This window comes from Bubalus kerabau, chromosome 22 (genome assembly GCF_029407905.1).
Source record: "Bubalus kerabau isolate K-KA32 ecotype Philippines breed swamp buffalo chromosome 22, PCC_UOA_SB_1v2, whole genome shotgun sequence".
Classification (NCBI taxonomy): Eukaryota; Metazoa; Chordata; class Mammalia; order Artiodactyla; family Bovidae; genus Bubalus; species Bubalus kerabau.
The window spans coordinates 1,550,134-1,838,491 of NC_073645.1; the positions used below are offsets into that span (position 1 = coordinate 1,550,134).

At 40.4% G+C, this 288,358-nt stretch overlaps 3 long non-coding RNA genes and 4 pseudogenes across 4 annotated transcripts; 1 reads left to right on the forward strand and 6 right to left on the reverse strand.

Moving 5' to 3' along the window:
• Positions 1–15,554: 15,554 nt before the first annotated feature.
• Positions 15,555–29,525, reverse strand: LOC129637072 (coiled-coil domain-containing protein 3-like; annotated as a pseudogene).
• Positions 29,526–68,586: 39,061 nt separating this feature from the next.
• LOC129636600 (uncharacterized) lies at positions 68,587–89,749 on the reverse strand. 2 transcript variants are annotated; one of them, XR_008707031.1, is made up of 5 exons: positions 89,447–89,749; positions 81,475–81,583; positions 76,954–77,029; positions 76,152–76,211; positions 68,587–70,860 (listed from the first exon to the last, which is right to left on the reverse strand). It is a non-coding gene; the product is annotated as an uncharacterized LOC129636600 (long non-coding RNA). The 2 variants fall into 2 exon arrangements; XR_008707032.1 differs by lacking the exons at positions 76,152–76,211; positions 76,954–77,029 and having other exon boundaries at positions 89,447–89,748.
• Positions 89,750–97,479: 7,730 nt separating this feature from the next.
• On the reverse strand, positions 97,480–181,987 carry LOC129637073 (ankyrin repeat domain-containing protein 26-like; annotated as a pseudogene).
• Positions 167,082–173,150, reverse strand: LOC129636695 (uncharacterized). The gene is made up of 2 exons (XR_008707079.1): positions 172,706–173,150; positions 167,082–171,678 (listed from the first exon to the last, which is right to left on the reverse strand). It is a non-coding gene; the product is annotated as an uncharacterized LOC129636695 (long non-coding RNA).
• A 2,563-nt stretch (positions 181,988–184,550) lies between the features above and the next one.
• Positions 184,551–190,310, reverse strand: LOC129636867 (uncharacterized). Its single transcript, XR_008707165.1, has 3 exons — positions 189,812–190,310; positions 185,838–185,883; positions 184,551–184,680 (listed from the first exon to the last, which is right to left on the reverse strand). It is a non-coding gene; the product is annotated as an uncharacterized LOC129636867 (long non-coding RNA).
• A 59-nt stretch (positions 190,311–190,369) lies between these two features.
• Positions 190,370–234,043, reverse strand: LOC129636492 (coiled-coil domain-containing protein 3-like; annotated as a pseudogene).
• A 34,904-nt stretch (positions 234,044–268,947) lies between these two features.
• LOC129636819 (olfactory receptor 8K3-like) lies at positions 268,948–269,878 on the forward strand (annotated as a pseudogene).
• The last annotated feature ends 18,480 nt before the right edge of the window (positions 269,879–288,358 follow it).

The window sequence follows — 288,358 nt, forward strand, 5'->3', positions numbered from 1 at the left end:
AAACACAAGTAAACAGAAAACTATTCCATGCTCATGCACTGGAACACTGAGGAATTAAAATGTCCATTCCAACCAAAGCCATCAACAAATACACTGACTGCAATCACAAAATAATATTCAATGGCCTTTTTCACAGAAATAGAAATATCCCTAATATTAGGCTTATGATATTGAGCAGGACCTTAAACGGCCAAGAAGACTCTGAGAAAGAAGAACACAGCTGGAGGCATCTTCCTCTCTGACTTCAAACTACATCACAGCCCTGTAGTAACCACCACAATGAGGAACTGGCAGGAACAGAGACACATGGACTCCAGGAAAGAATAGAGAGCCCAGGAATGAACCCACATGTACGTGGTCAGTTCATGAAAATCAAACCAGGAATGAGCGAAGAGGAAAGGACAGCCTTCTGAAGAAACAGTGACAGGAAAACTGGCCACCTACTCGGAAGAACATCAGTGAAGGTCATCCTCTAGATCATCTAACAGAAATCGAACTGAAACCTCACCATTTTGCACATGGAGCTCTTCCCCTCACCCCCCGAGTCCTCTAAGATGGACCTCCAGTCAGCACTCAGCTGGACACAGGAAACGTCTACTTCATCCTCATTTTTTCCCTCTGGCAGCACCTCCCTACTGGCGGGCACTGAGGCAACACCGCTCCTCTCAGCCGGGACACAGCCCCATTACCCAGGAGCCCAAGCCCTGACAGCCCTGAGGAGACAAAGCACCCGCCAGCTGGTCACCGAGCCCAGTCTGAAGGCAAAGTATCCTGAGCTTAAGGGTCAGAGGAGGTTTAGGCTCCCCCTGCGGGCCGCCAAAGAAGAGCAGGCAGCCCTGCACTCACGGACCTCAGAGGACTCACCCAGAAGCAGCTCTGCTGTGAGCACTCAGACTGGAAGCCCAAACTGAAATGGAGCAGAATGGCTCCATGACCCTCCTCAAAATGGCTAAGGACTAATCAGAGCCTGTATGGAATGCAGCCATAAAAAGGAACACATTTGAGTCCATTCTAATGAAGGGGCAATGAAGGGGCTGAACCGAGAGCATATTAAGCAGGCAAGTCAATCAGAAAGAGAAAAACATGGAATCAAGAAGGATGGGTCTGACGAATCTGTTCACATAGCAGCAACGGAGATGCAGACATAGAGAACAGACTTACAGACAAGGGTGGGGAACAAGAAGGAGAGGGTGAGATGAATGGAGAGAGCAGCATGGATGCATGTACACCAACATTTGTAAATAGACAACCAGTGGGAATTTGCTGTATGCCTCAGGGAACTCAAACTGGAGCTTTGTAAAAACCTAGAGAAGTCAGGATGGATGGGATGTGGGAGGGAGATTCAAGAGTGAGGGGACACATGCATACCTATGGTTAATTCATGTGGATGTTTGACAAATCAAACCAATATTGTAAAGCAATGATCAATCAACTAAAAATAAATGTTTAAAAAAAAAAGATGAAATGAACAGAAACACAAACTTTGCAACTAACACCATAATTCGGTTAAAAAAAAAAAACTATACAATTTGAGAAAACAACAAAAGATCTACATGACCTTTGGTCTGGTGATGAGTTCTAACACACAACAAAAAGCCAACTTACCAAATTAGGAATAGAAATTATTTAAAATATTGACTTTTACAATTTTATACATTTACTCTGTGAAGGACCTTATTCGAGAGAACCAAAAGACACACTGTTAAATGAACCACTGACCACCCACCTTGCCAGGCAACAGAGAAGAGAAAACACTTGCAGGAGTCATCTTACAACAGGAGGTCCTGGTAAGGAACAAGGAACTAACAAGCTACCACCAACCAGGATTCTGAAGAGGTCAAAAAGAGATGGGAGACTGCAGTTCAAAGGCCTTGCCAACTTCCCAGGATCCTCCTCGCTGGAATCCATCTCAGCGGAGTGATGCGTGTGCCCCCACGAAGGATCCCATTTCAGAATGACTGGCAAGAGACAAACCAGAATCTAACCCAATGACCATAATCCCTGATATGGTGAGCCATGTGGCAGAGCAGTTCTCTCCGTTTCCCTCAACCTCCTGCCCTCCACCCTGACAGCCCTTCCCAATGATGTCTCTCACTTGGATGGCACTCCTCTCCTCAGACAATTCATTTCCAAGTGTCAGACAAGAATCCACTCTCAAGCCCTGGAAGGGATCCCCCTTCCTTCATCAAAACCACAATCCAGGATAAAATATCTTCCAAATGCTACCTTGTAGAGAAGGCAATGGCACCCCCTCCAGTATTCTGGCCTCAGAAATCCCAGGGACAGAGGAGCTTGGTGGGCTACAGTCCACAGCAGGGCATTTCTGAGGGGAGGAAACAGTCCCAGGGAAGCTGAGGTGCTCGCCAAAGGCCCCAGAGCTTTGGATGACACAGCCAGAACTGTGGCTGAGGACTCCCAGTGGCCAGGCCTCTTGATACCGGCCTCTCTCATCAGGCACATGTGTGGAAAACTAGAATTTAAAATATGCCTGAGGGCTTCCCTGTGGGCTCTGTGGTAAAGAATCCGCTTGCCAGTGCTGGAGATGCAGGTGTGATCCCTGCTATGGGAAGATCCCACATGCTATGGAGCCTGTGTGCCACAACTGCCAAGCCTGTGCTCTAGATCCTGGAAGACACAATGCCAAGCTCACATACTGCAACCACTGAAGCCCATAAGCCTGTGCCCCACCACAAGAGGAGCCGCTGCAGTGAGAAGCCCACACACCACTAGTTATGGCCCACGCTCACCCAAACTAGGGAAAAGCCCACACATGAAGACCCAACACAACCAAAAATAAATACAATTGTTTTCCTTAAAAATGCATATCTGACAAAGAATCTGTACTCAAATTGTCCAAGAACACTAGAGCAAACAAGCCCATTCATAATTGGTAAAGATTGAAATAGACACCTGGCCACAGAGGGTATACTGATAGTAAACCATCCTACAGAAACATACTCAAGATACTGGTGGGATGCATGCACAGCCCCCTTTGGAAGATAGTCTGGCAGTTTTTTCAGTAACCACATGGGACAAGCACTGAATTCTATACATGACAAGTGGTGGAAGCCAGGTATCTTACCATTGGAATGGGAAGTTATGGAGAAACAAAAGGAAAGGTTACAAGATCCATAGAGACATCATCACAAATTACCTTTAACTGAATATGTTCAAAAGTAAGCTGAAATACATGTTTATATTTCCGAGTATTGTAAGCAGGGCATATTTAGCTCCTACATGTATGTTTTGCATATCATTCTCTAATGAAAGGGAACAGGAAATGTCACTGGTAGTCAGGTGGTAAAGGATCTGCCTATAAATGCAAGGAACGTGGGTTCACTCCGTGGTGCTAGAAGATTCCACATGCCCAGGGACAACTAAGCCCCCGTACAACTATTGAAGTACTTGCATGCTCCAGAGCCCAAGTTCTGCAACCAGAGAAACAGCTGCAATGAGAAGCCATGGCACGGCAACAAGAAGACAGTCTCTGCTCACTACAACTAGACATCTAGCAACAAAGACCCAGCATAGGCAAAAATAATTCAATGTTAAAAAAATAAAAGGACAGAAGTTCTTTGAATAAATGACTGAGATTAGGGGTGAGGCAGTACATATATGAGCCAGGATAATCTTAAAGTATGAGAAAGGAACATATGTATACCTGTGACAGATTCATTTTGATATTTGGCAAAACGAATACAATTTTGTAAAGTTTAAAAATAAAATAAAATTTAAAAAAAGGAAATAAAATAAAATTAAAAAAAAAAGAAAGTAAAGACAACTATCAAGCTGTCCAAACTGATAAAAATGAATGATTACACAGTTTTATCTGTATACACTAGCAAATGATAATCTGAAAAGGAATTAAAAAATAATCCCTTTCAATAATGTCAACATTAATAAAATACTTTGCCATGGATGTAATGAGGATGACAAAACTGGCACACTGGAAATTATACACGATTGCTGAAAAAATATCCTGAATACATGTACAGATATCCCATAGCGATGGAAAGACTTAAGATGGCAATACCATGGAATGCATCTAAAATCTGAAATGAAGATCCAATATGACTTGATCGCTCAGAGCTTTTGTGTCATAACGTTTTATTAAAGTATAAAAGAGATAGAGAAAGCTGCTGACATAGACTTCAGACAGGGGCAGTAAGAGTACCCCCTGCTGGTCTTTAGCCAGATGTTATACAGCCACTAGCAGTCTGCTAAGGAAAGAAAGGCAATGTCTCAGAGAATGGCACCAGGCCCCTCACCCACAACATGCATTGAGATGACATTGGCAGCAGGTGAGTCATCCTGGGCCATAAAATGATTGACATGAATCTTTAAGAAAGGCAGGTTTCCAGGCAAATATATCGTTTCAGTAACACAGATTAAGAGAACAAGGTATGAGTGAGACATACTGGTTTGTCAAGTCGGTTCTGAGCCTTTAGGGGGAAACATCCTGAAGACAGAGTCTAGTGGAAATACATAGTATATTAACATAGCTTAAGACAAACATTTCCTTATAAAAAAATGCATTGCTTAGCTCAAGGTTTGAGAAAAGTTAAGTTCAGGTGGAGCCAGGAGTCGTCATGGCAACATAGAATTTTCTGAGAAATCTCCTTTTAAATTTGTATGGAGAAGGGGAAAGAAATGTAACACTAGTTTGTTTCCTCCAGCTGCTTAAGAGAGAGAGAGAGAAAAAAAAAAAAAGTCTGACACTTTCAGCCTATTCCCTCTGTCTGGAGACCCTCCAGCCTTCCTGCCTGTTACCCTCTTGAGGCCTTTAGGAAGCAATACACAAACTGACCCTAACATACACGTGGGATGACAAGGGACTCCAAAGAGCCAGAACCATCACATAAGTCTGCAGTTTTAAGGTCATCTGGTATGCTGTGCTAAGTCGCTTCAGTCATGTCTGACTGTCAGAGCCTGCCAGGCTCCTCTGTCCATGGGAATTTTCCAGGCAAGAATACTGAAGTGGGTTGTCCTGTGCTCCTCCAGGGGTTCTTCCCAACCAAGGGATAGGATTCCTGCATTGGAAGGGAGGTTCTTTACCACTAGCACCACCTGGGGCACAAGTGCCTAAACGGAGATCAGGGAAACCCAGTTAGGAGAAGGGACTCAGAAGAAAGGAAGTGAGGGAAGGAGACTCTTAGTCACACTCAAAGAAGCCGGGCAGGTAGTTGTGCAGGTGGAAGAGGGGAGGAAGCAGGCTGGAGCTGTGTAGAAGATGAAAGAGGGAGCTAAAGCAGGGACCCCCAACCTCTAGGATCTAATGTCTGATGATCTGAGGTGGAGCTGATGAAATCATACTAGAAATAAGTGTTAAGCCACTCAGCTGTGTCCAACCCTTTGTAACCCACCAGGCTCCTCAGTCCATTGAATTCTTCAGGCAAGAATACTGGAGTGGGCTGTCATTTCCTTCTCCAGGAGATCTTCCCGACCCAGGGACTGAACCCGGGTCTCCAGCACTGCGGGCAGACTCCTTACCAGCAGAGCCATCAGGGAACAAAAATAGAAATAGAGTGCACAATAAGTGGACTGCACTTGAAACATCCCAAAACCTTCTCCCACCCCTGTCTGTCAAAAAATTGTCTTCAAAAAACACTCCCGAGGTCAAGGAAGGAACTTCAAGTGTACTCGACTGTCCAGGTTTCTGTCTTAGGGAGATGCTGAAGCAAGGGTGTCTCAAGAGGTAGAACCTCCCTTGTGTGGGGTCCTCAACAGACCTCCGAAAGCCTTGGTGATGAAGGGAGAGATTTGTTTCATTTTCTTTTTAATATCCTTGTGGGATAAACTTAAAACTTAGCATTTCTCTTATAGTCTTCCTATTAAAATGTTTTCTTTCTTGACTGATCTGTGAAGTACCAACTGTGAAAATCACTGTTCTAATATACCTCATAGTGTTGCTGACGCTATGGATATATTTATGTGAAATTGAACTTATTCAATAAAAATGATGAAGCATCTGCCCTGTGCCCAGCACTTTCCAGGGGTTGGGGAGTACAAGGAAAATACTCCATAAGATGCACAGCTGGTAGACACATTCTTTAAAAAAAGCCTTTAACATTTCCACCAATAGTTTATTCTCAATGTCAACACTTGCCAATTAATGGCCATGCTGGGTGGGAAGCTCATTAAAAACCCAGGAGCCAGGGTTCCTAGAAGGATATCTCATTCTCCCTTGGACAGTCCTCTACCCTTCTCTTTCTCTCAGTTTCCTCATCTGCAAAATCATGGGAAACTGACTATAATTCATCCCTGGAACCCAAGCCTATTGATGGGGAGGGGAAATATTACTCCAAGGCCTGATGAGAGACCAGATTGAAAGAAAAATATGCCATTGCTGGTTTTCAGTCAAACAGACAGATACAATGAAGGAAGGAGCCCCTGACCTTGCGGGATTTGCCTAGGGGTCTAGTCTGGGAAATTCTTACACATCAGGAGATGGCTCTGAGCTGGATTTCCACCAACAAGAAAATTCATGCAAAGGACAAGCCTTCAGAGCTCTGTGCCCATCAGGCACAGGAAGAGACTGCCTTCCAACAGCCAGCAGCATTTACAAGTGACCTCCTAAGGCCTTTGCCAAACCACAGGGGCACCTCTGGGTTTTCTGTTTCCCTCACTTTTCTGACTCTTTTCTTAAAAAAAAAAAGAAAGAAAAGAAAGAAAGAAAACACACATTTCTTCATAGAATGCCACAGTGGAAGGAGAATAGGCCTTCAATTTTTAGACCTCAATTTGCAAAAAACTTGGAGTTTTGTTTTGTTTTTTAATTAAAGCACCACATAATTTGAAATTTTTACACTTTCTGATTATTCAGTTCCAAAACACCAAACTTATTGCACAGGGTCTCCATGGAAAGGAACCTTCTCAGCAGGACAGCCACAGATTCCACCATGAAAGGGCAGCAAGGTGCCCACCTCCCTTCTTTTCTGCCTGGGTGGCCACCAGATGTTTAAATCCATGCACTCTGCTAAGTTTCTAGGGTGCAACTGGTGGACCCTTCTCTTTCCCATCCCAGCAGGTGGTCAAGGGCCCACAGGGCTGCAAAGTGGCAGAAGCAGGGCTGGGCCAGCCAGCCAGAGTAAGGATTATGAAGTCCCTGCAGGGGAAATCACCAGGTAGGATAAATCCCTTGGACTTCCAGCAGGCACTAGGCTGCTTGGGAAAACCGGTGCAGGTCACAAACAGGTAAAGCGGTAAGGGCCTTGACCCCAAAGGCAAGGCCTTTCCGCGACCGCTGGGTTAGGGGGCTCCAAGACTGTGTCAACAGAGAGGGTGGAATACATGGTTCCCTGATCCACCGAGTCCCAGTTCCCTTACCTGTGGTCTGTACCCCTCCACTCTGCTCACTGGATGCCGATTGCTGGGGACCAAGGTGTGCGTGAAATGGGCATTCCCAGCCACAATGGCGACCCCTGAGAGCACACCTGGGACCCCCCGCCCTGGACACGCTGACGGTGAGCCACCTCCCACCCCCCCGACCCCAACACGCAATCCCCGTGTGCCCCTCCCCCACTCCCACTTCCAGGATTGGCCTGCATGCCTCACTACTGACCCAGGTGAAACACAAGGACAAGCAAATCCACCCCACAGAGACAATCCAAGCTTTTTATCAGCTGACCTGTCTATGATTCAGGGTTAAAACTATGACTACAGAAGGAAAGATGACCTGACCTAGGATGGCCATGATATTCTATAGAACCAGACAAAATTGATTACAAGGAAACTTCTTTTTTTCTTGGAAACCGTAAAGCTGATTCTTTTGCATATGCAACTAAAACCAATTAGCTTGTTACAAAGGCCTGCCTAGGGCAACGTTTGAAATTAATCCTTGCCACAGAATTCAGCAATTTCCCTGGTGGCTCAGACGGTAAAGTGTCTGCCTATAATGCGGGAGACCTGGGTCCAATCCCTGGGTTGGGAAGATCTCTTGGAGAAGGGAATGGCAACCCACTCCAGTATTCTTGCCACCACCTGCCTCCCGGCAACCCCACCCCCCCCAAAAAAAAAAGTGGCTCAAAGAAATATTTTAAATCTCAGGTGGAAAACTAGAAGATCCCTTGTCTGTCTGTCTGGATTTATGTATGTCTCAGTGTGAGTCTTCTGTTTTTTGATAATGTTGCTCAAGTTCTGAGTTCTTATTTAAATGGTCTCAAGAAAAGGAAGCCCTTACAAATCAAAAAGGTGGAAATACAAGAAAACATTGACCTAAATGAATTTCAGATTCACATGAACTGTGAAATAGTCACTATTAAATATCTAGTATTTTTTTTCGCTACTCTACTATAAACATATCTAAGCATCATTAACATTAAGCACAAAATTTTCATTGTGCCTAAGTTTATTATAAGTTAAAAATTGCTATATTGTTATATTTGTCACAATCTTGTCAACAAGAAAGTACCTCTAAATAACAACAAAAAAAAACACCAAAAAATGTAAATATGATATGAGCTTTTAGATAAACTATTAACAATAATTATACTCTAAAATTTATATTTTTATAAATATATTATTATTATATTCTAAAATTTTTTCTCAACATTGAAACTCTGGTATATAACACAGCAGCTGCCTCATGGCAATCACTCAACAGTCACTTGCTAAAGACTGGACTCAACAATTCCACAAAATGAGGTGTCTACTGATATAATGTCATACATGTCCACATTCCATGTAATATCCATGGACTGGAAACATTGTAACTACCTATCAACAGGGAACTTGATTAAATACACAGTTCTTAAGAAATCTGTATGCAGGTCAGGAAGCAACAGTTAGAACTGGACATGGAACAACAGACTGGTTCCAAATAGGAAAAGGAGTATGTCAAGGCTTTATATTGTCACCCTGCTTATTTAACTTCTATGCAGAGTACATCATGTGAAACGCTGGACTTGAAGAAACACAAGCGGGGACCAAGATTGCTGGGAGAAATATCAATAACCTCAGATATGCAGATGACTGCCGGGGGCCAGTGTGAGGCGCTCTGCCCGTGGCAAAGGTCATGAGGAAGGAGGCTTGACATACGCAAAGGCGGGATAGAGACTCAGGAGTCCCCCTGGAAATTCTCGAGCATCTACCCCCAAAACCAGAGCCTGCCTACTTTACTACTTTGTGCTCTCACCTACACCTCTGACTTTATGGGGGGCTGTCCCCCTCCACCTCTTTCAGAGAAGGAGTTAACTTAGAGCTCCAGTTAATAATAATTCTTGGGCGTGACAGGAGTGTTCCAAACTTACAAACTCCTCTGAAGGTTCTCTAGCCTGCCTGACAGGCTTGTCCGGCCACATGTGATTGCTCACAGCCTCCCAACCGTGAGAGGCACAAGATGCTTTAAACCTTCTAAAAACAGGTTCTTTAGAGAAGTTAGAAAACTATTAGTATAGTATAGTAGGCTGATTAGAAATTGTATTGGTGAAGGGTTTTTCATTTGTTGAGCCAAAATGTTTGCTGCTAAGTCTCCACATCCCCTGCCCTTACACACATTAATGATTATATAGAAGAAATAAATATTAACCTTTGATATTAATCACATTAGACCTTAGGCTAAGTAAATTCTTTCCTTAATTAAAACCCACTACACCCTCACCCTATAGGAATGTAACTTTATTTGAGTGGCATCTGTTTTAAGAATAATCACCTCTGGAGAAATAAGTGTTGGCTGACCGCTGTCACAAGGAGAGGGTCATAAATTGTCAGCAGGCCCCCTGGCCAGAAGATTATGTAACACCCCTAAGACCTCTGTATACATTTGTATGAAGCACCTGACTTTAATAAAAGTCAGGACTGCTGACCCCACGTGACTTTTGTATAACATCTCAGTGTATAAAAACAGACCCTGGAAAATAAAGAATTGGGATCAGTTCCTCGAAATACTGGTCTCCTCATGTCATTCTTTATCTCAAACTCTGGCTGAGTTTCCATCTGGAGGGCGGAGCCCACCAAGCTTACTAATTTTGCTTGGGCTTCTAAGATATGACCGGGGAGGCCTCAGTGTCTCCTCTCCTTTGGGAGAACAGAAAGATGCCTGTGGCCTACGTAAGTGGTGCAAACTTCTTGTCTTGAAGTTTTATTGGTTTCCTGCATAAACCAAGCTACTCAGCCTCTTTTTTCCACTGATTTTTCCTGCTGAGCTATCCTCATTCTATTACTCTTTATATCTCTAATTAATATCTAATTAAAGCCAGTGTATTTGCCAATGTCATCTCCCCTTCAAACTCCCTGGATCAGCAGGGGCTGGACCTCGGCAGATGACACCACCATTATGGCAGAAAGTGAAGAGGAACTAAAAAGCCTCTTGATGAAAGTGAAAGTGGAGAGTTAAAAAGTTGGCTTAAAGCTCAACATTCAGAAAATGAAGATCATGGCATCCAGTCCCATCACTTCATGGCAAATAGATGGGGAAACAGTGGAAACAGGGTCAGACTTTTTTTGGGGGGCTCCAAAATCACTGCAGATGGTGATTGCAGCCATGAAATTAAAAGATGCTTACTCCTTGGAAGTAAAGTTATTTCCAACCTAGATAGCATATTCAAAAGCAGACACATTACTTTGCCAACAAAGGTCCGTCTACTCAAGGCTATGGTTTTTTCATTGGTCATGTATGAATATGAGAGCTGGACTGTGAAGAAAGCTGCGTGCCGAAGAATTGATGCTTTTGAACTGTGGTGCTGGAGAAGACTCTTGAGAGTCCCTTGGACTGAAAGACAATCCAACCAGTCCATTCTGAAGGAGCTCAGCCCTGGGATTTCTTTGGAAGGAATAATGCTAAAGCTGAAACTCCAGTACTTTGGCCACCTCATGTGAAGAGTTGACTCATTGGAAAATACTCTGATGCTGGGAGGGATTGGAGGCAGGAGGAGAAGGGGACGACAGAGGATGAGATGGCTGGATGGCATCACTGACTCAATGGAAGTGAGTCTGGGTGAACTCCGGGAGTTGGTGATGGACAGGGAGACCTGGCGTGCTGCAATTCATGGGATTGCAAAGAGTTGGACACGACTGAGTGAATGAACTGAACTGAAGGCATTAATACAATGGAATATGATGCAGCTGTTTAAACCAACGTACATGTCTAGATATAGCAACTTACATGTCTACTTACACATACCCACTTGTGAACAAAGGAGGGAACAACCACGTGTGCACATTGCAGTGCCACTGGTACCAAAAGTGTGTGTTAGTCACACAGTCATGTCTGACTCTTTGTGACCCCATGGACTGAAGCCCATCAGGTTCCTCTGTCCCTGGGATTCTTCAGGCAGAAATATAGGAGTGCGCTGCCATGCCCTTAAAGAAGACAGTAAATCTTGACTGAACTGTTTCTTGGGGGAGAATACTCATTGGAAGCTCACAAGAAACTATTAACAGTGGTTATTTATTTGGAGGGTAGGTGGGAACTGGGTAGATGTGTGTCAGTTGTGGGAGAAAAAAACTACTGACTACCATGTTATACTTTCAGATTTGGGAATCCACATGAACATGGTTTATAACTCAGTACATGAATTTTTAAATGCTCTGTGACCAGAACCCAGTAAATTCTGTTGAATGAATTACAACACACATGAGAGCTTCTCCATCATCTGTTCCCCTCTCCACCACCTACCCTGTCACCATTGCTCCCACTGCCACTGCCCTGGGAAGACACATGAAGCTTTTTAAAATTTGCATAATCTTTAAGTTTTAAAGCCATACTTTCTAACTATCCATTTATAGTCATAAACCCCTCCGTCACTCTTTACAACTGACAAAGTGCTTTCAAACCTATCATCTAATTGGGTCCTTAGGACAACCTGAGACAGTTTATATGTTTTGAAAATGAAAGTAGCTCAGTGGTGTCCAACTCTTTGTGACACCATGGGCTATAGAGTTCATGGAATTCTCCAGGCCAGGATACTGGAGAGGATATCCTTTCCCTTCTCCAGGGGATTTGCCAACCCAAGGATCGAACCCAGGTCTCTTGCACTGCAGGGGGATTCTTTACTAGTTGAGCCACAAGGGAAGCCCAAGAATACTGGAGTGGGTAGCCTATCCCTTCTCCAGCAGATATTCCTGACCTAGGAATCAAACTGGGGTCTCCTGCATTGCAGGCAGATTTTTTACCAATTGAGCTATCAGGGAAGGAGAAAACTGAAGTTTGGGGAAATTAAGTGTTCTGCCTGAGGTCACGCCTCTGAAAATGGCACAGCCAATCCTGATTGCCTGATGAGGATGGCACCTCCCTCACCATCCTTCAACAACTCTAAAAAGGAAAAAAAGAAAGATTACAGGAGGTATTCCACAGATTTTATGTCAGTCCCATGACACTCTACGTCAGATTGATGTATGTGTGGGTCAGTCTGCGTTGCGGTCCCAGGGGACAGGACTTGTTGAGAGAGGAAATCAGCCAACTTTTGTTTTGATTGTTACACTCATCCAGCAGGGAAGAAAAAAGGGAAGGAAAATGTTATTGGCTGGCATGGAGAGAACCCTGGCAGAAAATGGGATGGATGCTCTAACTTGCCAAAGACATCCTCAGAGGCCCCATTAACATCATGATACTGAACCAGAGAGATGCGGAACACTTAGGAGTGCTGCTGATTCCCTGGAAACTTTTGAAAGCAAGCTTATGTTTCCACTGACTGAAGCAAAAGGGGGTGGGGTGGGAGAGTGGTGGGATGTCTAAGGATGGAATTAGAGAATGGGAGGATGTAGCTGCTGAGGACAGAGTTGCAGGTTGTCCTGGGTATGTATCACAATAAGTTTCCTTACATCAGATTTTCTTTTTTCTTTTTTTTTTTTCAGATTTTCTTCTGGTTCCATTTCTTAACCTCTGGACTGATCCTAGACTCCCAGATTCATGTGATGCTGCAAGAGAATGGAAAGGAGGAGATGCACCCTTCACGACCACGATATAAACACACTGTTCGAGCTGACTGGGGACTTAGAGAAGAGCAGCAAAACCGTGGAAATGTTGAGAATTCATCAGTGAGCCCCCTGAATTCATTATCATCTAAGATACTGCCTGTGATATAGGGAAATTGTGTAATGTGCACCATCCAAGGCCATTCATAATGGTCTCAGAACAAATGAAGGATTCACATGTTCCCATTAGCAAGAGTCTAACTGGAATAAAAAGTTGACCCAAACAAGCTCCTCTGACCCCATATAAGATGGAAGACCCATCACCTTAGGAAAAACAGACTGTTTGTGTCATAATATGATTTATTTACCCTGCATAGGAGAGAAAGCAGGATACTCACCTTCACACAGAAAAAGCAGAGAGGACTTCCCTGGTGGCACAGTGGATAGAAATCCATCTGCCAGAGCAGGGACATTGGTTCGATCCCTGGTCCAGGAAGATTCCACAAGCTGCAGATCAACTAGGCCCGTGTGCCAAAACTAGTGAGCCCACAACCCACAACTACTGAAGTCCATGTGCTCAGAGCCTGTGTTCTGCAATGAGGGAAGCTACTGAAATAAGAAGCCTGTGCACTGCAATAAAGAGTAGCCCCTGCTTGCCATGATTTGAGAAAAGCCCTCATGGCAACAAAGATCCAGCACAACTGAAAATAATTTTTTTTAAGGCAGATAATTTTTAGTTTTAGTTGTTTTTTTTTTTTTTTTTCAAGAATGGAACAAGTAACTGTCCATAACACTTCATCTAATTCTGACACCTTCAATTCACAACTATTTTAATCACTGCAGAGAAAGTAAAAATTTCTCAAGGAACATCATAAAATATAAATGCTAGCACCTTAGTTTTATTTTAAACCTAAATTCTCATATGAACTCATTTAATTTAACTCAACTCTGATGTGGTACCTTTCAAAGTGGGCAGAAGAAGGAGCCAAGATGTGATACATACAAAGTCCATCAACACCTCAATTTGGCTCTGCAGCAGCTCAGCAACCTGGAACAATTAATTCTCTTTCCCCAAAAGCTTCTGACTCAGTGCAAACTCACATACCCACCCTCTGTTATCTAAGAGACCAGGATGATGAAAGGGAAAAGGAATTCTTCCCACGATCAACATCTGACCACCCAAAATAGGACTCCCTTCACATTAAAACAATTCTCCACAGTCCCATTGTTCTATTTGTTTTGAATGATGGAAAATCTAATTGCAGTAAAATGTTAATAGCTTCATTGTGTGACCACAGGGCTAATAAGTTATATATCTAAAGAGTTTGGGCCTCAGCTGTGAGGTATTTTTTGATCAATATCTGATCTCTTGACATCAATGTACTATTACCAAGGATTTAGTACATGAAGCAAAAATCCCACAAAATGGAGAACCACAGGATCAAGACTAAAAAGATTTAATTTGAACATGCTATGGTCTGACCCAGGCTGGGGATACTCAGGCTTATACTTGGTGGGTCCAGTTCAATGTGGCACAGATTAAGAACAGGGTAGGAAAAAAAAAAGAGTGGGGCAGGGAGAAAGAAAGGTGCTTAGATCCATGTGGGGAGTTAAATATAAGACAAGCACTCAGAAAATCTTGGCAAATCTTGAAGAGGCATCAGGGAGTTGAGAACTGTCAGTAGGGCAGAACTAAGGAAGGAACCCTGGATAATGTATGGAAAGGAAGAATCAACACTTTTCCACAGTCGGATGTTCTTGCCCATGATGAGAACAGTTTCTGTGCAAAGAACATGAAGAAAGCCTCCAGGTGCCATGGAGCCCTGGGCACGAGGTTTGGAAGAATAAGGCCACTCCCCTAGGCCAACCTACCAGACAAGAGAAAGACAGCATCCCAACCAAGGGCACCACAGATGGGGGAAAGAAGGAAACCACCTAATACATGCACATTGGTTCATTAACCCACATGAAAACTGTCTCCTGTGGTCTGTCATGTGGTCCTATAAACATCTTGGTGGGAGATTGGGAGCGATGGGCCACGGCCTCCCTGCTCCCCAGGCTCAGTTGCGACAATGTCACTGCTCAGAGAAAGCAATAGTCCTCACAATATCTCCACAACTCAGGCATCTGCCTCAGACTGAAAGATGCCTTTTCTATCTTCATGCCCAGAGTGATCCAGATCCTTCTTTTCCATGGGAACTAGATTCTGCCACTAAGGGTTTGCATGCTGCAACTGAAGATCCTGCATGCTGCAAGGAAGACTGAAGATCCCACATGCCACAACTAAGACCCAGCAGGGCCAAGTAAAAACATACATAAGTATTTGAAATCAACAACAGAAGTAGTCATAACAGCTCAGTGTATTGAGTGCTTACTCTCAAACACCTCACTAAAGGCTTTACCTATTGACATTCCCTACATAGTTAAATCATGTCACATCTGCCCTAAGATACAGATGTTACGATGGCTTCCAATTTACAGAAGAGGAAACTGAGGCACAGCATGCCAACCTTCAACCCATCTTGTCCCCTCACTTTGTGAGCAACCTCATGCCACACAGTACAGCCTAAGGACTCCAGAGTTTATGAGCAGTGCTTGTTAACTTCTGGTAGGGCTGTGGAGAGGGTGAAAAATACTTCTTGATCTGGACTTTGGAAGAGGACTCTTGACTCCCTTGCTCAAAACATTCAGATGAGTTATAGCTATCTTATTATTTTGCTGTAGCACAGGGTATAGCCAATTATTACCCTAGTGTCTTCTTGGACCTCCCAGTCACTGGAGAAAGTTGCCAGCTGCTGCCCTTGTGAACAGTTTGAAAACTGGAAAAGGCTAGAAAACATCCTTTTGTTCTCTTGAGTGTCTGGAAAGGTGGTATCTTGGAAACTGACTCCATGAGGCAAGAGGTTACAGTTATCATCCATCCTAATGGAAAAAATGAGGCAAGATTGTAGACTGAACACCCATGGGGTGTACCATCTTGAATTGAGAGTCAGCAGAAGACTGTGACAGTGTTGACAGTTAAACAATGTCTTTTTTATTTTTTAAGTAAAGTTTAATTACAATGTTTTGCTAATTTCTTCTATAAAGTGACTCAGTTATACATATACATACTTTTTTTTATATCTTTTCCATTATGGTTTATCGCAGGAGATTTGATATGGTTCCCTGTGCTAAGGTAGGACCTTGTTGTTTATTCCAAATGCAACAGTTTGCATCTGCTAACCCCAAACACCCAGTCCATCCGTCTCCCTCCCTCTATTCCCCTTGGCAACCACAAGTTTCTCTGTATCCATGAGTCTGTTTCTGCTTTGTAAATAGGTTCATTCATGCCATATTTTACATTCCACATATAAGTGATATAATATGATATTTATTCTTCTTCTTGTGACTTACTCCGCTTAGAATAATTATCTCTAGTTCCATCCATGTTGCTGCAAATGGCATTCTTTCTTTCTTGTTATGGCTGAGTAATATTCATATATATGTATCACATTTTCTTTAATCATTCAACTATCAAGGGACATTTGGGCTGTTTCCATATCTTGGCTTTTGGGGATAGTGCTGCTATGAACATGGGGGTGCATGTATGTTCCTGAATTACACTTTTGTCCGGGGATATGCCCATGAGGGGGACTGCTGGATCATATGGTGGTCCTATTAATTTTCTGAGGATCCCACATACTGTTTTAAATAGTGGCTACCCCAACTTACATTCCCACCAACAGTGTAGAAGGGTTCCCTTTTTGCCACACTCTCTCCAAAATTTGCTATTAGTTCTGTTTTTTTTTTTTTTAATTTTATTTTATTTTTAAACTTTACATAATTCTATTAGTTTTGCCAAATATCAAAATGAATCCGCCACAGGTATACATGTGTTCCCCATCCTGAACCCTCCTCCCTCCTCCCTCCCCATTCCATCCCTCTGGGTCGTCTCAGTGCACCAGCCCCAAGCATCCAGTATCATGCATCGAACCTGGACTGGCAACTCATTTCATACATGATATTTTACATGTTTCAATGCCATTCTCCCAAATCTTCCCACCCTCTCCCTCTCTCACAGAGTCCATAAGATTGTTCTATACATCAGTCTCTCTTTTGCTGTCTCGTACACAGGGTTATTGTTACCATCTTTCTAAATTCCATATATATGCATTAGTATACTGTATTGGTGTTTTTCTTTCTGGCTTACTTCACTCTATATAATAGGCTCCAGTTTCATCCACCTCATTAGAACTGGTTCAAATGTATTCTTTTTAATGGCTGAGTTATACTCCATTGTGTATATATACCACTGCTTTCTTATCCATTCATCTGCTGATGGACATCTAGGTTGCTTCCATGTCCTGGCTATTATAAACAGTGCTGCGATGAACATTGGGGTACTCGTGTCTCTTTCCCTTCTGGTTTCCTCAGTGTGTATGCCCAGAAGTGGGATTGCTGGATCATAAGGCAATTCTATTTCCAGTTTTTTAAGGAATGTGCACACTGTTCTCCATAGTGGCTGTACTAGTTTGCATTCCCACCAACAGTGCAAGAGGGTTCCCTTTTCTCCACACTCTCTCCAGCATTTATTACTTGTAGACTTTTGGATCGCAGCCATTCTGACTGGTGTGAAATGGTACCTCATAGTGGTTTTGATTTGCATTTCTCTGATAATGAGTGATGTTGAGCGTCTTTTCATGTGTTTGTTAGCCCTCTGTATGTCTTCTTTGGAGAAATGTCTATTTAGTTCTTTGGCCCATTTTTTGATTGGGTCATTTATTTTTCTGGAGTTGAGCTGTAGGAGTTGCTTGTATATTCTCAAGATTAGTTGTTTCTCAGTTGCTTCATTTGCTATTGTCTTCTCCCATTCTGAAGGCTGCCTTTTCACCTTGCTAATAGTTTCCTTTGATGTGCAGAAGCTTTTAAGGTTAATTAGGTCCCATTTTGTTTATTTTTGCTTTTATTTCCAATATTCTGGGAGGTGGGTCATAGAGGATCCTGCTGTGATATATGTCAGAGAGTGTTTTGCCTATGTTCTCCTCTAGGAGTTTTATAGTTTCTGGTCTTACGTTGAGATCTTTAATCCATTTTGAGTTTATTTTTGTGTATGGTGTTAGAAAGTGTTCTAGTTTCATTCTTTTACAAGTGGTTGACCAGATTTCCCAGCACCACTTGTTAAAGAGATTGTCTTTAATCCATTGTATATTCTTGCCTCCTTTGTCAAAGATAAGGTGTCCATATGTGTGTGGATTTATCTCTGGGCTTTCTATTTTGTTCGTTGATCTATATTTCTGTCTTTGTGCCAGTACCATACTGTCTTGATAACTGTGGCTTTGTAGTAGAGCCCGAAGTCAGGTAGGTTGATTCCTCCAGTTCCATTCTTCTTTCTCAAGATCGCTTTGGCTATTCGAGGTTTTTTGTATTTCCATACAAATTGTGAAATTATTTGTTCTAGCTCTGTGAAGAATGTTGTTGGTAGCTTGATAGGGATTGCATTGAATCTATAGATTGCTTTGGGTAGTGTACTCATTTTCACTATATTGATTCTTCCAATCCATGAACATGGTATATTTCTCCATCTATTAGTGTCCTCTTTGATTTCTTTCACCAGTGTTTTATAGTTTTCTATATATAGGTCTTTAGTTTCTTTAGGTAGATATATTCCTAAGTATTTTATTTTTTCCGTTGTAATGGTGAATGAAATTGTTTCCTTAATTTCTCTTTTTGTTTTCTCATTATTAGTGTATAGGAATTCAAGTGATTTCTGTGTGTTGATTTTATATCCTGCAACATTGCTATAGTCATTGATTAGTTCTAGTAATTTTCTGGTGGAGTCTTTAGGGTTTTCTATGTAGAAGATCATGTCATCTGCAAACAGTGAGAGTTTTACTTCTTCTTTTCCAATTTGGATTCCTTTTATTTCTTTTTCTGCCCTGATTGCTGTGGCCAAAACTTCCAAAACTATGTTGAATAGTAATGGTGAAAATGGGCACCCTTGTCTTGTTCCTGACTTTAGAGGAAATGCTTTCAATTTTTCACCATTGAGGATAATGTTTGCTGTGGGTTTGTTATATATAGCTTTTATTATGTTGAGGTATGTTCCTTCTATTCCTGCTTTCTGGAGAGTTTTTATCATAAATGGATGTTGAATTTTGTCAAAGGCTTTCTCTGCATCCATTGAGATAATCATATGGTTTTTATTTTTCAATTTGTTAAGGTGGTATATTACATTGCTTGATTTGTGGATATTGAAGAATCCTTGCATCCCTGGGATAAAGCCCACTTGGTCATGGTGTATGATCTTTTTAATGTGTTGTTGGATTCTGATTGCTAGAATTTTGTTAAGGATTTTTGCATCTATGTTCTTCAGTGATATTGGCCTGTAGTTTTCTTTTTTTGTGGGATCTTTGTCAGGTTTTGGTATTGGGTGATGGTGGCCTCATAGAATGAGTTTGGAAGTTTACCATCCTCTGCAATTTTCTGGAAGAGTTTGAGTAGGATAGGTGTTAGCTCTTCTCTAAATTTTTGGTAGAATTCAGCTGTGAAACCGTCTGGACCTGGGCTTTTGTTTGCTGGAAGATTTTTGATTACAGTTTCCATTTCCGTGTTTGTGATGGGTCTGTTAAGATTTTCTATTTCTTCCTGGTCGAGTTTTGGAAAGTTGTACTTTTCTAAGAATTTGTCCATTTCTTCCACGTTGTCCATTTTATTGGCATAAAATTGTTGATAGTACTCTCTTATGATTCTTTGTATTTCTGTGTTGTCTGTTGTGATCTCTCCCTTTTCATTTCTAATTTTATTGATTTGATTTTTCTCCCTTTGTTTCTTGATGAGTCTGGCTAATGGTTTGTCAATTTTATTTATCCTTTCAAAAAACCATCTTTTGGCTTTGTTGATTTTTGCTATGATCTCTTTTGTTTCTTTTGCATTTATTTCTGCTCTAATTTTTAAGATTTCTTTCCTTCTACTAACCCTGGGGTTCTTCATTTCTTCCTTTTCTAGTTGCTTTAGGTGTAGAGTTAGGTTATTTATTTGACTTTTTTCTTGTTTCTTGAGGTGTGCCTGTCTTGCTATGAACTTTCCCCTTAGGACTGCTTTTACCGTGTCCCACAGGTTTTGGGTTGTTGTGTTTTCATTTTCATTCGTTTCTATGCAAATTTTGATTTCTTTTTTGATTTCTTCTGTGATTTTTTGGTTATTCAGCAGCGTGTTGTTCAGCCTCCATATGTTGGAATTTTTAATAGTTTTTCTCCTGTAATTGAGATCTAATCTTACTGCATTGTGGTCGGAAAAGATGCTTGAAATGATTTCTATTTTTTTTAATTTACCAAGGCTAGCTTTATGGCCCAGGATGTGATCTATCCTGGAGAAGGCTCCATGTGCGCTTGAGAAAAAGGTGAAATTCATTGTTTTGGAATGAAATGTCCTATAGATATCAGTTAGGTCTAACTGGTCTATTGTATCATTTAAAGTTTGTGTTTCCTTGTTAATTTTCTGTTTAGTTGATCTATCCATAGGTGTGAGTGGGGTATTAAAATCTCCCACTATTATTGTGTTATTGTTAATTTCTCCTTTCATACTTGTTAGCATTTGTCTTACATACTGCGGTGCTCCCGTGTTGGGTGCATATATATTTATAATTGTTATATCTTCTTCTTGGATTGATCCTTTGATCATTATGTAGTGACCATCTTTGTCTCTTTTCACAGCCTTTGTTTTAAAGTCTATTTTATCTGATATGAGTATCGCTACTCCTGCTTTCTTTTGGTCCCTATTTGCATGGAAAATCTTTTTCCAGCCCTTCACTTTCAGTCTGTATGTGTCCCCTGTTTTGAGGTGGGTCTCTTGTAGACAACATATGTAGGGGTCTTGTTTTTGTATCCATTCAGCCAGTCTTTGTCTTTTGGTTGGAGCATTCAACCCATTTACGTTTAAGGTAATTACTGATAAGTATGATCCCGTTGCCATTTACTTTATTGTTTGGGGTTCGAATTTATACACCGTTTTTATGTTTCCTGTCTAGAGAATATCCTTTAGTACTTGTTGGAGAGCTGGTTTGGTGGTGCAGAATTCTCTCAGCTTTTGCTTGTCTGAAAAGCTTTTGATTTCTCCTTCATACTTGAATGAGATCCTTGCTGGGTACAATAATCTGGGCTGTAGGTTATTTTCTTTCATCATTTTAAGTATGTCTTGCCATTCCCTCCTGGCTTGAAGAGTTTCTATTGAAAGATCAGCTGTTATCCTTATGGGTATTCCCTTGTGTGTTATTTGTTGTTTTTCCCTTGCTGCTTTTCATATTTGTTCTTTGTGTTTGATCTTTGTTAATCTGATTAATATGTGTCTTGGGGTGTTTCGCCTTGGGTTTATCCTGTTTGGGACTCTCTGGGTTTCTTGGACTTGGGTGATTATTTCCTTCCCCATTTTAGGGAAGTTTTCAACTATTATCTCCTCAAGTATTTTCTCATGGTCTTTCTTTTTGTCTTCTTCTTCTGGGACCCCTATGATTCGAATGTTGTAGCGTTTAATATTGTCCTGGAGGCCTCTGAGACTGTCCTCATTTCTTTTAATTCGTTTTTCTTTTATCCTCTCTGATTCATTTATTTCTACCATTCTATCTTCGAATTCACTAATCCTATCTTCTGCCTCTGTTATTCTACTCTTTGTTGCCTCCAGAGTGTTTTTAATTTCACTTATTGCATTATTCATTATATATTGACTCTTTTTTATTTCTTCTAAGTCCTTGTTAAACCTTTCTTGCATCTTCTCAATCCTTGCCTCCAGGCTATTTATCTGTGATTCCATTTTAATTTCAAGATTTTGGATCAATTTCACTATCATTATTTGGAATTCTTTATCAGGTAGATTCCCTATCTCTTCCTCTTTTGTTTGGTTTGGTGGGCATTTATAATGTTCCTTTATCTGCTGGCTATTCCCCTGTCTCTTCATCTTGTTTAAATTTCTGAGTTTGGGGTGTCCTTTCTGTATTCTGGCAGCTTGTGGAGTTCTCTTTATTGTGGTGTTTCCTCACTGTGTGTGGGTTTGTACAGGTGGCTTGTCACGGTTTCCTGGTTAGGGAAGCTTGTGTCGATGTTCTGGTGGATGGAGCTGTATTTCTTCTCTCTGGAGTGTAATTAAATGTCCAGTAATGTGTTATGAGATGTCTATGGTTTTGGGGTGACTTTGGGCAGCCTGTATCTTGAAGTTCAGGGCTGTGTTCCTTTGTTGCTGGAGAATTTGCTTGGTATGTCTTGCCCTGGAACTTGTTGGCCCTTGTGTGGTGCTTGGTTTCAGTGTCGGTATGGAGGCATTTGATAAGCTCCTGTCAATTAATGTTCCTTGGAGTCAGGAGTTCCCTGGAGTCAGGGTTTGGACTTAAACCTCCTACTTCCAGTTATCGGTCTTATTTTTACAGTAGTTTCAAAACTTCTCCTTCTATACAGCACCATTGATAAAACATCTATGTTAAAGATGAAAAGTTTCTCTACTGTGAGGGTCACTCAGAGAGGTTCACAGCGTTACATGGAGAAGAGAAATGGGAGGAGGGAGTTAGAGGTGACCCAAATGAGATCAGGTGGAATCAATAGTGGAGAGAGTGGGCTAGCCAGTAGTCACTTCCTTATGTGCACTCCACAACTGGACTGCTCAGCGATGTTCACGGAGTTATACTGAGAAGAGAAGAAGGAGGCAGGAGACAGAGGTGGCCAAAGGATAAAAGGGGGAAATGAAAAGGAGGGAGGCAGATCCAGCCAGTAATCAGTTCCCTAAGTGTTCTCCACCGTCTGGAACACACATAAATTCACGGAGTTGGGTAGAGTAGAGAGGGGTTAGGGAGGAGATACAGGCGACCTGGTGGAGAAAACAGAGAGTCCAAAGGGAGAGAGAGCAGTCAAGCCAGTAATCTTGTTCCCTAGTGAAAAATGGGTCCTGAAGATTGGGTTCTTAAAGGTACAAAATTGGTAACAAATACATAAAAGCAAAAATTAAAAATCTAGAGTAAAGTTTGGAATTTCAAATATGCGATGTTAAAGAAAAGAAGAAGGAAAAGAAAGAGAGAAAAAATGAACAAAGAAAAACAAGCAAGGTTGCAAAAATTATAAAGAAACTACAAGTACAAAATTGATAACTAATACCAAAAAGCAAAAATTAAAAATCTAGAGTAGAGTTTGGAATTTCAAAAATACAATGTTAAAAAAAAAAAGGAAGAAGAAAAATAAAGAGAGAAAACAAACAAACCAACAAAAACAATGTCGCAAAAATTATAAAGAAAATACAGGTACAAAATTGATATCAAGTACCAAAAAGCATAAATTAAAAATCTTGAGTAGAGTTTGGAATTGCAGATATACGATGTTATATAAAAGAAGAAGAGAAAGAAACAGAGGGGGGAAAAAAAAGTCACAGAAATTATAAAAAAAAATTCTATATGTACAAAATTGATAACATATACCAAAAGGCTAAAATTAAAAATCTAGAGTAGAGTTTGGAATTTCAAAAATACGATGTTAAAGAAAAGAAGAAGGAAAAGAAAGAGAGAAAAAATGAACAAAGAAAAACATACAAGGTCGCGAAAATTATAAAGAAACTACAGGTACAAAATTGATAACTAATACCAAAAAGCAAAAGTGAAAAATCTAGAGTAGAGTTTGGAATTTCAAAAATACAATGTTAAAAAAAAAAGGAAGAAGAAAAATAAAGAGAGAAAACAAACAAACCAACAAAAACAATGTCGCAAAAATTATAAAGAAAATACAGGTACAAAATTGATATCAAGTACCAAAAAGCATAAATTAAAAATCTTGAGTAGAGTTTGGAATTGCAGATATATGATGTTATATAAAAGAAGAAGAGAAAGAAACAGAGGGGGGGGGGGAAAGTCACAGAAATTATAAAAAAAATACTATATGTACAAAATTGATAACATATACCAAAAGGCTAAAATTAAAAATCTAGAGTAGAGTTTGGAATTTCAAAAATACGATGTTAAAGAAAAGAAGAAGGAAAAGAAAGAGAGAAAAAATGAACAAAGAAAAACATACAAGGTCGCGAAAATTTTAAAGAAACTACAGGTACAAAATTGATAACTAATACCAAAAAGCAAAAGTGAAAAATCTAGAGTAGAGTTTGGAATTTCAAAAATACAATGTTAAAAAAAAAAGGAAGAAGAAAAATAAAGAGAGAAAACAAACAAACCAACAAAAACAATGTCGCAAAAATTATAAAGAAAATACAGGTACAAAATTGATATCAAGTACCAAAAAGCATAAATTAAAAATCTTGAGTAGAGTTTGGAATTGCAGATATACGATGTTATATAAAAGAAGAAGAGAAAGAAACAGAGGGAAAAAAAGTCACAGAAATTATGAAAAAAAGCTATGGGTACAAAATTGATAACATATACCAAAAGGCTAAAATTAAAAATCTAGAGTAGAGTTTGGAATTTCAAAAATACAATGTTAAAGAAAAGAAGAAAAAGAAAAAAACAAAACCAAACACGGTCAAAAAATTATAAAATATATATATGAAGTTTGCTGAAGAAAAAAAAATAGGGTCTCATTTTTTTGCAAAGTAATAGTTATAAAAGTGAAAATTAAAGGACAATAGAGGACTTAATTTTTTTTAATTAAAAAAAAAAGAAAGGTTGATCGTAAAAATAGTAAAAATGTATCTAGGTCTTTCTCTGGTTTTGTTGTGAGTATTGTGGGTTCAGTTCATTTTTGGCTAGTTCCTTGGTCTGACTTATATTTATCAAGATCTATAGGCCCCTTCCTATGTAGTTCGTAGTAACCACAGGGTTTTAATCTATGGCCTGTAGCTTCCAAGGCATTTCCCTCTGTTATAGCTTCTTCTGTTTGCTGGTCTCTTCAGTGTCTGGTTCCCGCCCTGACACAAAGGGTACGGTGGAGGACACTATTTTTTTTATTTTATTTAGGCTCACTTGTTCAGTCGCGCTGTGGGGAGGGAGGGAGGGATGCTGCAAACAGATAACACTGGCGTGCGCTCACAGTGCCTCAGCCACACTGGGTCTGCCCCCGCTCACGACGCATGTAGCCTCCCTGCCCACACTGCTTGGGCTCTAGGTTGTTCCGCCGGGAACAATCAGAGGCCTGCCCTGGGCTGCATGTACCTCCCAGGTCCAAGCTGCTCAGGTTCAGGCACTCAGGTAGTCCTCAGAGGCACAGACTCGGTTGGGCCTGCGTTTTGTGCTCTTCCCAGATCCGAGCAGCTCAAATGATGTGTTTGGCAGGTGCCAATGCTGTGACTTATCGCCTCCCTGCCACTCAGTTATCTGGGTGTAAAACCGGCGCACCTTCTCAGGCAGATGTTGACCGTCCAGACTCCCAAGAAGTTTTAGTTAGCAATGAAGCCTGCTTACAGTTTTATAGATAGTGTCTCTCTTGGGCTGCGATTGCCCCCTTATGGCTCTGGCTGCCTGTCACCGGAGGGGGAAGCTCTGCAACCGGCTATCTCTGTTCAGTCCTTTGTTCTGTGCGCGGGCCTGGTGGTATCTTAGGTTAGGGCTGGCTTTTTGCGTGGTAGATATCCCACAGTCTGGTTTGATAGCCCAAATTATTTCACTCACATAGCGCTCAGGACATTCCGGCTGATTCTTACTCTAAGGGACACAGCCCGCGCCGCGCTTCCCTGCCCAGCCCCCGCTTGCTAATGCCATGTGCAGGCGTCTGCGCTGCTTCTCTGCTGGGGGAGTTACTGTAGGGCTCACAATCTGCGATTTTTAATTGTTTATTTATTTTTTTTCTCCCTTTTATGTTGCCCTCTGTGCTTCCAAAGCTCGGCACAGATTCAGCAGTGAGGTTTCCTGGTGTTTGGAAACTTCTCTCTTTTTAAGACTCCCTTCCTGGGATGGAACTCCGTCCCTCCCTCTTTTGTCTCTTTTTTTGTCTTTTATCTTTTTTCCTACCTCCTTTTGAAGAGTTGGGTTGCTTTTCTGGGTGCCTGATGTCCTCTGCCGGCATTCAGGAGTTGATTTGTGGAATTTACTCAGCGTTTAAATGCTCTTTTGATGAATTTGTGGGGGAGAAAGTGTTCTCCCCGTCCTACTCCTCCGCCATCTTGGCTCCTCCCTATTAGTTCTGTTTTTGATGATAGCCATTCTGCCTGATAGGAGATGGTACCTGGCTGCAGCTTTGATTTGCATTTATCTAAGAATTAGTGGCACTGAGTATGTTTTTAAATGTCTACTGGCCATCTGCATGTCTTCTTTTGAGAAATGTCTATTAAGGATTTCTGCCCATTTTTTGATTGTTTGTTGTTGTTGTTGTTGAATTGTGTGGTCTGTATATTTGCAATTAAGCCCTGGTGTATTACAACATTTGCAAATATTTTCTCCCGTTCTTTAGGTTGTCTTTTTTTTTTTTTTTTTTACGGTTTTCTTTGCTGTGCAGAAGCTTGTAAGTTTGATCAGGTCTGCTTTGTTCATATTTGGTTTTATTTCTATTACTTTGGGAGACTGACGTAAGAAAACAAAGGTTCAATTTATGTTGGAGAACATTTTGCCCATGCTCTCTTCTAGGAGTTTTATGGCGTCATGTCTTATGTTTAAGTCTTTAAACCATTGTGAGATATTTTTGTGCAGTGTGAGGGCATATTCTAACTTGACTGATTTACATGCAGCTTCCAATTACACACCTACATGGCCCACATTAGAGGAGTCACTATCTCTGTTTCTCTACCTCACACTGCACATGTCTATCTTTAAGTTTTTCAAAACACGTGAATTGGGGGATGGGTGCGGGTGAACATTTGTGTACCTCCCAAGCCACCTTTCTTCTCCTAGTTGAGTGCTCCTTGTTTCCTGGGCAAAGGAAAGCCAATTGCAATGACCCAAGATTAAAGTCCTATCACTGCTACTTATCTCCTGTTTGACACACAACGGATTTCTTAAATTCTCTAAGCTTAAATGTACAATCTATAAAACGAGGATGACACCAGCATCCTTATTTGTTTAATGGTGGTGTAAGGAGTGCATTTTTTTTAAGTAAGTAAAGTATTTGGCACAGAGTAAGCACAGTATAAAACTTAACATTTTTACAGAACCCTGCATAAAGTACCTGTTGGCAAGATAGAGAAGTCAAGAGAAGGAAAAGGAGAGATGGAAGCGGCACTCCAGCCCAAAGTAGGCATTTGGGGGCTCAACAGGGAGTCTCCACTGCCACTTTCTCCTGTGACACTGACCAGAATCTGTTCTCCTCTCCGAGGGTCCCAGAATAACAGAGGAATGATTTGTATATGGTTGTTAACACACATCAGGGCAACACAGCCATGTGAAATAGAAATCTCTTCAGACTACCAATTGGCTCTGTATCTCTGACCTAACATTTTATAAATATGTCAGAGAAAAAGGGGAAAGCACTAGCTGACCACCAGAGAGCCAGTGGACAAAACTGTATTTCATTATAAAACTGGAAAAGAAAATAAGGTCTTCTTAAGTACTGTGGCTCTTTTTACTTTGGAAAATAAAGTTTAATTGTTGCATAATTTTAGAGCTGGTTTCCCTAAATAAAGACATGTAAAAATCTAAGTTTCTCCATATCAAGAAGGTACTACTCATTCCTTGCCAGTTTTATTTAGAAACTGTACTTCTCCAGTATTTTTTTAAATTCAATTTAATCTGGCTAACCCACCCAAGCCAACACAAAGCACACCATGTATTCTAAACTTAGATATTCTGGCATTAATATGGAAAACATGTGTTACCACGAGCTTACAGACACCCCTCTGTGGAACCTTCTGTCTTCTTTCTCAGTGATGTGAAATCTCAAGAGCTAAAAGTTAGTCTGAAGACCAAGGTCATGGCCATTCCAAATATCCTTAATGCTATGCCACATACTGGGAAGATGGGACTTATTGTCCAATCACTATCCATTAGATTCCATTTTGAGGTTCCTCCCAGTTCCTCTGCATCAGCCTCCTCCTCCAACTGGAGAGAACCAATGCATTAGGGTTCCACCTGCTGTTCTGTATTGCAAACTTCAGTTGAGCCCATAACCTGAACCCTTATCTACATGCATTTCGTTGTGACTACACGACAAATTTTCATGGACCTTCACAAGATTCTAGGAGTCTCCAAACAGACAAGGCCTGGTCTTATTCACCTCTCTGTTCTTCAAAGCCCTGTGAGCACCTTCACAATCCCTTAATGCTTCAACTCCCAGGCCCTTCCTCTATAAACTTTTGCTATTTGGAAGAGCCTGGCATTGAGGTCTGCTGGCAGCTAATATGAGCGAGTCTGAGTGAAACAAGAGGACAGCTGGGCTGCATTTCACACCAGTCCCATCTTGGCATTTAAGCAGGTGTGCAGGATTGAGTAACTACACATTCCTCATCTAACCTGTACCAGGTGTTCTGCATCAGTTACTAGGATTTAATCTCAACCAGCCTTGTTTGGCACATTATGAAGGTGAGGCTCTTGAGGTTCTTGACAAGGTCAGTAAATTGCTCAAAATGACAGGAAGAACGGAGCCAGAAATCCAACAACCGTTTGCATTGGTTTTGACCACTGTCCATCCCAAACAACTCCCATGGCATCCACTTTAAAATATAGCTTTCCTCCTCTATAAGGATTCCACCTCAATTAGGGTTCCACTTTCTTATTTCAAACTCCAGGAGACACCATCGCCTGAACTTTTATCCACAGGCATCTCATCTGCACCACAGACCAACTTGCATGGAACTCAACCAGACAGGGCTCCTGTCCGGTTGCCCTTAATACTCCTCAGAGTGCTGTAACCAGGGCCTTCTTCCCCCATTACCCCCCACATCAGATCAGAACAGATCAGATCAGTCGCTCTGTCTTGTCTGACTCTTTGCGACCCCATGAATCGCAGCACGCCAGGCCTCCCTGTCCATCACCCCCCACATAAACCTCTGCTATTGGGAATAGGCTGTTTGTTGCTGGAAACCACCTTGAGCTTTGGCCTGAAACACTCTTCCCTGGTCAAGCACAGGAGCCATCCCTGTTTTTCCAACAGTATTAGCCAGAGGCACCCAAGATCTCTGTAAACTCAACATAAGGAGCACCAAAGAGCTGAAAATGGGAAGGAGACCAGGGGAGACCAGGGCATCACTTAACATCACCCAGACAGGATTATGGAGGAGTTCCTGAGCCTGTTGGGGATAAAGGTACCTCTGCTGGCCATGCCAAGTGGCTGAAGGGATGGTATGGGCGAGAGGTGGCAGGCTCACCTGAGGAAGAAGAAATAGGAGTAATCATGGACCATGGTGTGGGAGTCACAGGAGAAGTAGCCCAGGCCAGTGAGGTTAAGCCTGGAGCCCCCGGGCACCTTGAGCATGCTGCCCAAATCCTGGTCGCACAGCATCTTGATCTCAGCGGAGTGGAAGAGCCCCGAGTCGTTGGCCTCATACTGTCAGGGCAGGTAGTTGTACAGGCGAAGCACTTTCTTGTGCAACGCCCGCACCTTGGTGTACACAATGATCTCGGCCAGCTCCGCTCTGCAGCCCTCGCTCAGAAGTCTCCACTAGGAGGACAGCTGGCAACCGCGGGCGGCCTCCAGCCCGCCTGCCAGGCAGAGCGCGGCGAGCAGCAGCGGGTGCAGCATGCCAGCGGCGGGCCGGCGGGCGGCGGGAGCCGCTGGGTGGGCTCCGCGCCCCAGGCGCGCTACCTGGGGTGCTTGGCCGGGGGTAGAGGGGAGCCCCGCGGCGCAGCGAGAGCATCGAGGAACCCAAAGTGACGGGCCCATCAGCGGGAGGCGCACCCCGAGACGCTCAGCGTGCTGCTCTCTCCTCTGCAGGGATCGCTCTGCCGGGCCTGGCTTGGGAGGCTTTTAAAAGTGCACGAGGAGAGCCTGCCACCGCCGCCTCCTGCCCCGCCCCGTGGCTGGGGAATGGGCGGCAGCGGGAGGGGCGGAGGCGGGAAGCCGTCCAGGGGCGCGTGGTGCTGGAGAGACAGAGCAGTTGGCGCTGGACCGGGATCCCCGGGCCGAACTCGGTGTTTGCGCCAGCGCGGAGGTCTGCGGCCAAAAAGCCAGTGTGGGGAGAGGCGGCCCAGCCCTCTTCAGGCGCCCTGCGCACCGACCAGGTGGAAAGGCACAAAGCCCACTCCAGACATGACCTTCTTAGAATGATTGCCGTCAATTCCCATGAGTACTCAGCGTATGGTTTTGGTTTTGCATTTTCTGAGTAGTTCATTTACACTCAAATAGCACAGAAGTCTAAATTTACCATCTCAGAATTTACCTTGGAAATTCTGTGTGATCTAATAAACTTCTGAATCTCTCTCTCCCTTTTCATCTCTTGTGTTTTAACGATGCTCTTAGGAAAGCCTTCAACATCTGAAAAGCCAAAGCCACGTTGCTTGGATTTTCCTACAGCTACATGGGCTCACGATTAACCTCATTCCTACGTTCAGATTCTGAACACCCTACACCTGAGAAATAGATTCAGAAGTTCCAAAGAGCTTTTCACAAGTCAGATTGACTCTGAAGAGACCGAAACTCCACAGTTAAATCTTTATTTCTAAATTAGGCACTTCCTTTTATCTCCCAATTGCCTTAATCTTCATGTAGTAAGAAAGAAAAGATTATTTATAAGTATAAATATTTTGGATAGTCAAAACATCATATATATGAAATACCATGGATATAATATACATATCATTGTACCTATGTCATACATATTATATTTATAATAAGTTGATAAGCAAAACTGTTGTAAAATGGAAGGCTCTTTGTTCTGCAAGCATCTTATTAACCAGGCTTTCTGCAAGTTTAAATCTTAGAACTCAGCCAAAGTCTTCTCTGACTGAAAGGAAGAGTTCTTAGGGAATTCAGAAAGGAAAGGTAAGGAGAAAAGTGGGGAGGGAGGAAGACAGAAAATTCCAAGGCCTCACATCCTGTTACAACTAAATCTTCCTGTGATCCCCAAGTCTTCAGTTAGGACAACTAAATTCATGCATGCTTACAAAGGCAGGGCAGAAATCCAGCTAGCATGAGGCAGGGACTCAGGAGGAAGAGGCCATGAGCAGCATGGTCTCAGGGAACCAGAAGACCCTGGGAAGGCTTTGGGCATGCCTTGAAGTGAAATGGCCAGAACTCCAGCCAGTGTGGCCCAGATTCTGAGGGAATGAAGGCTAAAGATCCATAAGGTCACACCAATCCAGAATCCAACTGGTGACTCAGTGGACAGATGTGTGCTTAATCATTCAGTCATGTCCTACTCTTTGCGACCCCAGGGACTGTAGCCTCCCAGGAGCCTCTGTTCATGGGATTCTCCAGTCAAGAGTACTGGAGTGGGTTGCCATGCCCTCCTCCAGGGAATCTTCCCAACCCAGAGCTCGAACCCAGATCTCCCACATTGCAGGCAGATTCTTTACCATCTGAGCCACCAGGGAAGCGGTGACTCAATGGACCTTATTCTTATTCCTACAAGATAATCTGTGTTGGAAGAGGAAAGAAGTAAGAGTAAGAGTTCCTCATGGACAATAACTAACCTTTACATAGCTGGAAGTCAGCATGGAGCCTCGATTAATTCTCTAGAAAACAGTTATATTGAGGGAAGCAAGTGGACAGTAGTCCTGATGGTATATGACTCCTCCCGACAACCCCACCACCACCATGGGAGATGGTAGAGTTAAGCTTTTCCCACAAGGAGAAATGGCATTTGAGGATGGCATCAGACATCCTACATTAGGACTGCCCATTTGTCTCTTCTTCAATATACGAGTTAAAACGTTTCATAACCTGTTAGTCTGTTCAGGGAGCCATGTCAAAATACCACAGCCTGAGGAGCTTAAACAACAGACATTTATTTCCCACCGTGCTGGAGGCTGGAAGTCCAAGATCAGGGTGTCAATGGGATTGGTTCCAGGCTAGTAAACGGCCACCTTTCCTCTGTGTCCCCACATGGCCTGTCTTCTTTGTACATGTAGAGAGACAAAAATCTCTGGCCCTTCTAAGGACACCAGGCCTATCAGATTAGACCACACTCTTGTGACCTCATTTAATCACTTCCATAAAGGTGCTATCTCTAAATACAGTGTCACTGGGGGTTAAAACTTGAACAGAAGAATTCAGGTCAGAGAGGAGAGTATGTGAACAAGGGACAGAATTCAATCCGTAACAGTCATTTAGCAAGTGTTCTGTATGTTTGTAGAGAAAGAGGGGATATAAAATGGTTTATATTTCTGACATGCTAACTTAGAGCAAGCATTGCCAAATTATAATATTAACAATAACAACTGCTAACATTTATTCACTGCTTACTATGTACCAAGCACTATTGTAACATATTGCCTATGTTATCATAATGAATGCTCCAAACACCCAAAATGGGCACTGCTATCATTCTCAGGTTAGAGACAGGGGACTTAGGTACAGAGAGGTTAATTGACTTACCGAGGATCACATAGCCAGAAAGGAACTGAGCCAGGATTCAAACACCAGCATCAGATTTCAGAGTTCATGTTCTTAACAACAGCATTAAAATATGGACAAAACAAGCAATGTTTTAAAGGCACAGGTGGGCCCATTATCAAGAAACAAGTAGAGGGGACTTCCCTGGTGGTCTGTGGCTAAGACTCCATGCTCCAAATTCAGGGAACCCAGGTTCAATCCCTGATCCAGGAACTAGATCCCACATGTTACAACTAAAACCTGGTGCAGCCAACTAAATAAATGAATATATAAAAGAAGTTGAATTTATAAATAGTAATAACATTCACAGAATCACCAGTGATGGCTAAATGAAGGAGTAACCAGACTAACATTAATTTTGTTTTCACCAGCAGCCCTGCTCTATTTTAAGTTGTTAAGTTTATTTTAAGTTAGTAGTGTAACTTATGCAGACAAGAGAATAAGGAAGTTTTTTTTTTTTTTTAATTGTATCTAGTGATTCAGAGGGCTGGAAAAAGTTTATCTGTTTTCACAGACCTGAAGACCCTCATTATTCTTTCCATTTAGATGAACAAATAAGTAAAAATCAGTATGCACAGCTGATGTCTCTCTTGTTGTATAAACTGGACATAATCAAAACTCTTCCAGTACTACCCAGAATACATTTTCCAGATGCAGGGGCCTGTGAGAATTGTCCTTCTCCTGGATTCTTCACAGACACATCAGTCATGTTTTTGCTTCTCTAGAAGGCCTGGCAAAGTGCCTCCCTGATTGGGGTTGTTCACCTGGAGCCCTGGACCTTTGTGAGCATCCCCTGGTAAGCAGCTCCCCTTTGGGGACCAAGATCTACAAAGAAGCAGATCTCAAGGAAGCCAGGATGGGAAGCAAAATTTCTACAACTGGGTTGTGGGTTCAGTAGTGAAACCAGCCGCTGCCATCCCTTGATTACAAGACCCATATGTTCTGGCTGTGGGGGGAAGATAGCACCATTATGCCTCAAATATACACTATATCCTTCACAGCATGTATAATACCCTTTAAAACTGCACCCCACCCTTTCAGGATGTTTACTCCCATCTGACACACTTGAGTCTTCATTAGCTGTCACACTGTTTCAGTAAGCTTTCAAAATGTGCCCAGTTGTTTCTAGGTGATGGTGTCCTTGGTAAAACCAGTTAATTCCACAGCCAAGGGCATATTGCTGTATTCCCTTTGCCATCAAAGAAGATATACTATGAAAATCACTGATCAGAAGCAATGCTATAGGAAGTACCACGATGCTGGAAAATGGGTTCTGTGGACAGAGTTCCTGGAAGAAGCACTGTGGGGCAGGAAAGACAGATCTACACCTAGAATGTATCTACTCCAGTAAGGACAAGACTCTGCTCCCTCCAAGATGGAAGAGGTTCAGTGTAGTCACTGCAGTCATTTCAGTCGCTCAGTTGTGACTGACTCTTTGCAACCTCATGGACTGCATCATGCCAGGCTTCCCTGTTCATCACCAACTCCCAGAGCTTGCTCAATCTCATGTCCATTGAGTCATTGATGTATCCAAACATCTCATCCTCTGTCATCCCCTTTTCCTCCTGCCTTCAACCTTCCCAGCATCAGAGTGTTTTCAAATGAGTCAGTTCTTCACATCAGGTGGCCAAAGTATTGGATCTTCAGGGTCATTTCTTCCAATGAATATTCAGTACTGATTCCCTTTAGAATTGACTGGTTTGATCCCTTTGCAATCCAAGGGACTCTCAAGGGTCTTCTGCAACACCACAGTTCAAAAGCATCAATTCTTTGATTCTTAGCCTTCTTTATGGTCCAACTCTCACATCCATACATGACTACTGGAAAAACCAAAGCTTTGACTAGATGGACCTTTGTCAGCCAAGTAATGTATCTGCTTTTTAACATGCTGTCTAGGTTGGTCATAGCTTTTCTTCCAAGGAGCAAGCATCTTTTAATTTCATGGCTGCAGTCACCATCTTCAGTGATTTTGGAGCCCCAAAAAAATAAAGTCTCGGGGAGGGGGAGGAGATAAGATGGAGGAGGAATAGGATGGGGAGACCAGTTTCTCCCCCACAAATTCATCAAAAGAACATTTAAACGCTGAGTAAATTCCACAAAACAACTTCTGAATGCTGGCAGAGGACATCAGGCACCCAGAAAAGCAGCCCATTTTCTTCGAAGGGAGGTAGGAAAAAATATAAAAGACAAGAAAAGAGACAAAAGAGGGAGTGATGGAGCTCCATCCCTGGAAGGGAGTCTTAAAAAGAGAGAAGTTTCCAAACAACAGGAAACACTCACTGCCAAGTCTGTGGAGACCCTTGGAAGCACAGAGGGCAACATAACAGGGAGTAAAAACAAATAATTAATTAAAACCCATAGATTACGAGCCCAAGGGTAACTCCCCCAGTGGAGAAGCAGCACAGACGCCTGCACCCGCCACAAGCAAGTGGGGGCTGGGCAGGGAGGTGCGGGCTGCATTGCTTAGAGTAAGGATCTGGCCTGAATGCCCCGAGCACTATCTGAGCAAACTGACTTAGGCTAGAAAACCAGACTGTGGGATAACTATCTCACAAAAAGCCAGCCCTAACCTAAGACACCGCCAGGCCCACCCACAGGACAAAGGACTGAACAGAGATAGCCAGCTGCAGACCATCCCTCTCTGGTGACAGGCAGCCAGAGCTGGAGGGGGCAATTGCAGCCCCAGAGAGACATTATCTACAAAACTATAAGCAGGCTTCTTTGCTAACTAAGAATTCTTGGAGTTCTGGACGGTCAACATCCGCCTGAGAAGATGCACCGTTTGTACACCCTGAAAACCGAGCGGCAGGGACAGGGGAGGTGATAAATCACAGCGACCGCAATCACCAAACACCTCATCACCTGAGCTGCTCGGACCTGGGAAGGGCACAAAATGCAGGCCCAACCGAGTCTGTGCCTCTAAGGACTACCTGAGTGCCTGAACCTGAGAGGCTTAGACCTGGGAGGTGCATGCAGCTCAGGGCCAGCCTTGGATGGTTCCTGGTGGAACACCTAGAGCCTGAGCAGTGTGGGCAGGGAGGGTACACGCTCCATGAGCAGGGGCAGGCCCAGTGTGGCTGAGGCACTGCGAGCACAGGCCCATGTTATTTGTTTGCAGCATCCCTCCCTCCCCACAGCACGACTGAACAAGTGAGCCTAAAAAAAAAAAAAAAAAAGTGTCAAGCACTGCCCCCTTTGTGTCAGGGCAGAAATCAGACACTGAAGAGACCAGCAAACAGAAGAAGCTAAAAGAGAGGGAACCGCCTTGGAATCGACAGGTGCAATAGATTAAAACCCTGTCGTTAGTACCCACTACATAGGAAGGGGCCTATAGATCTTGAGAAATATAAGCTGGACCAAGGAACTAGCTGAAAATGAACTGACCCAATACCCACAAAACCACCAGAGAAATTCCTAGATATATTTTTACTATTTTTACAATCATTCTTTCTTTTTTTTAATTTAAAAAAAATATTTAAGTCCTCTATTACCCCCTTTAATTTTCACTTTTATAACCTACTATTACTTTGCAGAAAAAAGACCCTATTTTTTAAAAGCAAACTATATATATTTATTTATTTATATTTATAATTTTGTGATTTTTTTTCTTTCTTATTTTTTTTTCTTCTATTCTTTAACATTGTATTTTTGAAATTCCAAACTCTACTCTAGATTTTTAATTTTTGCTTTTTGGTATTTGTTATCAATTTTGTACCTATTTTTTTTTATATATAATTTTTGTGACTTTTTTTTCCTCTCTGTCTCTTTCTTTTTCTTCCTATTTTGTTTAACATTGTATTTTTGAAATTCCAAACTCTACTCTAGATTTTTAATTTTTGCTTTTTGGTATTTGTTATATATTTTGTACCTTTAAGAACCCAATCTTCAGTACCCATTTTTACTTGGGAGCGAGATTACTGGCTTGACTGCTCTCTCCCACTTTGGACTCTCCTTTTTCTCCACCAGGTCTCCTGTGTCTGCTTCCTAAACCCTCTCTGTTCTACCCAACTCTGTGAATTTATGTGTGTTCCAGACGATGGAGAACACTTAGAGAACTGATTACTGGCTAGATCTGTCTCTCTCCTTTTCATTCCCCCCTTTTATCCTCCTGGCCACCTCTGTCTCCTTCCTCCCTCTTCTCTTCTCTGTATAACTCCGTGAACATCTCTGAGTGGTCCTGTTGTGGAGTGCACATAAGGAAGTGATTACTGGCTAGCCTGCTCTCTCCTTTACTGATTCCACCTCATCTCATTCGGGTCACCTCTAACTCCCTCCTCCCTCTTCTCTTCTCCATGTAACTCTGTGAACCTCTCTGGGTGTCCTTCACTGTGGAGAAACTTTTCATCTTTAACGTAGATGTTTTATCAATGATGCTGTATAGAAGGAGAAATTTTGAGACTACTCTAAAAATAAGACTGAAAACCGGAAGCAAGAGGCTTAAGTCCAAACCCTGACTCCAAGGAACTCCTGACTCCAGGGAACATTAATTGACAGGAGCTCATCAAACGCCTCCATACCTACACTGAAACCAAGGACCACACAAGGGCCAACAAGTTCCAGAGCAAGACATACCATGCAAATTCTCCAGCAACACAGGAACACAGCCCTGAGCTCCAATATACAGGCTGCCCAAAGGTACTACAAAACCATAGACATCTCATAAATCATTACCGGACACTTCATTGCACTCCAGAGAGAAGAAATCCAACTCCACCCACCAGAACACCGACACAAGCTTCCCTAACCAGGAAACCGTGACAAGCCACCTGTACAACCCACCCACAGTGAGGAAACACTAAAATAAAGAGAACTCCACAAACTGCCAGAATACAGAAAGGACACCCCAAAATCAGCAATATAAGCAAGATGAAGAGACAGAGGAATACCCAGCAGGTAAAGGAACAGGATAAATGCCCAACAAACCAAACAAAAGAAGAAGAGATAGGGAATCTATGTGATACAGAATTCCGAATAATGATAGTGAAAATGATCCAAAATCTTGACAATTAAAATGGAATCACAGATAAATAGCCCGGAGACAAGGATTGAGAAGATACAAGAAAGGTTTAACAAGGACCTAGAAAAAAAATTAAAAAGAGTCAATATATAATGAATAATGCAATAAATGAGATAAAAAAAAACACTCTGGAGGCAACAAATAGTAGAATAACAGAGGTAGAAGATAGATTAGTGAGGTAGAAGATAGAATGGCAGAAATAAATGAATCAGAGAGGAAAAAAGAAAAATGAATTAAAAGAAATGAGGACAATCTCAGAGACCTCCAGGACAATATTGAATGCTACAACATTCGAATCATAGGAGTCCCAGAAGAAGAAGACAAAAAGAAAGACCATGAGAAAATACTTGAGGAGATAATAGTTGAAAACTTCCCTAAAATGGGGAAGGAAATAATCACCCAAGTCCAAGAAACCCAGAGAGTCCCTAACAGGATAAACCCAAGGCGAAACACCCCAAGACACATATTAATCAAATTAACAAAGATCAAACACAAAGAATAAATATTAAAAGCCACAAGGAGAAAACAGCAAATATCACACAAGGGAATTCCAATAAGGATAACAGCTGATCTTTCAATAGAAACTCTTCAGGCCAGGAGGGGATGGTAGGACATACTTAAAGTGATGAAAGACTATAACCCACAGCCCAGATTACTGTACCCAGCAAAGATCTCATTCAAATATGAAGGAAAAATCAAAAGCTTTACAGACAAGCAAAAGCTGAGAGAATTCAGCACCACCAAACCAGCTCTCCAACAAATGCTAAAGGATATTCTCTAGACAGGAAACACAAGAAGGGAGTATAAACTCGAACCCAAAACAATGAAGTAAATGGTAATGGGATCATATTTATCAATAATTACCTTAAATGTAAATGGGTTGAATGCCCCAACCAAAAGACAAAGACTGGCTAAATGGACACAAAAACAAGACCCCTATATATGTTGTCTACAAGAGACCCACCTCAAAACGGGACACATGCAGACTGAAAGTGAAGGTCTGGAAAAAGATTTTCCATGCAAATAGAGACCAAAAGAAAGCAGGAGTAGCAATACTCATATCAGATAAAATAGACTTTAAAACAAAGGCTGTGAAAAGAGACAAAGAAGGTCACTACATAATGACCAAAGGATCAATTCAAGAAGATATAACAATTATAAATATATATGCACCCAACATAGGAGCACCACAATATGTAAGACAAGTGCTAACAAGTATGAAATGGGAAATTAACAAGAACACAATAATAGTGGGAGACTTTAACACCCCACTCACAACTACGGGTAGATCAACTAAACAGAAAATTAACAAGGAAACACAAACTTTAAACGATACAATAGACCAGTTAGACCTAATTGATATCTATAGGACATTTCATCCCAAAACAATGAATTTCACCTTTTTCTCAAGTGTACATGGAACCTTCTCCAGGATAGATAACATCTTGGGCCATAAATCTAGCCTTGGTAAATTAAAAAAAAAACTGAAATCATTCCAAGCATCTTTTCTGACCACAATGCAGTAAGATTAGATCTCAATTACAGGAGAAAAACTATTAAAAATTCCAACATATGGAGGCTGAACAACACGCTGCTGAATAACCAAAAAATCACAGAAGAAATCAAAAAAGAAATCAAAATTTGCATATAAATGAATGAAAATTAAAACACAACAACCCCAAACCTGTGGGACACTGTAAAAGCAGTCCCAAGGGGAAAGTTCATAGCAATACAGGCACAGCTCAAGAAACAAGAAAAAAGTCAAATAAATAACCTAACTCTACACCTAAAGCAACTAGAAAAGGAAGAAATGAAGAACCCCAGGGTTAGTAGAAGGAAAGAAATCTTAAAAATTAGGGCAGAAATAAATGCAAAAGAAACAAAAGAGACCATAGCAAAAATCAACAAATCCAAAAGCTGGTTCTTTGAAAAGATAAATAAAATTGACAAACCATTATCCAGACACATAAAGAAACAAAGGGAGAAAAATCAAATCAATAAAATTAGAAATGAAAATGGTGAGATCACAACAGACTACACAGAAATACAAAGGATCATAAGAGACTACTATCAGCAATTGTATGCCAATAAAATGGACAACATGGAAGAAATGGACAAATTCTTAGAAAAGTACAACTTTTCAAAACTGGACCAGGAAGAAATAGAAAATCTTAACAGACCCATCACAAGCATGGAAATTGAAACTGTAATCAGAAATCTTCCAGGAAACAAAAGCCTAGGTCCAGACGGCTTCACAGCTGAATTCTACCAAAAATTTAGAGAAGAGCTAACACCTATCCTACTCAAACTCTTCCAGAAAATTGCAGAGGAAGGTAAACTTCCAAACTAATTCTATGAGGCCACAATCACCCTAATACCAAAACCAGACAAAGATGCCACACACACACACACAAAAGAAAACTACAGGCCAATATCACTGATGAACATAGATGAAAAACTTCAATAAAATTCTAGCAATCAGAATCCAACAACACATTAAAAACATCATATATCATGACCAAGTGGGCTTTATCCTAGGGATGAAAGTATTCTTCAATATCCACAAATCAATCAATGTAATACACCACATTAAGAAATTAAAAATTAAAAACCAATGATTATCTCAATACATGCAGAGAAAGCTTTGACAAAATTCAACATCCATTTATCATAAAAAAAAAAAACTCTCCAGAAAGAAGGAATAGAAGGATCATACCTCAACATAATAAAAGCTATATATGACAAACCCAAAGCAAACATATCCTCAATGGTGAAAAACTGAAATAATTTCCCCTAAAGTCAGAAACAAGAAAAGGGTGCCCACTTTCACCATTACTATCCAACATAGTTTTGGAAATTTTGGCCACAGCAATCAGAGCAGAAAAAGAAATAAAAGGAATCCAAATTTGAAAAGAAGAGGTAAAACTCTTACTGTTTGCAGATGGCATGATCCTCTTCATAGAAAATACTAAAGACTCCACCAGAAAATTACTAGAACTAATCAATGAATATAGTAAAGTTGCAGGATATAAAATCAACACACAGAAACCCCTTGCATTTCTATACACTAATAATGAGAAAATAGAAAGAGAAATTAAGGAAACAATTCCATTCACCACTGCAACGAAAAGAATAAAATACTTAGGAATATATCTACCTAAAGAAACTAAAGACATATATAGAAAACTATAAAACACTGGTGAAAGAAATCAAAGAGGACACTAATAGATGGAGAAATATACCATGTTCATGGATTGGAAGAATCAATGTAGCAAAAATGAGTATAATACCCAAAGCAATTTATAGATTCAATGCAATCCCTATCAAGCTACCAACAGTATTCTTCACAGAGCTAGAACAAATAATTTCACAATTTGTATGGAAATACAAAAAAGCTCAAATAGCCAAAGCTATCTTGAGAAAGAAGAATGAAACTGGAGGAATCAACCTGCCTGACTTCAGGCTCTACTACAAAGCCACAGTCATCAAGACAGTATGGTACTGGAAAAAAGACAGAATTATAGATCAATGGAACAAAATAGAAAGCCCAGAGATAAATCCATGCACCTATGGACACCTTATCTTTGACAAAGGAGGCAAGAATATACAATGGATTAAAGACAATCTCTTTAACAAATGGTGCTAGGAAAACTGGTCAACCACTTGTAAAAGAATGAAACTAGAACACTTTCTAACACCATACACAAAAATAAACTCAAAATGGATTAAAGATCTAAACGTAAGACCAGAAACTATAAAACTCCTAGAGGAGAACATAGGCAAAACAGTCTCTAACATACATCACAGCAGGATCCTCTATGACCCACGTCCCAGAATATTGGAAATAAAAGCAAAAATAAACAAATGGGACCTAATTAAAATTAAAAGCTTCTGCATAACAAAGGAAACTATAAGCAAGGTGAAAAGACAGCCTTCAGAATGGGAGAAAATTAGAGCAAATGAAGCAACTGACAAACAACTAATCTCAAAAAAATACAAGCAACTCCTACAGCTCAATTCCAGAAAAATAAACGACCAAATTAAAAAAATAGGCCAAAGAACTAAATACACATTTCTTCAAAGAAGACATACAGATGGCTAACAAACACATGAAAAGATGCTCAACATCACTGATTATCAGAGAAATGCAAATCAAAACCACTATGAGGTACCATTTCACACCAGTCAGAATTGCTGTGATCCAAAAGTCTACAAGCAATAAATGCTGTAGAGGGTGTGGAGAAAAGGGAACCCTCTTACACTGTTGGTGGGAATGCAAACTAGTACAGCCACTATGGAGAACAGTGTGGAGATTCCTTAAAACGTGGGAATAGAACTGCCTTAGACCCAGCAATCCCACTGCTGGGCTTACACACTGAGAAAACCTGAATTGAAAGAGACACATGTACCCCAATGTTCATTGCAGCACTGTTTATAATAGCCAGGACATGGAAGCAACCTAGATGTCCATCAGCAGCTGAATGGATAAGAAAGCTGTGGTACATATATGCAATGGAGTATTACTCAGCCATTAAAAAGAATACATTTGAATCAGTTCTAATGAGGTGGATGAAACTGGAGCCTATTACACAGAGTGAAGTAAGACAGAAAGAAAAACACCAATACAGTATACTAATGCATATATATGGAATTTAGAAAGATGTTAACAATAACTGTGTACACGAGACAGCAAAAGAGACACTGATGTATAGGACAGTGTTTTGGATTTTGGGAGAGGGAGAGGGTGGGATGATTTGGGAGAATGGCACTGAAACATGTATAATATCATATATGAAATAAGTCGCCAGTCCAGGTTTGATGCACAATACTGGATGCTAGGGGCTGATGCACTGGGACGACCCAGAGGGATGGTTCGTGGAGGGAGAAGAGAGGAGGGTTCAGGATGGGGAACATGTGTATACCTGTGGTGGATTCATGTTGATATATGGCAAATCTAATACAATATTTTAAAGTTAAAAAATAAAATAAAATAAATAAAAGAATACTGGAATGGGTTAGCATTTCCTCCTTCAGGGGATCTTCCTGCCCCAGGGATCAAATCTGGGTCTCCTGCATTGCAGGCAGATTCCTTAACATCTGAACTAAAGCAATAAATTATCCTTTTATCTGAAAAAAAAAATAAAGTTTCTCACTCTTTCTATTGTTTCCCTATCTATTTACCATAAAGTGATGGAACTGGATGCCATGATCTTCGTTTTTTGAATGTTGAGTTTTAAGCCTTTTCAGCTTTTTTCACTCTCCTCTTTCACTTTCATCAAGAGGCTATTTAGTCCCTCTTCACCTTCTACCATAAGGGTGATGTCATCTGCATATCTGAGGTTATTGATATTTCCCCTGGCAATCTTGATTCCAGCTTTTGCTTCATCCAGCCCATCATTTCGCATGGTGTGCTCTGCATATAAGCTCAATAAGCAGGGTGACAGTATAAAGCCTTGACGTACTCCTTTGCCAATTGGGAACCAGTCTGTTGTTCCATGTCTGGTTCCAACTATTGCATCTTGTCCGCATACAGATTTCTCAGGAGACAGGTTAGGTGGTCTGCTATTTCCATCTCTTTAAGAATTTTACACAGTTTGCTGTGATCCACAAAGTCAAAGGCTTTAGTGGAGTCAATGAAACAGAAGTAGATATTTTTCTGGAATTCTCTTGCTCTTTCTATGATCCAACAGATGTTGGCAATTTGATCTCTGGTTCCTCTGCCTTTTCTAAATCCAGCTTGAACATCTGGAAGTTCATGGTTCACATACTGTTGAAGTGTGGCTTGGAGAATTTTGAGCATTACTTTGTTAACAAATGAAATGAGTGCAATTGTGTGGTAGTTTGATCATACTTTGGCATTGCCTTTCTTTGTGATTGGAATGAAAACGGACTTTTTTCAGTCCTGTGGCCACTGCTGAGTTTTCCAAATTTGCCGCCAAATTGAGTGCAGCACTTTCATAGCATCATCTTTTAGGATTTGAAGTATCTCAACAGGAATTCCATCACCTCCACTAGCATTGTTCGTAGTGATGCTTCCTAAGGCCCACTTGACTTCACATTCCAGGATGTCTGGCTCTAGTTGAGTGATTACACCATCATGGTTATCTGGATCATGAAGATATTTTTTGTATAGTTCTTCTGTGTAGTCTTGCCCCCTCTTCTTAATATCTTCTGCTTCTGTTAGATGCATGCCATTTCTGCCCTTTGTTATGTCCATATTTTCATGAAATGTTCTCTTTTCTCTTGATATCTCTAATTTTCTTGAGGAGATCTCTAGGCTTTCCTTTTCTATTGTTTTCCTCTATTTTTTTGCATTGATCACTTAGGAAGGCTTTCTTATATCTACTTGCTATTCTTTGGAACTCTGCATTCAGGTGGATATATCTTTCCTTTCCTGTTTTTCCTTTTGCTTTTCTTCTTTTCTTGGCTATTTATAAGGCATCTTCAGACACCCATGTTTCCTTTTTCCGTTTCTTTATCTTGGGGATGGTTTTGATTGCTGCCTCCTGTACATTGTTATGAACCTCCATCCATAGTTCTTCAGGCACTCTATCAGATATAATCCCATGAATCTGTTTTGTCACTTCCATTGTATAATCATAAAGGATTTGAATTAGGTCATACTTGAATGGTCTAGTGGTTTCCCTACTTTCTTCAATTTAAGTCTGAAGTTTGCAATAAAGAGTTCATGATCTGAGCCACAGGCAGCTCCTGGGACCATAATAAGGCATTGGTATAGGTCCCAACTACTGACAGAGTCAGCCCTCAGCCTTGGGGTTAGTGAGGCTGACCTTAGTAAGATAAGTTCAGAAACACAAAGTGAGCAAATACTGGTGGGAAAATGGTACCAAACGACTTGCTCAACACCATGCAAACACCAAGTTTAACCACAAAGCTTCAGTTTGTAAATAACGTATCTTTAAAGTGCAATGAAGTGAAACACAATGAAAAAATATATGCCTATATCCTAAGTATATATAAATATAGGTATGTCTTGATATATACATATCATATTGGTGATTATATATATATATATATATATATATATATATATATATATATATATATATCTTCATCTGTTTTTCTTATAATGCCTGACTAGTACACTATCCAATCAAACTCCATTCACCTGTCATTTTAATATTGTACATGCGGAACATGGCTGACCAGAGACATGTGGAAAGGCTGAGCAGAGACCAACAACTTAAAGACATTCTTCCCATTACATCATATTTCCCAGTTGTATGGTGCCTTTCCTGGAGGTTCTCAATGTGCTATGTAAATATTAAATCAGCCTTCCTTCTGTCCCCTTTGGAGGCAGGAAGCCACTATTATTTCACAGACAAAGAAGCTGAGTCCCAAGGGTTAAATGCCTTGCCCCAGTCACATAACTACAGGCAGTTAGGGGTGCTGGGAATGGGGCTTGGGGTTAGGAATCCCTGCCTGCGGTCCCTTGGCTCCCAAACAGTGCCTTCCTTAAAGATAATTCTGTGTTCAAACTCTGTGGGAATCTTGTTCTATAACAGGGAAGTTATGGGACTGCTGACATGCCACATGCATTGTCCTTCCCTTGCCTGTTCATTTTCAGAAGGCAGGTTTAGGACATATAGGCATTGTCTATAATAGCTTCAATCCATCCAATCTGGGGACCAATATTTAGCCTAAGCAACCGTTCCAGTACTGAATTTGTGACAATTATTTCAGGAGAAGATAGAAACAAGAGGGATGGACTCTTTATAGACATCTCACTCTATAGGTTTCCATGTCTGCATTTCAGAAAAAGAAGGAGCTAAGAGTGGAGTTGACAAACACCTCGCAGGAATGCATCACTCTGTTAGGTGTTAAACACTGCACTCACATTTTTTCCTCACTCTGTCACAGTGATAACTTGGCCAGACCCCTTTTCACAGTTGGCAAAAAAGAAACAGGGGGACTAGTTGATTTTTCCAGAAGCTGAGCTGAGGGTCTAAGAATTCCTGTTGCAATTTTAAGTCTATCAAACTAAATCCCTACCATCCTCTCATGTAAGTTTCTAGATGCCAAATGGAAGTGGTTAGGCATAGATTGAGCATCTTGACACTGTTGTCAATCACATGTACGTTTCAACAAATAACTTGCAACATTTCCCTTTGAACTGTCATGTGTCAGGCAGTATTCTAGGCTCTGGGGATACAGAAGTGAATAAAACAGAGCACCCTCCTGCTCTGTTTTTTTTGGGGGGGGGGGAATTTCCACCAAAAGTCAAATTGGTGCCATCAACAGGTTGGGGAGAGAAAGGCTTGCCTTGGAAGTCAAAGACTTTACCTGGGGAAGAATGGCTTAAGAACATTGTTCAACATCCTCTGAAACACTGTCACTTAAATAAAGTGCATGGAGCTGACCACGGTTAAGATTTAGCATGGTGGGGCTCAGATGAGTCTCTAAGGAACCAAGTTCTCCTTTATATTTCAGTGCATAGCCAACCCTCAGACTGAGAGCAAGGTGGGTTTCATTGACATCAATATCACACTGTTCCCTTTCACATCAGTGTCCTTGGAAGCAAATGGAAATAAGCCACGGTTGAGAAGTGGAAAGAGGGTATCTGTGTGTTTATTCTAATGCTGCTCTGACTTTCCCTGAGATATTATCAATGAATGGTTCTTTCCCACAGAAAGGGAAGTCTCCCGGGGAGGTAGTAGAAGCCATGGCAGGCTGAATGGGACACAGTTCTTAAAAGGGAAGAGCCCTCCTGCTAAAGAGAAGACCCACAGCTAGGTCCACTTTCTAGGCTGTGAATTCACACACTGTGTATCCTGGACCAATTCTCACTTTCCAAGCACTTGCCTGAGTCATCAGCTCTTCAGTACCTGTCCTGAGAATGTATGAAGCTGACTGAATAGCACACATGGGAAATTTCATTAAGACCCAAGCATACATACCACTGTGTGTTTTCAATTGGCTGGTTCGATGTTTTGGCCAGCTGCATAGAAGAGTTAAAATCCTGTTGGAAAGCTTGCTGAGAAACAGACTCTTATTCTGGAGGAAGGATCTCACAGGATTTTTGGCTTGATGGGACACTGTGATGACTGTTGAGAAATGAATATAAAAGTTGGAAGCAGTTCGGGGATTCTTATGTTTACTGTGAAAGCATTGGAATAACAGGGTTAATAAATATAACTGAAACATAAGCAATACTAGATTGCAGCCCCTTTTCTAGCATAAGGAAAAAGTCCAGCAGGTTCATTTATAACAGAACCCCAAAGGCATCACAGTTAGAATGTTTTTTTCCCCCTGATTATTTTTTCAGTTGCCTTTGGCACGTATTAACCTTTCTATCTGTGCTCTCATTGCAAAGGCATAATGTGGTCAGTATTTCAGCAACTTCTACCTCTAAGATAAAGTACACTGCAGAAGAATATCTGTTTTTTCCCAAATTTTCCATTACTGACTTTTTTCCATCTAAAAATTCTATGGCTTACTTTCAGTGACACTTTTTACACATTACAGCCTTTAAAAATAAGCTTTCTAAATTTACATTAATAATATGAACACTATATGTAATGACAAGAAGTGAGCAGGCACTGAATAAGTGTTAAATGAATGGACAAATATATATGTTCTGTATCTATAAATGTACAACCTCAGTTGAAAGTTTATCCAACACTGAAACAATTTATTCAGTTTAAATGTCATCTTTTCATGTATTAAATTTGTGCGTTCAAACTAAAAAAAATTGTGGGCTTTGGGAGTAGATTATAACTACAATATAATATAGCTATACATGTTCTAGTCTTTATTTACAAAAAGGAGTGATTTGTGGAAATACCTAAGCTTAACACTCAGCAATAGAAGCAGGTAACTCTTCTGGAATAACTCTTTTAAAGAAATCCACTTGATGTACATTACATTCCTTTGGATCTCTCTCCTCTTCTCAATCTTAGCTTAATCTGACAAGAATCTCTAGATCTTCACTCCAGAGCTTCTCATTCCACTGCAATCCTTTCCTGGCATTAATTCCCTCCAATTGCTAGTAACAGACTTTGGGGAAAATGGGCTTTTAAAAACTCTTACTGCTTTTTTTTTTAGCAATAACTTCTAAACTTCAACTTGGAGGAGAGCTCATTCCTGTAACCAGCTTCTATCACAGTTGCTAAAGCAATGCTGCCCAGAAGTGTGGCTTCCTTTGCTCAGTTCTCTTATCTCCTCTCCAAAGGGCAAACATGAGAGGGAAATATAGAGGGATCTGCCCTCTGAGTACAATACCTACCTCCTTTCACTACTTTCTGGCCAACCAGCCTCCCATCACCTAATGGATGGATTCTCTCCAGTATGACGGACACTGTAGAGACAGGAGATTCTTTACTCCTTTTTTCCTGCTTTACTACTTCTTTACCCACTCCTTCCTTTATCTTCCCACAAGAGATGAAGATGTAGTGATTTTATTTCCCAGCACCCAGGACATGCCTCAGGTCACACTTTCCAGGAGTAGGCTCATGGTGCCTTGGAGGATTCCACGGATGGGGAGAGCTTTCTTGTCAGGGTCCTTCTGCACACTGTGCAGAAGCACTCTTCACAGAGCATTCATTTCTTTTCTCCACCTCTTCCACACTTTACAATGGCATGCTAAGTAGGCCAGACTTCTCTCTAGTTCTCTCACATGCCAAAGTTACATCTGAGTGGGTTGCACCAATATTTAGATTCAGGGTGAAAAACATAAGCTCCTCTTAGACGGTGAGCCTGAATCACATACTTCAACTCAGCTCCTACCAGAACGTTAAGCCCTGTCTGGTCCTAGGTCCTGTTCAGTTATAAATTGAGTGGTACCAGGGTGCTTCTTATTATATGAGAATCCAATGTCTGGGTTGTTTAAAACAAGCAAAACTTCTTAAAGAAAAATTATTCATTAATAAACTATTTATAAAATTAATGTCTAACGGAAGACCCATTATTTCAAGACATTAGTATCCATCCTACCAACATTATACAGATAATGAATTCAAGGACAGTAAAAGAGAAAAGAAATTGTAAATATTGCAAAAAGTGCAGGATTTCATGAAGTTGATGAAAGCAATATCATAGAACTGCTTGAAATATGTCATGCCAATAATAAATGAGAATATACACAGCTTGTGAAGGTGGTGGTTTAATCACTAAGTCGTGTCCGACTCTTGCAACCCCATGGACTGTAGTCTGCCAGACTCCTCTGTCCATGAGATACTCCAAGCAAGAATACCGGAGTGGGTTGCCATTTCCTTCTCCAGGATATCTTCCCGACCCAAGGATCGAACCCGGATCACCTGCATTGTAGACAGATTCTTTACCAACTGAGCTTACAAGGGAAGCCCTTAAATACAACTTGACCAGATAACAATTTAAGAAGAGAAAATAGAGATGTTGACAAAAATAAAGAGCATGTGGGTAAAAATTAACAGTTTGAATATTTTTGCAAAAGTAGCCCTTTTCTGACCATATGGCAAAAGTCAAACGTGAAGTCAAAAATATTTTATCCTACCATTATACTAGTGCATCTAAAAACTATTAGTGACCTGTTTGGCTGATCTATTACTGCATAAAAAACCACCCATATATTTAAACACTTAATAACAATGTAACATTTCTCCCTATTCCTCTGGATGATCTGGTAATTCTTTACATGGCACCTTTAAGATTCTTAGAAGTTTTCTTGTTTAGCTGAGAGGATCACTGAGATACTCTTTAAATCTTGCTCATGTTTTAACAGAGATGTTGACCCTGAGGTCAAGTTTTACTAACAGCACTCTGGATTTCATCTTGAAACCAAGGCCATTTTTCACCTTGAGAAATTTTCCTTGGAAAGATGAAAGCAATTTTATTATCAAACCCACAAGGTCTAGTGCCTTTTCAGTTCTTCTAAATTTGCTTGAAATCGAAACATTTTCTTTTTAGCTCAAGTAGCTCCTCCTGGACTTTACCACAAGTGTCTAAAAGGAGACAGATGACACTTTCAACATCCTGTCCAGGAAAATCCTTAGCCAGACCCCAAGTTCATGAGGAGCCTCTTCTAGTTCCCATATTTCCACCAGAATAGTTCTGGTAACTGTTCTGTGGCTATAGAACTCAAGTTCTCTTTCCTGCAGCTTCCAGTAGGATAGCCTCCACTGCGTTTCAGCCTGCACCAAACAGTCTCTTCATCATTCTTCCAAACTTCTCCACTCTTCCACCAGACACAAAATCAATGCCACCTGTGGTGGCAGGACTCCACATGGCTCTGTTTTAGCTATCGACTGATGCATAACACATCACCCCAAATTTAATGGCATCTCACAATTTCTTAATCCTTCTTACAGATCTGGGGTTTGACCACAAGGTTACTAGGCTTCAAGGTTACTAAGCTTAAAGAATGTTGCTGGCTTTGAGTTGGATGTCTAGAAGATCTAAAATGGACTCATACAGATGGATGGAAATCAGTACTGGCTGCAGGCTTGGAGCCCAGTTGGGAGTTGGCTTAAGTCCTCCATTCTCCTCCAAGTGGGCTTCTCCACATGGCTGCTTATGCTTCTTCACAGCATGGCAGATGGATTCTAAGAAAACAGAGCCCAATGTGCAAGGACTTACCAGGATTTCACTTGCATCACTCTTGCTAATGCTCCACTGGTCAAGGCTCATCACATGGCCATGTCCAGAATCAGCATGTGAGGGGACGACCAGGGTACAAGTTTAAAGCAAACCAGAATACTGAAGTGGGTAGCCTTTCCCTTCTCCCTCCCAATCCAGGGATTGAACCCAGGTCTCCCACATTGCAGGCCGATTATTTACCAGCTAAGCCACAAGGGAAGCCCACAGTGTATATGAACCCTCTACCACGGACTTTATCATTTAACCATTGCAGCACTACAAGGTAAATATTATAGCCTCATTTATTAATAATGAACTAAAGCAATAGTTTATAGAGGTTATATTAACTTGCTTAAGTTCTCAGGGTCATACTGCTAGTAAATGCTGGAGCCAGCATTTAAACCTTCTATTCTATCTTCTCAATGAGTGATGGAAACCAAGGTTAATATTCCTCTTAGGGAAATACCATGATTCTGCAGTGGAATGCTGACCACATTTTTGACCAGGACCCCCCTGCTTGACAAGGGGACTTCCCTGGTGGCTCAGACGGTAAAGCATCTGTCTACAATGTGGGAGACCCGGGTTCAATCCCTGGGTTGGGAAGATCCCATGGAGAAGGAAATGGCAACCCACTCCAGTACTATTGCCTGGAAAATCCCATGGACAGAGGAGCCTGGTAGGCTACAGTCCATGGGGTCGCAGAGTCGGACATGACTGAGCAACTTCACTTTCACTTTCCCCTGCTTTACAAAGGCCAGGTCGACATAAGACATAGTGTCTCAGCGTTGATAATCAATGAAATATCTCAGAACAGAATTGGGAACACATGTGACCCAGACATCTGAACAACCTCACTGGGATTTCTAATTTATTTGTCATCTTTTCTCTAATTCACAGCTCCTAGAGCACTCCCAGATGACAGAGCAGTACCAAAACTTGAAGGATTTAGTGGGTTATACTACTTGACCCACCAAAAAAAAAAAAAAAAAAAGGGTATTGGAGGCAACTTGTGGACTTCTGCTGGTTTCTTAGACTACTATATAACTGGTCTGAGTTGGAGTCCTAGGAGGACAAATTGATGCAATAACACAAATACAGAAAATACAAGGACAGTAAAGTGTAAAGGGTACTATCTCTTTTTCTGACAATCAAATCTACCAAAACCAGGTTTCTGCCTATTTATAAATAAGGTTACTTCAGATGTTGCTCGACTATAAATGCCACAATGACAGGAAGCATGTTGTCTCCATACCTGCTACATCGCTGCACCCTGAAAAGTGGTGGCCACACTGTCAGCGCTCAACAGACACTGAATGGGTCATTGTGTGATCTAACCATGCATGGAATTTCCTGATCATTTAGAGTAACCTGTTCTAAAGAAGGTGTGTGGTGTGTGAGCAAGGATGAGAATGGAGGCTTGCAAGCCTCTCCCCCAGGCTCCTGCTCTGGGCTCTGACACAACTGCCCCCACTGGGGATCCACTTTTAAGTCTCAAACTTCTGGAAATTTTTGTGACATGAGGAAAGCTGCTTTTATACTGCCTGAGGAACTAGTTTCATTCTGTACATTTGAGTTACAAACAGAAAAGTCTGAAGGAAATCATGCAGAGCTGTAACATGCAGCTCTGGTATTCTTTCAGGATGCCCAAGTAGAGCACACTACGGCTCTCTCTATTTCTGGGTGGCAATCTTAAATGTAGGGACTTTACTAGGTGGAAGTGGCCTCTGCAAGCTTCAGTGCTTTTTACTCCTGTTTTGTTCCAGCATGTCTTACATTAATTTTCTACTAGCTTCCTGAAAGTCAGATAAAGAAACTTGCACCTTTTGGCATGACACTATGATGGGTTTTACAGCACAGCAGCTAAACAATAGATATTAGACACAAAAAAAAAAAGAGGGAGAGAGAGAGAGAAAGAAAACGAATACTACCAAAACTTAACGGATGGAACAAAAGAAGCTCTCAGAGGAAAGTTTATAACAATAAATGCGTACATTAAGAAAAAATAATGCTCTCAGATAAGCAACCTAATAAGGAACCAGAAAAATAAGAACATACCAAGCCCAAAATTAATATAAGGAAAATAACAGAATGGAAATAAATTAAATAGAAACTAAAAAAATAACAAAATCAATGAAACGAATAAGCTCTGTTTTTTTTTTTAAATATAAACAAATCTTTAGCTAGACTCATCAAGAAAAAGAAAGGACTGAAATAAAATTCTAAATGAAGGAGAGGACATTACAAATGATAAGATATAAGAACAAAGGATTGTTAGAGACTTCGATGAACAACTGTATACCAAAAAATCGGATAACCTAGCAGATACAGACAAATTCCTCTTTGTTCTCATATATCCAAAAATTCCTCAAATACCTAAAGCAATCTTTCTTACTGTAGGCTTCTTTGAGACACTATGTAAGGTTATTATTATGTGACTTAGGTCTCTTTTACATTTCTTTCACATGAGAACATTCCCCTTCCTTTCCCATGTCATTGAGTAGCTAGAAAAAAACTGGGCTCAGAATCCTGAAGGACTTGCCACATTCTGAATAAGTTAATAAGCCATTTCTTAAGCTGTGAACCACCCCCTGGCCAGCTAGGATTTCCAGAGGTGTATCATTTAATATTGTGGACAATCTGCATTGTTGCACTTAATGAAACTGGTGCATGTATCATCTGTGCCCACACCACCCTACTCCTCCCCTGAATCCACTTAGAACCCCAAGCAATAGCGTTCCTCTCTAGGAGGTCCCTAACAGTTTTCCAAGGAGAGCTGAAAAGGAGAGTAGTGTTTCCACAATCCAGAGAAACAGAAGCCTAGGGCTGTGTAGGTGCTCTGCTGGGAAAGAACACAAGTTGATTGTCTCAGGAAAACAAACATCCAACAGTGTCTGTGTTCTGGAAGAGGAAGCCCCTATCACAAACACATGTAGAGGATTTGTTGAGACTCAGCAGCAGAGCTGCCACATCTCTTCTTGGAAGGCAGGCAGCAAGCAGCAGGCTGGGGTGCTCAGGTGGATTTCATGTGAACCCAAGTTGCTCCTTTACTTGTACTTACACGCAGCCTGCATCAGCAGGTTAGAAACAATAATATGGATGAAGCACCCGCAGATCTAGCTCGGAGCACCTGGGAGCCAGCACCTTGCTCTGGATGCTAAGGCTCCTGGGCAGGGGGATTGATGAGCTGGCCAGGGGGCTCTTCTACACACCAGCCCAGCAGCACTGGCAGCTCGTCCTGGCCACATCTTGCATGGCTGCCTCAAGGTTCTGAACTTCAAGGCAAGAACTCATGCCTTCTGAGTTCCCACTCACCTGGGCTACTTTCAGGGTCCAGTTTCCACCCAATAATCCAGGGGAGCCTGATAGGAACCCCTGGAGGAATCAGAAATGAAAAACTCTAAGATACTCCTTTTGATGAGCTAATTGAGCAGCTCAAATGAAAACATGCACGTGCTTCAGTCTAGATGAACACACACTGGCTGGCTATCAGCTATGAGCCAGGCTTGGTGCTCGGCACTGGGGTATATGGAGAATACTCCAGACTACTCCAGACTGGAATATCCCATTCCTCCGAAAGCTGTCAGTCTTGGCACAGTAGTGTTCTATCCATCCCTGATCTTTTTTTTTTTTTTTCCCAAGTATTTTCAGAATGGATTCCAACTTATATGTTTCTTCTATAACTTATACTCCTCTTGCTACTGCCTTACACTATAAACAGATATCAAATCATACTAATTAAATACCATTAGCATCTTTGAAGACTTTTCAGATGGCAGAGTGGTAAAGAATCTGCCTGCCAATGCAGGAGATGCAGGAGAGCTTGGGATGATGCCCTAGAGGAGGGAATGGCAACCCACTATTCCAGTATTCTTGCCTGGAAATTCACATGGGCAGAGGAACCTGATGGTCTACAGTCCATGGGGTCGCAGAGAGTTGGACAAAGCTTAGCAACAAGTATCTTTTGCACAGGACATTACAACACTTCACAAACACTGGCCATGAGTAGTAAATTCATCTGTAAATTGATTCCAAATTCACAGATGGATAGTAGTTGGTGGGTGTGTATAGTCGAGAGATATCAAAAAAAAATTCTGACTTACCATTAATAACTTGCATTATGATCTCAGGCAAACCCATCCACCTCCCTGGAGCCCTGTGTCCTCTCTGTATGCAGCACTGGCAGCTGAAAAGAAAATGATCCTCGGTATTTGAAACTCTGGGAGAAGTGACTTTTATTCATCATAATAGTAACAGAAGCATTATTGATAGGTAGACACCAGGGGTCTGGATGCTGTTTCTCCTGTACAGCAAAGTTTCACAGAAATAGATTTCCCTGCCCCAAAAACCAGGGGAGGTCATTTACACTGGTCTCTTTCACCATTCCCTGCTGTACAATCTATGCACGTTGGTCATTGACAGTGAGCCTGACTACTCAGCAACTTGAGCTATGCTCAGAAGGAAACCAGAGAAGGCAATGACACCCCATCCCAGTACTCTTGCCTGGAAAAACCCCATGGATTGAGGAGCCTGGTAGGCTGCAGTCCGTGGGTGTCTCTAGGAGTCAGACACGACTAAATGACTTCACTTTCATTTTTCACTTTCATGCATTGGAGAGGGAAATTGCAACCCACTCCAGTATTCTTGCCTGGAGAATCGCAGGGATGGGGCAGCCTGGTGGCCTGCCATCTATGGGGTCGCACAGAGTCTGACATGACTGAAGTGACTTAGCAGCAGCAGCAGCAGAAGGAAACACCTGGAGCCAATCCACAAGGACAGGTAGAATAAGTCCAGGTTGCTGAACTCCTGGCCATGTGCTCACTTGAAATTCCAGGTAGTCTTGGAGAGCAACATTTGGCTGTTTATAATGCCACAGTCCTTTCTTTAGTAAATTATGTCCTGTGTGTGCTAAGTAAACTAAAATTATTCACTGTGTATCTGACTTACAGATCAACTCCTTTAAGTCCTAAGGAATCAATCACTCTGTTGTTCAATTGTTGTTTAGTCCCTAAGTTGTGTCTGAATTTTTGTGACCCTAAATTCCAACTAACTTTACAAGGTTCTTAAGGGCTGTCTTAAATGAAATACCTCATATTGAAGAATAAAATATAAAGCTCAAAAGTCAAAGTAATTATTTTTTTTAAAACTGTATGTCTGAATGCACTTAAAAAACAAAAACAACAACAAAAGGTATCCTCAAAAGTTTTCCAAAAAATGACACAAAAGCCTAGGTGAAGTCAACTTAGCCAGAAATAACTATAAATTTGGGCACTTTGAGGTAAGTTGAAACAGGTTTAGTATTTCTCTTGGTTTCTAAAATCAGTGTCTTTCATTAAAAATAAAACTAAAGTTAGATGACTGGTGTTTTGACATACAGCCAAGTTTTATTTCCAGTACAACTATCCAGACTAAAACACCACTCACAGCAAAACTTGCCCATTTTTATGTGAATGTTTGTTTATACTCAGCTTTCTAAGCTCCACACCATCATGTCCTGTTCTGAGTTAAGTAATCTTGTCCAACATTATGTGGAAGTATACGTACGTGTTCATTTTGCCATGCTGTAAGTCCTTTCCAAATGTCTGACAGAGAGCCTGGATGAAGTGTGAAGGCCCCAGACAGTAGCCATCAGACAAGGACCACGTGCTAACACCCACCACACTCTCCAGGGTTATATGATCAGTAAGGTTTCTGAGTGGGCCACCCCAGACTCAAAAGATTCCAATTAGTTTTCTTTGACCTTGGACTTGACAGTGATGTCGTGCATAAGGCGAAGAGTCTGAAGACAGGTGACCTGCTTCCAAATACTAACTCCACCATTTCTTGCTGTGTCATCACAGGCAAACCATTTAAATCCTCTGATCCCCAGTTTCTTCTTTCCACCTACCTACCTACCTATCCATTCATCCATCCATCCATCCATCCATCCATCTTCTACCTTCATTTATCCCCCAGGTTGTGGTAAAGAGGAAAAGAGGAAGTATAAAGAAGGAGACACTTTGAAAACTGCAAATGCACAAATTAATAGCAATTGTTCAGATAATGATAGACAGACAAGGGCTTAGGGCCTAGGCTTAAATTTGGGCTTTCTATTGTCTGCGGGTTTCTGGGATTTGAGGCAAGAGTGAGGCAGGGAGCATGGGCCAGGGGATGATGACTTCCCGGATAGTTCCATGAGGTGGTCCTGGGGCCAAGTCAACATGATTGTCATTAAGTATGAAAGAAATGAGTGCCACATGTCAGAGGAGGAGAGTAGTGGTAATGTGGAATATTAAGTTGGGAGCTGAGGACCTGTTAGACCTGGATCCTGCACTAGAAGGAAGGCAGTAGAAGGAAGTGTGGAAAGAGCCTGAACCAGACCAAATGGAGCCATTTCTGGACCCCTGTTTTTTTCATTCTCTTTATGTGCTGTTGGATATAGAAAGCTTCAATTTCCTGCTTGCTTACCCCTTAAAATAATTCTTTATACTGTATGTCTTCTCAAATTATTCATTTGGGCATCTTTCAAAATGCATAGTAACACTATCATTTGACAAAAAACAAAAACCACTATATGTCTCTTCACATGTGTTTAAGTTAACATCTCAACCATTTATTCATCAATTTAAATTGTTGCAAAGGATAAAATCTGTGGTGAATCGAAATAGGAAATTAAAAAAATTAAATCCTAATATGACTTCTTCACTGTTTCCAGGACAATCTAATACCACAGCAACTTGATATCTACCAAAATTCATTTTAATATACACCTACAAGCTCATCTTTAGTAGGCAAAAATTATTTCTTTTACTCCTTAAAGTTGTATTTCCACTCTACTTTCTTCACATAATTTTATGTTAATATGATACATTTTATGCATAAAATCCTGTCATTGATCATCCATAATAATTTGCAACAAAAATATATATATATAACTTGATTTCAATTTTGTACATTTTAATTTGAAGGTAATGTTTGAATCCTGTAGCCAAAGAGCTCTAGATATTAAAGAAATAATTCTAAACTGAATTATCACTATAGATACTATTAATATGTGATTTATCACACAGGATTTTTTTAATATTAAACATAAAAAGTAAAATTTTATTGGAAAAAACAGTTTTCATCAGACTTACTAAATGAAGATGCATCTATTTCCTAAAATAGATGGCAATGCTCATCAACATTAATCTCATTTTACAATTATTGCTGTCACAGTTGTTGTACACACTATGAAATATTTTTCATGAAAATGAAAGGAACTTTATCATAGTAATGTCTGTTACCAAGTTCCCTCTGATAGGGTGATCTATCATCAAAATGATTTTTAATGATCTAACTTTTGACAAAGCTCAACTCTGTCTTCCCTCAAATTTCATGAAAGCAAAATATCAGAAATCATCTGAGTTGGAAAAAGATTTAATACTAAATCAACAGACTTTCACTTTCTCAAAAAAAAACTATTTTGTCTGGCACTCAAAAGATTTGTGGGCCCTGGAGAAACTCATCAGAGTAAGCAGAGGGACAGAGGCAGGTCTCACCTTTATGGAGAGGTCTTTGTAGAAAGCAAGACCCTCTGCCCACCTGGGACTGCTCACTGCTGCTCAGCTCTTGGCAGAGCTACCTTTGGAAAGGGTGTACAGGCAAGATGTGGATCATCATTTTTTTTTATCCAAGTATTGATATAACCTTAGCCAGCATTAATATACCACCAAGCATGTCGGGGTCCAGTTGTGAAGGCTACACCTTTCGACTGTCTGGGAGCTGACTTCCACTGACCTGGGAGCTGAGTCTCAGCAGAGCTGGCAACCCTGGACAGTGGGAGATTCCCTGACCTATCCAGCTGGCATTCTCCAAACAGGGTTGGGGTGGGGGCACAGGGGGGCATTGGTGCACGTTGAAAATGTGATTTCCAGTGAAGACAGAATCCCAGTTGAAAAACATTTGGGAAAAGCTCCCTTATATTTCCCCCTCTTAGAGATTTGCAATCAAACCACAATATTAAAGGCTAAAGCAAGCTGTTTAACTTTCTTTAGCGTAGATTTTTGGAAATCAGTTTGCCCCCCCAACCCCAATACTTTCTCCCAAAGGACAAAGAGTTATATAGAAAGACACTTTAAATCATCTACTCTGATCCCCAGAGTGCCAGACTTAGTCTTCTATGAGATCTATGCGGTCTGACCTGTTCATGACAGCTACAGGTCCCTCTAGTTTCCAGGGGACCTGAGATTGGTTGGTTTTCAAGGGCTGTTAACCTGCTAGGTCAGTGTTACCATCTGCTCCAGTCTTCCTACTGACGTTACCTGTTTTTAGTTGGACGTTCTAGTACAACAGGAAGATTTCTGTGCTACTGATGTAGGGGTAGCACCCACTGCAGCCATGAACTTGAAGGCTTATGATCAGCTCTCAAATAACCACCAGTGGAGGGTCAGTTTGGTGCCTCCCTAGCTGTCTTTCTGTGCCCCATGGTCCATGATAGTGTGGGCCAAGTCAAGAGAGAAATATATTTAGATGCAGAATACCATTAAAATCAAACATATATGAGTGGAATGTATGTGTTAGAAAGAGACTGTGTCTCATCCTATGACTGTCTTTATTACATCCAGAGCTACGTGGATTATAATCATATGATTTGAATTGTCCATCTTTTCATTGCCAAGCATGAAGAGTTCCCTACATTACCATGATGAAGATGAGAATACATGGTTCAAGTACCCGCTGGGGAGACATGTCCCTGGTGCTGTTCACTAAATGGGAAAGAGGGCTGGGTCACCTGACTTGGGTCACATTTTGGAACTTCGCAGGCATTTGATCTAAGACACCACCACTGACAATACATAAGAACAAGTCCCTGCTATCCTTTCCTCCAGGAAGACCCCAGGACTTCAAATTAGAAATCAGTCAATATGCGGTGTACCAGTGCTGAACATTTTGGTTAGCATGGAAATCCAATCAGACTCTCCACTCTGACAGCAGCTCAGAACTCAAACAAATCTCATACCTGCTGGGAACAAGGTTGAAGAGTGAGCTGGCAGAGCATCTCTGTTCTTGGAACACAGGAACCGTGAAGGGTTCTGACTGTACCTTCACTCTGCACACAATCTTCACTCTACACAGAACAAGACAGCTGATGAGAACCAGAGGCCAAGCACATGAATGACTGGTCCAGCCTCAAACGGAACTGGATTGGCCCTTGGGAAGCCTGTGCTCTGACCTGTGAAGCTGCAAAATAACCAATGCATTTTTATAAGCCTCTGAAAACCAAGAACAGAACTCAAAACAGCTGGAAGAAATGAGATAAGGCATCACAACTAGCTTTTGATCTTAACACCACTAGAAATTTCCTGGGAAATCATCCTCCCAAACTCCCTTTTATGGGAAGACAAGGGGAGCAGAAATCAAACGGTTTGCCTACAGGTGAAGGGGGAGAGCTCTCAGCACTTCAGGTTTTAGATGTTAAGGTTCAGAGAAACCTGCTGGGAAGTGCCAGGGAATAAACACCACACAGCGAGTCTGTGAGCAGGATACTCTACATGCTCAGTGAAACCTCCTGGACAAATTTGGCTTGAATATTTTCTTTTTAAAACTTTGTAGTAGGGCTGGTAAGAAGAGCTGGGTGAGGAAAACAAAGTACCGAGATTAAAATTTCTTCAGTGTAATGAGAGAGGCAAAATACAACCTCAAATAATAATATGTCTAAGCGTAAGTCTTAAGGAATACAGCTTTCTTTATTAAACAAGAAGTATGGGGTCGCACAGAGTCAGACACGGCTGAAGTGACTTAGCAGCAGCAGCAACTTTTAATTACACTAAAATTCCTCCTTTGGTTTCAAATCGTCCTGATCCTCTTCTTATTATGCTCATTGTCTATGCCCTTCATGTGTCTTATGATCATAATTTTAACTCTTTAAAGCAGCTGGATGACATAAATATGGTTCTGTGAAATGCATACAATAAATATGTCATGTCAAGCTTTCCTACCATTTACCAACTTATTAATTTTTCTTTTTAAATATGGTGCAATTCATGCGAGAACACTGAAAAACCAAGAGATGTTGCTACATTAGGAACTTCTGGCTTCTCATCCTTTATAACTGAAGGTTGTTAACAAGATTATTCTTTTAATCCCTTTGCCACTCTGCCATCTTTACTGTAGGTTTATGGATGTTCATAACATCCTTGCTTAACAACTATTCTAGGACGCGAATTCTGTTCATTCATCTCAAATATCCTGTTCATCACCATCAATCAGGGCCCAGGCCATGTCTCAACCCTCCCGACCTAGTCTTATCTCCCGACCACACTAGCTCACTTCCATGCAACTTCCTCCTAAATTCCTGCCACACGCTCTTTGATATCACTGAAAATTCAAAACTTACCACCTGACATTGTCATTCATATATAAATATACTATATATATTATATATAATATGTAAAATATAAGATGTAAGATATATGTAAAATATAATATAGAGATATTATAAAGAGTCCTTGAAATAAAGAATTCCACTGAATTGGTTCCAGATGACTTGGTGTTGTTTTTTTTTGTTTTTTTTTTTGTTTTTTTTGTCCTCTACTTGTATGACAGTCATTTGAAATTCAACTATTATTAGAACAGCAAGAAAGAGAGGACTAGGATCTTGCCTCCTGGAGCTCCCTTGTCAGTACTTTTATCCACTTTCCCCGGTCTCATGCCCTCTTGAGCTTTCCTTTCTCTCTTTCTCTCTCTTTCATGACCCACTTTTTTAAAATTATTTTTATAGGTTTTTCTACAATATTTTCTCTTTACCTTTTTTTTTTGGAGTATGTTTCATCTCTTCCATTCTTTACTGTTTAATCTTTCTCAGAAGCACAAGTACACACACACACACAGACACACACACACACACACACACACATACACACACACACAAGTTCCCATACAAGCTCTGTGTTTAGGTGCTGTTTGACTGGGCTGTCTCTATGTTTGACTCACATTTTCATATTCCACAATATTACCACATGCCAGGAGAGGCAACCATTTTCCTGTCTGCTTCTCCTTTTGACCCACATTACACTAAAATGAAGCAAAAGGAAGGGTTGCAGACAGACCACTGAATGCTTTAAGATGCTGGCCTTTTAGAATTACATCTCATGTTTTCCAAAGCATCAGAGCCCTGGCCAGTCATTTGGCACTTTCTTTAGGACACAAAGAGCCACAGGCTGGGAAAATCAGATCTGATTTAATGAATTTGATTGAATCTGATTTAATTTAAGGTGGCCACCACATCCCTAGAACCACTCTGAATAAACCATTTCCTGCTGTCAAAATAACTGTACTAACCAAAGCAATCTACAGATTCAATGCAATTTGTATCAAATAACAAATGGTGTTTCTCATAGAACTAGAACAAAAAATTTTACAGTGTGTATGGAAATACAAAACAACCTGAAGAGCCAAAACAATCTTGAGAAAGAAGACCAGGCTCCCTGACTTCAGACTACACTACAAGCTACAGTAATCAAAACACTGGTACTGGCACAAAAGCCAAAGTATGTTGCATAGGTCAATGGGAAAGGATCAGAAGTCCAGAGAGAAACCCACGCACCTGTGGTCAATTAATCTAGGACAAAGTAGGCAAGACTGTACAATGGAGAAAAGACAGCCTCCTCAATAAGCAGTGCTGAGAAAACTGCACAGATACATGTATAAGAATGAAATCAGAACACTCCCTAACACCATCCACAAAAATTAACTCACAATGGATTAAAGACCTAAACATAAGGACAGACATTATAAAACTCTTAGAGGAGAACACAGCCACAACACTCTGCCACAAATCACAGCAATGTATCTTTTTTGACCCACCCCTTAGAGTAATGAAACTAAAATCAAAAGTAAGCAAACGGGACCTAATTAAACTTAAAAGCCTTTGCACAGCACAAGATATCATAAACAAGACAGTAGAAAACCCACAGAATGGGGGACAATATTTGCAAATGAGGCAACGGACAGATTCATCTCCAAAACATTCAAACAGCTCAAAGAGCTCAATATCAAAAACCAAACAACCCAGTCAAAAAATGAGTGTAAGATCTAAATAGACATTTCTCTAAATAACACTTACAAATGACCAAAAAGCACATGAAATGATGCTCAGAAAGGATGCTCAACATCCCTAATTATTAGAGAAGTGCAGAAAGAGTACAATGGGGTATCATTTCACACCAGTCAGAATAGCCAGCATAAAAAATCTACAAACAATAAATGCTGGAGAGGGTGTGGAGAAAAGGGAGCCCTCCTACAGTGTTCACGGGAATGTAACTAGGTACACCCACTGTGGAGAACAGTATTGAGGTTTCTTGAAAAACTAAATATAGAGTTGCCATGAGTCAGCAATCCCACTCCTGGTCAATTATCTACAGGAAACCATAATTAAAAAGATACATGCACCCCAATGTTCACTGCAGCAATATTTACAATAGCCAATATATGGAAGCAACCTAAATATCCATCAAGAGATGAATGGATAAAGAAGATGTGGTACACACATACACACAATGGAGTATTCAGTTCAGTTCAGTTCAGTCGCTCAGTCGTGTCCGACTCTTTGCAACCCCATGAATCACAGCACACCAGGCCTCCCTGTCCATCACCAACTCCCCGAGTTCACTCAAACTCACATCCATCGAGTCCGTGATGCCATACAGCCATCTCATCCTCTATTGTCCCGTTTTCCTCCTGCCCCCAATCCCTCCCAGCATCAGAGTCTTTTCCAATGAGTCAACTCTTCGCATGAGGTGGCCAAAGTGCTGGAGTTTCAGCTTTAGCATCATTCCTTCCAAAGAACACCCAGGGTTGATCTCCTTTAGAATGGACTGGTTGGATCTCCTTGCAGTCCAAGGGACTTGCAAGAGTCTTCACCAACACCGCAGTTCAAAAGCATCAATTCTTCAGCGTTCAGCTTTCTTCACAGTCCAACTCTCATATCCATACATGACCACTGGAAAAAACCATAGCCTTGACTAGATGGACCTTTGTTGGCAAAGTAATGTCTTTGCTTTTGAATATGCTTGGTCATAACTTTCCTTCCAAGGAGTAAGTGTCTTTTAATTTCATGGCTACAGTCACCATCTGCAGTGATTTTGGAGCCCCAAAATTAAAGTCTGACACTGTTTCCACTGTTTCCCCATCTATTTCCCATGAAGTGATGGGACCAGATGCCATGATCTTCACTTAAAGTTGAGCTTTAAGCCAACTTTTTCACTCCCCTCTTTCACTTTCATCAAGAGGCTTTTTAGTTCCTCTTCACTTTCTGCCATAAGGCTGATGTCATCTGCATATCTGAGGTTATTGATATTTCTCCTGGCAATTTTGATTCCAGCTTGTGCTTCTTCCAGCCCAGCGTTTCTCATGATGTACTCTGCATAGAAGTTAAATAAGCAGGGTGACAATATACAGCCTTGACATACTCCTTTTCTTATTTGGAACCAGTCTGTTCCATGTCCAGTTCTAACTGTTGCTTCCTGACCTGCATACAGATTTCTCAAGAGGCAGGTCAGGTGGTCTGGTATTCCCATCTCTTTCAGAATTTTCCACAGTTTATTGTGATCCACACAGTCAAAGGCTTTGGCATAGTCAATAAAGCAGAAATAGATGTTTTTCTGGAACTCTCTTGCTTTCGATGATCCAGCAGATGTTGGCAATTTGGTCTCTGGTTCCTTTGCCTTTTCTAAAACCAGCTTGAGCAAATTGAGTATTACTCAGCCATAAAAAGAATGAAATAATGCCATTTGCAGCAACATGCATGGACCTAGAAATTTTAATATTTAATGAACTAACTCAGAGAGAGAAAAACAAATACCATATGATATCACTTAACAGTGGAATTGAATAAAAATAAGTTTATTTACAAAATAGGAACCAACTCCCAGATCTCAAAATCAAACTTACATTTACCAAAGGGGAAACATGTGGGGAGGGATAAATTAGGAGATTGGAATTAATATATATACACTACTATGCATAAAATAGAAATAGATAACTACTAAGGACCACCAATATATTACAGGGAATTTACTCAATAACCCATATGGGAAAATAATCTGAAAAGAAGGTGTAGAAGGGGTATATATGTGTGAATCATATTATATATATATATATATATATATATATATATATATATGTATATATAGGTATATATATATGATTATATATATATCAGTTTTATATATATAATCGATTATATATATATAATCGATTATATATATACCTGAAACTAGCTCAACACTGTAAGTCATATATACTCCAATAAAAAATTTTTAACAATTATTTCCTGCTGGGACAAGGCTTTATATCCCTTCAGAACGAATCTCTCCAACTCCCAGTAGATATCTCAGAAGCTAAGGGGTCTTTCCTATGACTTCCTTCCATTTTCTTTGCAGTTCCATCAAGTACCTTTATTCAGTCCAAAGAGTCACGAGTGTTGAGGGCCCCAGTGGCAACCAGTAACAACCAATGTGAGAGAAGAAGCCACGTTTTGTTTGTTCTTTTCCATCTCTAGCATCCAGCACAGAGACTGGACTCTGGAATTGGTTGGTTTTGGGTGTGTGGCTTTTGAAGCACATGATGTATATTTAATATATGAGGTGGAGGGCTATGACACAGAGATTATTTTAAGAAGAGAGATTTTTCTAGATGTTCCAGCCTAGGTGGGTTATGAATGAAAAAATCCTAACTTGGAACCCTCTCTCCACCTCTTAAATCTATTAAAAATAAAGGAGGACACACTAAAAAGAAAAACCAATGGAAACGGAGTAGGACCTGCCCACAGACCCTGCCTTTTGTTTGTAGAAAAGCTTTAGCCTCTGAGGCTTTGACCAAAGAGCAAATGTAATCAGAGAAGTGAGAAAATGCTGAAACAAAAACAGTTTAGCAAGACAAAATAATGGATAGGTAAAACTTCAAACAAAGTCAAGGACCTTTAATTCCTCCTCAAGGGCTGTAGATAACATTCTGAGCCATATCCTTGAATTCTACTGCAGATACTGAAACGCCCACCAGCTGGAAGAAGTTAACTGCATGTTGACTAAACCTATGTACAACCCAGACCAGTTGAAACCTGATGGTTGATGATACTGACTCCTAAAGGCACCCAGTTACCTCACCACCAACCAGTCCAGAAGGATGTACACCAGCTATCAGGCACCTCACATTCTCACCCCTAACTCTGCCATCAAAAAACCCTTCCCTGAATTTGGGGGAGAATGGATACATGTATGTGTGTGGCAGAGTCACTCATTGTGCTCCTGAAACTATCACCACATTGTTCGTTGGCTATACTCCAATATAAAATAAGTATTTTTTAAAAACTGTTTTCATCTTTAGGAAACCTAAGCCACATATTTTTCTTTATTCTAGTTTACTAAAAGGTGCATTCATTTTTTCCCAAGTATTCTAAGTATTGGTAAATGTTTAAAATTTTGTTAATTATCTCATTAACTAGCCTGTCCTCCTTGTTTAATACGAATATATATCCTCCAGTTTAATACAAAACTTGGGGACATATATTTCTATACTGCTATCTCTATATCTACTCCTGTGTGTGTGTTTATGTGTGTCTATATCTAGCTATTTATCCATACTGGAAATATGTTGTGTAGTATTTTGAAGCTTGCCTTCTTAACAATAAATCACTGACATTAAAACAAACAAACAAACAAAACACCACTGACAATAAAACCCTTCCCTGGAAACCATCAGAGACTTTGGGTCTTTTTCAAAGGAACCCTCTGTTCTCCTTGCCTGGCCCCACACTGGGCACCTTGCAGGAAATACCAGTTTCCTTCATCACGACCTGGTGTGAGGAGACTAGTTTGATTGTGAATTGGGCAAGTGGACCCAAGTCTGGTTGGGTAACAAAATCAATAACCAACTCCTGCAGGAGGACAGGAAGGAATAAATAGACTGTGGTATAGGTTCTCCATAAAACCTAGCCTAGAACTGGAGGAATACTAGGCGATTTCAATATTCTCCTTAAAATTTATAGTTTAATTATCTGCCCAGTGTGATGGTTAATTAATCTGTCGAATTGGCTAGAATATGATCCCAGCTGTTGGGTCAAACACCAGTTTAGATGTTTCTGTGAAGGTATATTCTAGATGTGATTAGTATTTAAATCAGTAACTTTGAATACAACTGATTACCCTCCATAATGTCCAGGGGCATCATTAGTTAACAGCTGTCAGAGCAAAGACTGAGGTTCCTCAAAGTGGAAGGATGCCTTCAAATTGTGGTGCTAGAGAAGACTCTAGAGAGTCTTTCGGAGGTGGGGGTGGGGGGGTGAGATACAGGATGGACAGACACATGAACACCCATGGCTGATTCATATCTAGGTACGGCAAAAGCTACCACCATACTGTAAAGTAATTAGCCTCCAATTAAAATAAATAAATATTTTAAAAATAAAAATAAAAAATAATAATAAGAACTACATAGACCTTTTGAGGTTTTTTTTAAGCTATGGAACATGATGAATAAATGAGGAAGAAGGATATTTTTTACTATGACTGCTCATGCGTTCACATTTTTCATTAGCTATGTATGAGAAAAATCATTTAACATAGCATCTGTTATCCAAACAATGGCAAAATGTGTCATTTACTCTTTTCAGTGTATTTCAGAAATCAATGTCTAAATTTAATTCATAAGTTTTGGCAACATACCTTTTGCTAGTTCTCTAGTTATACTCCTGGCCAATTCCTGCTGCATCTGAAATAAGTCAAATATTATTTCTGTTTAATTTAAGCAAGAGATATTGTCATAGGATTGACACAGAACTAACTAAATGTGACATTTAAATAATACTTTTAGAGACTAGACCTAACTTGAAGGTTACTTAAGTAGAAAAACAATCACATAAATAAAAGAAAATGAATTCCCACTTATTCTGCTTTTAGATAATGGAGAACATATATATGGAATGCTATTTAATCTGAAAACATGTACAATAAATACCAGTCTATCGAGAACACACAATTTCAGAGAATTAGGGAATCATGCATAGTCTTAGAAATGACCCACAAGATTACTATCTTCTCCCCTCAAAGCTCCTGCCCTAAATGTATACTTCCAAGGCCTTTATTTTGATTTCTAGGTGATGATCAAGTTCAAATGGAGGAAGTAGTTTGAAATCAAACTGTTAATAAGGAGAACACATCTGTGATTTTCTTTAAACTTTTCCATTTAATGAAAACACAGAAAGGTGAGAAAATTATACACAAGAAAACAAGGTACCAGCAAGGTTTTTTTTTTTTAAATTTTAATTTAAATTTTTTTTTTAACTTTACAATATTGTATTGGTTTTGCCATATATCAACATGCATCCACCACAGGTATACATGTGTTCCCCATCCTGAACCCTCCTCCTTCCTCCCTCCTGTACCATCCCTCTGGGTCGTCCCAGTGCACCAGCCCCAAGCATCCACTATCATGCATCGAACCTGGACTGCTGACTCATTTCATATATGGTATTATACATGTTTCAATGCCATTCTCCCAAACCATCCCACCCTCTCCCTCTCCCACAGAGTCCAAAAGACTGTTCTATACATCAATGTCTCTTTTGCTGTCTCGTATACAGGGTTATTGTTACCATCTTTCTAAATTCCATATGTATGCATTAGTATACTGTATTGGTGTTTTTCTTTCTGACTTACTTCACTCTGTATAATAGGCCCCAGTGTCATCCACCTCATTAGAACTGATTCAAATGTATTATTTTTAATGGCTAATACTGCATTGTGTATATGTACCACAGCTTTCTTATCCATTCATCTGCTGATGGACATCTAGGTTGCTTCCATGTCCCGGCTATTATAAACAGTGCTGCGATGAATATTGGGGTACCCGTGTCTCTTTCAATTCTGGTTTCCTAAGTGTGTATGCCCAGCAGTGGGATTGCTGGGTCATAAGGCAGTTCTATCTCCAGTTTTTTAAGGAATCTCCACATTGCTCTCCATAGTGGCTGTACTAGTTTGCATTCCCACCAACAGTGCAAGAGGGTTCCCTTTTCTCCACACCCTCTCCAGCATTTATTGCTTGTAGATTTTGGATCACAGCCATTCTGACTGGCATGAAATGAAGGTACCAGCAAGTTTTAATTCTAAAGATGTTTAGTGAGAAGGATTCTCTCATAACTGTTAGTTTCCAAACTATGTCCCATAAAAGTAGAAGGTCCCACAGGGATCACTGCAGAATTGAAGAATAGAGAAATCACAGCCGCAGGGTCTCTGGTCATTCCTTTAGCTAAAGGGCTCTATACTTGTCTATATTTTATATAATATTGTTCCACAGAAAAAGTTTTGTTTGTTTGAAAGAAAGGTTGTTTTCTTTGGGGGGGGAAAAAAACTTTTTGTAAGGTACGAGACTCACTGATTTAGTCAAATTTCTGAATTCTACAAAAAAGTAACAAAGCCAATGGCCTTCTTACTGAGTCCTATGCCAACTACTTCCTCAGATTAAGAAAAGCATAGAGATTTTTAACTATAACATAGAGAAAATGAATATGTAAAACCTTGTTTATAGTTCAATAACGCTTGTGGCATGACATGATGTAGTAGCTTTCTAACTAAATCATATGCTTTAAAGGCATGAATTAGAATAAATTAATATAAAACTCCTTTTGGAGATATATTTAATTTATAAAGCATGATTTTTTTTAAACACAGGAAAGGGAACTTGAAGGAGAAAATCTTTATTTGAATCAAGCAGGCCAAAACTGAAGAGATTCATCCTTAAAAGGATATTTGCTTCCTCCAGATAAAACCTGGTTTATTAAAATGAGTCAACAAATGAATTATCCACATTTTGGGTTATTTAGGACAAAATTTAAAACACGCAACAGATCTCTCTTTACTGTCTAGCATACTTCTATCCAAAGCTCTCATCATTAGTTGGAACATACAAAAAGCATGAGTGTAATCTCAATTATAATCTAAATCTGGTCAGAAATTACAGTTGAACTTCATTTCCTCAGCCTGAAGTTTCAAGGGGAGGACTTATAGTCCTACCCTCCATATGAGAAGAGAGGAGATTTATATAACAGGTGAGTTTGGGACAAGGCACTAAGAAGTGCTTGCTTGGTTCCAAATCTCTTCTTGGAAAAGATGCAGGTGCCCACAGCACCGTGAACTTGGGTGTGCAGTAGGCAGTCTGCTCCTGGGACAGGGGTCAAGCATTTGCTTCCTCCCCTTAGGCCTGCATGGGGAAGTGTCTGACTTGGGATGAAGTGTTCAGAAACCCGCTGTGACTGCACAGCTAAAGCACGTCCTCCAGTTTCACGACTTTCACATACTAAGACCCAACATAGCTGCAGTGCTGTTGAAGAAACCTTAGACTGCTCTTCTACGATGGCAAGAAGTCAAATGAGAAAACAGCTTGAGACTGCATTTAACAAGGGCTACTTTTATCTGCACCATAAACATCATGAAAACACCATCAAAACAATAAACATGTATGCACTGACAGAAATGGATATTTTAATCACAATGGCTACACAATGAAAACTAGTTTCAATTTAAAGACTCTCCATCATGTCTATCTCAGTCATCATTCATCCAGGTGATGTCAAGACAGAGACAAAAGTGAGCTTCATTTACAATTTTTAAATATTTGATTTATCTACAAATTTAGAAACATTCTACAACTGCCTATCAAGATATTGTTTAGAAATTTAAATTTTAAAAAAAGAGTATTGCTACTCCTGCTTTCTTTTGGTCCCTATTTGCATGGGAAACCTTTTTCCAGCCCTTATCTTTCACTCTGTATGTGTCCCCTGTTTTGAGGTGGGTCTCTTGTAGACAACATATATAGGGGTCTTGTTTGTTTTTGTTTTTTTTTAATCCATTCAGCCAGTCTTTGTCTTTTGGTTGGGGCATTCAATCCATTTATGTTTAAGGTAATTATTGATAAGTATGATCCCGTTGCCATTTACTTTATTGTTTTGGGTTCAAATTTATACACCCTTTTTGTGTTTCCTGTCTAGAGAATATCCTTTAGTATTTGTTGGAGAGCTGGTTTGGTGGTGCTGAATTATTTCAGCTTTTGCTTGTCTGTAAAGCTTTTGATTTCTCCTTCATATTTGAATGAGATCCTTGCTGGGTAGAATAATCTGGGCTGTAGGTTATTTTCTTTCATCACTTTAACTATGTCTTGCCATTCCCTCCTGGCCTGGAGAGTTTCTATTGAAAGATCAGCTGTTATCCTTTTGGGAATTCACTTGTGTGCTATTTGTTGCTTTCCCCTTGCTGCTTTTAATATTTGTTTTTTTGTGTGTGTGTTTGATCTTTGTTAATTTGATTAGTATGTGTCTTGGGGTGTTTCACCTTGGGTTTATCCTGTTTGGGACTCTTTGGGTTTCTTGGACTTGAGTGATTATTTCCTTCCGGATTTTAGGGAAGTTTTCAACTATTATCTCCTCAAGTATTTTCTCATGGTCTTTCTTTTTCTCTTCTTCTTCTGGGACCCCTATGATTCGAATGTTGTAGCATTTAATATTGTTCTGGAGGTCTCTGAGATTGTCCTTATTTCTTTTAATTCATTTTTCTTTTTTCCTCTCTGATTCATTTATTTCTTCCATTCTATCTTCTAATTCACTAATCCTATCTTCTGCCTCTGTTATTCTACTATTTGTTGCCTCCAGAGTGTTTTTGATCTCATTTATTGCATTATTCATTATATATTGATTCTTTTTTTATTTCTTCTATGTCCTTGTTAAACCTTTCTTGCATCTTCTCAATCCTTGTCTCAAGGCTATTTATCTGTGATTCCATTTTGATTTCAAGATTTTGGATCAATTTCACTATCATTATTCGAAATTCTTTATCAGGTAGATTCCCTATCTCTTCCTCTTTTGTTTGGTTTGGTGGGCATTTATCCTGTTCCTTTACCTGCTGGGTATTCCTCTGTCTCTTCATCTTGTTTAAATTGCTGAGTTTGGGGTGTCCTTTCTGTATTCTGGCAGTTTGTGGAGTTTTCTTTATTGTGGTGTTTCCTCACTGTGTATGGGTTTGTACAGGTGGCTTGTCAAGGTGGCTGTGAAAAGAAACAAAGAAGGTCACTACATAATGATCAAAGGATCAATCCAAGAAGAAGATATAACAATTATAAATATATATTCACCCAACATAGGAGCACTGCAATATGTAAAACAAATACTAACAAGTATGAAAGGAGAAATTAACAATAACACAATAATAGTGGGAGACTTTAATACCCCACTCACATCTATGGATAGATCAACTAAACAGAAAATTAACAAGGAAACACAAACTTTAAACGATATAATAGACCAGTGAGACCTAATTGATATCTATAGGACATTTCATCCCAAAACAATGAATTTCACCTTTTTCTCAAGTGCAAACGGAACCCTCTCCAGGATAGATCACATCCTGGGACATAAAGCTAGCCTTGGTAAATTCAAAAAAATAGAAATAATTCCAAGCATCTTTTCTGACCACAATGCAGTAAGATTAGATCTCAATTACAGGAGAAAAACTATTAAAAAATCCAACATATGGAGGCTGAACAACACGCTGCTGAATAACCAACAAATCACAGAAGAAATCAAAAAAGAAATCAAAATTTGCATAGAAACGAATGAAAATGAAAATACAACAATCCAAAACCTGTGAGACACTGTAAAAGCAATCCTAAGGGGAAAGTTCACAGCAATACAGGTATACCTCAAGAAACAAGAAAAAAGTGAAATAAATAACCTAACTCTACACCTAAAGCAACTAGAAAAGGAAGAAATGAAGAACCCCAGGGTTAGTAGAAGGAAAGAAATCTTAAAAATTAGGGCAGAAATAAATGCAAAAGAAACAAAAGTGACCATAGCAAAAATCAACAAAACCAAAAGCTGGTTCTTTGAAACGATAAATAAAATTGACAAACCATTAGCCAGACTCATAAAGAAACAAAGGGAGAAAAATAAAATCAATAAAATCAGAAACAAAAGTGGAGAAATCACAACAGACAACACAGAAATACAAAGGATCATAAGAGACTACAATCAGCAATTATATGCCAATAAAATGGACAACGTGGAAGAAATGGACAAATTCTTAGAAAAGTACAACTTTCCAAAACTCGACCAGGAAGAAATAGAAAATCTTAACAGACCCATCACAAGCACGAAAATTGAAACTGTAATCAGAAATCTTCCAGCAAACAAAAGCCCAGGTCCAGTCGGCTTCACAGCTGAATTCTACCAAAAATTTAGAGAAGAGCTAACACCTATCCTACTCAAACTCTTCCATAAAATTGCGGAGGAAGACAAACTTCCAAACTCATTCTATGAGGCCACCATCACCCTAATACCAAAACCTGACAAAGATCCCACAAAAAAAGAAAACTACAGGCCAATATCACTGATGAACATAGATGCAAAAATCCTTAACAAAATTCTAGCAATCAGAATCCAACAATACATTAATAAGATCATACACCATGTCCAAGTGGGCTTCATCCCAGGGATGCAAGGATTCTTCAATATCCGCAAATCAATCAATGTAATACACCACATTAACAAATTGAAAAATAAAAACCATATGATTATCTCAATAGATGCAGAGAAAGCCTTTGACAAAATTCAAAATCCATTTATGATAAAAACTCTCCAGAAAGCAGGAATAGAAGGAACATACCTCAACATAATAAAAGCTATACATGACAAACCCAAATTGAAAGCATTTCCTCTAAAATCAGGAACAAGACAACGGTTGCCACTTTCACCATTACTATTCAACATAGTTTTGGAAGTTTTGGCCACAACAATCAGAGCAGAAAAAGAAATAAAAGGAATCCAAATTGGAAAAGAAGTAAAACTCTCAGTGTTTGCAGATGACATGATTCTCTACATAGAAAACACTAAAGACTCCACCAGAAAATTACTAGAACTAATCAGTGAATATAGTAAAGTTGCAGGATATAAAATCAACACACAGAAATCCCTTGCATTCCTGTACACTAATAATGAGAAAATAGAAAGAGAAATTAACGAAACAATTCCATTCACCGTTGCAATAAAAAGAATAAAATACTTAGGAATATATCTACCTAAAGAAACTAAAGACATATATAGAAAACTATAAAACACTGGTGAAAGCAATCAAAGAGGACACTAATAGATGGAGAAACATGCCATGATCATGAATTGGAAGAATCAATATAGTGAAAATGTGTATACTACCCAAAGCAATTTATAGATTCAATGCAATCCCTATCAAGCTACCAACAGTATTCTTCACAGAGCTAGAACAAATAATTTCAGAATTTGTATGGAAATACAAAAAACCTCGAATAGCCAAAGATATCTTGAGAAAGAAGAATGGAACTGGAGGAATCAACCTGCCTGACTTCAGGCTCTACTACAAAGCCACAGTTATCAAGACAGTATGGTACTGGCACAAAGACAGAAATATAGATCAACGGAACAAAATAGAAAGCCCAGAGATAAATCCACGCACATATGGACACCTTATCTTTGACAAAGGAGGCAAGAATATACAATGGATTAAAGACAATTTCTTTAACAAGTGGTGCTGGGAAAACTGGTCAACCACTTGTAAAATAATGAAACGAGCACTTTCTAACACCATACACAAAAATAAACTCAAAATAGATTAAAGATTAAACATAAGACCAGAAACTATAAAACTCCTAGAGGAGAACATAGGCAAAACAGTCTCCAACATACATCACCGCAGGATCCTCTATGACCCACCTCCCAGAATATTGGAAATAAAAGCAAAGTAAACAAATGGAACCTAATTAAACTTAAAAGTTTCTGAACAACAAAGGAAACTATAAGCCAGGTGAAAAGACAGCCTTCAGAATGGGAGAAAATAATAGCAAATGAAGCAACTGACATCAACTAATCTCAAAAATATACAAGCAACTCCTACAGCTCAACTCCAGAAAAATAGATGACCCAATCAAAAAATGGGCCAAAGAACTAAATAGACATTTCTCCAAAGAAGACATACAGATGGCTAACAAACACATGAAAAGATGCTCAACATCACTCATTATCAGAGAAATGCAAATCAAAACCACTATGAGGTACCATTTCACGCCAGTCAGAATGGCTGTGATCCAAAAGTCTACAAGTAATAAATGCTGGAGAGGGTGTGGAGAAAAGGGAACCCTCTTGCACTGTTGGTGGGAATGCAAACTAGTACAGCCACTATGGAGAAGAGTGTGGAGATTCCGTAAAAAACTGGAAATAGAACTGCCTTATGACCCAGCAATCCCACTTTGGGCATACACACTTAGGAAACCAGAATTGAAAGAGACAAGGGTACCCCAATATTCATCGCAGCACTGTTTATAATAGCCAGGACATGGAAGCAACCTAGATGTCCATCAGCAGATGTATGGATAAGAAAGCTGTGGTACATATACACAATGGAGTATTACTCAGCCATTAAAAAGAATACATTTGAATCAGTTCTAATGAGGTGGATGGCACTGGAGCCTATTATACAGAGTGAAGTAAATCAGAAAAGAAAACACCAATACAGTATACTAACGCATACATATGGAATTTAGAAAGATGGTAACAATAACCCTGTATACGAGACAGCAAAAGAGACACGGATGTATAGAACAGTCTTTTGGACTCTGTGGGAGAGGGAGAGGGTGGGATGATTTGGGAGAATGGCATTGAAATATGCATAATATCATATATGAAATGAGTCGCCAGTCCAGGTTCGATGCACGATACTGGATGCTAGGGGCTGGTGCACTGGGACGACCCAGAGGGATGGTATGGGTAGGGAGGAGGGAGGAGGGTTCAGGATGGGGAACACATGTATACCTGTGGCAGATTCATTTTAATATATGGCAAAACCAATACAATATTGTAAACTTAAATAGAATAAAATTTAAAAAAATAAAATAAAAGTAAAAATTAAAAAATAGAAAAAGAGAGAGAGAAAGAAAACAAATACCACCAAAACTTAAGGGATGGAGAAAAGAAGTTCTCAGAGGAAAGTTTATAACAATAAATGTGTACATTAAGAAAAAAAGAATTCTCTAAGATAAGCAACCTAATAAGGAACCATAAAAATAAGAACATACCCAGCCCAAAGTTAATATAAGGAAGGCAAAGAATAGAATGGAAATACATGAAATAGAAACAAAAAGAATAACATAAACTCAATGAAACTAATAAGCTCTGTTTTTTTAAAAAATATAAACAAATCTTTAGCTAGACTCATCAAATAAAAGAAAGAACTGAAATAAAATTCTAAATGAAGACATTACAAATGATAAGATACAAGAAGAGAGGATCATTAGAGGCTTCGATGAACAATTATATATCAAAAAATCTGATAACCTAGCAGATACAAAAAAATTCCTAATTGTTCTCAAATATCCAAAAGTTCCTTAAATACCTAAAAAACTTTTTCTTACCATAGGCTTCTTTGAGACACTATGTAGAGTTACTATTATGTGACTTAGGTCTCTTTTACATTTCTTTCACATTAGAGCATCCCCCCCTCCTTTCCCATGTCATTGAGTAGCTAGAAAATACTGGGCTCAGAATCCTGAAGGACTTGCCACACTTTGAACATGTTGCAAAGCCATTTCTTAAACTTAATCCTGTGGCCAGCTATGATTTCCAGAGGTGTAACATTTGATACTGTGGATACTCTTCATTGTCTCATTTGGTGAAACTGGTGCATGTATCATCTGTGACCACACCACCCTACTCCTCTCCTGGATCCACTTAGAACCCCAAGCAATAGCTTTCCTCTCTAGGAGGTCCCTAATGGATTTCCAAGGAGAGCTGAAAAGGAGAGTAGTGTTTCCACAATCCAGAGAAACAGAAGCCTAGGGCTGTGTAGGTGCTCTGCTGGGAAAGAACACAAGTTGATTGTCTCAGGAAAACAAACATCCAACAGTGTCTGTGTTCTGGAAGAGGAAGCCCCTATCACAAACACATGTAGAGGATTTGTTGAGACTCAGCAGCAGAGCTGCCACATCTCTTCTTGGAAGGCAGCAGCAGTCTGGGGGGCTGAGGTGTATTTCTATGTGAACCCAAGTTGCTCCTTTCCTTGTACTTACACGCAGCCTGCATCAGCAGGTTAGAAACAATAATATGGATGAAGCTCCCACAGCTTGGAGCACCTAGGAGCCAGCACCTTGCTCTGGATGCTAGAGCTCCTGTGCATGAGGATTGATAAGCTGGCCAGGGGGCTCTTCTACACACCAGCCCAGCAGAACTGGCAGCTCGTCCTGGCCACATCATGCATGGCTGCTTCAAGGTTCTGAACTTCAAGGCAAGAACTCATGTCTTCTGAGTTCCCACTTACCTGGCCTACTTTCAGGGTCCAGTTTCCACCCAATAATCCAGGGGAGCCTGATGGGAACCCCTGGAGGAACCAGAAATGAAAACCTCTAAGATACTCCTTTCGATGAACTAAGAAAGCAGCTCAAATGCAAACATGCACGTGCTTCAGTCTGGATAAACACACACTGGCTGGCTGTCAGCTTTGAGCCAGGCTTGGTGCTCAGCACTGGGGCACATGGAGAATATTCCAGAATACTCCAGACTGGAATATCCCACTCCTCCCAAAGCTGTCCGTCTGGGCACAGTTGTGTTCTATCCATCCCTGATCTTTTTTTTTTTTTTTCTTTTTTTAAAGTATTTTCAGAATGGATTCCAACTTAAATTTTTCTTCTATAGCTTATATTCTGTTGCTACTGCCTTACACTATAAATAGATATCAAATCATACTAATAAAATACCATTAGCATCTTTGAAGGCTTCCCAGGTGGCAGAATGGTAAAGAATCTGCTTGCCAATGTAGGAGATGTAGGAGAGCTCAGGAAGATGCCCTGGAGGAGGGAATGGGCACTGACTCCAGGGTTTTTGCCTGGTAAATCCCATGGACAGAGGAACCTGGCAGGCCACAGTCCATGGGGTCGCAGAGAGTTGGACAAAACTTAGCGACTGAGCATGCACACAAGTATCTTTGGCACAGGACATTATAACACTTCACAAACACTGGCCATGACTGGCAAATTTATCTGTGAATTGATTCCAAATTCACAGGTGGATAGTAGTAGGTGGGTGCTTAAAGTTAAGAGATATCAGAAAAAATTCTGACTTACCATTAATAATTTGCATTATGATCTCAGGCAAGCCCCTCCACCTCCCTGGGGCCCTGTGTCCTCTCTGTATGCAGCACTGGTAGCCAAAAATAAAATGATCCTCAGTATTTGAAACTCTGGGGGAGGTGACTTTTATTCATCCTAATAGAAGCAGAAGCTTTATTGATATGTAGACACCAAGGGTCTGAATGCTGTTTTTCCTGTACAGCAAAGTTTCACAGAAATAGATTTTCCTGACCCAAATGCCAGGGGAGGTAATTTACACTGGTCTCTTTCACCTTTCCCTGTTGGACAATCTACGCACGTTGGTCACTAACAGTGAGCCTGACTACTCAGCAAGTTGAGTTGTGCTCAGAAGGAAACAGCTGGAGCCAATCCACGAGGACAGGTAGAATAAGTCCAGGTTGCTGAACTCCTGGCCATCTGCACACTTGAACTTCCAGGTGGTCTTGAAGCACAACCTTCGGCTGTTTATAAAACCATAGTCCTTTCTTTAGTAAATTATGCCCTGTATGGGCTAAGTGAACTAAAATTATTCACTGTGTATCTGACTTACAGATTGACTCCTTTAACTTCTAGGGAATCAATTACTCTGTCATTCAGTTATTTAGTTGCTAAAGTTGTGTCTGAATTTTTTGTGACCCTGAATCCCAACTAACTTTAAAACGTTTTAAGGGCTCAGCCTCAAATGAAATATGTCACAATGAAGAATAAAAATATCAAGATCCATAGTAGGAGTAATTATTTTTTTAAACTGTATGTCTGAATGCACTTTAAAAAAAAGTATCCTCAAAAGTTTTCCAAAAAATGACACAAAAGCATAGGTGAAGTCAACTCAGCCAGAAATAACTATTAATTTGGGCACTTTGAGGTAAGTTGAAAAAGGTTTAGTATTCTCTTGGTTTCTAAAAGTCAGTGACTTTAATTAAAAATAAAACTAAAGTTAGATGACTGGTGTTTTGACATCTACCCAAGTTTTATCTCCGGTACAGCTATTCAGACTAAAACACCACTCGCAGCAAAACTTGCCCATTTTTATACTCAGCTCTCTTAGCTCCACATCACCATGTCCTATTCTAAGTAATCTTGTCCCACAGGACGTGGAAGTACACATATGTGTTCATTTCCTCGGCTGTAAGTCCTTTCTAAATGTCTGGCAGAGGACCTGGATGAAGTGTGAAGGCCCCAGACAGTGGCCATCAGACAAGGACCACATGCTAACACCCACCACTATTTCCAGGGTTCTATGATCAGTTTGAGTGGGCCACCCCAGGCTCGAATTATTCCAATTGGTTTTCTTTGACCTTGGACTTGGGTTCAGTGATGTCGTGCATAAGGTGAAGAGTCTGAAGACAGGTGACATGCTTTCAAATACTAACTCCACCATTTCTTGCTGTGTCATCACAGGCAAACCATTTAAATCCTCTGAGCCCCAATTTCTTCTTTCTACCTATCTACCTACCTATCCATACATCCATCTTCTACCTTCATCTATTACAGCAGGTTGTGTTAAAGAAGAAAAGAGGAAGTATAAAGAGGGAAGCACTTTGAAAACTGCAAATGCATAAATTAATAGCAATCATTCAGATGATGATAGATGGACAAGGGCTTAGGGCCTAGGCCTAAACTTGGGCTTTCTATTGTCTGAGGGTTTCTGGGATTTGAGGCAAGAGTGAGGGAGGGAGCGTGAGCCAGGAGACAATGATGGCCCAGAGAGTTCCATGAGGTGGTCCCAGGGCCAAGTCAACATGATTGTCATTAAGTGTGAAAGAAATGAGTGTCACGCATGGGAGGAAGAGAGTAGTGGTAACGTGGGACATTAAGTTGGAGCTGAGGACCTGTTAGACCTAGATCCTGCACTAGTAGGAGGGCAGCGGGAGGAAGTGTGGAAAAAGCCTGAACCAGACCAAATGAAGCCATTAATGGACCCCTGTTTTTTCATTCTCCTTATGTGCGGTTGGATACAGAAAGCTTCAATTTCCTGCTTGGTTACCCCTTAAAATAATTCTTTAAACTATATGTCTTTTCAAATTATTCATTTGTGCATATTTCAAAATGCATATTAACACTATCTTAACAACAACAAAAAAACCCTATATATTTCACACCTGTTTAAGTTAACATCTAAAACATTTCTTCATCAATCTAAATAGTTGCAAAGGATATAATCTCTGGTGAAACAGAAGTAGGAAACATTTAAAAGTAAAATCCTAATATGACTTCTTCACTGTTTCAAGGACAATCCAATGCCACAGCAATTTGAGATCCACCTTAATTCATTTTAATATACACCTACAAGCTCATCTTTAGTAGGCAAAAGTTATTTAATTTAGTTCTTAAAGTTGTATTTCCACTCTACTTTTGTCACATAATTTTATGTTAGTGTGATACATTTTATGCCTAAAATCCTGTCATTGATCACTCATATTTATATGCAGCAAAAGTATGTATATAACTTGATTTAATTTTGTACAGTTTAATTTTAAGGTAATGTTTAAATCCTGTAGCCAAGTAGCTCTAGATATTAAAGAAATAATTCCAGACTGAACTATCATTATAGGTACTATTAGTATGTGATTTATCACAACAGGATTTCATAAATAATTATTACATATAAAAAGTACAATGTTATTGGAAAAGCAGTTTTCATCAGACTTGCTAAATTAACATGCAGCTATTTCCTAAAATTGATGGCAATGCTCACCACCATTTTACAATTATTGTTGTTACAGTTATTGTACACACTATGAAACATTTTTCATGAAAACGAAAGGAACTTTATCATAGTAATGTTCATTACTGAGCTCCCTCTGATAGGGTGATCTATCATCAAAATGATTTTTAATGATCTAACTTTTGACAGAGCTCAACTCGGTCTTCCCTCAAATTTCATAAAAGCAAAGTATCAGAAATCATCTGAGTTGGAAAAAGATTTAATACTAAATCAACAGACTTTCACTTTCTCAAAAAACACTATTTTGTCTGGCACTCAAAAGATTTGTGGGCCCTGGAGAAACTCATCAGAGTAAGCAGAGGGAGTAAGAGAGGCAGGCCTCACCTTTATGGAGAGATCTTTGTAGAAAGCAAGACCCTCTGCCCACCTGGGACTGCTCACTGCTGCTCAGCTCTCGGCAGAGCAACTTTTGGAAAGGGTGCACAGGAAGGCTGTAGATGTTCAATTTTTTTTAATCCACGTATTGATGTAACCTTAGCCAGCATTAACACACCACCAAGCATGTGGGGGTCCAATTGTGAAGGCTATGCCTTTGGACTGTCTGGGAGCTGACTCCCACTGACCTGGGAGCTGAGTCTCAGCAGAGCTGGCAACCCTGGACAGCGGGAGATTCCCTGACCTCTCCAGCTGGCATTCTCCAAAAAGGGTTGGGGCGGGGGGAACAGGGGGGCATTGGTGCACATTGAAAATGTGAGTGATTCCCAGTGAAGACAGAATCCCAGTTGAAAAACACTTGGGGAAAGCTCCCTTTTATTTCCACCTCTTAGAGATTTGCAATCAAACCAGAATACTAAAGGCTAAAAAAGTTCTTTAACTTTCTTTAGTGTAGATTTTTGGAAATCAGTTTGCTCCCCCACCCCAATCTTTTCTCCCAAAGAACACAGAGTTATATAGAAAGATACTTTAAATCATCTGCTCCGATCCCCAGAGCACCAGACTTAGTCTCCTACGAGATTTATGTGGTCTGACCTGTTCGTGACAGCTACAGGCCTCTCTAGTTTTCAGGGGACCTGAGATTGGTTGGTTTTCAAGAGCTGTTAACCTTCTGGGGCAGTGTTGTGCTCTGCCCCAGTCTTCCTACTGATGTTACCTGTTTTTAGATGGACGTTCTAGTACAACAGGAAGATTTCTGTGCTACTGATGTAGGGGTAGCACCCACTGCAGCCATGAACTTGAAGGCTTATGATCAGCTCTCAAATAACCACCAGTGGAGGGTCAGTTTGGTGCCTCCCTAGCTGTCTTTCTGAGCCCCATGGTCCATGATAGTGTGGGCCAAGTCAAGAGAGGAATATAATTAGATGCAGAATACAATTAAAATCAAACATATATGAGTGGTATGTATGTGTTAGAAAGAGACTGTGTCTCATCCTATGACTGTCTGTATTACATCCAGAGCCATGTGGATTATAATCATCTGGTTTGAATTGTCCGTCTTTTCATTTCCAAGCATGAAGAGTTCCCTACATTACCATGATGAAGATGAGAATACACAGTTCAAGTACCCGCTGGGGAGAGATGTCCCTGATGCTGTTCACTAAATGGGAAAGAAGGCTGGGTCACCTGACTTGGGTCACATTTTGGAACTTCACAGGCATTTGATCTAAGACACCACTGACAATACACAAGAACAAGTCCCTGCTATCCTTTCCTCCAGGAAGACCCCAGGACTTCAAGTTAGAAATCAGTCAATATGCGATGCCCCAGTGCTGAACATTTTGGTTAGCATGGAGATATAATCAGACTCTCCATTCTGACAGCAGCTCAGAACTCAAACAAATCTGTCATACCTGCTGGGAACAAGGTTGAAGAGTGAGCTGGCGGAGCATCTCTGTTCTTGGAACACAGGAACCATGAAGTGTTTCTGCCTGTACCTTCGCTCTGCACACCGTCTTCACTCTACACAGAACAAGACAGCTGATGAGAACCAGAGGACAAGCACATGGATGACTGGTCCAGCCTCAAATGGAACTGGATTGGCCCTTGGGAAGCCTCTTCTCTCACCTGTGAAGCTGCAAAATAACCAATGCATTTTTATAAGCCTCTGAAAACCAAGAACAGAACTCAAAACAGCTATAAGGAATGAGATAAGGCATCAAAATCAGTCTTTGATCTTAAAACCACTGGAGATTTCCTGGGAAATTATTTTCCAAAACTCCCTTGTATGGGAAGACAAGGGGAGAAGAAATCAAATCGTTTGCCTATAGGGAAAGGAGTATGTCAAGGCTGTATATAGTCACCAGCTTATTTAACTTATATGCAGAGTACATCATGAGAAATGCTGTGTTGGATGAAGCACAAGCGGGAATCAAGATTGCTGGGAGAAATATCAATAACCTCATTTATGCAGATGACACCACCCTTATGGCAGAAAGCGAAGAACTAAAGAGTCTCTTGAGGAAACTGAAAAGAGGAGAGTGAAAAGAGTCGGCTTAAACTCAACATTCAGAAAATTAAGATCATGGCATCTGGTCCCATCACTTCATGGCAAATAGATGGGGAGACAGTGGAAACAGTGTCAGACTTTATTTTGGGGGGCTCCAAAATCACTGCAGATGGTGACTGAAGCCATGAAATCAAAAGATGCTTGCTCCTTAGAAGAAAAGTTATGACCAACCTAGATCAGAACAGATCAGTCAATCAATCGTATCCAATTCCTTGTGACCCCATGAATCTCAGCACACCAGGCCTCCCTGTCCATCACTAACTTCCAGAGTTCACCCAGACTCACATCCATTGAGTCAGTGATGCCATCCAGCCATCTCATCATCTGTCGTCCCCTTCTCCTCTTGCCCCAAATCCCTCCCAGCATCAGAGTCCTTTCCAATGAGTGAGTCTTCGCATGAGGTGGCCAAAGTGCTGGAGTTTCAGCTTCAGCATCATTCCTTCCAAAGAAATCCCAGGGACAATCTCCTTCAGAATGGACTGGTTGGATCTCCTTGCAGTCCAAGGGACTCTCAAGAGTCTTCTCCAACACCACAGTTCAAATGCATCAATTCTTCAATGCTCAGCCTTCTTCACAGTCCAACTCTCACATCCATACATGACCACAGGAAAAACCATAGCCTTGACTAGATGAACCTTTGTTGGCAAAGTAATGTCTCTGCTTTTGAATATGCTATCTAGGTTGGTCATAACTTTCCTTCCAAGGAGGAAGCGTCTTTTAGTTTCATGGCTGCAGTCACCATCTGCAGTGATTTTGGAGCCCAGAAAAATAAAGTCTGACACTGTTTCCACTGTTTCCCCATCTATTTCTCATGAAGTGGTAGGACCAGATGCCATGATCTTTGTTTTCTGAATGTTGAGCTTTAAGCCAACTTTTTCACTCTCCACTTTCACTTTTATCAAGAGACCTTTTAGTTCCTCTTCACTTTCTGCCATAAGGGTGGTGTCATCTGCATATCTGAGGTTATTGATATTTCTCCTGGCAATCTTGATTCCATCTTGTGTTTCTTCCAGTCCAGCGTTTCTCATGATATGTACTCTGCATATAAGTTAAATAAACAGGGTGACAATATACATCCTTGACAAACTCCTTTTCCTATTTGGAACCAGTCTGTTTTTCCATGTCCAGTTCTAACTGTTGCTTCCTGGCCTGCATACAAATTTCTCAAGAGACAGATCAGGTGGTCTGGTATTCCCTTCTCTTTCAGAATTTTCCACAGTTTATTGTGATCCACAAAGTCAAAGGCTTTGGCATAGTCAATAAAGCAGGAATAGATGTTTTTTTCTGGAACTCTCTTTCTTTTTCCATGATCCAGTGGATGTTTGCAATTTGATCTCTGGTTCCTCTGCCTTTTCTAAAACCAGCTTGAACATCAGGAAGTTCACGGTTCATGTATTGCTGAAGCCTGGCCTGGAGAATTTTGAGCATTACTTTAATAGCATGTGAGATGAGTGCAATTGTATGGTTGTCTGAGCATTGTTTGGCATTGCTTTCTTTGGGATTGGAATGAAAACTGACATTTTCCAGTCCTGTGGCCACTGCTGAGTTTTCCAAATTTGCTGGCATATTGAGTGCAGCACTTTCACAGCATCATCTTTCAGGATTTGGAAGAGCTCAACTGGAATTCTATCACCTCCACTAGCTTTGTTCATAGTGATGCTTTCTAAGGCCCTCTTGACTTCACATTCCAGGATGTCTGGCTCTAGGTCAGTGATCACACCACCATGATTATCTGGATCATGAAGATCTTTTTTGTACAGTTCTTCTGTGTATTCTTGCCATCTCTTCTTAATATCTTCTGCTTCTGTTAGGTCCATATCGTTTCTGTCCTTTATCAAGCCCATCTTTGCATGAAATATTCCCTTGGTATCTCCGATTTTCTTGAAGAGATCTCTAATCTTTCCCATTCTATTGTTTTCCTCTATTTCTTTGCATGGATAGCTGAGGAAGGCTTTCTTATCTCTTCTTGCTATTCTTTGGAACTCTGCATTCAAATGTTTATATCTTTCCTTTTCTCCTTTGCTTTTCACTTTTCTTCTTTTCACAGCTATTTGTAAGGCCTCCCCAGACAGCCACTTTGCTTTTTTGCATTTCTTTTCCATGGGGATGGTCTTGATCCCTGTCTCCTGTCCAATGTCACAAACCTCATTCCATAGTTCATCAGGCACTCTATCTATCAGATCTAGTCCCTTAAATCTAGTTTTCACTTCCACTTATAATCATAAGGGTTTTGATTTAGGTCGTACCTGAATGGTCCAGTGGTTTTCCATACATTCTTTAATTTAAGTCTGAATTTGGCAACAAGGGGTTCATGATCGGAGCCACAGTCAGCTCCTGGTCTTGATTTTGCTGACTGTATAGAGCTTCTCCATCTTTGGCTGCAAAGAATATAATCAATCTGAATTCGGTGTTGACCGTCTGGTGATGTCCATGTATAGCGTCTTCTCTTGTGTTGTTGGAAGAGGGTGTTTGTTATGACCAGTGCATTTTCTTGGCAAAACTCTATTAGTCTTTGACATGCTTCATTCCATATTCCAAGGCCAAATTTGCCTGTTACTCCAGGTGTTTCTTGACTTCCTACTTTTGCATTCCAGTCCCCTATAATGAAAAGGACATCTTCTGGGGGTGTTAGTTCTAAAAGGTCTTGTAGATCTTCATAGAAGCATTCAACTTCAGCTTCTTCAGCGTTACTGGTTGGGGCATAGACTTGGATTACTGTGATATTGAATGGTTGCCTTGGAAATGAACAGAGATCATTCTGTCGTTTTTGCGATTGCATCCAAGTACTGCATTTCAGACTCTTTAGTTGACCATGATGGCTACTCCATTTCTTCTGAGGGATTCCTGCCTGCAGTAGTAGATATAATGGTCATCTGAGTTAAATTCACCCATTGCAGTCAATTTGAGTTCACTGATTCCTAGAATGTCGACATTCACTCTTGCCATCTCTTGTTTGACCACTTCCAATTTGCCTTAATTCATGGACCTGACATTGCAGGTTCCTATGCAATATTGCTCCTTACAGCATCGGACCTTGCTTCTATCACCAGGCACATCCACAGCTGGATATTGTTTTTGCTTTGGCTCCATCCCTTCATTCTTTCTGGAGTTATTTCTCCACTGATCTCCAGTAGTATACTGGTCGGGGGAGGGGGGGCGGCCGAGAGGAGATACCCAGTGTCCAAGGTCAGGGGCGGTGGCTGGGAGGAGCTACTCCATGCCACTAAGCTCGAGGCCAGGGGCGGCGGGCGGGAGGAGCTACCCCACGCCCCCTCCCCCGAGGCCAGGGGTGGCGGCCGGAAGGAGCAACACACAACTGAGGCCAGGGGTTGTGGCCGAGAGGACCAACCCCATGTCCAAGGAGCTGTGGCTGTGCAGGCGCAGGAGGGCCTAGAGGAGCTATCCCACATTGAAGGTCAGGAAGGGCGGCGGTGAGGAGATACCCCTCGTCCGAGCTAAAGAGCAATGGCTGTGCTTTGCTGGAGCAGCCGTGAAGTGATACCTCACGTCCAAGGTAAGAGAAACCCAAGTAAGACAGTAGGTGTTGCAAGAGGGCATCAGAGGGCAAACACACTGAAACCATACTCACAGAAAACTAGTCAATCTAATCACACTAGGACCACAGCCTTGTCTAACTCAATGAAACTAAGCCATGTCCATGGGGCAACCTAAGATGGGCAGGTCATAGTGGAGATATCTGACAGAATGTGGCCCACTGGAGAAGGGAATGGCAAACCACTTCAGTATTCTTGCCTTGAGAACCCCATGAACAGTATGAAAAGGCAAAATGATAGGATACTAAAATAGAAACTCCCCAGGTCAGTAGGTGCCCAATATGCTACTGGAGACCAACCTAGAGATCCTATTAAAAAGCAGAGACATTACTTTGCCAACAAAGGTCTGTCTAGTCAAAGCTATGGTATTTCCAGTGGTCATGTATGGATGTGAGAGTTGGATTATAAAGAAAGCTGAGCGCTGAAGAATTGATGCTTTCGAACTGTGGTGTTGGAGAAGACTCTTGAGAGTCCCTTGGACTGCAAGGAGATCAAACCAGTCTGTTCTAAAGGAAATCAGTCCCGAATATTCATTGGAAGGACTGATACTGAAGCTGAAACTCCAATACTTTGGCTACCTGATATGAAGAAGTGACTCATTGGAAAAGACCCTGATGCTGAGAAAGAGTGAAGGTGGGAGGAGAAGGGGACAACAGAGGATGAAATGTTTGGATGGCATGACTCAATGGACATGAGTTTGAGTAAACTCCGGGAGTTGGTGATGGACAGGGAGGCCTGGCGTGCTGCAGTCCATGGGGTCGCAAAGAGCTGGACACAGCTGAGCAACTGAACTGAAGAGGGAGATCTCTCAGCACTTCAGGTCATGTGTTCTAGACGTTAAGGTTCAGAGAAACCTGTCAGTAAAGTACCAGGGAATAAACACCACACAGGGAGGCCACAAGCAGGATGATCTACATGTACGGTGGAAATTCCTGGACAAAATCAGCTCAAATATTTTGTTTTTAATGCTTTGAAAGAGGGATGGGGAAGAAGAGCTGGGTAAAGAAAACACAGTAACTAGATTAAAATTTCTTTCATGTAATGAGGTAGGCAAAATATAGCTAAAAATAATAATATGTCTAAGCGTAAGTCTGAGGACTATAGCTCTCTTTATTAAACAAGAAGTAACTTTTAATTAGACTAATCTTCCTCCTTTGGTTTCAAATAGTCTTGATACTGGTCTTAAGATGCTAATTGTCTACACCCTTCATGTATCTTATGATCATAATTTTAACTTTTTAAATCATCAAGCAGGATATATATACAATACTATATATATATATATATATATATATATATATATATATATATATATAAAATATATAATAAATGCCATGTCAAGCTTTCCTATCATTTATCAACTTATTAAACTTTTTTTTTTTTAATGGCACTATTGGCACCAGAACACTGAAAAAACACTGAGATGATGTTGCTGAATCAGGAACTTCTGGCTTCTCATCCATTATAACTGCTCTGAAGGTAGTTAACAAGATTATTCTTTTAATCTCCGGTCATGTATTGCCACTCTATATTTAGCGCAGATTTATGGATGTTCATAATGTCCTTGCCAAACAACTGTCATAGGAAGCAAATTCTGTTTATTCATCTCAAATATCCTGTTCACTTCCCATCAGTCAGGGCCTAGGCCATGTCCCAGCCCCTCCCAGAGCTGCTGTCCTTCTCTCCCGACCATAGTAGTGCATACCAACACAACTTCCTCCTAAATTCCTGCAACACTGTCTTTGGTATCACTGAAAATTTGAAACTTACCACCTGACACTGTCATATATATATATATCAGTTCAGTCACTCAGTCATCTCCGACTCTCTGCAACCCCATGAATCGCAGCATGCCAAGCCTCCCTGTCCATCACCAACTCCAGGAGTTCACCCAGACTCACGTCCATCGAGTCAGTGATGCCATCCAGCCATCTCATCCTCTGTCGTCCCCTTCTCCTCCTGCCCCCAATCCCTCCCAGCATCACAGTCTTTTCCAATGAGTCAACTCTTCCCATGAGGTGGCCAAAGTACTGGAGTTTCAGCTTCAGCATCATTCCTTCCAAAGAAATCCCAGGGCTGAGCTCCTTCAGAATGGACGGGTTGGATCTCCTTGCAGTCCAAGGGACTCTCAAGAGTCTTCTCCAACACCACAGTTTAAATGCATCAATTCTTAGGTGCTCAGCCTTCTTTACAGTCCAACTCTCACATCCATACATGACCACAGGAAAAACCATAGCCTTGACTAGACGAACCTTTGTTGGCAAAGTAATGTCTCTGCTTTTGAATATGCTATCTAGGTTGGTCATAACTTTCCTTCCAAGGAGGAAGCGTCTTTTAATTTCATGGCTGCAATCACCATCTGCAGTGATTTTGGAGCCCAGAAAAATAAAGTCTGACACTGTTTCCACTGTTTCCCCATCTATTTCCCATGAAGTGGTGGGACCAGATGCCATGATCTTCGTTTTCTGAATGTTGAGCTTTCAGCCAACTTTTTCACTCTCCACTTTCACTTTCATCAAGATACTTTTTAGTTCCTCTTCACTTTCTGCCATAAGGGTGGTGTCATCTGCATATCTGAGGTTATTGATACTTCTCCCGGCAATCTTCTGCCAGGGTCCAGCCCCGGTGAATCCAGGGAATTCGAAGCAGGGTAGGCTTTGGCAAGGATCAGGAAACAACTGCTCAATTAAACATTAATTAAGGATATAAAGAGTGGTTAAATAAGGATAGCTCAGTGAGAAAATTTAGTGAAGAAAAGAGGCTGAATAATTCATCCAGAAAGTGAGAGAAATAATGAAATGGGGAGACCAAGCTTCAGTGAACAAGGCCAGAACTTTCTTTTCCAAAGTAGTTTTTATACCTTAAGTTATGCATAGAGGATAATGGGGAAAGGGGTAGAGTCATGCAGTAAGCCAGGCTTTCTCCCTGCAAACTTATCATACACAAAAGTTTAGGTGATTTGCATCATCTTCTGGTCCAAAGGCCTGTTAACATTTTAAGACCCTTTCTTCAGAAAACTTATTTTTCTCTAAAGGTGATTAGTCAGGCGCCACCCTCCAAAAGCATTAGATAAAGTTGCATTCCTATAGGGCAAAGGTGTGGTGGGCTATAACAAAAAAAAGAATTAACTCAAGGGTCCAAGGTTACAAACATTAAAGCTACTACTTACAACAATTATATTAATCAATACACTGCCAGGGACACAGCAGGTAAGGGATATGGAAACTTAGCAGCAAACATTGGTCCAACAAGTGAAAAACCCTTCACCAATACAATTTCTAATCAATCTTTTAACTGCTCAAAGGAATCTGTATTTAGACAGTTTAGAACATCTCATGCCTCTCACGGTTGGGAGGCTCTGAACAATCACATGTGGCTGGAAGAACCTATTCAGGAGAGAGATGGTGGTGGGGGACAGACCCTCATAAAGTCAGAGGTGTAGGTGAGAGCACAGAGCAGTAAAGTAGGCAGACTCTTGTTTTGGGGATACATGCTTGAGAATTTCCAGGGGGGCTCCTGAGGCTTGATCCCACCTTTGCGTATTGCCAGGGTCCAGCCCCGGATGATCCAGGGTATTCGAAGGAGAGACGGCGTAGGCGAGGGTCAGGAAACAACTGCTTAATTAAATGTTAATTAAGGATATAAAGAGTAATAGAATGAGGATAGCTCAGTTGGAAAATTCAGTGGAGAAACAGAGGCTGAGTAGCTTGGTTTACGCGGGAGACCAATAAAACTTCAAGACAAGAAGTTTGCACCACTTACATAGGCTGCAGGCGTCCTTCCGTTCTCCCAAAGGAGAGGAGACACTGAGGCCTCCCCGGTCGGATCTTAGAAGCCCAGGCATAATTAGCAAGCTGGGCGGGTTCTGCGCTCCAGATGGAGACTCAGCCAGAATTTGAAAGAGAGAGCGACATGGGGAGACCAAGTTTCAGTGAACAAGGCCCGCACTTTATTTTCCAAAGTAGTTTCTATACCTTAAGTTATGCATAGAGGATAATGCGGGAAGGGGTGGAGTCATGCAAGGACAGCAGTTCCTGGTTCTAATCGAAGCCAGGCTTTCAAACTTATCATATGCAAAAGTTCAGGTGATTGACATCATCTTCTGGCCCAGAGGCCTGTTAACATTTTAAGAAACTTATTTTTCTCTAAAGGTGATTATTCCAAAGTCAGGCACCAGCCTCCAAAAAAGCATTGGACAAAGCTGCATTTTACATTTCTATACACCCATTATATCAATCAATACACTGCCAAGGACACAGTAGGTAAGGAGTATGGAGACTTAGCAGCAAACATTGGCTCAATAAGTGAAAAACCCTTCACCAATACAATTTCTAATCAATCTTTTAACTACTCAAAAGAATCTGTGTTTAGACAGTTTAGAACATCTCCTGCCTCTCACAGTTGGGAGGCTCTGAATAATCACATGTGGCCGGAAAAACCTATTCAGGCAGGCTAGAGGACTTCCAAAGGGGTTTGTAGGTTGAAACACTGTCATGCCCAGGAAGTATTAACTGGAGCTGTAAGCTAACTCTTTTTTCAGAGAGAGGTAGTGGGGGACAGCCCTCATAAACTCAGAGGTGTAGGTGAAAGCACAAAGTAGAAAGTAGGCAGACTCAGGTTTGGGGGGTAGATGCTCGAGAATTTCCAGGGGGACTCCTGAGGCTCGATCCTGCCTTTGCGTATGCCGAGCCTCCTTCCTCATGACCTTTGCCATGGGCGGAGCTCCTGCTCCCGGCAGTGATAGAATTCCAGTTGAGCTATTCCAGATCCTGAAAGATGATGCTGTGGAAAGTGCTGCACTCAATATGCAATATGCTGGCTCCCGCCTTTGCGTATGCCGAGCCTCCTTCCTCATGACCTTTGCCATGGGCGGAGTTGCTCACGCTGGCTCCCAGCAATCTTCAGCTTGTGCTTCTTCCAGGCCAGCATTTCTCATGATGCACACTGCAAATAAGTTAAATAAGTGTACATCTCATGATGTACACTGCATATAAGTTAAATAAGTGACAATATACAGCCTTGACTTACTCCTTTTCCTATTTGGAACCAGTCTGTTGTTCCATGTCCAGTTCTAACTGTTGCTTTCTGACCTGCATACAGATTTCTCAAGAGGCAGATCAGGTGGTCTGGTATTCCCATCTCTTTCAGAATTTTCCACAGTTTATTGTAATCCACACAGTCAAAGGCTTTGGCATAGTCAACAAAGCAGAAATAGATCTTTTACTGGAACTCTCTTGCTTTTTCCGTAATCCACTGGGTGTTGGCAATTTGATCTCTGATTCCCCTGCCTTTTCTAAAACCAGCTTGAACATCAGGAAGTTCACGGCTCATGTATTGCTGAAGCCTGGCCTGGAGAATTTTGAGCATTACTTTACTAGCGTGTGAGATGAGTGCAATTGTGTGGTAGTTTGAGCATTCTTTGGCATTGCCTTTCTTTGGGATTGGAATGAAAACTGACCTTTTCCAGTCCTGTGGCCACTGCTGAGTTTTCCAAATTTGCTGGCATATTGAGTGCAGCACTTTCACAGCATCATCTTTCAGGATTTGGAAGAGCTCAACTGGAATTCCATCACCTCCACTAGCTTTGTTCGTAGTGATGCTTCCCAAGGCCCACTTGACTTCACATTCCAGGATGTCTGGCTCTAGGTGAGTGATCACACCATTGTGATTATCTGGGTGGTGAAGATCTTTTTTGTACAGTTCTTTTGTGTATTCTTGACATCTCTTCTTAATATCTTCTGCTCCTGTTAGGTCCATACAATTTCTGTCCTTTATCGAGGCCATCTTTGCATGAAATGTTCCCTTGGTATCTCTAATTTTCTTGAAGAGACCTCTAGTCTTTCCCAATGTGTTGTGTATACACACACACACACACATATGGAGAAGGCCATGGCACCACACTACAGCACTCTTGCCTGGAAAAGCCCATGGGCAGAGGAGCCCGGTAGGCTTCAGTCCATGGGATTGCGAAGAGTCAGACACGACAGAGAGACTTCAGTTTCATTTTTCACTTTCGTGCGTTGGAGGAATTGGCAACCCACTCCAGTGTTCTTGCCTGGAGAATCTCAGGGACAGGGGAGCCTGGTGAGCTGCCGTCTATGGGGTCGCACAGAGTCGCACACGACTGAAGTGACTTGGCAGCAGCAGCAGCAGCACACATCTATCTATCTATCTATCTATCTATCTATATGGAATGTGAAGTCAAGTGGGCCTTAGAAAGCATCACTATGAACAAAGCTAATTGAGGTGATGAAATTCCAGTTGAGCTCTTCCAAATCCTGAAAGATGATGCTGTGAAAGTGCTGCACTCAATATGCCAGCAATTTGGAAAACTCAGCAGTGGCCACAGGACTGAAAAAGGTCAGTTTTCATTCCAATTCCAAAGAAAGGCAATGCCAAAGAATGCTCAAACTACCGCACAATTGCACTCATCTCACACACTAGTAAAATAATGCTCAAAATTTTCCAAGCCAGGCTTCAGCAATATGTGAACCGTGAACTTCCTGATGTTCAAGCTTTTTTTAGAAAAGGCAGAGGAACCAGAGATCAAATTGCCAACATCCGCTGGATTACGGAAAAAGCAAGAGAGTTCCAGAAAAGCATCTATTTCTGCCTTATTGACTATGCCAAAGCCTTTGACTGTGTGGATCACAATAAACTGTGGAAAATTCTGAAAGAGATGGGAATACCAGACCACCTGACCTGCCCCTTGAGAAATTTGTATGCAGGTCAGGAAGCAACAGTTAGAACCGGACATGGAACAACAGACTGGTTCCAAATAGAAAAAGAGTTCGTCAGGGCTGTATATTGTCACCCTGTTTATTTAACTTATATGCAGAGTACATCATGAGAAACACTGGACTGGAAGAAACACAAACTGGAATGAAGATTGTCGGGAGACATATCAATAACCTCAGAAATGCAGATGACACCACCCTTATGGCAGAAAGTGAAGAGGAACTAAAAGGTCTCTTGATAAAAGTGAAAGTGGAGAGTGAAAAAGTTGGCTGAAAGCTCAACATTCAGAAAACAAAGATCATGGCATCCGGTCCCACCACTTTATGGGAAATAGATGGGGAAACAGTGGAAACAGTGTCAGACTTTATTTTTCTGGGCTCCAAAATCACTGCAGATGGTGACTGCAGCCATGAAATTAAAAGATGCTTCCTCCTTGGAAGGAAAGTTATGACCAACCTAGATAGCATATTCAAAAGCAGAGACATTACTTTGCCAACAAAGGTTCGTCTAGTCAAGGCTATGGTTTTTCCTGTGGTCATGTATGGATGTGAGAGTTGGACTGTGAAGAAGGCTGAGCATTGAAGAATTGATGCATTTGAACTGTGGTGTTGGAGAAGACTCTTGAGAGTCCCTTGGACTGCAAGGAGATCCAACCAGTCCATTCTGAAGGAGCTCATCCCTGGGATTTCTTTGGAAGGAATGATGCTGAAGCTGAAACTCCAGTACTTGGCCCACCTCATGGGAGAGTGTTGACTCATTGGAAAAGACTGTGATGCTGGGAGGGATTTGGGGCAAGAGGAGAAGGGGACGACAGAGGATGAGATGGCTGGATGGCATCACTGATTCAACGGACATGAGTCTGGGTGAACTCTGGGAGTTGGTGACGGACAGGGAGGCCTGGCATGCTGCGATTCATGGGGTTGCAAAGAGTCGGACATGACTGAGCGACTAATCTGATCTGATCGATTCAATGGACGTGTTTAAACAAACTCCGGGAGATGGTAAAGGACAGGGAAGCAAGGCGTGTTGCAGTTGATGGGGTCACAGAGTTGGACACGACTGAGCAATGAAACAATAACATGCAGAGGTTCACAAAGAAATGTGACTGTAAGGGGTGACTACAACTGGGGGTTGATATAAGTCAGTTCAGTAGCTCAGTCGTGTCTGACTCTTTGTGACCGTATGGACTGCGCCACGCCAGGCTTCCCTGTCCATCACTAACTCCTGGAACTTATTCAAACTCATCTCCATTGAGTCAGTGATGCCATCTAACCATATCATCTCTGTCATCCTCTTTTCCTCCCGCCTTCAATCTTTCCCAGCATCAGGGTCTTTCCCAGCTAGTCAGTTCTTCAAATCAGATGGCCAAAGTATTGGAGTTTCAACTTTAGCATCAGTCCTTCCAATGAATATTCAGGACTGATTTCCTTTAGGATTGATTTGTTGGATCTCTTTGCAGTCCAAGGACCTCTCAAGAGTCCTCTCCAACACCACAGTTCAAAAGCATCAATACTTCGGGGCTTGGCCTTCTTTTTAGTCCAACTCTCACATACATACATCACCACTGGAAAAACCATAGCTTTGACCAGACAGAACTTTGTCGGTTAAGTAATGTCTCTGCTTTCTAATATGCTGTCCAGGTTGGTCATATATTTTTCTTCCAAGGAGGAAGCATCTTTTAATTTCAAGGCTGCAGTCACCATCTGCAGAGATTTTGGAGCCCAGAAAAATAAAGTATCTTACTGTTTCCATTGTTTCTCCATCTATTTGCACTGAAGTGGTGGGACCAAATGCCATGATCTTAGGTTTCTGAATCTTGAGTTTTAAGCCAACTTTTTCACTCTCCTCTTTCACTTTCATTAAGAGGTTCTTTAGTTTTTCTTCGTTTTCTGACATAAGGGTGGTGTCATATGCATATCTGAGATTATTGATATTTTCCCAGCAATCTTGATTCCAGCTTGTGCTTCATCCAGCTCAGCATTTTGCATGATGTACTCTGCATATAAGTTAAATAAACAGGGTGGCAATATACACAGCCTTGATGTACTCCTTTCCTGATTTGGAACCAGTATGTTGTTCCATGTCCTGTTATTGCTTCTTGACCAGCCCAGAATTTTGCATAATGTGCTCTGCATATAAGTTAAATAAGCAGAGTGACAATATAAAGCCTTGACATACCCCTTTCCCAATTTGGAACATGTCCTGTTGTTCCATGTCCAGTTATTGCTTCTTGACCTGCATACAGATTTCTTAGATGCAGGTCAGGTGATTCAGTATTCCCATCTCTTTAAGAATTTACCAGAGTTTTTTTGTGATCCACACAGTCAAACACTTTGGTGTAGTCAATAAAGCAGAAGTAGATGTTTTTCTGGAACTCTCTTGCTTTTTCGATGATCCACTGAATGTTGGCCATTTGATCTCTAGTTCCTCTGCTTTTTCTAAATCCAGCTTGAACATTTGGAAGTTCAAGGTTCACATACTATTGAAACCTGGCTTAGAGAATTTTGGGCATTACTTTGCTAGTGTGTGAGATGAGTTGTGCAGTAGTTTGAACAAGTTTTGGCATTGCCTTTCTTTGGGATTGGAATGAAAATGGACCTTTTCCCATCCTGCGGCCACTGCTGAGTTTTCCAAATTTGCTGACATGTTTAGTGCAGCATTGTAATAGCATCATCTTTTAGGATTTGAAATAGCTCAACCGGAATTTCAGCACCTCCACTAGCTTTGTTCATAGTGATGCTTCCTAAGGCCGTGACTTCACATTCCAGCATGTCTGGCTCTAGAGGAGTGGTCACACCTTTGTGGTTATCTGGGTCATGAAGATCTTTTTTGTTCAGTTCTTCTGTGTATTCTTGCCACCTCTTAATATCTTCTGCTTCTGTTAGGTCCATACAATTTCTGTCCTTTATTGCACCCATCTTTGCATGAAATGTTCCCTTGGTATCTCTAATTTTCTGGAAGAGATCTCTAGTCTTTCCTATTTTATTGTTTTCCTCTATTTCTTTGTATTGATCACTAAGGAAGACTTTCTTATCTCTTCTTGCTATTCTTTGGAACTCGGTATTGAGGAGGGTATATCTTTCCTTTTTTCCTTTACCTTTAGGTTCTCTTCTTTTCTCAGCTATTTGTAAGCCCTCCTCAGACAACCATTTTTCATTTTTGCATTTATTTTTCTTGGGGATGGTCTTGATCACTGTCTCCTCTATAATATTATGAACCTCCATCCATAGTTCTTCAGGCACTCTATTGGATCTAATCACTTAAATCTGTTTGTCACTTCTACTGTATAATCATAAGGGATTTGATTTAGGTCATACCTGAATGGCTGCAAAGAGTGTAATCAATCTCATTTCAGTATTGACCATCTGGTGAGGTCCATGTGTAGAGTCTTGCCTTATGTAGGTGGAATAGGGTGTTTGCTATGACCAGTGCATTCCCTCGGCAAAACTCTGTTAGCCTTTGCTTGCTTCGTTTTGGACTCCAAGGCCAAATTTTCCTGTTACTCCAGGTATCTCGTGGCTTCCTACTTTTTCATTCCAGTCCCCTACAATGAAAAGGACATCTTTTTTGGGTGTTAGTTCCAGAAGGTCTTGCAGGTCTTCAAAGAACGTTCAACATCAGCTTCTTCAGCATTAATGGAATTACTGGGAGTTGATATACTACTTAATAAATGATAGGGAGTAGGAGAAACAGGCATCTTCTGAATAACAGGTGACTTGGGCGAGGTACTTATAGGAGAACAAATAACATTCAGGAAGGATAAATGGTACCTTAGGAGGATATATGGAAGTTAGGGGAGTTTTGTGATAATGTCTGTTTGTCTGGTGCTTTCTCAAAAAAAAAAAAAAAAGTCTTCCAAGACTTTTTCCAAAAGGCAAAGCAAAAATAGATAGATTGGTAGATAGGTAAAGATGAGGTGAAAAGTCATAGGCAAATCTTATTTATCCAGAGTAACTTTCTCTAATTTTAACACTTCCTCCAAAAGTAAATCAAAAGCCAATTAAAACTGACTCAAATGCATTCTTTTCTATACTTAAATAATACACAGCTTCTTTATCCATTCATCTGTTGATGGACATCTAGGTTACTTCCATGTCCTAGCTACTGTACATAGTGCTGCAATGGACACTGGGGTACATGTGTCTTTTTTGAATTTGCTGTATGATGCAGGGAACCCAAAGTTGGTGCTTTGTGACAAACTAGAGGGGTGGAATGGGGAGGGAGGTTCAAGAAGGAGGGGCCATACACATACCTATGGCCAATTCAAGTTAATGTTTGGCAGAAACCATCACAATATTGTAAAGTAATTATCCCCTAGTTAAGAATAAAAATTATAAAAAGTTAATCATTTAAAAGGCAAAAACTCATGCAAATCTTATTTCCCCATGAGGAAAGGCCTATGAATCTGTGTTTAAAGTTACATATAGTAAGTTTTATGCCACTATTAACAATTGCAACACATCAAAACATTGACAGAAGCCATAACAGCAATATCTAAATCTTTAGGTAGTGATGAAAACTGGAAAATACAAAAATGATATCAATCAACACCACTAAATATTAATGACAAGTCTGCTTGTTTGGGTGCTGTTTAAATAGCTGGTATTAGAGCTCAATCTGAGTTTGTAAAGGGCGTCCCTGGCGGCTAAAATGGTAAAGAATCTACCTGCCATGCAGGTGACCTCCGTTTTATCCCAGGATCTAGAAGATCCCCTTGAGAAGGGAATGGCTCCCCATTCCAGTATTCTTGCCTAGAGAATTCCATGGACAGAGGAACCTGGTGGGCTACAGTCCATGGGGTCACACAGAGTCAGAAACAATTGAATGACTAACACTATCACTTACAATATGGAAAATTCAACAGTGCTGATGTTTAAATCTGCTAAAAAGTAACTTAGATGCAGAGAAACATCACTTAAAATGTTATATAAATTTTCATCATACACACATAATACAAAAATATTTTCCTTTAATAAAGATTTTCTCATCATGTTTAATGGAAAACAACAAAATATCATGGAAACAGTCCAGTAGAGAAACTTTTCCTATTTATCTTTCTAAATCATGTATTTTTCCTTCCAAATCTGTATATCTTGTTCATCTGTTTACAAAAATAGGTCATCACACACATTTGACCCATCTGTAGATCCTCAAGAAGGCACTCTAAAGGCATCAGATGCAAACTGAGCATCAACTGAAAGAAAAGGAAAGAATTATATTTTTTACCTAAAATACTTGGGTTAACTAAGATTAGTAAAACAAACAAGCAAACCCTGAGACCTTTCCTAGTATTCTGAAAAATGAAATATATCTATAGATGATACAACATAAAATACTAATCAAGATTACAATTTTATAATTTGCTTATGGTCGCATGTGGGGCTGAGTATCAGAGCTCCTGGTTTTCTCATTCTTCATTCATGTACTCATGCAATTGAGTGAATTGATGAACACTCATGTATTCATGCAAAGTTCTGTGACAAGCACTGGAATTACAAGATGAAGGTGACCCAGTCCACCCTGAAAAACGATATGTCCTAAACTAGAAAAACAAACAGGCAATTTCCATACAGAGTCACAAATTCTAAGATATAAAAGATGGCACAAGTAACACTCAGGAGGGGAAGCCAGCTTTGGGTCAATACTGCAAGCTTTTTGGTGGAGGTGATATGTATGTAGCTACCTGAAGGACAGGAAAAAGTACAAGAGATAGAGGGGAGAAGCACGTACAAAGACCGGAGGTGAGCAAATGAATCTGTGGGATCCTACATAGTCTGTCTGGTTAGATGCAGAGCTAAGCAGCAGAGTAAGGTTGTAAAGAGATAAGGCCAACTACTTTGGCAGGACCCAAATTGATGTGGGTGTTTGGAGCATTTCCTGAGGGTAAAAGATAAACTGGTGATGTATCTAGTGACAGAGAAATTTTAAAGTCACCCACCAAGTGACAGCTACACAAACGTGGCTGCTTGAGTCTGGGTTTCCTAGCCTTAACCACTACCAGACACTTGAGAAGTTGATGAGTGGCACGTTTTCTGAGAATTGTGTCAGGGTGTAGGAAGATAGCTCCACAGGGATGGAGGAAGTAGAAGAAGGATACAGCTAGAAATAAAAAGAAATACACAGACCTTCAGAGACTGTTTTTCAAGCTATGGTACATGATGAATAAATGAAAAAAGATATTTTTCACCATGACTGCTCATATTTTCACATTTTTCATTAGCTATGTATAAAAAAATATTTAATATAGCATCTGTTATCCAAACAATGGAAAGAGATACCATTTGTTGTTTACAGTGTATTTCAGGAATCAATGTCTAAATTTAATTCATACATTTTGGCAACATACCTTCTCTTAATGCTCTAGCTATACTCCTGTCCAACTCCCGCTGTGTCTGAAATCAGTCACATATTTATCTTTAAGATAAACAAGTTATATGCTTATAACTTATTAAATGTGACTTTTAAATAATACTTTTAGAGACTAGACCTAACCTGAAGATTACCTCAGTAGAAAAAAAAAAATAATCACATAAAAAAAGAAAATGAATTCCTACTTATTCTGCTTATAGATAACAGAGAACATACATATGGAATGCTATTTAGATTAATTTGATAAAAAGTACAATAAATATCAGTCTATCAAGTACACATAATTTCAGAGAATTAGGGAATGACCCATCATCTTTGGAATGATCCGTAAGATTACTATCGTCTCCCCTAAAAGCTCCTGGCCTATATATGTACTTCTGAGATTTTATTTTGATTTCTAGGTGAGGATCCTGTTCAAATGGCAGAAGTAGTTCGAGTCGAATGTTAATAAGGAGAACACATCTATGATTTTCTTTAAACTTTTTCCATTTAACGAAAACACAGAAAGGTGAGAAAATTATTTACAAGAAAATGTATATAATGTATATACATGTATATATATATATATATATATATATATATATATGTTGTATAATATACATACAAATATATATAATACATATAAATCATGCCAGCAAGATTTAATTCTGAAGATGTTTAGTGAGAAGGATTCTCTCATAAGTGTTAGTTTTCAAACTATGTCCCATAGAAGGGGAAGGTCCCACAGAGGTCACTGCAAGGTTGAGGAACAGAGAAGTCACAGCTGCAGGGGCTCTGGCCACTCTTTGGCTAAATGGTTCTATACTTGTCTCCATTTTATATAACATGGTTCCACGCAAAAGATTTTTTTTAGAAGGTTGTTTTCTTTGAAAAAACAAAACAAAACAAAACAAAAACTTTTGTAAGGTATGAGACTCACTGATTTACTCAAACTTCCTAGTTCTACAAAAGAAGTAACAAAGCCAATGGCATTCTTACTGAGTCCTGTGCCAGCTACTTCCGCAGGTTAAAAAAAAAAAAAAAAAAAACATAGATTTTTAACTATAACATGGACAAAATGAATATATAAATCCATCTTATATAATTAACAATGCTTGTGGCATGACATGACTTTCTAACTAAATTATGTGCTTTAAATGCATAAATAAGAATAAATCAATAGCAAACTCCTATTTGTAGCAGTTGATATAGTTAATTTAGAATGTATAAATATTTTTTAAAAACAAGACAGAGAAATTGTAGGAGAAAATCTTTATTGAATCAAGCAGGCCAAAACTGAAGAGATTCGTCCTTAAAAGGATGTTCATTTCCTCCAGATAAAACCTGATTAACTAAAATCAGTCAACATTGAATTATCCACATTTTGGGTTATGTAGAGCAAAATTTAAAACATGCAACAGATCTCTCTTTACTGTCTAGCATACTTCTATCCAAGCTCTCATCATTAGTTTGTTTATACAAAAAGTATGAGTGTAATCTCAGTTATAATCTAAATCTGGTCAGAAATGACAGTTGAACTTCATTTCCTCAGCCTGAAGTTTCAAGGGGAGGACTTATAGTCCTACCCTCCATATGAGAAGAGAGGAGATTTATCTAATGGGTGAGTTTGGGACAAGGAACTAAGAAGTGCTTGCTTGGTTCCAAATCTTTTCTTTGAAAAGATGTTATGTGCCCACAGAGCTAGGAGCCACAAAACATTTAGATCTAGTTGTCTAGCCTTTTGGGTGCAGGAAATTACAGCTCCAAGGCCTTTAAAAGACCTTTTAATTCAAGGGAATAAAATATCAAGACTGAGTTACGAGCAGTTATTTAGGCTCTTCAACATTTAGGAGACCACACCTTTAATCTTTTGACTGACTCCCGATATATTGTAGGGTTGTTTCCTCATATTGAAACTGCTAATATTCCAAAACAATAAAACTACTATCTTCTCCTTGTTATCTGATTTACAGAAAGAGATTAAACACAGAGATAAAAAATATTTTGTGGGACATAGAGCCCATTCCAGCTTGCCCGGCCATTTACATGAAGGAAATGCTTTGGCAGATGCGTTGACTAAAGTAATTGCTTTAAACTTACATAAAAAGATTGATAAGGCAAAAAATTCTCACAAAATTCACCATCAAAATGCAGCTGGTTTAAGGTATAAATTTCATATCCCTAGTAAAACAGCCAGACAAACAGTAAAGTTATGTCCAAATTGTAAATAATCACTTAAACATAAACACATAGGGGCAGACTACAATGATGAGACACTAGATGCCTGAATTACAGGCTACCACTCGGCCCCTGGTCAAGTAAAAAGATTTCCTTACTGGAGAGTTAAAAAGGCCAGATGTGTTGCTAACTTGTGGGAGAGGGTATGCTTGTATATTTCTACAGAATGCAGATTCTCTGATTTGGATCTCAGACAAATTCGTCATGTCACATTCCCCAAAGACCAGGTTCGCGGCGCGTGCACTCGCTCGCTCCCCCTCCCCCAGCCAGCTCTCGCCTCCGCACCACCAGCAGCGCCCTGCACCCTCCTCGCTGCACCCTGTGACCCAGAGCAAAGAAGTCTGTGCAGCGAGTGAGGGCCAGAGAGGAAATCGCACCCGTGGAGTGCTGTCCAGACCAGTGCGGCCCTGCCAGTGGGAGGGGAACGCCTAGAGCCCAAGCGGTGGGGGCTAGCCCTAGTCTGTAAACCCCGCCCCTCCGCCCACCTTAGATGCCGAGGCCCACAGCCTACCACTCGCGTTCTGCCTCCTGCTGCTGGGGACACTGCTCCCCGCGGCCGACACCTACAGCTGCTCCTTGGTTCATCTTGTTTAAACCCTCAATATAATGTTTGCTCCTTTGTAATGTTACAACGTCCACCTTATCTTATGATGTAACCATTTATTGAATTATGGTCTTGCTGTATTACAACAACTACAGGATTTAATGTGGACACGACAGTTTGTGGGCTTACTTATCTTGGGAATAGCAGCTTTGATAAGTACAATTACTTCTGTTACTGTGGCAGCAATATCATTGACTCAACAAGTACATACTGCTCAATATGTTGATTCTATGTCCAAAAATGTTTCTTTAGCATTGGCAACACAGGAAGCTATAGACAGAAAATTAGAAATGAGGGTAGACGCCCTAGAGGAAGCAGTAATACATATTGGGACTGAATTGCAGGCTTCAAAGGTGAAAATGGCATTGTCCTGTCATGCTGACTACCGGTGGATATGTGTAACACCCCTGAAAGTAAATGAGACAGATTTTAAATGGGAAAAGATTAAAAACCATATTTCAGGTATCTGGAACAGCTCTGGCATTGGTTTAGACTCAGGGAAACTTCACAATCAAATAGCAACCATGGAACACTCCCGATTAGATTTTACTGCCGCTGGAACAGCAAATGATTTCTTCTATACTTTCTCTAACTACATCTCAGGAAAGAATATTCTGTCTACCATCCTTAGCTATGCTGCGGTGGCTGCTTTAATTCTGCTTCTCATAATCATTCTTCCTTGTATTGTCAGGATTCTTCCACAAAGCATTCAGAGGCTCGTGACTGAGCTACATCTGGCTGTTTTAAGAAATAAAAAAGGCGGAGATGCCGGGAGCCAGCGAGAGACATTCCACTCGTGACAAAGGTCATGAGGAAGGAGACTCAGCATATGCAAAGGCGGGATCGAGCCTTGGGAGTCCCCCCGGATATTCTCAAGCATCTACCCCCAAAAAACCAGAGTCTGCCTACTTTATTGCTTTGTGCTCTCACCTCTGACTTTACTGGGGGCTGTCCCCCACCACCATCTCACTCTCTCTGTCAAAGAGTTAACTTACAGCTCCAATTATTAAAGTTCCTGGGCAACTAGGAGTGTTTAAATCCAAACCCCTCAGATGGCTCTCTAACTCGCCTGACAAGTTTACCTGGACTCCTACAGCTATGCATATGATTGTTTACAGTCTCCCAGCCTCGAGGGGCACGGGAAGCTTAAGATATTCAAATAGCTTAGAGCCTCTCAGAGTTAGAAACTGTCAGAATAAAACTAGTAAAAGATTTAAATGATGAGCCAATGCTTGTTGCCAAGTTTTCACATCCCCTGTATTGTATCCTTGAATGTGTATTAATATAGTTGGTATGTAGAAAAAAATATAAGTAGTGGCCTTGGTTTTAGCAACTTTAGACCCTTAAGGTAATAAATTCTTTCCTTTGTTGTAATCCCATTACACATCCGCCCTATAGGAATGCAATTTTATCTTCAGAAGATGGTGCCAAACCTTAAAATAATTACTCTTAGAGAAAATAAGTCTTTGTTGATAAGTCTTTGTCAAGAGTCATAAAATGTTAATAGGCCTTCTGGCCAGAAGATGATGTAAATCACCTAAACCATTTGTATACGATAAATTTGCAGGATAGAGACCCTGGTTTTTGATAAGGATCAAAGACTGCTGACTTTGCATCCCCTATTATCCTCTATGTGTAACTTAGGGTATATAAGCCCCTGTTGAAAATAAAGCTACAGGCCTTGCTCATCAAAGCTTGGTCTCCCCATGTCATTCTTCCCCTCAATTTCCAGCTGAGTCTCCATCTGGAGGGCGTATATCCTCTGTAACCATTTATTTGCCTGGGCTTCTAAGACCCACTCAAGAAGGTGTCTAAGGTGGGGCACCTTCCACTATTCAAGAGGGCACCTGTGGCCTCCGTGGTCAGAGCTAACCTGGTGTCACAGGTTATATTTATTTTCCATGTAAACCAAGCTACTCAGCTTCTTTTCTCCACTGAATTTTCCTACTGAGCTATCCTCATTCTATTACTCTTTATATCTTTGATAAATAAATAAATAAATAGGTCGCTGAAGCCATCTCTCCTTTGAATACCCTGGATCAGCCGGGGCTGGACCCCAGCACACAGCACTGTGAACTTGGGTCTGCAGTAGGCAGCCTGTGTCTGGGATGAGGGTCAAGCATTTGCTTCCTCCACTTAGGCCTGCATGGGGAAGTGTCTGACTTGGGAGGAAGTTTTCAGAGGCCCGCTGTCACTGCACACCTAAAGCACATCCTCCAGTTTCACGGCTCTCAAGTACTAAGACCCAACATAGCCGCAGTGCTGTTGACGAAACTTTAGGTTGCTCTTCTATGACGGCAAGATGTCAAATGAGAAAACAATTTGAGACTGCATTTAACAAGGGCTACTTGTCTCTGCATCACCAACATCACAGAAACACTATCAAAATGATAAACCCGTGTGCACAGATTGAAATGGATATTTTAACCACAATGATTACACAGTGAAAACTGATTGCAATTTCAAGACTCCCATACCATTCATCCAGATGATGTCAAGATAGAGATAAAGTGAGCTTCATTTATAATTTTTAAATGTTTTCATTAACTACAAATTTAGAAACATTCTACAACTGCTCAGCAAGATAGTTTTTAGAAATTTAAATCAAAATTCTCATACTCTTGTACAAGAAAATAACAAAAAATGTTAACCTAAAACTAGAAACTAATCTTCTGATTTAGTATTACAAGTTTGTTTAATTCATAAAAAGGATTTATATAGGATTCTTTCAAATAAAAACACATCCATATGTGGTTAGTGTTTAGATGCCAGTGATTCACTTATGTTTGCTGTTGCTAAGTCACTTTAGTCATGTCCGACTCTGTGCGACCCCATAGACTGCAGCCCCACCAGGGTCCCCCATCCCTGGGATTCTCCAGGCAAGAACACTTGAGTGGGTTGCAATTTCCTTCTCCAATGCATGAAAATGAAAAGTGAAAGTGAAGTCACTCAGTCATGTCTGACTCTTCACGACCCCATGGACTGCAGCCTACCAGGCTCCTCTGTCCATGGGCTTTTCCTGGCAAAAGTATTGGAGTGGGTTGCCATTGTCACTTATGCTTAGGAGTAGATAAACTGTGGTGGGTACAGCAAAACGTGGAAATGATTATGAACCACTGCTAAAGTGAAATCAATTAGAAAGTAAGTCAAACATCTTAAAGTATACTTTCAGTTACTAGGCAATAAGATTTCATTTCTAAAGTAGAATTTCAATGCAGCTTTTCAAGAAATTTAAAAAGTATCTCTTAAAAACAGAAATCTAGGACAAAAAAAAATCATTACATGTCTCCTTGATAAGCACAGTTAATGACAGATTTTACTTACTGTGCATAAGTCAAATAAACAACTCAGAAGTTCACCAAATTAAAAACAAGGATCATTCATATCAGAAATCTGAAGCCCAATGAACAAAAGATAATAGAACTAACCTTGGTCAAGTAAGTCTCCATGCTATTATTCAAAGCGCATGGAATTGAGGTAGAAAAGCCTATGTTTGCTCTTGGAGTAAGATTTCCATTGAGCACTAAAGGATTACTGAAATTAACATCACAAGGGGACTCCAGGACTGGCCTCGTGCTAAGAGGGCTGAGTAAAGATCTGTTGTGCTCTTTCTTCACCTCAAGTTTGTTGCTGATCACTGCCAGCCTCTCATGAGTCCTGGGGAAGATGGAAAACACCAACTTTACTCATGTTTCCCTAAATTATCTGCATTTTTAAAGTTGCCATATAGTAAATGGAATTCCTAATAAACTGTTTGAACACTGAAAAAACAGAGCAGACCTCCTGTAAATAATGATAGTTGTAACCTTCTTCTAAAGAAGTACACATGTGTCTAGGGCTCCTCAAGTCACAAATTACAGTTGGGAGAGGAAAGAAAGGGCATCAGAGAGAAAGGGAGGTGGCCTCACGCTGACATCTGCTGCCCTCTGGGACACACCTGCCTCCAGGAAACAGTTCAGGAATGAAGAAACACCCCATCCCACAAAGCCACTTTCAAGCATTTGCTTTCACCATTTTTGAATACATGTTTCACTCATGACCTCGGAGAAATTAAGCTTTTGGCTCTGAGGTATCACTTAGAGCCACAATCTCAAGGGAGGATGAAAAAGTCAAAGGGTGAGGCTGAAAAGAGCTAAAACAGCGCCAGGATCAATTACAAGTATCCCCTGCTTTTCCAAAGTTCATTTTATGTTACTTCACTTCTACGAAGGGCCTAGGTCAGTACCTGTTTTTGATGATAGAGAAGAAAAAAAAAAAACCTGAAGACAATTTCTGGTCTCATTTAAAAAGCCAAATCTCTAAACAGTGTTCAGTGTACGGTTTTACAGCGAGAGGCATCACACTCCCCAAGCAGGGAGACTGGCCCCACTGAGCGCCTTCCCTGGAAACCACACCCCACATCTCAGCATCAAGTCGCCACAGCCCTAAGTCCTGTCTGGGAGCACCTGTGCTTCACTTGTGCATATTCATTTTATGTATCAACTAGCAGAATGTGTCCTTGGGTACCTGCTTCTTTGCTTTATGCTGCCTTGGCTTATGAAAGGCTTCATAGGAGTGCTCTGCTTTCAGATAGTTGGGGAAACTTGGACTAGGCACTGCAGGTGGGATCTGCTCTTTTCATTCTCCAGACCCCTCAGTCAGGTCACTATATTACTTTTAGCCACTTTGTGATTTACCCTGCCTTTAACCCATGTGTTAATTTCCCCCTATTTCATAAGTATGCCTTTACATAGTGTGGAAAAACTTGATACAGTACTAATAGTTTGTCTTAAGGCGCCCCCTTAGCAGTGACCGTGTAGTTAGTTTTCACTTCCTACTAATCTCATGTACCCCACTCTATAAAAATTAGGCTTTAGAGACAAATTAATGAACTAAATTTAGTTTCTGTGATTCTGTGTTTTGACTTACTTTTCTAGTTTATCTTCCAATGACTTCCTAACTTCACATTCTCATAGGTAGAGTTGCTTATATTTTTCCAACTCTGCTTTATTAGAATCTTCTTGCAAACTTTTCATTTTGGAGAGTTCAGATTCCAAGTCTTTAATTCTGAGTTCCATCTGTTGAAATTCAGCTTGTGTCTAAGGCAAATTGAAAAAGATAACATTTTAAAAATAACCATTAACCTGGAAAATTATACTTGTTCCCTTTAGTTTTGAGTCAGTGATTCAGAGAGCAATTTCAAGGGTGGAAAAAAAAAAAAAGAGTAAAAGTTTAAAACAATTATCAATAATGTGAAGTGAATTAAATCTGAATTATAAAATTAAAGTGGAATCACTGTTATAGTAGTACTTATATAATCTGATAATTCAAATAATAAGAGGATCAACTTAAATTTTAAAAATTGAGCAAGACGACTTAAGAATAATTCAAGAGGATGGTACCAGTTTTAAACCACAATATTTTCTTTTCTTACTAATGATCTTGTTTTTTACCAATTGGTCTTATAAGTAAAAGGATTCTGTAGTGAGAATCATTCTGAAAGATCAATTTAGTGACAACTGTGATGGAAACTGAAGTATTTAAAGGAAAAACAAGCGCCTCCCTTCCTTCCAGAAATCTACAAAACTAACTGCTCTAAGGGAGGTAGAGGAAACACGTTAAGCTGTATAGATCCAAAATGTAATGTACAGTGAAAGTGAATACAAGCATATGACAGATCAACAAATTAACCTACAAAAATAGGTTAACTTTTTTTCATTTCTCTACGAGATCCTGTCTCACTCTTTCTTCAGTCTCCTGTTGATATTGCTCTACTTGACTGTGTTCTATCATATTCATTTCTGACTTCTGAGGTTCACTACTTCTTGCTCCAACTTCTTTTTCTTCTTCCCTAGTTTTTAAACTTTCTTTTTCATTAGTTTCATAGATAATAACTCATGTTGAAAAACTTGATTTTTTGCATCCAGGTGCAGACATTTTGAAGATGCAGTTTCCAGCTCTGCTGGAAAATCAGCAGTCTTCAAGAATAAAAAGATACTGTTTGCTAGTGAAGAAAGTGGACTGAGCACAGCCTAACTCAAACCCAGGATCAAATAAATACAATGGTATCTGTATTGTAGAATGTAGGACCAGAGATTACTCAGAGAATCAAGAAAGAAATTCAAACCACCAAGAGTCACAAAATATGTTCTTCACTGTCATCTTTTTCAAACAACAATTGCACTTGACTTTACACTGTTTTATTGTTCTATAATAATGTTTTTCTATCTTTCTTCATAAAATGACTACAAGTCACCTCTTAGTAGAATGTCTCTTACTCCTCCTCACATCTTAATGTCCCAGGATTTTAAAGAAGTTTGAGGGATACTTTATTGAGTTATCTAGGGCTAAGTCCCTCCCAAAAGAAGACTGTGAGAATAAGACTCTAATTAATAAATCTTGTAAATATGGATTCTAATCCCATGAGCCTTTTTCTGAAGTACAAAGACTTTGCTAATTTGAATTGCATTCCCAAGAAAATTATTTGCAAAGTTAAAGAAATCCCATTTCCTAACAGTTTACAGAGATGATCCACTCACTTTTCTGAACAACAACAACAACAAAAAATGCCTCATTCTTGTAATTCTTTGTTACTGTCCATTTATGCAAGACAAGTGCTGTGCATATCAATGAATATTCCGTTACACCAATGTATACTTAGCCAAGATTCCCCCTCATGGAAGAAATGTCAACAGTGTAAAATTAGGGGTTAAACTGTTCCTCAAATACTAGGTAACAAGCGCTGATGTGAAAAGGCTCAAAGAGCTGGAGAGTCACAAAAGCTCCATGAAGGAGGAGAGACTGGACGCCAGGTCTGAAATAATGAAGGACTACCCAAGAGGAAAATAAACTAAAGACAGAAAGGACAGTCTGAGCAAGGGTCAAGAAAAGGTGAAATCAGCCAGCTAATTTTGAGGATAAGATCCAACCACAGGGAAATAAAAACATGTACACACAGAATCATGGAAATCAATGTTCACAACAGCATTATTAATAAGCGGAAACAACCCAAAGCTCCATCAAGTGATGATGGATACATGGCTTAGCTTACTGTTGACAACCAACAGAAATGGAAGAACTGATACTTGTTGTCACATGGATGAACTGTGAAAACACGACATCAAATGAGCAAAGCAAATCCCAAAGGAGCATACTGCATGATTCCATTTATATAAAACACGGAGGACAGGCATGTCTACAGAGACAGATATTAGACTGGGGTTTGCCTGGGGCTGAGGGAGATGGGAGGCCACGGGTGGTGGCTAAGGGATGCAGGGTTTCTTTTAGGGGGTGATGCGAATGGTCTAAAATTGACTGTAGTCACCGGTTACACCTTTCTAGACTAAGAGCTACTGAACTACATACACATGTTGCATGGGTGAATTCTATGATACGTCAATTATACTTCAATAGCTTTTAAAAAAATCCAATGGCAGGATCCAGATAATCTTCTTAATTCTCTAGTTTGGATGTACATATTCTACACCATCTGAGTAACTCCATGCTTTTACAATATCCTTAAAATGAAAAGGAAAGAAGGCAATGCCTAAACTTCAACTGGTTTGTATAATACCCTTTCTGCACAAGTTATTCTGAAATCCATGAAATAAATATATACAGAACTCTACAGCCATTCACAAAAGGAAAGATGAGAAATGATAATTTTCTGAATGTTCCATTAAATTAATATTATCCTCTGATTTTAATCTGGCTTCCTTCATCATGATAATACAGCTATCACTTTAAAAAGTATTGTTTCAAAGAAAAAAAAGCTCTCAACTTGTGTGAATAATGAGGCACAATTCTCAACTTTCCTAAGGGCAAATAATATAAGGAAAAATAATATAATGCAAATGGTAGGATGAAAGTTGGAGTTTAAGGAACGAGTGCATTATAAAGATAAGAAAATTGTAGTAAGTTACTTGCAACAAAAATACAGAAGAAAGCTGACCAGGAAAATGAGTGTCCTAAAACACTTTATCCTACATATTAACTGTTAACACGTTCAATTTCATAAATACCTGACTTGCGAGTAGACGTAGTTGTAGTAGTTTGCAATTGTTCTTCAAATCCTGTGCCTCAGCTTCTGATCTGATCAGTTGCTCAGTCATGTCCGACTCTTTGAGACCCCATGAATAGCAGCACGCCAGACCTCCCTGTCCATCACCAACTCCCGGAGTTCACCCAGATTCATGTCCATCGAGTCAGTGATGCCATCCAGCTATCTCATCCTCTGTCGTCCCCTTCTCCTCTTGCCTCCAATCCTTCCTAGCATCAGAGTCTTTTCCAATGAGTCAACACTTCACATGAGGTGGCCAAAGTACTGGAGCTTCAGCTTTAGCATCATTCCTTCCAAAGAAATCCCAGGACTGATCTCCTTCACAATGGACTGGTTGGATCTCCTTGCAGTCCAAGGGACTCTCAAGAGTCTTCTCCAACACCACAGTTGAAAAGCATCAATTCTCCAGTGCTCAGCCTTCTTCACAGTCCAACTCTCACATCCATACACCATTGGGGTCATCCATACATGACCACAGGAAAAACCATAACCTTGACTAGATGAACCTTTGTTGGCAAAATAATGTCTCTGCTTTCGAATACGCTATCTAGGTTGGTCATAACTTTTCTTCCAAGGAGGAAGTGTCTTTTAATTTCATGGCTGCAGTCACCATCTGCAGTGGTTTTGGAGCCCAGAAAAATAAAGTCTGACACTGTTTCCACTGTTTCCCCATCTATTTCCCATGAAGTGGTGGGACCGGATGCCATGATCTTCATTTTCTGAATGTTGAGCTTTAAGCCAACTTTTTCACTCTCCACTTTCACTTTCATCAAGAGGCTTTTGAGTTCCTCTTCACTTTCTGCCATAAGGGTGGTGTCATCTGCATATCTGAGGTTATTGATATTTCTCCTGGCAATCTTGATTCCAGCTTGTGTTTCTTCTAGTCCAGCGTTTCTCATGATGTACTCTACATATAAGTTAAATAAACAGGGTGACAATATACAGCCTTGACGAACTCCTTTTCCTATTTGGAACCAGTCTATTGTTCCATGTCCAGTTCTAACTGTTCCTTCCTCACCTGCATACAAATTTCTCAAGAGGCAGATCAGGTGGTCTGGTATTTCCATCTCTTTCAGAATTTTCCAGTTTATTGTGATCCACACACTCAAAGGCTTTGGCATAGTCAACAAAGCAGAAATATATGCTTTTCTGGAACTCTCTTGCTTTTTCTATCACCCAGCGGATGTTGGCAATTTGATCTTTGGTTCCTCTGCCTTTTCTAAAACCAGCTTGAACATCAGGAAGTTCACAGTTCACATATTGCTGAAGCCTGGCTTGGAGAATTTTGAGCATTACTTTAATAGCATGTGAGATGAGTGCAATTGTGCGGTAGTTTGAGCATTCTTTGGCATTGCCTTTCTTTGGGATTGGAATGAAAGCTGACCTTTTCCAGTCCTGTGGCCACTGCTGAGTTTTCCAAATTTGCTAGCATATTGAGTGCAGCACTTTCACAGCATCATCTTTCAGGATTTGGAAGAGCTCAACTGGAATTCCATCACCTCCACTAGCTTTGTTCATAGTGATGCTTTCTAAGGCCCACTTGACTTCACATTCCAGGATGTCTGGCTCTACGTCAGTGATCACACCATTGTGATTATCTGGGTCGTGAAGGTCTTCTTTTTGTACAGTTCTTCTGTGTATTCTTGCCATCTCTTCTTAATATCTTCTGCTTCTGTTAGGTCCATACCATTTCTGTCCTTTATCAAGCTCATCTTTGCATGAAACGTTCCTTTAGTATCTCTGATTTTCATGAAGAGATCCCTAGTCTTTCCCATTCTGTTGCTTTTCTCTATTTCTTTGCATTGACCCCTGAAGAAGGCTTTCTTATCTCTTCTTGCTATTCTTTGGAACTCTGCATTCAGATGTTTATATCTTTCCTTTTCTTCTTTGCTTTTCACTTCTCTTCTTTTCACAGCTATTTGTAAGACCTCCCCAGACAGCCATTTTGCTTTTTTGCATTTCTTTTCCATGGGGATATTCTTGATCCCTGTCTCCTGTACAATGTCACAAACCTCATTCCATAGTTCATCAGGCACTCTATCTAGCACAATAACATGACATGACTTTTAGTGAAGCCTCCGATCTTGTTGAAGTTGTCTCACAACTGCCTAATAAGATGCTCTGTCACTGAGTTTATAAAATCACTTTAGTATTATACTATGTTAATAATAGATAACTCCAACATATGGACTTTGAAAACTATCACCACAGACAGCAACTCACCTTCTTTTTCCTCCTCACTGACTCTGGTTATAGACACAGAAGGGGCCACCCTCCAGCCTTCCTGATATTAAGTTACTCAGACAAGGGATGTGGCCCCACTGTCCATGCCCTGCCCCTCCCAATAAATCTGCAGAGCTTCACCACCTCACGTCCAGAAAGAAATGAGCGTGTGGGTAGGAAAAGTGATGGAAAATTCCACACTGTGGAAGCATTGTGCAAACATTTTTCCTTTCATTTTTATTAGAAGCTTTGGTTAACTCAGATATCTTCACATTTTCCAACCAGTGCTCAGATCTTTCCAATAGATTCCTACCTCAGCAGAAAAAATGAGATCATTCCCTTGTGGCTTATCTATTTTATATCTAGTAGTGTGTCTATATTAATCCCAAACTCCTAATTTATCCCTCCTCCCCACCTTTGCACTTGGCTAATCACTCTATTCAATATTCTGTAGTCACCTACCTGGGAAAAGGAACTGAAAAATAATGCATATAGTGTACAAATAACTGAATTAACTTGCTGTACGTCTGAAACTAACACAAAATTGTAAATCAACCATATTCCAATATAAAAGAAAAATCTAATTTAAAAAAGTAGGTTGCTCCCATGGCCGTCAAGGAGCCTCGATAACCTGGCCTCTACCTGCCTCCAGACCGCACCTCCTACAACCCTCTCCCTGACTCACTCCATTCCTGCTGCTCACGAATCCTGCCATCCTTCATTTTTAGAGGACAAGCTTGTATTCAAATGATAGTAATTGATATGTAAAATGAGAATTATGAGCAAATTGTTTGTAAAAATGTTAAGTAAATCATAAATAGCAGTGGGAAGATTAAATCAAGAATAGTTTTGCTAAAGCTTACCACCTGAGTCCCAAATTATGATTTAATGATAAGTAGATACATTTGAAGAGTTGAGAGGCTTTAGGAATAAATGATTCAAGGCTAAAATGTTTCCCATATTAACTCAAATTGACATGAATAAAAATAAAATTGTACCAACAAATATAACAAAAAGTTATGACAAGCTACTGAAGCCAAAATACGATATATAAAATACAGCCTCTGGGAAACCTGGAATTGACTATCAAGATAATCCAGGTAACTGAAGCTTCATTTCAAAATATTCATTTCAGGTTTGAGCATTTCATTTATCTGCTTTGTCATGATACTGAAATGTGGTAACATAAAGATTAAAATTATTACCTTAATAAAGAGTAAATTACTAGTACCTGTCTATGTTATCAATTTAGAACTAAATCTCTTAACATTTCATAAATGACACGATGTCCCTACTCAAAGTAAAGGATTTCTTCGCTCTAATTTTTATTTGCTAGATACAAGGTATGCTTTTAGGCTGGTTTAGAGACCATAGATTCAAAGCCTGTGTATGTTTTATATTCAACTAGATTCAAAATTTAGCCAGAATCAAGAATTACTTTGAATTTTCTTTCAGGAAGTCTGAGAATTATTTCTCCTTCTGGATGCTCACTTCTCCTTCTGCTTTCTCATTTTCATACCAGTACATTCTCTCTTTTAAATGATTTCATTCCTTGATTAACTCCTTGTTTCTTTTCTCCAGAATCAGACCTTGTTTCTCATATTCGGCCTGAAGTTTTCTGACGATCTGCTGAAACTGGTCTTGGATGCTAATGACTGTCTTCTCTTTACTGTCGGCTCTGTTTTGTGTATTACACAGTTGCTGTCGGAGCAACATGCTTTCACTCTGGAGTTGAGATAATCTCTCCTCTAAGGATTCCTGCTTTCCAAGGTATGTATTCACTTTGCCTTGTTCATTCTGATACATGTGTTCAATTTCCTGCTTTTGACACTCTGATTGGCTTAGATCTCTCTGGACATGTTCTAACATCAAAGTCTTTTTTCTAAGATCATCTCTCATGTGATGCAGCTTGATTTTCAGCTTATTGAAAATACTTTCCACTGTAGATAGTTGCTGGGAAAGCGTCTCGTTGTTATCTTTTAGATTAGCCACATCGTACTTCATTTTGTCCGGCAAGCATAACCACTCGTCTCTTGCTCTCTGGAAGGCAAGTTCCAGATCTCTTTTTGATGTCTGATCTTGATCATGATCATGTAAGGCAGCAGCCAGTCTAGAACGGTAGGATTTCACCCGTTTCCAATCTTTGTTTACTTTCTTTTTCATTCTCCAGCTTAGAGTTTAGCATTGTATTCTCAGCTGTCAGAGCATTAAGCTGGCCTGTATAGTGGGATATAGTCTTTGTTAACGTTTCCTGATTCAGTCTTATTGCCTTTTGAAGATCATCATTCTTTACTTTGAGAATTTCAATGTCCTCCAAATAGTTCTCTTCCTTTTCCTGATGCTGATTTTTCAGTGCATCTATCTCCAGTCTTAGCATTGGCAATTTCATCCTGCAGCACGTGCTTTTTATGTAACAGGTCTTTGGCTTCTTCACAATTATCATAAACCTAAGTGAATCAAAGGAGATTTTTAGCTGGTACTCAGTAAAGTGACAGTCCATGATTTCTTCTGAAATGAAAGACTAACTTGTATGTTTATACAATGAAAAGACTGCACCAAGTGTGTCTCCAACAAGAATAAATAAGGTTCAATTTAGTCCTCAGACTTTATACAGGCAGAAATTCCCAAAGGTTCAAAAATTTAATGGAGGATAATGAATCCATGAAAGTCAAAAAGAAATACCAAGAGACTTTTCAAGAAGCTCAGAACTGGAAAGGCTTCTCTCTAAACTACAACAAACCCAGAAGGCTTAAAATAAAAGATTCATAAATCTGACTACACTTAAAAATTGCATCTGATGTGGAATATTTATATAATGGAAAACTAGTAAGCCATAAAAAAGAATAAAATAATGCTATTTGCAGCAACAGGGACGGACCTAGACATTATCACCCTAAGTGATATAAGTCAGACAAAGACAAGTATTATATCATACTGCTTATATGTAGAATTTAAAGTTAACTTATTCACACAACAGAAAGAGACTCATAGACACAGAAAACAAACTTATGGTGACCACAGGGGAAGGCAGGGTAGGGGAAGGGATAAATTAGGATGTTGGAATTAACATATACACACTAGTAGATATAAAATAACCAACAGAGATCTACTGTACAACATAAGGAACTACACTTAATATTCTGCAAGAAGAATCTGAAACGGAATATGTGTGTACATATGAGCGTGTGTGTGAGTGAGTGTGTATGTGTATTAGTCATTCAGTCATGTCCAACTCTTTGGGACCCCATAGACTATAGCCTGCCAGGATCCTCTGTCCATGGAATTTCCCAGGCAAGAATACTGGAATGGGTAGCCATTTCCTTCTCCAGGCTGCTGCTGCTACTCCTGCTAAGTAGTTTCAGTCGTGTCCGACTCTGTGTGACCCCGTAGACTGCAGCCCACCAGGCTCCCGCGTCCCAGGGGTTCTCCATGCAAGAACACTGGAGTGGGTTGCCATTTCCTTCTCCAATGCATGAAAGTGAAAAGTGAAAGTGAAGTCGCTCAGTCATGTCTGACTCTTAGTGACCCCATGGACTTCAGCCTACCAGGCTCCTCTGCCCATGGGATTTTCTAGGCAAGAGTACTAGAGTTGGGTGCCATTGCCTTCTCCACCTTCTCCAGGGGATCTTCCCAACCCAAGGACTGAACCCAGGTCTCCTGCATTGCAGGCAGATTCTTTACAGTCTGAGCCAGCAGGGAAGCCCCATTTATATAATACACACACACACACATACATATATATTGGAATCACTGTGCTGTATATGTGAAACTAACAGAATATTTTTAATCAACTATAATTCAATAAACAACACCACTTGCTAGGTTTATCGACACTGTATTTGATACCTCCTATATATCTACTTCACAGTAAGAGCCTTTACCCTTTATAAATAGACTAAATTTTGTACAAAAATTTTCCTTGAGAATATGCTACGTTCTAACATTTTAATAGGCAATTACAAGAATTACACCTATTGACAACTGTAGTAGGCACTTCTACAAACATTAATTAACTCATTAGCTGTAATGATTCTGGAAAGGAAAAAGTTAAAAATATGAGTAAGCTGCAGCCTTTTCGCCAGGTCTTTGGACTCTACTAGTCTTCTTACATCAAACCACATGTCTCTAGTATAAACATATTAATACAAAATAAACTTCCTATTTCATTCATGGTACATACACTAATGGTAAATAAGCTAAAATTTAGAAAGCTCTTAGAAAACTATCAGATTATTTGCTGCTGCAATAACTTTCATTATCTCTCCATAATGTTTAAAATAGTAAGATGGGTAAAATACAATGAAAAACACTTAATAACTATCACTAAATATATATTATGCCATATCTATCACTGTTTTCAAAAGTTCCTTGTACTGAAATAGGACACTAACAGAGCAGAGTGCTCATTTTCTCACAAGTAGAAGAATCACATCCAAAATGTGGTCTCTGAACTGCCTATAGTTTCCTCCTTACCATTAGGGGAAGTGATAAACTAACCTAATGATCAATCGAGGAAGTGAAATCATTACCAAAACCTAGAATATCTTTAATTGGTAGCAAGAGTCCCCCCACCCCCCTTGGTGCAGGGGAGGCACTTTTATAAGTTTATTCTAAAGAAACAACTTTTTAAAGTGTTCAAAAGTGTTTTTCCAACTGATGTCACAGTTTTTACAAAATGAAAAACCGTAAATGATGTGAAAAGGCCGTTGACAGGGTATTGGTTAAAGAAACGACAGTGGAGCCAAGAATGGACTCTGATTCAGACAATGAAGGTGATGATGTGCACGGAGTGACAGACACGTTCACTCCAAAGCAGAGGGACTTGGTTGGGTAGCGCAGTCGATGGTGGACCACACATGGTCTTCCTTGCCTAAACCACAATCAGGGTGCCGGCTCCTCTGAGATACAAAAGATGTGAGATCGATTCCTATGGAAAATATTAAAGGCCTCTCATTGGATGAGGCCATCGTATGTCACCACCTGACTGCTCTAGAAAAATGGATTTGAATTACAAATACTACTTTCCCGAGCTCTTCCTGAGAGCTTTTCATTAAGGGAGATCTGCTGCTAGGACCTACGGGATAGGACCCAGCACATGTTTGAGAGGGACATCGGGTGTGGGATCAAATTCCTCTGCTGTGAGATGCCACTCAAGAACTCTGCAGAAGGAAGGACAACCAACTTCAAGGGTGCCTGGTTTCTAACAACTGATGGAAAAAACTTCCTGCACCTCTCAAGGACGCCAGTTAACACCTGTCCTTGAGGAATCTGCTGTGAGGGAGAATGCAGCTGGGAAAGCTGGAGTCAGCTCTGAGCTGTTCATGGGGCAGGTGGACTAGAGGGCTGACGGGCACAGAGGGAGGAGGGTCCACAACCCTCAGCCGCTTGCTAGATTGAAGGCCAGAGGCAAGTTGATGTAAAATTAGGCACGATGGTCCCTCTCAGCACCCCTTCTCTTCTAGACCTATTCACTCACCAATGGTCCATCAAGGCTGAAGGATCGGTTGCCTGAGGTGGGCTGAGAGCTTAACCTCCAGTTTTTACACCATTCTCAACCCTGTGGTTTCTCAGGATCTATTGTGTGAGCTATTGACGTGATCTCTTCCTCCCTCTGCTTGAAAAAGTGCACCCAGCATGTCAGGATCAGATCAGATCAGATCAGTCGCTCAGTTCTGTCTGACTCTTTGTGACCCCATGAATCGCAGCACGCCAGGCCTCCCTGTCCATCACCAACTCCCGGAGTTCATCCAGACTCACGTCCATTGAGTCAGTGATGCCATCCAGCCATCTCATCCTCTGTTGTCCCCTTCTCCTCCTGCCCCCAATCCCTCCCAGCATCAGAGTCTTTTCCAATGAGTCAACTCTTCCCATGAGGTGGCCAAGGTACTGGAGTTTCAGCTTTAGCATCATTCCTTCCAAAGAAATCCCAGGGCTGAGCTCCTTCAGAATGGACTGGTTGGATCTCCTTGCAGTCCAAGGGACTCTCAAGAGTCTTCTCCAACACCACAGTTCAAAAGCTTCAATTCTTCGGTGCTCAGCCTTCTTCACAATCCAACTCTCACATCCATACATGACCACAGGAAAAACCATAACCTTGACTAGATGAACATTTGTTGGCAAAGTAATGTCTCTGCTTTTGAATATGCTATCTAGGTTGGTCATAACTTTCCTTCCAAGGAGTAAGCGTCTTTTAATTTCATGGCTGCAGTCACCATCTGCAGTGATTTTGGAGCCCAGAAAAATAAAGTCTGACACTATTTCCACTGTTTCCCCATCTATTTCCCATGAAGTGATGGGACCTGATGCCATGATCTTCGTTTTCTGAATGTTGAGCTTTAAGCCAACTTTTTCACTCTCCATTTTCACTTTCATCAAGAGGCCTTTTAGTTCCTCTTCACTTTCTGCCATAAGGGTGGTGTCATCTGCATATCTGAGGTTATTGATATTTCTCCTGGCAATCTTGATTCCAGCTTGTGTTTCTTCTAGTCCAGCATTTCTCATGATGTACTCTGCATATAAGTTAAACAAACAGGGTAACCTTGATGAACTCCTTTTCCTATTTGGAGCCAGTCTGTTGATCCATGTCCACTTCTAACAGTTGCTTCCTGACCTGCGTACAAATTTCTCAAGAGGCAGATCAGGTGGTCTGGTATTCCCATCTCTTTCAGAATTTTCCAGTTTATTGTGATGCACACAGTCAAAGGCTTTGGCATAGTCAATAAAGCAGAAATAGATGCTTTTCTGGAACTCTCTTGCTTTTTCCATGATCCAGCGGATGTTGGCAATTTGATCTCTGGTTCCTCTGCCTTTTCTAAAACCAGCTTGAACATCAGGAAGTTCACAGTTCACATATTGCTGAAGCCTGGCTTGGAGAATTTTGAGCATTACTTTAATAGCATGTGAGATAAGTGCAATTGTGCAGTAGTTTGAGTATTCTTTGGCATTGCCTTTCTTTGGGATTGGAATGAAAAGTGACCTTTTCCAGTCCTGTGGCCACTGCTGAGTTTTCCAAATTTGCTGGCATATTGAGTGCAGCACTTTCACAGCATCATCTTTTAGGATTTGGAAGACCTCAACTGGAATTCCATCACCTCCACTAGCTTTGTTTGTAGTGATGCTTCCTAAGGCCCACTTGACTTCACATTCCAGGATGTCTCGCTCTAGGTCAGTGATCACACCATCATGATTATCTGGGTGGTGAAGGTCTTTTTTTTGTACAGTTCTTCTGTGTATTCTTGCCATCTCTTCTTAATATCTTCTGCTTCTGTTAGGTCCATACCATTTCTGTCCTTTATCGAGCTCATCTTTGCATGAAATATTCCTTTGGTCAGGATCATATAATTCTTTTTTCCGGCCTTGTTACTTTGGGAACTTTGAATTTCTTTTCTTTTGTTTTTAACAATTAACCTAAAATTTCCTATAACACTAAAGAACTGCTACTGCTACTGCTAAGTCACTTCAGTCGTGTCCAACTCTGTGCGATCCCATAGACGGCAGCCCACCAGGCTCCCCTGTCCCTGGGATTCTCCAGGCAAGAACACTGGAGTGGGTTGCCATTTCCTTCTCCAATGCATGAAAGTGAAAAGTGAAAATGAAGTCGCTCAGTCGTGTCCGACTCTTAGAGACCCCATGGACTGCAGCCCACCAGGCTCCTCCATCCATTGGATTTTCCAGGCAGGAATACTGGAGTGGGGTGCCATTGCCTTCTAAATGACACTAAATAAATGGTATTTTTTACAAAGGGGATATTATAAATAATATTGATAAAATCGTGTTAGAAATTTGAAATTTTTACCAAAGATTACTCTACCTGATTCAGATTATTTCTCTCAGTCTTCACTTTCACTTCTACTGCTTGGAAAGTGAGTTCTAGGTGCTCTTTCACTTCAACTTCTTTACTATATTGGTCTTCTTTTCTTCTTAAATGCTCCCTCATTTTTTCATATAACATCTTGGCATTCCTTCTATTCTCTTATCTTGCTTTAAGGTGAATCTGCAAAATTTAAAACTCTTCTTAGAAAATCATGAGATTATTCACTGCTGCAATAACTTTCGGTCCCTCTTCACAATGTTTAAAATAGTAAACATGGGGGGAATACAATATCATGGTCACTGTTTTCAGACAGAGGGTTAAGAATAAAACTGCATAAATTTTGTTTTCATTTTCTCTTGAGAAAAATGGTTACTTCATAAATCTGCAGGTGGGAATGTAAAATAATATAAACTTTCCTAAGAATAGTTTAGAAATATAGGTCACGGACCATTTTTAAGTTCTCATAATTTGACCAAATTATATGATATTAAAGAAAATGTATTTAAAATAATTAGAAAGGTAGAAATCAATTTATAGAAAAGGTGTTCCTTGTAGTATTAAATAGAATACAGAAACGTGAAAAGCACCTGAAAGTCAATTTGGTAAATATTTAATGGGGTTTCCATTATGGTGGACTTCTGTATGCTCATGAAAATGATGATTTGGAAAAATATACATTAAGTTATTAGAAGCATTCACTGTTAATAACCTGATATATTATTTCCAAGAATTTAACACTCCACAATACTAGTAACACTTTCTCCTCTGTCAAATTCTAGAGGATAAGTTAGTCCTTATAACATGTCTACGTCTCTGCAGTATTAATGGAAACAATAGTTCACATATTTCTTTAAAGGCGAGGTGTACAGTACCTCAAGCTGCTGAGCTCTCGTTACCACTCCACTTTCTGATGCTCTAACTGTGATTTCACTTCTTTGGTTTCTGACAGCTCTTTTTGTAGCCCACAAACATTACTTTTCATTCTGTAAAATTCTCCTCTAAGTAGTTCACAGTGGCTTCTTTGAAAATCTACTAATTTTAATGCAAAATAATTGTATCCTGAATATTCAACAAGCCAACAGAATCTGCATGATGAAGAAAACAAAGATAGAAACAAACAAACAAAACTTTATGTGAGTAATTTTTGAGTATAAAGCACTGTGCCTTTCATGTTCACTCATCCACACACTGAACAAGTATTAAGGGTCTATAATGTGGAAGACATTATTCTAAAACTCTGCAAATAAAACAGATGCCCCTGGGTCTTGTTTAGCTTGAAGTCTAGTAGAAGACAAAGATGAATAAAATAATTATGAACTCAGATAGATACTCTAAGAAAAGAGAGTTCTATGATCACATAACAGAACTTGACATAGACTGGGTCCAGGAAAGATTTTCCTAGGTAAGAGATGTCACATTAAGAAAAGAAGGATGAGCAGGAAGTAGTAAGTAGAGTAGAAAGAACAACCCTGTGGACAATCTCCAGCTGCCATTATGTTTTTTATTTATTTATTTTTAAATAAATTTTATTTTATTTTTTAACTTTACAATATTGTATTGGTTTTGCCATATATCAAAATGAATCTGCCACAGGTATACATGTGTTCCCCATCCTGAACCCTCCTGCCTCCTCCCTCCCCATACCAACCCTCTGGGTCGTCCTAGTGCACCAGCCCCAAGCATCCAGTATTGTGCATCAAACCTGGATTGGTGACTCATTTCATATATAATATTATACATGTTTCAATGCCATCCTCCCAAATCATCCCACCCTCTCCCTCTCCCACAGAGTCCAAAATCTGTTCTATACATCAGTGTCTCTTTTGCTGTCTCGTATACAGGGTTATTGTTACCATCTTTCTAAATTCCATATATATGCATTAGTATACGGTGTTGGTGTTTTTCTTTCTGGCTTACTTCACTCTGTATAATAGGTTCCAATTTCATCCACCTCATTAGAACTGATTCAAATGGAGAGGGTGTGGAGAAAAGGGAATTCTCCTACACTGTTGGTGGGAATGCAAACTAGTACAGCCACTATGGAGAACAGTGTGGAGATTCCTTAAAAAACTGGAAATAGAACTGCCTTATGATCCAGCAATTCCAGTGCTGGGCATACACACTGAGGAAGCCAGAATTGAAAGAGACACATGTACCCCAATGTTCATCACAGCACTGTTTATAATAGCCAGGAATGGAAGCAACCTAGATGTCCATCAGCAGATGAATGGATAAGAAAGCTATGGTACATATACACAATGGAGTATTACTCAGCCATTAAAAAGAATACATTTGCCATTATCTTTTTAACCAAGACAGAGTGAAAAGCTACTGATTTATGTTCCTGAGTGGAATGAGCAAAAACAATACTAACAAAATACATTAAACAATGATTTTCATGACAAAGGACTTTGGGGAATGAAAGACAATGATCCTGGAAACACATGAGGTTAGCCTAAGGAATGCCCCAGCTCACTGCCTTGAGAGAATTTCCAGGCCCCAACACGAGGAGAAGGAATGGAAGCTGAGTTAGCCAGACTCCCTGACAGGAGGTGATGAAGCTGACAGTCTGGTGAACCAAAGTGGGCAGAGATCACAGACTAGAACCATGGAGAGGAGAGAGTGGAACAGAGAGAAAAAGGACCCTGGAGATATGAGGAGGAGCCCCTTGGGTATTCAGCAGAGGAAGGAACAGAGCCCATCTGGGAGAAACCACCTGAGACCAGGGAGAAACCATCTGAAAAGACTATAGGGGTCTGTGACTGGTGCTCACTCAGTCCCAGAAATTCTATCTATTCTCATGAGCCAGGCTGGAAAATTCCTAGGTACCAGCAGAATGAACAGGGTAGTCAGCAAGGTCTTGCCTCCAAGGCTGGAAATCATCAGCCCTAGCCCCAGAACCCCTCTGGATGCACCTAATGAATCATGAGAAGCAAAAGCCACAGAAGGATCTCTGGAAACTCACAGTATTGGGAAACTAAATCACACAGATCTAAATAACGCTTGGATCAAAAAGGGAATGAAAAGAGAAAGTACAAAGTATTTTGAACTGAAGGAAAATGAAACGTTAAGACCAGCAGACATTTTAGGGAACTGTCAAGCTGATTCTAGAATTCATGTAGAAAGAAGGGTAAAAACTAAAACCAGATGGAACCACACAATTGTGACCTTTAACCATGCAGCAAAGAGAGGCAACAGTTGGGCTTGAAGCAAGGGGGTAGCATGATGAGACCTGAATATTTAAAAATAGGCAGTAATTACAGTTGCTGTGCAGACCGAGGTTCTGCCAGGTGGAGTGGCAGGGAAAGAAGTCCTGAGATTATTTTTGTTACTCTAGGAGGAAAACGATGCTGACCTGACCATGGGTGAAGGCATAGGAAAGAAGAAGAGTCAACAGAAAGTACAGTGAGTGAGAGTATCATAGGCCTGTGGCTCAGAGCATACACTCACTTTCATGTCCTTTTAATGCAAAACAAACTTCTGAGATGCACAGCACTGTAACATATCCCTGGCTCTAGAGAAGTACTGACAAGGTGTGCATATATCACTACTCTATACACAGACAGGCTTTCCGTTAACATTTACACTGCGGTCCTACCTTTACACCCCACGTTGAGAGGTTCTACTTGCAACATGGAGTTTGTAGAGTAAAGCACATCACCATCCTCAGAAACAGTCTTGGACAACTGAGTTAAGTCGTGCAGTTCATTCACGTAATTAATTTGTTCTTTGACCTACATGTAAACAATACTATTTCACAATGTCCTTATATATGTATAAATACACTAAATGTACAGAGGTGATAAATCTCCATATCAAAACAAAAACAGACATTTCTTTTTTTTTTCAGACATTTCTTAAAAGAAGAGATTTTTATCAAAAGGATAACTTTATCAACAGTGTTTCTAAATGATGTGTTCAAAGTAGACTTCTCTACAGCAAAGGAAGATTTTATATTTTGCCACTATTCCTTTGACAAAGTATTTTTGACAAGGATAATATTTTTGAAAGTTCTTTTTTTCTTTTTCTTTCTTTTTTTTTTTTTTTTTTTTTTTTTTTACTGTACCTTCTTCTTTTCATACTGTGTTTTCCTTGCAGGCCTAGAAGAACAAATGATTCTTTTCAGGCTAACATTAAATATTCAAAAATACAAACAATACCTAAACTTTTTTTTATACAAACTCTTTGCATTGGCAAGTAATTGTCTATAAAGGATGCAGAAATAAATAAGAGCAGCATTAAAGGACACAGAAAATATATCAGTAATATTAATAAAGTATTAAAGTTAGATCCAAGGAAAAGGAAAAACATAAAGTTACTTGCGTTGTGTGATAGGAAACAGTATACCAGTGTTTTTGCACCTGTCCTTTTCAATAAGAGCTAACTTTTATGGCAATATGACCTATCTGGGAGGTATTCCTTCAGTCCTTCTAAGAAAGATATTAGCTTTTTGAGGACGTCCTATGCATCAGCCATGCATTATTAGAAGCACCTGACATGTCCTAAAGGCATTTTCATTCCCACAGTCATTCTGGGAGATAGGTATAGGAAGAAATGGAAGACACAAAGGCTGAGGAACTTGCCCAAGCCCACTCAGCATGTCACCAACAGAATCAGAATTCAAACCCACGAAGTCTGGCTTCAACACTGCTCTTCCAAAACATGCTGAGAAAGTAATATTGAAAAGTCTTTTTAAGTAATATGATAGCAAATGAATCTATAGTATTATTTCAGGTCTAGCTATAGCTATAAATAATGATTTCTGAATCTTAAAACATATTTCTCAAAAATTAAAAAGACTTCAGAGGTAGGCAAGCCTGCAAATCTACTGTCAATAAAGTTTTGTTTTCTGTAAAGAAATTCATTACTAGGCATTCATTCACCCATTCTGCTGTTTCTTCATGCATCTGACATACATGTATTGAGCACATAATATGTGCTAATGACACCCTTAGTAAAGGAAGAATGAGTTTTGTCATTTAGATCTTTATCATGAAAAAGGAATAATTTGTGAAAGACTGCTAATAATGTTTTTCTATTGAATATAAACAAAATCTTCCCCTTTTCCCTGGAATCTATAAACAACTATGAAGTTAGTATGATGTGATGTTTCAGAGCACCTTACAAAATCATAGCTACATCAAGGAACGACCATATCTTATTCAGTATAGCCTAAGTGTTTGTAAATCCACAATTATGTAATTTTTGAAAATCTATATATGATAGAATTAACTTAAGCAATCATCTGCATATTCCATTATGTAGAAATATTACACTTCAGAACCAATGAACAAGCCCTTACCATAAAACTATACATGAACAGAAGTAGTATGTACAATTAATTCACTGTAATAGTTTAAAGATAATGTCATACAATCAATAAGCTTCCTAGTATTGGAGATGCAAACAAGACTAAACTAAATAAACATGCCGTCTGCTGGCTCATTTCCAATAGCATGCTGCTGCTACTGCTAAGTCACTTCAGTCGTGTCCGACTCTGTGCAACCCTATAGACGGCAGCCCACCAGGCTCCCCTGTCCCTGGGATTCTCCAGGCAAGAACACTGGAGTGGGTTGCTATTTCCTTCTCCAATGCATGGAAGTGAAAAGTGAAAGTGAAGTCGCTCGGTCGTGTCTGACTCTTAGCAACCCCATGGACTTCAGCCTACCAGGCTCCTTTGCCCATGGGATTTTCCAGGCAAGAGTACTGGAGTGGGTTGCCATTGCTGTCTCCCTTCAATAGCATACATACTCTAAAAGCTCCCTTCTTAACATAAAACAAGTAACACCTGTGAACTCCATATTCCTCTTCAGTTACCATCCAGTTCTTCATTGCCTGTCCCAATAACATTCCCTACTGAATGTTTACATGCATTCATTACAGTCCAGCTTCCAAGGGCACTATTTACTGAAATGACTTCTGGCCAAAGGCACTGGTCCTCACCTTAACCTTTCAGCAGTGTTCATCCACTAGGGTTGAGAAATCTCTTGTCTTGGCCTGAGCACTGTATAATGCTGCTTTATTTCCAGAAGAAGTATTCAGTGCTAATATTTCTTCCCCTACAAACAAGGAATCTGGAGAATGTACCTGTCATCACCCTGATCCATTTCCCTTAAAATGCTGTCATCATTCACGTGCAGCAGACCACCAGTCAGTGAATCGGTCTTTTCAAATATTGGTGCCATGACACATTTGTCCGGTGTCCATTTGTCATCATACTTTTTCTTTACTTCCTTCCTGTGCACACCAGGATTGCTACTTTAAAAAGTCCACAAAAAAGCCAATGTTTTCCAATAATTCAACTGATAAAGAATAAAAAACAACTAATTCTTAGAAATTCCAACTCTTACCCATGTTAAGTCATTGATTAATTCACAAGACAGTTATAGAGTACCAACCATATGCAAGAAAACAAATTCTTCCTTCAAACACAGATATGATTATGATACAATATGATATATAAAACTTAATATATGAAAGTGATAAGTGAAATAAGGAAGAATTTGCAGAAGAAATGAAGAGATGTCATGAGAAACAGAAAAGGGAGAAAATAATTCTACTTGGAGATTCAAATGTGAGCACAAACATCAGGCACAGGGCATCTGGGTTGTTTCCGAGGAACCTGGAAGGAAGAGCACAAAATACATGGAAGAAAGTAGAGAGATGCCTCTGGAAAGACACTGAGAAGAACCTCATGGGCTACATTGAAAACCTGGAGTTCACTGGTTAAGCACCTTGACTCTTTTGGGAGTCATAAGTAGATTTCCACTATATTTTTTGTTTTGCTTCTAAATATAATAATAGTGAATTTAGGGACTTTCCTGGTGGCCCAGTGATTAGGAGTCCACCTACCAATAAAGGGGGAAGTCATTCCATTCCTGGTCAGGGAAGATCCCACATGCCATGGTGCAACTAAACTGTGCTCCACAGCTACTGAAGCTAGCACCCTAGAGCCCATGCTCAGCATCAAGAGAAGCCACCACCCTGAGAAGCCCAAGTACTGCAGCGGCAAAAACTCAGGGCAGCCAAAAATAAACAAAGAAGAGAATTCACAGAAAAAGGCCACACTTAATTTAGGTGGTATTTTAAATGACATAAGGCACATATACCATGAAAGAAGAAACCAAGGAAATATTTGGCCAGGGGAGGAGAACTCACTTTTAAACCACATGCATGATGTGGCAACAGCAACATCACGGCTGAAAGACCAATGCCTCATCGGTTCTTCCGCCACCATGAGCAATTTGGCCTCCCTCCATGGACATACTCAAAGAGCTAGGAGAGAAAAACCTGCCAGCCAAGAGTACTCTTTCCAGAAAAGTTGTCTTTCAGAAATGAAAGAGAAATAAAAACTGTCCCAGACAAAGCAAACCTGATGGAGTTCATCACCACTAGTCCCAGCTCATGAGAAATGCTAAAGAAGTCCTCAAACTGAAATGAAAGGAAGTTCATTAGTGACAAAACAAATTTAAATATACAACACACTGATTAAGGCAAATATGCAGTCAAATCCAGAATACTCTAATATGTAACATAGTGGTATGTTAACAAAGGCACTCTAGTAATAAGGCTAAAGGACAAGAGTATTAAAAATAACCATATCTGTAGTAAAATATAAAATCTGTACATCACAAACATTAGCTCGTTAGAAATTATTTTATAGGAACATAACAAGGGATGTGCTGTTAAATATTGATATAGGATTACCTATCAGAACCCTCATTCTGCATGGCAGGAAACTCCTGGTTGCTGTTTCCTCCACTCTTTCTCTGCTGAAACAATCCACTCTCATCAGCAGCATCACATATGTTCTCTGACACTTCCACTTCACTATTTTTGTGCTTCTTTTCTTCTTCAACCTTTAATGGAAGTTTGACACTAAGAATAATTGCTATGTATTGATTATAAAGATCTTTGTTTTCAATTTTATTATTTGACTCAGTGCTCACCCTGAATTTAAGTGATAAAAATATTTTTGTGTTTATTTTAATCACTTACAAGTCACTGAATTTTTTGTAAAATCTGCTCCTTTCTGTTTGAGGGAAAAAAATCCCCAAAATTTCAAAAATGGCTTTCTTAATAAGATGCAATTATTTATATTCAGTCTTCCCCATCTGACTGGCAGAGACAGAGAAATAAAAAGGCAAAGACACAAAATCTGTCCTCTTTGGTCTTTACTACCTGGATTTTCCATTAAACAGCCAGATGTAGAGGATGTGACACCTTCGCGCCTCAGAAAAGAAGCATTCTTCTCTCTGCACTAAAGCTATTCTTTCCCCTTTGCTTTTTACAATTCTTTTTTTTTTTTTTTCACTTGGATCCGGGAGATAGCAAAAAAGTGACGGTGTTCACTAAAGTTTAAAAATAAAATAAAATTAAAAAAAAAATAAATGGACCAGAGTTTACGAAAACACAAGGAGCAGAATGAAACTGAGGAATTGTTAGTTAGTGTGGAATTCTGGAATATAAGTAATGCTTCTCAATTCCACATTCATTAACCATCAAACCTTACAGCTAGAGGGTATAGAAATAATTACCTAATATTGTCCCACTATTTACCAAAAACAGCAATAAAAAAAAAAATGTTCAAGGTTTTGTTTAAGGCCCCTAAACTGGCACTCCCTAGCATTTTATGGCACCAAAAGAGATGATACAATAACTCAGTGCCTTAATTTGGGGTAGGGCTCATCTTTTTTCTTTTTTTTTTAAACAGGTGAATACATAGAGTTTTTTTGTTTACTTTTTTTTTTTTTGTCTTTTTGTCTGTTGTTCAAACTCAGTCAAAGCACCTCTTACACAAAAGAGTAAACAGACAATTTTAAAAACCTATTACTGAAGAAAGAAAAATCTCACAGCATCTCAGAACTCAGTCTTCTCCTTTGTAGATAAACACTTTTTTTTTTCTTTTTTGCTCAGGGTTTATACTACCTATGGGCTTCCCTGCTGGCTCAAATATTAAAGAATCCACCTTCAATGCAGGAGACCTGGGTTCAATCCCTGGGTTAGGAAGATCATCTGGAGAAGGGAACAGCTAGCCACTCTGGCATTCTTTCTGGCCTGGGTAATTCCATGGGCAGAGGAGCCTGGCAGGCTACAGTCCAAGGGTTTGCAAAGAGTTGGACATGACTGAGCAACTTTCACACACACACACACACACACACACATTATGTAACAAAATCACACATGTCAAAACTTTCTACATTTTAGTAAACAACATAATGGAAAGGTCTGTCTCAAAAGAAACACCTGAGAGTGCTGAGTAAAGCATATGTGGGAGCACATGTATTTGTTATTAAAAAGATCCTGAAGCGGCCATGCTGGAAATCTAAGTGCCCAGCGATTGCAGAAAGCAGAGAAGATCACACATATTCAACCACAATGAAGAGATTAGAGGGAACACATGTTCAAATCCCATCTCAGTCAGTGCTTCCTTCCCACTTTATGGAAATATAACTTATATGTAACCCAACAGAGTTAAAGGTGAAAAAAAAATGCAAAAGCTTAGCTGATTATTTTTCTTAAGCAATTCCCTTGGTGCTTATTCTGGCTCAGAAGCCCACATGGTAAATAGCTAAATGAGTTTCCCAGTCCATATGAAGACTGACAGAGAAGAATTAGATATGAGGATTGATTGAAAGACAAAAGCCATGAAAATAGTTTCCTGAATTCTTGTTATTGAGATAATAATCGATTTCTACACAATTACCTTTTTGGATGACCCCACTTTATTCATAAATGGAAAACCAAAATGGACCACATCATCAAGAAAGAGAAAAAAAAAAGCAAGAGAAAATGAGAAACTTTTGGAAGTTAAATTTTCTCTTTTTCCAGAGCCAGCAACTCTACTTGAAACCTCTTAAACCTATTTCATTTCATTCATTCTTAAACCTCTATTTCATTCTTAAACCTCTGCATATCCTTCTCTAATTCTTAATTTACATACACTTCAGATGTGCTGTGACTATTAGGTGGAGAAGAATTCCCATTTTCTAATTCAGGTTCCATGCTTTTATTGTCACTAGCACTGCAATTATCTGCATGCAGTGGCTTCTGGAACCAGTCATATATTGCTTTATTTTTCAGATCAGTATTTTAACAACAGCAAGGGGAATGTGAATTTTTATTTGAATTCTATGTTTCATCTTACCAGAGTAGAGAAGCCACAGACTAGAATGACATGCCTGTCCCATGTCTAGTTTCCGATTAGTTTGATCTTGCCTCATATTTTGTGACATTTGTATATCAACCTTTTGGTCTTTCACTTCGAATATAACTACCAGCTCCCATACTTTTTTTATTTTCTGTATTGTATAAAAACTGTCCTCAATTTTCATAAACACATGTTCAATGTGTAGTTGATAATTTTCAAAGTCTACTTTATTTTCAGGGAAACAAAGTTTTGAAGATGACCGACAAGTCTATCCAAGGGACCCAGAGTTTACAGACCAAGGAAAAACATTTTTGAGACTGGGATCTTTTTGTTCAGGAAATGTTGGAATACTACAGAGACAGATACTCCAAATGCATCTTTTTCCTCACAATAAGGTATATTATTTGTGAGATTAGGAGCTACTTCCTTTTGGTTTGCTCCTTCTTTAGTGTTACCACGTTGTGGCTCTTCCTCAGGAGAAACAGTAATTTGGTATTCCTCACAAAATTTCACTGACCTTCTGCTTTAACTCATTTGTGATGGGTGTTAACTTATCTTTCCATTCTAATTTGCCTTGTTTGATGCACATTTTCTCATATAGTACTACACCATATATTAAAATTTACAGTTTTACATACCTGTGCATGGTTATTCTCATCTTCATCAAGTTTTTCTTATTCTTCCTCTGTTATCATTTTCAAGTCTAGTTCTCTTGACAGACCTTCATGTTTAGTTAAAATTACTCGGAATGTTTAGATAAAAGACATAATCCTCATTTAAAACAGAGATCTAAAACATTGTATGAAACGACAGATTAAATCAATCTTAATCTTCAAATGAATATGTACTTCTTTAAGAATTACTTCCAATGACCTGAAAACGTCAACAAACCATTTGGGAAATATCAGATGTTACCAGGTTACAGGCACACAAACAGCTCAAAGATTCAGTCACAGATTGATCCAAACAGCAGTGAATAAAACAATCAGAAACCAAACAAAATACAGGACAGACATATAAAGTCACCATACATTCTCTTCTCTATTTCATAACAGGACCTTTTAAACAACATGTCAAGCATCAACTGCAACATTATTCATGGTTTACAAAATTATTCATACTTTTTAGCTTTTGTCAGTTCCTTCATCTGAAATGCTTCCCTCTACTCTTCCAACAAATTATTTTTCATCTTTTAACGTTCAACCTGCTTCGTGAAGCTGTCTTTGATTACTGCCATCTTTCCCCTGATAAAGAGGTACACCTTTCCTTGTAGCTCCCTTAGTACTTTAAAGATTTTTCTAGTGTATCTTTCTAGATTTTCCTAGTGATATATATAAATCTGAACTGTAAATTATTTCTTTACATGTCTATCCTCTTGGCTCCTAGACTGCAGAGGACAAGCTCTTAAAAGTCACCTCGGTATATACAGTGTTTATATATATATTATTATTTTTTTATTGAAGGATAACTGCTTTACAGAATTTTGTTGTTTTCTGTCAAACCTCAACATGAGTCACCCATAGGTACACACAGATCTCCCCTTTTGAACCTCCTTTTCATCTCCCTCCCCATCCCACCCCTCTAGGTTGATACAGAGCCCCAGTGTCTCTTATTCAATAATTATTTCTCAGGTTTCTGCTCAATACTAGACACTGGAGTTTCACAAAAAATGTAGAAAAAGGTGTCAGGGATGGCTTTTCTAGAGATAATGCCTGAGTGCAGACTTACACAGTTCAAGGAAACAGAGGACAGGAGAGGGAGAGCATTTCAGGCTGTAGCAAGATGGGGAGAGAAGCACACACACCACAAGGTAGATATTTGTCCAAAGTGAAGGGATGGGACTGATGAAGGTCATGGCATCCAGTCCCATCACTTTGTGGCAAAGAGATGGGGAAACAATGAGAATAGAAACAGACTTTATTTTTTTGGGCTCCAAAATCATTGCAGATGGTGACTGCAGTCATGAAATTAAAGGACACCTACTCCTTGGAAGAAAAGATATGACAAACTTAGTGTATTAAAAAGCAGAGATGTTACTTTGATGGAAAAGGTCCGTCTAGTCAAAGCAAAGACTTTTCCAGTAGTCATGTATGGGTACAAGAGTTAGACCAAAAAGAAGATTGAGCACCAAAGAACAGATGCTTTTTAACTGTGGTGTTCGGAAAGACTCATGACAGTCCCTTGGACTGAAAGGAGATCCAACCAGTCAATCCTAAACAAAATCAGTTCTGAACATTCATTGGAAAGACTGATGCTGGCACTGAAGCTCTAGTACTCTGGCCACCAGATTCGAAGAGCTGACTCATTAGCAAAGACCCTGATGCTGAGAAAGGTTGAAGTCAGGAGGAGAAGGGAATGACAGAGGATGAGATGGTTGGATGGCATCACCGACTCCATGAACGTGATTTGAGCAAGCACCGGGAGATGGTGACGGACAGGGAAGCCTGGTGTGCTGTGGTCCATGGGGCCACATAGAATCAGACACAACTGAGCGACTGAACAACAACAACAGGGATAAGTGATGAGGGTGCCAGCAGCAGTTCAGAATTCTAGAGCAAATGACTGAAAGGGCTAGAGATAGAGGGTCAGGCAGAAGTCAGATTATGAGACCATCAACATTGATTTAAGAGGTTTAGACATTAATGTGACTCAGAGTGCCTCATGGTCACATGTGCTTTTGAGATTGGTGACTCTAAACACCAGGAGAGGGAGGAATCTGAAGGGCATATGAATAACCAGAGGAAGGTGAATCTGAAGGTATTAATACTGGGAATAACAAGGTGATGCAGGCCTGAACTGAGGGAGTGTTTACAGAAATATTTAGGATATAAATTTTCAGGGTACAGTATAGATAAATCCTTAAGAAACCAATAAATGTACAAATCCAGGGACTCTGAAGGATAAAATAATTGCTCGTTATTTTATAAAATGTATTGACTGAGAAGAAAATGATTAACATGAACTGACTGAAGTGGCTTCTATCTATTTTGTAGTTTTCCTATCTCATATCGTCCAGTTTTGAAGGGACTCATATAGGCATTTTTTTTTTTGAATTTGTTTTTCCTGGACCCACCAAGCTCACAGAGAGACAAGAGCAAAGTTCAGTTCAGTCGCTCAGTCATGTCCAACTCTTTGCGACCCCATATATCACAGCACGCCAGGCCTCCCTGTCATCACCAATTCCCGGAGTTCACTCAGACTCACGTCCATCGAGTCACTGATGCCATCCAGCCATCTCATCCTCTGTCGTCCCCTTCTCCTCCTGCCCCCAATCCCTCCCAGCATCAGAGTCTTTTCCAATGAGTTAACTCTTCGCCTGGGATGGCCAAAGTACTGGAGTTTCAGCTTTAGCATCATTCCTTCCAAAGAAATCCCAGGGCTGATCTCCTTCAGAATGGACTGGTTGGATCTCCTTGCAGTCCAAGGGACTCTCAAGAGTCTTCTCCAACAACACAGTTCAAAAGTATCAATTCTTCAGGGCTCAGCCTTCTTCACAGTCCAACTCTCACATCCATACATGACCACAGGAAAAACCATAGCCTTGACTAGATGGACCTTTGTTGGCATAGTAATGTTTCTGCTTTTGAATATGCTATCTAGGTTGGTCATAACTTTCCTTCCAAGGAGTAAGTGTCTTTTAATTTCATGGCTGCAGTCACCATCTGCAGTGATTTTGGAGCCCCCAAAAATAAATTCTGACACTGTTTAAACTGTTTCCCCATCTATTTCCCATGAAGTGATGGGACTGGATGCCATGATCTTCGTTTTCTGAATGTTGAGCTTTAAGCCAACTTTTTCACTCTCCACTTTCACTTTCATCAAGAGGCTTTTTAGTTCCTCTTCACTTTCTGCCATAAGGGTGGTGTCATCTGCATAGCTGAGGTTATTGATATTTCTCCTGGCAATCATATAGATTAAAAGAAAAAAAGACAAACACGTTGAGTTTAGAGCCTGTAATCACTATTCTAGGAGATAACTGAGAATATTCTGTAAATGCAAGGTGAGGATAGAAAAGAAAAAATACAGGAGTGAAAAAAGAAAGAGTGGGTTTTTTCTTACCATAGTCCTGACTGTATGACAGATTAAGGGTGCTAAATTAATTAGTATTTATGGACAACACATTCTTAGACGTGGTTCCTCAATAGACTGGACATCCTAGTAGAATCAGCATTGACTTTCTATATACTGCTTTTAAGTGATACACCACTCCTTTATACCAACCTCCCTAGTGAATTCTTAATTCATTACAAATACTAAAACAAGTTGATATACTATATGGACACAGATGAGAAGGAGGTACTATGTAGCAAAATTCCCATGACTCCCATTCCCACAGGGAAAGCCAATTCTAAAAAAAATATGAAGTCACAGAAAGCACAGGACATATTTTAGTATTTGGTATCAGAGTTGATTTTGCCGTTATACTGAATATAATCATGACTAATACTTATGAATTGATAGCCATATAAAAACATTGCTATGAAGCCCCGTTTTGAGAAGGCAGTCTCTAGATGGCTACCTAGTCTCCCAACTAGTCCCAGAGTTCTAAACATAATCCTGCTACCCACTCTCAGGTGTATGCTAAACACCAGCCTGAAGGAACTTATGTTTTCCTAACTCTCTTTGTTATTTATTGTATTACTATGGTCAGAGGGAGAATGCAAACACCTTGCTCAGAGGTATTGATTGGCTGTAGGTTGCAAAAAAGGAGTCAGCACAAGGTAGACTTTGCCACAGAATCTAATTTGGAACCATCAGAAGTATGGTAAGGCCATGCCCAGGTGGCCCACAGCTGAGTGTTCTGGGCTTCTGCATTATATCCTTTGCTTCCTCTGTTTCCTGGCAGCTCCAATTTGCATAGCTGACGGAGCGAGTAATTCCCTACTGGGAACACCACTACAGTCTTCATCTTCATTTTATCTATTACGGTCTTCTGTCCAAATTCTGTGGATGCTGACTGACTTTTGGTCATTGAATGGGACGCCAACACACACGACTATCAACTTTCAAATGCCTGGCTTTTTGACAAGTCTCATTATTGAGGCTCAAAGCAGCAGAAGCCCAATTTGAAAAATGTGAAAACAGTCACCATTTATTAGAATGTGAGAGTACAACTCTGACTAACTTGTACAAAGTCTTTCTTCAGAGAATCAGTTCTATGCCCTCCTCTCCCTTGAAACTCACTAGTCCTTTACAGCTTACAGTATCTCACACGTCACCATCATTCATGAAGAGATGTAAACTAGTGTGTCTCATTTCTTCTACTTTTTAATTGCCTAGTATTACTTATTTTGATTCACTCAACTTCTATTACATATTCTGTATTCCATAAGAATTTTCCAATAATTATTTTTTCAACACCAGTTCAGTTCAGTTCAGTCACTCAGTTGTGTCTGACTCTTTGCGACCTCATGACCTGCAGCATGCCAGGCCTCCCTGTACATCACCAACTCCTGGAGTCTACCCAAACTCATGTCCATTTTGTCAGTGATGCCATCCAACCATCTCATCCTCTGTCATCCCCTTCTCCTCCTTCCCTCAATATTTCCCAATATCAGGGTCTTTTCAAATGAGTCAGCTCTTTGCATCAGGTGGCCAAAATATTGGAGTTTCAGCTTCAACATCAGTCCTCTCTATGAACACCCAGGACTGATTTCCTTTAGGATGGACTGGATGGATCTTGTTGCAGCCCAAGGGACTCTCAAGAGTCTTCTCCAAAACTACAGTTCAAAAACATCAATTCTTCTGCCTTCAGCTTTCTTTGTAGTCCAACTCTCACATCCATACATGACTATTTTTAAACATACAAATATCTTATTAAGAAAATGTATATCTACCTTATTTTTCACTTAATTATGCCTTCTAATACTGTGTGCCCTAGAGACCATGGTTTTAAAAACACTTTTAATGAATGCTACTACTTTAATTAATGTTACAAACCTAGACAACATTAAAAAGCAATTACATCACTTTGCTGACAAACGTCCATACAGCCAAAGCCATGGTTTCTTCAGTAGTCATGTAAGGATGTGAGAGTTGGGCCATAAAGAAGGCTGAGCGCCAAAGGATTGATGCTTTCAAAGAGTGGTGCTAGAGAAGACATCTGAGAGTCCCTTGGACTGCAAAGAGATCAAACCAGTCAATCCTAAGCGAAATCAATGCTGAATATTCACTGGAAGGATTGATGCTGAAACTAAAGCTCCAAAACTTTGGGCACCTGATGTGAGGAGCTGAATCACTGGAAAAGACCCTGATACTGGGAAAGATTGAGGGCAGGAGGAGAAGGGGATGGTGGAGGGTGAGATGGTGGGATAGCATCGCTGATGCAATAGATATGAACTTGGACAAACTCCGGGAGATGGTGAGGCACAGGGAGGCCTAGTGTTTTGCAGCCCATGGGCTCACAAAGAACTGGACCTGACTTAGCGACTGAACACCGCCACCAATGACAACTTCTTTAATTACAATTAGATGGTCTTTCTTCAGATTATCAGTATCTTCAGAACTGATTTTTTAAGCCCTGGATAGACATCATAAACTTATATGAGACATTACAGTCTTGTGGGTGACCAATTGTTTCCATGTGAAAATAGGATAAGTGTTGGACCACACTGGATCCAAAGAGCACAGAGCACCATGAGGGAAGAATGAACGCAACACGGAAATATTTGCTTAAAAAAAAAAAAAAAAGGAACTATCAGGTCTAAATTTCTTAAGAGAAATCAAAGAAACAAACAAGAAATGTAAAAGTGAAACTTTAAACCCTGTGTCAACACAAGGGTCCCTTTATCATTTCACATCCAACCATGCCAATGGTTTAAAATGGTGGTTCTGTAGTATGCTTTGAGAATCCCCGAAGTCCAGAGACCCATTGGGCCAGGTGATCCAAGAGGTCAAAACTCTTTTCACAACTCTAAACGTAGTGCACACAGGAGTTCTCCAGAGACAGGATATGTGATATCAGAGCTCTAATGACTAATGGAATTAGCCATTATGATTGTGTGTGCCTGTATTTTTACTTTTTTAGTTTTATTTTCCAGGAGTCTCTGGCAGAGGCGAGGGTTGGAGCTGGCCTGCTGCACTGTCAGGGTAACTGAGTGCAGCAGGGCATGCATGGGACCTGTTGAAGGAGGTGTCATTATCTTCATTACCTCCACCATAGTTTGGCTTCAGGTCAAACAACAGGGAGGGAACACAGCCCCACCCATCAACAGAAAATTGGATTAAAGATTTAATGAGCATGGCCCTGCCCATCAGAACAGGATCCAGTTTTCCCCTCAGTCAGTCTTTTCCATCAGGAAGCTTCCATAAGCCTCTTATCCTTATCCATCAGAAGGCAGGCAGACTGAAAACTTCAAGCACAGAAAACAAACCAAACTGATTACATGGACCACAGACTTGTCTAAACCAATGAAATTATGAGTGAGCCATGCCGTGAAGGGCCATCCAAGACAGACGGGTTGTGCTGGAACATTCTGACAAAACATGGTCCACTGGAGAAGGGAATGGCAAACCACTTCAGTATTCCTGCCTTGAGAACTCTATGAACAGTATGAAAAGACAAAAAGATAGGACACTGAAAGATGAACTCCCCATCAGCAGATCAGTAGGTGTCCAATATGCTACTAGAGATTGGTGGAGAAATAAATCCAGAAAGAATGAAGAGATGAAGCCAAAGCAAAACAACACCTAGCTGTGGATGTGACTGGTGATGGGAGTCAAATCCAAGGCTGTAAAGAGCAATATTGCATAGGAACCTGGAATAACAGCTCCATGAATCAATGGAAATTGGAAGTGATCAAGCAGGAGATGGCAAGAGTGAACATCGACATTTTAGGAATCAGTGAACTAAAATGGACTGGTTTGTGGTTTAGGCCGTAATTCGTGTCCAATGCTTCTGACCACATGGGCTCTTTGTAGCTTGCCAGACTCCTCTAGCAATAGGATTTTCCAAGCAAGAATGCTGGAGTGGGTTGCCATTTCTTTTCTCAGGAGATCTTCCTGATCCAGGCATCAAACTCGGGTCTCCTGCATGGCAGGTTGATTCTTTACTGACTGAGCTACCAGGGAAGTCCCCAGATGGACTGGAATGGGTGAATTTAACTCAGATGACCATTATGTCTACTACTGTGGGCAAGAATCCCTTGCAGTACTTGGATGCAATCTCAAAAATGACACAATGATCTCTCTTCGTTTCCAAGGCAAACCATTCAATATCACAATAAGGCAAGTCTATGCTCTGACCAGTAACACTGAACAAGCTTAAGTTGAACGGTTCTATGATGACCTACAAGATCTTCTAGAACTAACACTGAAAAAAAGATGTTCTTTTCAATATAGGGGACTGGAATGTACAAGAAGGAATTCACGAGATACCTGGAGTAACAGGTAAATTTGGCCTTGGAGTACAAAATGAAGCAGGACAAAGGTGAACCGAGCTTTGCCAAGAGAACATACTCGTCATAGCAAGCACCCTCTTCCAACAACACAAGAGAAGACTCTACACAAGGACATCACCAGATGGTCAATGATGAAATCAGACTGATTCTATTCTTTGCAGCCAAAGATGGAGACGCTTTATACAGTCAGCAAAAACAAGACTGGGAGCTGACTGTGGCTCAGAACTCCTTATTGCCAAATTTACACTTAAACTGAAGAATGTAGGGAAAACCATTAGACCATCCAGGTATGACCTAAATTAAATCCCTTAGGGTTATACAGTGGATGTGACAAATAGATTCAAGGGATTAGTTTTGATAGGCAGAGTGCCTGAAGAACTATGGATGGAGATTTGTGACATTGTACAGGAGACACTGGTCAAGAACATCCCAGAGAAAAAGAAATGCAAAGAGGTAAAATGGTTGTCTGATGAGGCCTTACAAATAGCTGAATAAAAAAGAGAAGCTAAAGGCAAGGGAGAACAGGAAAGATATACCCATTTGAATGCAGAGTTCCAAAGAATAGCAAGGAGAGATAAGAAAGCCTTTCTCAGTGGTCAATGCAAAGAAATAGAGGAAAATAATAGAATGGGAAAAACTAGAGATCTCAAGACAGTAAGAGATACCAAAGGACCATTTCATGAAAAATGGGCACAAAAAAAGGAGAGAAATAGTATGGACCTAACAGATGCAGAAGATATTAAGAAGAGGTGGTAAGAACACACACACAAAAACTATATAGAAAAGATCTTCATGATCCAGATAAGCACAATGGTGTGATCCTTTACTTAGAGCCAGACAGCCTGGAATGTGAAGTCAAGTGGGCCTCAGGAAGCATCACTACGAACAAAGCTAGTGGAGGTGACGGAATTGTAGTTGAGCTATTTCAAATCCTAACAGATGATGCTATGAAAGGGCTGCACTCAATATGCCAGCAAATCTGGAAATCTCAGCAATGGCTACAGGACTGGAAATGGTAAGTTTTCATTCCAATCCCAATGAAAGGCAATGCCAAAGAATGCTCAAACTACTGCACAATTGCACTCATCTCACACACTAGCAAAATAATACTAAAAATTCTCCAGGCCAGGCCTCAACAGAACATGAAATGTGAACTTCCAGACATTCAAGCTTGATTTAGAAAAGGCAGAGGAACCAGAGATCAAACTGAAAACATACACTGGATCATCGAAAAAGCAAGAGAATTCCAGAAAAACATCTACTGCTTTATTGACCATACCAAAGCTTTTAACTGTGTGTATCACAACAAACTGGAAAATACTTAAAGAGAAGGGAATACCAGACCATCTGACCTACCTCCTGAGAAATCTGTATGCAAGTCAAGAAGCAACACTTAGAACTGGACATGGAACAACAGACTGGTTCCAAATAGGAAAAGGAGTATGTCAAGGCTGTATATTGTCACCCTGCTTATTTAACTTATATGCAGAGTACATCATGCAAAATTCCAGGCTGGATGAAGCACAAGCTGAAATCAAGATAGCTGTAAGAAATATCAATAACCACAGATATGCAGATGACACCACCCTTATATCAGAAATCGAAGAAGAACTAAAGAGCCTTTGGATGAAAGTGAAAGAGGAGAGTGGAAAGGTTGGTTTAAAACTCAACATTCAAAAAACTCAGAGCATGGCATCCGGTCCCATCCCTTCATACAAATAGATGGGGAAAGAATGGAAACAGTGACAGACTTTATTTGGGGGGTGGGGGTCCAAAATCACTGTAGATGGTGACTGCACCCATGAAATTAAAAGATGTTTGCTGCTTGGAAGAAAAACTATGACCGACCTTGACAGCATATTATAAAGCCAAGACATTACTTTGCCAACATCAGTCTGTATCATCCAAGCTATGGTTTTTCCAGTAGTCATGTATGAATGTTAGAGTTGGACTGTACAGAAAGCTGCACACCAAAGAATTGATGGTTTTGAATTGTAGTGTTGGAGAGGACTTTTGAGAGTCCCTTGGACTGCAAGGATATCCAACCACTCCATCCGAAGGGAATTCAGTCCTGAATATTCATTGAAAGGACTGATGCTGAAGCTGAAACTTCAATACTTTGGGCACCTGATGTGAAGAACTGACTCACTGGAAAAGACCCTGATGCTGGCAAAGACTGAAGGCGGGAGGAGAAGGGGAAGACAGAGGATGAGATGGTTGGATGGCATCACCAACTTGATGGACGTGAGTCTGAGTAAACTCTGGGAGTTCTGATGGACAGTGAAACCTGGTGTGCTGCAGTCCATGGGGTTGCAAAGAGTCAGACATGACTGAGCGACTGAACTCAACTGAACTCCCATATAGTAAACATCAATAGACATAAACAAAAGTTCCTTGGAATTCTCAATAATTTTTAGAAGTATAATAGGATCCTAAAGCCAACAACTTTCAGAATCACTGTTTCACACACACACACACACACACACACACAGCCTGCTCATCAAAACATCTGATTGGCCTACATTCATCTGTGTAACGATACTATAATGAAACAATTATAAGCTGAAATACAACTGACATATTAGCAAGTGAAGTTTTACTCTAGAGAAAGGCTAGAGTTCAAACAAGCATTTTTGGACATTGGAAAAAACTTAGAGTCTAAAATTTAATCTCAGAGAGTTCCTGAGAATATAGAGATTCCAAACTGAGAACTTCAGAGTGTCGAAGCATATACAGAAACATGTTGAGTTGAAGCTTACAATTTAAAAATTTATTGTTCTTATCCTTGTAAATATCTTTTGTTTCAAAACACAGGTATCAACAATAACATGTTTTATGTGTGTCAATTTTTTCAATTAAATCTGCAAAGAAAATATTAAAAGTATGAAGATTGAGCATTTCAAATAGTTCAGTGTCCCTCTTTCCAGAGTTAACTGTGTACTGCAAAATTGACCTGAACTGGATGTTTGTAAATCCTTCATTCTGACTGTTTTATTAGCAACAGACTCTTTCATTCTGACTGCTCGCTGAATGGGGTTTGGAAACAAGTTGATTACTAAATAATGTACATAGATGATCCACAGTTCAGAATTCAAGATAAAATCATAAACCTTTTTAACTTCACATTAGGATATTTCCCAGGAGAATCTAAAAGGAAAAAGGGACACAAAGTTAATTACATGCAAATATGAAAGCCAGGTGTACATTCATGCAGAGTTAGTACCGAGAAGAATCCTCACGCTCAGCCTTGGCACTGAATACATTCAGTTTTAGTATCTTGTTTGTAGGGGGCTCTTAGGACACTGGTAAGACAGACATAGGAATCTACCAAAGATAGTGAAAAGAAAATACTACATTTAATTGTCACAGAATTATTAGAAATTAAAAATGTTGCATGTTTCAAAATCTGTGTAGTATTTATTAAAATTATTTCTAGCATTTAGGGAATGAACCCTATTAATCTATTTGGCTTCAAAATTTAGTTTGGTTTGGTACATCATGCTAATGCTTCAAAGGATTTCTATGAAACAACTTTCAAAAATCAGCTATCTTTAAAAAAAAAAGTCAATGCCTCTTTTTTCAAATTAATCTAATTTGAATAACAAATACCAGCACAACATATATCTTTGATGCCTAAGCGTTACTCGGAGGGGCTGTGGTTTCCCCCACTTCTAGCACCTCCTCCCACCTCCAGGATTCTCTGGAGCAATAATGATCTTATCTCTTTTCAGGGCAAATACACTGAAGTCATCTAGAAGGAATTCTCTCAAGTGTCCTCATCAACTCCAAACTCACCTCCCTAAGGCCTTCCTTTCCTCCCTTTGTCCTTTCACTAGATTCTCTCCTATCCAAAGGGTAGTAATCTCTGGATCTGTGGACTTCAATCTTCCCCTTTGACATCCTTTCTATGGATCATCCCTATCTGTCGTCTTCTTTACAGACTGGGGCCTGGTGGACCAGAGTCGATGAAAAGAAAGCAAAAGAGAGTGACTAATATTCCCTGGGTTATGTGGAAAACCAATAAAGCCCTAGAATAGGGCTTGTACCCCTCACTAAGGCACAGGGCCTCCTCTCAAGGAGGTCTTGGAAGCCCGGGCAGGAAAGTGAGATCGGCAGGCCTCCATGCTCCAAAGAACTAGCCAGAGACAAAGAAGGACACGGGAGACCCAAGCCTCTAGTGGAACAAGGGTGTATTATTCATGTTTGTGTGAGTTTATATATTGTTTTACAAGGGAGTTTTAGGCAAAAAAAAAAAAGTTAAGAAAAGAACAAAAGCCAGATGTATAACAACGGTTACCAAGGGAATAACAATCGCCACAAGGCCAGAAAACAATCCATATCTTGAGTAAGGGGTTGTGACTAAACACTTTTACTGTAGGGTAAAAGCTACTGAGGGAAATCCATGCATGCGTTCCGTCCCATGACCTCAGTCCTGGGAACAGCGTGCCACTCCACTTGTTCCTGTATACCAGGAACTGATAAGGAACAGAAGGTTCATGAGAAACAGAAAACAACATACAGGAGTCCTAAAGTTAAACATTCCCTGACACCTACCATTTCTTTCTCCCTCTTTGCTTAGCAATGGTATCTTACATCTATAACTGCTACTTCAACTCTTTGCTTCCCTCTGGCTATAAACACGCTCAGAAAGAAACACAAAATAATGTTTTTCCTTGATCCTGTTATGTCCTGTACTATCCAATTCTCTTCTTTCAGATTTCTCTATATGCAAGGCTACACACTTGCTACTCAGAGAGCTTGTTGGAAACAGAATCTCAGACCTCCTGCTCAGCATGTGCACTTCACACATGGTCCCCAAGTGACTAATTAAAATTTGAGAAACTCTGGTCTACATGGAGTCTGCTTCTATATGACTTCAACTTAATTCATTCTCCGGAAATCTCAACCTCTGTTTCCTCATGTGAACACGTCCCCTCAAACTGAAATGGCATTAGAAGTTGGAAACCTTCCAGTGGACTCTCTAAGAGGCTGTGGGTTCCTTGGTCTCCCCATCACGCCCCCTGCTCTCTCCTTCTTTCCAGCTCTCTTGTTTTGTCCCATGTGGCACCAGGCTGGAAAGCAGCAACATTTCGTATGACACCAATTTGAACACATTACAGCTGAACACCTATGCCCATGCTCCCCCAGAGGATGACACACAGCTCTGCATGCCCTGGGACCGCAGTTCTGAACGTCTTCCTAATAACGAGTAAACAGGAAGAGGCGAGAACTTTGCTGTTCTTCTCTGACAAGTTTTGGTTCCAGAAGCTCACTTAAAATTCACTGTCCATGTCAAATAGTCTCCCTTTATCTAAAGACTTTCAGTACTTATTTCCCCCTTCCCCCACAGACCTGTGCTTCTTTTTCTTCATTTCCTCCCTGTACCCTCTGCCTCTCTCATCCTTCATTCCCTCTTGCCTCTTATTTCCTGACTTTCCTTAGGTCATAGAGTATCTTAAAACAGAACTAATAATTTGTTTTTGGCCATGTGTCACATGGAATCTTAATTCCCTGAGCAGGGATCGATACTGCACCACCTGCATTGGAGAGTCTTAACCGGACAAAGTCTTAAACATTGGACTGCAAAGTAAGTCTAAAACTAATAATTTAGCTCCTTAACCTGGATTCTCAATGTAATCTGTGGTAGACACCTGATAAAATACATAATTGCCCTCCTTTTCTCATCTTTTTTTCTCACTACCCATCCAACAGGTGATTTTCTTTGCTTATTAGAATGTATCAGCATTCCCATTTTCAATCAACGTTCTGTCAAATGATTTTCCTGTAAAATACAGTTCTTACCTTCTATTTGTCCAATTGATATATTTTTTCCTCTTTGACCAGCAGTTCCAGGTAAATGATCCACATACTTCCGTGGAAGGCTCTCAGAGATACTCTGCTAGAATGGATGATAACAATGAGTTGCATGAAGTTTTACTAATCACTTTGAAGAATTACCCTACTTTTAATCTGGTTGAGACAGGTTTTGCCAAGATCCCACAGTTGCTGTATGAGAGAACCAGGATGCTGAATTCAAACATGGTGCTGCATCACCAAGCAGTGGCTGCCACATCTAAGAAATCAGGCCCTTCTTATTTCCTTCCATAGCTGCCACCTTCAAACAGGGCACCATTACTTTATGTTACTTCAAGTATGGCTGCCATAAAGGTACTATGCACGTGCTACTTAAGCTATGCAAAATGGTTTGCACTTACTAAAACATCACTAAAGCTAACTGCTGTTATTATAGCCCCACATATTTATTACTATTTCCCATGCTTTTGCTTCTCTTGAAATGTTCCTTGGAGATCAACTTGACAATCCAAATGTAGCAATACTTTCAAACCTCAAGCACTATCTGGTCAATGTCGATTTGGTAAAAAACCACAGTAGAAATAAAAATCAAAAATACAATGAAATACCACCTCACAACAGTCAGAATGGCCATCACCAAGAAGTCTACAAACAATGAATGCCGGAGAGGGTGTGGGGGGGAAAGGAACGCTCTTGCACTGCTGGTGGCAAGGTAAATTGATACAACCACTATGGAAGACGGTATGCAGGTTCCTTAAGAAACTAGGAATAAAACCACCATATGCCCCAACAATCCCACTCCTAGAAATATACCCTGAGGAAACCAAAATGGAAAGAGACACATGCACCCCGATATTCATTGCAGTGCTGTTTATGACAGCTAGAATATGGAAGTAACTTAGATGGGCATCAACAGATGAATGGATGAAAATGTGGTGGTACATATATACAAACGGACATTACTCAGCTGTAAAAAGGAATGCATTTGAGTCAGTTCTATTGAGGTGGATGAACCTAGATCCTATTATACATAATGAAGCAAGTCAGAAAGAGAAATATAAATATCTGATACTAATACCTATGTATGGAGTCTAGAAAGATGGTACTGACAAATTTATTTGCAGGGCAGCAGTGGAGGAACAGACAGAGAGAACAGACTAGAGACATGGGTGAAGGGGAAGAGAGGAGAGGGTGAGATGGATGGAAAGGGCAACATGGAAACTTACAATTCCATGCCAATGGGAATTTGCTCTATCACTCAGGAAACTCAAAGAGGGGCTCTTCAACAATTCATAAGGGTGGGATGGAAAGGGAGATTGGAGTGGGGTTTGGGAGGGAGTGGACATAGGTGTACCTAAGACTGATTCTTGCTGATGTCTGACAACAAACAAAAAAATTCTGGAAAGCAATTATCCTTCATTTAAGAATAAATGAAAAATTTTGCAACCCTATTTGAACATTCAGATGGTTTACTGACTCTTTCCCTATAAACAGCACACTAACAACTGTAACTTCTTATATATGTCTTCTGGAATGGCAGGTAAAGATAAAAGGAATGACCTAGATATAAAAAAAAAAAAAGGAGTAAAACTATGATTATCCAAGTTGAAGTTTTCAAATACATTTATGATGATCAACAAGGAATCAATATTCATATTGAGAAAGAAAAAAAAAAACAATTAAAAAATCAAGTAACCACAATGACTAACTTTTCTATATGGAAGAATTTACACGTTAGTTTCACATAACAAAGAATTGACATGGTATTTAACATCTATAAACACTGAAATTAATAAAGTTTCTTAAAAATAATATGGGGGTGTTGCGGTCCTAAGATGGCAGAGGAATAGGATGGGCAGACCACTTTCTCCCTCACAAGTTCATTGAAAGAACATTTGAACGCTGAGCAAATTTCACAAAACAACTTCTGAATGCTGGCAGAGGACATCAGGCACCCAGAAAGGCAGCCCACTGTCTTCAAAAGCAGGTAGGATAAAATATAAAAGATAAAAAGAGAGACAAAAGAGGTAGGGATGGAGATCCATCCCAGGGAGGGAGTCTTAAAAGGGGAGAAGTTTCCAAACACCAGGAAACATTCTCACCAGCGGGTCTGTGCAGAGTTTTGGAATCTCAGAGGGCAACATAACCAGGAGGAAAAATAAATACATAAATAAATAAAACCGACAGATCACGTGCCTACCAGAACTCCCTGCACTTGCAGCCACCACCAGCAAGTGCGGGCTGAAAAGGGAGGCACGGGCTGCACTGCTTAGGATAAGAACTGGGCCTGAATGCCCTGAGGGGGCAATCTGAGGAAACTAACATGAGATAGCAACCCAAACTGTGGGATAGCCGGGTGGGGGGTGGGGCGGGAAGAGAGAGAGAGAGAGAGAGAAACTATCCTGCACAAAGCCCTAACCTAAGGCACTGCCAGGCCCGCTCAAAAAACAAAGGACTGAGCAAATACCAGAGGAAAGCTAGATGGCTGTGGATCAGCCCATCCCCACTGGAGACAGGGAGGCAGGAGGCGGGCAGCCAAAGCTGGAAAGAGGCAAACTCGGCCCCGGAGAGGCATCCTCTACCAAGCTGCAAGCAGGCACCCAGTCGCTAACCAAAACCCCTTGGGATTCTGGATAGTTGACTTCTGCCGGGAGGGTCGCAGCCAGAGATCAGCTCCCCAGAAGAGACATAGGGCACACTGGAGACGGACGCACATGCTGCCACCCAGGAAACTGAGCGGCTGGGACCAGGGAGGTGATAAAACGAACTCCCCACCAGGAGAGACAGCGTTCGCCAAGCACCTGGTCGCCTGAGATGCTTGGACCTGGGAAGGGCAAAAAACACAGGCCCAACAGAGTCTGCCCCTTTGTGGACTACCTGAGAACCTGAACTTAAGTGGTTTAGACCTCAGAAGTGCACACAACCCAGGGCCCGCCTCAGATTGTTCCCTGGCAGAGCATCCTAGAGCCTGAGAAGTGTAGAGTGGAAAGTGCATGCACCATGAGCAGGGGCAAACCCAGTGTGGCTGAGACACTGCAAGCACTCCCCACACATGCCAGTGAAATTTGTTTGCAGTGTCCCTCTGTCCCCACAGCAGAACTGAACAAGTGAGCCTAAATAAGTGACCACCTTTGCCCCCTTGTGTTAGGACAGAAATTAGACACTGAAGAGAACAGCAAATGGAAGAAGCTAAAATAAACAGAGGGAACTGCTTTGGAAGTGACAGGTGCAACAGATTAAAACCCTGTAGTTAGCAGCGACTACATAAGAAGGGGCCTATAGATCTTGAGAAGTATAAGCTGGATCAAGGAACTATGAAACTGAACTGACCCCACACTGCCCACAACATATCCAGAGAAATTCCTAGATATATTTTTACTATTATCATTATTTATTTATTTTTTAAAAAATTTTTAAGTTATCTATTACTCTGTCATGGTCTTTGTAGACCAGGACCTGGGGAATGGAGTCAATGAGAAGAGGGACACAGGGGACCCAAGTCTCAAGTGAAACAAGGGTGCTTTGTTTGCAAAAACAACAACAACAACAACAAAAAACATGTTTATATATCTTCATACAAGGCAGCTTTAGACAGTTAAAAAAAAAAACTGAGCAAAAACAAAGCCATGCAAATAACCATCTTCGAAGGGCCAGAAAGCATTGCATGTCCACATAACTGAGCAGATCACGATTCCATGAGGTCACTGGAGGGAGTCACTAAAGGGAGTCACTAAAGGGACCAACCAGGTCACCCTTTCTCAGGATCTCAGCCCCAGGAACTGCATGCAGCTCTGCTCGTTCCTGCAGCAACTGATGAGGAATAGAGAATCCTTGAGAAATGGCACACTAAAGAAAAGAATAACATATTGAATTCCTTAAAGCTGAATATCCCCTGACATTACTCCTTTAATTTTCATTTTTATAACCTACTATTACCTTGCAAAAAAAAAAAGACCCTATTTTTAAAGCAAACTTCATGTATATATTTCATAATTTTTGTGACTTTGTTTTGTTTTTCTAATATTGTATTTTTCAGAGTCTAACCTCTACTCTAGATTTTTTAATCTTTGCTTTTTGGTATTTGTTATCAATTTTGTACCTTTAAGAACCCAATCTTCAGTACCCATTTTTACTTGGGAGTGTGATTACTGGTTTGATTGCTCTCTCACCTTTTTGACCCTGCTTTGTCTCCACCAGGTCGCCTCTATCTCCTCCCTCCCCCTTCTTTTCTGTACCCAACTCTGTGAATCTCTTTGTGTGTTCCGGACTGTGGAGAATACTTAGGGACCTAATTAGTGCCTGGATCTGTCTCTCTCCTTTTCATTCACACTTTTCTCCTCCTGGTCACCTCTGTTTCCTTCCTCCCTCTTCTCTTCTCTTTGTAACTCCGTGAACCTCTACAAGGGGTCCAGACTGTGGAGAGCACATAGGGAATTGATTACTGGCTAGCTTGCTCTCTCCCTTTTTGATTCCCCCTCTCCTACTTCTTGTCACTTCTATCACCCTTCTCCCTCTTCTCTTCTCCATGTAACTCTGTGAACCTCTCCAGGTGTTCCTCACTGTGGAGGAGCTTTTCATCATTATCCTAGATGTTTTATCATTGATGCTGTATAGATGGAGAAGTCTTAAGGTTACTGTAAGAATAAGACTGAAAACCAGAGGCAGGAGGCTTAAGTCCAAAGCCTGAGAATACCAGAGAACTCCTGACTCCTGGGAACATTAATCAGTAAGAGCTCATCCAAAAGCCTCCATACCTACATGGAAACCAAACACCACCCAAGAGACAACAAGTTCAGAGAAAGATAAGCCACACAAATTCTCCAGCAACGCAGAAAATAGCCCTGAACTTCAATATATATACTGCCCAAAGTCACACCAAACCCATAGACATCCCAAAACTCACTACTGGACACTTCATTGCACTCCAGACAGAAGCAATCCAGCTTCACCCACCAGAACACTGACACAAGCTTCCCTAACCAGGAAATCTTGACAAGCCAACCATCCAACCCCACCCACAGTGAGGCATCTCCACAATAAGGAGTAACCACAAACTGCCAGAATACTGAAGGGCCACCTCAAACACAGCAATCTAAACAAGATGAAAAAGCAGAGAAATACTCAGCAGGTAAAGGAACATGATAAATGCCCACAAAACCAAACAAAAGAGGAGGAGATAGGGAGTCTACCTGAAAAAAGAATTCAGAATAATTATAGTAAAAATGATCCAAAATCTTGAAAACAAACTGGATATTTTTTTAATTACAGATAAAGAGCCTGGAGACAAGGATTGAGAAAATGCAAGACATGTTTAACAAGGACCTAGAAGAAATAAAAAAAGAGTCAATCAATAATGAATAATGCAATAAATGAGATCAAAAACACTCTGGAGGGAACCAACAGTCAAATAGCGGAGGCAGAAGATAGGATACGTGAGGCAGAAGACAGAATGGTAGAAATAAATGAAGCAGAGAGGAAAAAAGAAAAAAAAAAAATAAAATAAATGAGGACAACCTCTGGGACAATGCTAAACACACCAACATTCAAGTCAGAGGAGCCCCAGAAGAAGAAGACAAAAAGAAAGGCCATGAGAAAATACTTGAGGTGATAATAGTTGAAAACTTCCCTAAAATGGGGAAGGAAATAATCATCCAAGTCCAAGAACCCAGAGAGTCCCAAACAGAATAAACCCAAGGCGAAACACCTCAAGACACATATTAATCAAAGTAACAAAGATCAAATACAAAGAACAAATATTAAAAACAGCAAGAGAAAAACAACAAATAACACACAAGAGGATTCCCATAAGGATAACAGCTGATTTTTTGATAGAAACTTTTCAGGCCAGAAGGGAATGGCAGGGCATACTTAAAGTGATGAAAGAGAAAAACCTACAACCCAGATTAAGTTTTATAGATAAGCAAAAGCTGAGAGAATTCAGCACCACCAAACCAGCACTTCAACAAATGCTAAAGGATCTTCTCTAAACAGGAAACACAGAAAGGGTGTATAATCTCGAACCCAAAACAACAAAACAAATGGCAATGGGATCATACTTATCAATAACTAACTTAAATGTAAGTGGCTTGAATGTCCCAACCAAAAAACAAAGACTGGCTGAATGGATACAAAAACTAGACCCCTATATATGTTGTCTACAAAAGACCACTTCAAAACAGGGAACACATACAGACTGAAAGTGAAGGGCTGGGAAAAGTTATTTGACACAAATGGAGACCAAAAGAAAGCAGGAGTAGCAATACTCATATCAGATAAAATCGACTTTAAAATAAAGGCAGTGAAAAGACACAAAGAAGGAAACTATATAATGACCAATGGATCAATCCAAGAAGAAGATATAGCAATTATAAATATATATGCACCAACATAGGAGCACCACAATATGTAAGGCAAATGCTAACAAGTACGAAAGTGGAAATTAACAATAACACAATAATAGTGGGAGACTTTAATACCCCACTCACACCTATGGATAGATCAACTAAACAGAAAATTAAAAAGGAAACACAAACTTTAAATGATACAATGGACCAATTAGACATAAATGATATCTATAGGACATTTCACCCCAAAACAATGAATTTCACCTTTTTCTTCCTAAGTGTACATGGAACCTTCTCCAGGATAGATCACATCCTGGGTCATAAATCCAGCCTTGGTAAATTTAAAAAAATTGAAATCATTCCAAACCTCTTTTCTGACCACAATGCAGTAAGATTAGATGTCAATTACAGGACAAAAACTATTAAAAATGCCAACATATGGAGGCTGAACATCACGCTTCTGAATAACCAACAAATCACAGAATAAATCAAAAAAGAAATAAAAATATGCATAGAAACGAAGGAAAATTAAAACAAAACAACCCAAAATCTATGGGACACTGTAAAAGCATTGTTAAGGGGAAGGCTCATAGCAATATAGGCTTACCTCAAGAAACAAGAACAAAGTAAAATAAATAACCTAACTCTACACCTAAAGCAACTAGAAAAGGAAGAAATTAAGAACCCCAGGGTTAGTAGAAGGAAAGAAATCTTAAAAATTAGGGCAGAAAGAAATGCAAAAGAAACAAAAACGACTATAATAAACAAAGCTGAAAGCTGTTTTTTTGAGAAGATAAATAAAATTGACAAACCATTAGCCAGACTCATCAAGAAACAAAGGGAGAAAAATCAAATCAATAAAATTAGAAATGAAAATGGACAAATTACAACAGACAGCACAGAAATACAAAGGATCATAAGAGACTACTATCAGCAACTATATGCCAATAAAATGGGCAACTTGGAAGAAATGGACACATTCTGAGAAAAGTATAACTTTCCAAAACTGAACAGGAAGAAATAGAAAATCTTAACAGACCCATCACAAGCATGGAAATCAAAACTGTAATCAGAAATCTTTCAGCAAACAAAAGCCAAGGTCCAGACGGCTTCACAGCTGAATTCTACCAAAAATTTAGAGAAGAGCTAACACCTATCCTACTGCAACTCTTCCAGAAAATTGCAGAGGAAAGTAAACTTCCAAACTCATTCTAGGACGCCACCATCACCCTAATACCAAAACCAGACAAAGATGCCACAAAAAAAGAAAACTACAGGCCAATATCACTGATGAACATAGATGCAAGGATCGTTAACAAAATTCTAGCAAACAGAATCCAACAACACATTAAAAAGATCATACATCATGACCAAGTGGGCTTTATCCCAGGGATGCCAAGATTTTTCAATATCTGCAAATCAATCAATGTAATACACCATATTAACAAATTGAAAGATAAAATCAATATGATTATCTCAACAGATGCAGAGAAAGCCTTTGACAAAATTCAAAATCCATTTATGATAAAAACTTTCCAGAAAGCAGGAACAGAAGGAACATACTTCAACATAATAAAAGCTATATATGGCAAAATCACAGCAAACATTATCTTCAGTGGTGTAAAATTGAAAGCATTTCCCCTCAAGTCAGAAACAAGACAAGGGTACCCACTCTCACCACTACTATTCAACATAGTTTTGGAAGTTTTGGCCACAGTAATCAGAGCAGAAAAAGAAATAAAAGGAATCCAGATTAGAAAAGAAGAATTAAAACTTTAACTGTTTGTAGATGGAATGATCTTTTACATAGAAAACCCTAAAGATTCCACCAGAAAGTTACTAGAGTTAATCAATGAATATAGTAAATTTTCAGGATATAAAATTAACAGACAGAAATCCCTTGCATTCCTATACACAAACAATGAGAAAACAGAAAGAGAAATTAAGGAAACAATTCCATTCACCATTGCAGCAAAAAGAATAAAATACTCAGAATATACTTACCTAAAGAAACAAATTATATATATATATATATATATATATATATATATATATATATATATAACACTGTTGAAAGAAATCAAAGAGGATGCAAATATACCATGTTCGTGGATTGGAAGAATCAATATAGTGAAAATGAGTATACTGCCCAAAGCAATCTATAGATTCAATGCAATCGCTATCAAGATACCGACAGTATTTTTCACAGAACTAGAACAAATAATATCACAATATGTATGGAAATACAAAAAAACTTCGAAGCCAAAGCAATCTTGTGAAAGAAGAATGGAACTGGAGGAATCAACCTGCCTGACTTCAGGCTATACTACAAAGCTACAGTCATCAAGACAGTATGGTCCTGGCACAAAGACAGAAATATAGATCAATGGAACAAAATAAAAAGCCCAGAGATAAATCTATGCATCTATGGACACCTTATCGATGACAAAGGAAGCAAGAATATACAATGGACAAAAGACAGTCTCTTTAACAAGTGGTGCTGGGAAAACCGGTCAACCACTTGTACAAGAATGAAACAAGAACACTTTCTAACACCAAACACAGAAATAAACTCAAAATGGATTAAAGATCTAAACATAAGACCAGAAACTATAAAACTTCTAGAGGAAAACATAGGTAAAACACTCTGCGACATAAATCACAGCAGGGTCTTCTATGACCCACCTCCCAGAGTAATGGAAATAAAAGCAAAAATAAACAAATGGGACCTAACTAAACTTAAGGGCTTTTGCACAATGAAGGAAACTATAGGGATGGTCAAGAGAAAGCCTTCAGAATGGGACAAAATAATAGCAAATGAAGCAACTGACAAAGAATGAAGCTCAAAAATATACAAGCAGCTCCTGCACCTCATTCCAGAAAAATAAATGACCCAATCAAAAACTGGCCCAAAGAACTAAAAACACATTTCTCCAAAGATGACATACAGATGGCTAACAAACACATGAAAAGATGCTCAACATCACTCATTATCAGAAAAATGCAAATCAAAACCACCATGAGGTACCATCTCACCCCTGTCAGAATGGCTGCTATCCAAAAGTCTACAAACAATAAATGCTGGAGAGAGTGTGGAGAAAAGGGAACCATCTTACATTGTTGGTGGAAATGCAAACTAGTACAGCCACTATGGAGAACATTGTGGAGATTTCTTAAAAAACTGGACATAGAACTGTCATACGACCCAGCAATCCCACTGCTGGGCATACACATTGAGGAAACCAGAACTGAAAGAGACATGTGTACCCCAATGTTCATTGCAGCACTGTTTATAATAGCCAGGACGTGGAAGCAACCTAGACGTCCATCAGCAGACGAATGGATAAGAAAGCTGTGGTACATATACATAACGGAATATTACACAGCCATTAAAAAAATACGTTTAAATCAGTTATAATGAGATGGATGAAACTGGAGCCTATCGTACAGAGTGAAGTAAGCCAGGAAGAAAAACACGAATACAGTATACTAACGCATATATATGGAATTTAGAAAGATGGTAACAATAACCCTACATGCGAGACAGCTAAAGAGACACAGATGTAAATAGTCTTTTGGACTTTATGGGAGAAGGCAAGGGTGGGATGACTTGACAGAATAGCATTGAAACATGTATATCATCATATGTGTAACAGATCACCAGTCCAGGTTTGATGCATGAGACAGGGTGTTCAGGGCTGGTGCACTGGGATAACCCAGAGTGATGGGATGGGGAGGGAGGTGGGAGGGGAGTTCAGGATGGGGAACACATGTACATCCACAGCTGATTTATGTCCGTGTATGGCCAAACCACTACAATATTGTAAAGTAACTAGCCTCCAATTCAAATAAAAAATAAATAAATAAAAATAATGTGGAATGCACATGTTGCTAGAGATATTTTTAAAAGAAAAATTATCTTCCACAGATAATTTTATAAACTCTGGTGGTAATTTTTCTTTCCTTATGATTTAATAATAACAAGTAGTCTATATAAGAAAAAAACATAAATCATGATTTCATTCATTTAATGTATGTAATTACCCATTATTTGCTGACATTCGGAAAAAAGAAATCAGAATCTCTCCAGAGGAAAAAATATACTTCTACATTTCTTCTTTCCGACTGTTGCAGCTGAAAATTTTCTCATTTCTCATTTAATGAAGAGAGATAAAGAATCTCATTTATAAAATTATAAATTATAATTTTAGTAAAAAGAATAGATAAAATGCTTATGTATTTCCTCTTTATTTTCAGAAAGATCTAAAACACCCACCAAGGTTTTAGCATGGGACACAACTGAGCGACTGAACTGAACTGAAGTTAGAAACCACAGGAAACAGAAGGGCAAGAAATTATTTAATTCATAATACATCTCCAAAGGCCTAAAATAGGGCTCATCTTGAATTATCTCTAAAGGAATGTTTTGCTAGGTTAAATAGAAGACATTGCTTCATTAATTACAAATGAGAATTTTTTAAAAAAGAGAAATCACTTCAAATTTAAATGAACTTCCAGAGGGAACTCTCTCTCTCTCTCTCTCTCTCTCTCTCTATATATATATATATATATATATATATATATATATTTATATACACACACACACACACACACACACGTATATTTACATACACAATTATAAACAAATCACATTGCTGTACACCTGAAACTTACACAGTATTTTAAACTAACTACACTTCAATTCAACGAAAAAACAAGAACCACCACCAGCCTCGAAAACAGTCGCCAAAAAAAATAAGGAACAAATGTTTTTTAGTTCTTCATAAAAATCAGCTATATGTCATTCAAAAGAGTATGAGCATTGTTTTTTTACAACCTCACTTTCTCTTAAGTTGAATTTGAAATAATTTCTCACATATTTATAATACAGAGTTCCTAGTCTGACTGACCCCACTATTTCTGTTGTGTTTGTATAATATCTGTCTCATCTTCACCCTCATTCCATCTTATATTAATCTTGTCCTTCTTAAAGGAATTCTTCCCCTTCATCCTCCTCCCCATCTTCATATTCATCTAGTTGTTTTTCCTCAGTGCTTTGTAATTCTTTTCTTTCATAACAGCATACTTAGTATGCCAATATTTATAAATCTGAATCATGCACATGTATGGCTCTTATTATCACACCATTTCATATTGTGACTTTGAGGGCTTCTATTTCTGTGGTGGGATCCTTTTTGTCACCATAAGGATCAGGGGACTGGTATGTGAACAAATACAGGGAAAGAAGAGCTACAAACAGAACAACTTACCTTTGTATGACCAAGGCCTGCTACAGACTTGAGAAGTTTTGAAACAGGCTCAGGCAATGGGAAGGCAGAATGACAGATGCCCTCAAACCAGGGTGATGGTTTGGGAAATGTTTCAACCACATCTTCAACATTACTATCAGAATTATTGTCCTCAGACAAAGTTGTACTCTCTGGTCTCAAAATGCCACATTTTGCTTCTAGTACAGTGAAAACAGGAGAGAGTACATGAGAACATGTGTCATTTCAAATCAAGGAATAACACCAGGAGGACAGTCTTCAAATAACTTACTGTTTCTCTTGGATTGCTGAGAAGCCTTCATTAGCTTCGTTCACTTTGATTTCAGGACATGCTGGAGAAGAAAATAAGAGCTTGAATAATATAAGAAGTATCAACCTGAAAAAAAGAATTATAACATCCCCCATTCCTCTATGATCTAACACAAAGAGCAAAGGCTGTGGAGTCATTCAGATGTGGATTCAAATCCCAGTTCTGTCACTGACTGACCTGCTCATGGGGAAAGGATTATGACAGATAACATCAGAAGCCCCAGATGTTCCTCTCCTTATCCCTAATTGACTGCCATACAAATACTAGGACACCCACTAGATTACTTTCTCTACCAGAATGTTCTAGAGTAATAATTTATCCCCGGTAGTTTAGAGCACAATTGAAAAACTAAGACATTTAAATTAATTGCTATATTTTGAAATTTGCTTCCATGATTAATACATACATGGATTATCACTTGTGAAGGGAAATATGAAAGTTTAGGTTTTAACAGAACCTTATTTATATGGGCTAGAACTGCAAACACAATAAGCTACTTATGTTTGTCAAACAGCTAGAGACCAATGAAATAGGGAAAAAAATTCAGCTGCTTCCATGAAACAGAGAAAAAACAAGTTTAAACCCATAGAGCAATGATCATGAATGAAAGCCACACTCTAAATAGAAAGCCATAAGCAAACATATTTACAATAGAGACAGAGAGTGATAGACTGAAAGAACAGACACTGACGAAATGTGTTTTGCAAGGGAAAATTAGGTTAACAGTAAATATTAAAAAAAAATTTTTTTTAAGGTAGAGGAGGAAGAAGAAAGGAAAAGTGAGACATTCCTAGTCAAGAACAAACTTTACGGGGGGGAAAAAAAAACAAGTATAATAAGGTATGTGGAGAAACACATATATTTAGAATTTATTTACAATAGATCAGTAAAATATCAGTATTCTTAAGGATATACTATGAGCAAAGCCTCCATTTCATATGATTTTATTAATATATTTTTATGCATCTACACTGTTCTTCGAATTTTATGAAAATATCAACATCAGTTCAGCTCAGCTCAATTGCTCAGTTGTGTGCAACTCTCTGCGATCCCATGGACTGCAGCACACCAGGCTTCCCTGTTCATCACCGACTCCCAGAGGTTTTACAAACTCTTGTTCATTGATTCAGGGACGCCATCCAATCATCTCATCCTCTGTTGTTCCCTTTTCCTCCAGCCTTCAAACTTTCCCAGAACCGGTATTTTCCAATGAGTCGGTTCTTCACATCAGATGACCAAACTATTGGAGTTTCAGCTTCAGCATTAGTCCTTTCAATGAATATTCAGGACTGATTTCCTTTAGAATGGACCAATTGGATCTCCTTGCAGTCCAAGGGACTCTGAAGAGTCTTCTCCAATATCACAGTTCAAAAGCAGCAATTATTCGGTGCTCAGCCTGCTTTATAGTCCAACTCTCACATCCATACATGACTACTATAAAAACCATAGCTTAGACTAGACAGAACTTTGCTGGCAAAGTAATGTCCCTGTTTTTCAATCTTCTGTCTAGCATAGACAGAAGTTGGACATAGCTTTTCATCCAAAGAGCAAGCATCTTTTAATGTCATGGCTGCAGTCACTATCTGCAGTGGTTTTGAAGCCCAGAAAAAAGAAGTCTGTCACTGTTTCCATTGTTTCCCCATCTATTTGCCATGAAGTGATGGGACCAGATGCCATGATCTTAGTTTCCTGAATGTTTTGTTGTACGTCAACATTTTCAGTCTCCTCTTTCACTTTCATCAAGAGGCTCTTTAGTTCTTCTTCAATTTCTGCCATCATGGTGGTGTTATCTGCATATCTGAGGTTATTGGTATTTCTTTTAGCTATCTTGATTCCAGCTTGTGCTTCATCCAGCCCAGCATTTCACATGATGTACTCTGCATATAAGTTAAATAAGCAGGGTGACAATTTATATCTTTGATGTACTCCTTTCCTGATTTGGAACGAGTCTATTGTTCCATATCCAGTTCCAACTGTTGCTTCTTGTCCTGTATACAGATTTCTCTGGAGGCAGGTCAGATGGTCTGGTATTCCCATCTCTGGTTCCTCTGCCTTTTTAAAATCCAGCTTGAATATCTAAAGTTCATGGTTCACATACTCTTGAAGCCTGGCTTGGAAAATTTTGAGCATTACTTTGCTAGCATGTGAGATGTGGTAATTTGAACAATTTTTGGCATTACCTTTCTTTGGGATTGGAAGGAAATCTGATCTTTTCCAGTCCTGTGGCCACTGATGAGTTTTCCAGATTTGCTGGCATATTGAGTGAAGTGTTTTCACAGCATCATCTTTGAGGATTTGAAATAGCTCAACTGCAATTCCATAACCTCCACTAGCTTTGGTCATAGTGATGCTTCTTAAGGCCTACTTGACTTCGCATTCCAGGATGTTCGACTCTAGGTGAGTGATCACATCATCCTGGTTATTTGGATCATAAAGATCTTTTTTTTTGTAGAGTTCTGTGTATTCTTGCCACCTCATCTTAATATCTTCTTCTTCTCTTAGGTCCATACCATTTCGTCCTTTATGGTGTCCGTCTTTGCATGAAATGTTCCCATGGTATCTCTAATTTTCTTCAAGAGATCTCTAGCCTTTCCCATTCTATTGTTTCCTCTATTTCTTTGCATTCATCACTGAGAAAGGCTTTCTTATCTCTCTCTGTTATTCTTTGGAACTCTGCATTCAAATGGGTATATCTTTCCATTTCTCCTTTGCCTTTTGCTTCTCTTCTTTCCTCAGGTGTTTGGAAGGCCTCCTCAGACAACCATTTTGCCTTTTTGTTTTTCTTTTTCTTGAGGATGGACTTGATAACTGCCTCTTGTCAAGATGTCACGAATCTCCATCCATAGTTCTTCAGGCACTCTGTTTATCAGATCTAATCCCTTGAATCTATTTGTCACTTCCACTGTCTAATCATGAGTAAATACTAAATGAAACTAATTTCAGAGCAGGAAAACTAATTTCACAACAGAACACTTTACCTTGGTTTTAAAATCTAAGACTTCATCATTTGATGTAGGCCCTAAATCAATGGCAGGTTTGTTGGGAAACCTTTAAAGCAAAAGCATACAATAAAAATGAGTGAGCTCATGTCTTTGAACAAAAGAAAAAAAAAGTGAAAGTTTGTCTATATATTAAATGAACTTTCTTGACATTAATAAAATTTGGCCTGTTTTAAAACAGCTTTTTTTTTTTTTAATTTTTATTTTTAAAAGGATTTCTTGATGTGGACCACTTTTAAAGTCTTTACTGAATTAGTTCCAATGGTGCTTCTGTTTATTGTTTTGGCTGTCTGACCTTGGGTCATGTGAGATCTTAGCTTCTCTGACCGAGTATTGAACCCACACTGCCTACATTGGAAGATGTCTTACTAACCATCCAACCACTTCACCCCCAGGGAAGTCTCTAAAAAAGGTTTTCATTACCTATTTCTGCATCCATCTCTCCCAACCTATGAAATATCTAGTTAACACTCATTTTTAGTTTCCAAAACAGAGAGTGACAGCCAATGTATCAGCAGAGCCTAAAAATAATTTTTCACTAAAAGTTCTAATAGCTTAACTGAAAATCCAAATGATGGATTGAAATAATTCTTGTTTGCCCAAACTGGAATAAACATGATGACTAAAACAAAGCGGAAGAATAGGCTTTTACTTCTCATTTGTCTGCACAAGGTTCAGAGATGAATCTGAGTCCATCCAAAATGAGAGTCTTGGTCTGTCAGCAGGTAAACCAATTACTGAGATGGCACCACTTCTCTCCTTTACTCTAAGGGACTACAGGGAATTTCCCCACAATGTTGAAACTTAAAATGTACACAAGTCAAATAACTAATTTATATCTTTAACATATATGCTACATAGGTACTTCTCAGTCTCTGCTGAAGACAACGGGAGTGGATGTGGGAGCCAGGAAGGTCAATTGTCAAATCATAGGTCAGCTCATTTTAACCAGGTTCAACTCATTAACCTCCTGAAACCACAGTTGCCTAATTAAGTAAAAGTAGGACACAGCTACTTTACAAAGCTGCTATGATGACTCTATGAGGTCACAAATGTTAAACACATAATGTAGTGTCTAACCCAGAATAGAACACTCAACAACCATTAGTTTCTCTTCATGTTCCCTTAGTTAAACATATAATTTAAAACATCCATAAAATCTTACCTCCTTGAAGAGTCCTCTTCCTCTCATCCACTATTAAAGAAAAAAGCAAAATACATTTTAAATCAATGGGAGAAAAATACAGAATATTACAACCTCAAGACTGAGGTTTTGTTTAAAAGCATTCCTTTGAAACCACACCTGGAGGCCACACTAGAGGAAGGGAACAGTGGTTGTACTATACTCGTAGACTACTAATGCCCAAGAACCATTCCTCACCTTTATAGTCATCAAATGCAAAACAAAACAAAACAAAACAAAACAAAAAAAAAAGAAAGAAAAGAATTGCTGTTTACAATGACCATAATCCTAACCAAACTCCAGGAGACTGACAGAAAATGATACTATACCATTAATACAATAAGTATTATAAACTGACAATAGCACACTTAAACAGCACAGTATTTCTGGATTTCTATTGCCTGGAGCACTGAACAGAGACTATAGGTGTCTTGCTGGGACACGACTACTTCTCTGGCTCTTCAGTTCACAATGAAAACGCCCTATCACAGGGAAGCTTGGTCAAAGGCACTAAACCTCACAGCAAGGTAAAACACTGGAAATAAAAGTCTTCTTTTCCTGGCCCTCTTTCCAAAGGCAAGAGAAGTATGAAAGATGTAGTGATTCCAGGTTTAGAAAGGATAATCTCTTGAAAGGCAGGTAGGGGAGGGCAAACGGGTAAAGGGGCTCAATTCAGTTGTGAGAATTGAGACTAGACTTGTAGTGGTGAGCATGAAGTAGCATACACAGAAGCTGAACTTTTTAAAAAAGTTTCATATATATATATTTCCATATTTTCCATAAGTATATATGGAATGTAAAAAAAAAAAAAAACTTTTTAAAAACTTTTTAAAAAAGTTCAGCTTCTCTGTGTGTGTGTGTGTGTGTGTGTGTGTGTGTGTGTATATATATATATATATAACTTGTTTAAAAAGAATCTGTTGAGAATATCTCCTTCCATTTCTCAGGAGTATCTGGACCACACAGATCAGGATGGTCCAAAGACTGCTGTGTACTAGTGAGGTATATCATTATATCAGTCCTTCCCATTATATGGCAAATGTTTATAGAAATCATGCTTTTTCAGCTTGGAAGGCATACATCATCACATCCTAAGCTGATGAACATGGGGAGGGAGGGAGGGATGGTGGGAACCACGGACTCGGGTGCTGATGGAAAACATTTCCCAGGGGTCGTTATGATCTGATGCTGGAGGGATGACTCACATGCAGTGACTCCACGGGGAGAGGAGCACTACAAGCTTGAGCAAGGAGAGCAGGGGCAGTGATTTTTAAATGTTTTCACCCTGTGACGTCAGAACAATTATTAGTACATAAAAGACACTTGAAATGTATCTGTTTAGTAAACAAATGAAGAAATAAATAAGCATCTTTCTTTGAAAAATTTCGTTAGGAAAATACAGAATTTAACCAGAGAAAAACTCTATTCTGAGCGTATTGAAGACCAAGACACTGTCATCTCTGTATCTCCTCTGACTAGTGTAATAAACCAACCTACAGTTCTTTGATAGATGTTTTTGTGGTTCAGTCACCAAATCGTGTCTGACTCTTGTGATCCTATGGACTACAGCTCACCAGGCCCTTCTGTCCATGGGATTTCCCAGGAAGAGTATGGGAGTGGATTGGCATTTTCTTCTCCAGGGGATCTTCCCGACACAGGGATCAAGCCATATCTCCTGCATTGGCGGGTGGATTCTTTACTACTGAGCCACCTGGGAAGCCCCTTTGATTAGATAGAGGTCTATTCAGTTAAAGGTATCCTTGGATACCCTGTACAATGTGCTAGATGCCACATCCAGTGGACTTAATGCTGTTTTTGTTAATGCAAAGTATTTTTGTGTTTTTATTAGAACCTGCAGAGTCCCAAGTTGTTCTATTTGAATATCTATTATGATAATCTTTTAACTGATGGCAAGAGAATATCTTGTTCTTACAAAACTATACTCTCATGACAATTATCCAACACACAAAAGAAAATATCTGATCCTAACGATGTCAACCTATCTCACTCTCTCTGAATCTGTAAGGAATGAAGTTGGTAATCTAGACCTGCTTGGTACAATAGGCAAAATAACTGGTTCTCAACCAGGCATTGCTTTTCTGCCTTCTGTACAATTTGTAGGTATCTTTCAGAAATAATCTCTCACTACTATGCTGCACACTGCCTCAGCTTTGCAGTTATTGTTTATCATTTCTTATCCTACCAGGAAGGGATTATTCAAGTTCCCATTTTTAATGATGGTAACTATTTTAGTGAGACTAATCACTACACAGTGAAACTGAAAGTGAAGTCGCTCAGTTGTGTCCAACTCTTTGCGACCCCATGGACTGTAGCCTACCAGGCTCCTCTGTCCATGGGATTTTCCAGGCAATAGTACTGGAGTGGATTGCCATTTCCTTCTCCAGGGGATCTTTCTGACCCAGGGATCAAACCCGGGTCTCCTGCATTGTAGACAGATGTTTTACCCTCTGAGCCATCATTGACAAATGCAAACCATTTCTAAAAATGAAAGTTCACTCTCATAAGACGTCCAATCTGCTGTACTATGACTATAGATGAAATATACATCATACTCACTTTTTTTTTTTTTCCTGATATACACGAAGATCTAATATAGGACTTTAGGGGCCATATTAAAGAGATGGATTTCTTTTCAGACAATATTGACTTTGATGTAAAATCAGCTACAATTAACTTCTTAAAGAATTCTGAATACTAGAGTACAAAGAAATTAATTAAAAAAATAAAATACACATGAAATTTACACTACTATTTTCATTGTTCTTTCATTATTGAAACTTCCTCATTCCTACTTTATCTATGGTAGAATCACTGAGAATAGTTCAGTATCAGATGACATATCTGGGTTGCTATTTTCAGGAGGAGTTTTAGATCTCTTTTCTTTATTTTCAGAAATCAGTTGGCGAAAGCTATGTATTAAAAATGCGATAAATAATATTTTAACACTTATATGAAAAACAACTACCAAATTCTTAGGTCATTTCAGACAGTGTCAGAGATAATATCAAAACTTCAATTGTCATATAGATTTCAAGTTTCTATGTTCTATAAACTTTTATTTAGTATGTAGTAAAGGAGAAAGTAAAGGTATATTTTCACCCTGCTTATTTAACTTATATGCAGAGTACATTATGAGAAACACTGGATGGATGAAGCACAAGCTGGAATCAAGATTGCCAGGAGAAATATCAATAACCTCAGATATGCAGATGATACCACCCTTATGGCAGAAAGTGAAGAAGAACTAAAAAGCCTCTTGATGAAAGTGAAAGAAGAGAGTGAAAAAGTTGGCTTAAAGCTCAACATTCAGAAACCTAAGATCAAGGCATCCAGTCCCATCACTTCATGGCAAATAGATGGGGAAACAGTGACTGACTGTTTTTTTGGGCTCCAAAATCACTGCAGATGGTGATTGCAGCCAAGAAATCAAAAGACGCTTACACCTTGGAAAGAAACTTAGACCAACTTAGCATATTAAAAAGCAGAGTCATTACTTTCTCAACATAGATCAGTCTAGTCAAGGTTATGGTTTTTCCAGTAGTCATGTATGGATGTGAGAGTTGGACTACAAAGAAAGCTGAGCTCAGAAGAATTGATGCTTCTGAACTGCGGTCTTGGAAAAGACTCTTGAGAGTCCCTTGGACTGCAAGGAGATCCAACTAGTCCATCCTAAAGGAAATCAGTCCTGGGTATTCATTGGAAGGACTGATGTTGAAGCTGAAACTCCAATATTTTGGCCACCTGATATGAAGAGCAGACTCATTTGAAAAGATCCTGATGCTGGGAAATATTGAAGGCAGGAGGAGAAGGGGACAAGAGAGGATGAGATGGTTGGATGGTATCACCGACTCAATGGACATGATTTTGGGTAAACTCTGGGATTTGGTGATGGACAGGGAGGCTTGGCGTCTGCAGTTCATGGGGTCCCAAAGAGTCCAACATGACTCAGCAACTGAACTGAACTGAAAGGAGAAAGAAAACAAAGATGAAGTAGTCATTAACTCAGGGCAGTAAAGCTCCAATAATTAACTAGATTTAGCTTGGCTTACGAAAAATCTCTCGAGCTTGCAAATTCTACCTCTATCACCAACTGCTCTTTGTTCCTGGAGGAGTTGTTTCTCTTCAGTTCAAAGTCTTCCTCTACACAACTGCGATATTACTACCTTATTTCAAAAGAGGATTAATAGGATGTAATGAGATAATATACGCATCCCAATGTGTACTTTTTCCTACGTTTAACATTCAAGTGTTGCATGAAACTGTTATTAATTCTGGTGATTAACTGTTCTTTGTGGTTTGTAATTTAGGGAATCTCAGCTTTTAGATAATGTGTACTTAATTTATTTATAACATATGAATTCACTACATTAGAGAACATAATGATCCTCCATTATTGCAGCTAATTACACCAAGAGCAGAAAACTAATCACAATCAAGACCTGTCCTGGACCACTACTCTTCCTTCTCTACCTACTCAAACTCTGAACCAGCAGATCTTTCTAACAATGAAAGATCTGCTTAATCTCCATGTTTAATCTCTGTTTAATCTCCATGTTCCTCTCCAATTCACTTGGAAGACATATCCCTACTCTTAAAGTGGGTACTGGCAAGTTCTAGACAGGATTTACCTTTCTGAAGTCCAACTATCTTACTGAGATTTAGGGATTTCTGTTGAATGGGTTCCTTATGGGGCAGATTCTGAAAACATTTAAGTTGGAGGAAAACAGAAATCCATTGGAAGATTTTCATTACTACAGGAAACATATCCCATGAGGGGCCAAGCATAATTAGGGAATCTCAGGCAAGCTGGCACCCACTACTCTGGGAAGGATGACAGGGAACCTGTGACCTAAGAAAAGGTACCCACACAGGACAGAAATCTGTCCTGAGGTTCAAGACTAGATACAAAGGAGAAAGGGAAGTCTGCTCAATTCCTGCAGGAGCACTTGACCCTCTCTGACAGCCTAAAATAGACCCCCCCCCCGACATCTGCTAAAAGAAAAGATAAATAAGAGTCTCAGGGGCACCTCATCGTGGAGATCTAGGCTTTCACATGGGCTCCACATAAGGTCTCTGAGTGAGGGGGAAACTAGGTGGCCCAGCTGCCCAAACTGGGTGCTGGAGGTTTGTTTGCAGCAGTGACTGAGCGACAAGCATACATATGAGAACAAAGGAGCTCTCACTCTGAAGTTGACGTGTGCATCATCTTAAATCCTGGGGAACCTTGACCCAGAGGGGCAGCCTGAAAGCAAAGGTCAATCGTGAGCCCTCTGCAGGATGAGTTTTTTTTGTTTGTTTTCCTTTTAAAATGATTTTATTAAAGGTCTTTATAGAACCACATCCAGACTCCAGATCCAGCTGCCAAGCAGACCCTGTCAAGACCAGCTATAGCAGCAGTGCTGCAGCAGTAGAATGAATGCAAGGAACAGAATTATGAGAAGGAACTATTTTCTCCCCTCCAAAGGACTTGTGGAAGAGGACTGTTCCGTTGATCTTAGGGAATCCTCCGGGTTCTTGGAAAATTCAAGTGGAAGTGTATAGAGAGGCAAGCCCTCAAGGGAAAACAGGGTTTGCTGCTGAAATAAATATTTCAAGACCCAAAGAACTAGTTAGAAATATCACAACTGTGATACTGTTCATACGCCATACCAAGAGGTCACACTTGGAATGAAATAGCTAATGTCAAGCTTTCTAAGGATCAAGGTCTACATGTCCTGATATAAAGCACCCCGAGTTCACAGCCAAGAGTAACTAATTGGCCTTTTCTTGGCTTTCAGCTCTTGAGGGGGAACATCTCACCATCATTCTCCAAACTGCCTGTGCCAAACTGGAACTCTCACTGGTCACATAGCAAATAACAGTTAAAAATATTTTTGGCTGCAGTTTAGTAAGAACTGGCATTTTTATGTGAACACTTACATATTAAAACCACTAATAACAGCATATTATTCTGCAGTCCATCCAAAACCATCTTGAGAAAAGATGTCAGCACCTTGCTGAAGAAAAAGTCTGATGACATTTCTTGATTCATACTTGACAGCAAGCATGAGGGCTGTTCTAAAACAACAGAGAGATGACTTCAGCCTCAGGAAGGTGAATTGACTTACTTAAACAGTTAATTTGATATGCTTTACCAAGTGAACACCTTGTGCTTTCATAAAGAACTGACCATTTACAGGCTCAAGTGTTCATCTTTGCAAATTACCTCCAAGGCTAAAATGAAGGTACAGAAAAGAAGCCTCCTGTCCCACGGGGATGCCAGGTAGCAGCACTTACTATTTCAAAAGTCCCTGATGGGGACTTCCCTGGTGGGCTAGTGGATAAGACTCTAGGCTCCCAGTGCAGGGGGCCTAGCTTCCATCCCTGGTCAGGGAAATTGATCCCATAAGCTGCAACTAAGAGTTCCCACAACTAGGACCCCACATAGCCAAATAAATAAATGTTTTTTAAAAAATAATAATAAAGTCCTTGATGGACAAGAAACGATGTTGAGGTCACTTATCTGAGGCAGATGACTATTTAAGGGATAAATTCCCTATTTCCTATGATATATTCAGCTTCAAAGTCAGCTAGAGGTTGGGTTAAGGAAAGGCTACGTGCAGGTTTAAATCAAAAATATTGATAACAATGGAATAAAAATAGTCATGGTAGCAGTTAATGATGTGGACAAGCATGTGCTAGGTGCTAAAAATGAAATACTATATATATAATATTTCTTACACACAGGCACCTCTGAAAGATGCATCACTATTTGCCTTTTGTATCAGGAAACTTATTTGCTGATGATAATGAAAGGTTGTTGAATCACGTGAAGACACCGGGATTCTTGGCCCCTGGAGGAGAAGAATTCAATCCGGGGCCAGAGACGAGGCTTGATTGCTCAGAGCTTTTGTGTAATAAAGTTTTATTAAAGTACAAAGGAGATAGAGAAAGCTTCTGACATAGGCATCAGAAGGGGACAGTGAGAGTACCCACTTGCTAGTGTTAACAATGAGGTTATATAATCCAAAGAATGTCTGGAGGTTGTAAAGACCTTATCAGACCTACTCCCATAATTTACATTTTAAGATAACACTGTCCTCAGGCAAGATACATCCTTGTAAAGACCAGGTCTACTCCCATAATTAACATTTTAAGATAACAGAAGGTTGAATCCAAAGACTGTCCTTAGGCAGGATACATTATTGTTATATAATCCTAAGGAATGTGGAGAAAGAAAAAAAGTTTGTCCTTTCTTCCTCCTTGAGAATTCCAGACCCCTCTCTCCTTGGGGACCCCTAGACTCCCTATCAACCTGCCTAGGAAATGACTCTCTCATTCCCCCCTTTTCTTTTAGGAGAATTATGGTGCCTAGGGAAAAGGGGCGTCGTTCTCCTTCCATAATTGCTTTCGAGTTGACAAGGGTCATTTTCCCTAAATTGGTGAGGCAACATATTCTCCTAATCCTCATATTGAGGATATCTGATCCAGGGTCCCCAAATAGTAGCTGGAGGAAGCTACAGCAGTAGCAGGAGTTTGAGCAACCATTTGTAACTTAAAAGCTTTCATACAGCTAGAAACAAATCCAGTTATACAATTACAGATGCAGGGAGCAAACAGTAAAAACACAACATTCAGAATCAAAATTAAAAGTCACATCATGTCCATAGTTAAAGTGCAAAGGTTGCACCAGTCCATTTTAGGGTTGGTAGATGTCATCAGATGAAGAAGAGGCATTGCATGTGATTGTTGTCGAAGGTATTCACAGACTTGGAGAAAGTCTTTTCCTTGAAGTGGGGATGTCCACCACGGGAAGCCTTCCACTGATGAAGAGGGGAGTGCTCTGCAGACCCAGCAGTTAGACCAATTGTGGAATGCAGCATAGGAGTGAGCCCAGGACAGGAAGACATTGTCTTGAGGATCCAATGGCAGACTCAGGATATTTGGAGTCAGCAGAAGTAAACTCACATAGATTATCAGGCCTATCCACTGCCCTTTGCTTAACTCCAGAGCTCGGGTCAGAGCCACAAGCTCCACTAACAGAGTACTGGTTCCCTTGGGGAGAGATTTTGCTTCCAAAACCTGTTCAGCAGTCACCACAGCATAACCTGCTTAACGCTTTCCATCCTGAACAAAAGAACTGCCATCTGTAAATATTTCCATGTCAGGATTGTCTAATGGGGTATCCTTTAGATCCTCCCGAGCTGCATAGTTTAAAGTTAGGAATTGAGAACAATCGTGACCAGGTGTTTCATTTTCCTTCTCAGGAAGGAAAGTGGCAGGATTTAAATTTCCACAAACTTTAAGCTTAGTTACTGGTCCTTCTAACAACAATGACTGATACTTAAGAAGCCTACTGTCTGTCATCCAAATATTAACCTTAGAATTTAAGATTCTACTCACATCATGAGAAGTAAGTACAGTAAGGTTTCATCCATTAATTATTTTTAAAGTTTCAGGTGCTAATAAAGCCTCTGCCCCAATTATTCTTAGGCAGTGGAGCCACCCACGTGAAACTACATCTAATTCTCTGCTTAGATAAGCAATAGGTTGCTGGTGAGGCCCTCGGGGTTGTGTCAAAACTCCCAATGCCACACCTTTTCTTTCAGTGACAAACAAATTAAATTCTGACCCTGTGGGCAAGCTCAGAGCTGGAGCTTGCAGGAGAGCAGTCTGAAGAACCTTAAAAGCCTTTTGAGTTTCTGGAGACCAAACCAGTTTGTCAGTTTGGGCCTGCTGAGTTTCAGCTATAAGTTTATATAAAGGCCAGGCAAGTTCCCCATAACCCGGAATCCAAATGCACAGTAACCTGTGATTCCCAAAAATCTTCTCAATTGCCTTAAAGTCATAGGTAGGGGGTGATTTAGTATAGGTTTAATTCTCTCAGGGCCTATGGCCCTAGTACCTTCTGATATTAGGCCCAGATATCTAACCGATCGTTGACAAAGCTGAGCTTTTTCTCTTGATGCCTTGTAACCACAGTCTGCCAGAAAGTTTAAGAAATCTTCTGAGGCTTGCAAACAAGCTTCCTCTGTCTCAGCACAGAGCAAAATATCATCTACATATTGTAACACCACTGCTTCAGAGCTATTAAAGTTTTGCAGATCCCATGAAAAACTTTGTCCAAATAAGTGAGGACTGTCACGAAATCCCTGGGGCAAAACTGTCCAGGTTAATTGAGAAGCTGGCTGCGTAGGGTCTTCAAAGGCAAATAGAAATTGACTTTCTTCCGCCAAAGGCACTGAATAGAAGGCATCCTTTAAATCAATTACTGAGAAATATTTGGCTCATTCAGGAATTTCAGACAATAAAGTATAAGGATTAGGCACCACGGGGTGTAAAGGAACTACAGCCTCATTTATTATTCATAAATCTTGAACTAGTCTCCATTTACCATTTGATTTCTTTATACCCAAAATAGGAGTGTTGCAAGGACTGTTACAGGGAATTAATAGTCCCTGCTCCTTTAAATTTTCGATGATGTGTTTTAACCCTTCCTTAACTTCAGGTTTCAGTGGATACTGCTTATGTGGAAATACGTGTGGGTCTTTGAGCTTAACAATTACAGGAATAGCATTTTGTGCTCGACCCACAGATTTTCCATCAGCCCATACTCTAGGATTTACATTTTGTTCAACTAAAGGGAGAGAAAGGCAGGGCTCCATATTCATGAAAACAGAGGCATGGACCTTGCTCAGTATATCCCTTCCCAAAAGGGGTGAGAGAGATTCTGGCACAATCAGAAACTCGTGTGAAAACAGCACAGAATCCCAGTTGCAAGATAAAGAATAACTGAAATAATACCTTTTGGCTCGTCCAGACAGTCCCATTACGGAAGTGGATCGGGAAGAAAGTGGGCCAGGGGCTTCAGTAAGCACAGAATAAGTTTCCCCAGTATCTAAAAGGAAATCGATGGATTGACCCCCCACAATTATTAATACCCGGGGTTCCTCAGGTGTAATTAGGACAGGAGCTTGTGTGGGGACCCCCAGGCATCTTCAGTCCTGATTGTCTTGAGAGTCCAACCCGGGAGACCTACGCCTCTGGGGGCAGTCTCTCTTCCATTGTGGTCCTTTGCAGACCAGACATGGAGCCAGGGGTGGCTTAGATGCCTGAGGGCAATCCCACTTGAGGTGCCCCTTCTTTCCACAGTAATAGCAAGCCCATCCCTTTTCACCTGGGCCCCTCTGGGCATTTTTCTCAGGCTGTTTAAGAACGTTTTTCATAGCCATGGTGAAGGCTTCTGCCTTTTCCTTTGTCTTTTTTTTTTTTTTCCTTTCTTTCTTTTCCTCATATTTCCTACCATAATAGACTGTCTAAGCCTGTTGTAACAGAGTATCTAAAGACTGATTTGGTCCATACGCCCATTTTAATAGCTTACCGCGGATATCTGGAGCCGACTGAGTGAGAAATCTATCCTTTAAGATCACTTTTCCCTCTTCAATTTTGGGATCAATCTCAGTGAATCTGTGAAGGCCTTCTCTCAGTCTATCTAGGAATTTACCAGGAGCTTCCTTCTCCTCCTGTTCTATATCTGCCAATTTGCCATAGTTTAAAGGCTTAGAACGTGCCTGCCTAAGTCCTTCAAGAACACATTTAACAAAATGACTCTGATCCCATCTTCCGTTAGCTGTGTTGTAGTCTCAATCTGGTTCTATAGTTGGGACCTCCTGATTCCCAGTGGGGAGGGCCGCTATCTCATTCTCCCTCTTCCCTACTGATTCATTACCAAGCCATTCATCTCCATAACCAACCGCTTTCCCCAAAACTCGAGTCTTTGACTCGGGAGTCAGTGTTTGTCCCAAGATATACATCACATCCTTCCAAGTGAGGTCATAAAGCAGAGTAACACCTTTAAAAGCTCTAATATATTTTTTCTGGGTCCTCTAAATAGTCTCACAGATCCTCCTTGATTCTTTGTATTTCTTGATAAGAGAAAGGCTTATTAACTCTCATAGACTGATTATTTCTCTCGGTGGGTGTGTCATAAAGAGGCAACAGCTTGTGTGGCTGTTCCTCAGTCTCTCCGGCTGCTCTGTGCATATGATCCCAGGGATAGATTGGAGAAACCTGTTTTTCCTCTGCTTTTTGTCTTCTGTCCTCCATCTCATCTCTTACTTCGATGGTCTGAGTTTCTACTGAAACCAGAGTAGTCTGAGATCGTACTGAGACAGGAGTTGCAAAGGAGGGAGCTGAAGGTTTCACGCCCAAATCTATACCCTTAGGACATAAGTCTGGCATATTTAGCAGAGAGAAAAAGGGCAACACATATGCTACTTCTGCCCATTTCCCTTGTTCTTTACAGAACCAGTCTAATTGTAGAATAGTATTATACTTAAGAGACCCTCCAACTGGCCACCATTCGCCATCTTCCAATGGATACTGTGGCCATGCAGTATCACATAGAAAGACCAGGTGTGTCTTCTTTAAGCCCTGGGGATCAAATCTATCCCAGTGTTTCAGGATGCAGTTCAAAGGAATGAGGCTGGAATTGTTAGCTCCCATCTGTAAGAGAAAAAAAGCGACCAGCGCCATTTTTCTACCGGAGGCATCCCTCCCTGCTCTAGATGGGGGTGTAGACAGACGTTACACCAAAAGCTTCTCCTTCCTGGTCGGACTTAGTCTGTCCCTTACAGACGCAGGCACCGTACTCATCCCTCCCGGTTCTACCCCCGAGATGGGGTGGGGATGTACCAGGGGTAGACTTGATAGCATCCCTACTTGACGTCCAGCTCTTCACCTTTAACCTTGCTTGCCTCTGATGTCACCCGGGGTGAATCAGAGTAACCTTCCAGAATGCCTCCCAAGCTAAGACCACTGTGGGAAACATTCATCACCTGAGTGCCTGTGCACGACCCTGAGTATTTCCTGACTATAATAAGATCGACACAAACATAAAACTGAGATGTTCTTTCCAAGCATCACCACACCAGTATAACAGCCTCCTCTGATCTACTAAGAGCTGGCATTACCAAAGGAAAAAAAAAAAAAAAAAAAACATTGCAGTCCCAATCTGAGTAACCTTTAACCTCAGAGATGTTCTGGGAGCTAGAGCTCCATCTAGCTTCCGAACTTTTGATTCCTAGCGAGGCTAGGCACTTTATTGGCTACCAATCCAAGTTTGGGACCTAAGCCACAGTACACAGTAACAGTATAGATCACAAGTCCCTTGAAAGTCTATGATCTGATAGGTTAGGTTAGTACTTCTAGTTCCCAAGGAGTTATGAAATAGTCAAAGAGACCGAAAAGTTTGACCGAGAAAGGAGAGTTCGGTCCACACACTTTGCCCATTTCTGGTCGGTTCCCGAAGGAAACATTGGGTGCCTCTTGGCATTGGCAGGTCGGTATAACCCCCTGACAGGTTTCTGCCATAAGCCATATGAGATCACCGTGGAACCGCAGAGCAGGGCTCCTTACTTGCTTCACGCAGGGCATGCCATTCATTCACACAAGCACATGGTAGAGTTGGTAAAGCACAGCAGAAAACGTGTTCGCTAAGAGAACAAAGAACTAAAGCTCCAAGCATCCTTACCTTGTCCTGAAGGATCCTGGATGAGCCCCCACGATGAAAGGTTGTTGTTGAATCACACAAAGACACCGGGATTCTTGGCCCCTGGAGGAGAAGAATTCAATCCAGGGCCAGAAATGAGGTTTGATTTCTCAGAGCTTTTGTGCGATAAAGTTTTATTAAAGTATAAAAGAGATAGAGAAAGCTTCTGACATAGGCATCAGAAGGGGGCAGAAAGAGTACCCACTTGCTAGTATTAACAATGAGGTTATATAATCCAAAGAATGTCTGGAGGTTGTAAAGACCTTATCAGACCTACTCCCATAATTTACATTTTAAGATAACACTGTCCTCAGGCAAGATACATCCTTGTAAAGACCAGGTCTACTCCCATAATTAACATTTTAAGATAACAGAAGGTTGAATCCAAAGCCTGTCCTTAGGCAGGATACATTATTGTTATATAATCCTAAGGAATGTGGAAAAAGAAAAAAAGTTCGTCCTTTCTTCCTCCTTGAGAATTCCAGACCCCTCTCTCCTTGGGGACCCCTAGACTCCCTATCAACCTGCCTAGGAAATGACTCTCTCAATAACCCTAATTGGTAGGAAACCTAGGAATTGAACCTAGCTTGAATCTAAAGCCCATCATTTTCGTCTGTATCATTCACCTCTGAATTGTCCTTTTTAAAGGAACTGTTTATCCGATCAAAGCTATCTTTCTTGCTTCTACCTGCATTAAAAATGAAAATATCAAACTGTACTAAAATGAGAAAGGATAAAAACTGATGAGTCCACAGGATCTGGTGACCGTGAGTAATAATCACCTTTTTGTGGCTGTTGTTATTTAGTCGCTATGTTGTATCTGACTCTTTTGCAACCTAGTAACATCAGCGTTCTTCAAAAAAAGTAATTTAAAACAAAGAGTTATCCAAAAGACAAAATCAAGTCTTTTAGGTTTACTATGCATCTTATAAAATATATATACATACAAATTAGAGGTTAAAAAATTCTTTTAAAAGAATTAAGAAATTTGATACTGTCATGAGGTAAACTCAAAAGCAGAATCCATATTTCACAAAGCTAATAAAACTAATTTGAAATACCTCTGCTATTACAAATCAACCAACCAAACAAAAGAGGTTGCATATGACATCGGTCAATACTTTAAAGGAGTATGAATTCTGCTATACATTCCTGCTATATATTGTTCATGATTCCCAGTCAGAATAATTTATTTTCTACCTAAGTAGATCACAAATGAATCCTCTTATTCATTTAATCTTGATATTACCATCCTAGAACAGCACTAAGTGTTTTAAAAAGAAAAAGAACAATGGTACCTTTTCATCTTAGCAACCACATGTATATTTGCTTCTTTCTTTACTAAAAACTTCACCATTTGCCCTCTCCTTTCATGTATTGCAAGTAACAGTGGTGTCAGGTCATCCTGTAAAACAGGGAAAACCATTTCTAATGTACACAGTTAACCTATTTCTAAACTGAAATTAAAATCATGCAATAGATTCTCTGTACTTAAAAATAAAAGTCAGAAAGTAAATGAAAGGGAGCCCCCTCCTCATTGCCCTGTGCATCTTCTTTCTCTTTAATATGCTTCTCCTCTGGGCCTTACCTGGTGGTCCAGTGGCTAAGTGTCAGCTCCCAATGCAGGGTGTGTGGGTATCATTTAGCTACTGTATCAACTGCATATTTTAGGGACAATGCTGAGGCAGAAATATATAATACTCTCTGTAGCATGCATAACCTAGCCAAGGATGACCATGAGTAAACTCAAAAGGTTTACAGACATTCCAGTGGGAATATTATTCTCTACATGAACATGCAAATAGATAAACTTCTTTTTTCTTTTTCAAAAAGTCAACCCTGTTTTATTGCTTTCTCAGAAATGTCTCCTGGAATTTAACCTTCCTCATTCTCTCTTCCTTGCTTGTTCTTTCCACCACCCTTCCTTAAGTTAGACATTCTGGCTGAGAGGTCAGCATTAGCTAGATGCTAACTGCATGCAGAATGAGCACCCTCCCCACCTTATCTTCAAAGACCCTTCTTGATGACTCTCATGTGATTACCTCCAGACAACCAGGAGGAAGCTTCCAAAACCCTAGAGTTCTGGTGTCTGTCTTGCTTTACTGCTCTTAAAGCTTGTAACATAAAATTATCAATAAATGCATGCTCAACATTTTCTCAGGGAGTTGCTCTTCCACCAGCTCTCCCAGTGCTGTCTCTTATAATCTTGTGTGTTTGTGAGAGTTATTCAGTGCGAAACTGCCACAACCAACTTAAACATTCTAAATTGAAAAATTTAATTCCATTGTTAAGAGATTTTTTAAAATATGAAATCAATTATAGATTAATTAGACTGTCTTTAAAAACCTTCAAATATTTATTAAAATAAATTATCAATCAAAAATTGGAAACTCAAATGCTTATGGATGGAAAGCTGATGACCTGAATAAGTGAAAAAGCCAGGTGAGACCAGTAACCCTGAAAACACATGTCCCTCACAGAAGGGGCGGCCTCTGCACACAGACCAAACAGTAGGATGGGCTCAAGGGGGTACAGATTTGGTCCTTGGAGAACTTCTGCATGAGCCTCCTCAATTTGAAATGTTGACTCAATGTATGGAGGTAAACTAAACATATCCAAGGGCCATGTTTGGTTTATGGCCCACTTTTGGTTTTATGTTTGCTGTTTCCAAACAGGTGGGTATAAAGCAAATATTTGTATGTGAAACATTTCCTTTCCTTATTATCATATGTTTCACAAAAAAAGTGGGTTCCAATATGTAATAAATACGGCTATTATGACTCATACTTCAATTAAACATACATTCTTTTAAAAAGACTCATAATTCACAGCCAAGGATGTTTCCACTGCTTGTTGAAACTATAATCTATCTCTATAATTCTTCTAGATTGTTCATAAAATGGATCATGAGTTTCCAAGCCTGCTGAATATAAATGCTTAAAATAATTTCCCTCTGTACTGTTACTAACTTCATGGGTTTTAAAGCACTCATCTGCTTATGCCAGGGATCAGCAATTCTAACAGACACACTGCAAGAGTTTGTCCTGAAGCTGACACCAAAAAAGGCTCATGAGTTACTATTACTGCAGTCAGGAAAACCCTGTTGGTAACAAATATCTGTTGACCTAATGACCTGGATGATAAGTGGAGGTGCAAAATCCTTAAAGGGTCACACTCTACAGATGAAGTGACTTCACCATGAGCAATCGCTAAACACTCTCGGAGTGTCACTGAATGATGAGTGGTTGGAAGGAAAAGGAGGTATCGTTCAAGCCCATAGATATTGCCAAAGATATTCCTTTTAGTGTCTCAAGCACAGGGGCATAGAAAAAGTCAGGCTAATATTGTTGGAAAGGAGGGAGCTGATGGAAGTAGCTAGAATTGATCAAACTTCAACGCTTCAGGAGACTACTTTCTTTTGTGAAGGGTGCATTTAGAAATTACATGTATTCACTCCATAGTTATTCATCAAGGATTGGATCAGAATCTCAAGGGAACAGTTCTAAATACACACATCCAAGTGTTCCTCGATTTACTCAGTCAAAATCTACAGGGAACAGCCTAGGCTTATACATTTTTAAAATAAGTTTTCCCAAATACTTGTGGTTCACCAGTAGAATATAGCTGAGAATTAGTGCAGCAACCACTCCAGTCTCATCTCTTACTCACACGGCCAATTCCTTCTCTTACTAACGTTAAGGTTTGAATAAAAAAGAAAAGTGTAAGAGGCAAGAGTCTTCAAAACTTCAATTTTTAAAATTTTCCTGGGTAATCAGTGGTAGAACAGGGACTAGTAAACCCCAAAGGCAACCTGATATAATTATTTATAAACCCCTTACTTCCTTCCCATCAAGGCATTCTACATGGGAGAGAAGAGTCTAGACTCTTATCTAAGAGGATGGTTCTGCCAGAATAGGATAATATCAGGTAGTTATCTGTTCTTCTTTCTTAATTCCCACTTAATCACCACCTGTTCACTGTCAGTCTGTTTTGATCAGAGTCTTCTTAAAACTGGCACCTAGGCAAGTTTACAATTCACTCACACTCTTTTTCAAAATAACGACTATTATCCCTGAAAACTGAAAAGCATATAAGAAATATATAAACTGAAGGGAATAAAAAGCACAAACCAAAATCTCAGGACTTCCATCGTGGTCCCGTGGCTGGGTCTCAGTGCTCCCAGGAAAGAGGGCCTAGGTTCAACCCCTGGTCAGGAAACTAAATCCTACATGCTGAAACGAAGCCCAGCTCAGCCAAATAAATAAATAAATAAATATTAAAATATATAAATCCTCTTCTTGGCATTTCCCAACTGCCAAAATTCCAGCTTAACTTCCACTTTTCACTTGCTTGCTCCTTTTCCTTTCCTTTTACCCTCTTAAGACTTGGGCAATGAGAAAGAAACTGTGTCTATATAAATCATTTTTCATAAAATGGGAATTTGTAAACAACAGCAAGATTTCTAATATGTTGTTAAATGCTTTCGTTATGTTTGAATTTTAAGACAAAGTCTACTGAGGCAAATTTTGCTTTACTGTGTTATTTTAGACTGATTACAAAAAAAAAAAAAAAAAAAAAAACCCTTAAGTGGGAGAAAGTATTTGGAAAATGTTTTACCTTTAACAAGTGCAGTGTTATCATGAATACCAGCCATAAACACATAAAGGAATTCTTTACTCTCTAATGCTTGAGAAATATCATGATTTAAAGTGAAATCTTAGACAGTTTGTCCCTTCAAAACACTTTCACTCAGGGAAGGCTGGAGCTTCCAGAGAAGGAAAACTGAGCCCACCTGTCAGAGTGGAGGGAGTTCCTGGCGGGGCTGCAGCTGCAGGATGTCACGTGTGTCCTGGAGAAAGCAGGAGGGGCAGCTTCGCCATCACCAGCTCCACACGCACAGCTGCAACCCCACCGAGCAGCTCCCCAGGGCTGAACATGGGAGACCCCAAGGTGTACCTCGCAAACCAAGTTGTCACCAGCACAAGTGAATGCCCTTGCTGGGAGTCAAACATGACCTAACCCTCTTGGCTGGATCTCAGAACCGGGGTCCTGGAGGGCTCAGGGCTCCAGGCCTGCTGCCTCCAAGGCCCACTTGCACTCACCCAGCTCCCCTTCATGGTCACTGGGTCTCCTTCCTCCTCCTACCCACCCTCAGGGGCACCCATTCTTTGAGCCCTGAAAGCAGCCACTCCCCACATCACTTCACTCCCCCCAGGTCCTCATTGTTTGTGGGCTTTCAGTCTACCACCCACTCCAGGGCACGTTCTGACGAGAAATCTTCCTTCTGGGGTAGATGGCTGCCTGGGAGACACAGCTTTGCCCTCTCTGTGGGCTCCAACATTTTTCCCCCTGCAGTGGCTTTGGAGTTGTTTCCATGGTAACAGAGCTTGATGTACATGATTCAGTTTACCTATTTGCACAGTTAGAAATAAAACAGTTCTACTCTTTCCTGGAAAACCCAATGGACAGAGGAGCCTGGTAGGGTGAAGTCCATGGGGTTGCAAAGAGTCAGACACGACTGAGCAACTTCACTTTGACTTTCCACTTTCATGCATTGGAGAAGGAAATGCCAACCCACTTCAGTGTTCTTGCCTGGAGAATCCCAGGGACAGGGGAGCCTGGTGGGCTGCCATCTATGGGGTCGCACAGAGTCGGATACGACTGAAGCGACTTAGCAGCAGCAGCAGCAGCAGCAATTTTTAAAAATGCTTTGCAAATATTTTGTAAATAAAGTTAGTTGAGATATACCTTTTTCCTGGCTTCTATATTGGCATCGCAAGAAAGCAGCTTTGCTGCGAGTGATATATTCTGGCAAAAGACAGCGTAGTGGAGAGCAGTGTTCCCCCATACATCCATGACATTTGGGTTGGCACCATGCTCCAGCAGAAGAGTCACACACTCCTCTTCTTGGCATTCTATGGCCTGTCAGTGTTGCGCAAAGAAACAGAGTGTAAATTCTAGGAATTCAAAGTAAACAGTCCACAAGCTTCATGAGATGAAGCTTGAGATGAGATGAATTCACTTTTAGTCTCAGTAGTTAAATCACATCAACCTCGTGTGGACACAGTTCGCTACCCCATACCTTCATCAGCATTGTCCTGTTTTCATTGTCACAGAGGTTAAGCAGGCATTTTCTCTCCAGGAGCAGAGTTACCACCGCTGAATGGCCATTGGTACAGGCCAAGTGGAGGGCAGTCCTATGAAAGCAAGAGGAGTTTTCAGGAAACTGTAGTGTTACTGTTTCAAAACAAACAATTGTTCCTGTGATTGAAAACATTCAATAGCATGCTATTCCTATTGCTCTAAAACAAATATTCAATTTCCTTCTGGAGAAAGAACATTATATATTAGCATTAGCTCTTCTTAACACAGTAATGAAAGAACAATTTACTTGAATAGAATGACCATGACCTTGAGATTCAGCTCAACTTGGGTTTGAATCTGACTTTCACTCTGTCACTTAGCTGTCACTCAGCCTCTCTGTGCCTCAATTTCCTCATCAACAAAATGGAGAGAGAGAAGCAGTTCTCTCACAGGACAGCACTGCTAAATGAGATCCATGCAAAGAGTTTAGAACCATTCCTGGCACAGGTAACAACCCAGTAACCGTTAAGTAATATAATCATACTTATTACTATTACTACTATTTTACAAGGACACTACCTCAATGAAGTCAAAGGATATCATACCTCCTTTGCAGATACATTTTGAGGATTAGAGACAACACTGTGCTTCAATGATTCTACTACATTCATTTTCTGACATTTTAACGTCTCTGACATTGGAATGAAATTTATAATTCACAATGTCTGTACAACTATAATTGGTAGCACTTTTGTTTGTGCATTTCTCATTTTTCCTGTTGATATGATTACCATAAAGTCTTTTTGTCTAAGGTTGCTTCTTTTTAATTAAAATATAGATGATGCATATTTCATATTATTATATGTTACAGGTACACAACATATTGATTCACAATTTTTATAGGTCATACTCCATTTAAAGTTATTATATGATATTTGCTATATTCCCCATGTTGTATAATACATCCCAGTAGCTGGCAGGATTTTAGTTCCCCCACCAGGTATCAAACCCTGGGCCCACAGCAGTGAGTCTTAACCACTGGATGACCAAGGAACTCCCTAGATTCCCTTGACTCTGAAAAGGCTGAAAGTTGTCAGAAAATATCAATCTTCAAAAAAATTCTAAAAAAAAAATTGAAAGTGAGAAATCATTTTTATCTGTGCCACATTCCTATTAGTGCCTCAAAGACAAGCCCTGTCTGCTAAGCCGACTTGCCTATAGACAGCTTGATCTACAGAGAATTTTAAATTTTTTGGGTTGTTAAAATGTTTAATCAATATCCAGATTTCTTTCTTTTTATTTATTTAATTATTTAGTGTGTGTGTGTGTGTGCCAAAATCTAGGAAACTCCAGAATTCTTACTTTTGAAATAATTCTTAGAAAGGTCTTTGGGGTGGGAGGGAGGCTCCCAAGGAAGGGGATATATGTATACATACAACTGATTCATGATGTTATACAGCAGAAAACAACACAACATTGTAAAGCAATTATTCTCCAATTAAAAAAAAAAAGGTTAAGAAACAGTAGAAATAGAAAAAAACAGAAGGTCTCTGTCAGCAGATAAAAATGCATAAATAGGAATCTGAGTCTTATTCTGGTACTTTTCTCACTGTACATATTTGAAATGTTTGATCCATACTCTATCTGACACTTTTTGGTGAGATAAAAATTGAGTTACTTTTCTCTTTTACCAGGTTATTTCTCCACCATCTGCATACAGTTTATCATTTCTAACAGAAAAGGTCATCATTTTCAAGATCTAAAGTTTTACATACATTTGGGTGTTTGGGCATTCTGTTCCATTCATTTATCTATCTTTTCAGTTGTTAGTAAATTAACACTTTGTGGGCACTTATAGCACATTTTGATATCTAGAAGGGCAAATCTTCCTCTACTATACAAAACTTTTCATTTCATCACAACTGTTAAAGACAGCGTATGTAATCCAAAATCTTTAAAACCATGAAATGTTGATTTGCTTTAAATATAGAAAGACCATACATCCTAAGAACATGTTTTCCTATTCAAGGACACAGCCAGCTTCCTATTTCAAAGTTGTCTTCTAAGGCCCTTCAGCAAAGAACACATATACCTAAGTGTACACTGATATAAAATGGATATTGAATTGTAACTGAAGAATTTTTAATCCAGAAGTTGATTTGGTATGGGAATTATTTTGCTCACTATGCAGTTTTATGTAATATATAACCTTACGGTATAAAAAATATATACATTAAAAATAAGATATTGACAACATCAGAAATCTGTCCACATCCATGATCTACAATAGGCGATCTATGAAGAAGTGCTTTCATAGGTCGCATGAGAAAAAATGTGAGATCCAGAAGGTTCAGAAGATTTCTTGAAGGCTATATAACTTGAGAGCTTTTAATCATGAGTACATCATGCTGCTGCTGCTGCTAAGTCACTTCAGTCGTGTCCGACTCTGTGGGACCCCGTAGACGGCGGCCCACCAGGCTCCCCCTTCCCTGGGATTCTCCAGGCAAGAACACTGGAGTGGGTTGCCATTTCCTTCTCCAATGCATGAAAGGGAAAAGTGAAAGTGAAGTCGCTCAGTCATGTCTGACCCTTCGCGACCCCTACCAGGCTCCTCCATCCATGGGAGTTTCCAGGCAAGAGTACTGAAGTGGGGTGCTATTGCCTTCTCCATACATCATGCTAACCCATGCAAATAAAAAGTAGGAGGAAGAAAGGAAAAACAGATGCTATTCATGTTTCACTTAATTTATGTGATTACCAACATTCAGTTAAATGACTTCAAAACTATCAGTAAAGTTCTATAACGGGAATTATAAGTGGGTCCAAAACCAGCTAAGGCTTTTTGCTGCCTATAAAATCTGTGGGGTGCTGGATCCCAGGAAGGTATCCAGGAGCCTTGGAGGGGAAACTCACAGGAGAGATCTCTGCCAGGCACTTCCACCCCGTTTACCTGTTCATCTTGTCCCTGTCGTTCAGGCCATTTTTTCCAAACAACAGAACATCCTGCACTTTGGCTACATTGCCCACAATGGCAGCTTTGTGGATCTTTCTGAGGTCTTTGTCTCCGATGCGGTACCCCAGATGGAAGTTGATTCCATGACCGCTTTCTCTCACTGGGTTGAGGGAGGAGCCAAAGGGTGACACACCCTTCTTACTCCCGAAGCCAACAATCTTCTTCATCACAGAGCCTACAGACTCCAAACACACCTCACCTCTCCCTCGGCTCTTCACAGTCTCCTAAACCCAACACGAGCACTACAGGTAAACCAGAGCCGTCCCTCCACAACCTCCCAGCTGGGAAGCTCAGCAGTTTGGAATCTTTCATCCCAGAATGATCGTTGCTAAGCAACACCTCTAAACACACTGCCCATGCACACACAGGCCTGGCGTGCCAGCCCAGTCCTCATATGCAAGAACTGTAAGTTCATTTCCAAAGAAACAAACACTATCAATAAACCCTTACCTAAACTAAGAAGGAAAGAGAGGAAACTGAAATACAGAAATGAAAGTGACATTATAACTGTATAACTGTCAAAATAACTATAGTATCCAAAGCAATCTACAGATTCAGTGCAATTTCTATCAAATTACCAATGACATTTTTTCACACAACTAGAACCAAAATTTTTACTGTGTGTATGGAAACAAAAGACCCCAAATAGACAAAGCAATCTTGAGAAAGAAAAGCAAGAGCCAACAGAATAAGGTACCCTGACTGCAGACTACTCTGCAAGCTTCAGTAATCAAAACACAGTACTAGCACAAAAACAGAAATATATTGAATGATCAATGGAACAAGACAGAAAGTCCATAGAGAAACCTACATACCTATGGTCAATTAATCTAGGATAAAGGAGGCAAGACTATACAAAGGAGAAAAGACAGCCCCTTCAATAAGTGGTGCTGAGAAAACTCAACAGCTACATGGATAAGAAGGAAATTAGAACACTCCCTAACATCATACACAAAAATAAGCTCAAAATGGATTAAACACCTAAATATAAGACAGGTCCTGTAAAACTCAGAGGAGAATATAGGCAGAACACACTCTGACATACATTACAGTAGGATTTTTTTCATCCACCTCTTAGATTAATGATAATTAAAAAAAAAAACAGAAATAAGCAAATGGGATATAATTAAATGTAAAAGCTTTTGCACAGTGCAGGAAATCATAAGCAAGACAGACAACAACCCACAGAATGGGAGACAATATTTGCAAATGATGCAATTGACAAGGGATTAATCTCCAACATATTCAAACAGCTCAAAAAGCTCAAAATCAAAAAACAAACAACCTGATTAAAAAATGAGTATAAGATCTAAATACACATTTCTGTAAGGAACACCTACAGACGACCAAAAAGCACATGAGGGATGCTCAGAAAGGATGGTCCACATCACTAATTATTATAGAAATGCAGAAATACTATAATAAGGTATCATTTCACACCAATTAGAATAGCCACCATCAAAAAATATACAAACAGTAAATGCTGGAGAGTGTAGAGAAAAGGAAATCCTCTACACTGCTTATGGAATGCAACTAGGTACACCCACTGTATAAAACTCTATAAAGGTTGCTATAAAAACTAAATACAGAGTTGCCACATGATTCAGCAGTCTCAGTCCTGGGAATATGTCTGAAGAAAACCATAATTCAAAAAGGTTCATGCACCCCAATGTTCACTGCAGAACTATTTACAATAGCCAAGACATTGAAGCAACCTAAGTGTCCATCAACAGAAGAATGGATAAAGAAGATGCACTACACACACACACACACACAATGAAAATGGAATATTACTTTGCCATAAAAAGAAATAATAATGGCATTTGCAGCAACACAGATGGATCTCAAAATTACAATACTAAGTGAGGGAACTCAAACAGAGAAAAACAAGTATCGCATCACTTACATGTGGAATTTAATAAAAATAAACTTATTTACACAACAGAAACCAACTCAAAAGATCTGAAAATCAAATTATGGTTATGAAAGGGGAAACATGAGGGGAAGGACAAATTAGGAAATTGGGGTTAACATATATACACTATTTTGTAGTAGTCATGTATGGATATGAGAGTGGTACAATAAAGAAAGCTGACTGCCAAAGAATTAACACTTTTGAACTGTGGTGTTGGGAGTAGATCTCAAGAGTCCTTGGACTGCAAGTAGATTAAACAAGTGAATCCTAAAGGAAATCAGTCCTGAATATTCACTGGAAGGACTGATGTTGAGGCTGAAGCTCTAATACTTCAGCCACTTGATGTGAAGAGCTGACTCATCAGAAAAGACCCTTATGCTGGGAAAGATGGAAGGCAGGAGGAGAAAGGGGACAACAGAGGCGAGAGGGTTGGATAGCATCACCAACTCAATGGGCATGAATTTGAGCTAACCCCACAAGATAGTGGAGGGCAGAGGAGGCTGGCTGGCTGCAGACGACTGAGTCACTAACACTTTCTCTTTGAATATGGAAAACTTAACAGTGCTGGTTTTTAAATCACGTAAGTTAGCTGCAGAGAAAATACTTAGTATCAAAAGGACTTAGATACTACTGTTTAAAAGTAGTATTAATACGACTTAAAAGTAGTATTTTTTAAATACCATATAAATTTTCATCATACACACAAAAATATTTCCGTTTAATAAAGATTTTCTCATCATGCTGAATGAGAAACAACTAAAATGTCATGAAAACAGTCTAGAAGGGAAAATTTTACTTTTTATCTTTCAGATAATATATATTTTTTCTTCAAAATCTGTACATATTCTTGTGATGTTTTCAAAAGCAGGTCCTGAGACAGATTTGACCCATCTGTAGCTCCTAGAGGAGACAATCCATAGGACTCAGATTCAAATTCAGCAGCAGCTGGAAAGAAAAAGGATTACATCCTTTATCTAAAATGCTTGAGTTAAGTCAGTATTAGTAAAAACAAAACAAAACAAAAAAAAAACCTGAGACATTTGTAAGTGCTCTGAAAAATGAAACATATCTATAAATGACAGAAAACAAAATACAAGATTACAATTATATAATCAGCACATGGTCCCACATGTGGCTGAGTATCAGAGCTTCTGGCTTTCTCATTCTTCATTCATTTACTCAATAGCTGTCTGTTAAGGTGCTGTGACAAACACTGGACTTACAAGATGAAGGTGACCCACTCACCCTGAGAAATGATAATGCCATAAATTGTAAAAATAGATGAACAGACAATTTCCATACGGAGTCATAAATACTAAGACAGGTATACAAGATGGCACAAGGAACACTCAGAAGAGACAGCCGGCTTTGTGTCAATACTGCCAGCTTTTTGGTGGAGGTGCTATGGAAGTAGCTACCTGAAGGACAGGGAAAAGTACAAGAGTCAGAGGGGAGAAGCACGTACAAAGACCAGAGGTGAGGAAACGAATCTGTGGGAGCCTACACAGTCTGGCTGGTTAGATGCACAGCTAAGCGGCAGAATAAGGTGGTAAAGAGATAAGGCCAACTACTTTGGAAGGACCCACATTGATGCAGGTGCTTGGAGATTTTCCTGAGGGCAAGAGATAAACTAGTAACAAAGTCAATGACACAGAATTTATAAAGTCACCCACCAAGTGACAGCTACGCAAATATAACTGCTTGAGTCTGTTGTTGCTTGAGTCTCTTGTTCTAGCCTTGACCACTACCAGACACTTGAGACTTTGATGAACTCCATGCTTTCTGAAAATGGTGTCAGGATGCAGATGGACAGTTCCACAGTGATGGCAGTAGTAGAGAAAGGATACAGTTAGAAATAAATAGAAATGCATAGACCTTTTCAGATTTTTTTAAAACTATGGAACATGATGAATAAATGAGGAAGAAGAATATTTTTCACTATGACTGCTCATGTTTTCACATTTTTCATTAGCTTTGTATAAGAAAAAAACTATTTAACATAGCATCTGTTATCCAAACAATGGAAAGAGATGCCATTTATTGTTTACAGTGTATTTCAGAAATCAATGTCTAAACTTAATTCATACATTTTGCCAACATACCTTCTCTTAGTTCTCTAGTTATACTCCTGTCCAACTCCTGCTGTATCTGAAATGTCAAATATTATTTATCTTTAAGTTAAGCAAGAGATATTATCATAGGAATGTTATACAGCTTACTAAATGTGACATTTAAATAATACTTTTAGAGACTAGACCTAACTTGAAGATTACTTAAGTAGAAAAATAATCACATAAATAAAGGAAATACAATCCTACTTATTCGGCTTATAAATAACAGAGAGCATATATATAGAATGTTAAACTGATAGAAAGTACAATAAATATCAGTCTATAGAGTACACATAATTTCAAAGAATTAGAGAATGATGCATGATCCTAGGAATGACCCACACGATTACTATCTTCTCCCCCTAACAGCTCCTGCCCTAAATACATACTTCTGAGACCTTTATTTTGATTTCTAAGTGAGGATCCTGTTCAAATGGAGGAAGTAGTTTGATTTGAATGTTATTAAGGAGAACACACCTGCAATTTTCTTTAAATTTTCCCATTTAACAAAAACACAGAAAGGTGAGAAAATTATACACAGAACAATGTACCAGAAAGTTTTTATTCTAAAGGTGTTTAGTGAGAAGGATTAACACATAACTGTTAGTTTACAAACTATGTCCCATAGAAGGGGAAGGTCCCACAGGGGTCACTGCAGGGTTGAGGAACTGAGAAGTCACAAGAGCAGGACCTCTGGCCACTCCTTTGGCTAAAAGGATTTATACTTATCTCTGTTTTATATAATATGGTTCCACACACAAAAAAATTGTTTTAAAGAAAGTTTGTTTTCTTTGGGAAAAAAAAAAAAAACTTTTTTTAAGGTATGAGAGTCATGGTTTAGGCAAAGTTCATAATTCTACAAAAGAAGTAAGAAAGCCAATGACTTTCTTACTGAGTCCAGAGTCCTATGCCAACTACTTCCTCAGATTAAGAAAAAACACATAGATTTTTAACTATAACGCAGAGAAAATGAATATGTTAAACCTTCTTACATAGTTCAGTAATGCTTGTGGCATGATATGACATAGTAGCTTTCTAACTAAATAATGTTTTAAAGGCAAGAACAGGAATAAATTATTGTCAAACTCCTATATGTAGCAGTCATTTGATATAGTTAATTTATAAACATACATTTTTTAAAAACACACATGACAGGGAACTTGAAGGAGAAAAGTTTCAAGGTGAGGACTTATACTCCTACCCTCCTTTTGAGAGGTGAGGAGATTTACCTAACTGGTGAGTTTGGGAGAAGGAACTTCTCCAAAAGTGCTTACTTGGTTCCAAATCTCTACTTTGAAAAGAGGTATGTGCCCACTGCACCATGAACTTGGGTGTGCAGTAGGCAGCCTGTGTCTGGGACAGGGGTCAAGCATTTGCTTCTTCCTCTTAGGCCTGAGTGGGCAAGTGTCTGACTTGGGATGAAGTGTTTGGAGGCCCGCTATGACTGCACAGCTAAAGCAAGTCCTCCAGTTTCACAGCTCTCAAGTACTAAGACCCAATATAGATGCAGTGCTGTGAAAGAAACCTTAATTGCTCTCCTACGATGGCAAAAAGCCAAATGAGAAAACTGGTTGAGACTGCATTTAACAAGGGCTACTTTTCCGTGCATCACAAACATTAGGAAAACACCATTAAAACTATAAACCTGTGTGCACTGACTGAAATGGATATTTTAATCACAATGACTGAACAGTGAAAACTGGTTGCAATTTAAAGACTCCCCATCATTGCTATCTTAGATACCATTCATCCAGGTGATGTAAAGATAAAGTGAGCTTCATTTATAATGTTTAAATATTTGAATTAAATACAAATCTAGAAATATTCTACAAATGCTCAGAAAGATTTTTTTTTAATTTTAAGTAAAAATGCTATAGGTAAAATAGCAATAAAGAAAATGACAAAAATGTAATTTTTGTAAGAAACGACAAAATTTATGTAAGAAAATGACAAAAAAATGTTAAGCTAAAACTGGAAATTAATGTTTTGGTTTAGTAATGTAAGTTTATTTAATTCATAAAAAGGATTTATCTAGGATTCCTTTAAACAAAAAGCATCCATATGTGGTTAGTGTTTAGATGCCAGTGATTCACTTATGCTTAGAGGCAGAAAAACTTCGTTGGGTACAGCAGAGCTTGGAAATGATTATGAACCATTGCCAACTGAAATCAATTAGAAAGGAAGTGAAACATCTGAAAGAATACTTTTGGATACTAGGCAATAAGATTTCATTTCTAAAGTAGAATTTAAATGCAGCTTTTCAATAAATTTAATAATTTAGTAAATATCTCTTAAAATCAAGAACTCTGGGACAAAAAAATCATAAAATGTCTGTCTCCTTTATTAGCACAGCTAATTATGACTTTTACTTGGTGTGCATTAAGTCAAATAAACAATCCAGAAGTTCACCAAATTAAAATCAAGGATCATTCATATCAGAAATCTGAAACGCAGTGGAGAAGAGATAATAGAACTAACTTTGGTCAAGTAATGCTCCATGCTGTTATTCGAAGGGCATGGAATTAAGGTAGAAAAACCTAGGTTTGCTCTTGGAGTAAGATTTCCATTGAGCACTAAAGGATTATTGAAATTCCCAACACAAGGGGGCTGCAGGACTGGCCTCATGCTAAGAGTGCCGAGTAAGGATTTGTTTTGCTCTTTCCCCACCTCAAGTTTGGTGCTGATCACTGCCAGCCTCTCATGAGTCCTGGGGAAGATGGAAAACACCAACTTAATGATTTGCATTTTTAAAGTTGCCATATAGTAAATGGAATTCCCAATAAACTGTTTGAACAATGAAAACACAGAGCAGACCTCCTGTAAACAATGATAGTTGTAACCTTGTTCTAAAGAAGTACACACGTGTCTTAGGGCTCCTCAAGTAACAAGTCACAGTTGGGAGAGGAGAGAAAGGGCATCAGAGAGAAAGGGAGGTGGCCTCACAGTGACACCTCCTGCCCTCTGGGACACACCTGCCTCCAGGAAACAGTTCAGGAATGAAGAAACACCCCATCCCACAAAGCCACTTTCAAGCATTTGCTTTCACCACCCTTGTATACACGTTTCACTCATGACCTGAAAGAAATTAAGCTTTTGCCTCCGAGGAATCATCTAGCGTCACAATCTAGAGGGGAGGACAAGAAAATCAATGGGTGATTGAAAAGAGCTAAAACAGCCCCAGGAACAACTACAAGTATCCCCTGCTTTTCCAAAGTTCACTTTATGTTACTTCACTTCTAGGAAAGGCCTACCTCAGCATCTGTTTTTGATAATCAAAAAAAAAATTTTTAAGAGACTTTTTGATTTCATATAAAAAGGTTCAGCGTACGTTTTACAGTGAGAGGCATCGCACTCCCCAAGCAGGGAGACTGGCCCCACTGAGGTCCTTCCCTGGAAGCCACACCCCACATCTAAGGGTCAAGTCACCACAACCCTGAACCCTATATGGAAGCACCTGTGCTTCAGTTGTGCATATTCATTTTAGGCTTCAAGTAGCAGAACGTGCCCTCGGGTACCTGCTTCTTTGCTGTATGCTGTTTTGGCTTATGAAAGGTTTCCTAGGAATGCTCTGCCTTCAGACAGTGGGGAAACCTGAACTAGGCACTGGAGGTGCCATCTGCCCTTTCCACCCTCCACACACCCGCTCAGTAATGTCACCATACTATTTCTAGCCACTCTGTGAATTATCCTGTTTTTCACTCCTGTGTTAGTTGCCCCCAATTTCACAAGCATGCCTTTATGCAGTGTGCTACTGCTGCTAAGTCACTTCAGTCGTTTCTGGCTCTGTGTGTTAAAACTTAAAAGGACACACTATTAATAGTTTGTCTTAGGCCGCCCTCTAGCAGTGACCATCTAGTTAGCTTTCACTTCCTACTAATCTTATGAACTGTGCTCTATAAAAATTAGGCTTTGGAGACAAATTAATGAACTAAATTTACTTTCTGTGATTCTGTGTTTTGACTTACTTGTCTAGTTTACCTTCCAATGACATTCTAACTTCTAGTTCTACTAGGTAGAGTTGCTTATATTTTTCCAACTCTGCTTTATGAGAATCTTCTTGCAAAGTTTTCACCTTGGAGAGTTCAGATTCCAAGTCTTTAATTCTGAGTTCCATCTGACTTCTTATGGAAGCATTACTCTTCCCTTGTAACTGCTCTAAGTTCTCCCAAGAGCTGCTTGTATCTAAGGCAAATTTAAAAAGATAACATTTTAAAAATAATCATTAACATGGAAAATTATATTTGCTCCCTTTAGTTTTGAGTAAGTGATTCAGAAAGCAATTTTAAAGGTTAAAAAAAAGAGTAGAAGTTTAAAATAATTAACGTCAATGTGAAGTGAATTAAATGTGAATTATAAAATTAAAGTGGAATTATTGTTAGAGTGGTGCTTATATAATCTGATAATTCAAAGAACAAGAGGATCAACTTAAAATTTTAAAAATTGAACAAAACAACTTAAAAATAATTCAAGAGGATGGTACCAGTTCTAAACCACAATATTTTATTTTTCTCCTAGTAGTCTTGTTTTATATCAATTGGTCTTATAAATGAAAAGATTCTCTAGTGAGAATCATTCTGATAGGTCAATTTGGTGATAACTGTGATGAAAACGGAAATATTTAAAGGGAGAAACAAGTGTCCCCTTCCTTCCAGAAAACTACCAAACCAAATGCTCTACGGGAAGTAGAGGTAACACATAGGCTGTATAGATCCAAAGTGTAATTTACAATGAGGTGAATTAAAGCACATGACAGATTAACAAATTAATCTGCAAACATAGGTTGACTTCCTTTAATTTCTCTATGAGATCCTGTCTCGCCCTTTCTTCAATCTCCCGTTTATACTGCTCTACTTGACTGTGTTCTATCATATTCATTTCTATATGACTTCTGAGGTGCACTACTTCTTGCTCCAACTTCTTTTTATTCTTCTCTAGTTTTTCACTTTTCTTTTGCATTCCTTTCATAGATAATAACTCCTCTCGAAGAACTTGATTTTTTGCATCCAGGTGCAGACATTTTGAAGATGCAGTTTCCAACTCTGCTGTAAGATCATCAATCTGCAAGAAAGAACAATACTGTTTGGTAATGAGGCAAGTGGACTGAGCACAGCCTAACTCAAACCCAGGATCAAATAGATACGATGGTATCTGTATTGTAGAATGTAGGACCAGGGATTACTGAGAGAATCAAGAGAGAAGTTCAAATCACCAAGAGTCACAAAATATATTCTTCACTGTCATCATCTTTGTCACACAACCTTTGCACTTGATTTTACACTCTTTTCTATTTTTTCTCCATAAAATGACTACAAGACACCTCTTAGTAGAATGTCTTTTACTCATTCCCCCATCTTAATGCCCCATGTTTTAAAGAAGTTTGAGGGATACTGTATTGAGTTATCTAGGACTGAGTTAATAAACGCTTCTCAAAAGAAGATAGTGAAAATAAGACTCTTATGAATAAATCTTATAAATATGGATTCTAATCCCATTAGTCTTTTTCTGAGCTATGAATAGTTTTTGCTAATTTTAACTGCATTTCAAAGAAAAATGATTCAAAAGGTTAAAGAAATCCCATCTCCTAATAACTTAGTGAGTTGATCCATACATTTTTCTAAACAACAACAACAACAACAACAACAACAAAAGTGCTCATTTTTGTAACCATTTGTTACTTTTCACAGAACAGAACATACCAAACAAAAGAACAAACAAAATTTGCAGGAATTTCAGTGACACCAAGTTGCAAAGAACTTTCCTTTAGACAGAATGATTACTTGGTAAGTCGAGGTGAGTGGAGGTGATGGTATTGAAACTGTCTACAAATTCTTTGACACTTTTCTCTGGAATTCCCTCCCCTTAAATATGTGCTGGCCTCAGTAACTGATTTCTACTGGACAGAGTCTGGAGAAACTGACTTTTGCTCTGTGGGAAAGCCCACCCTTAGCATCAGTCACTATGCTGCGAAGAAGCCCAGAACACATACTGAGCACCTTGTCAGTGCCCCCACTGACTGCCCCCAATTAATGTCCCATCCAAAAGCCAGGTTCAACTGCCAGACATGTACATGAACTGATCTTCAGATGACTCTGGTCCCCACCTTCAAGACATCCCAGCTGATGCCGACTGGAAAAGAAACGTGCTGGCCTCATTCACTGAGCCTTGCACCAACACAAATTTTTGAACAAAGTGAGACTCTTGCTACGAACCAGCTGAAAGTAACATCAATGAGAGGGATAAGCTATCAAAAAAAAAAAAGGGGGGGGGGACTATTAAATACAAAGGAACCAGGCTCAATTATATTTGGGTTCAATATCTGTTATCTCCTTTACAGCATCTCTACATGTCCAGTGGTCACATGATACTAAAAGAGAGAAACAGCTTCTAGGCTAAGATCAAATCTAGGGTGCTGCCAGGAAAATATGGTCTAAAGGTGAAGCCTGTAGACTGTAAAACCCTTCATTAAGACCCTGGAAAGACTTAAGGTGCTGCCTAAAATTCCTTTAAAGACCTTAAGGGCATAAGAATTTTAAAGGCATCATTCTACAAAGCTTAACAAGAAGCTCAAGGTGCAGAGCTTCTCTCAAAAAAGATTTGTGAGGGTAGCCTTTGCAATGACGTAAACCCCAATCCAATTCACAGGACACTAAAAGCTTTAAAGAGAACCCTGGAAGCAAAAAAAAAAAAAAAAAGTGATTGGCCTAACAGACACGAAGACATACAAATGAGAATAGGCCTTTGGGATTTTCTTAGAAGTTCAATAAAGAGGAAGCTGGCTTAAGAAACATGACTCAGCTACAGACAGAGGTCATTTCTTATGAAAAGAGCCCAGAAGGTAGAGCAAAGGAGAAGCACTCCTATGGGCAGGACCAAGTCCTCATATGCTGGGGTCCAGCCCCAGTGGATCCAGGGAAATTCGAAGGAGAGACGGTGTCGGCAAATACACTGGCTTTAATTAAATATTAATTAGAGATATAAAGAGTAATAGAATGAGGATAGCTCAGTAGGAAAATTCAGTGGAGAAAAGAGGCTGAATAATTTGGTTTATGTGGAAAGCTAGTAAAGTTTAAAGGCAAGGAATTTACATTACCTACGTAGGCTGCAGGCATCCTCCTGTTCTCCCAAAGGAGAGGAGACACTAAGGCCTACCCGGTCAGATCTTAGAAGCCCAGGCATAATTAGTAGGCTTGACGAGCCTCCACGTTCCAGATGGGGATTCAGCCAGAAGGTGAGAGAAAGAACGACATGGGGAGACCAGTCTTTCAAGGAACTGATCCCATTTTTTATTTTTCCAGGGTCTGTTTTTATACACTGAGATGTTATACAAAAGTCACGTGGGATCAGCAGTCCTGACTTAAGTCAGGTGCTTCATACAAATGTATACAGAGGTGTTAGGGTTGTTACATCATCTTTTGGCCAGGGGGCCTGCTGACAATTTATGACCCTCTCCTTGTGACAGTGGTCAGTCAACCAGAACACTTATTTCCCCAGGGGTGATTATTTTTAAAACAGATGCCACCTTCCAAAGGTACCAGATAAAGTTACATTCCTATAGGGTGAGGGTGTAGTGGGTTTTAATTAAGGAAATAATTTGCTTAGCCTAAGGTCTAACATGATTAATATCAAAGGTTAATACTTATTTCTTCTATATATTTATTAATGTGTATAAGGGCAGGGGATGTGGAGACTTAGCAGTAAACATTGGCTCAACAAATGAAAAACCCTTCACCAATACAATTTCTAAACAGCCCACTATACTTGTACTAATAGTTTTCTAACTTCTCTAAAGAACCTGTTTTTAGAAGGTTTAAAGCATCTCATGCCTCTCACGGTTGGGAGGCTGTGAGCAATCACATGTGGCTGGACAAGCCTGTCAGGAAGGCTAGAGAACCTTCAGAGGAGTTTGTAGGTAAAAACACTCCTGTCATGCCCCGGAATTATTATTAACTGGCACTCTAAGTTAACTACTTCTCCAAAAGAGGTGGTGGGGGACAGCCCCCAGTAAAGTCAGAGGTGTAGGTGAGAGCACAAAGTAGTAAAGTAGGCAGGCTCTGGTTTTGGGGGTAGATGCTCGAGAATTTCCAGGGGAACTCCTGAGGCTCGATCCCGCCTTTTCATATGTCAAGCCTCCTTCCTCATGACCTTTGCCATGGGCGGAGGTCCTCACGCTGGCTCCCGGCACTCATCAAAGGGCTGGCAGCACCAAACTGGACCTCAGAGCTGCTATGGACTACGGTGCCTCCCATTTCCCATTTCTTAATGGGAGAGGCTAGTTATTCAGCAGAATGGTGGGGGTGTGGGTGGCGGATAACTTGTCCCTTTAGTTCTCATGTCTTAGTACTGAGAGGGTTGTGCTCACAGGGTCACACTCTAGAAATCACACCCAGAAACCTCATCTGCATGTGACACCTGTACCTGATGAAGATGGTAAGACCTCTACTTGAGCCTGGACCTGACACTGTTAACAACTGAGACTCGTGAGGGAACGGGTAGGGAAAAGGGTATTTTTCATTGGAAGGAATGTAAAAAATTGTGGCCAGTGAGTAAGTGTGATAGTTTTTAAATGTACCCATTAGTTTTAAAAACTTTATTCTGTAAAAAATGGTAGAATATAGGCCAAGTATAAGTGACTTGCTCCTATTGAACAGAAGATGATGAAAGTGATGCTGTGTGAACTGCAAAGTGAGGTTAGACAAGGCAGCAGGGCTTCTGCCTGGCTCTTAACCTGGGAACCAGGCTCCATGTTGTGAGTAAGCCCAGGCTGCAAAGAGAGCCTAGGTGCTCAGGGTAGGTGTTTCACTTGTCTGCCTTCATCAAAGTCCAGCCAACCAAAGACACAAACTATCAGACATGGGAATGAACACACCTTCACCTGATTCCAGCCCCCAGCCCTTGAGCTGCCCCACTTGAAGCCAAGGGGACGAGAAGCCAGCCATCCTGGCCACCTTTTCCTAAGTGTAGATTTTGAACGAAACCAATGTTGTTTATTGAAACCACTAAACTTAGAGCTGATTAGGAAAAAAAAACAGAAAAATGGACTTTTGAAAAAGAGAAAATAAAGAAACATAACTTAAATGCAGGTAGAAACTGATCTCCTATAAACTGGAATATAATAAAAGGTGAGATTTTTTAATGACAATGTTGATGAGAAGCATATAACTAGAAGGAAGAGTTAAGAACTATTCAAGAAGAAGTTTTTTCAGGGTTCCCTTCAATTACAATTTCTTACACATAAGCAGGTGTGACTCCTTAGAATTTCTGCTCAAGTTTGAAAGCAATGAAGACTAGTAAGCAATAAGACATATGATTTGAACTATAAGCAATAACTAGATATAGTTTAATTATCAAAATCAGACTTTGACCTCATCTCAATTTACTAAAATTCTAAAAGATATGGGTAGCTTTGAGTACTTACTAATCTAGAACTTAATCTTCATTGTCCTCTCCTGAGAGAGAGAAATAAACCACCCCGAGATGCCACTTCATACTTGCTAGGATGGCTATACTCACAGAGACAGGTAATGACTAGTGTTGACAGGAATGTATAGAAATGGGAGCGTTTTACATACTTTGGATAAAAATATAAAATGATGCAGCCATGCTGGAAAACAGTATGGCAGGTCCTCAAAAGGTTAAACAGAGTTGCTGTGTAATACAACAATTCTACTCATAACTGTTTTCCCAAAATAAATGAAAAAATATGTTCACACCAAAACTTAGACATAAATGTTCACAGCAACATTACTGACATTGGCCAAAAAGTAGAAACAACCCCAAAGGTCCATCAGATGATGAATGGATAAATAAAATATGGTACGTCCGTACAATAGAATATTATTGAGCAATAAAAACAAGGAAATACTGATACATGTTAGATGTAACTTGAAAATATTATGCTAAATGAAAGAAGGCAGTCACAAAAGATCCCATATTGTGTGATTCCACTGACACGAAATGTCCAGAAAAGGGACATCTACACAGTCAGGGAGTGGAGTCATGGTTCCCTCAGGCTGGGAAGATCAGGAAAGGAAAACTGGCACAGTGATTTCTTTGGAGGGTGATGAAAATGTTCTAACATCCTGTATAATTCTTTAAACACATATAAAGTTACTGAAGTATACAGTTTAAATGAATAAACTGCATGGTATGTTCATTAGATTTCAACAAACCTGTCACCAAAAACAACGTATGCTTTGGGGTCATTAATGCTGTGCTGCTCAGCTTCAGATCACCAGCCAGGGTTCAAGACAGAGAGAGTCCAGAGTGATTCATTTTGATATTTGGCAAAACTAATACAATATTGTAAAGTTTAAAAATAAAATAAAATTAAAAAAAGAAGGAAAAAAAACAAAAGAAGAAGAAGAAAAAAAAAGAGTGTGCCCTTTTTATCTCAAAATGATATAGGGAAAAGCAGTCTTTTTTACTGGTGTCCAACCTAAAAAATTAATAGACAAATCTGTTCACTGCTCGAAGCATGGAATGATTTATATTTCCCCAAATTAAGTGATTTTGTGGTTCTAAAACTGATTAAAAATTATCTTATGTTTTAGCATATTAAGTTGAATATCCATTTCAGTTTGACTGGTTTTTAAATCTCCATGGAAACTAAGCTCTCCATTTTCATATTCATTTAACTTTCTTCTTGTGATTTTTAAGAGTTGCTTAAATCTGTAGAAATGTATAGAATGAGTAAGTTCTTTAAGAGCAGATATTTAATAATTAAACAGATATATGTTCTATCAGATAAAACAAACAAATCTATAAATTATAATCTTTTCTTATTGTTCAAATTTAGTATTCCTTGAAAGCATAACTAAATTCTAATCAGATAAATAGTATGAAGAAAAATTTTATCACATTTAAATATACTGTGTGTGATATATGTAATATATGAGTTCTTATAAATAAGTTAATGTCAATTTTAGCATACTAGTATGAAATATTAATTTAGTATTAAATATTAATTATAAACCAGATATCAGTATTCAAGCTAAAGATGAAGAGATATTATATATGAATGTTTTTTGAAAAGACACAAGACGCATTTGTTCCTACTGACCACAGCCTCTACAAAAAGAAAAGGAAGTAGATACAAAAAAGCAACAAGATTCGGACTCAAAATTGAAAAAAAAAAGAAAAAGAAAAAAAAAATCTTTTGAGCCTGAGTTAAGTGGGAAATAACCCAGGCTGAGAGTTTTAGAAGAAAGGAAATCAGAAGAGAGAGAGAGGGTACCAGTCTCTTCAAGACTGTTTTAAGAGATGTAGAAATCTTGCCCAGCACATTGTTAACAAAATGCAAAGCAATGTAGAGAAAATTAAAAGAGAAAAAAAATATTAATGAGAATCAGAGAAGAACTCTTTGTATAATCATTCCTTGGCATCCACAGAGGACTGGTTCAAAAATCCCCCAACACTCCTTGGATACAAAATCCACGAATGCTCAAGTTTCCCTAAGCACATCTTCCCTATACTTTCAGTCATCCCTAGATCACTTACATTATCTAATACAATGTAAACACTGTGCAAATGGTTATAAACACAGTGTAAACACTATGGAAATAGTTGCCAGCTTGAGACCAATCCAAGTTTTGCCTTCTGGAACTGTCTCAATTTTTTTTCCCGGAATACTTTTGATCTTGGGTTGGCTGAATCTGTAGATGATGAGGGTTAACTGCACTCAGCAAAAAAACAGGAGCAGTTTTTTATCTTACTGATCAAAACATGGTCACTAATTTTATTATTCTTTAAGTTACACATAGATTTTTGTATGTACATTTTATAACTAGAATTTTGGGGCAAAAAGAAAATATAAGCCAAATCAAGATACTTTTTAATGTTGTTCAACAATAACACAGGTAGGTTTTTAGATAATAAATCACTTGAATGATGAAGGGAAGGAACACAATTAAAAGAAGGCAGGATTACCAAAAAGAACAAAGATACTTTGCAGAAGTAAACATTAAGCATAGATGATGAGGAAGAGAGTGACATTACTATATGCAGAGGCACAGTTGTTACTGTTTTAGAAATCATTACAGTTAAGTATAACACTGCTGCACTCAAAAACATTTCAGATTGTGCTGACTTTCCACAGTAAGCTTTGAAATAAGACAATGTGTTTAATTATGAAAATACATTTAAAAATGAATTTGTGTCTAAGGTTTTAAATAAAATAAAATTATACTTTTAATAGTTTAGATTATCAGAAATATTAAAATCTTACCCAGTAATCTCTTTTTTGAACTCACTGTTTTTCTTCTTTTCTTGGTCCAAGTTATTTTCCAGAGATTGTTTTAATTCAATGTATTTCTTTAATTGTTCCTTTTCATCCTCAAACTTAGAAAAAAACTATGTAAGAAAATTATTTTTAAACACCTAGAGAGACTTATTCTTTCTTAAATATATTATTTCTCATGAGTTCCCAAGTTAATATGAATTTATAGTAAATACAGTTTTTAAACTTGATTGATGCCAATAACAGATTTCAAAATTGATGCCTTTTCCTAAGACAACTTAAAATGATTTTTCATTTCATCATTTTTCTGGAATTTAAATTGCCAACATTTATTTGTTAAAAATAGAGAGTTTTACACATAAAATACTAAATGTTAATGAAAGTTTTTTTTAAACACTGCCTATATTTACATTTTACTTTCTAGAGATGCTCTAAAATCATTTTCATCAATGGTTCAAGATATTCCAGGTTTTGTTAAGTCACACCTTACTAAAATAATCTTTGAAAAATTCCCATGCAACCCCCATCTCTTAAAAAAAAATCCAACAAATGAAAAATACAGTCGTTCAGAAAAATGGTTCTATACAAACATAGTGTTCATTCTTAATGAAGAGAACAAACTACAATACTTAAAATGATTCATTCTCAGAAATCTCACAGAAAGATCTGTATTACAAAAGAAACTCAAAATTTTCAATCAAATCATTACTTAAATTTCTGGACTCAAATAGATCTTTGTGTACCAATGTTCAAAGCAGCATTATTAACAGTAGTCAGAAGGTGGAATATCATTGACAGATGAATGAATAAACAAAATGTGGTCTATAAAAAATATTGCTTTTGGACTGTCACAATTTTTTAATTAAAATCTTACTATAAAAATCATTAATTTTATGAATTCAGTTGATTTCTTCTATAGAGGAATCACAGTACTAGTAGCAAGCAGTATCAATAAAAATGCAATAAGCTAATCAATGAGACTTTTCATATTGTCCAAAATATTCTTATATATTACTAGTAAAAAAATTAAAATTCTTTCTCAGTATGACAGAAATTAAGAGGTTGACTTACCGATCTTGTACTTAACAGTTTTTTTCCGAAGCTCTTCAATTTTGCCCACTTGCTTTTTGACTGTAGTTTGTAGCTTGACGTTTTCAATTTCAAGCCTAAAATGCAGATTTTAAAATAATTATTCTCACATTTTTTAAGATTTTCTTTGATGTAGACCATTTTAAAGTCTTTATTGAATTGACTGTAATAATGCCGCTGTTTTATGTTTTTGTTTTTTGGCTGTGAGGCACGTGGGGCCCAGCTCCCCAACCAGGGATCAAACCCACACCCTCTGTCTTGGAAGGCATAGTTTTAACCTTTGGATTGTCACAGCATTCCTTCACACATAGATTTTTTAAATATCACACTGTTTTTGAACAAACATCTGCAGGTTCAATGACATAGGTTCTTAGAATTTTGAAAAGTAGATGATTTGGCCACTGTACTGTTTTTCTATTTGTGACTAATCGCCTTCCCTGGTGGCTCAGATGGTAAAGAATCTGCTGACAATGCAGGAGACCCAGGTTCGATCCCTGAATCAGGAAGATCCCCTGGAGAAGGGAATGGCAACCCACTCCAGGTTTCTTGCCTGGAGAATTTCATGGACAAAGGAGCCTGGATGGCTAGAGTCCATGGGTTGCGAAGATTCAGACATGACTGAGCGATTAAAACTTTCACTTTTCACTTGTGGATAATGTGCAAAATATGGAAATAATGGGGGAATTATGCATCTCAAAACAGCTCAAAGCTGAAATGTTACACAGCTTCACGATAATGTGCTTATTATCACTATTGATCTATTCTCATATTATACCGTTTATCTGCTTATATTTATTTTCTATGCTGCTTTAAATCGTACTTTTGGACGTGATCCCGTGTTTTCTCAGCACATCTCACAGCCTCTGTAAGTTGATCCTGTGCTTCTTGCAACTAAAAAAAAAAAAGAAAAAAGAAAAAAACAACTGTTTTAACTACTAATAACCTAGTAAATCCACCATCATTGGTTTTTGTCTCTTTTGTCTGCATATTGTTAACAGCTGCTTTCCTGCCATACAGCAGAGATGAGTTGTTACAACAGACACCTTACAGTCCACAAAGTGAAAATATTTCCTGTCTGCCCTCTGCAGGTTACTGACCTCTCCACTAGCACTCAAACACAACATCATCCATGCTTTAAATCAGATTTTCTCAAGTAAACACACAAATTTATAAACTATTTTATAAACTATTCAAATGGGGAAAGACAGAAAACTATAAACTATAAAATAGTTTATAAACAAATTTATAAACTATTCAAATGGGGAAAGACAGAAAACTACCTTATGCTAAACAATTTTTTTTTTTTAATCCAGGCTCCACATCGGCCATTACTTTAAATATCCACATATGCAAATGACCACAGATCTTCCAATGGTTACGAGAGCTAACACTGCTGTTGGTGACAACCAGATGCTTCAGAAACTAGTGTGAGAGGCAGTAGCTACACAGGAGCCAGAATGCCTGGGCCTGTGTCACAGTTCCATGAGTTCTGAGCTGTGTGTCCTGGAGCAAATCACTTAACCTTTCTGTATTTCAGTTTCTCCATCCATAAAATGGAGACAATGGAAGCATCAACCTCAGTGCGATGTTTGGAAGATTATATTCCAGACTTGACATAACTTACTTTAGACAAGGAAATGGCTCCAGTATTGCCAGAAGGAAACCCGCTCAGTATTCTTGCCTGGAGAATCCCATGGACAGAGGAGCCTGGTGTGCTACTGTTCATGAGGTCACAAAGAATTGGACACGACTGACTAACCACATACATAAACTATTTAGAAGAGGAAGTGATCCAAAGTGAGGCCTGATCCCCCTGCCATGACTCCAGAGCAATCCCGTGCTTACCCTCACAACTTGAATGGAGACTTGACTTTGCTGAGACAACACGAGAGGCTCCCTGAGTTCCCCATGGTACCTGGAGAGGAATCCCAAGCCTCCCGCCACAACTTGAGACAAACCACTAGATGCCCCCAACAACATGAGATGAGGCCCTTTTCTCCTGCAGCGCCTCGAGAGCATTCCTGAGTTCCCTCTCAAAACTCGAGAGGAGGCTTGACTCCCTTCATGCAGTTCAAAGGGGCCAAGAGATCCCCGTCACAAGTCAAGATGAAAGACGAGTTTCCCACCACAACTCGACTAGAACCCCGTGTATCCCACCTCATCTGGAGATGAGGGCCCATTCCCTGCTTCAACTCAAGAGGAATCCCAACTTCCCCTCGCACCACAAGAAGAGGCCTGTGTCACCAATTAAATGTCGAGTGGAAACCCACGGATCCTGCTGCAAGGAAAAAGGATGCTGAGTTCCCCCTCCACTCCAGATAAGTCCTGATTCCCCTGCACTGGCTCCAATGGAACACCGAGTATCCCATCACAAAAGGATGGGAGACCTGTCTCCTGTGCTGATCCTCTTGAAAAAGCCCAAATTCAATGCCTGAACTCGACCTGAGGCCTGACACCCCTTAGACAACTTGAGAGGAATGCAGAGTTCCATGCCTCAACCAGAGGAGACCTGACTCCCTAGTTGAACACTGATGGGAAGCCCGAGATCCCTGTCCCCGCTGGAGAGGAACACTGAGTTGACCGACTGAACTCTAGACACAGCCCTATTCGCTGACAGTGACTCGAGAGAAATCCCGAAGTGCCCCTCGCAACTCCAAAAGAGACCTGACTTCTCTGAGGCAACACGAGCAGGTCCCGGAGGTCCCCATCGCAAATCTAGAGGAACCCCAAGCTTCCCACCACAACTTGAGAAAAACCACGAGATTCTCCTCTCAACGCGAGATGAGGCCCTGTTCCAGAGCAGTGTATAGAGAGAAATGCCACATTCCCTCTGGAAACATGAAAGGGTACTTGACACCCTTGATGTAACCCAGGAAGGTCCCCGAGATATCCGTCCCCAATCAAGAGGAATGCCGAGTTTCCCAGCACACCTCAATCTGAGCCCCTTTGCTCCTCCTTATCTCGAGATGAGGGTCGATTCCCCTGCTTTCTCTGGAAAGGAATCCCGACGTTCCCATCGCCCCTCAAGAAGAGGCCGGTCTCACAGTGAAACTCGAGTGGAACCCTCATGGGTCATGCCACAATCCCAAATCCACTCGAGATAAGGCCTGATGACCCTGCACCAATTCGAATGGAACCCCGAATATCAAGTCAGAACACGAAGGGCCACTGACACCCCAGTTGCATCCTCCAGAAAAAGACTCAGGTTCCAAATCCAACTCAGCAAGAGGCCTGACACCTCATTCACAACTCAAGAGGCAAAACGACTTCAATGCCTCAACAGAAAAGGAGACCCGCCTCCCCTGTTCAGACTCCACAGAAACCTTGAGATCAATGTCAGAAATGGAGAGGAACACGGAGGTTCCCATCAAACTCAAGATGAGGCCCTATTCATCCCAGCAGCACTGCTAGAGGAATCCTGAGGTGCCCCTTGCAACTCGAAAGCAGATCTGACTTCCCTGAGAAAACACCAGCGGGTCCCCCAGGTCCCCATGCAACTCGAGAGGAACCCTAAGCTTCCCACCACAACTCCACAAAAAACCACGAAATTCTCCCCTCCACACAAGATGAGGCCCTTTTAGGCTGCAGCGTTTCCCAAGAAACCCCACGTTCCCTCTTGGAACTGGAAAGGGAACTTGATACCCTTTATGAAACCCCAGAAGCTTCCCGAGATACACGTCCCCACTCGAGAGGAATGCCGAGTTTCCTGCCACAACTCAAGAAGAGCCCTGTTTTCCCCTCCTCAACTCGAGATGAGTGGCGATTCCTCTGCTTCGTAGGTAAAATCATCCTGATGTTGCCGTTGCCCCTCGAGAAGAGGCCAGTCTCACCTTGAAACTTGAGTGCATCCCCAGGTGTCAGAGGGTGGTGGGAGAGTCGTGGGAGGGTGGTGGGAGGATGGTGGGAGGGTGGTGGGAGGATGGTGGGAGGGTGCTGGGAGGGTGCTGGGAGGATGGTGGGAGGGCAGTGGGAGGGTGGTGGCAGGGTGATGGAAGGGTGGTGGGAGGTTGGTTGGCGGGTGGTGGGAGGGTCGTAGGAAGATGGTCAGAGGGTGGTGGGAGGTTGGTGGAGAGTGGTGGGAGGTGGATGGGAGGATGGTGGGAGGGTAGTGGGAAGGTTGATGGAGAATGGATGTAGAGTGTACGCAGGTATATCTTCAGTGAGCTCCTGGTCTGGAATAAGGAGGACCTCAGAACTGCACAGTACACAATGAATTGGCCCAGGCAGCACAGCTCTGTAGTATTAGCATCTGGCTGACCACCACTGGGATTCCCACCTGGCCGGCTGGAGGTGGGGTTTTTGGAAGAGGGAGGACAGCATTTGAACATGGGGGCCCATAAACACATCCCTTCGTGGCCTGTGTCTGTTTCCCCATTCCTAGCAGCCCCTTCTCTGGGGCTGAGTTCATGGCTTGAGGGCTGAGGATGGTGGACCCACCAAGAGGCATGCCTCCTGCTTCCACCGATTCTCCTCCTCAGCCTTGATCGCCTCCTGCTTCTTCATCTCCTGTTCCTGTTCAAACCTGTTGGTCAGGTCCCTGGGCGGTTTGATGGCGTACTTCTTCAGTTCAGCTCAGTTGCTCAGTCCGACTCTTTGTGACCCCATGAATCGCAGCATGCCAGGCCTCCCTGTCCATCACCAACTCCCGGAGTCCATTGAGTCAGTGATACCATCCAGCCATCTCATCCTCTGTCATCCCCTTCTCCTCCTGCCCCCAATCCCTCCCAGCATCAGGTGTACTTCTTAGGGGGTGCCTTTTCCTCCTCCTTGACACTCTGTCACGAGACAAGAGGAAAAGGATTGGCAGCCACCCACACTCTTGCTCCTGGAGTTTGCAGGCTCTCTGACCCCAAACACAGAAAAAGCCTCAGCTCCAGACCTGTGACTGTGGGCATGGCCTCCCATTTCCCTAACCACAGCATCTTCTGCAAAATTCAGTGAGAACATTTTCCCCAGGCTTGATCTGCCAAATGCATACAGGCCATGTCTGTATGAGTTGCCCATCCAGGCCAGAGCTCAGGAGGTGTGACTTCTGTTCTTCATCCCCCACGGCCTAGACTAGCTACAATCTGGATCTGATTTAGAAAATGGGGAAATTGCTGGGAATCAGATTTTTCCAGGTTTTAAAACTGCAGGGCTTCACATGTTGACTTGAAGTGAGAGTTTCCTGGGCTCGGAAAAAGAACAAAGCCTGTGTGTGTGTGTGTGCATGTGTGCATGAGCATGTGTACAAAATGTGTGCTAGGTGGCCAGAAAAATGCCCAGGAAAAGACACCACAGAAGCTGCAGAATGGGGAGAATCTCCTGGGTTTGTTTCTCCTGGGTTTGAATCTCCTGGGTCACTTCCCGTCGCAACCTATGAACAACCACAAGATTCTCCCCTCAATGCTAGATGAGGCCCTTTTCCAGAGCAGTGTCTCGAGACACTGCTCTTGAAATGCGAAAGACTACTTGACACCCTTGATGCAACTCAGGAAGGTCCCCGAGATACCCGTCCCTACTAGAGAGGAACGCTGAGTTTCATGCCACAACTCAAGAAGAGCCCCGTTTTCCCCCTCCTCTAATCGAGATGAGGGTCGATTCCCCTGCTTCCTCGGGAAAGGAATCCTGATGTTGCCATCGGCCCTCAGGAGGAGTCTGGTCTCCCCTTGAAACTCGAGCGCGTCCCCAGGAGTCGTGCCTCAATTTGAAAAGATCCTGATTTCCCCATCCACTCTAGATAAGCCTGATTCCCCTCCACGGACTTGACTGGAACCTCGAGGATTGACTCAAGACATGAAGGGAGGGGTGACAGCCCTGTGGCACCTCAAGAAAATGCCCCAGACCCCTATGTCCAATCGACAGGAAGACTGACACCTCTTTTACACCTCAAGAGGGAAGCTGATTTCCATGTCTCTACACAAGACGAGGCCTGACTCTCCTGTTGAAACTCCATAGGAACCCTGAGATCCATGTCAGAACTGAAGAGGAAACTTGAGGTTCTGGCCTCAACTCGAGATGAGGCCGTATGCCCCGGCACCGACTGGAGAGGAATCCCGAGAGGACCCTCACAACTCGAATGGAGACTTGACTTACCTGAGGCAACACGAGTGGTTTTGAGGTCCGTGTTGCAATTCGAAACAAACCCCAAGTTTCCTGCCATGACTCGAGAAACCCCAGGAGATTCTCCCCTCAATGCGAGATAAGGCCCCTCTCCGCTGCAGTGACTTGAGAGAAATCCCACCTTCCATCTAGAGCCTCGAAAGGGTACTTGACACACTTTAGGCAACTCAAGAAGTTCCCCGACATATCCGTCTCCACTCAAGAGAAACACCGAGTTTCCCACTGCAACTCAAGAAGGGCCCCGGTTTCCCCTCCTCATCTCGAGATGAGGGTCCAATCCCCTGCTTCATCTGCAAAGGAATCCCGATGTTCCTCTCACACCTCAAGAGGAGGCCGGTCTCACCTTGAAACACGAGATTAACTCCAGGGGTTGTGCCACCGCTCGAAAAAACCCCGATGTCCCCATCAACTCAAGATAAGGCCTCATTCCCCTGCAACGACTCGAATGTCACCCCGAAGATCAACTCACAACACGAAGAGAGAACTGAGAGCCTGTGGCACCTCTAGAAATAGCCCCTGATCCCTACCTCAACTCGACAGGAGGCCTGACACCCCTTTTCCATCTCGAGAGGGAAGCAGAGTTCCATGGCCCAACACGAAACAACATCTGACTCTCCAGGGCAATCTCCATAGGGACCCCGAGATCCCTGTCAGAGCTGGAAAGGAACCCTGAGTTTCCCGCCTCAACTCGAGATGAGGCCCTAGTCACCTGCACCAACTTGAGAGGAACCCCGAGAGGCCCGTCACAACTCAAAAGGATTCCTGAATTACCAGAGACAATATGAGAGGCTCCCTCAGGTCCCTGTGGCAACTCGAGGAAACCCACACTTCCTGCCGCAAGTCGAGAAACACCTTGAGATTCCCCCTTCTATGCAAATTGAGTCCTGATCCCCCTGCCGTGACTCCAGAGCACTCCCGCGCTCGCCCTCGCAACTCAAATGGAGACTTGACTTCCCTGAGGCAACACAAGAGGCTCCCTGAGTTCCCAGTGGTACCTGGAGAGGAATCTCAAGCCTCCAGCCACAGCTCGAGACAAACCAGGAGGTGCCCCCATCAACACGAGATGCGGCCCTTTTCTTCTGCAGCACCTCGAGAGCAATCCCAGGTTCCCTCTCAAAACTCGAGAGAAAGCTTGACTCACTTTAGGTAACTCAAGGGGGCCCAGAGATCTCCATCACAACTCGAGATGAAAGCCGAGTTTCCCGCCACAACTCGACTAGAACCCTGTGTATCCCACCTCATCTGGAGATGAGGGCCCATTCCCTGCTTCAACTCAAGAGGATTCCCACCTTCCCCTCGCACCACAAGAGGAGGCCTGTGTCACAAATGGAATCTCAAGTGGAACCTCGCAGATACTACTGCAAGGAATAAGGACACCGAGTTCCCCCTCCGCTCCAGATAAGTCCTGATTTCCCTGCACTGGCTCCAATGAAACACTGAGTATCCCCTCACAAAATGATGGGAGGCCTGTTGCCCCTGCCTATCCTTTTGATAAAGCCCAAATTCCCCAACTGAACTTAACCAGAGGCCTGACACCCCTTTGACAACTCGAGAGGAATGCAGAGTTCCATGCCACAACACCAGACGAGGCCTGACTCCCTAGTACAACCTTGATAGGAAGCCGGAGATCCCGGTTGCCGCCAGAGAGGAACACTGAGTTTCCCGACTGAACTCTAGACATGGCCCTATTCACGGGCAGCAACTCGAGAGGAATCCTGATGGGCCCCTCGCACTGAAAAAGAGACCTGACTTCTCTGAGGCAACCCGAGCAGGTCTCTGAGATACCCGTTGCAACTCGAGAGGAACACCACGCTTCCCACCGCAACCTGTGAACAACCATGAGATTCTCCCTAAAACACGAGATGAGGCCCTTTTCCAGAGCAGTGTCTCGAGAGAAACCCCACGTTCCCTCTTGAAACACGAAAGGGTACTTGGCACCCTTGATGCAACTCAGGAAGGCCACCAAGATTCCCGTCCCCACTCAAGAGGAACACCGAGTTTCACACCACAACTCAAGAAGAGCCCTGTTTCCCCCCTCCTTTAATCGAGATGAGGGTCGATTCCCCTGCTTCATCTGGAAAGGAATGCTGACGTTGCCATCGGCCCTCAGGAGGACTCTGGTCTCCCCTTGAAACTCGAGCACATCCCCAGAAGTCGTGCCTCAATTTGTAAAGATCCCAATTTCTGCATCCACTCCAGATAAGCCTGACTTCCCTGCACGGACTTGACTGGAACCCCGAGGATTGACTCAAAACACGAAGGGAGGGGTGTCAGCCCTGTGGCACCTCAAGAAAGAGCCCCAGAACCCTGTGTCCACTTGACAGGAAACCTGACACTTCTTTTACACCTCGAGAAAGAAGCTGAGTTCCATGTCTCCACACGAGACGAGGCCTGACTCCCCTGTTGAAACTCCATAGGAACCCAGAGATCCATGTCAGAACTGAAGAGGAACCCTGAGGTTCCAGCCTCAACTCGAGATGAGGCCTTATGCCCCTGCACCGACTGGAGAGGAATCCCAAGAGGCCCCTCACAACTCGATTGGACACTTCACTTTCCTGAGGCAACACAAGCGGGTCCCTGAGGTCCCTGTCTAAACTCGAGAGGAACTCCAAGTGTCCTGCCGAAACTCAAGAAACCCATGAGATTCTCCCCTCAACGCGAGATGAGGCCCTTTTCCAGAGCAGTGTCTCAAGAGAAACCCCACATTCCCTCTTGAAACATGAAAGGATACTTGACACCATTGATGGAACTCAGGAAGGTTCCTGAAATACCTGTCCCCACTCAAGAGGAACACTGAGTTTCATGCCACAACTCAAGAAGAGCCCTGCTTTCCCCCTCCTCAACTCGAGATGAGGGTCCATTCCCCTGCTTCGTCAGGAAAGGAATCCCGACGTTGCCGTTGCCCCTCAAGAGGAGGCTGGTTTCATCTTGAAACTCGAGCGCATCCCCAGGAGTCATGCCTCAATTCGAAAAGACACCAATTTCCTCAGGCACTACAGGTAAGCCTGATTCCCCTGCATGGACTTGACTGGAACCCTGAGGATCGACTCAAAACATGAAGGGAGGTGTGGCAGCCCCGTGGCAACTCAAGAAAAAGCCCCAGACCCCTATGTCCATTCAACAGGAAGCCTGAGACCTTTTTGAAACCTCGAGAGGGAAGCGGAGTTCCATGTCTCCACACGAGATGAGGCCTGACTTTCCTGTTGAAACTCCATAGGAACCCCGAGATCCAAGTCAGAACTGGAGAGGAACCCTGAGGTTCTGGCCTCAACTTGAGATGAGGCCCTATGCCCCTGCACTGACTGGAAAGGAATCCCAAGAGGCCCCTCGCAACACGAACAGGTTTGAGGTCCTGGTTGCAACTCGAGAGGAACCCCAAGTTTCCTGCCACAACTCGAGAAACCCCAGGAGATTCTCCCCCAAACGTGAGATGAAGACCCTTTCCACTGCAGTGTCTCGAGAGAAATCCCACGTTTCCTCTTGAGCCTTGAAAGGGTACTTGACACCCTTTAGGCAACTCAAGAAGTTCCCCGACATACCCGTCTCCACTTGATAGGAACACCGAGTTTTCCACCACAACTCAAGAAGAGCCCCAGTTTCAACTCTTCAACTTGATATGAGGGTCGATTCCCCTGCTTCATCTGGAAAGGAATGCCAAAGTCCCTGTTGCACCTCAAGTGGAGGCCAGTTTCAACTTGAAACTGGAGAGGAACCTGGGGGTCTTGCCACAATTCTAAAGATATGGATTTACCAATCCACTAGAGATAAGGCCTGATTCCCTTGCACTTATTTGAATGGAACCCCGAGAATCAACTCACAACACGAAGGGAGGACTGATACCCTGGTTGCAAATTTGAGAAAATCCCCACGTCCCCAATTCATCTCGACTGGAGGCCTGAAACCTCTTTTACAGCTCGAGAGGAAAGCAGAGTTCCATGCCTCAACACAAGTCAAGACCTGACTCCCTGTTTGAAACTGCAGACACACCCCTAGATCCACGTCAGAACAGGAGAAGAACCCTGTGCTTACTGCCTCAACTGCATATGAGGCCCTGTTCAATTGCACCACCACAGAAGAATCCCGAGAGGCCCCTCACAACTCGAAAGGATTGCTGACTTCCCACAGGCACCATGAGAAGGTCCCTGAGGTCACCGTCACAACTCGAGGGAACCCAAATTTTTCTGCTGCAACTCGAGAAAGACCTAGAGATTCCCCCTTCAACACGAATTGAAGCCCTATTCCCCTGCCGTGCCTCGAGAGCAATCCTGCGCTCCCCCTCACAACTGGAATGGAGACTGGACTTCCCTGGGGCAACACGAAAGGCTCCTTGAGTTCCCTGTCTTAACTTGAGAGAAACCCCAAACTTCCCGCCGCAACTCGAGAAAAACCAGGAGATTCCCCCGTCATCGCCAGATGAGGCCCTTGTTTACCTGCAGGGCCTAGAAAGCAGTCCTGAATTCCCTCTCAAAACTCCATAGGAGGCTTGACTCCCTTTAGGTCACTGAAAGGGCTCAAGGAGATACTTGTTGCAACTCGAGAGGAGAGCAGAGTTCTTTGCTTCAACTCAAGATGAGACCTGACTCCCCAGGTGAACCTGGAATGCAACCCTGAGATCCCTGTCGCCACTGGAGAGGAACACGGACTTTCTGGACACAAGTCTGGATAAGGCCTATTTCTCCTGCAGTGACTTGCGAGAAATCCCGAGATGCCCATCACAACTCGAAATCAGACCTGACTTCCCTGAGGCAATACAAGCGGGACCCTGAGGTTCACGTCACAACTTGAGAGGAACACAAAATTTCCTGCCAAACCTCGAGGAAAACCATGGGATTCTCCCCGCAACATGAGATGAGGCCCTTTCCCACTGCAGCGTCTCATGAGAAATCCCACCTTACCTCTTGAAAGTCAAAAAAGTACTCCACACCCTTTATGCAACTCAAGAAGTTCCCCGACATAACCGTCCACACTTGAAAGGAACACCGTGTTTCCTGGCACACCTCAATCTGAGGCCCTTTGCCCCTCCTCATCTCGAGATGAGGGTTGATTCCCCTGCTTTGTCTGAAAAGGAATCCCAACATTCCCATTGCACCTCAAGAGGAGGCCGGTCTCACATTGAAACTGGAAAGGAACCCTCGTGGGTCGTGCCACAATGCCAAAGTCACTGATTTCCCCATCCACTCGAGATAAGGCCTGATGCCCCTGCACCGATTCAAATGGAACCACGAATATCGAGTCACAACACGAAGGGGCACTGCCACCCTGCTTGCATCCTCCAGAAAAAGCTGCAAGTTCCAAATCCAACTCGTCATGAGGCCTGACATCCCATTCACAACTCAAGAGGCTAGCCAAGTTCCATGCCTCAACACAAGACGAGGCCTGCCTCCCCTGTTCAAAATAAACAGAAACTGTGAGATCAATGTAAGAAATGGAGAGGAAGCCTGAGGCTCACGCCTCAACTTGAGATGAGGTTCTATAAATCCCTGCAGTGATACGAGAGGAATCCCGAGGTGCCCCTCGCAACTTGAAAGCAGATCTGACTTCCCTGAGGAAACCCGAGCGGGTCCCCCAGGTGCCCAGGCAACTCGAGAGGAACCCTAAGCTTCCTGCCACAACTCCACAAAAAAACACAAAGTTCTCCCCTCAATGTGAGATGAGGCCCTTTTACACTGCAGCGTTTCCCAAGAAATCCCATGTTCCCTCTTGGAACTCAGAAGGGAACTTGACACCCTTTATGAAACCCTAGAAGCTTCCTGATGTACCCGTCCCCACTAGAAAGGAATGATGAGTTTCTCGCCACAACTCAAGAGGAGCCCTGTTTTCCCCTCCTCAAGTCGAGATGAGGGTCGATTCCCCTGCTTCGTCTGGAAAGGTATGCAACATCCCCGTCGCCCCTGAAGAGGAGGCCGGTCTCAACTTGATAAAGGAGAGGAACCCGGGGTTCTTGCCACAATTTGAGAGACACGGATATCCCCATCCACTCGAGATAAGGTCTGATTCCATTGCACAGATTCGAATGGAACCTCGAGAATCAACTCGCAACATGAAGGGAGGACTGATACCCTGGTTGCAAATTCGAGAAAAGCCCCAGGTCCCTAATTCAACTCGACTGGAGGCCTGAAACCTCTTTTACAGCTCGAGAGGAAAGCAGAGTTCAATGCCTCAACACAAATCGAGACCTGACTCCCTGTTTGAAACTGCAGACACATCCCGAGATCCACGTCAGAACAGGAGAGGAACTCTGAGGTTCCCGCCTCAACTGGAGATGGGGCCCTCTTCCATTGCACTGATCCCCAAGGAATCCAGAGAGGCCCCTCACAACTCAAAAGGATTGCTGACTTCCCATAGGCACCATGAGAAGCTCCCTGAGGTCACCGTCGCAACTGGAGGGAACCCAAAGTTTCCTGCCACAACTCGAGAAAGACCTCGAGATTCCCACTTCAAAGCAAATTGAAGCCCGATTCCCCTGCAGTGACTTGAGAGCAATCCCGAGCTCCCCCTCGCAACTGGAATTGAGACTGGACTTCCTGGAGCAACACGAGAGGCTCCCTGAGTTCCCCGTCATAACTCGAGAAAAATCTGACTTCCCGCCACAACTCGAGAAAAACCAGGAGATTCCCCCGTCATCGCCAGATGAGGCCCTTCTTTTCCTGCAGGGCCTAGAGAGCAGTCCTGAATTCCCTCTCAAAACTCCATAGGAGGCTTGAGTCCTTTTAGCCCACTCAAAGGGCTCCAGGAGATACCCGTCGCAACTGGAGAGGAGAGCAGAGCACTTTGCTTCAACTCAAGACAAGACCTGACTCCCTAGATGAACCTTGAATGCAACCCCGAGATCCCTGTTGCCACTGGAGAGGAACACGGAGTTTCTAGACACAAGTCTAGATGAGGCCTATTTCCCCTGCAGTGACTTGTGATGAATCCCGAGGTGCCCATCACAACTCGAAATGAGACCTGACTTCCCTGAGGCAATACGAGCAGGACTCTGAAGTCCACGTTGCAACTCGAGAGGAACCCCAAACTTCACGCCAAGCCTCAAGGAAAACCATGGGATTCTCCCCTCAATGCAAGATGAGGCCCTTTCCCTCTGCAGCATCTCAAGAGAAACCCCACATTCCCTCTTAAAACTTGAAACAGTACTCAACACCCTTTAGGCAACTCCAGAAGTTACCCGACATACCCGTCCTCACTCGAGAGGAACACCCAGTTTCCCAGAACACCTCAATCTGAGCCCCTTTGCCCCGCCTCGTCTGGGGATGAGGGTCAATTCCCCTGCTTTGTCTGGAAAGGAATCCCGATGTTCCCGTTGCACCTCAAGAGGAGGCTGGTCTCACACTGAAACTCGACAGGAACCCTAGTGGGTCATTCCACAATGCCAAAGACACTGGTTCCCCATCCACTTGAGATAAGGCCTGATGCCCCTGCACCGATTCGAATAGAACCCCGAGTATCAAGAATAAACATGAATAAGCATTAAAACCATCTTCAGTGAAAACTATCCATATAGAAAAGACCACGCAGATCCCATATTCACCATGTCTGCTTTATTTATTTTTTCCCCTTCTTTTTTTTTAAATTTTATTTTATTTTTTAACTTTACAATATTGTATTGGTTTTGCCATATATCAAAATGAATCTGCCACAGGTATACATGTGTTCCCCATCCTGAGCCCTCCTCCCTCCTCCCTGCCCATACCATCCCTCTGGGTTGTCCCAGTGCACCAGCCCCAAGCATCCAGTATCGTGCATCAAACCTGGACTGGTGACTCATTTCATGTATGATATTATACAAGTTTCAGTGCCATTCTCCCAAATCATCCCACCCTCTCCCTCTCCAACAGAGTCCAAAAGACTGTTTTATACATCAGTGTCTCTTTTGCTGTCTCCTATACAGGGTTATTGTTACCATCTTTCTAAGTTCCATATATATGCATTAGTATAGTGTATTGGTGTTTTTCTTTCTGGCTTACTCCACTCTGTATAATAGGCTCCAGTTTCATCCACCTCATTAGAACTGATTCAAATGAATTATTTTTAATGGCTGAGTAATAATCCATTGTGTATATGTACCACAACTTTCTTATCCACTCATCTGCTGATGGACATCTAAGTTGCTTCCATGTCCTGGCTATTATAAACAGTGCTGCAATGAACAATGGGGTACACGTGTTTCTTTAAATCCATCAAGTTTGTCCAAACCACTGAAAATCTCAGTAACACTCTTTAAAAAAAAAAAAAAAAGGATGGGAAGAAAAGATATATGCATACAATTTAACAATTGCTGAAATGGAAGTGGGGCTGTGAGTTACATTATACTGTAGAAACCATATGATTTCCTGATTTTGAAGATTATGTGCAGGTTTTGCAGGAGAATGCACCCATTTTGTTTAAAACACATAGAGTATTTTAGATGATATGGCAAATGCAAGCACTTTTTCCCATTGCTAGGTGTTTTCTGTACATTTTAAATTACCAGAAAGTAAATTATGTCTCAAAACAAACAAGTCAATACCATAAAAGAAAATCAGATTAGACAGGCATGAAACTTTCCTATAGAGGTCAAGACTTACCCAGACGAAGTTCAAGGGAAGCTGTGATGATCACTGCCCTTGAAGGAGTCCACATGGAATGAAGAAGTACTGTGGGAAGTCTATTAGTAAACACCATGCCTTGGGTCCTCTGGATGACCTATTGCACGTGAAACAGATTTTACAAATAAAATTTTCCCCATAACTTCACAAAAAGTTGTTAGACTACATTCAGTAAAGTTGAATAATTTCTGATCAATTTACAATCCTATAAAATACTACAACTTACAATCCCAATCAATAAACAAAAATCACTTGCATTTCTATACACTAATAACAATCAGAAACAAAAATTAAGAAAATCCCACTTACAATTGCATCCAAAAGAATAAAACATCTAGCAACAAACTTAATCAAGGACATAAAAGACCAGTAGTCAGAAAGCTAGACTACCTGTGGCAGATTCATTTTGATATATGGCAAAACCAATGCAATATTGTAAAGTTAAAAAATAAAAAAAAATATATATATATATATATATATATGAAAGAGCTATGACCCAGATATTCTTTATGGCCATCTGAAATCAATGGGAAAAAATTAAAACTTAGGTAAAACTTGAAAAAATTATTTAATATCAAAGTTTTCAAATGTGGGAGGAAGTAATTTGGCTGTTTTATAATGGAAAATACAAACATTCTTAATGAAATACATTAACTAGTAAGGTTATAAAGACTACATAAAAAGAAAATACATCTGGATTAATTAAAAAAAGAAATTTAAGTTTGATTTTCAATGAATACTTATGATTGGAAAATATGCATTTTCTAAAAATCAATGTTCTTAACAGAAAATATAAGAATTCATCTTGGATAAACAATTTCACACCGGAAATTTTCAGAGAATATTTAGTTCATTCAGAAGTTTAAGCCAATCATAAAATTCAGCCAACAGAACATTAAGTTCATCCACAAGTTTAACATATTATGCCATTTAATCAGCACAAGTCTGAACTAATTTAGTTAATATTGTGTTTAAAGTCTCATTTAAAAAAAAAAAAAAAAGAAAGCTAGAAAGCACTGATAAAGAAACCAAAGAAAAGTCAAATAAACAGAAAACTATTCCGCGCTCACACACTGGAACAATGAGGAATTTAAATGTCCATTCCAACCAAAGCCATCAACAAATACACTGACTGCAATCACAAAATAATATTCAATGGCCTTTTTCACAGAAATAGAAATATCCCTAATATTAGGCTGCTAATATTGAACAGGACCTTAAATGGCCAAGAAGACTCTGAGAAAGAAGAAAACAGCTGGAGGCATCTTCCTCTCCGACTTCAAACTACATCACGGACGTGTAGTAACCAGCACAGTGAGGAACTGGCAGGAACACAGACACATGGACTCCAGGAAAGAATAGAGAGCCCAGGAATGAACCCACATGTGTGTGGTCAGTTCATGAAAATCAAACCAGGAACAAGGGAAGAGGAAAGGACAGTTTTCTTAAGAAACAGTGACAGGAAAACTGGCCACCTACTCGGAAGAACACCAGTAAAGGTCATCCTCTAGATCTTCTAACAGAAATCGGACTGAAAACCTGCCATTTTGCACATGGAGCTCTTTCCCCCGCTGAGTCCTGAGACGGACCTTTGGTCAGCGCTCAGCTGGACACAGGAAACTTCTACTTCGTCCTCATTTTTCTCTCTTGCAGCGCCCCCTGCTGGCGGGCACTGAGGCAACCCCGCTCCTCTCAGCTGGGAGGCAGCCCCATTACCCAGCAGCCTGAGCCCTGATGGCCCTGAAGAGACAAAGCTCCCGCCAGCTGGTCACCGAGCCCAGTCTGAAGGAAAAGCTTCCTGTGTCCGCGGGTCAGAGGGGGTTTTGGAGCCCCCTGTGGGCCGCCAGAGAAGAGCGGGCAGCCCTGTGCTCACAGCCCTCAGAGGGCTCACCCAGAAGCAGCTCTGCTGTGAACACTCAGACTGGGAGCCCAAACTGAAATGGAGCAGAATAGCTCCATGACCCTCCTCAAAACATGGCTAAGGAACAATCAGAGCCTGTATGGAATGCAGCCATAAAAAGGAACACATTTTAGTCAGTTCTAATGAAGGGGATGAACCTAGAGTGTATTAAACAGGGAAGTCAGTCAGAAAGAGAAAAACATGGAATCGAGAAGCATGGCTCTGATGAATCTGTTCACATAGCAGCACCAGAGATGCAGACATAGAGAACAGACTTACGGACAAGGGTGGGGAACAAGAGGGAGAGGGTGAGATGAATGGAGAGAGCAGCATGGATGCATGTACACCAACATTTGTAAACAGACAAACAGTGGGGATTTGCTGTATGATTCAGGAACTCAAACTGGGGCTCTCTAATAACTTAGACAGGTGGGGATGGATGGAATGTGGGAGGGATATTCAAGAGTGAGGGGATACACGTACACCTATGGTTCATTCATGTGGATGTATGACAAATCAAACCAATATTGTAAAGCAATGATTAATCAACTAAAAATAAATAACTGTTAAAAAAGATGAAATAAACAGAAACACAAACTTTTCAACTAACACTGTAATTCAATTTAATAAACTATACAATTTGAGAAAGCAACAAAAGATCTACATGACCTTTGGTCTGGTGATGAGTTCTAACACACATCAAAAAGGCCAACTTACCAAATTAGGAATAGAAATTATTTAAAACATTGACTTTTGCAATTTTATACATTTACTCTCTGAAGGACCTTATTCGAGAGAACCAAAAGACAAACTGTTAAATGAACCACTGACCACCCACCCTTGCCAGGCAACAGAGAAGAGAAAACACTTGCAGGAGTCACTTACAACAGGAGGTCCTGGTAAGGAACAAGGAACTAACAAGCTACCACCAACCAGGATTCTGGAGAGGTCAAAAAGAGATGGGAGACTGCAGTCCAGAGGTCCTACCAACTTCCCAGGATCCTCCTCGCTGGAATCCATCTCAGCGGAGTGATGTGTGTGCCCCCAGGAAGGATCCCAATTCAGAATGACTGGCAAGAGACAAACCAGAAACTAACCCAATGACCATAAACCCTGAGACAGTGAGCCACGTGGCAGAGCAGTTCTCTCTGTTTCTCTCACCCTCCTGCACTCTGGCCCGACAGCCCTTCCCAATGAAGTCTCTCACTTGGATGGTACTCCTCTCCTCAGACAATTCATTTCAAAGTGTCAGATAAGAATCCACTCTCAAGACCTGGAAGGGATCCCCCTTCCTTCATCAAAACCACAATCCAGGAGAAAATATCTTCCAAATGCTACCTTGTAGAGAAGGCAATGGCACCCCCTCCAGTATTCTGGCCTCAGAAATCCCAGAGACAGAGGAGCTTGGTGGGCTACAGTCCACAGCAGGGCATTTCTGAGGGGAGGAAACAGTCCCAGGGAAGCTGAGGCACTCGCCAAAGGCCCCAGAGCTTTGGATGACACAGCCAGAACTGTGGCTGAGGACTCCCAGTGGCCAGGCCTCTTGATCCTAGCCTTTCTCACGAGGTACATGTGTGGAAAACTAGAATCAAAAATATGCCTGAGGGCTTCCCTGGTGGCTCCATGGTAAAGAATCTGCTTGTCAGTGCTGGAGAGGCAAATGTGATCCCTGCTATGGGAAGATCCCACATGCTATGGAGCCCGTGTGCCACAACTGCCAAGCCTGTGCTCTAGATCCTGGAAGACACAATGCCAAGCTCACATACTGCAACCACTGAAGCCCGTGAGCCTGTGCCCCACAACAAGAGGAGCCACTCCAGCGAGAAGCCCGCACACCACTACTTATGGCCCACGCTCACCCAAACTAGCGAAAAGCCCACACACGAAGACCCAACACAGCCAAAAATAAATACAATTGTTTTCCCTAAACATGCATATCTGACAAAGAATCTGTACTCAAATTGTCCAAGAACACTAGAGTAAACAAGCCCATTCATAATTGGTAAAGATTGAAATAGACACCTGGCCATGGAGGGTATACTGATAGTAAACTATCCTACAGAAACATACTCAAGATACTGGTGGCAAGCATGCACAGCCCACTTTGGAAGACAGTCTGACAGTTTTTACAGTAACCACATGGGACAAGCACTGAATTCTATACATGACAAGTGGTGGAAACCAGGTATCTGACCATTGGAATGGGAAGTTACAGAGAAACAAAAGGAAAGCTTCCAAGATCCATGGAGACATCATCACAAATTACCTTTAACTGAATATGTTCAAAGGTAAGCTGGAATACATGTATATATTTCCGAGTATTGTCAGCTGAGCATATTTAGCTCCTACATGTATGTTTTGCATATCATTCTCTAATGAAAGGGAACAGGAAATGTCCCTGGTGGTCCAGTGGTAAAGAATCTGCCTACCAATGCAGGGAACACGGGTTCATTCCCTGGTGCTAGAAGATCCCACATGCTCAAGGGCAACTAAGTTCCTGTACAACTATTGAAGTACTTGCATGCTCCAGAGCCCAAGTTCTACAACCAAAGAAACTGCTGCAATGAGAAGCCATGGCACGGCAACTACAGGGCAGCCTCTGCTCACTACAACTAGACATCTAGCAACAAAAACCCAGCATAATCAAAAATAATTCAATGTTAACAAAAATAAAAGGACAGAAGTTCTTTGAATAAATGACTGAGATTAGGGGTGAGGCAGTACACATATGAGCCAGGATTATCTTAAAGTATGAGAAAGTAAAGAAAGTAAAGACAACTATCAAGCTGTCCAAACTGATAAAAATGAATGATTACACAGTTTTATCTATATACACTAGCAAATAATAATCTGAAAAGGAATTTTAAAAAAACAATTACCTTTCAATAATGTCAACATTAATAAAATACTTTGGCATGGATATAACGAGGATCACAAGACAAGCACACCAGAAATTATACATGATTGCTGAAAAAATATCCTGAATATATGTACAGATATCCCATAGCAATGGAAAGACTTAAAATGGCAATACCATGGAATGCATCTAAAATCTGAAACGAAGATCCAATATGACTTGATCACTCAGAGCTTTTGTGTCATAACGTTTTATTAAAGTATAAAAGAGATAGAGAAAGCTGCTGACATAGACTTCAGACAGGGGCAGTAAGAGTACCCCCTGCTGGTCTTTAGCCACTAGCAGTCTGCTAAGGAAAGAAAGGCAATGTCTCAGAGAATTGCACCACGCCCCTCACCTGCAACATGCATTGAGATAACATTGGCAGCAGGTGAGTCATCCTGGGCCATAAAATGATTGACATGAATCTTGAAGAAAGGCAGATTTCCAGGCAAATATATCATTTCATTAACATAGATTAGGAGAACAAGGTATGAGTAAGACATAATGGTTTGTCAAGCCGGTTCTGAGCCTTTAGGGGGAACCGACCTGAAGACAGAGCCTAGCGGAAATATATAGTATATTAATATAGCTTAAGACAAACATTTCCTTACGAAAAAATGCATTGCTTAGCTCAAGGTTTGAGAAAAGTTAAGTTCAGGTGGAGCCAGGAGTCGTCATAGCAACACAGACTTTTCAGAGAAACCTCATTTTAAATTTGTATGGAGAAGGGGAAAAAATGTAACACTAGTTTGCTTCCTCCAGCTACTTAGGAGAGAGAGAAAAAAATGTCCGACAATTGCAGCCTATTCCCTCTGTCTGGAGACCCTCGGCCTTCCTGCCTGTTACCCTCTCGGGGCCTTTAGGAAGCAATACACAAGCTGACCCTAACATACGAGTGGAATGACAAGTGACTCCAAAGAGCCAGAACCATCACATGAGTCTGCAGTGCTAAGGTCCTCTGGTATGCTGTGCTAAGTCGCTTCAGTCACGTCTGACTGTCAGAGCCTGACACGCTCCTCTGTCCATGGGAATTTTCCAGGCAAGAATACTGGATTGGGTTGCCGTGCCCTCTTCCAGGGGATTTTCCCAACCCAGGGATCGGATTCCTGCATTGGCAGGGAGGTTCTTTACCACTAGCACTACCTGGGGCAAAAGTGCCTAAACGGAGATCAGGGAAACCCAGTTAGGAGAAGGGACTCAGAGGAAAGGAAGTGAGGGAAGGAGACTCTTAGTCATACTCAGAGAAGCCTGGTAGGTAGTTCTGCACGTGGAAGAGGGGAGGAAGCAGGCTGGAGCTGTGTAGAAGATGAAAGAGGAAACTAAAGCAGGGGCGCCCAACCTCTAGGATCTAATGCCTGATGATCTGAGGTGGAGCTGATGAAATCATACTAGAAATAAGTGTTCGGTCACTCAGCTGTGTCCAACCCTTTGTAGCCCACCACGCTCCTCAGTCCATTGAATTCTTCAGGCAAGAATACTGAAGTGAGCTGTCATTTCCTTCTCCAGGAGATCTTCCTGACCCAGGGACTGAACCTGGGTCTCCCGCACTGTTGGCATACTCTTTACCAACGGAGTGACCAGGGAACAAAAATAGAAATAGAGTGCACAATAAATGGATGGCACTTGAAACATCCCAAAACCTTCCCCACCCCTGTCTGTCAAAAAATTGTCTTCCAAAAAACTCCCAAGGTCAAGGAGGAACTTCAAGTGTACTCGACTGTCCCAGGTTGCTGGCTTAGGGAGATGCTAAAGCAGGGGTGTCCCAAGAGGTAGAACCTCCCTTGTGTGGGGTCCTCAACAGACCTCTGATAGCCTTGGTGATGAAGGGAGAGATTTGTTTCATTTTTAAAAAAGTATCCTGGTGGGATAAACTTAAAACTTAGCAATTCTCTTACAGTTTTCCTAATAAAATGTTTTCTTTCTTGACTGATCTGTGAAGTACCAACTCTGACAATCACTGTTCTAATATACCTCATAGTGTTGCTGACACTATGGATATAATTATGTGAAATTGAACTTATTCAATAAAAATGATGAAGCATCTGCCCTGTGCCCAGCACTTTCCAAGGGTTGGGTAGTACAATGAAAATACTCCATAAGATGCACAGCTGGTAGGCACATTCTTTAAAAAAGCCTTTTACATTTCCACCAATAGTTTATTCTCAGTGTCAACACTTGCCAATTAATGACCATGCTGGGTGGGAAGCTCATTAAAAACCCAGGAGCCAGGGTTCCTAGAAGGATATCCCATTCTCCCTTGGACAGTCCTTCACTGTCTCTGGCTCTCAGTTTCCTCATTTGCAAAATCATGGACAACTGACTATAATTCATCCCTGAAACCCAAGCCTATTGAGGGGGAGGGGGAATATTACTCCAAGGCCTGGATGAGAGACCAGATTGAAAGAAAAATATGTCATTGCTGGTTTTCAGTCAAACAGACAGATACAATGAAGGAAGGAGCCCCTGGCCCTGCGGGATTTGCCTAGGGGTCTAGTCTGGGAAATTCTTACACATCAGGAGATGGCTCCGAGATGGATTTTCACCAACAAGAACATCCATGCAAAGGACAAGCCTGCAGAGCTCTGTGCCCATCAGCCACAGGAAGAGACTGCCTCCAGACAGCCAGCAGCATTTACAAGTGACCTCCTCAGGCCTTCACCAAACTACAGGGGCACCTCTGGGTTTTCTATTTCCCTCACTTTTCCGACTCTTTTCTTAAAAAAAAATGCACATTTCTTCATAGAATGCCACAGTGGAAGGAAAATAGGCCTTCAATTTTTAGACCTCAATTTGCAAAAAGCTTGGAGCTTTTTTTTTATTATTATTTTTAATTAAAACACCACATAATTTAAAATGTTTATATGTTCTAATTATTCAGTTCCAAAACACCAAACTTATTGCACAGGGTCACCATGGAAAGCCCCTCTCTCAGCAGGACAGCCATAGATTCCACAATGAAAGGGCAGCAAGGTGCCCGCCTCCCTTCTTTTCTGCCTGGGTGGCTACCAGATGTTTAAATCCATGCACCCTACTAAATTTCTAGGGTGCAACTGGTGGGCCCTTCCCTTTTCCATCCCAGCACGTGGTCAAGGGCCCGCTGGGCTATGAAGTGGCAGAAGCAGGGCTGGGCCAGCCGGCCAGAGTAAGGGTTATTAAGTTCCTGCAAGTGAAATCACCAGGCAGGATAAATCCCTTGGACTTCCAGCAGGCACTAGACTGCTTGGGAAAACCCACACGGGTCTGAGCTTTATGCCAAGGGGTAAAGCAGTAAAGGCCTTGACCCCAAAGGCGAGGCCTTTCCGTGACAGCCAGGTTAGGGGGCTCCAAGACTGTGCGAACAGAGAGGGCAGGATATGTCATTCCCAGCTCCACCGAGTCCCAGTTCCCTTACCTGTGGTCCACACCCCTCTGTTCCGTTCATGGGATGCCGATCCCTGGGGACCCAGGAGTGCATGAAATGGGCGTTCCCAGCTGCAATGGCAACCGATGAGAGCACTACTGGGGCCCCCTGCCCCAGATGCGCTCCTGGTGCGCCACCCCCCCACCCCCACCCCAACATGCACTCCTGGTGCACCCCACCCCCCTACCCAGTTCCAGGAGAGGCCCATGGGCCTTGCTACTGCCCCAGGTGAAACACAAGGACAAGCAAATCCACCCCACAGATACAATCCAAGCTTTTTATTAGCTGATCAATGATTCAGGGATAAAACTATGACTACAGAAAGGAAAGATGACCTGACCTAGGATGGCCATGATATTCTATAGAACCAGACAAAACTGGTAACAAGGAAACTTCTTTTTTTCTTGGAAACTGTAAAGCTGGTTCTTTTGCATATGCAATTAAAAGCAATTAGATTGTTACAAAGGCCTGCCTAGGGCAACGCTTGAAGTTCATCCTTTCCATAGAATTCAACAACTTCCCTGGTGGCTCAGATGGTTAAGTGTCTGCCTATAATTCGGGAGACCTGGGTCCAATCCCTGGGTCAGGAAGATCTCCTGGAGAAGGGAATAACAACCCACTCCAGTATTCTTGCCACCACCTGCCTCCCCCAACTCCCGCTCCCCGCAAAAAAGTGGCTCAAACAAATATTTTAAATATCAGGCGGAAAACTAGAAGATCCCTTGTCTGTCTGTCTGGATTTATGTATGTCTCAGTGTGAGTCTTCTGTTTTTGATAATATTGCTCAAGTTCTGAGTTCTTATTTAAATGGTCTCAAGAAAAGGAAGCCCTTACAAATCAAACAGTTGGAAATACAAGAAAACGTTGACCTAAATGAATTTCAGATTCACGTGAACTGGGAAATAGTCAATATTAAATATCTAGTATTTTTTTTTTCACTACTCTACTATAGACATGTCTAAGAGTCATTAACATTAAGTACAAAATTTTCATAGTGCCTAGGTTTATTATAAGTTAAAAATTGATATATTATTATATCTGTCACAAGTCTGTCAACAAGAAAGTACCTCTAAACAACAACAAAAAATAAACTAAAAAAATGGAAATATGATATGAGCTTTTAGATAAAATATTAACAATAATTATACTCTAAAATTTATATTTTTATAAATATATTAATATTGTATTCTATAAGTTTTTTCTCAACATTGAAACTCTGGTATCTAACACAGCAGCTGCCTCATGGCAGTCACTCAACAGTCACTTGCTAAAGACTGGACTCAACAATTTCACAAAATGAGGTATGTACTGATATAATGTCATACATGTCCACACTCCATGTAATATCCATGGACTGGAAACAGTGTAACTACCTATCAACAGGGAACTTGATTAAATACACTGCTGCTGCTGCTAAGTCGCTTCAGTCATGTCCAACTCTGTGCGACCCCATAGATGACAGCCCACCAGGCTTCCGCATCCCTGGGATTCTCCAGGTAAGAACACTGGAGTGGGTTTCCATTTCCTTCTCCAATGCATGAAAGTGAAAAGTGAAAGTGAAGTCGCTCAGTCGTGTTCAACTCCTAGTGACCCCATGGACTGTAGCCCACCAGGCTCCTCCATCCATGGAATTTTCCAGGCAAGAATACTGGAGTGGGGTGCCATTGCCTTCTCCAGATTAAATACACAGTAAGGCATTAATACAATGAGATATGATTCAGCTGTTTAAACCAACATACATGTCTAGATATAGCAACTTACATGTCTACTTACACATACCCACTTGTGAACAAAGCAGGGCACAACCACATGTGCACATTGCAGTGCCACTGGTACCAAAAGTGTGTGTTAGTCACACGTCATGTTTGACTCTTTGTGACCCCATGGACTGAAGCCCATCAGGCTCCTCTGTCCATCAGATTCTCCAGGCAGGAATATAGAAGTGGGTGACCATGCCCTTAAAGAAGACAGTGAATCTTGACTGAAGTGTTTGTTGGGGGAGAATACTCATTAGAAGCTTACAAGAAACTATTAACAGTGGTTATTCGTTTGGAGGGTAGGTGGGAACTGGGTGGATGGGTGTCAGAGGTGGGAGAAAAAAACTCTACTGACAACCATTTTATACTTTCAGATTTGGGAATCCACATGAACATGGTTTATAACTTAGTACATGAATTTTTAAGTGCTCTGTGACCAGAACCCAGTAAGTTCTGTTGAATGAATTACAACACACATGAGAGCTTCCCCATCATCTGTTCCCCTCTCCACCAACTACCCTGTCAGCATTGCTCCCACTGCCACTGCCCTGGGAAGACACAGGAAGCTTTTTAAAAGTTGCATCATCTTTAAGTTTTAAAATCATACTTTCTAACTATCCATTTATAGTCATAAACCCCTCTATCACTATTTACAACTGACAAAGTGCTTTCAAACCTATTATCTAATTGGGTCCTTAGGACAACCTGAAACAGTTTATATGTTTTGAAAGTGAAAGTTGCTCGGTGGTGTCCGACTCTTTGTGACACCATGGACTATAGAGTTCATGGAATTCTCCAGGCCAGGATACTGGAGAGGATAGCCTTTCCCTTCTTCAGGGGATTTGCCAACCCAAGGATCGAACCCAGGTCTCTTGCACTGCAGGGGGATTCTTTACTAGTTGAGCCACAAGGGAAGCCGAAGAATACTGGAGTGGGTAGCCTATCCCTTCTCCAGCAGATCTTCCTGACCCAGAAATCAAACTGGGGTCTCCTGCACTGCAGGCAGATTCTTTTTTACCAACTGAGCTATCAGGGAAGGAGAAAACTGAAGTTTTGGGAAATTAAGGATTCTGCCTGAGGTCACACCTCTGAAAATGGCACAGCCCATCCTGATTGTCTTATGAGAATGGCACCTCCCTCACCATCCTTCCCAACTGTAAAAAGGGAAAAAAGAAAGATGACAGGAGGTCTTCCACAGATTTTATGTCAGTCCCATGACACTCTAGGTCTGATTGATGTATGTGTGGGTCAGTCTGGGTCGCAGTCCTGGGGGACAGGACTTTTGGAGAGAAGAAAACAGCCAACTTTTGTTTTGATTGTTACACTCACCCAGCAGGGAAGGGAAAAGGAAAGGAAAATGTTCTTGGCTGGCGTGGAGAGAACCCTGCCAGAAAATGGGATGGATGCTCTAACTTGCCAAAGACATCCCCGGAGGCCCCATTAACACCATGATACTGAACCAGAGAGATGCTGAACATTTAGGAGTGCTGCTGATTCCCTGGCAACTTTTGAAAGCAAGCTTATGTTTCCACTGACTGAAGCAAGGGGCGGGGGGAATGGTGGGATGTCTAAGGATGAAATTAGAAAATGGGAGGATTTGGCTACTGAGGACAGAGTTGCAGGTTGTCCTGGGTATGTATCACAAAAAGTTTCCCTACATCAGATTTTCCTCTGGTTCCATTTCTTAACCTCCAGACTGACCCTAGAGTCCCATATTCATGTGATGCTGCAAGAGAATGAGAAGGAAGAGATGCACCCTTCACGACCATGATCTAAACACACTGTTCGAGCTGACTGGGGACTTAGAGAAGACAGCAGCAACAGTGGAAATGATGATAATTCATCAGTGTGCCCCCTGAATTCATTGTCATCTAAGACACAGCATGTGATATAGGGAAATTGTGTAATGTGCACCGTCCAGGGCCATTCATAATGGTCTCAGAACAAATGAAGGATTCACATGTTCCCATTAGCAAGAGTCTAACTGGAATAAAAAGGTGGCCCAAACAAGCTCCTCTGATCCCATCTAAGATGTAAGACCCATCACCTTAGGAAAAACAGACTGTTTGTGTCATAACATGATTTATTTACCCTGCATAGGAGAGAAAGCAGGATACTCATCTTCACACAGAAAAAGCAGAGAGGACTTCCCTGCTGGCACAGTGGATAAGAATCCATCTGCCAGAGCAGGGACCAGTTCTATCTCTGGTCCAGGAAGATTCCACAAGTTGCAGATCAACTAGGTCCGTGTGTCAAAACTAGTGAGCTCACAACCCACAACTACTGAAGCCCATGTGCTCAGAGCCTGTGCTCTGTGATGAGGGAAGCTATTGCAATAAGAAGCCTGTGCACTGCAACAAAGAGTAGCCCTTGCTTGCCATAACTAGAGAAAAGCCCTCATGGCAGCAAAGATCCAGCACAACTGAACATAAGTTTTTGTTTTTATTTTTTTAAGGCAGAAAATTTTTAGTTTTAGTTGTTTTTTTTTTTGTTTTTTTTTTTTTGTTTGTTTGTTTGTTTGTTTTGTTTTGTTTTCCAAGAAAGGAACAAGTAACTGTCCATAACTCTTCATCTAATTCGGACACCTTCAATTCACAACTATTTTAATCACTGCAGAGAAAGTAAAAATTTGTCAAGGAATATCATAAAATATAAATGCTAGCACCTTACTTTTATTTTAAACCTAAATTCTCAAATGAACTAGCTAATTTAACTCAGCTCTGATGTGGTACCTTTCAAAGTAGGCAGAAGAAGGAGCCAAGATGTGATACATACAAAGTCCATCAACACCTCAATTTGGCTCTGTACCAGCTCAGCAACCTGGAACAATTAATTCTCTTCCCCAAAAGCTTCTGACTCAGTGCAAACACACATACCCACCCTCTGTTATCTAAAAGACCAGGATGATGAAAGGGAAAAGGAATTCTCCCCAAGATCAACATCTGACCACCCAAAATAGGACTGCCTTCACATTAAAACAATTCTCCACAGTCCCATTGTTCTATTTGTTTTGAATGATGGAAAATCTAATTGCAGTAAAATGTTAATAGCTTCATTGTGTGACCACAGGGCTAATCAGTTATATATCTAAAAAGTTTGGGGCTTAACTGGGAGGTATATTTGGATCAATATCTAATCTCTTGACATCAATGTACTATTACCAAGGATTTAGTACATGAAGCAAAAATCCCACAAAATGCAGAACCACAGGACCAAGACTAAAAAGATTTAATTTTAAAATGCTATGGTCTGACCCAGGCTTGGGATACTCAGGCTTATCCTTGGTGGGTCCATTTCAATGTGGAGTGGGTGCTGGCACAGATTAAGAGTTGGGTAGGACAAAAAAAAAAAAGGTGGGGCAAGGGGAAAGAAAGGTGCTTAGATCCATGTGGGGAGTGAAATATATGACAAGCACTCAGAAAATTTTGGCAAATCTTGAAGAGTTGTCAGGGAGTTGAGAACTGTCAGTAGGGCAGGCCTAACTAAGGAAGGAACCCTGGATAATGTACGGAAAGGAAGAATCAACACTTTTCCGCAGTCAGATGTACTTGCCTACGATGAGAACAGTTTATGTGCAAAGAACATGAAGAAAGCTTCCAGGTGCCATGGAGCCCTGGGCAGGAGGTTTGGAAGAACAAGGCCACTCCCCTAGGCCAACCCACCAGACAAGAGAAAGACAGTGCCCCCATCAAGGGCACCACAGATGGGGGAAAGAAGGAAACCACCTAATACATGCACATTGGTTCATTAACCCACATCAGAACGGTCTCCTGTGGTCTGTCAACGTGGTCCTATAAACATCTTGGTGGGAGACTGGGAGCAATGGGCCATGGCCTCCCTGCTCCCCTGGCTCAGTTGTGACAATGCCATTACTCAGAGAAAGCAATAGTCCTCAAAATATCCCCACAACTCAGGCATCTGCCTCAGACTGAAAGATGCCTTTTCTATCTTCATGCCCAGAGTGATCCAGATCCTTCTTTTCCATGGGAACTAGATCCTGCCACTAAGGGTTTGCATGCTGCAACTGAAGATCCTGCATGCTGCAAGGAAGACTGAAGATCCCACATGCCACAACTAAGACCCAGCAGGGCCAAGTAAAAACATACATAAGTATTTGAAATCAACAACAGAAGTAGTCATAACAGCTCAGTGTATTGAGTGCTTACTCTCAAACACCTCACTAAAGGCTTTACCTATTGACATTCCCTACATAGTTAAATCATGTCGCATCAGCCCTAAGATACAGATGTTATGATGGCTTCCGATTTACAGAAGAGGAAACTGAGGCACAGCATGCCAACCTTCAGCCCATCTTGTCCCCTCACTTTGTGAGGAACCTTATGCCACACAGTGCAGCCTGAGGACTCCAGAGTTTATGAGCAGTGCTTGTTAACTTCTGGGAGGGCTGTGGAGAGGGTGAAAAATACTTCTTGATCTGGACTTTGGAAGGAGACTCTTGACTCCCTTGCTCACAACATTCATATGAGTCATAGCTATCTTATTATTTTGCTGTAGCACAGGGTATAGACAATTCTTACCCTAGTGTCTTCTTGGACCTCCCAGTCACTGAAGAAAGTTGCCAGCTGCTGCCCTTGTGAACACTTTGAAAACTGGAAAAGGCTAGAAAATATCCTTCTGTTCTCTTGAGTGTCTGGAAAGATGGCATCTTGGAGATTGACTCCATGAGGCAAGAAGTTATAGTTCTCATCCATCCTAATGGAAAAAAAAGGAGGCAAGAGCTGTAGACTGGACACCCATGGGGTGTACCATCTTGAATCGAGAGTCAACAGAAGACTGTGACAGTGTTGCCAGTTATACAACGTCGTTTATATTTTTTAAGTAGAATTTAATTACAATGCTGTGCTAATTTCTGCTGTAAAGTGACTCAGTTATACATATAAATACATTTTTTAATATCTTTTCCATTATGGTTTATCCCAGGAGATGGGATATGGTTCCTGTGCTAAGGTAGGACCTTGTTGTTTATTCCAAATGTAACAGTTTGCATCTGCTAACCCCAAACACCCAGTCCATCCATCTCCCTCCCTCCATTCCCCTTGGCAACCACAAGTTTATTCTCTGTATCCATGAGTCTGTTTCTGTTTTGTAAATAGGTTCATTCGTGCCATATTTTACATTCCACTTATAAGTGATATGATATGGTATTTATTCTTCTCTTTGTGACGTACTCCGATTAGTATAATTATCTCTAGTTCCATCCATGCTGCTGCAAATGGCATTCTTTCTTTCTTGTTATGGCTGAGTAATATTCATATATGTGTACCACATTTTCTTTAATCATTCAACTATCAAGGGACACTTAGGCAGTTTCCATATCTTGGCTGTTGGGAATCATGCTGCTATGAACATGGGGGTGCATGTATGTTCCTGAATTACAGTTTTGTCCGGGGATATGCCCACGAGGGGGACTGCTGGATCATATGGTGGTCCTATGAATTTTCTGAGGATCCCCCATACTGTTTTCCATAGTGGCTACCCCAACTTACATTCCTACCAACAGTGTAGGAGGGTTCCCTTTTCTCCACACTCTCCCCAACATTTGCTATTTGTTCTGCTTTTGATGATAGCCATTCTGCCTGATAGGAGGTGGTACCTGGCTGCAGCTTTGATTTGCATTTCTCTAAGAATTAGTGATGCTGAGTATATTTTTATGTGTCTACTGGCCACCTGCATGTCTTCTTTGGAGAAATGTCTATTAAGGTTTTCTGCCCATTTTTTGATTGGGTTTTTGTTGTTTTTGTTGAATTGTATGGTCTGTATATTTGAAATTAAGCCCTGGTCTATTGCATCATTTGCAAATATTTTCTCCCATTCTTTAGGTTGTCTTTTTTTTTTTTTTTCCTTTCTACTGTGCAGAAGCTTGTAAGTTTGATCAGGTCCCCTTTGTTCATATTTGGTTTTATTTCTATTACCTTGGGAGACTGACCTAAGAAAACAAAGGTCAAATTTATGTCAGAGAACATTGTGCCCATGCTCTCTTCTAGGAGTTTTAGGGCGTCATGTCTTATGTTTAAGTCTTTAAACCATTGTGAGATATTTTTGTGCAGTATGAGGGCATATTCTAACTTCACTGATTTACATGCAGCTTCCAATTACACATCTACATGGCTCACATGAGAGGAGTCACTCTCTCTGATTGTTTCTCTACCTCACACTGCACGTGTCTATCCTTAAGTTTTTCAAAACATGTGAATTGGGGGATGGGTGAGGGTGAACATTTGTGTATCTCCCAAGCTGCTTTCCTTCTCCTAGTGGAGTGCTCCTTGTTTCCTGGGCAAAGGAAAGCTAATTACAATGACTCAAGATTCAAGTCCTATCACTGCTACTTATCTCCTGTTTGATGCACAATGAATTTCTTAAATTCACTAAGCTTAAATGTACAATCTATAAAATGAGGATGACAACAGCATCCTTATTTGTTTAATGGTGGTGTAAGGAGTGCATTTTTTAAAAAGTAAGTAAAGTATTTGGTAGAGTAAGCACAGTATAAAACAACATTTTTACAGAACCCTGCATAAAGTACCTGTTGGCAAGATAGAGAAGTCAAGAGAAGGAAAAGGAGAGATGAAAGCAGCACTCCAGCCCAAAGTAGGCATTTAGGGTCTCACCAGGGAGTCTCCACTGCCACTTTCTCCTGTGACACTGACCAGAATCTGTTCTCCTCTCTGAGGGGCCCAGAATAACAGAGGAATGATTTGTATGTGGTTGTGAACACACATCAGGGCAACACAGTCCTGTGAAGTAGAAATCTTGTCAGACTACCATTTGACTCTGTATCTCTGCCCTAATGTTTTATAAATATGTCAGAGAAAAAGAGGAAAGAGTTGGTTGACCACCAGATAGCCAGTGGACAAAACTGTATTTCATTATAAAATCAGAAAAGAAAATAATGCCTTCTTAAGTACTGTGGCTCTTTTTACTTTGGAAAATAAAGTTTTATTGTTGAATAGTTTTAGAGCTGGTTTCCCTAAATAAAGACACATAAAAATCTAAGTTTCTCCATATCAAGAAGGTACTATCTCAAAAAGGTACTATCTTATTCCTTGCCAGTTTTATTTAGAAACTGTACTTCTCCAATATTTTTTTTTAATTCAACTAAATCTGGCTAATGGAGAAGGCAATGGCACCCCACTCCAGTACTCTTGCCTGGAAAATCTCAAGGACAGAGGAGCCTGGTAAGCTGCAGTCAATGGGGTCGCTAAGAGTCAGACATGACTGAGTGACTTCACTTTCACTTTTCACTTTCATGCACTGGAGAAGGAAATGGCAACCAACTCCAGTGTTCTTGCCTGGAGAATCCCAGGGACAGGGCAGCCTGGTGGGCTACCATCTATGGGGTTGCACAGAGTCAGACACAACTGCAGCGACTTAGCAGCAGCAGCAGCAATCTGGCTAAACCACCCAAGCCAACACAAAGCACGCCGTGTATTCTAAACTTAGATAGTCTGGCTTTAATATGGAAAACATGTGTTACAGTGAGCTTATGGACGCCCCTCTGTGGAACCTTCTGTCTTCTTTCTCAGTGATGTGAAATCTCAAGAGCTAAAAGTTAGTCTGCAGACCAAGGTCATGGCCATTCCAAATATCCTTAATGCTATTCCACATACTGGGAAGATGGGACTTATTGTCCAATCACTATCCGTTAGATTCCATTTTGAGGTTCCTCTGTATCAGCCTCCTCCTCCAACTGGAGAGAACCAATGCATTAGGGTTCCACCTGCTGTTCTGTATTGCAAACTTCAGTTGAGCCCATAATCTGAACCCTTATCTACATGCATTTCATCATGACCACATGACAAACTTTCATGGAACTTCACAAGATTCCAGGAGTCTCCCAACAGGCAAGGTCTGGTCTAATTCACCTCTCTGTTCTTCAAAGCCCTGTGAGCACTTTCCCAATCCCTTAATACCCCTGCCCCCAGGCCCTTCCTCTATAAACTTTAGCTATTTGGAAGAGCCTGGCATTGAGGTCTGCTGGCAGCTGATATGAGCGAATCCGAGTGAAACAAGAGGACAACTGGGCTGCATTCCACACCAGTCCCATCTTGGCATTTAAGCAGGTGTGCAGGATTGAGTAACTACACATTCCTCATCTAACCTGCACCAGGTGTTCTGCATCAGTTCCTAGGATTTAATCTCAACCAGCCTTGTTTGGCACATTATGAAGGTGAGGCTCTTGGGGTTCTTGACAAGGTCATTAACTTGCTCAAAATGACAGGAAGAACGGAGCCAGAATTCCAACAACCATCTGATTCCAAAGATGTTTGGATTGGTTTTGACCACTGTCCATCCCAAACAACTCCCATGGCATCCACTTTAAAATATAGCTTTCCTCCTCTATAAGGATTCCACCTCAATTAGGGTTCCACTTTCTTATTTCAAACTCCAGGAGACACCATCGCCTGAACTCTTATCCACAGGCATCTCATCTGCACCAAAGACCAACTTGCATGGAACTCAACCAGAGAGGGCTCCTGTCCGATTGCCCTTCATGTGCCTCAGAGCACTGTGACCAGGGCCTTCTTCCCCCATTACCCCCCGCATAAACCTCTGCTATTGGGAATAGGCTGTTTGTTGCTGGAAACCACCTTGAGCTTTGGCCTGAAACACTCTTCCCTGGTCAAGCAAGGGAGCCATCCCTGTTTTTCCAACAGTGTTAGCCAGAGGCACCCAAGATCTCTGTAGACTCAACGTGAGGAGCACCAAAGAGCACAAAATGGGAAGGAGACCAGGGGAGACCAGGGCGTCACTTAACATCGCCCAGACAGGATTCTGGAGGAGTTCCTGAGCCTACTGGGGATAAAGGTACCTCTGCTGGCCATGCCAAGTGGCTGAAGGGACGGTATGGGCGAGAGGTGGCAGGTTCACCTGAGGAAGAAGAAATAGGAGTAATCCTGGACCACGGTGTGGGAGTCACAGGAGAAGTAGCCCAGGCCGGTGAGGTTGAGCCTGGAGCTCCCGGGCACCTCGAGCATGCTGCCCCACACCTGGTCGCACAGCATCTTGATCTCAGCGGAGTAGAAGAGCCCCGCGTCGCTGGCCTCATACTTCCAGGGCAGGTAGTTGTACAAGCCGTGCTGCTCCTCCTGCAGCGCCAGCACCTTGGCTTACACGATAATCTCGGTCAGCTCCGCTAGGCAGCCCTCCCTCAGGGGTCTCCACTCGGAGGGCAGCTGGCAGCCGCCGGCGGCCTCCAGCCCGCCGGCCAGGCAGAGCGCGGCGAGCAGCAACGGGCGCAGCATGCCGGCGGCGAGGGCGGGTGGCGGAAGCCGCCGGGTGGGCGCCGCGCCCCAGGCGCTCTATCTGGGGCGCTTGGCCAGGGTCGGGGAGAGGGGGAGCCCCGCGGCGGCAGCGATAGCGTCCGGGAACCCGAAGTGCCTGGCCCCACCAGCGGGAGGCGCAGCCCGGGGCGCTCGGCTCCGCGCACCGCTGCGGAACCTCAGCGTGTTGCTCCCTCCTCAGCCGGGATCCCCCTGCGGGTCCTCGCTTGGGAGGCCTTTAAAAGGGCACGCGAAGGGCCGGCGACCACAGCCTCCTGCCCCCGCAACCCGTGGCTGGGGCGTGGGCGGCAGCGGGAGGGGCGGAGGCGGGAAGCTGTCCAGGGGCGCGCAGTGCTGGGGAGACAGCGCAATCGGCGCGGGACCGGGAGCCCCCGGGCCGAACTCGGTGTTTGGGCCAGCGCGGAGGTCCGCGGCGGAAAAGTCAGTCTGGGGAGAGACGGCCCAGCCCTCTTCTGGCGCCCTGCGCACCGACCAGGTGGAAGCTTTGCCGGCACAAAGCTTGCTCCAGACATGACCTTCTTAGAATAATTGCCATCAATTGCCATGAGTACTCACCTTACGTTTTTGCATTTTCTGAGTAGTTCATTTACACTCTAATGGCACAGAAATCTAACTTTACCGTCGCAGAGTTTACCTTGGAAATTCTGTGTGATCTAATAAATTTTTCTGAATCTCTCTCTCCCTTTCCGTCTCTTATGTTTTAACCATGCTCTTAGGAAAACCTTCAACATCTGAAAAGCCAAAGCCACATTGCTTTGTTTTTCCTACAGCTACATGGTCTCATGATTAACCTCATTCCTACGTTCAGATTCTGAACACCCTACACCTGAGAAATAGATTCAGAAGTTCCAAAGAGCTTTTCACAAGTCAATGAGTGACTCTGAAGAGACCTAAACTCCACAGCTAAATCTTTATTTCTAAATTAGGCAGTTCCTTTTATCTCCCAATTGCCTTAATTATTCTTCATGTAGTAAGAAAAAAAAAAGATTATTTATAAGTATAAATATTTTGCATAGTCAAAACATCATATATATGAAATAGCATGGATATAATATACATATCATCGTGCATGTCATACATATTATATTTACAATAAGTTGATACACAAAACTGCTGTAAAATGGAAGGCTCTTTGTTCTGCAAGCATCTTATTAACCAGGCTTTCTGCAAGTTTAAGTCTTAGAACTCAGCCAAAGTGTTCTCTGACTGAAAGGAATAGCTCTTAGAGAATTTGGAAAGGAAAGGTAAGGAGAAAAGTGGGGAGGGGGGAAGAGAGAAAATCCCAAGGCCTCACATCCCATGACAACCAAATCTTCCTGTGATCCCCAAGTCTTCAGTTAGGACAATTAAATTAATGCATGCTTCTTGTGACAGGGCAGAAATCCAGCTGTCATGAGGCAGGAACTCAGGAGGAAAAGGCCATGAGCAGCAGGGTCTCAGGGAACCAGAAGACCCTGGGAAGGCTTTGAGCATGCCTTGAAGTGAAATGGCCAGGACTCCAGCCAGTGTGGCCCAGCTTCTGAGGGAATGAAGGCTAAAGATCCATAAGGTCACACCAATCCAGAATCCAACTGGTGACTCAATGGACAGATGTGTGCTTAATCTCTCAGTCATGTCCTACTGTTTGTGACCCCAGGGACTGTAGCCTCCCAGGCACCTCTGTTCATGGGATTCTCCAGGCAAGAGTACTGGAGTGGGTTGCCATGCCCTCCTCCAGGGGATCTTCCCAACCGAGAGATCAAACCCAGATTTCCCACATTGCAGACAGATTCTTTACCATCTGAGCCACCAGGGAAGCAGTGACTCAATGGACCAAATTCTTATTCCTACAAAAATCATCTGTGTTGAAAGAGGAAAGAAGTAAGATTAAGAGCTCCTCACGCACAATAACTAACCTCTACATAGCTGGAAGTCAGCCTGGAGCCTTGATTAATTCTGTAGAAAACAGTTATATTGAGGGAAGCAAGTGGACAGTAGTCCTGATGATATATGACTCCTCCTGACAACCCCACCACCACCATGGGAGATGGTAGAGTTAAGTTTTTCCCGCAAGGAGAAATGGCATTTGAGGATGGCATCAGGCATCCTACATTAGGACTGCCCATTTGTCTCTCCTTCAATATATGAGTTAAAATGTTTCATAACATCTTAGTCTGTTCAGGGTGCCATGGCAAAATACCACAGCCTGAGGGGCTTAAACAACAGACATTTATTTCCCACAGTGCTGGAGGCTTGAAATCTAAGATCAGGGTGTCAATGGGATTGGCTCCAGGCTAGTAAATGGCCACCTTTCCTCTGTGTCCGCACATAGCCTGTCTTCTTTGTACATGTAGAGAGACAGAAATATCTGGCCCTTCTAAGGACACCAGGCCTATCAGATTAGACTGCACTCTTGTAACCCCATTAAACCGTAATCACTTCCATAAAGGTGCTATCTCCAAATACATTCTCATTGGGGGTTAAAACTTGAACAGAAGAATTCAGAGCAGAGAGGAGGGGATGTGAACAAGGGACAGAATTCAATCCATAACAGTCATTTAGCAGGTGTTCTGCAGGCTTGTAGAGAAAGAGGGGATATAAAATGGTTTATATTTCTGGCATGCTAACTTAGAGCAAGCATTGCCAAATTATTATATTAACAATAACAACTGCTAACATTTATTCACTGCTTACTATGTGCCAAGCACTATTGTAACATATTGCCTATGTTAACGTAATGAATGCTCCAAACACTCAAAATGGGGACTGCTATCATCCTCAGTTTATAGACAGGGGACTTAGGTACGAAGAGGTTAAGTGACGTACCCAGGATCACATAGCCAGAAAGGAACTGAGCCAGGATTCAAACACCAGCATCAGATCTCAGAGTTCATGTTCTTAACTACAGCATTAAAATACGGACAAAACAAGCAATGTTTTAAAGGCACAGGTGGGCCCTTTATCAAGAAACAAGTAGAGGGGACTTCCCTGGTGGTCTGTGACTAAGACTCCATGCTCCAAATTCAGGGAACCCAGGTTCAATCTCTGATCCAGGAACTAGATCCCACATGTTACAACTACAACCCAGTGCAGCCAAATAAATAAATGAATATTTAAAAAGAAGCTGAGTTTATAAATAGTAATATCCTTCACAGAATCATCAGTGATGGCTAAATGAGGGGGTAACCAGACTAACATTAATTTTGTTTTCACCAGCAGCCCTGCTCTATTTAAAGTTAAGTTTATTTTAAGTTAGTGCTGTAACTTATGCAGACAAGAGAATAAGGAAGTTTTTTGTTTGTTTGTGTTTTTAATTGTATCTAGTGCTTCAGAGGGCTGGAAAAAGTTTTTCTGTTTCCACAGACCTTAAGACCCTGATTATTCTTTCCATTTAGATGAACAAATAAGTAAAAATCAGTATGCACAGCTGATGTCTCTCTTGTTGTATAAACTGGACAGAATCAAAACTCTTTAGTACTACCCAGAATGCATTTTCTGGATGCAGGGGCCTGGGAGGATTGTCCTTCTCCTGGATTCTTCACAGACCCATCAGTCATGTTTTTGTTCTCTAGAAGGTCTTGCAAAGTGCCTCCCTGATTGGGGTTGTTCACCTGGAGCCCTGGACATATGTGAGCATCCTCTGGTGAGCAGCTCCCCTTTGGGGACCAAGATCTCCAAAGAAGCAGAGCTCAAGGAAGCCAGGATGGGAAGTAAAAATTCTACAACTGGGTTGTAGGATCAGTAGTAAAACAAGCCACTTACACCCCTTGATTACAAGATCCATATGTTCTGGCTGTGGAGGGAAGATAGCACCATTATGCTTCAAATATACACTATATCCTTCACACCATATGAAGGTACAATACCCTTTAAGACTGCACCCCACCCTTTCAGAATGTTGACTCCCATCTGACACACTTGAGTTTTCATTAGCTGTCACACTGTCTCAGCAAGCTTTGAAAATTTGCCCAGTTGTTTCTAGGTGATGGCATCCTCAGTAAAACCAGTTAATTCCACGGCAAAGGGCACATTGCTGTATTCCCTTTGCCATCAAAGAAGAGATGCTATGAAAATCACTGATCAGAAGCAATGCTACAGGAAGTACCACGATGCTTGAAAATGGGTTCTGTGGACAGAGTTCCTGGAGGAAGCACTGTGGGGCAGGAAAGGCAGATCTACACCTAGAATGTATCTACTCCAGTGAGGACAAGTCTCTGCTCCCTCCAAGATGGAAGAGGTTCAGTGTAGTCACTTCAGTCATTTCAGTCGCTCAGTTGTGACTGACTCTTTGCAACCTCATGGACTGCAGCACACCAGGCTTCCCTGTTCATCACCAACTCCCAGAGCTTGCTCAAACTCATGTCCATTGAGTCAGTGATGCCATCCAAACATCTCATCCTCTGTCATCCACTTTTCCTCCTGCCTTCAATCCTTCCCAGCATCAGGGTCTTTACAAATGAGTCAGTTCTTCACATCAGGTGGCCAAAGTATTGGAGCTTCAGGATCATTTCTTTCAATGAATATTCAGGACTGATTTCCTTTAGGATTGACTGGTTTGATCTCTTTGCAATCCAAGGGACTCTCAAGGGTCTTCTGCAACACCACAGTTCAAAAGCATCAATTCTTTCATCCTTAGCCTTCTTTATGGTCCAACTCTCACATCCATACATGACTACTGGAAAAATGAAAGCTTTGACTAGACAGACCTTTGTCAGCCAAGTAATGTATCTGGTTTTTAATATGCTGTCTGGGTTGGTCATAGCTTTTCTTCCAAGGAGCAAGCATCTTTTAATTTCATGGCTGCAGTCACCATCTGCAGTGATTTTGGAGCCCCCAAAAATAAAGTCTCTAGCTGTTTCTATTATTTCTGCATATATTTACCATGAAGTGATGGGACTGGATGCCATGATCTTCGTTTTTTGAATGCTGAGTTTTAAGCCTTTTCAGCTTTTTTTCACTCTCCTCTTTCACTTTCATCAAGAGGCTATTTAGTTCCTCTTCACCTTCTACCATAAGGGTGGTGTTATCTGCATGTCTGAGGTTATTGATATTTCCCCTGGCAATCTTGATTCCAGCTTGTGCTTCATCCAGCCCATCATTTCGCATGGTGTGCTCTGCATGTAATCTCAATAAGCAGGGTGACGGTATATAGCCTTGATGTACTCCTTTCCCAATTGGGAACCAGTCCATTGTTCCATGTCTGGTTCCAACTATTGCATCTTTTCCTCATAGAGATTTCTCAGGAGACAGGTTAGGTGGTCTGCTATTCCCATCTCTTTAAGAATTGTCCACAGTTTGTTGTGATTCACAAAATCAAAGGCTTTAGTGGAGTCAATGAAGCAGAAGTAGATATTTTTCTGGAATTCTCTTGCTCTTTCTATAATCCAACAGTTGTTGGTAATTTTATCTCTGGATCCTCTCCTTTCCTAAATCCAGCTTGAACATCTGGAAGTTCATGGTTCACATACTGTTGAAGTCTGGCTTGGAGAATTTTGAGCATTACTTTGTTAACAAGTGAAATGAGTGCAATTGTGTGGTAATTTGAGCATTCTTTGGCATTGCCTTTATTTGGGATTGGAATGAAAACAGACTTTTTCCAGTCTTGTGGCCACTGTTGAGTTTTCCAAATTTGCTGGCATATTGAGTGCAGCACTTTCATAACACCATCTTTTAGGATTTGAAGTAGCTCAACAGGAATTCCATCACCTCCACTAGCATTGTTCGTAGTGATGCTTCCTAAGGCCCACTTGACTTCACATTCCAGGATGTTTGGCTCTTGTTGAGTGATTACACCATGATGGTTATCTGGATCATGAAAATCTTTTTTGTATAGTTCTTCTGCGTAGTCTTGCCCCCTCTTCTTAATATCTTCTGCTTCTGTTAGATTCATGCCATTTCTTCCCTTTGTTATGCCCATCTTTGCATAAAATGTTCTCTTGATACTTCTAATTTTCCTGAAGAGATCTCTAGGCTTTCCTTTTCTATTGTTTTCCTCTATTTCTTGGCATTGATCACTTAGGAAGGCTTTCTTATTTCTACTTGCTATTCTTTGGAACTCTGCATTCAGATGGATATGTCTTTCCTTGTCTCTTTTTCCTTTTGCTTCTCTTCATTTCTTGGCTATTTGTAAGGCCTCCTCAGACAACCATTTTTCCTTTTTGCGTTTCTTTTTCTTGGGGATGGTTTTTTATTGCTGCCTCCTTTACAGTGTTATCGGAGAAGGTGATGGCACCCCACTCCAGTACTCTTGCCTGGAAAATCCCATGGACGGAGGAGCCTGGTGGGCTGCAGTCCATGGGGTCGCTAGGAGTCGGACATGACTGAGTGACTTCCCTTTCCCTTTTCACTTTCATGCATTGGAGAACGAAATGGCAACCCACTCCAGTGTTCTTGCCTGGAGAATCCCAAGGACAGCAGAGCCTGGTGGGCTGCCCTCTATGGGGTCGCACAGAGTCGGACACAACTGAAGCGACTTAGCAGCAGCAGTACAGTGTTATGAACCTCCATCCATAGTTCTTCAGGCACTCTGTCTATCAGATCTAATCCCTTGAATCTGTTTGTCACTTCCACTGCATAATCATAAGGGATTTGAATTAGGTCATACTTGAATGGTCTAGTGGTTTCCCTACTTTTTTCAATTTAAGTCTGAAGTTTGCAATAAAGAGTTCATAATCAGAGCCACAGGTAGCTCTTGGGACCATAATAAGGCATTGGTATAGGTCCTGACTACTGACAGAGTAAGCCCTAAGCCTTGGGGTTAGTGAGGCTGACCTTAGTAAGATAAGTTCAGAAACACAAAGTGAGCAAATACTGGTGGGAATATGGTACCAACCGACTTGCTCAACACCAGGCAAACACCAAGTTTAACCACAAAACTTCAGTTTGCAAATAACATATCTGTAAAGTGCAATGATGTGAAGCATAATGAAAAAATATATGCCTATATCCTAAGTATACATAAATATATGTATGTCCTGATATATATTATATATCAGATTAGATCAGTTACTCAGTCATGTCTGACTCTTTGTGACCCCATGAATCGCAGCAGGCCAGGCCTCCCTGTCCATCACCAACTCCCGGAGTTCACTGAGACTCACGTCCATCGAGTCAGAAGTGCCATCCAGCCATCTCATCCTCTGTCATCCCTTTCTCCTCCTGCTCCCAATCCCTCCCAGCATCAGAGTCTTTTCCAATGAGTCAACTCTTTGCATGAGGTGGCCAATGTACTGGAGTTTCAACTTTAGCATCATTCCTTCCAAAGAAATCCCAGGGCTGATCTCCTTCAGAATGGACTGGTTGGATCTCCTTGCAGTCCAAGGGACTCTCAAGAGTCTTCTCCAACACCACAGTTCAAAAGCATCATTTCTTCAGCACTCAGCCTTCTTCACAGTCCAACTCTCACATCCATACATGACCACAGAAAAACCATAGCCTTGACTAGATGAACCTTTGTTGGCAAAGTAATGTCTCTGCTTTTGAATATGCTATGTAGGTTGGTCATAACTTTTCTTACAAGGAGTAAGCGTCTTTTAATTTCATGGCTTCAGTCACCATCTGCAGTTATTTTAGAGCCCAGAAAAATAAAGTCTGACTCTGTTTCCACCGTTTCCCCATCTATTTCCCGGGAAGTGGTGGGACCGGATGCCATGATCTTTGTTTTCTGAATGTTGAACTTTAAGCCAACTTTTTCACTCTCCACTTTCATTTTCATCAAGAGGCTTTTTAGTTCCTCTTCACTTTCTGCCATAAAGGTGGTGTCATCTGCATATCTGAGGTTATTGATATTTCTCCTGTCAATCTTGATTCCAGCTTGTGTTTCTTCCAGTCCAGCATTTCTCATGATGTACTCTGCATATAAGTTAAATAAACAGGGTGACAATATACAGCCTTGACATAGTCCTTTTCCTATTTGGAACCAATCTGTTGTTCCATGTCCAGTTCTAATTGTTGCTTCCTGACCTGCATACAAATTTCTCAAGAGGCAGATCAAGTGGTCTGGTATTCCCATCTCTTGCATAATTTTCCACAGTTTATTGTGATACACACAGTCAAAGGCTTTGGCATAGTCAAAAAACAGAAATAGATGTTTTTCTGGAACTCTCTTGCTTTTTCTATGATCCAGTGGATGTTGACAATTTGATCTCTGGTTCCTCTGCCTTTTCTAAAACCAGCTTGAACATTAGGAAGTTCACGGTTCACATATTGCTGAAGCCTGGCTTGGAGAATTTTGATCATTACTTTACTAGAGTGTGAGATGAGTGCAATCGTGTGGTAGTTTGAGCATTCTTTGGCATTGCCTTTCTTTGGGGTTGGAATGAAAACTGACCTTTTCCATATACATATCATATTGGTGATATTATATATATATATATATATATATATATATATATATATATATCTTCATCTGTTTTTCTGACAATGCCTGACTAGCACACTATCCAATAACACCCCTTCATCTGTCATTTTAATATTGTACATGTGGAACAGAGCTGACCAGAGACATGTGGAAAGGCTCAGCAGAGACCAACAACTTAAAAGACATTCTTCCCATTATATCATATTTTCCAGTTGTATGGTGCCTTTCTTGGAGGTTCTCAATGTGCTACGTAAATATTAAACTAGTCTTCCTTCTGTCCCCTTGGGAGGCAGGAAACCAGTATTATTTCACAGACAAAGAAGCTGAGTCCCAAGGGTTAAATGCCTTGCCACGGTCACATAATTACAGGCAGTTAAGGGTTCTGGGAATGGGGCTTGGGGTTAAGAATCCTTGCCTGGGGTCCCTTGTCTCCTGAACAGTGCCTTCCTTAAAGATAATTCTGTGTTCAAACTCTGTGGGAATCTTGTTATATAACAGGGGAGTTATGGGCCTGCTGACATGTCACATACATTGCCCTTCCCTTGCCTGCTTATACAGAGTTCACTAGTCAGGTTTAGAACATGAAGGCATTGTCTATAATAGCTTCAATCCATCCAATCTGGGGACCAATATTTAGCCAAAACAACCATTCTGGTGTGAATCCATGATAATTCTATCAGGAGAAGATAGAAACAAGAGGGATGGACTCTTGATAGACATCTCACTCTATAGGTTTCCATGTCTGCATTTCAGAAAAAGAAGGAGCTAAGAGTGGAGTTGACAAGCACCTAGCCAGAATTCATCACTCTGTTAGGTGTTAAACACTGCACTCACATTTTTTTCTCAATCTGTCACAGTGAAGACTTGGCCAGACCCCTTTTCACAGTTGGCAAAACAGAAACAGGGGGACTAGTTGATTTTTCCAGAAGCTGAGCTGAGGGTCTAAGAATTCCTGTTGCAATTTTAAGTCTATCAAACTAAATCCCCACCATCCTCTCGTGTAAGTTTCTAGAAACCAAATGGAAGTGGTTAGGCATAGATTGAGCATCTTGACACTATTGTCAATCACATGTACTTTTAAGCAAATAACTTGCAACATTTCCCTTTCAACTGCCATGTGTCAGGCACTATTCTAGGCTCTGAGGATACAGAAGTGAATAAAACAGAGCACCCTCCTTTTGGGGTGAATATCCACCAAAAGTCAAATTGGTGCCATCAACAGGTTGGGGAGAGAAAGGCTTGCCTTAGAAGACACAGCCTTTACCTGGGGAAGAATGGCTTGAGAACCTTGTTCAATGTCCTCTGAAACACCTTCACTTAAATAAAGTCCATGGAACTGACCACGGTTAAGATTCAGCATGGTGGGGCTCAGATGAGTCTCTAAGGAACCAAGTTCCCCTTTATGTTTCAGAGCATAACCAACCCTCAGACTGAGAGCAAGGTGGGTTTCATTGACATCAATATCACACTGTTCCCTTTCACATCAGTGTCCTTGGAAGCAAATGGAAATAAGCCACAGTTGAGAAGTAGAGAGAGGGCATCTGTGTGATTATTCTAATGCTGTTCTGACTCACCCTGAGAATTATCAATGAGTGGTTCTTTCTCACAGGATATGAAGTCTCTGAGGGGGGTAGTTGAAGCCATGGCAGGCTGAATGGGACACAGTTCTTAAAAGAGGAGAGCCCTCCTGCTAAAGATAAGACCCACAGCTGGGTCCACTCTCTAGACTGTGAATTAACACACTGTGTATCCTGGGCCAATTCTCACCTCCGAGCACTTGTCTGAGTTCTCAGCTCTTCAGTACCTGTCCAGAGAATGTATGAAGCTGACTGAATAGCACACATGGGAAATTTCATTAAGACCCAAGCATACATACCACTGTGTGTTTTCAATTGGCTGGTTTGATGTTTTGGCCAGCTGCATAGAAGAGCTACAATCCTGTTGGAAAGCTTGCTGAGAAACAGGCTCTTATTCTGGAGGAAGGATCTCACAGGATTTTTGGCTTGATGGGACACTGTGATGACTGTTGAGAAATGAATAGAAAAGTTGGAAGCAGTTTGGGGATTCTTATGTTTACAATGAAAGCATTGGAATAACAGGGTTAATAAATATAACTGAAACATAAATAATAGTAGATTGCAGCCCCTTTTCTGGCATCAGGAAAAAGTCCAACAGGTTCATTTATAGCAAAACCCCAAAGGCATCACAGTTAGAATGCTTTTTTCCCCCTGATTTTTTTTTTCAGTTGCCTTCGGCACCTAGTAACCTTTCTATCTGTGCTCTCATTGCAAAGGCATAATGTGGTCAGTATTTCAGCAACTTCTACCTCTAAGATAAAGTACATTGCAGAAGAATATCTGTTTTTCCCCAAATTTTCCATTACTGACTTTTTTCCATTTAAAAATTCTATGACTTACTGCCAGTGACTCTTAAAAATAAGCTTTCTAAATTTGCATTAATAATATGAACACTATATGTAATGACAAGCAGTGAGCAGGCACTGAATAAGTGTTAAATGAATGGACAAATATATATGTTCTGTATCTATAAATGTACAACCTCAGCTGAAAGTTTATCCAACACTGAAACAGTTTATTCAGTTTACATGTCATCTTTTCATGTATTAAATTTGTGTGTTCAAATTAAAAAAAAATGTGGGCTTTGGGAGTAGATTATAATTATAGTATAATATAGCTATACATGTTCTACTCTTTATTTACAAACAGGAGTGCTTTGTGGAAATGCCTAAGCTTAACACTCAGCAAGAAAAGCAGGTATCTCTTCTGGAATAACTCTTTTAAAGAAATCCACTTGACATACAATGCATTCCTTTGGATCTCTCTCCTTTTCTCAATCTCAGCTTAATCTGACATGAATCTCTAGGTCTTCACTCCAGAGCTTCTCATTCCACTTCAATCCTTTCCTGGAGTCAATTCCCTCCTATTTTTAATAACAGACTTTGGGGGAAATGGGCTTTTAAAAACTCTTACAGCTTTTTTTTTTTTTTTTTTTTTTTTAGCAATAACTTCTTAACTTCCACTTGGAGGAGAGCTCATTCCTGTAACCAGCTTCTATCACAGTTGCTAAAGCAATGCTGCCCAGAAGTGTGGCTTCCTTTGCTCAGTTCTCTTATCTCCTTTCCAAAGGGGAAACGTGAGAGGGAAATATAGAGGGATCTGCCCTCTGAGTCGGAGAAGGCAATGACACCCCACTCCAATACTCTTGCCTGAAAAATCCCATGGATGGAAGAGCCTGGTAGGCTACAGTCCATGGGTCGCTCAGAGTCAGACACAACTGAGCGGCTTCACTTTCACTTTTCACTTTCATGCATTGGAGAAAGAAATGGCAACCCACTCCAGTGTTCTTGCCTGGAGAATCCCAGGGACGGGGGAGCCTGGTGGGCTGCCGTCTCAGGGGTCGCACAGAGTCGGACACGGCTGAAGTGACTTAGCAGTAGCAGTAGCAGCCCTCTGAGTACAATACCTACCTCTTTTCACTACTTTCTGACCAACCAGCCTCCCATCACCTAATGGATGGATTCTCTCAAGTATGACGGGCAATCTAGAGACAGGAGATTCTTTACTCCTTTTTTCCTGCTTTACTACTTCTTTACCCACTCCTTCCTCTATCTTCCCACAAGAGATGAAGATGTACTGATTGTATTGCCCAGCACTCAGGACATGCCTCAGGTCACACTTGCCAGGAGCAGGCTCATGGTGCCTTGGAGGATTCCACGGATGGGGAGAGCTTTCTTGTCAGCATCCTTTTGCACACTGTGCAGAAAGTCTCTTCACAGAGCATTCATTTCTTTTCTCCAACTCTTCCACACTTTACAATGGCATGCTCAGTGGGCCAGACTTCTCTCTAGTTCTCTCGCACCCCAAAGTTACACCTGAGTGGGTTGCACCAATATTTAGATTCAAGGTGCAAAACATAAGCTCCTCTTAGACAGTGAGCCTGAATCACATACTTCAACTCAGCTTCTACCAGAATGTTAAGCCCTGTCTGGTCCTAGGGCCTGTTCAGTTATAAATTGAGTGGTACCGGAGTGCCTCTCATTATATGAGAATCCAATGTCTGCATTGTTTAAAAGAAGCAAAGCTTCTTAAAGAAAAATTATTCATTAATAAACTAACTACTTATAAAATTAATGTCTAACTGAAGACCCATTCTTTCAAGACATTAGTATCCATCCTACCAACATTATAGCAGATAATAAATTCAAGGACAGTAAAAGTGAAAAGAAATTGTAAATATTGCAAAAGGCGCAGGATTTCATGTAGTTGATGAAAGCAATATCATAGAACTGCTTGAAATATGTCATGCCAATAATAAATGAGAATATACACAGCTTGTGAAGGTGGTGGTTTAATCACTAAGTCGTGTCTGACTCTTGCAACCCCATGGACTGTAGTCTGCCAGGCTCCTCTGTCCATGAGATTCTCCAAGCAATAATACTGGAGTGGGTTACCATTTCCTTCTCCAGGATATGGTCCTGACCTAGGGATCAAACCCGGATCTCCTGCAGTGTAGGCAGATCCTTTACCAACTGAGCTTACAAGGGAAGCCCTTATATACAACTTGACCAGTTAACAATTTAAGAAGAGAAAATAAAGATGTTGACAAAAATACAGAATCATGTGGGTAAAAATTAACATTTTGAATATTTTTGCAAAAGTAGCCCTTTTCTGACTATATGGCAAAAGTCAAACGTGAAGTCAAAAATATTTTACCCTACCATTATACAAGTGCATCTAAAAACCATTAGTGACCTGTTTGGATGATCTATTGCTGCATAAGAAACCACCCATATATTTAAAGACTTAATAACAATGTAACATTTCTCCCCATTCCTCTGGATGATCTGGTAGTTCTGCTTTACATGGTACCTTTAAGAGTCTTAGAAGTTTTCTTGTTTAGCTGAGAGGATCACTGAGATACTCTTTAAATCTTGCTCATGTTTTCACAGAGACGTTGACCCTGAGGTCATGTTTTACTAACAGAACTGTGGATTTCATCTTCAAACCAAGGCCATTTTTCACTTTGAGAAATTTTTCCTTGGAGAGATGAAAGCAATTTTATTATCAAACCCACAAGGTCTAGTGCCTTTTCAGTTCTTCTAAATTTGCTCGAAATCTAAACATTTCCTTCTTTAGCTCAAGTAGCTCCTCCTGGACTTTACCACAGGTGTCTAAAAGGAGGCAGATGACACTTTCAACATCCTGTCCAGGAAAATCCTTAGCCAGACCCTAATTTCATGAGGCACCTCTTCTATTTCCCATATTTTCACCAGCATAGTTCTGGTAACTGTTCTGTGGCTATAGAACTCAAGTTCTCTTTCCTGCAGCTTCCAGTAAGATAGCCTCCACTGGGTTTCAGCCTGCACCAAACAGACTCTTTGTCATTCCTCCAAATTTGTCCACTCTTCCACCAGACACAAAATCAATGCCACCTGTTGTGGCAGGACTCCACATGGTTCTGTTTTAGCTATCAACTGCTGCAGAACACATCATTTCAAATCTAATGGCGTCTCACAATTTCTTATTCCTTCTTACAGCTCTGTGGGTTGACCAAAAGGTTACTAGGCTTCAAGGTTACTAGGCTTCAAGAATGTTGCTGGCTTTGAGTTGGATATCTAGAAGATCTAAAATGGACTCATACAGATGGATGGAAATCAGTACTGGCTGCAGGCTGGGGGCCCAGTTGGGAGTTGGCTTAAGGCCTCCATTCTCCTCCAAGTGGGCTTCTCCACATGGCTGCTTATACTTCTTCACAGCATGGCAGATGGATTCCAAGAAAACAGAGCCCAATGTACAAGGACTTACCAGGCTTTCAGTTGCATTACTCTTGCTAACGCTCCACTGGTCAAGGCTCATCTGGACATGGCCAAGTCCAGAATAAGCATGTGAGGGGACACCTGGGGTACAAGTGTAAAGCAAACCAGAATACTGAAGTGGGTAGCCTTTCCCTTCTCCAGGGGATCTTCCCAACCCAGGGATTGAACCCAGGTCTCCCTCATTGCAGGCTGATTATTTACCAGCTAAGCCACAAGGGAAGCCCACAGTGTATATGAACCCTCTGCCATGGACTTTATTATTTAACCATTGCAGCACTACAAGGTAAATATTATTAGCCTCATTTATTGATAATGAACTAAAGCAATAGTTTAGAGAGGTTATATTAACTTGTTTAAGTTCTCAGCGTCGTACTGCTAGTAAATGCTGGAGCCAGCATTTAAACTTTCTATTCTGTCTTCTCAATGAGTGATGGAAACCAAGGTTAATATTCCTCTTAGGGAGATATCATGATTCTGCAGTGGAAAGCTGACCACATTTTTGACCAGGACCCCCCTGCTTTACAAGAGGACTTCCCTCGTGGCTCAGATGGTAAAGCATCTGTCTACAATGTGAAAGACACAGGTTCAATCCCTGGGTTGGGAAGATCCCCTGGAGAAGGAAAAGGCAATCCACTCCAGTACTATTGCCTGGAAAAATCACATGGACAGAGGAGCCTGGTAGACTACAATCCATGGGCTCCCGAAGAGTCGGACATGACTGAGTGACTTCACTTTCACTTTCCCCTGCTTTACAAGGACCAGGTCAACATAAGACATGGTGTCTCAGCATCGATAGTCAATGGAATATCTCAGAACAGAATTGGGAACACATGTGACCCAGACATCCAAACAACCTCACTGGGATTTCTAGTTTATTTGTCAACTTTTCACTAATTCACAGTTCCTAGAGTACTCCCAGATGACAGAGCAGTACCAAAGCTTGAGGGATTTAGTGGATTATGCTGCTTCACCCACCAAAAAAATAAAAGGTATTGGAGCCAACTTGTGAACTTCTGCTAGTTTCTTAGACTACTACATAACTGGTCTGAGATGGAGTCCTAGGAGGACAAATTGATGCAAAAACACAAATAAAGCAAATACAAGAACAGTAAAGTGTAAAGGGTACTGTCTCTTTTTCCGACAATCAAATCTACCGAAACCAGGTTTCTGCCTCTTTATAAATGAGGTTACTTCAGACGTTGCTCGACTATAAATGCCACAATGACAGGAAGTATGGTGTCTCAGTCCTTGCTACATCACTGCACCCTGAAAAGTGGTGGCCACACTGTGAGCACTCAACCCAGTGAATGGGTCATTGTGCAATCTAACCATGCATGGAATTTCCTGCTGATTTAGAGTAACCTGTTCTAAACAAGGTGTGTAGTGTGTGAGCAAGGATGAGAGTGGAGGCTTGTAAGCCTCTCCCCTGGGCTCCTGCTGTGGGCTCTGACACCACAGCCCCCACTGGGGATGCACTTTTAAGTCTCAAACTTATGGAAATTTTTGTGACATGAGGAAAGCTGCTTTGATACTGCCTGAAGAACTAGTTTCATTCTGTACATTTGAGTTACAAACAGAAGAGACTGAAGGAAATCTCTGTAACATGCAGCTCTGGGATTATTTCAGGATGCCCAAATAGAGCACACCATGGCTCTCTCTATTTCTAGGGTGGCAATCTTACATGTGGGGACTTTACTAGGTGGAAGTGGCCTCTGCAAGCTTCAGTGCTTTTTGCTCCTGTTTTGCTCCAGCATGTCTTACATTAATTTTCTACTAGATTCCTGAAAGTCAGATAAAGAAACTTGCACCTTTGGCATGACACTATGATGGGTTTTATAGCACAGCAGGTAAACAATAGATATTAGTCACCCACCCACCCCACCCCCAAAAAAAAGAGAGAGAAAGAAAATGCTAAATGCTAAGTCACTTCAGTCGTGTCCAACTCTGTGTGACCCCATAGACGGCAGCACACCAGGCTCCCCTGTCCCTGGGATTCTCTAGGCAAGAACACTGGAGTGGGTTGCCATTTCCTTCTCCAATGCACGAAAGTGAAAAGTGAAAGTGAAGTTGCTCTGTCGTGTCCAACTCTTAGTGACCCCATGGATTGCAGCCTACCAGGCTCTTCCATCCATGGGATTTTCCAAGCCAGTGGAGTGGGGTGCCATTGCCTTCTCCGAAAGAAAATGAATACCACCAAAACTTAACAGATGGAGCAAAAGAAGTTCTCAGAGGAAAGTTTATAACAATAAATGTGTACATTAAGAAAAAAGAATGCTCTCAGATAAGCAACCTAATAAGGAACCAGAAAAAGAAGAAAATACCAAGCCCAAAATTAATATAAGGAAAAGAACAAAATGGAAATAAGTGAAATAGAAACTAAAAAAATAACATAAGATCAATGAAACTAATAGGCTCTGTTTTTTAAAAATATAAACAAATCTTTAGCTAGACTCATCAAGAAAAAAAAGGACTGAAATAAAATTCTAAATGAAGGAGAAGACATTGCAAATGATAGGATACAAGAACAAAGGATTGTTAGAGACTTCGATGAACAACTGTATACCAAAAAATCGGATAACCTAACAGATACAGACAAATTCCTCTTTGTTCTCATATATCCAAAAGCTCCTCAAATACCTAAAACACTCTTTCTTACTGTAGGCTTCTTTGAGACACTATGTAAGGTTATTATTATGTGACTTAGGTCTCTTTTATATTTCTTTCACATTAGAACATTCCTCTTCCTTTCCCATGTCATTGAGTAGCTTGAAAAAACTAGGCTCAGAATCCTGAAGGACTTGCCACACTTTGAATAAGTTACGAAGCCATTTCTTAAGCTGTGAACCACACCCTGGCCAGCTAGGATTTCCAGAGGCATATCGTTTGATATTGTGGACAATCTGCTTGTCTCACTTAATGAAACTGGTGTGTGTATCATCTGTGCCCACACCACCCTACTCCTCCCCTGAATCCACTTAGAATCCCAAGCAATAGCTTTCCTCTCTAGGAGGTCCCTAACAGTTTTCCAAGGAGAGCTGAAAAAGAGAGTCGTGTTTCCACAATCCAGAGAAATAGAAGCCTAGGGCTGTGTAGGCGCTCTGCTGGGAAAGAACACAAGTTGATTGTCTCAGGAAAACAAACAGCCAACAGTATCTGTGTTCTGGAGAGGAAGCTCCTATCACAAACACACGTAGAGAACTTGCCGAGATTTGGTAGCAGAGCTGCCACATCTCTTCTTGGAAGGCAGGCAGCAAGCAGCAGGCTGGGGTGCTCAGGTGGATTTCATGTAAACCCAAGTTTCTCCTTTCCTTGTACTTACACCCAGCCTGCATCACTGGGTTAGAAACAATAATATGGATGAAGCACCTGCAGCTCATAGCACCTCAGAGCCAGCACCTTGCTCTGGATGCTAAGGCTCCTGGGAAGGGGGATTGATGAGCTGGCAAGGGGCCTCTTCTACACACCAGCCCAGCAGCACTGGCAGCTCATCCTGGCCACATCTTGCATGGCTGCTTCAAGATTCTGAACTTCAAGGCAAGGCCTTCTGAGTTCCCACTCCCCTGGGCTAATTTCAGGATCCAGTTTTCTCCCAATAATCCAGGGGAGCCTGATAGGAACCCCTGGAGGAATCAGAAATGAAAAACTCTAAGATACTCCTTTTGATGAGCTAAGAGAGCAGCTCAAATGCAAACATGCACGTGCTTCAGTCTGGATGAACACACACTGGCTGGCTGTCAGCTTTGAGCCAGGCTTGGTGCTCAGCACTGGGGCGTATGGAGAATATTCCAGAGTACTCCAGACTGAAATATCCCACTCCTCCCAAAGCTGTCAGTCTGGGCACAGTTGTGTTCTATCCATCCCTGATCTTTTTTTTTTTTTTTCCCAAGTATTTTCAGAATGGATTCCAACTTAAATGTTTCTTCTATAGCTTATACTCCTCTTGCTACTGCCTTACACTATAAACAGATATCAAATCATACTAATTAAATACCATTAGCATCTTTGAAGACTTTTCAGATGGCAGAGTGGTAAAGAATCTGCCTGCCTGTCGGGAGCCAGCACGGGAGTTCCCACCCATGACAAAGGTCATGCGGAGAGACCTGATATGCCAAAGGCGACTCAGAGCTCGAGGGGGCCCCGCTGGACCTGCCATAGCATCTACCCCAAAACCAAAATCTGTCTGTTTTACTATTTCACGACTTTCACCAACTCTTCTAACATTAACGGGGTGGGGGGCGGGGGGGGTGGCTATCCCCGACAACATTTCTCTGTAAGAAAATCAACTTGAAACTCTAGTTAATAAGTCTCCTGGGCATAACAGGCATGTTTCAATTCAAACGCCTCTAATGACTTTCTAGCTTGCCTGACAGGTTTGTTTGGACTCCTGCAGCTACACATTTGATTGTTTATAGCCTTCCAACTACAAGAGACACAGAAAGCTTAAGATATTCTAACAATGCAGAGCTTCTCAGAGAGTTAAAATTGTTAGAATAGAACTAGTAAAGGATTTCTTTGTTGAGCTAATGCTTGCTGCCAAGTTTCCATATCCCTTACCTACTGTGTCCCTGGGAGTGTATTAATTAATATAGTTGGTGTATAGAAATGTAAGTAGTAGCTTTAATGTTTGTAACCTTGGACCCTTGAGTTAATTCTTTTCTTGTTATAGCCCACCACACTTTTGCCCTATAGGAATGCAACTTCATCTAATGCTTTCGGAGGATGGCGCCTGACTTTAGAATAATCACCTTTAGAGAAAAATATGTTTTCTGAAGAAAGGGTTATAAAATGTTAACAGGCCTCCTGGCCAGAAGATGATGGAAATCACCTAAAACGTTTGCATATGATAAGTCTGCAGAAAGAAAGCCTGGCTTTGATAAGGATCAAGGACTGCTAACCTTACATGACTCTCCCCCTTCCCCCATTATCCTCTATGCACAACTTAAGGTATAAAAACTACTTTGGAAAATAAAGTGTGGGCCTTGCTCACCGAAGCTTGGTCTCCCCATGTCGTTCTTTCTCTTTCCTTTTCCTTTTCAGGCTGATCCCCTGGAGTGCAGGGGCCCTCTGTGTTCACTTTCCTGCCTGGGCTTCTAAGACCCACTTGAGAAGGTGCCTAAGGTGGGGCATCTTCCACGATTCAAGAGGGCACCTGCAGCCTACGTGAACAGAGCAAGTCCCTTGCTAGGGCTTTATTGGCTTTCTGCGTAAACCAAAGAATATCAGCCTCTTTTCTCTCCTCTATTTTCTCAACTGCAAAATTCTTTCCTTATTTTCTATTCTTTTAACCGCCAACACCACCCTCCGGAGGGAATCCCTGGATCCAGGCAGGGCTGGACCCCAGTAGCATGCTTCCTTATCCTTCACTATCTCTTGGAGTTTGCTCAAATTCATGTTCATTGAGTAGGTGATGCTCTTTAGCCATCTCATCTTCTGCTGCCCTCTTCTCACCATAAATGAAAGCACTGCATAAACTGTATTTATAGACATATATGTCCTATACATGGACATACATGTTTGATACATAGTCATGCATGTCCTGGTATGATTCACCATGTAAACAAATTTAATTCCCACTGTGGTCCATTATGCATTTCTTATTCATACCTGCCAAGTGGTCTGCTAAGTTTTAATCAGTCCCATCTGAAGGAAAAAAGTATCTTTCATAGATTATGTTTTGAGTAGTGGGTTATATGAATTTTGGGAATTGTGGTTTAAAAATTTATTGTATCATTAGCATATGCATTATATCCTAGATGACATATTAAAAAGCAGAGAAATTACTTTGCCAACAAAGGTCTATCTAGTAAAATTTATGTTTTTTTCAGTAGTCATGTATGGATATGAGAGTTGGACTATAAAGAAAGCTGAGCACTGAAGAATTGATGCTTTTGAACTGGTGTTGGAGAAGACTCTTGAGAGAATCCCTTGGACTGCAAGATCAACCAGTCCATCCTAAAGGAAATCAGTCCTGAATATTCATTGGAAGGACTGATGTTGAAGCTGAAATGCTAATACTTTGATCACCTGATGCAAAGAACTGACTCATTTGAAAAAACCCTGATGCTGTGAAAGATTGAAGGCAGGAGTAGAAGGGGACAACAGAGGATGAGATAGTTGGATGGCATCACCGACTCAATGGGCATGAGTTTGAGTAAACTCCGGGAGTTGGTGATGGACAGGGAGGCCTGGTGTGCTGCAGTCCATGGGACTGCAAAGAGTCGGACATGACTGAGCAACTGAACTGAACTGAACTATATCCTAGTATTGATATATTTTTAAAATGCCATTATGTGATTATATCTTATAAAGAATAAAAATAAAACTTTAAGGAATAGTACTATATATATATATATATATATATATATATGAAATACCTAAAGTTTTATGATTGTTTAACTTCTAAGTTTTGATTTATTATCTATATTTACATACGTCTGTCTAATTGTCTGTGTTTCTATACCTATACTATAGTGCTTGTCAACCCAATACTATTGTGACTACTGGCTCAATATTGTTACAGTTTGCATATTTGATATGTTAAGATATTGAGCACTTTAACTAACCTATAAACATTAGCAGCCAATAGCATTTCAACTCTCAATTATGACAGCCAAAATGTCTCCAGACAGTGGAAAAATATTCTTGGGGGAGTAAAATCACTCTAATTGAGAAGAGCTGATCTACCTCCATATCTCCTACTGTCTCTATTTATGTATATTTTAATATGTGGCAGATGGATTTAATTTTAAATGTTCTAAATTGGAAACTTAAATTTATCTTACTTACCAGTTATGCATGCTAACACATCTTAGAGGATATTTTACACAAAATCTATTGACTGTTGCTTTGTCTACCCAGAATATATTTCCTCATAAACCTGGATGGAAACACAGAATGGAACAGTGCTGAGTGAATTCATCCTCATGGGAATCACAGACCGTCCTGAGCTGCAGGCTCCATTGTTTGGGCTCTTCCTCATCATTTACTTGATGTCCGTGGTGGGCAACTTGGGCATGGTCATCCTCACTAAGGTGGACTCCAAGTTGCAGACACCCGGTACCTGGCTTTCACTGATCTTGGCTATTCAACAACTGTGGGCCCCAAAATGTTAGTAAATTTTGTGGCAGATCAAAATAAAATCTAGTTTTTTGCACTACACAGCTCACTTTCTTTCTTGTGTTTATTATTAGTGATCTTTTTATTCTGGCAGCAATGTCTTATGACTGCTGTGGCCATCTGTAACCCTCTGCTTTACCCAGTGGTCATGTTGCAAAGGGTATGTCAGGTGCTGGTGGCAATGCCATATCTCTATAGAATATTTGACTCTCTTTTGATCACTCTAAAGATATTTGACTCATCATTCTGTGGCTATAATGTCATCAGACATTTCTACTGTGACAGTCCCCCCTTGTTATCTTTGCTCTGCTCAAATGCAAATTAAATTGGACTGATTATTCTTATCTCAGCAGATTATTCTATCTGAATATTAAAATATTCAGGTTTTAATTTGGTTTTCTCTCTTCTGATAGTTCAGTGTCTTACCTTCTTATCCTTGCATCCATTCTCAGGATGAGCTCTGCTGGAGGCGGGCACAAGGGTTTTTCTACCTGTGGGTCTTATCTGACGGTGGTCACAGTATTCTATGGGGCTTTAATATTTATGTATGTGCAGCCAAAGTCTAACCATTCATTTGACAGATAAAATGGCATCTTTATTTTACACTCTCATTATCCCTATGCTAAATCCCTTGATCTACTCGTTGAGGAACAAAGATGTAAAACATGCCCTACAAAGGACGTGGAAAAGGCTATGCAATTTTTTTTTCTCTTAAGGCTTCTGTACAATATGAATCCTATAATTTAGGTGATGGGCTTCAAACTGCTCTCTGTGTGTTTCTAAAAAGGATAAAATGTATGGAAATGTTCAACACATATTCAGAAATTGCCTTCTAAGGGCTAGCCATACTTCTATGTGCTATACATACATTAGCACACAAAGGGGGAAAATATCTGCTTTTCCTGAGGGGAAGAGGTGAATTACAAATATAAATAGGTAAATAGTACCATGCCTTAGAATGAGTTAGGACACTGTAAGGGCAAGTAAAGAGAGTCAAGTGAGGAAGAATAGCATATACAAAAGGATTCAAATGGTTATTGTTATTCCCAACTATTAGAATAAATTTCCAAGTGTCTACATGTGTTTGTGCATGTACATGTGGTTTTATGTAAGCACATAAAACTCTTCTATTTTTTATTCACTATATTTCTCTAAGGCATGTATTAAAATTAAACTTATGGTGGTTTCTAGGAGGATCAGTGTAGTAAAATGATTTGAATTCATCATTCATCTGAACTAATTCAGATGCTCCCTTATCACGTGGAAGATTTTAGGATCCTACTCTGTTCTCATCAGTGAAGTTGCTTTTATATATGAGCCCTAGACATTCTTTAGACTCAGCACATTTAGAAATTCAGTAACTCACAATATCTTATTCATCTAAATCAGACCATTTCTTTGTAAGTTGTCTGACTCTTTGCTACTCCATGTGCTGCAGCATGCCAAGCTTCCCTGTCCATCACCAACTCCCAGAGATTGCTCAAACTCATGTCTATCAAGCCAGTGATGCCATCCAACCACCTCATGCTCTGCCGTCTCCTTCTCTTCCTGCCTTCAATCTTTCCCAGCAGGAGGATCTTTCCCAATGAGTCAGTTCTTTGCATCAGGTGGCCAAAGTATTCTCTGAACCAAATACATTTTTTGAATTGTCTTTAACAATATTATATACTTGAAAGTTGCTAAGAGAGTGGGCCTTAAATATTCTCACCTCAGAAAAAAGAATGATAATCATATAATGTGAAAATGTTAGCTAGTGCTAAATTGTAGCCATATTGAACTACATAAATGCATCAAATCAACATGTTATAGACTTTAAATTTACACCATATTAACTATAAATTATGTCACAATAAAGCCAGAGGGGAAAAAGGTGAATTTCTTGAGAGTCTCCCATGGAAGCTTTGAGCTATATTTTTATATTTTATTGGGATCTTGATTCCTATCTGCTTTTTGATCAAACAAGATACATTTCCTTATCTGTCTGAAAAAATGAAAATATTTCTTATCTAAAGTTTGTGTTCTAATTTTTGTACTTTTACATAAAAGATCTACTCTATGCTGAACTAACTTTTTGTCTTTGTTATGGGATAACCTTCTTCAGTATTGGTTCATCAGTTCAGTTCAGTCGCTCAGTCGTGTCTGACTATTTGCCACCCCATGAATCACAGTGCGCCAGGCCTCCCTGTCCATCACCAACTCCCGAAGTTCACTCAAACTCATGTCCATTGGGTAGGTGATGACATCCAGCCATCTCATCCTCTGTCGTCCCCTTCTCCTCCTGCCCCCAATCCCTCCCAGCATCAGGGTCTTCTCCAATGAGTCAATTCTTTGCATGAGGTGGCCAAAGTATTGGCATTTCAGCTTCAGCATCAGTCCTTCCAATGAACACCCAGGACTGATCTCCTTTAGAATGGACTGATTAGATCTCCTTGCAGTCCAAGGGACTCTTAAGAGTCTTATCCAACACCACAGTTCAAAAGCATCAATTCTTCAGTGCTCAGCTTTCTTCACAGTCCAACTCTGACATCCATACATGACCACTGGAAAAACCATAGCCTTGACTAGACGGGCCTTTGTTGGCAAATTAATGTCTCTGCTTTTCAATATGTTATCTAGGTTGGTCATAACTTTCCTTCCAAGGAGTAAGCATCTTGTAATTTCATGGCTACAGTCACCACCAGCAGTGATTTTGGAGCCCCAAAAAATAAAGTCCGACAATGTTTCCACTGTTTCCCCATCTATTTCCCATGAAGTGATGGGACCGGATACCATGATCTTTGTTTTCTGAATGTTAAGCTTTAAGCCAACTTTTTCACTCTCCTCTTTCACTTTCATCAAGAGGCTCTTTAGTTCTTCTTCACTTTCTGCTATACCCACCACTATTATACACATTTGTAGACAATGAAACTGAGTTAGAGAGAGGTTAAGTAACTTGTCCAATGTTGCACAGTCAATAAATGATAGAGCTGGAATTCAAACCTCGATAACCTGGCCCCTGCTTTTAACCATTATGCTATACTGGTTCTCACAAGTAGTTATGAAGGAAAGAAAGAGAGATCAATGAGAATATCCAGCAAAGAAAACTGATCTAGACAGGAGCTCTCTGAGGAAACAATACATTCACAAGACAATCATTTCACCTAGAGAGCAGACTGTGCAAAGTCCCTGAGGTGAGAGGGGGCACAGAACAGTGAAGAAATTGAAAGGCCAGTGTATCTAGAATGTAGAAAGCAAGGGGGAAGTGGGGTATTATGTAGTTAGTGCAGTAGTCCAGGCCATATTAGACATATGAAACAGGGCCTCTTTGATCTTAAGGATTTTGTTTTTAATCCTAAGAGCAAGAAAAAAAAAGTATTGGTTCATAGGAGTGTGTAAAAAATGTTTTACTATATATGCATGCATATATGTGTACTGTATTATATATTGTATTGTAATATATTTAATTATATTCTATAAATTTTATTCTATTGCTTGATTGCCATAATTTGATCATCTCTTTGTAGCAAACAAAAGACAAAACTCCATTATTTTGTCAATATTTCTAGGAAAAATGCAATAAGATATGCAACAATTTATTATATATATAATATGCATACAAATGTCCTCTTCTTAATTGTCACTTTTTTATTTAATTTTGTATTTTTAACATTTATGAAATTTTATTTATATCATAGAGAGACCGCACTGCTCTTTGTTCAGTGTCCTTAAAAACTCAAAAACATTTTCACTAAGTCAAGAAAAAGGCAAGTATGACTCTTCTTTCCCATGATATTGACATTTTAATGGAGGTGGTATTCAATATGGCAAAGAAAAAAAATTCAGATTGGAAAGAAGAAATTTAAGCTGCTTTTATTACTACATGATGAGGTTGTGCAGGTGGAAATATAAACTATAGAAAAAAACATTGAATTAAAAGGTGAATTTAGGATGGTTTCAAGGAGAGATCAGTACACACAATAATTTTTTATTTCTATATACTACAAATGAAAAATTAGAAATGAAATTGTTAAATGTTGTTATCATTCAGTTGACAAGTCTTGTCTGACTCTTTGCAACCCTATGGACTGCAGGATGCCAGGCCATTCTCTCCCTCATCATCTCCTGGAGTTTGCCAAGCTCATGTCCATTGAATTGCTGATGCCATCCAACCGTCTTATCCTGTCACCCTCTTCTCCTTCTGCCTTCATTTTTTCCCAGTATCAGGGTATTTTCCAATGAGTCGGCTCTTCACATCAGCTGGCCAGAGTTTTGGAGTTCCATCTTCAGCATCAGTCCTTCCAATGAATATTCAGGGTTGATTTCCTTTAGGATTGACTGATCTGATCTCCTTGCAGTCCAAGGGACTCTCCAACACCACAGTGCAAAGGCATCAATTCTTATGCTCTCTGCCTTCTTTATGGTCCAACTCTCACATCCATACATGACTACTGGAAAAATCATAGCCTTGTTAAAATGTTTAATACCTGTTATAAATTCATCATAATTATGAAATGCTTAAAGATATATACAAAATATGCAAGCCTTTATGGTAAAAATTAGAAAATATTCCTGAAAGATATTAATGGAGGCACACACAAATGAGATTGTACCATATTTATTTACTGATTTATTCAATATTAAGTAAATATGACAATTTCTCAAATCAAACACAATTAAAATTTAAGCAGAAATGCTATTTTGATAGGAATTGAGAAGCTAAAACCAAAATACATAAAGGAGCTAAAATCAAATCATATAGAAAAAGAGATCTAGAATAGCTGAACTAACTTTAAAAAAGGAATAAACTTGTAATATGAACATTAAGACAAGCAGTAATGATATCCAGTCTTTTTCCAAAGCTACAATTATTTTTTAAGTCTGCTCCTGATATAAAAATTGGCAATATATATCAATGAAAATATATTGATAGATCAGAAATAGACTCATTTGTATATAAACAATAAATGTTCCACAAGCAAAAGAGAAAAACAGAAAAAAAGCCATTTTGTGGAGAAAGCATAGACTTTCAAGTTCTCCTTTCATCTTGTTTCTGTCCTGAGACCTTGTAACCAGTGGGAACATTCCCTCCGGTTTCTGCTGGCTGAAGATGCTGGTTGTCAGGCTTGCATCAAGGCAAGCCAGCTGCCTGGGGCCAGAGTCATGATGTGACAGGTAGTATTCCTTTGTCTAACCATACCAGTTCTCAGGGGAGTTAGTTTTAAGGACAAGTTCCAATCCATAAGAGAACTTTGTCACTTCCATCTTCATTGCTGGAAAATATCCACTTCTGGAAAAATCTAATCCCGGTATTGCATACCTGTTGTCACAGCTTTGTAATTCTGTGGCTGGAGGCACACAAAGGACTTTGCTTTCTTAGGCTATCTTTGGAAGGAACTCTGGACCTTGGGGGAGGAAGCTGCATATCTTGTCCTTCTTTTAGAATGTCTCTTGCTTCCATAGGTAAGCCATGCCATCATTGTTTAGTCACTAAGTGTGTCTCCTCTTTTACGACCCCATGGACTAAAGCCTGTCGAGCTCCTTTTGTTAATGGGATTTCCCAGGCAAGAATACTGGAATGGATTGCCATTTCTTTCTCTACTCCTGGATCTTCCTGACCCAGGGATTGAACCTAAGTCTTTTACATTACCAGGTGGGTTCTTCACCACTGACTCACCAGGGAAATCCATAGATAATGCCATACCAAGGCCTATTATTAATACTTATGAGTTAATAAAAAGGCTTGTGCCTTCCCAGGTGCCTCAGTGGTAAAGAATCTTCCTGACAATGCAGGACACCTGAGTTTAATTTCTGGGTCTAGAAGATCCCCAGGAGAAGAAAATGGTAACCCACTCCAGTATTCTTGCCTGGAAAATCTCATGGACAGAGGAGCCTGACAGATTACACTCCATGAGATTGAAAAGAGTGGGAAGCCATTTAATGACTGAACAAATGAATGAATGAATAAACAAAGTATGATACTTAAGTACTCAATGAGTGTAATCACTTTTATGCTAAATTTGATATATATTTTTAAAACATTAGGTTGAATACTCCAACTTTGTCTTTAGGTGTTCCTTTCATATTACATTTGACCTGCAATGAGCCTTCAGTACAAAATTGATTGCTGAGATAAAGCAGTGAAGTTTCAAACAAATCACATACCTCATTGGATGACATTCAAATTTAGAGTTAATGTTCTAAAAATCTTATCCTAGACACTTAAACCAAAACATGGGTAGTTGGAACATCATCAGATTACCAGATTATTGTTAAAGAAAAAGACATCTCAAATTAATGAATTAGCATCTTTCTATGAATGGAAATATGCAAGAGTCTGGGCTCATTGAAATTATTGCTTTTATATTCCCATAAAAGTGAAAGTGAAACTGTTAACTGGTTCAGTAGTGTCCGAGTGTAAGGAAAAAAAGAAACAAAAAAACCACTAATAAAAATTCATAGAAATTTCAAAGAAAGAAATGAAAACATCCCTATTTGCAAAAATATGCTTTCTAATAGAAAATTTCCACAAAACTAAGGAAAATAAAACAATCTGGAAAACATGAGTTCACAAAGGAGACCAGATATGTGATTAACAAAAAGTATAGAAATATATTTCTATCTATCTATCTATCTATATATATAGGTATTAATAAAACAAGACCTTTTACAGTCACTTCATATCTAATGAAAATGTACACAAAAACTAACAAAGCCTGCATAGAATCTGTATGCTGAAAAGTACAAATCCCAGTTTTAAAAATCAAAAGAGATTTAATAATTTAGTAGATATATTTAGCTTAGATCAGTATACTAAAGGTAAAATTCTTCCCAAATTGATCCATAGATTTAATGCAAACCTAAATAATACCTCAGCAAGATTTAGTGCAGAGGTGATTTTATACTGAATTTTATTGAAAAGTTAAGGGCAGAAGATAGATGAAAATACATTTTAAAATTTAGTATAACTAGGAAATAACACTCCTTCATGTTAGGATTAATTATATAACCAAATAATCAAGATTTTTATATTGGTAGAAACACAAACATAAATTAATGGAACAGAATAGACAACAGAAATAGATTTTTTACAATAGTTCAACTAGTTTCTTATAAAGTTGCAAAGGTAATTCAAAAGAAGTGGTATAGCCCTTTAAATCATTGTGCTGAGGTAATTAGGGATATAGAGGAAAAAATGAGCAAGCAAATAAATAATGTTGACCTAATATGAAACATTTAGGGCTTCCCTGGTGGCTCAGTGGTAAAGAAACTGCCTGTAGTGCAGGAAACACCAGGTTGGGAAGATTCCCTCGAGAAGGAAATGGCAATCCACTCAGTATTCTTGCCCAGAGAATTCCATGTACAGAGGAGACTGGCAGGCTACAGTCCTTGGGTTCACAATAGAATCAGACATAGCAATTAAATAACAGCCACAAATAAAATATTTAGATAAAACAATAGGGTAAAATCCATATCTAGGATCTAGGTCTGGTGAAGACTTGATATCATGCATATGTGCTCAGACCCTCAATTGTGTCCAGCTTTTTGAGACTCCATGGATTGTAGCCCACCAGGTTCCTGTGTCCATGAGATTTTCCAGGTAAGAATTCTGGAGTGGGTTATCATTTCCTTCTCCGGGGGTTCTTTCTGACCCAGGAATAGAACCTGTGTCTCCTTCTAGGTAAGCGGATTCTTTACCATGGAGCCACCTGAGAAGCCCATCTTTAATTTCCTATTTTTCAATAATGAAATAGGACAATGTTTAAACATTCCTATACCATCATTCATCTGAGAAGACCACTGTGGACTTGCAGACTTAATGGGCATTCGCTAGAGATAGGTTTAATTAAGAGACTTGCATACTACAAAAGAAAAGTTCATTTCAGCTCAGTTCAGGCTCAGTTGTGTCTGACTCTTTGTGACCCCATAAACTGCAGCACGCCAGTCCTCCCTGTCCATCACCAACTCCCGGAGTTCACTCAAACTCACGTCCATCGAGTCAGTGATGCCATCTAGCCATCTCATCCTCTGTTGTCCCCTTCTTCTCCTACCCCCAATCCCTCTCAGCATCAGTCTTTTCCAATGAGTCAACTCTTCGCATGAGGTGGCCAAAGCACTGGAGTTTCAGCTTTAGCATCATTCCAGAGTTAAAAAAAAAAAAAAAAGTAGGAAAGAATAGGGAGGAAAGAAATAATTGTCAAAAAAATTGAAAAAACAATCTCCAGATATTTTGTTGTGGTCTCAGGTCTTTAGGGATGATTAGCACATTCTTTGACATCTCCTCAGGGGGAGTATCAAAAGGTGAAAGAAATCCATAAATTGTTCCACTTAGCCATGTGAGAGCCACATGAGGGAGTCATGACAGAGACTTCATTACAGGTAAAATGATAGAGTATTTCATTTGATGCCTTGTTTCCAATATGCTGACAGCATTTCAGTGACAAATTCAAAATTTCACATTAATTCACTGGCAACGTCTAAGCAAAATGAAACCATTTCTGGTTCAGTTCTCTCAGCTTTCTACCTCCCTGTAATGTCTGAGCAGGAATAGGAATCCTCTTCTTCTCTTTTCATATTAATTTTTTTTGAAAATAGTCATATGGATTTACAGACTAAATGCTGAAAAGCATTTCTGAAACATCATCATAATACACATTTATATAAATAATGATATCTCTAGTGGAAGGCAAAACTAAGAGTCAGTAAAGCAAAACTAACAATGCATGAGGGCTTCCGTGGTGGCCCAGCTGGTAGAGAATCTGCCTTCAACAACCCTGGTTCGTTCCCTGGGTCAGGGAGATACCCTGGAGAAAGAAATGGCAACCCACATAGGCATTTTTGCCAGAGAAATCCCCTGGACAGATAAGCCTGGCAGGCTACAGTCCATGGGGTTACAAGAGTCACACATGCTTTAGCGACTGAAACACCACCACTGCCAAAAACACATGAATATTTAGAAACTGGTAAAATTAAGAAGCCTCATGTATTCAATCTCTTATTGTGATGGTTTTCTAAATTCTTAGTCATTTAGTGCTCTGGGTGTTTTTTTGTGATGGTTTCAATATAATTTAATATTTAATGATTATGTACATCAGTATATAAATATGATTATTTCTGGATCCCTTGATGGGACAAAGAGCATTTCCACCTCACAATGAGATGTGGAAATGGTTATCTGGTTATTAGTAGGCTTTTAAGTACCTAGTTTTATGGCAATGGTGCAATTTTCAGGGTGTCCTTCAATTTCAAGTGGAATCCTGACAGCAAATTAGATAAAATTATCTCACAAGGCACAGCTTTAAAAAATTGACAATTGGGATTTAATGAAAATGTTAAACTATGAGATAGCTATTTGGGTCTTTTCATAGAATGATAAAGCTTGTGAGAAAAGAACCAAAAACGCTTCTATTTTTTCTTACCTTTACAGGAAAATCAGAATTTACAAAGTCTGATTTTTTTTAGCTTTTCATAATTGTAAAATAAAATAAAGACAAGAAAACAAGATTTATACTACTTATTACATTTACTGAAGCTATTTCTCTGCAATAACTGTTGGCTGATACACATTTCATGTTTCTGATATTAGAAAATTGTCTGCATCAAGTCCAGGAAGACTATCAGGAGATCTTAAAATTGCAAACAATATTTTAAGTGAGCAAAATGCTAATTAAATATAAGCACTTTTATATTTAATGTTATAAATTGTTTAAATTAATTTTCTTACAGAGTACTCAGAGACTGCAGTACTGAAAATTTATTGTAACCAATGTTATTTATATTTTTTAAAGGAAGCATTTATGCTGACAATATTTTGCACCTAATAATCCTCTTACCTTGATCTGCCATCTACCTCTTACTCTAGTAAGTTGGTTGCTTAGATGTATCTGACTCTTTGAGATCCCATGGAATGTAGCCCGCTGGCTCTTCTGTCCATGAAATCATCCAGAAAAGAAGACTGGAGTGGGTAGCAATTCCATTCTCCAAGGGATCTTCCCAGCCCAGGGATTGAATTCAGGACTCCTGCATTGCAGACAGATCCTTTATTGTCTGAGCCACCAGGGAAGTCCACGTCTTATTCTGGTATATTTGTACTATGTTTATTATTATTATTATATTTAGATACACTTTAATTTGATTTTATAAAATCTTGATTTGTGTTTTGTATTACATTATCATTTGGTGGAGTTTTGTGGCCTTAAAATACCAAAAAAAAAAAAAAGTAACACCCCTAATCCATGTATATCTATTTAATGTATTTTATTCATGTCTACAGTATTGTGTAGACAATACTTCCCTGGTGACTCAGTGGTAAAGTATCCACCTGTCAATGCAGTATCTATCCCTGGGTCAGGAAATGGCAACCCACTCCACTAATCTTGCCTGGGAAACTTCACGGACAGAGGAACCTGGAAGAATACAGTCCAGGGGGTCACAAAGAGTCAAAAAGGAATTAGTGACTAAACAACAGCATAGCATTGTGTGACATAGTAACCTTACACCTTTTTTTTTTTTTTTTTAAAGCACAGCATCTTCTTTCCCAAAAGGAGTTTTTAATGAATCTTCATTATGTGGAAAAAATGCCAATGACTACTCTTTCCTTCAGTTTGCTTAGATCTCCTCGCATTCTCCTGGGTTCATGCATGACTACATATATTTGAATTGTTACATACAAATTAATATATGTCAATTGTAGTGAAAACGCTCCTAGGGAAAGATTATGTTTTAGGAAAATTTGCATCATAATGAACTTTCATTTTTGCTAACATAGTAAATAAAACTAGAACATAAAGAATCCACTTTATGGACTTCAGAGGTCCAATTTTAGTCCTGCAAAGGGGAATAGTGAAGAGTTTGGAGTAAGTTAAATGTGCTCCATTCTACTTGACCTAGACCTCACTTATTGATCATTATATCATAACCTTGACAAATAAGATAATGTCACAGTGCAGAAGAACTGACACACAAATATATAAAGAAACTCTTTTTGAGCTAAATTATTGTCACCATGTAATATATATATATATTTATTTATTTAAACTGATTCCCAGGTAGTCTAAACATATTGAATCCTTTACTCTTCATTTTTTTCTCCCAACTACCCTGTAAAGAAATATCAGTTTTGCATAAGAAAATGAAAATTTTCAAATAAATTAAATTATTTGCCCAAAGGAATCATTTGTATATAACATAAAAGAAAGTATAGCAGAGATTATATCTCTATACATATATGTGTCACATATTTCTATAGAGGGATAATTCTCACTGCAATCTATTATATTTTTCTTATTTATACAACTGTCTAAATTTTGTTGTCTGTTAACTGTTTCAGTCTGTATTACCTAAATAAAGGATTTTTAGGACTATGTGTTGAAATAGCAGGTTCTATGAAAGAGAAGTGAAAATGTCTAACTCTCTGTGACCCCATGCACTGTAACCAGGCTCCTCTGTCCATGGAAATCTTATGATCCAGCAATCCCACTGCTGGGCATACACACTGAGGAAACCAGAAGGGAAAGAGACACGTGTACCCCAATGTTCATCGCAGCACTGTTTATAATAGCCAGGACATGGAAGCAACCTAGATGTCCATCAGCAGATGAATGGATAAGAAAGCTATGGTACATATACACAATGGAGTATTACTCAGCCATTAAAAAGAATACATTTGAATCAGTTCTAATGAGGTGGATGAAACTGGAGCCTATTATACAGAGTGAAGTAAGCCAGAAAGAAAAACACCAATACAGTATACTAACACATATATATGGAATTTAGAAAGATGGTAACAATAACCCTGTGTATGAGACAGCAAAAGAGACACTGATGTATAGATCAGTCTTATGGACTCTGTGAGAGGGGGAGAGGGTGGGGAGATTTGGGAGAATGGCATTGAAACATGTAAAATATCATGTATGAAACAAGTCGCCAGTCCAGGTTCGATGTACGATACTGGATGCTTGGGGCTGGTGCACTGGGACGACCCAGAGGGAGGGTATGGGGAGGGAGGAGGGAGGAGGGTTCAGGCTGGGGAACACAGGTACACCTGTGGCGGATTCATTTCGATATTTGGCAAAACTAATACAATATTGTAAAGTTTAAAAATAAAATAAAATTTAAAAAAATAATAAAGTTCTTAATGTAGCTTGCCAAATTGCCTTCTAGAATGTTTATGGTAATTTAAACTCTTAGCATTGAGCCTTTTCTTCTAATATTTGACAATTCTATAAATAAAAACTGAATTATAAACAAAATTTAAACTATTTAGAAAGTTTACAACAATTTTATCTTGAATGGAATGGATTCTACACTTTTGAAAATTTCTGTGGCGTTCTAGTTAGCCAGGTTAATCAACTCATTCCAGGACCCTGGTCTGCAGATTTTTCTTTTTTCCTTGTATTGACTGATGCATGTTATTATGTTTGAGATCCCAGGAGACTGAGTGATTAGGATCTGGCTATGTGTCTTTATCTCTTGTCCCTGTATCTAGTGGAGTGTGGAATATGCTAACACTTTAATAAATGCCATATTAAGCTGAATCTTATGTCATCAATAAGTGAGCATTTATAGGTACTACTATCATTAATCCATCAGAAAAAGGTACTTGCTAAACAAAACAAATATACATCCTAGAAACTTTGAAGTCCTAGAATATGTATATTCAGGACTTTTCTTAACACATTTGGGACCCACCTTGAGTATAAATGGAAGGCCACATACCTACCATATGCAGAATATTTTGATGTTATAAAAGCAAACACAAATATTAAATTAAATGTATTCTCTTTACCTAGAAAAAGGTAGCTTAAAAATTGTTTGGAACTCAGGATTGAATTCAGATTTGAATCCAGATCCTTCCCATACCATTGATTGCCAATGGTAGTGTGGGGATATCCAACCCCAAATTCTGGCCCTTGGTCCCTAGCCCCTGACCTGTGATCCATACCTCTTTCTGCTCTCAGCTCAGTTTTACATTGTGAAGTCTCTCTCTCTCTCTCTCTCTCTCTGTCTCATACACACACACACACACACACACACACACACACACACACACACGGACATCCAGCCACCTAAAACAACTGGCTCTGTGTCTACCTTATGATACCACAGTGGTGCAGCCCATTCCCCTCAGGAGATGAGGCCCTGGAGTGAGCTGACGTCAATGGGGCAAGGAATTCCCAGTCCCATGGAGCTAGAATCCCCATAGCTTACCATTATTAAATATGATGTCAGAAATGGAAATGTATCTATGGTATATTAAATTTCAAAAGTGGGGTTTGAAGCTTTTAAGATGTCTGCTTGTAATCTATTTTTATAAAAATTATATATGTACATAAAGGCATAGTACATAAAAAAAATCTATAGAAGTATACATCAAATTTATTATGGCTATTATTATCTCCAGATGCTGGGATCAAGTATATTTTTTTATTATTGCTTACTTGGATTTTATGTTTTCACTATGAATATGCATGACATATGTCATTTTTTTAAATAATAAAAGTTAAAATCAAAAACATTAAAAAAAAAAATACTGGAGTGGGTAGCTATTCCCTTCTCCATGGGATCCTCCCAACCCAGGGATCAATCCCGGGTTTCCTGCATTGCAGGCAGAATGTTTGCCATCTGAGCCACCAGGGAAACCTAGTGTGTTCTGTACATTTTTGGAATGCATGGCTTTACATTTTTATCATAATTCTTATATAATTGAATAATACAGTTTTTATATGTATTCAGCAATATGATTAAGTGATATTATCAAGTATAACATAAATATTACAATGTGATTGCAATTACCTATAAATGACTAATAGAAAACTTCAAATATGTATCATATGTTTGTATTTGTATCAATTTATATATGTATCACACTTTTAATTTTTTTCATTTCTAATGTACTTCTATGCATACATTTCTGTGTCTTTATCTATGTATCCATAGGTATCCACACCTATATGTGTATCTATATATTTATATGGGGCTTCCCAGGTGGCTCTAGTAGTAAAGAATCTGCCTGCCAATGCAGGATACATAAGAGACACAGGTTCAATGCCTGGGTCAGGAAGATTATCTGGAGAGAGCATGGCAATCCACTCCCATATTCTTGTCTGGAGAATCCCATGGACAGACAATATGTATCTATCTCTGTATTTATCTCTAGGTATACCATCTATAACATTCTGGTTTTTCAGCTTTAGCACTACTGAGATTTTGGACTGATAAGGGGTATTATGAGATGCTTATAAACATAACTGACCATTGACCATTATATGCAAGTACCACTCACCTTCCAGTTGCAATAAGCTTCCAGTTGTCTTTCAGATGTTGACAATTGTTATTTGCTTAATAAAAAAGCCCATATTTGAGAACTAGTGAATATTTCAGACTCTGTCTCTATCTTTATTTATGCACATTATTGTACATAGAATATGGGATTTTTAAAAAACATCCTATTTTGGAAAGTTAGGATGTATTTTACTTATACAAGCTTCACATATGAAAAACCTACATGAAATCTGCTTACTATGCTTGATGTCTCAACCCACAATACATATCCTGATAAACCTGCATGAAAACACAAAATCTAACTGTGCCAAATGAATTCATCCTCATGGGAATCACAGACCACCCTGAGCCGTAAGCTCCATTGTTTGGGCTCTTCCTCATCATCTATGTGACCTCAGCGGTGGACAACTTGGGCATGATCATCCTCACTAAGGTGGACTCCAGGCTACAGACACGCGTGTACTTCTTTTTCAGATACCTGGCTCTTACTGATCTTGGCTATGCAACAGCTGTAGGACCCAAAATGTTGGCAAATTTTATTATGGGTCAAAATTCAATCTCCTTTTATTTGTGCACCACACAGCTGGCTTTCTTCATCATGTTCATTATAAGTGAACTTTTTATTCTGACAGTAATGTCCTATGACCACTTTGTGGCCATCTGTAAACCCCTGCTTTACACAGTCATCATGTCACAAAGGGTGTGTTGGATACTGGTGGCAATCCCCTACCTCTATAGTGCATCTGTGTCTCTTACTGTCAAAGTAAATATTTTTAATTTATCCTTCTGTGGCTACAATATCATCAAACATTTCTACTGTGACTGTCTCCCCTTGATACCTTTTCTCTGTTCAAACACACAAAAAATTGAACTGATCATTCTGATCTTCTCAGGTGTTAATATGATTCTCTCCCTTCCAATAATTCTTATGTCTTATCTGCTCATCCTTGTAGCCATTCTCAGGATGAACTCTGCAGAAGCTAAGCACAAGGCTTTATCTACCTGTGGATCCCACTTGACAGTGGTCACAGTGTTCTTTGGGACTTTGATATTTATGTATGTGCAAACACTCCTTTGACACTGATAAAATGGCATCTATATTTTACACCCCTATTATCTCCATGTTAAATCCCTTGACCTACAGTTTGAGGAACAAAGATGTGAAATATGCACTACAAAAGGTGTGGAATAAGCTTTGTAACATTTCCTCTTAAAGCCTATGTACAATATGATTCCTATCACTTAAATTCTGGGCTTCAAACATTTTTCTATGTCTTTAAATGGAATAACAAGCACAAATAAGTTCAATGTACTTTTAGAGACGGCCTTTTATGCACCAGTAACACTTTAACATACTGTAATTACACTAGCACACAAAGCAAGAAAAAACATCTGCCTTCTTTGTGTAAGAGAGATTAATCATAAATATAATTAAGTAAATGTTATTATGCAGGAGAATTGATTAGGACCCTACAGAGTATTCAAGCAGGTAAGGACATTGAGTATGCTGTGTGTGAGAAAGGAAGAATAGTAGATATAAAAGGTGAGTTTAAATGACTATTGCTTTTATCAACTACCAGAATAAACTTCCCCATAACTATGTGTATGTTTGAGTATGTGCATATGTGTTTTTTTTTTTGTTTTTTTTTTGGTTTTTTTTTGCGTAAGAATATGTATCTGATTCTCCATACGCTTCTAAGTCATATGCAAAATTAAACTTCCCTGGAAAAGTACATGGCAACTCACTCCATATTCTTGCTGGAAAATTCCACAGACAGAAGAGCCTGGTGGGCTACACTCCATGGGGTCACAAAGAATTGGACATGACTGAGCACACAATAAAAAAAAATTCAATTTATTGTGGTTTCAAGGCTGCTCAGTGTAGCATAATGATTTGACCTCAGCAATTATCTGAACTTTCCCAGATGTTTCCATACTGCATGGAGGAGGTTAGAGTCCTGCTCTGTTCTCATCAGTGAAGTTGCTTTCATACATGAGCTCTAGAAATCTTATTAACTCAACACACCTTGCAATTCAGTAACCTACAAAATCAGCCTGATATTTTATTTGAATCAGTTCATTCTCTGTACCAGTGGACATTCCAATTAAGATCAATTTCCTTGATTATAGTTAGCAATCTGTACTGTGAATACCTGGAAGTTAAGAGAGCAGCATTTAAATGTTTTCAACACAAAAGAAAAGGTAATATGATGGAGGTATTGGTGGAGGTGGTGGTGTTCAATCACTAAGTCAAGTTCAAGTCTTTGCAACGCCATAAATCACAGCACTCTAGGATTCTCTGTCCTCCACCATATCCCATCTTTACTGTTTAGTTGTTAAGTCATGTCTGACTATTTGCGACCCCATGGACTGTAGTCAGCCAGGCTCCACTGTCCATGGATTCCCCAGGCAAGGATACTGGAGTGGGTTGCCACTTCCTTTTCCAGGGGATATTGCTGACCCAGGGATCAAACCTGCATCTCCTGCATTAGCAGGCAGATTCTTTACACTGAGCCACCAGGGAAGCCCAGAGTTTGCTCAAATTCATGTCAATTGAGTCGGTGATACTATCTAATCATCGTATCCCCTGCCACTCCCTTCTCCTTCTACTGATGGCAGTATTACCTCATGCTAACTTGTAATCTTGCTGCAGTGTGTAAGTGTATCAAATAACACATTGTACACCACAAACTTACAGAATGCTGTAAGCCAATTATATCTCAGTGATGCAAAAATAAATAAATAAATAAATCCCTTGTGGTCTCCCATGGACACTTTCAATTTTGTATTTATAATTTTTGCAGATTTTGATTACCAACCACTTCTGTTTGTTTAATGTTGTTGTTCAGTCAGTAAGTCAGTTCTGGCTATTTGTATCCCAATGGACTGCAGCATGCCAGGCTTCCCTGTCCGTTGCCATTTCCCTAAGCTTGATCAGACTCATGTCCATTGAATCAGTGATGTTAACTAACCATCTCATTCTCTGCCACCCCCTTTTCCTCTTGCCCTCAATCTTTCCAAGCATCAGGGTCTTTTCCAATAGGATGGCTCTTCCCATTAGGGGGCCAATGTAATGGAGCTTTAGCTTCAGCATCAGTCCTTCCAATGAATATTCAGGGTTTATTTCCTTTAGGATTGACTGATTTGATTTCCTTGCAGTCCAAGAGACTCAAGAGTCTTCTCCAGCACTGCAATATGAAAGCATCAGGTCTTCAGTGCTCAGCCTTCTTTATGGTACAACTCTCACATCTGTACATGACTACTGGAAAATCTAAAGCTTCGACTATGTGGAACTTTGTTTCATGAGGTTGTTACATTTCCTTACCTCGGTGAAGAGCAAGAATATTTCTTGTTTAATATTTGTGCATCTTTACATAAGAGGTCTATTCTATGTTGAATTAGGCTTGTGGTCTCTTTCATGGGGTGACTTTCCTCAGTATTGGTTCATAAGAGTTTATAATATATTTTATTAAGTTCAATTTGAAAATCATTCTTATAAGAAGCAAAAGAAGGTAATTCTGTGGTTTGTTCTATAGTTTGTTTCTAGTGAAAGTGTAGTAAGATACATACAAATTTATATAAATATTATGTCTTGTGAATTCTCCTAACCCTTCTAAATTTCCACCCTCTTTGGTTATATTTAGCATTTTAACACTCATGAAACTTTACTTACATCATAGAGTAAGCATTTTTTTTCACTGTCATGGATTAAATTCTTCATGTTGTCAATCAAATTTGAATTAAAATAATTTATTTAAAATAATTAAAATAATTCATTGGAATAAAAAGTAATTATAAGTACTCTTTCAAGTGAGGAAATATATATATATATATATATATAGTTTATATAGGTGTTTTTTAAATTACTAAGAAAAATATGTACTGAATATAAACATTCCAAATATAAATACATGAAAATTTTGGTTTTTGGAAAATATATGTTGGACAAACATACAGTAAAATGATCACTACTTATTGATAGCTTCTGAGAACATGAAAATCTTTAAATTAATATTTTTGGATATGTGTTTTTCTAAATTATCTTCAGTGAGTAAGTGTGATTTTTATAACATAAAAAAGCAAAAGAATCTAATATCTGGATTTGAAAAAAATAAACTGTGACTATACATATCCCAATATCCCATTTCTAAAATAAATCCTGCTGTGTATACTATAGTCCCCCAAAAGATAAACCAGAAAGAGAACAAAATATGTAGAGATATACGAAGTTTGCTAATATATTTTATGCATTTTAAATGTTGTTCTTCAGTCACTAAGTCATGTCTGACTCTTGTGACCCCATGAACTGCAGCATGTCTAGCTTCCCTGTCCTTTACTATCTCCTGGAGTTTGTTCAAACTCTTGTCCATTGAGTCAGTGATGCCATCCAACCATATCATCCTCTGTAACCCCCTTCTCCTCCTGCCCGTAATCATCCCCAGCATTGCACGAGGTGGCCAGAGTATTGGAGCTTCAACTTCAACAGCAATCCTTTCAATGAATATTCAGATTTAAATTTATTTCTCTTTAGTCTTCCCATATATTTTAGTGACTTGCCTACAAATGTTGCTTTTGGTTCAGCCTAGTATATAAACAACTGTGTGCTCAGTTGTGTCTGACTCTTTGCGAACCCATGGACTAGCCCAACAGGATTCTATGTTCAAGGAATTTTCCAGGAAAGGATACTGGAGTGAGTTGCCATTTCCTACTCCATGGAATCTTTCTGACCCAGGAATCAAACCCAATTCTCTTCTGTCTTCTGCATTGGCAGGCAGATTCTTTATCACTACACAACCTAAGAAGCCCATATAAGCAATTAAGCCTACTCATTTCTTGAATCTTAGTCTGATGATATCTCCCATCTACACATACAATTTACTAAATAAAATAAGTATGGTCTGGTCCAGTTAACCTTATGTCAATCTAATAATTAAGGCAAGAGCTACTAAGTGTGTAAAGAAGACATCTTTCTTTCCCTTGAGCTATTTGACCAGTAATAACCTCTTGACCAGTTATGCTGAAGAAGCTGAAGTTGAATGATTCTTGAAGATATACAAAACTTTCTAGAACTAACACTCAATAAAGAGGTACTTTTCATTATAGGGGACTGGAATGCAAAAGTAGGAGGTCAAGAAACACCTGGAGTAACAGACAAATTTGGCCTTGGAGTATAGAATGAAGCAGGCAAAGGCTAATAGAGTTTTGCCAAGAGAACACACTGGTCATAGCAAACACCCTCTTCCAACAAAACAAGAGAAGACCCTAAACATGGACATCACCAGATGGTCAACACTGAAATCAGATTGATTATATTCTTTGCAGCCCCAAATGAAGAAGCTCTAAACGGTCAGCAAAAACAAGACCAGGAACTGACTGTGGCTCAGATCATGAATTCCTTATTCCCAAAATCAGACTTAAATTGAAGAAAGTAGGGAAAATCACTAGACCATTCAGGTACGACCTAAATCAAATCCCTTACATTATAAAGTGGAAGTAGGAAACAGATTCAAGTAATTAGATTTGATGGACAGTGTGCCTGAAGAACTATGGATGGAAGTTCCTGACATTTTACAAAACACAGGGAGCAAGAACTTCCCCAAGGAAAAGAAATGCAAAAAAGCAAAATGGCTGTCTGAGGAGGCCTTACAAATAGCTGTGAAAAGATAAAAAGTGAAAAGCAAAGGAGAAAAGGAAAGATATACCCATTTGAAGGCAGAGTTCCAAAGAATAGCAAGGAGAGATAAAAAAAGCCTTCCTCAGGGATCAATGCAAAGAACTAGATGAAAAAAAGTAGATTGTGAAAGACTAGAGATCTCTTCAAGAAAATTAGAGATACCTAGGGAATATTTCATGCAAAGATAGGCTCAATAAAGGACAAGAATGGTATGGACCTAAGAGAAGCAGAAGATATTAAGAAGAGGTGGCAAGAATACACAGAACTATACAAAAAAGATCTTCATGACCCAGATAACCACGATGATGTGATCACTCATCTAGAACTAGATGTCCTGGAATGCAAAGTCAAGTGGGTCTTAGGAAACATCACTACGAACAAACTAGTGGAGGTGATAGAATTCCAGTTGAGCTATTTCAAATCCTAAAAGATGATGCTGTGAAAGTGCTGCACTCAATATGCCAGCAAATTTGGAAAACAGAGCAGTGGCCACAGGACTGGAAAATGTCAGTTTTCATTCCAATCCCAAAGAAAGGCAATACCAAAGAATGCTCAAAGAACGGCACAATTGCACTAACCTCACATGTTAGCAAAGTAATGGTCAAAGTTCTCCAAGCCATACTTCAACAGCATATGAACCACAAACTTACAGATGTTCAAGGTGGTTTTAGAAAGCCAGAGAAACGTGAGATCAAATTGCCAACATCCATTTGACTATCAAAAAAGCAATAGAGTTCTGGAAAAATCATCTATTTCTGCTTTATTGACTATGCCAAAGCTTTCGACTGTGTGAATCAAAACAAACTGTGGAAAATTCTGAAAGAGATGGGGATATGAGGCCCATTGACTTGCCTCTTGGGTATACAGGTCAGGAGCAGCAGAACTGGACATGGAACAACGGACTGGTTCCAAAACAGGAAAGAAGTATGTTAAGGCTGTATATTGTCACCCTGCTTATTTAACTTATATGCAGAGTACATCACGAGAAATGCTAGGCTGGAAGAAGCACAAGCTGGACTTAAGATTGTTGGGAGAAATATCAATAACCTCAGGTATGCAGGTGACACCACCCTTATGGCAGAAAGTGAAGAGGAACTAAAAATCCACTTGATGAAAGTTAAAGAGGAGAGTGAAAAGTTGGCTTAAAGCTCAACATTCAGAAAACGAAGATCATGGCATCTGGTCACATCATTTCATGGGAAATAGATGAGGAAACAGTGTCAGACTTTATTTTTGGGGGGCTCCAAAATCACTGCAGATGGTGACTACAGCCATGAAAGTAAAAGACGCTTACTCCTGGAAGAAAAGTTATGACCAACATCAGTTCAGTTCAGTTCAGTTCAGTCGCTCAGTTGTGTCTGACTCTTTGCGACCCCATGAATTGCAGCACACCAGGTCTCCCTGTCCATCACAAACTCCCAGAGTTCACTCAGACTCACATCCATCGAGTCAGTGATGCCATCCAGCCATCTCATCCTCTGTCGTCCCTTCTCCTCTTGCCCCCAATCCCTTCCAGAATTAGAGTATTTTCCAATGAGTCAGCTCTTTGCATGAGGTGGCCAAAGTACTGGAGTTTCAGCTTTAGCATCATTCCCTCCAAAGAAATCCCAGGGCTGATCTCCTTCAGAATGGACTGGTTCAATCTCCTTGCAGTCTAAGGGACTCTCAAGAGTCTTCTTCAACACCACAGTTCAAAAACATCAATTCTTTGGTGCTCAACCTTCTTCATAGTCCAACTCTCACATCCATACGTGACCACAGGAAAAACCATAGCCTTGACTAGACGGATCTTTGTTGGCAAAATAATGTCTCTGCTTTTGCATATGCTATCCAGGTTGGCCTTAACTTTCCTTCCAAGGAGTAAGCGTCTTTTAATTTCATGGCTGCAATCACCATCTGCACTGATTTTGGACCCCCCAAAAATAAACTCTGACACTGTTTCCATTGTTTCCCCATCTATTTCCCATGAAGTGATGGGACTGGATGCCATGATCTTAGTTTTCTGAATGTTGAGCTTTAAGCCAATTTTTCACTCTCCACTTTCACTTATTAAAAAGCAGAGACATTACTTTTCCTACAGAAGTCTGTCTAGTCAAAGTTATGTTTTTTCCAGTAGTCATGTATGGATGTGAGAGTTGGGCTATAAATAAAGCTGAGCACTGAAGAATTGATACCTTTGAACTGTGGTGTTGGAGAAGACTCTTGAGAATCCCTTGGACTGCAAGGCGATCAACCAGTCCATGCTAAAGGAAATCAGTCCTGGGTGTTCATTGGAAGGACTGATGTTGAAGCTGAAACTCCAATAGTTTGGCCACCTGATGTGAAGAACTGACTCATTTGAAAAGACCCTGATGCTAGGAAAGATTGGAGGTGGGAAGAGAAGGGGATGACAGAGGATGAGATGGTTGGATAGCATCACTGACTCAGTGGACATGAGTTTGAGTAAACTCCGTGAATTTGTGATGAGGAGGGAGGCCTGGAGTGCTGTGGTCCATGGGGTCACAAAGTGTCAGACATGACTGCATGACTGAACTGAACTGAGCTATTTATTTATTTATCTTTTGTGGTGGCCAAAGCCCAGAATCAGCAGAAATATCCATCAATTTGCTGTCAGAAGTACCTAGAGGAGTAAGGAAAATTTTCATCACCAAAAATATAATCACTTCTAAGTGAAAATTCATGGTAGCTCTAATCATCATAATAGAAAATGGAAAGAACTCACAAGTCTCCCAATAAGTGAATATTTAAACAAATTATCATCAATATCAAGAATATTATTCAATAACATAGGGAAGAGATGATCTGTACACACAAAAGTACCAAAGATTCTCAAGATATTTATCTTGAGAGAAAATTCCAATTCCTTTTCTCTATATGACAAAGTGTAGAGACCAAAAAGATTAGTGATACCGAGGGTTGGGAATGGTGGCAGAGGAGGAAAGAGATGTGATTGTAAAAGGCATACACAGGGAGCATGTGATGAAACAGGTGCTATTGGAATGGGATAACACAGACTGGAAAAACTAAAATGATAGATTGTGCAGTAAAGAATAATAAAAAGCAAAACAGAATTTGTAAACTTCCATGTGATAGAAATTCATGATGAAATAAGAAGTAACAGTAAGTAACTAAATTCTGTCTCTGAGACATAAGTAAAAACAGTCACATGGGCATCAAATCAAGGAAGCAACACCTCATATCAGCATAACGTATTATTTTAATTTCCTACATATAGTAAATACTGTAATAGAACAAAGTTGAAAATTTCCCCACAGTCACACATTTGAGGAGAACTTGTGGGAATACTGACTCTTGGTTGTACATGCCCTATAGATGCAGGGTTTAATCAAGAGTCTTGTGTGCTACAAAAGGAAGGTTAACCAAGAATAAATATATATCTAGAGAGGAACTACACCACGTTCAAGGTCAGTAAGGGCAGGCAGCCGTGAGGAGATACCACTCGTCCAAGGTAAGAAGCAGCAGCTGCGCTTTGCTGGAGCAGCCGTGAAGAGATATCCCATGTCCAAGGTAAGAGAAACCCAAGTAAGATGGTAGGTGTTGCGAGAGGGCATCAGAGGGCAGACACACTGAAACCATAATCACAGGAAACTAGCCAATCTGATCACACGGACCACAACCTTGTATAACTCAATGAAACTAAGCCATGCCATGTGAGGCCACCCAAGACTGACGTTCATGGTGGAGAGGTCTGACAGAATGTGGTCCACTTGAGAAAGGAATGGCAAACCACTACAGTATTCTTGCCTGGAGAACTCCATGAACAGTAGGAAAAGGCAAAATGTTGGATACTGAAAGAGAAAGTCCCCAGGTCGGTAGGTGCAAATATGCTACTGGAAATAAGTGGGGAAATAACTCCAGAAAGAATTAAGGGATGGAGCCAAAGCAAAAACAATACCCAGTTGTGGATGTGACTGGTGCTAGAAGGAATGTCCAATGCTATAAAGAGCAATATTGCATATGAACCTAGAATGTTAGGTCCATGAATCCAGGCAAATTGGAAGTGGTCAAACAGGAGATGACAAGAGTAAACGTCATCATCCTAGGAATCAGCGAGCTAAAATGGACTGGAATGGGTGAACTTAACTCAGATGACCATTATATCTACTACTGTGGGCAGGAATCCCTCAGAAGAAATGGAGTAGCCATCATGGTCAACAAAAGAGTCCAAAAGGCAGCACTAGGATGCAATGCAATCTCAAAAATGACAGAATGATCTCTGTTCATTTCCAAGGTAAGCCATTCAATATCACAGTAATCCAAGTCTATGCCCCAACCAGTAACGCTGAAGAAGCTGAAGTTGAACAATTCTATGAAGACCTACAAGACCTTTTGCAACTAACACCCCCAAAAGATGTCCTTTACATTATAGGGGACTGGGATGCAAAAGTAGGAAGTCAAGAGACACATAGAGTAACAGGCAAATTCGGCATTGGAGTACAGAATGAAGAAGGGCAAAGATTAATAGAGTTTTGCCAAGAGAACACACTGGTCAGAGCAAACACCCTCTTCCAACAACACAAGAGAAGACTCTACACATCAACATCACCAGATGGTCAACACCAAAATCAGATTGATTATATTCTTTGCAGCCAAAGATCAAGAAGCTCTATACAGTCAGCAAAAACAAGACCAGGACCTGACTATGGCTCAGATCATGAACTCTTTATTGCCAAATTCAGACTTAAATTGAAGAAAGTAGGGAAAACCACTAGACAATTCAGGTGTGACCTAAATCAAATCACTTATGATTATACAGTGGAAGAGAGAAATAGAATTAAGGGACTAGATCTGATAGACAGAGTGCCTGATGAACTATGGATGGAGGTTTGTGACATTGTACAGGAGACAGGGATCAAGACCACCACCATGGAAAGGAAATGTAAAAAAGAAAAATGGCTGTGTGAGGAGGCTTTACAAATAGCTGTGAAAAGAAAAGAAGTGAAAAGCAAAGGAGAAAAGGAAAGATATAAGCATCTGAATACAGAGTTCCAAAGAATAGCAAGGAGATATAAGAAAGCCTTCCTCAGCGATCAATGCAAAGAAATAGAGGAAAAGAATAGAATAGGAAAGACTAGAGATCTCTTCAAGACAATTAGAGATACCAAGGGAACATTTCATGCAGAGATTGGCTCAATAAAGGACAGAAATTGTATGGAACTAACAGAGAAGGCAATTGCACCCCACTCCAGTATCTTGCCTGGAAAATCCCATGGGCGGAGGACCCTGGCAGGCTGCAGTCCATGGGGTCGTGAAGAGTCGGACAAAACTGAGTGACTTCACTTTCACTTTTCACTTTCATGCATTGGAGAAGGAAATGACAATCCAATCTAGTGTTCTTGCCTGGAGAAACACAGGGACGGGGGACCCTGGTGGGCTGCCATCTATGGGATCGCACAGAGTCGGATACGACTGAAGCTACGTAGCAGCAGCAGCAGCAACAGAAGCAGGATATTAAGAAGAAGTGGCAAGAATACACAGAAGAACTGTGCAAAAAAGATCTCCATGACCCAGATAATCATGATGGTATGATCACTCGCCTAGAGCCAGACATCCTGGAATCTGAAGTCAAGTGGGCCTTAGAAAGCATCACTATGAACAAAGCTAGTGGAGGTGATGGAAATCCAGTTGAGCTATTTCAAATCCTAAAAGATGATGCTGTGGAAGTGCTGCACTCAATATGCCAGCAAATTTGGAAAACTCAGCAGTGGCCACAGGACTGGAAAAGGTCAGTTTTCATTCCAATCACAAAGAAAGGCAATGCCAAAGAATGCTCAAACCATCACACAATTGCACTCATCTCACACGCTAGTAAAGTAATGCTCCAAATTCTCCAAGCCAGGCTTCAGCAATACGTGAACCGTGAACTTCCTGATGTTCAAGCTGGTTTTAGAAAAGGCAGAGGAACCAGAGATCAAATTGCCAACAACATCCACTGGATCATCGAAAAAGCAAGAGAGGACCAGAAAAATATCAATTTCTGCTGTATTGACTATGCCAAAGCCTTTGACTGTGTGTATCACAATAAACTGTGGAAAATTCTGACGGAGATGGGAATACCAGATCACCTGACCTGTTTCTTGAGAAACCTATATTCAGATCAGGAAGCAACAGTTAGATCTGGACATGGAACAACAGAGTGGTTTCAAAATGGGAAAGGAGTATGTCAAGGCTCTATATTGTCACCCTGCTTATTTAACTTATATGCAGAGTACATCATGAGAAATGCTGGCTGGAACAAGCACAAGCTAGACTAAAGATTGCCGGGAGAAATATCAATAACCTCAGATATGCAGAAGACACCACCCTTATGGCAGAAAGTGAAGAGGAACTCAAAAGCCTCTTGATGAAAGTGAAAGTGGAGAGTGAAAAAGTTGGCTTAAAGCACAACATTCAGAAAACTAAGAGCATGGCAACTGGTCCCATCACTTCATGGGAAATAGATAGGGAAACAGTGGAAACAGTGTCAGACTTTATTTTTCTGGGCTCCAAAATCACTGAATATGTTGATTGCAGCCATGAAATTAAAAGACACTTACTTCTTGGAATGAAAGTTGTGCCCAACCTAGATAGCATATTCAAAAGCAGAGACATTACTTTGCTAACAAAGGTCCATCTAGTCAAGGCTATGGTTTTTCCAGTGGTCATGTATGGGTGTGAGTGTTGGATTGTGAAGAAAGCTGAGCACCAAAGAATTGATGCTTTTGAACTGTGGTATTGGAGTAGACTCTTGAGAGTCCTTTGTATTGCGAGGAGATCCAACCAGTCCATTCTAAAGGAGATCAGTCCTGGGTGTTCATTGGAAGAACTGATGCTAAAGCTGAAACTCAAAATACTTTTGCCACCTGATGGGAAAAGTTGACTCATTGGAAAAGACCCTGATGCTGTGAGGGATTGGGGGCAGGAGGAGAAGGGGACAGCAGAAGATGAGATGGCCGGATGACATCACCAACTCGATGGACATGAGTTTGAGTAAACTCTGGGAGATGGTGATGGACAGGGAGGCATTGCATGCTGTGATTCATGGGGTCACAGAGAGGCGAACACGACTGAGTGACTGAACTGAACTGATGATGCCATTCTCCCAAATCATCCCCCCCCGCCCCCTCCAACAGAGTCCAAAAGACTGTTCTATACATCTCTGTCTCTTTTGCTGTCTCGCATACAGGGTTATCATTACGATCTTTCTAAATTCCATATATATGCATTAGTATACTGTATTGGTGTTTTCCTTTCTGGCTTACTTCCCTCTGTATAATCGGCTCCAGTTTCATCCACCTCATTAGAACTGCTACAAATGTATTCTTTTTAATGGCTGAGTAATACTCCATTGTGTATATGTACCATAGCTTTCTTATCCATTCATCTGCTGATGGACATCTAGGTTGCTCCCATGTCCTGGCTATTATAAACAGTGCTGAAATGAACATTAGGGTTCAGCAATCTTTCAATTCTGGTTTCCTCCATGTGTATGCCCAGCAGTGGGATTGCTGGGTCCTAAGGCAGATCTATTTTCAGTTTTTTAAGGAATCTCCACACTGTTCTCCATAGTGGCTCTACTAGTTTTCATTCCCACCAACAGTGTAAGAGGGTTCCCTTTTCTCCACACCCTCTCCAGCATTTATTGCTTGTAGACTTTTGGATCACAGACATTCTGACTGGTGTGAAATGGTACCTCATTGTGGTTTTGATTTGCATTTCTCTGATAATGAAAAATGAGGTTTGGAACATTGTACAGGAGACAGGGATCAAGACCATCCCCATGGAAAAGAAATGCAAAAAAGCAAAATGGCTGTCTGGGGAGGCCTTACAAATAGCTGTGAAAAGAAGAGAAGCAAAAAGCAAAGGAGAAAAGGAAAGATATAAACATCTGAATGCAGAGTTCCAAAGAATAGCAAGAAGAGATGAGAAAGCCTTCTTCAGCGATCAATGTAAAGAAATAGAGGAAAACAACAGAATGGGAAAGACTAGAGATCTCTTCAAAAAAATCAGAGATACCAAAGGAACATTTCATGCAAAGATGGGCTCAATAAAAGACAGAAATGGTATGGACCAAACAGAAGCAGAATATATTAAGAAGAGATGGCAAAAACACACAGAAGAACTGTACAAAAAAGATCTTCATGACCCAGATAATCACGATGGTGTGATCACTGACCTAGAGCCAGACATCCTGGAATGTGAAGTCAAGTGGGACTTAGAAAGCATCACTACGAACAAAGCTAGTGGAGGTGATGGAATTCCAGTTGAGCTATTCTAAATCCTGAAAGATGATGCTGTGAAAGTGCTGCACTCAATATGCCAGCAAATTTGGAAAACTCAACAGTGGCCACAGGACTGGAAAAGGTCAGTTTTCATTCCAATCCCAAAGAAAGGCAATGCCAAAGAACGGTCAAACTACTGCACAATTGCACTCATCTCACACGCTAGTGAAGTAATGCTCTAAATTCTCCAAGCCAGGCTTCAGCAATATGTGAACCGTGAACTTCCTGATGTTCAAGCTGATTTTAGAAAAGGCAGAGGAACCAGAGATCAAATTGCCAACATCTGCTGGATCATGGAGAAAGCAAGAGAGGTCCAGAAAAACATCTATTTCTGCTGTATTGACTATGCCAAAGCCTTTGACTGTGTGGATAACAAACTGTGGAAAATTCTGAAAGAGATGGGAATACCAGACCGCCTGATCAGCCTCTTGAGAAATTTGTATGCAGGTCAGGAAGAAACAGTTAGAATTGGACATGGAACAACAGATTGGTTCCAAATAGGAAAAGGAGTTCGTCAAGGCTGTATATTGTCACCCTGTTTATTTAACTTATATGCAGAGTACATCATGAGAAACGCTGGCCTGGAAGAAACACTAGCTGGAATCAAGATTGCCCAGAGAAATATCAATAACCTCAGATATGCAGATGACACCACCCTTATGGCAGAAAGTGAAGAGGAACTCAAAAGCCTCTTGATGAAAGTGAAAGTGGAGAGTGAAAAAGTTGGCTTAAAGCTCAACATTCAGAAAACGAAGATCATGGCATCTGGTCCCATCACTTCATGGGAAATAGATGGGGAAACAGTGGAAACAGTGTCAGACTTTATTTTGGGGGGCTCCAAAATCACTGCAGATGGTGACTGCAGCCATGAAATTAAAAGACGCTTACTCCTTGGAAGGAAAGTTATGACCAAACTAGATAGCATATTCAAAAGCAGAAACATTACTTTGCCAACAAAGGTTCGTCTAGTCAAGGCTATGGTTTTTCCTGTGGTCATGTATGGATGTGAGAGTTGGACTTTGAAGAAGGCTGAGCACCGAGGAATTGATGCTTTTGAACTGTGGTATTGGAGAAGACTTTTGAGAGTCCCTTGGACTGCAAGGAGATCCAACCAGTCCATCCTGAAGGAGATCAGCCCTGGGATTTCTTTGGAAGGAATGATACTAAAGCTGAAACTCCAGTACTTTGGTCACCTCATGAGAAGAGCTGACTCATTGGAAAAGACTCTGATGCTGGGAGGGATGGGGGCAAGAGAAGAAAGGGATGACAGAAGATAAGATGGCTGGATGGCATCACTGACTCGATGTACTTGAGTCTGAGTGAACTCCGGGAGTTGTTGCTGGACAGGGAGGCCTGGCGTGCTGTGATTCATGGGGTCGCAAAGAGTCGGACACGACTGAGTGACTAATCTGATCTGATCTGATAATGAGTGATGTTGAGCATCTTTTCATGTGTTGTTAGCCATCTGTACGTTTACTTTGCATAAATGTTTATTTATTTAGTTCTAATATTATTTATTTAGTTAGTTCTAAATGTTATTTATTTAGTTCTTTGACCTGTTTTTTGATTGGGTCGTTTATTCTTCTGGAATTGATCAGCAGGATATATTCAGCTGCTTGTATATTTTTAAGATTAGTTGTTTGTCAGTTGCTTCATTTGCTATTATTTTCTCCCTTTCTGAAGGCTGTCTTTTCACCTTTCTTATAGTTTCTGTTGTTGTGCAGAAGCTTTCAAGTTTAATTAGTCCTATTTGTTTATTTTTGCTTTTATTTCCAATATTCTGGGAGGTGGGTCATAGAGGATCCTGCTGTGATTTATGTCTGAGAGTGTTTTGTCTATGTTCTCCTCTAGGAATTTTATAGTTTCTGGTCTTACGTTTAGATCTTTAGTTTTAAACCAGCTTTTTCATTTTCCTTTTTCACCCTCATCAAAAGGCTCTTTAGTTTTTCTTTGCTTTCTGCCATTAGAGTGGTGTCATCTGCTTATATGAGGTTGTTGTTATTTATCCCAGTAATCTTGATTCAAGCTTGTAATATCCAGCTTGGCATTTCACGTGATGTGCTCTGCATATATGTTAAAGAGGATGACAATATGCAGCCTTGTCGTACTTCTTCCTCAACATTGATCCAGTCAGTTGTTCCATGTAAGGTTCTAACTGTTGCTTGTTAACTCTCATACAGGTTTCTAAGGAGACTGGTCAGGTGGTCTTGAATTATAATCTCTTTAAAATTTTTCCACAATTTGTTGTGATCCACACAGTCAAAGGCTTTCACTTAATCAATGAAGCAGAAATAGATGTTGTTGTTGTTGTTGTTGTTTTTCTGGAATTTCCCTTGGCAGTTTGATCTTTTGTTTTTCTGCCTTTTCTAAACCCAGCTTGTAATCTGATTCAAGTACTGTTCTTGATTCAAGTACTGCTGAAGCCTAGCTTGAAGAATTGTGTGTATACAGTCATTTACTAAAATGACATAAATATTTTTAAAATCCATAGCAATTATAACCTAGGTTAGAGAGGACTGATACACTCTAGGGTTAAATGACCTTTCATCATGTATATTTTGCTTTCTTCATCAGTTTGTATACACAGATCCAGTATTTTGCATGAACTCTGTGCTAACAGAATGCTTCATCTTTTGTACTTACTCAGGGCTTCCCTGGTAGCTCATGGTAGAGAATTAGCCAGCAATGTGGAATAACTGGGTTTGACCCCTGGGTGGGGAAAATCCCCTGGAGAAGGGAATGGCTATCCACTCCAGTATTCCTGCCTGGAGATTTCCATGGACAGAGGAGCCTGGTGGGATACAGTTCATGGGGTTGCAAAGAGTCAGACATGACTGAACGACTAACACCCAGTAAATGAACAGATTCCTTATACATTAGTGTTACCCTAGCTGTTTGAATAGACAATTTTTAAATTTTTAAAAGGTTATAAACACTACCCCAGTCATTTTGATCCAGTCTAGCATTCAAAGTGAAAATTTTGGGGAATTAAATCAAAATATGAACCAGAGTCTCTTTATCTTAGACTCATGTATTTTATTTATTTCTCCCTTCTTTAATGTACAGCAAATTACTTTATTAAGAAAGTGTTACCACAAAAGGAAAAAAAAAAAAACTATCCCTGTGAGATGATAGATGTTAATTAGGTGATTATCATAATATTTCACCTTTATATATGTATATCAGAATATCATATTTGCACACTGGAAATATATACTAATTTTATTTATTAATTTTAACATTATAAAGATAGAAAATTTTGAATTTTTAAAATAAATCAATGAAATAAAATATAGCAAGTTAAATTAAAAAGCACAAAATTGCCTTCTCCAAGAACATTAATTTTGCTTGCTACAGTACCTTTGGATCCTGTCTGTATGTATATTTATTGTCATGAATAAATTTTATTTTATAGAGCAACACTTTATATTGTACTGTAGACAATTCTGGTCACATTTTTCCCCAAATTATATAATTTCCTTTAATTTTCACAATCTATAAGTTAAGTTAAATAATATTAAAAGCATCTTTAGTTTCATCACATAGGAAAGCCTTAAAAAAAACATGATACATCATATTCACTACAATTTAATTTCCTAATTTGAGAATGCATCACATTATCCTTCTTAGCTAATAAAAGTTTCTTTTTAAATTTTTTATTGAAAATTAATACAGTGATACATGACAATTAATAAAGTGATACATGATACAATACTATTATGATGATATTAAATTAATATGTTGAATTGACTTCGGCCGAACAGACTTCAAGAAGCAAGATTTCTATAGCAAGACTCTCAGAATAATTATGTTTGTCAGATTGTGACACTTTATCACAGCATATAGCTGTGGAGTATACACTGATCTCTTTTTATTTGGATACTCTTTGACTGATGGACCTAGGTTTTTGCCACTATAAAAAGTGATATAATAAATAGCTTTGTACTTATGATACACTATTGATTTTTGTTTATAAAATAGATGCATAAGGGTCCTTCCACATTCTAACTGTGTTGTTGGTAAATTATTTACCTATTTGCATAATAATTTAAAATAAAAAAATAAAATGCTAATAAAAAGTGCTATGCTTTGTGATAGAGTATGGAGTGATTCACTGTAAAGAGACATTGAGAAAAATTTCAAGATGGTGGAAATTCTCTCTTATTGAGAGCAGTAGTAGCATGTCATCATTTTTCAAGGTCAGACATACATATTTCACATTTTTTTATATTCTATTGTTCCTAAAATATACCATATTAATGTCTTTAAAATGCAATATGACCTTTTGAATACTATTTTTACTTTTTTTAGACACTTTTCTAGAACGTTTATATAATCCATATAGACAAAGATTTAAAGGATATATAAAAGTATATTAAATATATATCTATAACTCATTGTATAAACTTCCAAACTGTATACATAGTTTGCAGTATTTCTCTGTACTGATAATACCCTCATGATGATATTAACTTAATACCTTGAATTGACTTCATCAGAACAGACTTCAAGAAGCAAGGTTTCTATAGCAAGACCCTCAAAATAATTATGTTTTTCAGATTGTGACACTTTGTCAATACTGAGCCAGGTGTAACCTCTTCTCTTATGTATTTATTTTTTTCTTCCAAGTTGTTATGGGCAGAATTGTGTCCCACCAAAATCTGTATGTTGAAGGCTCAATTCACAGTATCTCAGAATCTAAGTGTATTCAGAGATAAGGCTTTTTAAAGAAGTAATTAGTTAAAACAAGTTATTAAAGTGAGCCCTAATCCAATATCATAAGTGTCCTTATAAGAAGAGGCTAAATCACATAGAGAGACACCAGACACTTCAATGTACCCAAACCAAGTGACAATCACATGAAGATACAGCAAGAAGGGGGCCATCTATATGCAAGCCAAGGAGAGAGGCCCCAGAAGAAATCAAACCTGCTAATCTCCTACTCGTAGACTTTATTTATTTATTTTAAGATTTTTTGATATGTGTGCTTATTTGCTCAGTTGTGTCTGACTCTTTGTGACCCTTTGGATTGTAACCCTCTAGGTTTCTCTGTCCGTGGGATGTTTTAGGCAAGAATTCTGGAGTGGGTTGCCGTTTTCCTCCTCCAGGAATCTTCTGATCCAGAGATTGAACTCGTACTTCCTGTACTGGCAAGAGATTCTTTGCCTGCTGAGACATCGGGGAAGGCCTTTTGGATACGGACTGCTTTTAAAGTCTTTATTGAATTCGTTAGAATATTGCTTCTGTTTTATGTTTTGCTTTTTTTGGCCCATAGGCATGTGAGATCTTTACTCTTCAAACCGACACCCACTGGGTGTGAAGTCTTAACCAGTGGACCACTAGGGAAGCCCCTTGATCATGGGCTTTTAGACTCCAAAACTGAGAACACATATTTCTTTTATTTAAAGGAAACTGTTTTTGGTATTTTTGTTACAGCTGCTCAAGCAAATGAATACATTTTTCATCTTTATTTATTTACCCCATGAGGTGGGCTTCCCAGTAGCTCACTTGTAAAGAATCTGCCTGTAATACAGGAGACACAAGTTTGAGCCCTGGGTCAGAAAGATCTCCTGGAGAAGGAAATGGCAACCCACTCCAGTGTTCTTTTTTTGGGAAATCCCATGGAAAGAGGAGCCTGGCTGTTGGAGATATCTCTCTGGGACTTGGAAATGGCGAACCTGAAAGAACAACACTTGGACAGTCTCTGCAAGGATTGACAAGTTTATTTCTGCAGTTGA